The 250,193-nt window shown below is 44.0% G+C and overlaps 2 protein-coding genes across 3 annotated transcripts in view; both read left to right on the plus strand.

Annotated features, from left to right (window-relative positions):
* Nucleotides 1–14,192, plus strand: part of LOC120992379 (E3 ubiquitin-protein ligase RNF180-like) — a 121,020-nt gene extending 106,828 nt beyond the window's left edge. The window contains exon 4 of the mRNA XM_040421329.1: nucleotides 13,959–14,192. Within this exon, the coding sequence (XP_040277263.1) occupies nucleotides 13,959–14,152 (194 nt within the window). The 3' untranslated portion in view covers nucleotides 14,153–14,192. The remainder of the gene's footprint in view (nucleotides 1–13,958) is intronic.
* Nucleotides 14,193–120,395: 106,203 nt separating this feature from the next.
* Nucleotides 120,396–242,953, plus strand: LOC120991349 (regulator of G protein signaling 7 binding protein). Of its 2 annotated transcripts, XM_040420176.1 has the most exons (6): nucleotides 120,546–120,698; nucleotides 123,235–123,401; nucleotides 224,177–224,307; nucleotides 237,858–238,002; nucleotides 239,919–239,989; nucleotides 242,087–242,953. In XM_040420176.1, exons 1-6 carry the CDS (start codon nucleotides 120,546–120,548, stop codon nucleotides 242,176–242,178), a joined length of 759 nt encoding a protein of 252 aa, XP_040276110.1. In that variant the 3' UTR covers nucleotides 242,179–242,953. The 2 variants fall into 2 exon arrangements, with proteins under 2 accessions (XP_040276111.1, XP_040276110.1); XM_040420177.1 differs by lacking the exon at nucleotides 242,087–242,953 and having other exon boundaries at nucleotides 120,396–120,698; nucleotides 239,921–239,993.
* Nucleotides 242,954–250,193: the final 7,240 nt, after the last annotated feature.

A 250,193-nucleotide genomic window follows, 5' to 3' on the forward strand; every position in this document is an offset into this window, starting at 1 on the left:
CCAAAAATTATGGTCTCCACTTTACGGCACATTTCGTCTAAAGATGCTTCGACAGGTCGCCCTGAATGGGGGTCATCTACAATTGATGTAAACTGCATGGACCAAAACTTTACTTGGTAGTTGGAAGGTCCATCATCACCATATACAGCAAACATCATTTCAAGGATTTCTTTAGGCTTCTTTCCTTCCTTTGTAAGGAATTTGATCACAGAATGAAGCTCCAAATCCCTCACTTTCTTCGTAGACATGCGCTGTACTGTACTTGCCATCCTGTCATTTCCAGAGCGTTCATCAGACTGAACTGCTACAGCGTGTGTTACATGTCCAGACATGTCGCAAACTGCACAGACAAGCTCAGCTGACAGAACGTGACAGAACATGCTGGGGTAGATGACTTATTTAGCACCCCTCGTACAGTACAGTAGACACTATAAGGCCCATTAGTGGCATTTTTTTCCATTTATAACAGAGCCATGACAGTTATACCAGATTCATTTGCAAATGGTTTCTTATAAACCCTGATGGACCCCATTGACTTAAAGGGGTTGTCTTTTCCTTATTACAGTACCTGTCAAAAGTTTGGACACACCTTTTCATTCCATAGTTTTTTCTTTTCTTTTTTATTGTTTGAGAATTTGCATTGAAGACACAAAAATGATGAAGGAACACAAGTGTTAAACAAACTAGAATATATTCAATGCAGTAGCCACCTTTTGCACACTCTTGGCATTCTCTCAGTCAGTTTCATGAGGAAGTCACCTGGAATGGTTCTCAATGAACATGTACAGTGGATATAAAAATTCTACACACCCCTGTTAAAATGTCAGGTTTCTGTGATGTAAAAAAGTGAGACAAAGATAAATAATTTCAGAACTTTTTCCACCTTTAATGTGACCTATAAACAGTACAACTCAATTGAAAAACAAACTGAAATCTTTTAGGTAGAGGGAAGAAAAAATATAAAAATACAATTATATGATTGCATAAGTGTGCACACCCTTAAACTAATACTTTGTTGAAGCACCTTTTGATTTTATTACAGCACTTAGTCTTTTTGGGTATGAGTCTATCAGCATTGCACATTTTGATTTGGCAAGATTTGCCCACTCTTGGCAGAAACACTCCATATCTGTCAGATTGCAAGGGCATCTCCTGTGCACAGCCCTCTTCAGATCACCCCACAGATTTTCAATCGGATTCAGGTCCGGGCACTGGCTGGGCCATTCCAAAACTTTAATCTTCTCCTGGTAAAGCCATTCCTTTGTTGATTTGGATGTATGCTTTGGGTCGTTGTCATGCTAAAAGATGAAGTTCCTCCTCATGTTCAGCTTTCTAGCAGAAGCCTGAAGGTTTTGTGCCAATATTGACTGGTATTTGAACTGTTCATAATTCCCTGTAGCTTAACTAAGGCCCCAGTTCCAGCTGAAGAAAAACAGCCCCAAAGCATGATGCTGCCACCACCATGCTTCACTGTGGGTATGGTGTTCTTTTGGTAATGTGCAGTGCTCTTTTTGCGCCAAACATATCTTTTGGAATTATGGACAAAAAGTTCAACCTTGGTTTCATCAAACCATAACACCTTTTCCCACATGCTTTTGGGAGACTTCAGATGTGTTTTTGCAAAATGTAGCCTGGCTTGGATGTTTTTCTTCGTAAGAAAAGACTTTCGGCTTGCCACTCTACCCCATAGCCCAGACATATGAAGAATATGGGAGATTGTTGTCACATGTACCACACTATACACTGGCTGCAGGGCAGGTCAGCACCTCCAAGGCTGACAAAGCTTTTCCACATTTGGGCCATGCTAACCCTGCCTTCTCAGGTGCTGGCTGTGCCCCAGCTGTGTTGGCGACCTCTTCCTCCTCCTCTGCCTTCGCCTTGTGCTTCCACTGTGCCCCCGCTGTCAGGTGGGAATGCCATGAGCAGCGTGCACTTGTAGTCGCGCATCTTCCGATCAGTAACAGATGTTTTCACTAAATTTAGTTCCCTGTCAGCAATGCAGAGCAGGGGTTCATTCACAGCAAAAGGGGGTTCATGTCACCCAGCAATAGAACAGAGGATTTTGAGAGATTTAGGCCCATGTCACCCAGGCACAGCAAGGGTTTATTCACGGCAAAAGGGGGTTCAGGTCACCCAGCAATAGAACAGAGGATTTTGAGAGATTTAGGCCCATGTCGCCCAGGCACAGCAGGGGTTCATTCACGGCAAAAGGGGGTTCATGTCACCCAGCAATAGAACAGAGGATTTTGAGAGATTTAGGCCCCTGTCACCCAGGCACAGCAGGGGTTCATTCACGGCAAAAGGGGGTTCTTGTCACCCAGCAATAGAACAGAGGATTTTGAGAGATTTAGGCCCCTGCCACCCAGGCACAGCAGGGGTTCATTCACGGCAAAAGAGGGTTCATGTCACCCAGCAATAGAACAGAGGATTTTGAGAGATTTAGGCCCATGTTGCCCAGGCACAGCAGGGGTTCATTCACGGCAAAAGCGGGTTCATGTCACCCAGCAATAGAACAGAGGATTTTGAGAGATTTAGGCCCCTGTCACCCAGGCACAGCAGGGGTTCATTCACGGCAAAAGGGGGTTCTTGTCACCCAGCAATAGAACAGAGGATTTTGAGAGATTTAGGCCCATGTCACCCAGGCACAACAGGGGTTTGTATACGCCAAAAATGGTAAAATGTCACCCGACAATTGAAAATAAGAATTTTTTCAATTTAGGGCACTAAAATTGGCACTTTTTTGCATTAAAATGGCTCTGAAATAGTCCTTGAAAAGCCTAGAGGGATGTAAAAGGCAGTAAAATGTGCTTAAGAGCATGGCAACTGCTCTGCAAACAAATGTAGATAGGGAAATAACTTAAAATGAAATAAAATAACTAAAAATTACAAATTATTAACCTGCAACTCAGAGAAGGAGGTGTATATTGAGTCGGAGGTTGAGGAGGCGGTGAATGTGGTGTTATAGGTGGAGGCAGCAATGGAGGAGGAGGAGGTAGCCAACAATGTTTTTTTTTTATTTATTGGGGTAGGTAGCCCCCAAAATATTAGGACAAATAAAAAAAAAAGAAAACAAAGAATCATTGCACTTGACTTGATTACAAGAATGTATGTTTGATGGTGGTATAAATGTCTATTCTGCACAAGGTACAGACAAGTCTTGTGGGATCCAAGCCTGGTTCATTTTAATGAACGTGAGCTTGTCCACGTTGGCTGTGGACAGGCGGCTGCGTCTGTCTGTAATGACACCTCCTGCCGTGCTAAATACACGTTCAGAGAGTACACTGGCTGCAGGGCAGGCCAACACCTCCAAGGCATACAGGGCAAGCTCTGGCCATGTGGACAATTTGGAGACCCAGAAGTTGAATGGGGCAGAACCATCAGTCAGTACATGTAGGCGTGTGCACAGGTACTGTTCCACCATGTTGTTCAAATGCTGCCTCCTGCTAACACGCTCCATATCAGCATTTGGGGCCGGTTGTTGCGGCGAGGTGACAAAGCTTTTGCACATGTCGGCCATGCTAACCCTGCCTTCTGAGGTGCTGGCGCTGACACAGCTGCGTTGGCGACCTCTTCCTCCTCCCCTGCCTTCGCCTTGTGCTTCCACTTGTCCCCCGGCGTCAGTCGGGAATGCTCTCAGGAGCGCGTCTACCAGCATGCACCTGTAGTCGCGCATCTTCCGATCACGCTCCAGTGAGGGAATTAAGGACGGCACATTGTCTTTGTAACGGGGATCCAGCAGGGTGGCCACCCAGTAGTCAGCACACGTTAAAATGTGGGCAACTCTGCAGTCATTGCGCAGGCACTGCAGCATGTAGTCGCTCGTGTGTGCCAGGCTGCCCAGAGGTAAGGACAAGCTGTCCTCTGTGGGAGGCGTATCGTCTGCGTCCTCCGTATCCCCCCAGCCACGCACCAGTGATGGGCCCGAGCTGCGTTGGATGCCACCCCGCTGTGAACATGCTTCATCCCCATCCTCCTCCTCCTCATCCTCCAGTAGTGGGCCCTGGCTGGCCAAATTTGTACCTGGCCTCTGCTGTCGAAAAAAAAACCTTTTTCTGAGCCACTTCTAAAAGACTAGCCTGAAAGTGTTAGAGATGACCGCTCTTCCTCCTCCTCGTCCTGGGCCACATCCTCTTCCATCATCGCCCTAAGTGTTTTCTCAAGGAGACATAGAAGTGTTATTGTAACGCTGATAACGGCGTCATCACCACTGGCCATGTTGGTGGAGTACTCTAAACAGCGCAACAGGGCACACAGGTCTCACATGGAGGCCCAGTCATTGGTGGTGAAGTGGTGCTGTTCCGCAGTGCGACTCACCCGTGTGTGCTGCAGCTGAAACTCCACTATGGCCTTCTGCTGCTCACACAGTCTCTTCAGCATGTGCAAGGTGGAGTTCCACCTGGTGGGCACGTCGCATAGGAGGCGGTGAGCTGGAAGGCCGAAGTTACGCTGTAGAGCAGACAGCCGAGCGGCGGCAGGATGAGAACGGCTGAAGCACGCACAGACGGCCCGCACTTTATGCAGCAGCTCTGACATGTAGGGGTAGTTGTGAATGAATTTCTGCACCACCAAATTCAGCACATGCACCAGGCAAGGGATGTGCGTCAAACCGGCTAGTCCCAGAGCTGCAACGAGATTTCGCCCATTATCACACACACCCAGGCCGGGCTTGAGGCTCACTGGCAGCAACCACTCGTCGGTCTGTTGTTCTATACCCTGCCACAACTCCTGCACGGTGTGGGGCCTGTCCCCCAAACACATCAGTTTTTTAGAACGGCCTGCTGACGTTTACCCCTGGCTGTACTGAAGTTGGTGGTGAAGGTCTGTCGCTGACCGAATGAGGAGGTGGAAGAAGAGGAGGAGGAAGCCGAGTAGGAAGAGGAGGCAACAGGAGGCAAACAATGATGCCCTGCGATCCTTGGCAGCGGAAGGACGTGCGCCAAACAGCTCTCCGCCTGGGGCCCAGCCGCCACTACATTTAACCAGTGTGCAGTTAGGGAGATATAGCGTCCCTGGCCGTGCTTACTGGTCCACGTATCTGTGGTTAGGTGGACCTTGCCACAGATGGCGTTGCGCAGTGCACACTTGATTTTATCCGATACTTGGTTGTGCAGGGAGGGCACGGCTCTCCTGGAGAAGTAGTGGCGGCTGGGAACGACGTACTGTGGGACAGCAAGCGACATAAGCTGTTTGAAGCTGTCCGTCTCTACCAGCCTGAATGACAGCATTTCAAAGGCCAGCAGTTTAGAAATGCTGGCATTCAGGGCCAGGGATCGAGGGTGGCTAGGTGGGAATTTATGCTTTCTCTCAAAGGTTTGTGAGATGGAGAGCTGAGCGCTTCCGTGTGACATGGTGGAGATGCTTGGTGAGGGAGGTGGTGGTGTTGGTGGCACATCCTCTGTTTGCTGGGCGGCAGGTGCCAACGTTCCTCCAGAGGCGGAGGAAGAGGCAGAAGAGGGAGCAGGAGGGGCCTGAGCCCTTTCTTGGTTTTGAAGGTGCTTACTCCACTGCAGCCCGTGTCTCGCATGTAGATGCCTGGTCATGCAGGTTGTGCTAAGGTTCAGAACGTTAATGCCTTGCTTCAGGCTCTGATGGCACAGCGTGCAAACCACTCGGGTCTTGTTGTCAGCACATTGTGTGAAGAAGTGCCATGCCAGGGAACTCCTTGAAGCTGCCTTTGGTGTGCTCGGTCCCTGGTGACGGTGGCCAGTAGAAGGCGAATTGTTTTGGCGACGGCTGCTCTGCTTTTGCACCCTGCTCCCGCTTTTGCTATGCTGTTGGCTCGGTCTCACCACTGCCTCTTCCTCCAAACTCTGAAAGTCAGTGGCACGACCTTCATTCCATGTGGGGTCTAGGACCTCATCGTCCCCTGCATCGTCTTCCACCCAGTCTTCCTCCCTGACCTCCTTTTCGGTCTGCACACTGAAGAAAGACACAGCAATTGGCACCTGTGTTTCGTCATCATCAGAGACGTGCTGAGGTGGTATTCCCATGTCCTCATCAGGAAACATAAGTGGTTGTGCGTCAGTGCATTCTATGTCTTCCACCACTGGGGAAGGGCTAGGTGGATGCCCTTGGGAAACCCTGCCAGCAGAGTCTTCAAACAGCATAAGAGACTGCTGCATGACTTGAGGCTCAGACAGGTTCCCCGATATGCACGGGGGTGATGTGACAGACTGATGGGCATGGGTTTCAGGCGACACCTATGCGCTTTCTGCAGAAGACTGGGTGGGAGATAATGTGAACATGCTGGATCCACTGTCGGCCACCCAATTGACTAGCGCCTGTACTTGCTCAGGCCTTACCATCCTTAGAACGGCATTAGGCCCGACCAAATATTGCTGTAGATTGTGGCGGCTACTGGGACCTGAGGTAGTAAGTTCAGTAGGACGTGTAGCTGTGGCAGAACGGCCACGTCCTCTCCCTGCACCAGAGGCTCCACCAACACCACCACCACGACCATGACCGCTTCCCATATTAGATGTTTGCCTCATAGTTAGCGTTTACAAAGCAAAGTAAAAAGTGGTTAAGTCTGTTAAAAATATTTAACTGCCAATAAAAACCCTGATGTAGGGTATTGCACTAAATATTTTTTTTTTAAACTCTATATGACAGCGGTATTTGTGGCCTAAATGTGACACTTAATTATGCACGTCTTATCCCAGATGTGCAGTATATCAGAGGGTTTTTTCACCCCAGTAACCCAAAAGCCGTATTTCTGGCCTAAATGTGACAGTCACTTATGCACGACTAATCCTAGATGTGCAGTATATTAGAGGTTTTTTTCACCACAGTATGCCAAAGCCGTATTTCTGGCCTTAATGTGACAGTCACTTATGCACGTGTAATCCCAGATGTGCAATATATCAGAGGCTTTTTTCACCACAGTATGCCAAAGCCGTATTTCTGGCCTAAATGTGACAGTCACTTATGCACGACTAATCCTAGATGTGCAGTATATTAGAGGGTTTTTTCCCCCAGTAACCAAAAAGCCGTATTTCTGGCCTAAATGTGGCAGTCACTTATGCACGTGTAATCCCAGATATGCAATATATTAGAGGGTTTTTTCACCACAGTATGCCAAAGCCGTATTTCTGGCCTAAATGTGACAGTCACTTATGCACATCTTATCCCAGATGTGCAGTATATTAGAGGGTTTTTTCACCCCAGTAACCAAAAAGCCGTATTTCTGGCCTAAATGTGACAATCGCTTATGCACGTGTAATCCCAGATGTGCAGTATATCAGAGGCTTTTTTCACGACAGTATGCCAAAGCCGTATTTCTGGCCTAAATGTGACAATCACTTATGCACGTGTAATCCCAGATGTGCATTATATTTAACAGATGTATTTTTTTAACCCCAGTAAGCAAAAAGCTGTATTTCTGGACTTGCAGACATGCAGATAGCCTGTGCTGGTGCCCTATTGTTGCATAAAATGGCTGCCGATTATGTATTGATATTGACTAACTGAAGAAAAAAAAATTGTGCACTGCACCCACAAAACACATTTGCTCTAGATCGCTGAGTACAAAAAACAGTTCTTGATAAGATTTCTCCCTGATCTCTCCCTCACAGCAGCTGCAGCCTCTCCCTACACTATTCCGAGCAAACTGACGGGCGGCGCTACGTGACTCCAGCTTAAATAGAGGGTGGGTCAAATGCTGCAGTTGGCCAATCACAGCCATGCCAATAGTAGGTGATGGCCTTTTGGGGCAAGTAGTATGACGCTTGTTGATTGGCTGCTTTGCTTTCAAAAAGCGCCATAAAAATCGCTAAACACCGAACCCGAACTTTTAAGTAAATGTTCGGGTCCGGGTCCTGGGGCCGAAAACAGGGCCGGGCCGACACAGAGGCTGGGGAGGCTCCAGCCTCAGGGCGCAGGCCAGCTCCCCAGCCTCTGGGCAGCAGGCAGGCCACTGACCACGTCGCTGCTGCTGCCCCGCCTGCTGGGCTGCCGGCCTCGCTGGAGGACGGAGGGAGTAGTGAGCACTTGGCACTGACTTACGTGCTCCCTCCACGCTCCGCCTCCTGGCTCGGCCGCTCCGCTGCTCTGGTCTCTGCTCAGTCGCTTGCCTGACTGGCTGCGTACAGCGCGCACTTTGACCTGACACGCTGTACGGGTTGTTGGGTGGGTTGGGGTGGATGTCTGATTAATAACAAACATACATATCTAAATGGCCGGGGGGGTGGGGGGGCTTGACTTGAGTCATCTACTGATCATCAGAGCATTAGAGCTGCAGGAATAAATAACATCTAAATGTCTGGTCGGGGTAGATGGGGGGGGGGGGTCGAGGGCTGGTGGGGGGAGGGGGGGTTAGATGATCTAACCAAGCCCCCCTTCCCCCATCAGCCCTTGTCCTACCACCCCATCTACCCGTACCCCCGCCCCATCTACCCCACCAGACATTTAGATGTTATTTATTCCTGCAATTCTAATGCTCTGATCAGTTGATGACTCAAATCAAGCCCCCACCCCCCCCCCCCCCCCAGCCATTTAGATATGCATGTTATCAATCATCATCCCCCACCGCTTCCTTCCTTGTAATTTGCTGGCCCCCAATATCCATTGTGAATCACAATCCATAAGAGTGTCATCCACAGATTCCCCCCATAACAGTGTCATCCACAGATCCCACCATAACACTGTCATCCACAGATCCCCCATAACAGTGTCATCCATAGATCCCCCATAACAGTGTCATCCACAGATCCCCCATAAGAGTATCATCCACAGATCCCCCCATAACAGTGTTATCCACAGATCCCCCCATAACAGTGTGTCATCCACAGATCCCCCATAACAGTGTGTGTCATCCACAGGTCCCCCATAAGTGTGTCATCCACAGATCCCCCATAACAGTGTGTGTCATCCACAGATCCCCCATAACAGTGTGTGTCATCCACAGATCCCCCATAACAGTGTGTATCATCCACAGATCCCCCATAACAGTGTCATCCACAAATCCCCCATAACAGTGTCATCCATAGATCCCCCATAACAGTGTCATCCACAGATCCCCCTTAAGAGTGTCATCCACAGATCCCCCCATAACAGTGTTATCCACAGATCACCCCATAACAGTGTGTCATCCACAGATTCCCTCATAAGTGTGTCATCCTCAGGTCCCCCATAAGTGTGTCATCCACAGATCCCCCATAAGTGTGTCATCCACAGATCCCCCATAACAGTGTGTGTCATCCACAGATCCCCCATAACAGTGTGTGTCATCCACAGATCCCCCATAACAGTGTGTGTCATCCACAGATCCCCCATAACAGTGTCATCCACAGATCCCCCATAACAGTGTCATCCACAGATCCCCATAACAGTGTCATCCATAGATCCCCCATAACAGTGTCATCCACAGATCCCCCCATAACAGTGTTGTCCACAGATCCCCCCATAACAGTGTGTCATCCACAGATTCTCTCATAACAGTGTGTCATCCACAGGTCCCCCATAAGTGTGTCATCCACAGATCCCCCATAACAGTGTCTGTCATCCACAGATCCCCCATAACAGTGTGTGTCATCCACAGATCCCCCATAACAGTGTCATCCACAGATCCCCCATAACAGTGTCATCCACAGATCCCCCATAACAGTGTCATCCACAGATCCCCCATAACAGTGTCATCCATAGATCCCCCATAACAGTGTCATCCACAGATCCCCCCATAAGAGTGTCATCCACAGATCCCCCATAACAGTGTGTCATCCACAGATCCCTCCATAACAGTGTGTCATCCACAGATTCCCTCATAAGTGTGTCATCCACAGGTCCCCCATAAGTGTGTCATCCACAGATCCCCCATAACAGTGTGTGTCATCCACAGATCCCCTATAACAGTGTGTGTCATCCACAGATCCCCCATAACAGTGTGTGTCATCCACAGATCCCCCATAACAGTGTCATTCACAGATCCCCCATAACAGTGTCATCCACAGATCCCCCATAACAGTGTCCTCCACAGATCCCCCATAACAGTGTCCTCCACAGATCCCCCCATAAGAGTTTTGATGCAAAACTTGCTAGTTTTTATTCTGTCTTGTTGACAGGATTATGTTTATTTATATTAAGATTATGTGGTTATTGTTTTATATGACTTGTTTTTGCACTTTATTTCTATCTTTATATGGATCTAAAGAGGTTGTGCATTTGTTTACAGCTATAGTTAATTGGTACATTAAACTGTGCATATTTATGTGTGATTACAATAGTAAGTATTTAGTAAAGACTCCACAAGTTGGGGGGGGGGGGGGGCGCACTTGGGCAGCTCAGCCTTTGTTGGTGGTGGACCTTGTCCCAGCCCTGGCCGACAACCCTAAAGTTCGGTACGAACCCGAACTTTACAGTTCAGGTTCGCTCAACTCTAATTGCTAGATATTCCTGCAGCTCCTTTAATGTTGCTGTAGGCCTCTCCCAGACCAGTTTTCTTCTCGTATTTTTATCAATTTTGGAGGGACGTCTAGTTCTTGGTAATGTCACTGTTGTGCCATATTTTCTCCACTTGATAATGACTGTCTTCACTGTGTTCCATGGTATATCTAATGCTTTGGAAATTCTTTTGTACCCTTTTCCTGACTGATACCTTTTAACAATGAGATCCCTCTAATGCTTTGGAAGCTCTCTGTGGACCATGGCTTTTGCTGTGGGATGCGACTAAGAAAATTTCGGGAAAGACCAACGAGCAGCTGAACTTTATTTGGGGTTAATCAGAGGCACTTTAAATGATGACAGGTATATGCTGACTCCTATTTAACATGATTTTGAATGTGATTGCTTAATTCTGAACACAGCTACATCCCCAGTTATAAGAGGGTGTGCACACTTATGCAACCACATTATTTTAGTTTTTAGTTTTTTCTTCCCTCCACCTAAAAGATTTCAGTTTGTTTTTCAATTGAGTGGTACAGTTTATAGGTAATATTACAGGTGGATAAAGTTCTGAAATGATTTATCTTTGTCTCATCATTTTACAGCACAGAAACCTGACATTTTAACAGGGGTGTGTAGACTTTTTATATCCACTGTATGCCTTGTCAAGAGATATTTTGTATTTCAGACCATCAGTTGTGTTGTGCAGAAGTAGGATTGGCAGTGGCGTACCTACCATATAGGCAGACCACGCAGCTGCTATGGGGCCCGTGAGAAAGAGGGGCCCGAAGTGGAGGAGAGGCCCCGCCCCCTAATTGCTCCTGTTTATCTTTCTAAAGCTAAAGGACCTTTGATGATGTCATCACAGGTCCTGTAAGGGAACTGCACAGTGTAAAGTGTAGTTCCCAGGTTAAAACAGTGCATCTGCCAGGACCTGTGATGACATCATCTTCAACATCACAGGTCCTGCAGAATCTAGCAAAGGAACTGCACCAAAAATGGTGTAGTTCCTAGGTTTCAAAGGTATATCTGCCTGGACCTGTGATGACATCATCACAGGTCCTTCAACCCCTAACAGCAAGTATTAGAAGTTCACAAGCAGCTCTGCATTGATCCATACAGACTGGAATGGAGTGGTAAGAGGAGGTCCTCCACTTTTCATCATTTACCCCCCCTCCATGCCCTGTTTTTACTCATTGCTCACTCATGTATAATACTTCAGACAGTTACAGTAACCACTACCTCATGTACCTCACACACACAGTGACCATAATGTATAACTGACCACATATTTCTGTAAACACTGCATCTACAGTATTATACCTTCTATGTCTCACATCAATACACTGCTCTGTGTGTATGTATATATATGTATATATATATATATATATACAGTACAGACCAAAAGTTTGGACACACCTTCTCATTCAAAGAGTTTTCTTTATTTTCATGACTATGAAGGCATCAAAACTATGAAATAACACATGTGGAATTATATACATAACAAACAAGTGTGAAACAACTGAAAATATGTCATATTCTAGGTTCTTCAAAGTAGCCACCTTTTGCTTTGATTACTGCTTTGCACACTCTTGGCATTCTCTTGATGAGCTTCAAGAGGTAGTCCCCTGAAATGGTCTTCCAACAGTCTTGAAGGAGTTCCCAGAGATGCTTAGCACTTGTTGGCCCTTTTGCCTTCACTCTGCGGTCCAGCTCACCCCAAACCATCTCGATTGGGTTCAGGTCCGGTGACTGTGGAGGCCAGGTCATCTGGCGCAGCACCCCATCACTCTCCTTCATGGTCAAATAGCCCTTACTTTCAAAGTTTTCCCAATTTTTCGGCTGACTGACTGACCTTCATTTCTTAAAGTAATGATGGCCACTCGTTTTTCTTTACTTAGCTGCTTTTTTCTTGCCATAATACAAATTCTAACAGTCTATTCAGTAGGACTATCAGCTGTGCATCCACCTGACTTCTCCTCAACGCAACTGATGGTCCCAACCCCATTTATAACGCAAGAAATCCCACTTAATAAACCTGACAGGGCACACCTGTGAAGTGAAAACCATTTCAGGGGTCTACCTCTTGAAGCTCATCAAGAGAATGCCAAGAGTGTGCAAAGCAGTAATCAAAGCAAAAGGTGGCTACTTTGAAGAACCTAGAATATGACATATTTTCAGTTGTTTCACACTTGATTGTTATGTATATAATTCCACATGTGTTATTTCATAATTTTGATGCCTTCAGTGTGAATCTACAATTTTCATAGTCATGAAAATAAAGAAAACTCTTTGAATGAGAAGGTGTGTCCAAACTTTTGGTCTGTACTGTATATACACACACACTGCATATATTACACAGTATTATACATGCAATATGTACAGATATATAGTATATACCGCAGTGCACTGATATGTGAGGTACAAGGTATAATAGATGCAGTGTGTACAGATATATAGTATATACAGCAATGCACTGATATGTGAGGTTCGAGGTATAATAGATGCAGTGTGTACATATATATAGTATATACAGCGGTGTACTGATATGTGAGGTACGAGGTGTCAATACACTGCTGTATTTACTATATACCTGTACACACTGCATCTATTATACCTCGTATCTCACATATTACACTACTGTATATACTGTATACACTGCATATATTATACCCCGTACCTCACATATCAGTACACTGCTGTATATACTATATACCTGTACACACTGCATATATTATACCCTGTACCTCACATATCAGAACACTAGGGAATATACTATATACCTGTACACACTGCATCTATTATACCTCTTTTGTGTGCCAGGGCTGTTTTGTAATCCCAATCCGGCCCTGATGGCATAAATTATAAAACGCAGCAGCAAGAATAGTTCATGGAACAAAAGGAGGGGCTATAAAAGTGGAATGGGGGCCCAATTTAGATTCCTGCTATGGGGCCCAGTGATTTTTATGTACGCCCCTGAGGATTGGTACACAGTTCCATACAGTGTTTAGCCCTATTCTACAACTGTTCAAAGGAAACTGTGAGAATCTGCATTTAGTGGTCAAATTGCTGCAAAGAAGCCAAGAGTAACAACAAGAAGACGAAGAGGATAGCTTGGGCCAAGAAACTCATGGAATAGGCAATCATGTCTTTAACATGAAGCCATAAAGTAGAAAAAAAAAAAAGAAAAATCTTGGAATGAAAAAGTGTGTCTAAACTGATGCTGCATATTGATGGTCTATCCTCGGGATAGGTCATCAATGAGTGATCAGGTGAGGGTGGGGGATCCTGCAGATCAGCTGTTTGGGAGTAGCTACAGTGACAGAAGTAGATGCCAGAACAACACAGCTCCATCCATTGTGTAGTGGATGGAGCTAGTTACTTCAGTCATGCTCCCATTGAGTTCAACTGGAGCAGCTCTGCAGTAATCAGTTGAATACATTGACTATATGGTCAGCATACATGTCAGAAGTTCTCAGTGCATACATGTCGTGAACATAATGTGAACAGGGTTTTACATATGTATTATCCTGATTTTTTTATGTGGTACTTTCTCTCACTACACTTGTTTTCTATGGCAGATTTTAGGAGACACATGGGTCCTATAGGAAGAAGGCAGTTTCCACACGGAGAGCACCGACTTGACTTTGAAGATGATAGCCATGGTTGGAGATTTGACCTGGACATGATCATTATATACATTTACTCTGTGAACTGGGTCATTGGATTCATTTTATTTTGTCTTTTATGCTATTTTTTCTGTCTCTCACTTTAAGACATAATAAAATGATTCTTTGTAAATTGGCAAATGTATGGAAACGTAAATCATCCTAGATATTGTCATTAAATATTCTAGAGAGATTCTATTTTAATAAAAGGATGCTTCACTAGAATTTGTCAGAGTTGGATTTGGTAGTTCTTTCGAAAAATCTATTTTCTAGTAACCCTATTAGGGGATTCTAAGCGAATAAAACTCTTGCATAGGACCCTGATATTTTAGCTGGGGAGCAGAGTAACTGCAAAGAATATCTCTTGTGTTGAAGCCCCAGCACTCTCATGCATTATACAGACAGTCCATCACTGAGGGGTCTTTCTTATCGTAAATGGATTGTTCAAAGTTGGGAGCTCCTTAAACATAACAATCAATATAAGATGGTAGGAAGAAGCATATGAATTGAGGCAGCACATGGATTTCATGTTCAACCCATTACTAAACAATGCCATAAGAGTATGGCACTGGCCAGAGTCGCCAAAGATCCAGCCATGTTATTACAGTGCTATGATCATGCAGGCACTGTTGATGTGCCCACAAGATCAGCAGAAGGTAGTAGCAGCTATAATACACATCCAAGCTTCTGAGATAACTCTGATCACAACTGCTTAAGCCCCTTAGATGCCATGGTCAATAGTGACTGAGGCACATAAGTGGCTAGACAGAGGGTGGGTGCTCCGTGTGTTGCTCCACCTCCAACTTCCCCCAGGAAAAAATAGTGGGGTGTAATGATAGATATGGCAGCCTGGGTCCTAACCGAAGCCCCCAGGTCTACCATGTACACATACTTATTACAAAAACCTTTCCCCATAAAATACTTTGTCGATAAATGCACATAATTGTTAACAATGTGTCCATAATGACCTGATTTACAAACCAATCACATTATTTCATTTGCATGGGGAGCACCCTTTAAAAAAGAAAAATTTGGAAAATTGAATATGACTAGTGTTGATCAAGCACCAAAGTGCTCGGGTGCTCTGGCCGAACACATCGGGATGCTCGGGTGCTCTACCGAGCACCCGAGTATAATGGAAGTCAATGAGAGAACCCGAGCATTAAACCAGGCACCCCCTGCTCTGAAGAGGGAAGGGTGCCTGGTTCATAGGAAAAGGTCAGAAATTGATGGAAACACCAGCGAAATGTTTCGGGAACAACATGGGGAGGATGTCTGGATGCATCATGGACTCCCAGGTCGCTGGTGGAAACAATGTTGTCCGAGTAGTACGCCACTTTTACAGACTGACAATAATATGCACCAAACCGAAGATAAAATCGACTTTAGAGGAAAAATTGTTAAGAAACATTCTTTCCCTGTATATTTACTTTTATATAGTGCAAGTTCTGCCAAAAATTACAAGGAAGAGGCACTCCGATACAACCTGTATATCACATAAAGGAGGGCCTCATTCACATTGTGGTACAATTGTTCATGTAGTGGGACTCCTACACTCATAAAGCCTATGCACTAAGTGAAAGAGCTGCCAAAAATTACAAGGAACCGGCACTCCAATACACCCTTTGTTACACATAAAGGAGGGCATCATACACAGCCTTGAAACATTATGATTGATGGCCTGCTGGTGACCCTCAAAAACATTTGGAGCAAGGGCCTGCTGATCTGACCATCTAAATCATTATGGGCGAGGGCCTGCTGCCGCTTTGGAGACTCTAGATAACCTGGGGACGATCGCACGTCCCTGTGACGGCGATGATCCATTCAAATGTCTGCCCTATCAACTTTCAATGTTATTTTCAGCGCAAACCATGGTGACTACGGGTAACGGGGAATCATGGTTCGATTCCAGAGAGGGAGCCTGAGAAACGGCAACGGCTACCATATCCAAGCAAGGCAGAATGTGCACAAATTACCTATTAGGTATAATTAGGTGAGGGCCTGCAGGTGAGGTGACCCTGTAAAAGATTTTAGGTGAGGGCCTGCAGGTGAGCTGACCCTGTAAAAGATTGTAGGTGAAGGCCTGCTTGTGAGCTGACCCTGTAAAAAATATATGCGAGGGCCTGCTGGTGAGCTGACCCTGTAAAACATTATATGCGAGGGCCTTCAGGTAAGCTGACCCTGTAAAACATTATATGCGAAGGCCTTCAGGTAAGCTGACCCTGTAAAAGATTGTAGGTGAAGGCCTGCTGGTGAGCTGACCATGTACAACATTATATGCGATGGCCTGCTGGTGAGCTGACCCTGTAAAACATTATATGCGAGGGCCTGCTGGTGAACTGACCCTGTAAAACATTGTAGGTAAGGGCCTGCTTGTGAACTGACCCTGTAAAACATTGTAGGTGAGGGCCTGCTGGTGAGCTGACCCTCTAAAAAATATTTGCGAGGGCCTTCAGGGGAGCTGACCTTGTAAAAGATTTTAGGTGCGGGCCTGCAGGCGAGCTGACCCTGTAAAAGATTTTAGGTGCGGGCAAGCTGGTGAGGTGACCCTCTAAAAAATTATATGCGAGGGCCTACTGGTGAGCTGACCCTGTAAAACATTGTATGTGAGGGCCTGCTGGTAAGTTGACCCTGTAAACATTATATGCGAGGGCCTGCTGGTGAGCTGACCCTGTAAAACATTGTAGGTGAGGGCTTGCTGTTGATCTGACCCTCTGAAAAATTATATACGAGGGCCTGCAGCTGAGCTGACCCTGTAAAACATTATATGCGAAGGGCATATATGCGATGAATAAGCATGTTGATATGATGGAAGAGGAGAAGGAGGATGAGAAAAGGAAGATTCAACCATATACTTTTGTTTGTGTTGGAAGGGGTGCTTGGGAATACAGTGTATTCAGTACATTATAAACAACACATTTAAAGTGCCTTTATGTTCATCAGTAGGGATGAGCGAACCCAAACTGTATAGTACATTTTCGTAAAAGTCCGGGTTCGGGTTCGGTGTTCGGCGCTTTCTTGGCGCTTTTTGAAAGGCTGCAAAGCAGCCAATCAACAAGCGTCATACTACTTGCCCCAAGAGGCCATCACAGCCTTGCCTACTATTGGCATGGCTGTGATTGGCCAGTGCAGCATGTGACCCAGCCTCTATATAAGCTTGGGTCACGTAGCGCTGCACGTCACTCTGCTGATTCAAGCATAGGGAGAAGTTGCAGCTGTGACGTTAGGGCGAGATTAGGCAGATTAACTCCTCCAAAAGACTTCATTCTGTGATCGATCTGCAGCTGTGGATCATTGAAGTGCTATTATTGACTTGCTCACTTTTTTGAGGCTGCCCAGAGCGTTTTTAGATCACTTTTTTTCTGGGGTGATCGGCGGCCATTTTGTGACTTGTGGTGCGCCAGCACGAGCTATCACCAAGTGTATTTAACCATCGATAGTGTGGTTATTTTGTGCTATATCCTACATCAGCTGCAGGCTGAGCCTGTGTCACCCAAATGCATTTAACCATCAACAGTCTGATTATTTTTTGGCCATATACTACATCAGCTGCAGGCTGAGCCTGTGTCACCCAAGTGCATTTAACCATCAACAGTGTGGTTATTTTTTGGCTATATATTACATCAGGGGCAAGTTGAGCCTGTCACCCAGCGCCTAAAAAATAGACCTGACATTTCTATTCAACCAAATCTGCACAGTTTTAGCTGGTCAAGTTATTTGTAGTGACCGTAAAAGCAGACTTTTTGTTCTGGGTTGAAAAAGCATTCCCAAATTTGCCATTCTGAAAATAACTAGTTTGTGGTATTTGAGGCCTACTTGAAATCTATCCCAAAAAGAAAATCTTACATTGAAGGTATTGATAGTGTCATTCAGAAAAACCTAAGACACACGCTAGCGTGCTGATAGAAGTGTCATTCTGTGATTAAACCTATAACTGTCACACAGCGCAAAAAAAAACAGGTCTCACATCTCTATTCAACCAAATCTGCACAGTTTTAGCTGGTCAAGTTATTTGTAGTGACCGTAAAAGCAGACTTTTTATTCTGGGTTGAAAAAGCATTCCCAAATTTGCCATTCTGAAAATAACTAGTTTGTGGTATTTGAGGCCTACTTGAAATCTATCCCAAAAAGAAAATCTTACATTGAAGTTATTGATAGTGTCATTCAGAAAAACCTAAGACACACGCTAGCGTGCTGATAGAAGTGTCGTTCTGTGATTAAACCTATAACTGTCACACAGCGCAAAAAAAAACAGGTCTCACATCTCTATTCAACCAAATCTGCACAGTTTTAGCTGGTCAAGTTATTTGTAGTGACCGTAAAAGCAGACTTTTTGGTCTGGGTTGAAAAAGCATTCCCAAATTTGCCATTCTAAAAATAACTAGTTTGTGGTATTTGAGGCCTACTTGAAATCTATCCCAAAAAGAAAATCTTACATTGAAGGTATTGATAGTGTCATTCAGAAAAACCTAAGACACACGCTAGCGTGCTGATAGAAGTGTCATTCTGTGATTAAACCTATAACTGTCACACAGCGCAAAAAAAAACAGGTCTCACATCTTTATTCAACCAAATCTGCACAGTTTTAGCTGGTCAAGTTATTTGTAGTGACCGTAAAAGCAGACTTTTTGTTCTGGGTTGAAAAAGCATTCCCAAATTTGCCATTCTGAAAATAACTAGTTTGTGGTATTTCAGGCCTACTTGAAATCTATCCCAAAAAGAAAATCTTACATTGAAGTTATTGATAGTGTCATTCAGAAAAACCTAAGACACACGCTAGCGTGCTGATAGAAGTGTCATTCTGTGATTAAACCTATAACTGTCACACAGCGCAAAAAAAAAACAGGTCTCACATCTCTATTCAACCAAATCTGCACAGTTTTAGCTGGTCAAGTTATTTGTAGTGACCGTAAAAGCAGACTTTTTGTTCTGGGTTGAAAAAGCATTCCCAAATTTGCCATTCTGAAAATAACTAGTTTGTGGTATTTGAGGCCTACTTGAAATCTATCCCAAAAAGAAAATCTTACATTGAAGGTATTGATAGTGTCATTCAGAAAAACCTAAGACACACGCTAGCGTGCTGATCGAAGTGTCATTCTGTGATTAAACCTATAACTGTCACACAGCGCAAAAAAAAACAGGTCTCACATCTCTATTCAACCAAATCTGCACAGTTTTAGCTGGTCAAGTTTTTTGTAGTGACCGTAAAAGCAGACTTTTTGTTCTGGGTTGAAAAAGCATTCCCAAATTTGCCATTCTGAAAATAACTAGTTTGTGGTATTTGAGGCCTACTTGAAATCTATCCCAAAAAGAAAATCTTACATTGAAGTTATTGATAGTGTCATTCAGAAAAACCTAAGACACACGCTAGCGTGCTAATCGAAGTGTCATTCTGTGATTAAACCTATAACTGTCACACAGCGCAAAAAAAAAACAGGTCTCACATCTCTATTCAACCAAATCTGCACAGTTTTAGCTGGCCAAGTTATTTGTAGTGACCGCAAAAGCAGACTTTTTGTTCTGGGTTGAAAAAGCATTCCCAAATTTGCCATTCTGAAAATAACTAGTTTGTGGTATTTGAGGCCTACTTGAAATCTATCCCAAAAAGAAAATCTTACATTGAAGGTATTGATAGTGTCATTCAGAAAAACCTAAGACACACGCTAGCGTGCTGATAGAAGTGTCATTCTGTGATTAAACCTATACCTGTCACACAGCGCAAAAAAAAACAGGCCTCACATCTCTATTTAACCAAATCTGTACTATTTTAGCTGGTCAAGTTATTTGTAGTGACCGTAAAAGCACACTTTTTGTTCTGGGTTGAAAAACCATTCCCAAATTTGCCATTCTCAAAATAACTAGTTTCTGGTATTTGAGGCCTACTTGAAATCTATCCCAAAAAGGATATCTTACATTGAAGGTACTGATAGTGTCATTCAGAAAAACCTAAGACACACGCTACCGTGCAGATAGAAGTCTGATTCTGAGATTAAACCTTAACCTGTCACACAGTGCAAAAAAAAACAGGTCTCCCATTTCTATTCAAGCAAATCTGTACTGTTTAATCTGGTCAAGTTATTTGTAGCGACCGTAAAAGCCCTATTTTTTTTCTGGGTTGAAAAACTATTCCCAAATTTGCCATTCTCAAAATAACTAGTTTCTGGTATTTGAGGCCTACTTGAAATCTATCCCAAAAAGGATATCTTACATTGAAGGTACTGATAGTGTCATTCAGAAAAACCTAAGACACACGCTACCGTGCAGATAGAAGTCTGATTCTGTGATTAAACCTTAACCTGTCACACAGTGCAAAAAAAAAACAGGTCTCACATTTCTATTCAATGGTCTGCCGGGTGTTCACTCCAAGGTCATGGAAGTCACGCCTGCGGCCACCCCGTTCTCCGAGGGATATGTCCTGAAATCCAGCTGAAAGCTGCAGAACATCAGTCGGAGGTCTCTCCACTACTGGCGGGCCTCTCTGGCGCCCTCTTCCCACAAGCAAAGGCTCGGCTGGTGGCTGCTGGGGTCTTTCAATGCGTCTAGGTTCTTGAGCCTCTTGCTCCTGTCCAGGCTGTCCTTGGCTGGGCTGCCCCCTGGCACGTGCTCTTCCGCGGGCTCTGGCTCGTCCACTCATCTTCTATTCCTGAGAGGATATAAACCGCTAATAAGGTCAATCTGCCGCCTAGCAGCTCCGCCGTGGCACAATCACCTCAGAACTCGCACACTGGTGACTTTAGGTATCTTCACTGGTCACTTTGAGCAGAATGATGACATCCGAGTCACGGCACCAAATGTAACCCTCTTTTCCTTGCACCATCTGCGACACCTCCAGCTTTCACACTCACTCGGTCACCAGCTCCTCCAGGCATAAACTCTAAGTGGACTCTAAGGGACGACACTCAGGTCTTCTGTGGTTTAAAGCTTTATTGAGGTGTAGTGCACTTGGCTGGAGCCTGTAATATAACAGGGAAACACTGCCACTATGTGGTATACAGCCAGGTCACCAGCCCACCTATATCATAACAGGCAGTCATTATATTACATTCCCACATACATGTTACAGGATATAACAAAGCATACAGAAAAATGAACAAGAGAAAATCATTTACAAAGATATTGCAGCAGGGTGACCTGGAATACAGCATGTCTTGCAGCCATTTTAGGAAGAACACATGTCTCTTTAACTGTACATCATCTACTCAGCCTAGCATGTGCTGCAGGGTTTAACCACCTCCGGACCGCCTAACGCAGGATCGCGTTCCGGAGGTGGCAGCCCTGCGCAGAGTCACGCATATATGCGTCATCTCGCGAGACGCGAGATTTCCTGTGAACGCGCGCACACAGGCGCGTGCGCTCACAGGAACGGAATGTAAGAGAGTTGATCTCCAGCCTGCCAGCGGCGATCGTTCGCTGGCAGGCTGGAGATGTGTTTTTTTTTAACCCCTAACAGGTATATTAGACGCTGTTTTGATAACAGCGTCTAATATACCTGCTACCTGGTCCTCTGGTGGTCCCCTTTGTTTGGATCGACCACCAGAGGACACAGGTAGCTCAGTAAAGTAGCACCAAGCACCACTACACTACACTACACCCCCCCCCGTCACTTATTAACCCCTTATTAGCCCCTGATCACCCCTGATCACCCCATATAGACTCCCTGATCACCCCCCTGTCATTGATTACCCCCCTGTCATTGATTACCCCCCTGTAAAGCTCCATTCAGACGTCCGCATGATTTTTACGGATCCACTGATAGATGGATCGGATCCGCAAAACGCATCCGGACGTCTGAATGAAGCCTTACAGGGGCATGATCAATGACTGTGGTGATCACCCCATATAGACTCCCTGATCACCCCCCTGTAAAGCTCCATTCAGATGTCCGCATGATTTTTACGGATGCACTGATAGATGGATCGGATCCGCAAAACGCATCCGGACGTCTGAATGAAGCCTTACAGGGGCATGATCAATGACTGTGGTGATCACCCCATATAGACTCCCTGATCACCCCCCTGTAAAGCTCCATTCAGATGTCCGCATGATTTTTACGGATGCACTGATAGATGGATCGGATCCGCAAAACGCATCCGGACGTCTGAATGAAGCCTTACAGGGGCATGATCAATGACTGTGGTGATCACCCCATATAGACTCCCTGATCACCCCCCTGTAAAGCTCCATTCAGATGTCCGCATGATTTTTACGGATGCACTGATAGATGGATCGGATCCGCAAAACGCATCCGGACGTCTGAATGAAGCCTTACAGGGGCATGATCAATGACTGTGGTGATCACCCCCCTGTCATTGATTACCCCCCTGTAAAGCTCCATTCAGATGTCCGCATGATTTTTACGGATGCACTGATAGATGGATCGGATCCGCAAAACGCATACGGACGTCTGAATGAAGCCTTACAGGGGCGTGATCAATGACTGTGGTGATCACCCCATATAGACTCCCTGATCACCCCCTGTCATTGATTACCCCCCTGTCATTGATTACCCCCCTGTAAAGCTCCATTCAGACGTCCGCATGATTTTTACGGATCCACTGATAGATGGATCGGATCCGCAAAACGCATCCGGACGTCTGAATGAAGCCTTACAGGGGCGTGATCAATGACTGTGGTGATCACCCCATATAGACTCCCTGATCACCCCCCTGTCATTGATTACCCCCCTGTCATTGATTACCCCCCTGTAAAGCTCCATTCAGACGTCCGCATGATTTTTACGGATCCACTGATAGATGGATCGGATCCGCAAAACGCATCCGGACGTCTGAATGAAGCCTTACAGGGGCATGATCAATGACTGTGGTGATCACCCCATATAGACTCCCTGATCACCCCCCTGTCATTGATTATCCCCCTGTAAAGCTCCATTCAGATGTCCGCATGATTTTTACGGATGCACTGATAGATGGATCGGATCCGCAAAACGCATACGGACGTCTGAATGAAGCCTTACACGGGCGTGATCAATGACTGTGGTTATCACCCCATATAGACTCCCTGATCACCCCCCTGTCATTGATCACCCCCCTGTCATTGATCAACCCCCTGTCATTGATCAACCCCCTGTCATTGATCACCCCTCTGTAAGGCTCCATTCAGACATTTTTTTGGCCCAAGTTAGCGGAATTATTATTTTTTTTTTCTTACAAAGTCTCATATTCCACTAACTTGTGTCAAAAAATAAAATCTCACATGAACTCACCATACCCCTCACGGAAACCAAATGCGTAAAATTTTTTAGACATTTATATTCCAGACTTCTTCTCACGCTTTAGGGCCCCTAGAATGCCAGGGCAGTATAAATACCCCACATGTGACCCCATTTCGGAAAGAAGACACCCCCAGGTATTCCGTGAGGGGCATATTGAGTCCATGAAAGATTGAAATTTTTGTCCCAAGTTAGCGGAACGGGAGACTTTGTGAGAAAAAAATTAAAAATATCAATTTCCGCTAACTTGTGCCAAAAAAAAAAAAATTCTATGAACTCGCCATGCCCCTCATTGAATACCTTGGATGTCTTCTTTCCAAAATGGGGTCACATGTGGGGTATTTATACTGCCCTGGCATTCTAGGGGCCCCAAAGCGTCATCATCAGCAGGATCACTCTCAATCTCCTCATCCTCTTTCTCCTCTTCTGTCCACCCACGCTGAACAGATGGAATTCAACTTTCATGGGTACTACCCTCTGTAGCGGAGGCAACAATCTTCTCCTCCTCCTTCTCTTCATCATCCAATTCACTCTGAGAAGACGACCTAAAGGTTTTGAGAAACCGCTGAACCACTAAGTTTAAGATGTGGGCTAGGCATGGGATGTGTCTGAGCTTGCCGAGCTCCAAAACTGCCACCAAATTACAGCCATTATCAGTCACAACCATGCCTGGTTCTAGGTTGAGTGGTGAGAGCTACAGCTCAGTCTGGTCTCTTATCCCCTGCCACAGTTCTGCGACAGTGTGCTGTTTTTCCTCTAAGCATATCCGCTTCAGCATGGCCTGTTGCTGCTTCCCCACTGCAGTGCTACACTGCTTCCAACTACTGACTGATGACTACCTGGTGCTGCACGTGGATAATTCAGAGGTGGTAGTGGAGGAGGTGGAGGAGGAGAAGTGGGGGTTGGAGCCACTAAAGTAGGTGCTGGCGGAAACCCTGATAGACGTAGGGCCCGCAATTCTTGGTGTCGGTAGCACCTGTGCCATCCCAGGTATGACTCGCTCCTTCCCTCCACAACATTCACCTAGTGTGCCATCAGGGAAATGTAGCGTCCCTGGCCGAATGCACTTGTCCATGTGTCCGTGGTTAAGTGGACCTTCCCAGTAACGGCGTTGATCAGCACGTGTGATGTTACGGGACACATGTTGGTGTAAGGCGGCCATGGCACACCTTGAAAAATAGTGGCGGCTGGGAACTGCGTAATGAGGGATGGCCGCCGACATCTAGCTGCGGAAGGCCTCAGTGTCCACAAGCCTAAATGTCAACATTTCGATTGCCTGTAATTTGGAAAGCTGCGCATTTAGTGCTATGGCCTGTGGTTGGTGGATGGGTATTTTCGTTTGCGTTCAAATGCCTGGGGTAAGGACATTTGTACGCTGCGCTGGGACACAGAAGTGGATGTGGTTGCTGATGGTGCTTGCAAAGGTCCAGGTGCAGGGTGGGAGGCATCCGGGCCTGCGCCTTGGACAGGGGATTGGCCAGCACGTAACACAGGGGAAGAGGAGGCAGTGGTGTGATCCGCAGACACAGATTATGGACCCAGGCGTTCGGCCCACCTATTACTGTGCTTTGATGCCATGTGGCGGATCATGCTGGTGGTGTTGAGATTGCTAGTGTTTACGCCCCTGCTCATTTTTGTATGGCACAGGTTGCAAATTACAATTATTTTGTCGTCCGCACTTTCCTCAAAAAAGCGCCAGACTGCGTCACACCTACCCTTTTGCAAGGGAGATTTCCGCAAGGGTGTGCTCCGGGGAACAATTGCGGGCCTGTTTGGTGTGGCCTGCCTTCTCCCTTTTGCCACCCTACTGCCTCTTCCAGCCTGTTGCGGTGCAGCAGATCACTCCCCCTCTGTACTGCTGTCCTCGCTCGGTTTTCCACCTTCCCAGGTTCGGATAGTGACTTCATCATCCACCACCTCTTCTTCCACTTCCTCACTCTGCTCATCCTCCTGACTTGTTGACCTAACCACAACCTTAGTTATTGACAACTTCCTCAACATCTTGAGACAGTAATTGCTGTCTCAAGATGTCACAGTTATTGGCAACTGTGTCTCATCATCATCCACCTCATTAAACAGTAATTGCCTTTCCCCACGGTCATCTTCTTGTGACTGTGGATGCTCAAGAGTTTGGGAATCAGGGCACAAGATCTGTCCCTCTTCAAGTGTGCTTGGCGAGAGGGCCAAATCAAGGAAAAGAGGTCCTCGGAATATCCGAGCAGTGGGATCACTTGTTTGGCCAGACTTTCAATGGTGGGAGGAAGGAGTATCAAGACTGGACTTGGTGGAAGACCGGGTGGTGATTAATTGACTGGAAGCATTATCGGCTGCAATCCAACCGACCACCTGGTCGCACTGGTCTGACTTCAAGAGTGGTGTCCTGCGCCGCCCTGCAAACTGGGACATGAAGCTAGGTATCGTGGATGATAGTTTTTCTTGTGCTCTGGCAGCAGGCACAGTTTCACCGCGCCCAGGGCCATGGCCTCTGCGTGCACCATCAGCATCATGGCCACTTCCCTTCCCTTACTGCTCGCCTTCTTAATATTAAATGTTATTTATGATTGAAAGTCTGGAACGCATAGGATTTGGAAGTGTATGCGCAAACAAATTTTAAAAAGGTATTTGGGATGTGGATACGTCACACAGGAGATATCCCGCAGATAATTTTAATGCTGTCACCAGTGGCTAATGAGAAATTATAGGGAATGTCACAGGTATTTGGGATGAGGTAATGTCACTGTCCGCAGCGTCTACACAAAAATGTACATTATATGTCACAGATAAATTTTTGAAGCGCACACGTTACACTTTAGATGTGGCCCTGGTAATGTCACTGTCAGAAGTGGACACCGTCTATTGAAAAAGTACACTGTATGTCACAGATACATTTTTTCAGCACACACGTTACACTGCAGATGTGGCACTGCTTATGTCATTGTCAGAAGCGGACACAGTCTATTGAAAAAGATACATACAATGTCACAGATATTTTTTGGATGCGCATACTTTACACAGGAGATGTGGCTCAGCTAATGTCACTGCCCGCAGTGGATATCGTCTACGGAAAAAGTACACTGGATGTCACAGATATTTTTGGGATGCGCACACTTTACACCGGAGATTTGGCGCAGCTAATGTCACTGTCTGCAGCGGACACCATCTATTGAAAAAGTACACTGTATGTCACAGATATTTTTTGAATGTGCCCACTTTACACTGGAGATGTGGCGCAGCTAATGTCACTGTCCGCAGCGGACAACGTTTACGGAAAAAGTACACTGGATGTCAGATATTTTTGGGATGCTCACACTTTACACTGGAGATGTGGCGCAGCTAATGTCACTGTCCGCACCGAATACCGTCTACGGAAAAAGTACACTGGATGTCACTGATATTTTTTGGATGCGCACACTTTACACAGGAGATGTGGTGCAGCTAACGTCACTGTCCGCAGCGGACACCGTCTATTTAAAAAGTACACTGTATGTCACAAATATTTTTTGGATGCACACACTTATCACTGGAGATGTGGCGCAGGTACACTGCGCAGCGTTCACCGTCTACGGAAAAAGTACACTGGATGTCAGATATATTTTGGATGTGCACACCTTACACTGGAGAAGTGGTGCAGCTAATGTCGTTGTCTGCAGAGGCCTAACTACTGTACGCTATTTAGCGCAGGATGCGCTAAAATTACATATTGCTGCCACACACAATAGTCCTTAGAAGGACTTTTTGGTCTCTAAAAGTTTTAGCGATTTAGCACAATTTTCGCAAAAAAAAAAAGATATTGCTGCTGCCACACACAATAGTCCTTAAAAGGACTTTTGGGTCTGTTAAGTTTTAGCAATTTAGCGCAGGTTGCTCTAAAAATATATATTGCTGCTGCCACACACAACAATAGTCCTTAACCCCTTAGGGACTTAGGACGTACCGGTACGCCACGTTTGCCCCGTCCTAAGTTTAAAAATAGATTGCGGCGGGGGTTAATAGGAACAGGATGCCCGCTGAAATCATTTAGCGGGCATCCTGTCACAGCGCCGGGGGGGGGGGTCAATTCAGACCTGCAGTTTGCGGCTTTTACCTGCGGTTGCGATGGTGCCATCGGGTCCCCATGCGGCTGTGGGGGGGACCCGATGGCATGGAAGGCAGCGCGATGTCTAAGGAAGGCATTGCGCTGCCTTCCGGTGATGAGCCGGAACACCTAAAGGGTTAAAGACGTTTGTAAAATCAGCTTTGAATACCTTGAGGGGTTTAGTTTCTTAGATGAGGTCACTTTTATGGAGTTTCTACTCTAGGGGTGCATCAGGGGGGCTTCAAATGGGACATGGTGTCAAAAAAAACAGTCCAGCAAAATCTGCCTTCCAAAAACCGTATGGCATTCCTTTCCTTCTGCGCCCTGCCGTGTGCCCGTACAGTAGTTCACGACCACATATGGGGTGTTGATCTCACAGGCCGGAAGCTGTATGAGTAATACTCACTGTATTACTCATACAGCCAATGCATTCCAATACAGAGATATTGGAATGCATTGTAAAGGATTAGACCCCCAAAAGTTCAAGTCCCAAAGTGGGACAAAAAAAAAAGTGAAAAAAAAAGTTGAAAAAATAAAGTTCCCCCCCCCCCCCCAAAAAAAAGTTTCAGGTAAAAATAAACAAAAACGTAATTTTCCCCAAATAAAGTAAAAAAAAATAGAAAAAAAAAAAAGTATACATATTAGGTATCGCCGCGTCCGTATCGACCGGCTCTATAAACATATCACATGATCTAACCCCTCAGATGAACACCGTAAAAAATAAAAAATAACTGTGCTAAATAAACCATTTTTTTGTCACCTTACATCACAAAAAGTATAACAGCAAGCTATCAAAAAGGCGTTTGCCCACCAAAATAGTACCAATCTAACCGTCACCTCATCCCGCAAAAAATTAGCCCCTACCTGAGACAATCGCCCAAAAAATAAAAAAACTATGGTTCAGAATATGGAGACACTAAAACATCATTTTTTTTTGTTTTAAAAAAGCTGTTATTGTTTAAAACTTACATAAATAAAAAAAAAGCATACATATTTGGTATCGCCGCGTTCGTATCGACCGGCTCTATAAAAATATCACATGACCTAACCCCTCAGATGAACACCGTGAAAAATAAAAAATAAAACTGTGCTAAATAAACCATTTTTTGTCACCTTACATCACAAAAAGTGTAATAGCAAGCGATCAAAAAGTCATATGCACCCCAAAATAGTGCCAATCCAACTGGCATCTCACCCCGCAAAAAATGAGACCCTACCTAAGATAATCGGCAAAAAACTGAAAAAACTATGGCTCTCAGAATATGGAGACACTAAAACATGATTTTTTTTTTTGCTTCCAAAAAGAAATCATTGTGTAAAACTTACATAAATAAAAAAAAGTATACATATTAGGTATCGCCGAATCCGTGACAACCTGGTCTATAAAAATTTCCTATGATCTAACCTGTCAGATGAATGTTGCAAATAACAAAAAATAAAGTAAACTACAGAATCAGGGCCATAAATTTAGAGTTTTGTTTGGCTGTTAACCCTTGCTTTGTTACTATGAAAAATGGATTAAAATGGAAAATTTGCCCAAAAATTGAAATTCTGAAATTTCATCTCCATTTGCCAATAACTCTTGTGGAACACCTAAAGGGTTAAAGACGTTTGTAAAATCAGCTTTGAATACCTTGAGGGGTTTAGTTTCTTAGATGAGGTCACTTTTATGGAGTTTCTACTCTAGGGGTGCATCAGGGGGGCTTCAAATGGGACATGGTGTCAAAAAAACCAGTCCAGCAAAATCTGCCTTCCAAAAACCGTATGGCATTCCTTTCCTTCTGCGCCCTGCCGTGTGCCCGTACAGTAGTTCACGACCACATATGGGGTGTTTCTGTAAACTACAGAATCAGGGCCATAAATATTGAGTTTGGTTTGGCTGTTAACCCTTGCTTTGTAACTGGAAAAAAATTATTAAAATGGAAAATCTGAAATTGTATCTCTATTTTCCATAAATTCTTGTGGAACACCTAAAGGGTTAACAAATAGAGATGTCGCGAACATAAAATTTTCTGTTCGCGGACGGCGAACGCGAATTTCCATGATTGTTCGCGAACGGGCGAACCACCATAGACTTCAATAGGCAGGCGAATTTTAAAACCCACAGGGACTCTTTCTGGCCACAATAGTGATGGAAAAGTTGTTTCAAGGGGACTAACACCTGGACTGTGGCATGCCGGAGGGGGATCCATGGCAAAACTCCCATGGAAAATTACGTAGTTGACGCAGAGTCGGGTTTTAATCCATAAAGGGCATAAATCACCTAACATTCCTAAATTGTTTGGAATAACGTGCTATAAAACATCAGGTATGATGTTATATCGATCAGGTAGTGTAAGGGTTATGCCCGCTTCACAGTGACAGACCAAACTCTGACAGACCAAACTCCCCGTTTAACGCACCGCAAACAACAGCAAACAGTCCATTTGCACAACCGCAAACTCCCCATTTGCACAAGGTTGGATACCAAGCTAGCCATTTCCCGTTCCTTGTCCTCACTGATGTCATTGAAGGTCTCTTCCTCCACCCAGCCACGTACAACACCAAGGGTCCCCGAAAGGTGACAACAAGCCCCCTGGGACACCTGCTATGGTTGGTCTTCCACCTCCTCAAAGCCACCTTCCTCCTCTGACTCCTCTTCTTCAGACTCCTCTCTCTGCGTTGCCGCAGGTCCAGCAATCAACGACGACAAGGCTGTTTCTGGTGGTGATGGTGACCACAACTCTTCCTCTTCATGCTCATCTACGGCCTGATCGAGCACTCTTCGCAGGGCACGCTCCAGGAAAAACGCATATGGGATGAGGTCGATGATGTTGCCTTGGGTTTGACTGACCAGGTTTGTCACCTCCGCAAAAGGACGCATGAGCCTACAGCCATTGTGCATGAGCGTTCAGTAACGCGGCCAAAAAATACCCAGCTCCGCAGAGGCTGTCCTCTTTTTTTTTAATTAAAAAAATCTGTTCTTACCAGTTTAATCTCTGTTTTGTCTCCCATCAGGGGCCGGTGTGGTGTATGGAATAGATTTTAGGAACCGGGAGATGGAAAAAGATGCATGGTCAGTCCCCTTACTTCCAATTTGGGGCACTGCGCGTGCGCCGTGCAATGTACTGTGCTACCCGATATGAGTGGTATGTTAAGTAGTACTATTCCTATCAGTTTAATCCCTGTTATGTCCCCTATCAGGGGACGTGTATAGAATAGATTTTAGGAACCGGGAGATGGAAAAAGATGCTTGGTTGGTCCTCTAACTTCAAATTTGGGGCACTGCGCGTGCGCCGTGCAATGTACTGTGCTACCCGATATGAGTGGTATGTTAAGTAGTACTATTCCTATCAGTTTAATCCCTGTTACGTCCCCTATCAGGGGACGTGTATGGAATAGATTTTAGGAACCGGGAGATGGAAAAAGATGCTTGGTTGGTCCTCTTACTTCCAATTTGGGGCGCTGCGCGTGCGCCGTGCAATGTACTGTGCTACCAGATATGAGTGGTATGTTAAGCAGTACTATTCCTATCAGTTTAATCCCTGTTATGTCCCCTATCAGGGGACGTGTATGGAATAGAGTTTAGACAACCGCAAAGAGTTGTCAATAGTTGACACACTCATGACATAAATTTTATTCCTCTATGCGTCAATCTTGGTGTAGTGATGACTGTGCTCGTGCGCACGTTTGGGAGATTTCAGTCGATGGCGGTTTTTCAAAGCCTATGGTCGTGCTGAGGTAGTTCAGTGACAGTTAAGTGACCCAGAAAACAATGATTCTGCAGTGTGGGCCCATTGTTGGCCTAGTAGGCTTTAATGATCACCTTAGATGATCACAAAGAAAATTAATGTTTTTTCTATGCAAAATTATCCAGCCGATCGCTTTTGGTCTGTTCACAATGAAGCAACGACCTTATCTCATATGGGGTGCTCCAACATTACCATTGCCAACACATTCATGGAGGTGATCGCTTCATTGTGATACGCAAGCCCCTTCACCACAACAAGGTAACGATCACGAAAGGGAATTGACACATGTATGTGCCTTTTTTTTTTTTTTTTTTGCAGCCACAGTGCAGCACCAAAGGCCAGAAAAATTAGGCATGTGCACATGCCTGAAAAATTAGGTATTGATGTTTTTCAGGCAGAAAGTGCACTAAAACATTGCGGCTTGAACCCTAGTTGGTGGCGGAGAAGTCACGCAAGTCATCCGGCATGCAGAGATTAAATACAGCAGCGTGTGGACCATTTTATAGCCCAAGGCATCTCATCAGGCCTTTTTTAGTCAAATGCATCCCCCACTGTCAGTCCCTTCGGATCCATGCCTCATTCATCTTAATAAAGGTGAGGTAATCTAGACTTTTTTGACCTAGGCGACTTCTCTTCATAGTGACAATACCTCCTGCTGCACTGAAGGTCCTTTCTGACAGGACACTTGAAGTGGGGCAGGCCAGAAGTTCTATCGCAAATTGGGATGGCTCAGGCCACAGGTCAAGCCTGCACACCCAGTAGTCAAGGGGTTCATCGCTCCTCAGAGTGTCGATATCTGCAGTTAAGGCGAGGTAGTCTGCTACCTGTCGGTCGAGTCGTTCTCTGAGGGTGGACCCCGAAGGGCTGTGGCGATGCGTAGGACTTAAAAAGCTCTGCATGTCCTCCATCAACAACACGTCTGTAAAGCGTCCTGTCCTTGCCTGCGTGGTCGTGGTAGGAGGAAGATTACTATCACCTCTTCCCCTTTTAGATTCCCATTGTGCTGTGACATCACCCTTATAAGCTGTGTAAAGAATACTTTTTAACTTGTTTTGGAACTGCTGCATCCTTTCCGACTTCCGGTAATTCGGTAACATTTCAGGCACTTTCTGCTTATACCGGGGGTCTAGTAGCGTGGCCACCCAGTACAGGTCATTCTCCTTCAGCCTTTTTATACGAGGGTCCCTCAACAGGCATGACAGCATAAAAGACCTCATTTGCACAAGGTTGGATGCCGAGCTAGCTACTCATGTCCCGTTCCTCGTCCTCACTGATCTCATTGAAGGTCTGTTCTTCCCCCCAGCCACGTACAACACCACGGGTACCAGATAGGTGACAATGAGCACCCTGGGATGCCTGCTGTGGTTGGTCTTCCTCCTCCTCAAAGCCACATTCCTCCTCTGACTCCTCTTCCAGCGTTGCAGCAGGTCCAGCAAGCAATGCTGATAAGGCTGTTTCTGGTGGTTATGGTGACCACAACTCTTCCTCTTCACGCTCATCTACGGCCTGATCCAGCACTCTTCGCAGGGTACGCTCCAGGAAGAAATCAAATGGAATGATGTCGCTGATGGTGCCTTCGGTGCGACTGACTAGGTTTGTCACCTGCTCAAAAGGACGCATGAGCCTACAGGCATTGCGCATGAGCGTCCAGTAACGTGGCAAAAAAATACCCAGCTCCGCAGAGGCTGTCCTAGCACCCCGGTCATACAAATACTCGTTGATGGCTTTTTCTTGTTGGAGCAGGCGGTCGAACATTAGGAGTGTTGAATTCCAACGTGTTGGGCTGTCACAAATCAAACGCCTCACTGGCATGTTGTTTCGCCGCTGGATATCTGAAAAGTGCGCCATGGCCGTGTAGGAACGCCTGAAATGGCCACACACCTTCCTGGCCTGCCTGAGGACATCCTGTAAGCCTGGGTACTTATGCACAAAGCATTGTACGATCAGATTCAACACATGTGCCATGCATGGCACATGTGTCAACTTGCCCAAATTCAATGCCGCCAACAAATTGCTTCCGTTGTCACACACCACTTTGCTGTTCTCCAGTTGGTGCGGAGTCAGCCACTGATCCACCTGTGCGTTCAGGGCGGACAGGAGTGCTGGTCCGGTGTGACTCTCTGCTTTCAGGCAAGTCAACCCCAAGACGACGTGACACTGTCGTATCCGGGATGTGGAATAGCCCCTGGGGAGCTGGGGGGGTGCAGTTGATGTGGAGCAAGATGCAGCAGCAGAAGAAGACTCAGCCGAGGAGGTTAGCGAAGAGGATGGAGTAGGAGGAGTAGAGGAGGTGGCCGCAGGCCTGCCTGCAAGTCGTGGCGGTGTCACCAACTCCTTTGTAGAGCCACGCATTCCATGCTTGGCAGCCATCAGCAGGTTTACCTAATGCGCAGTGTACGTGATATACCTGCCCTGACGTGCTTTGCAGACCAGGTATCAGTGGTCAGACGGACTCTTGCCCCAACACTGTGTACCAGACACGCCATGACTTCTATTTCCACAATAGAGTACAGGTTGGGGATTGCATCTTGTGAAAATTTAATTTGGCCGGGTACCTTCCACTGCGGTGTCCCAATAGCTACAAATTTTTTGAAGGCCTCAGACTCCACCAGCTTGTATGGTAAAAGCTGGCGGGCTAAGAGTTCTAACAAGCCAGCTGTCAGACACCGGGCAAGGGGGTGACTCTGTGACATTGGCTTCTTACGCTCAAACATTTCCTTGACAGACACCTGACTGTGGGCAGATGAGCAGGAACTGCTGAAGGTGAGAGGCGGAGTGGCGGATGGTTGAGAGGGGGCAAGGAGGACAGCAGTGGTTGACGTGGCTGAAGATGCTGGACCAGGAGGAGGATGGTGGCTTTGAGTTTGTGTGCTGCTTGTACTCATCATGTGTTGATCCCATAGGCGTTTGTGATGTGAGATCATGTGCCTTCGCAAAGCAGTTGTACCTAGGTGGGTGTTGGACTTCCCACGACTCAGTTTCTTTTGGCACAGGTTGCAAATGGCATCGCTGTTATCAGAGGCAGACACAAAAAAAAAAATCCCACACTGCTGAGCTTTGCAATGACGGCATTCTGGTGGTGGCAACAGCATGCGTTGATTGGCGTGCTGTCTGGCTGACCCCGGGTGCTGATACATGCTGTATGACTGTGCCACTAGTTCCTTGCGATGACCTCCCCCTGCTTCCAACTCGTCTCCTCCTCCCCTCTGTCTCCCCATATGAACTTTCCCCCTGTTCTTCTTCTCTTCGAGCGGGCACCCACGTGACATCCACGGACACATCGTCATCATCAACCGCTTCACTTGTATCTGGCAACTCAGCAAAGGAAGCAGCAGCGGGTACAACATCATCATCATCATCACACCATACGTCCATGTGTGTAATGCTGCCTGACTGAGACATATCCCTGTTATCTACATCCTCTGGCAATAATGGTTGCGCATCACTCATTTCTTCCAACTGATGTGTAAATAACTCCTCTGACAGATCAAGTGAAGCAGCTGTGGTGCTAGTGTTGGTAGTGGCGGCAGGCGGGCGAGTGGTAACTTGAGAGGTGCCCGAAACTGAGCTGGAGGAGGATGGTGCGTCAAGGTTCCGAGCGGAAGCTGTAGAAGATTGGGTGTCCTGTGTTAGCCAGTTAACTATGTCCTCAGAACTTTTCGAGTTCAGGGTACGTGGCCTCTGAACACTGGGCATTATTCTAGGGCCAAAGGAAATCACAGCACCACGACCACGACGGCCCCTGCGGGTGGCTTGCCTCTGCCTGTCATTTTTTTTTCAATTAGTTGTACTATGCGTGCAAGTTACTGTGACACCAGATATGAGTGGTGGCACTGCGCACTGGCAGTAGTGGGCACAGTACACGCTGTGGGCCTGACACACACGCTGGCAGGCAACTGCAATTAGATTACAGTGAATTTTTTTTATTTTTATGTAAGCTACTGTGACACCAGATATGAGTGGTGCAACTGGGCACTGACAGTAGTGGGCACAGTACACGCTGTGGGCCTGACACACACGCTGGCAGGCAACTGCAATTAGATTACAGTGAATTTTTTTTTTTTTTTTTTATGCAAGCTACTGTGACACCAGATATGAGTAGTGGCACTGGGCACTGGCAGTAATGGGCACAGTACACGCTGTGGGCCTGACACACACGCTTGCAGGCAACTGCAATTAGATTACAGTGAAAAAAATGTTGGTTTTTTAAATGCAAGCTACTGTGACACCAGATATGAGTGGTGCAACTGGGCACTGGCAGTAGTGGGCACAGTACACGCTGTGGGCCTGACACACACGCTGGCAGGCAACTGCAATTAGATTACAGTGGAAAATATATATATATTTTTTTTTTAATGCAAGCTACTGTGACACCAGATATGAGTGGTGGCACTGGGCACTGGCAGTAGTGGGCACAGTACACACTGTGGGCCTGACACACACGCTGGCAGGCAACTGCAATTAGATTACAGTGAAAAAATTGTTGTTTTTTTTTTAAATGCAAGCTACTGTGACACCAGATATGAGTGGTGGCACTGGGCACTGGCAGTAGTGGGCACAGTACACGCTGTGGGCCTGACACACACGCTGGCAGGCAACTGCAATTAGATTACAGTGAAAAAATTGTTGTTGTTTTTTAAATGCAAGCTACTGTGACACCAGATATGAGTGGTGCAACTGGGAACTGGCAGTAGTGGGCACAGTACACGCTGTGGGCCTGACACACACGCTGGCAGGCAACTGCAATTAGATTACAGTGAAATAATTGTTGTTGTTTTTTAAATGCAAGCTACTGTGACACCAGATATGAGTTGTAACACTGGCAGTAGTGGGCACAGTACATGCTGTGGGCCTGACATACACGCTTGCAGGCAACTGCGATTAGATTACAGTGAAAAAACTATTGTTTTTTTAAATGCAAGCTACTGTGACACCAGATATGAGTGGTGGCACTGGGCACTGGCAGTAATGGGCACAGTACACGCTGTGGGCCTGACACACACGCTGGCAGGCAACTGCAATTAGATTACAGAGAAAAAAATAAAGCAGACTGATGTACTAGCCCTAAAAAGGGCTTTTTGGGGTGCTGTCAGGATGCTGTCCTTACAGCAGATCAGATGAGTCTTTGAGGACTGGAGTGGACACAGAACACTGGCCTAGCTAACGATTTCCCTATTAAATCAGCAGCAGCAGCACTCTCCCTGCTCTCACTAACACTGCAGCTTCAGAATGAATCTAAGATGGATGCTGTCCTTGCTTTTTGATTGAAGGTGGGAGGGTCTGTGAGGGAGGGTATGCTGCTGATTGGCTGGAATGTGTCTGCTGACTGTGAGGTACAGGGTCAAAGTTTGCTCAATGATGACGTATAGGGGGCGGACCGAACATCGCATATATTCGCCCGCCGCTGCGAACGCGAACAAGCAATGTTCGCCGGGAACTGTTCGCCAGCGAATAGTTCGGGACATCTCTATTAACAAAGTTTGTAAAATCAGTTTTGAATACCTTGAGGGGGGTAGTTTATAGAATGGGGTAATTTTTGGGTGGTTTCTATTATGTAAGCCTCGCAAAGTGACTTCAGACCTGAACTGGTCCCTAAAAATGGGGTTTTTGAAAATTTCTGAAAAATTTTAAGATTTGCTTCTAAGCTTCTAAGCCTTGTAACATCCCCAAAAAATGAAATATCATTCCCAGAATGATTTAAACATGAAGTAGACATATGGGGAATGTAAAGTACACTGCTCAAAAAAATAAAGGGAACACAAAAATAACACATCCTAGATCTGAATTAATTAAATATTCTTCTGAAATACTTTGTTCTTTACATAGTTGAATGTGCTGACAACAAAATCACACAAAAATAAAAAAATGGAAATCAAATTTTTCAACCCATGGAGGTCTGGATTTGGAGTCACACTCAAAATTAAAGTGGAAAAACACACTACAGGCTGATCCAACTTTGATGTAATGTCCTTAAAACAAGTCAAAATGAGGCTCAGTAGTGTGTGTGGCCTCCACATGCCTGTATGACCTCCCTACAACGCCTGTGCATGCTCCTGATGAGGTGGCGGATGGTCTCCTGAGGGATCTCCTCCCAGACCTGGACTAAAGCATCTGCCAACTCCTGGACAGTCTGTGGTGCAACGTGACGTTGGTGGATAGAGCGAGACATGATGTCCGAGATGTGCTCAATTGGATTCAGGTCTGGGGAACGGGCAGGCCAGTCCATAGCATCAATGCCTTTGTCTCGCAGGAACTGCTGACACACTCCAGCCACATGAGGTCTAGCATTGTCTTGCATTAGGAGGAACCCAGGGCCAACCGCACCAGCATATGGTCTCACAAGGGGTCTGAGGATCTCATCTCGGTACCTAATGGCAGTCAGGCTACCTCTGGCGAGCACATGGAGGGCTGTGCGGCCCTCCAAAGAAATGCCACCCCACACCATTACTGACCCAATGCCAAACCGGTCATGCTGGAGGATGTTGCAGGCAGCAGAACGTTCTCCACGGCGTCTCAAGACTCTGTCACGTCTGTCACATGTGCTCAGTGTGAACCTGCTTTCATCTGTGAAGAGCACAGGGCGCCAGTGGCGAATTTTCCAATCTTGGTGTTCTCTGGCAAATGCCAAACGTCCTGCACGGTGTTGGGCTGTAAGCACAACCCCCACCTGTGGACGTCGAGCCCTCATATCACCCTCATGGAGTCTGTTTCTGACCGTTTGAGCAGACACATGCACATTTGTGGCCTGCTGGAGGTCATTTTGCAGGGCTCTGGCAGTGCTCCTCCTGTTCCTCCTTGCACAAAGGCGGAGGTAGCGGTCCTGCTGCTGGGTTGTTGCCCTCCTACGACCTCCTCCACGTCTCCTGATGTACTGGCCTGTCTCCTTGTAGCACCTCCATGCTCTGGACACTACGCTGACAGACACAGCAAACCTTCTTGCCACAGCTCGCATTGATGTGCCATCCTGGATAAGCTGCACTACCTGAGCCACTTGTGTGGGTTGTAGACTCCGTCTCATGCTACCACCAGAGTGAAAGCACCGCCAGCATTCAAAAGTGACCAAAACATCAGCCAGGAAGTATAGGAACTGAGAAGTGATCTGTGGTCACCACCTGCAGAACCACTCCTTTATTGGGGGTGTCTTGCTAATTGCCTATAATTTCCACCTGTTGTCTATCCCATTTGCACAACAGCATGTGAAATAGATTGTCACTCAGTGTTGTTTCCTAAGTGGACAGTTTGATTTCACAGAAGTGTGATTGACTTGGAGTTACATCGTGTTGTTTAAGTGTTCCCTTTATTTTTTTGAGCAGTGTAATAACTATTTTTGGAGGTATCACTATGTATTATAGAAGTAGAGAAATTGAAACTTGGAAATTTGCAATTTTTTACAAATTTTTGGTAAATTTAGTATTTTTTTATAAATAAAAATAAATTTTTTTGACTTCATTTCACCAGTGTAATGAAGTACAATATGTGACGAAAAACTATCTCAGAATGGCCTGTATAAGTCAAAGCGTTTTAAAGTTATCAGCACTTAAAGTGACACTGGTCAGATTTGCAAAAAATGACCAAGTTCATAAGGTGAAATAGGGCCGAGTCCTTAAGGGGTTAAAAGGACTTTTGGGTCTCTGAAAAGTTTTTCTAATAAAATTATTCCTATTCTCTCCCTGACTAAGAATGAGTCAAACATGCGTCACCGGGAGCTATATAGAACCCGATGACGCGTTCCGGCCAGCCAATCACTGTAATGCCAGCAGCCAACATGGCTACGGCATTACAGTGAGGGCAGTACTCACGTGCGGGGCCGAGACTCGAGCATTGCGCTCGAGCACATGCGGTATTGAGCCGAATACCGCCATGTGCCGAGCATCAAGATGCTGGAGCCGAACAGGTGTTGAGCCGAGCATGTTCGATCATCACTAGATATGACCCAACATGTCAAGCTGGGTTCACATCACTGTTTCATTTTCCATTCTTCTGATCCAACAGAAGAGCAGAAAGAAAAAAAAACTGATGTAAAATGTGCGTAACGGAAGCCTAAAATACAGGATCCATTTTTTTTTACTGCTCTTCTGATGGATCAGAAGAGCAAAAAATGAAATGGTGATGTGAACCCAGCCTTTCTAATGAAAAATGTCAACTCATGCCACAAAAAACAAACCATTGTCCATGAAGAAATAAAAAAGTTGGAACGGTATGAACATGGTGACATAAATGATTGAATGATTTTTTTTCTGTGCAAAAAGTAGTAACAATTAAAAAACCTGTACATATTTGGTATAAGTAATGTTATTATTATTTAATTTTTTTATATATGATGAATGCCAATAAAGGAATGGCAGAGAATCCCATCCCCTCCACAAGTTAAAAGGGTTTTCCATTAAACTGATGTTTATGATCTATCCTCATGACAGGTCATCAATATCAGATCGATGGGGCACCAAGTCCCGGCACCACTACCAATCAGCTGTTTGAAAAGCCCCCTGTGCTCACCAGAGCCGCGGTGAGCACTGCAGTCTATTCACAGCTTACCAAGCACAGCACCGTACATTGTATAGTGGTTGTCGTTGATATTGCAGCTCAGCCCCATTTACTTGAATGGGACTGAGCTGTACCTAGGCAATGTGACCTACAGTGGATAAAAAAAAAGTCTACACACCCCTGTTAAAATGTCAGGTTTCTGTGCTGTAAAAAAATGTGACCTATAAACTGTACCACTCAATTGGAAAACAAACTGAAATCTTTTAGGTGGAGGGAAGAAAAAAAAATAACAAATAATAATGTGGTTGCATAAGTGTTCACACCCTATAACTGGGGATGTAGCTGTGTTCAGAATTGAGCAATCACATTCAAAATCATGTTAAATAGGAGTCAGCATACACCTGCCATCATTTAAAGGGTCTCTGATTAACCCCAAATAAAGTTCAGCTGCTCTAGTCTTTCCTGAAATTTTCTTAGTCACATCCCACAGCAACATTAAAAGAGCTGCAGAAATATCTGGCAAGTACGAGCTGTGTGGTACATGTGACAATAATCTCCTGTATTCTTCATATGTCTGGACTATGGTGTAGAGTGGCAGGACGAAAGCCTTTTCTTAGGAAGAAAAACATCTAAGCCAGGCTAAATTTAGCAAAAACACATCTGAAGTCTCCCAAAAGCATGTGGGAAAATGTGTTATGGTCTGATGAAACCAAGGTTGAACTTTTTGTCCATAATTCCAAAAGATATGTTTGGCGCAAAAATAACACTGCACATCACCAAAAGAACACCATACCTACAGTGAAGCATGGTGGGGGCAGCATCATGCCAAGGGGCTTTATTTCTTCAGCTGGAACTGGGGCCTTAGTTAAGCTAGAGGGAATTATGAACAGTTCCAAATACCAGTCAATATTGGCACAAAACCTTCAGGCTTCTGCTAGAAAGCTGAACATGAAGAGGGACTTCATCTTTCAGCATGACAACGACCCAAAGCATACATCCAAATCAACAAAGGAATGGCTTCACCAGAAAAAGATTAAAGTTTTGGAATGGCCCAGCCAGAGCCCAGACCTGAATCCGATAAAAAATCTGTGGGGTGATCTGAAGAGGGCTGTGCACAGGAGATGCCCTTGCAATCTGACAGATTTGGAGTGTTTTTGCAAAGAAGAGTGGGCAAATCTTGCCAAGTCAAAATGTGCCATGCTGATAGACTCATACCTAAAAAGACTGAGTGCTGTAATAAAATCAAAAGGTGCTTCAACAAAGTATTAGTTTAAGGGTGTGCACACTTATGCAACCATATTATTTTATTTTTTTATTTTTTTCTTCCCTCTACCTAAAAGATTTCAGTTTGTTTTTCAATTGAGTTGTACAGTTTATAGGTCACATTAAAGGTGGAAAAAGTTCTGAAATGATTTATCTTTGTCTCTTTTTTTACATCACAGAAACCTGACATTTTAACAGGGATGTGTAGACTTTTTATATCCACTGTATGTATGGTGATGTCACTGGCCTAGGAAGAGGCCTAAGTGCTCATTGTACCCTAAGTTTAGCATAAATCAAATTCAATATCAAATTCCCAGAAAACCCCTTTAAATGCATCCCAAAAATAGAGCTCCAGTACAACAGCAGTGTTTACTCACCAGGACCTGCTCTGAATCTGCCACACTGAAAGAACTGAAGGACCTGTTATGATGTCACCGTCATGTGATCAGTGCAGAAGGTGACGGAGCTCAGCAGTACAGAGGAGAAGTGGTGGTGAAGGACCAGTGATTATGTCATGTGACATGAGGGGGTGATAATTTAGCGGCCTTATCCTAAGCCAGTGACCTCGCATTCGGTAGTCATGTGGCCCAGGAAGACTTCAGTTACATAAAAGTGAATGGGACTAAGCTGCAATTATACAACAGCTGATTGGTAGGGATCCTGCATGTCATACCAATCTCATATTGATGACCTATACATATCCTGAGGATAGATCATCAGAATAAAAAAAAATAAACTTGAATGTGTTTTTCAAGCCTCTTGAGTATGTATGACATGAGGCATTACTGCATAAGGGTACCTGCACACTTTGCGGTTTTTCCAAGCAGAATTTAATGTGGAAGAACCACAGCATATATTATAGTATCAGCAAAGTGAATGAGATTTGAGGTGTTTGCCTCTTAATAAATTAGCTACACTTAACTCCAGTGGGCTTCTGAATTGTTGTTTGCAATTTGCATGACTGAAGCTATTCGGTGTGATTAAACTGCTTCAGGAGAGGTGTTAGAACAGAATTATAAGTGGCAGTGGAACACATTTTCCCTGGCCTCCTGGTCGGTAACTCCTGCATCTTGTCCATCATTCATATGTCACCACCACATAGTGCACCTGCAGTGGCACCATCAGCACATTTGCAGAAGTTACCAATCATAGGTTCAGGGGAAAGTGTTGAATATAATTGAATTGTTTTTACTTTCTATGAAGAGTATGTTTTTATTAAAAATATATTTATTTATCTTGCTGTTTTTATCTAGCAACCACCATATTTCTAGCACTTTACTGAGACTGTCACTCCGTCCCCAATCTAGCTCACAATCTAATTTAGCTACCTCAAACACACACTAGGAACAATTTCATAGGAATTCAACTCAACAGAGGATGACCTTTTGGGGCACTTTCACAATCGTGTATTTTTGGTCATTATTTGCATCAGTAAAGTGTTCCCCCAGCTTGCAATATGCCATAAATGTTTGATATATGCGGGTTTCCTCTATCTCTATCACTAGTATTGAGCGAATCAAACTACATGAAGTGGAATTCAATCCGAATTTCAGGGAAAATTTGATTTGCAACGAAGCCGAATTTCCTTTGTGGTAACTAATCAATTTTACCTGAACTGGGGTAAAAAAGCAAAAAAAAAAATCATACTTCCCACATCCGTTTCAGAGCCGGGTGCCGCCATCTTTATTGAAATCCCGTGCATGGTGATATATGAACTCACTACGCCGGCCGACGTTATGACGTCATCACGGGCCACATAAGATTTCGCGCCAGATCTTCATTCACGATCAAATTGATTTTTATTTTACATTGTATTATTGCTATCAGATGCCTCGATCACATATGGACATATGCCTCGATCACATATGGACGCGGCATCTGAGGGGTACAATGAGGCAATGATGGGGGGCAGGGCAATCGCAACTCCCTGTCATTTCACCCACTACTTACAAAGAAATGTGCTTTGCGATGAAGTAATTTGCCACAAAGCAAATTTTTGGGTAAAATTCGGTGATGCAGCCAAATCAAATTTTTGAATACTTCGCTCATCACTATCCATTTATGCGTCACCATCTGAAGGAAGGTGTGGGTCCCACAGGTGAGACTTGCATCTATCAGGAATTCTGCCATTGCAAGGGGTGAAATCCACAATTAAATCAGCAATAGAAATTGACAATATCACATGTTATGTGTGGATTTCATGGTGGACACTTTCCACAGGGTGTCGATTAGATTCTCTAATATCTACCCCACTTTGCTGCTACTGCAGGTTTTATGCTCGCAATTCTATAAAAAAAAAATAGTCATCCTTGAGTCTATGAATGGTCATACCCTGAAGAGAATTTCTGATGTACTTGTTGTCCACATAATGCATATACCAGAGCCTGAACATCACTGTGTGCTCTACTTACCCAAATACTTTAGAAATAGAACACCTCCTGGGGACAATACACCTAAATCACTATGTTTAGCTGATCATTAACTATCAGACTGTAACTGCATGAGAATTTAGGTCAAGTATCTGTCTGGGTTTCCATTTTGTTTCTTCCTCACAGATCACTAGAAGACGATCGGCATTTGCATAATGCACTCAGATTTATAGGCAGAGAAAGTGCTTACACAGCTACATCTGCTGGCTGCTGATAAATAGCTCTTGTGTCATAAAAGGAACTGGTAGTAGCAGAGAGAAGCGGCTAGAAATAAGTGAGATTGAATAAGGCAAATATTTGCTACATACATAGTGATAAATAAGAACATTTGTACTTTTTTTTTTCAGAATTGTCATTTCTGTCATATTCTGTAGCAGTCTGTACATGTACAGTAGTAAAATCATGCTGGAGATGCAATCTGCAGAGGACGTTGTACATACATATCCCAGCCTGTATATCCTATTAGATGATTCTTATCAAATGCGCCAATCTGGAAAGGATTATTGAGTCATTACTAAGGGTCTGGGACACTGGAACACAATGGGGCAGATTTATTTATAGTGTCACACTCTGCATACGAATCACAGTCTTAATATTAGCCAAAATTACTATTCTGGGCATGTAAATATGGAGTATCATAAATCCTGCGCCAGATTTACACTAGAATATCATTCATGCGCCAAAAAGTTTGGCTCTGCACCAAAAAAACGGTCTAGTCTAAATTTACTGTTAACTGTAATTTGGCCTAGTGTCACTTAAAAAATTTGCCAAAATTTGGGTACATTTTTTGCGAACGAAGGTGCATTTAAGCTACGGACCTTTTCCTGTGAAGTCACACCTTCTTGTTGGACGAGACATAAAATGCATAAAAGCTATGGACACCTTTGGGGACAATTTTTTTTATTACTGCAAAATTATTATTTAAATTAGTCTTTATTAGAAATATGGCATCCTTTTTTTCTGTACAGAGCCTGAGATGCTCTAGAAGCACCTTTCGGATTTTCTGTCTTTTTCGTCAGACCAGGAGCAGACAGACTCTTTGCCTCTGCTCTCTGACCTTATAAACACTCATTATAGCTCAGGTCTTATCTTACTGATAGGAATGTGGCTTAAATAAGTGTTTATCACCTCTCAGTAGTTTAGAGATAAGGGTTATTAGACGACCGACACAAAGTGAAACTGAAAGTACCAGTCACACAGCTAGAAAAACTGTTAACCATTGTTGACAGAACAGCTCAATATTTAAAAAAAAAGGCCATTTGAAAAAATTATTTTTAGGCAAAAATGAGTAACATGCAATCGTTAAAAAAAATTGTCTCCGAAGTATGTATTAATAAGCCATATAGCTGGTGGTGGATCGCCGAAGTTATGTAGAGGCGCAGGCCCCTACATAACTTTGGCGGATCCACTGCCGCTTCTAAATGTTGGACAGCTTCATAACTGTCTTACATTTAGACAATTTTTTACGCCTAAACCAGGTGTAGAAAATGATGAATGAGATGGGCCGCCCACACCAGGCCCCCTTTTTTAGACCTGGTGTGAGTGGGGAACAAGTCGCAGATATACACCACAAAAGTGGCGTATATCTGGTCATAAATGACCCCCTTTGTTTTCTGAACCCTGCCTTCGCTGACCCGAATCTGTGTACCCATGCAAAATTAATTCTGCCTGCCCTGACCTTACATTTATACGACCATGCCTCTGCCATTCTGCACCTCGCATTGGAATTCCATTGGCAAGCCATCAGAAGTAGCTACCGGAGAAAACTCTAGTGACACTTCACCCATGTGAAGGACACTTTAAGGTAAAAACATAAAATGCTCTAGACCAGGCATGCTCAACCTGCGGCTCTCCAGCTGTTGGAAAACTACAACTCCCAGCATGCCCGAACAGCTTACAGCTATCAGCCTACAGCAGGGCATGGTGGGAGTTGTAGTTTTACAACAGCTGGAGGGCTGCAGGTTGAGCATCCCTGCTCTAGACACTTCTTCCCATTTTAGCCCTCAGCCAAAGCCAACAGCAACCTGGTGTTCACTCCCTGTCCTGAAATCAGTCTGTGCAACTGAGAGCCATTATCATCAAACAGAGATGACTTGTTTTCCCTGGAATAGTTGGCTTGGCCTACAAAATGTATTCCTATGAAATTACATGAAGAGTGGAGTAACAACGCAGTGGGTGCATGTCAACACTAACATCCAAGGAGCTAATTCATAACATTCAAGTTCTGAACAGAAACTTCTGTCTATCTCTCTGTAAGCTTTATCTTAAAGGTCCCTATACATTGGCCGATGCACAGGCAATTATCTTATCATGAGCAGGGTTGCTGCTGCTCATCCCTATATAGATTTATTAGGGGGTCATTTACTAAGATTACTATTAGAGATGAGCAAATTTTTCAAAAATTAGATTCGGCCGGTTCGCCAAATAAAAAAAAAAAAAAGTGGTTTGATACAAATTTATTAGCGGGGAATCGTGTTAAAAACGGCTATTTCCTGGCTGCAGAAAGCCTTTATAGTGGTGTAGAAAACTGTGAGTTAGTATGACATGCAGATGACAGGAGTCGCTCTTAGAATCACTGCACACTTCACTTATTTGGGCAGTCACGGGGCCAAAACTGACCAAAAAAATTAAGTACAAACTCAGCCTTACAGGTTGATGTTAGCGCCAAGAAGAAGCGCACTCTTTTTACACCGTCATCAGCTAATTCCACATAGATGTCTACAGAACCTGTTCTATTAGATGCTTATACAAGTAGAGCTACCCCCCCCCTCCCCCCGACAGAGTGGAGATGGTGTCAGCAGTAAGTTTGTGTTGACGTCACTGATTATTTTGCCCTTCCTCTGATCCGTCAGAACAATAACCCACAAAAAACGGATCCTCTCTGTTGAGCATCTGCCTTCACTCGGTCAGCATTTGGTCAGTAATCAATCACTATTGCTAATGCCAAAAAAAACAGGAGTGAATCCAAAACAGAGATGACACGTGAATGGAATATTTGCATGTCTTCTGTGTTTTGTACCCACTACTGCTTTTGGCTACCAAATCACAAGTCAATTCTGATGGGACCATACAGGCCTTACTGCTGCTACACACACAAGATCTGTTGTGCGTCTCATTTTTCCTTCCTTCTGACAGATCAGAAGAAGGTTCAAATAAATGATGAAGTCAGCCAGGCCGAAAGGCAAAATAGTGGCCCAGTTATGAAGTGGAGGGGGTGGGAACAGCATGTGAAGTTCACAGAGTGGCCCTATGACATAGTGGTGAGGTGGAAGAAGCATGAGCTGACTACAGAGTGGCCTAATGACAGAGTGTGGAGGTGGCGGCAGTATCAGGAGGCCACAGAGTGACACAATGACAGTATGGAGGTGGCAGCAGCATCAGAAGACCACCAAGTGGCAAGGTGACATAGTGTGGAGGTGGCAGCAGCATGAGGAGACCAAAGAGTAGCAAGGTGACATAGTGTGGAGGTGGTAGCAGCATCAGGAGGCCACAGAATGGCAGGGTGACATAGTGTGGAGGTGGGTGGCAATACCAGTACCTGCTGAAGATGGTGGGTGAAAGAAGGAGCACGTGGCATCAGGCAGGTGGCAGCATCAGAATAGTAGCTGAGGTAGGTAGCCAGAAAAAAACGGTCTCTTTTGTCAAAGTGTTGGTGTCGTACCATGGATGATCTAGTCTGATTTATAAGGCATTGGTGGGTAGAGATCCTGGCTGATCCATGCCTGATTCATCTTGACAAAGGTCAGTCTCTCCATATTTTGGGTGGACAGACGAGTTTTTCTTGGGGTAACTATGGCCCCCGCTGCACTAAACACCCGCTCTGATGCCACACTGCTGGCCGGGCAGGACAGCTTTTCCAGGGCAAACTCTGCCAGTTGTGGCCACAAATCCAGTTTGGCTGTCCAGTAGTCCAGCGGATCTTCAACTTCGGGTGGCAGGGTGCTGTCCAAGTATGCCACCACCTGCTAGTTCAGGTTCTGCTCTATGTCTAAAATATACAGTTATGGTGGCTCACTTCTAGTAGCAGAATTGAGGCTGTGCTCAGTCCAAAGAAGCTAACCCAAAGCTTCGGGGTAGTAGAATTAAAAATGGAATAAATGGACGGCACTCGCAACAAATGGGATCTATGGATATTATTTATTAGGTTGTAAGGATAAGGGAGTCTAAAAATACCAGATGGTAATTAACATATAGTTGTATATCTATTCTGTATGGTTTTAGTAAAAGTTAGGATGTGCGCACTCCTTAGAGAATAAATAATTAGTAAATAGATAAATAAATATTGGTTCCTATAAAAGATGTTAGTTTATGTCCATAAAAATATGTAAATGAATGTCCATATAAAAAGATAAATATTAATTAATGTCCATATGTGAATTTATGTCCATATAAGAATTCATATAGTCCATGTAAAAAAAGTCCATATAATCGAAAATTCATAAAATCAGGAGTTCATATAATCAAAAAAGGGTCCTCATTCATAAAAAATTCATTTAGTTAAAAAATTATAAAAAGTTCATATAGTTCAAAAATTATAAAAAGAAGTAAAACTGGATTAAATATATAAGAAAATCACGGAAGGCAGTTCATATAAATGGTATGATGGTCCCAATATTCGTCTCTTTGAATATAAAATGATTGGTGATCCCTTATAATAAAAGGGTGAATAGGAGTAGTTGTAAATACAAATAAATAGTTTCTGTATATGCTCCTATATGGGAGCTTGCATTTGTATTGAGGCCGGATCTCCACCTGGAAGATAAAGATTTCACATGGGTACGTTACCACTCCTATGTGCTTCTGCGGCCGTCTGGGTGGTGGGTGGCGTCCTTCTCACTGCGCGCGTGGGTTACACGAGTATCGCCGACGCGCTCTTTCTTTCTTCCGGTGACGTCACTTCCGGGTGATGAAGATTTTAGCGGTCGGCGTGTCACGTGTTTGAAACCCCGCAGTTGGCGTGCCACGTGTTCTGTTGAGTGGGATCTTTGAAAAAATTGTGTTTTTTTTTTGTATAATCCGCAATCCTTCAGTATACTGGCCAGTATGATTAGAAATATGGGACTTATGGCTGCTCTCTCGCCATACGCGTTTCAGAGCCTTCAGCTCCTTCAGTGGATATGAGCAGCCATAGTCCTTTTGCCCATATATATTCTTTTGTCATTATTGATTAATTGATTGATTGATTGATTGATTAGGAGGAGGGGATTGTAGGCTCCTCCTCTGATTTTAGTAAAACATGGACTGGAATTCAGATAGGTTGATTATTAAATAAGAAGAGTATATAAAATATAAACTATAAAATATGAAATATAGATAAATTGAATAGGAATTAGGTTGTATATAAATAGGTATATAGATAGGTAATTAAATGGATAACACGATTTATAGTAATTTAGGGGTAAATTTATATAAAATCAACAGAAAAGTATTGATTAAAAAATGTATTAAAAATATATAAAAATATATATATTAGTCTGTTTTTTCAATTAATTAAACTGCTAAAAATGTGCATATTCTTTACTAAGCGCATTTTAATCTTGATGGATGTATCTATTCTATTTATAGTTGATGGGGGTGAGAGGTCACCCGTGGGTTACACGAGTATCGCCGACGCGCTCTTTCTTTCTTCCGGTGACGTCACTTCCGGGTGATGAAGATTTTCGCGGTCGGCGTGTCACGTGTTTGAAACCCCGCAGTTGGCGTGCCACGTGTTCTGTTGAGCGGGATCTTTTAAAAAATTGTGTTTTTTTTTGTATAATCCGCAATCCTTCAGAATACTGGCCAGTATGATTAGAAATATGGGACTTATGGCTGCTCTCTCGCCATACGCGTTTCAGAGCCTTCAGCTCCTTCTTCAGTGGGTATGAGCAGCCATAGTCCTTTTGCCCATATATATTCTTTTGTCATTATTGATTAATTGATTGATTGATTGATTAGGAGGAGGGGATTGTAGGCTCCTCTTCTGATTTTAGTAAAACATGGACTGGAATTCAGAATGGTTGATTTATTAAATAAGAAGAATATATAAAATATAAACTATAAAATATAAAATATAGATAAATTGAATAGGAATTAGGTTGTATATAAATAGGTATATAGATAGGTAATTAAATGGATAACATGATTTATAGTAATTTAGGGGTAAATTTATATAAAATCAACAGAAAAGTATTGATTAAAAAATGTATTAAAAATATATAACAAAAATATATATTAGTCTGTTTTTTCAATTAATTAAACTGCTGGAAATATGCATATTCTTTACTAAGCGCATTTTAATCTTGATGGATGTATCTATTCTATTTATAGTTGATGGGGGTGAGAGGTCACCTGGGGAGGCGGGGTCAAGGGGCTGGTAAGCAGCCGGACACTTGACTCCGCGTCACCAGGGGACATCTCACCCTAATGTTGAATGTCACCCTACTGTCACAGAAAACCAAATATTTCCATTTTGGTATTAACCCCATAAGGACGCAGGGCATACCTACCGGTACGCCCTATTTCCCGAGTCCTTAAGGACTCAGGGCGTACCGGTACGTCCTAACTTTAAATGCAGATTCCGGCACCGCGGGGATAAATGGGAACGGGATGCCGGCTGAAATCAGTTGTGGGCGGTGGGGGCGGTGCGGGAGGCGGGCGGTGCGGCAGGCGGGATCGAGATCCCACGCCCGCCTCCCCTTGAAAATTCGTTGGTGTACAGTGGGTATACCAGGGTGCCAGCACATTGCTGACACCCTGGTATAAACGGACCGCTGTATGGAAAAAGTTAACAGTAAGAGGGAGCTCCCTCCCTCTCCCATCGGGGGGCTGCAGTGCCTTTGCAGCCCCCCGATGGAGAGGGAGAGAGCCCCCAGACAGCCCCCCGATAGCCCTGTCCTTACCCTTCCCCGTCTGCGAAGTTCTGACCAGTACTGAGCAGACGGGGAAGGTTCCCATGGCAACAGGACGCCGTCTCAGGCAACCTGCTGTCCATGGTGCTGAACAGATCTGTGCTAAAGGAAGAGATCTGTTCAGACAAAGTGTAAGTAAAATACAGTACAGTACACTATATATTGTACTGTACTGTATCATACAGACATCAGACCCACTGGATCTTCAAGAACCATGTGGGTCTGGGTCAAGAAAAAAAGTGAAAAAAAAGTAAAAATCAAAAAACACATTTATCACTGATTAAAAAAAAAAAAAAAAAAATTCCCTACGCATGTTTGGTATCGCCGCGTCCGTAACGACCTGATCTATAAAACGGTCATGTTACTTTTCCCGCATGGTGAACGCCATAAAAAAATAAATAAAAACTATTAGGAAATTGATATTTTGCCCACCTTACTTCCCAAAAAAGGTAATAAAAGTGATCAAAAAAGTTGCATGTACGCCAAAATAGTACCAATCAAACCGTCATCTCATCCCGCAAAAATTATACCCTACCCAAGATAATCGCCCAAAAACTGAAAAAACTATGGCTCTCAGACTATGGAAACACTAAAACATGATTTTTTTGTTTCAAAAATGAAATCATTGTGTAAAACTTAAATAAATTTTAAAAAAAATACATATTAGGTATTGCTGCGTCCGTATCGACCGGCTCTATAAAAATATCACATGACCTAACCCCTCAGGTGACCACCGTAAAAAAAAAAAAAAAAAAATTGTAAAAAAAAGCAATTTTTTGTCATCTTACGTCACAAAAAGTGTAATAGCAAGCGATCAAAAAGTCATATGCACCCCAAAATAGTGCCAATCAAACTGTCATCTCATCCCGCAAAAAATGAGACCCTACTTAAGATAATCGCCCAAAAACTGAAAAAATTATGGCTCTTAGACTATGGAGAAACTGAAATATTTTTTTTGTTTTAAAAATGAAATCATTGTGTAAAACTTACATAAATAGAAAAAATTGTATACATATTAGGTATCGTCGCGTCCGTGACAACCTGCTCTATAAAATTACCACATGATCTAACCTGTCAGATGAATTTTGTAAATAACAAAAAAAAAACGTGCTAAAAAATCTATTTCTTGTTACCTTGCCGCACAAAAAAGTGTAATATAGAGCAACCAAAAATCATATGTACCCTAAACTAGTACCAACAAAACTGCCACCCTATCCCGTAGTTTCTAAAATGGGGTCACTTTTTTGGAGTTTCTACTCTGGGGGTGCATCAGGAGGGCTTCAAATGGGACATGGTGTCAAAAAAAACAGTCCAGCAAAATCTGCCTTCCAAAAGCCATATGGCATTCCTTTCCTTCTGCACCCTGCCGCGTGCCCGTACAGCGGTTTACGACCACATATGGGGTGTTTCTGTAAACTACAGAATCAGGGCCATAAATAATGAGTTTGTTTGGCTGTTAACCCTTGCTTTGTAATTGGAAAAAAAATATTAAAATGGAAAATCTGCCAAAAAAGTGATATTTTGAAATTGTATCTCTATTTTCCATTAAATCTTGTGCAACACCTAAAGGGTTAACAAATTTTGTAAAATCAGTTTTGAATACCTTGAGGGGTGTAGTTTCTTAGATGGGGTCCCTTTTATGGAGTTTCTACTCTAGGGGTGCATCAGGGGGGCTTCAAATGGGACATGTGTCAAAAAAACAGTCCAGCAAAATCTGGCTTCCAAAAACCATACAGCGCACCTTTCCCTCTACGCCCTACTGTGTGCCCGTACAGTCGTTTCCGGCCACATATGGGGTGTTTCTGTAAACGGCAGAGTCAGGGCAATAAAGATACAGTCTTGTTTGGCTGTTAACCCTTGCTTTGTTAGTGGAAAAAATGGGTTAAAATGGAAAATTAGGCAAAAAACTGAAATTCTCAAATTTCATCCCCATTTGCCAATAACTCTTGTGCAACACCTAAAGGGTTAACGAAGTTTGTAAAATGTGTTTTGAATACCTTGAGGGGTGTCGTTTATAGAATGGGGTCATTTTTGGGCGGTTTCTATTATGTAAGCCTCGCAAAGTGACTTCAGACCTGTAGTGATCCCTAAAAATTGGGTTTTTGTAAATTTCTGAAAAATTTCAAGATTTGCTTCTAAACTTCTAAGCCTTGTAACATCCCCAAAAAATAAAATATCATTCCCAAAATGCTACAAACATGAAGTAGACATATGGGGAATGTAAAGTCATCACAATTTTTGTGGGTATTACTATGTATTACAGAAGTAGAGAAACTGAAACTTTGAAATTTGCAAATTTTTCTAAATTTTTGGTAAATATGGTATTTTTTTATGTAAAAAAATTAACTTTTTTGACCCAATTTTAGCAGTGTCATGAAGTACAATATGTGACAAAAAAAAACAATCTCAGAGCGGCCTGGGTAAGTCAAAGCGTTTTAAAGTTATCAGCACTTAAAGTGACACTGGTCAGATTTGCAAAAAATGGCCAAGTCCTTAAGGTGAAATAGGGCTGAGTCCTTAAGGGGTTAAGGCCTGTAGGTATCATTGTATCAAATTCAAAAATTCTTCTTGATTCTACCCTCGACATATTTTCTATATGATTTCCCCCTCTCCAATGTCGTTTTATTCTTTCGAAAGCTATAAAGGTCAATAATGAGGGGTCACTGTTATGGTGTTCTTTAAAATGTTCCGATACTGTATGTAACTCGTTGTCACGACTATGTTTATGGCCGTGACTCTTAGACCCGCATGCAGTTGCCAGCGGTCAGTTTGGTTGTTCACCGCAGGTGAGGGATGTGAGTTGTTTGCCCCACCTGTGGTTGCCACTGGCAACATGATGTTGTTGGCAGTGTAGCAGCCTGAGCTGGTTGCTGGGCTGCTCACTGTCTATGCATGCGGTTGCCTCTGGCAACCTGTGTAGTGTATGTGTGCACTTTCCCTGTTTTGTGTGCACAGGGTTTTGTTGTGTGTGCATTTTCCCTTTAAGTAGCTTCACTACCCTGTCTGGTGTTGGAAGGGTTAACTTCCTTCCTGGTGTGTGTGAGTGGTTGTGGCTGCTTGGGCTATTTAGCTTCCATTGGAAGCCTGAAGCGGAGGGGTACTCCAGCCATGCTGTATGCTGGAGTCATCCTCCTGGTCTTCTTATGCCATTTCTCCAGTGAGGGCCACCCTTGTGGTCATAAGTAAATGTCATGATGTTAAGTTTATGTTCTTGTGCTGTCTCACCTTTTTGCAGCTATGGTGTTCTGGTTTCCTGTATGATTTGTGATGTGTGCTCTGTCCTTTTATGTTGCTGTGGACATCAGCACTTGTGCACGGGTTCCAGTCAGTGTGTCTGTGGCAGGTAGGTGTGGAACTGGTTTCACTTACCTGCCATATCCATATGCTGTATATGTTCCCTTCTCCTTGCAGCTTTGTCAGTTGAGACTCCTGTTCATCCGTAATGTGGAGGAACAGGTCGTCTTACCCTGCTCCTAGTCCAGGGATTTCCTGAGGGCTAGTAGGGACCCGAGGTTCCGGAGTATGAGCCCTCCTACCATCTGGGTTGGCTCATAGAGTTAGGAGTCAGGGTTCAGTATTAGGGACGTTTTAGGAGGTGACCTGCTCCCTGATCCTGTCGTCCTGGCCTAGCAGCTTCCTTATCCTTTAACATCGCTCGGTGGGGGGTTTCCCCCACTCCTCACCGCGACACTCGTATCCCTTGGTAATATTCGCCATATGTTCTGATACTCTTGTTTTGAAAAGTCTTTTGGTCCTGCCTACGTACTGCTTTTGGCAAGGACACTGTAATAGGTTGATTACATCCGTAGAGTTGCAAGAAAGATGTTCACGGATTAGATATGTGAAGTCATTTCGTGTCGAATTGATTATGTTCGTTCTTTTAGGGAAGTTTGTAGTTCTGCAGTTTTTACATCTTCCACATCTAAAGAAACCTTTTAGTGATAGCCAGTTGGAATTGCTACTGCTAATTTTCTTTTTTTATTGTTGGGGCTATTTTAAGGCCTAAATTTGGGACCTTAGTGTACGTGATTAATGGTTTCACTGGAAGCATGTTACCTATTAATTTGTCTTTCAATAAATGGTGCCAGTGTTTGTAGATTATCTTTTCTACTTTCTTATAATGTGTGTTGGGTATTACTAATCTAATATTATCATCTTTGGTTTTTATTGAATCTTGTGAAGAGGAGAAGAAAGTTTTCCTGTCCATTAATTTCACTTTTTCGAAGGAATTTTCTATTAGTTTCATTGGATATTCTTTAGCCAAAAATTCTTTCTTTAGACTATTTTCTTCTACCTCAAATTGACTATTTTCCGTACAATTTCTTTTTAGTCTTCTAAATTGGCTAGTCGGTATGTTTGTAAGCCATCTTGGTAAGTGGCAGCTGGAATGGAGGATATAATTATTCTTTGCAATGGGTTTCTGGTATGTACTGCAGAGGAGTTTTGTCCCTGATATCGCAATTGTGAGATGCAAAAATTCTATCTGTTTGTTACTTATATTGGAAGTGAGGGTAATATTATATTCATTAATATTAATATTTGTTAAAAATTCTTTCAGTTTGTCTTCAGTGTCAGCCCATATAAAAATGATGTCATCTATATAGCATCGCCAGAGTACCAGGCTCGCTCCCAGTTCTGGTGATATGATCTCTTGTTCCCATTGTGCCATAAAAATATTGGCATAACTGGGGACGAACCTGGTACCCATGGCTGTCTTTCATTTTTGTAAATAGAAAACTGAATCATACGTAAAATAGTTATGGGTCAAGATGAACCGTACTCCCTCTATTATGAAATGTATTTGTTCTTGAGGTAGTAGTTGATAGTGATTAAGTTGTTTGTCCAGGGCTATTATTCCCTGTTCATGATCGATGATTGTGTAAAGGGAATTTACATCCAATGTTCCAAGAATCCAGGTTTGTTGATAGTCTAGCTGTTCTAAAATTTTAACTATCTCTGTCATGTCTTTGATGTAGGATGGTAATTTTTTAACTGTCGGTTGTAATAAACGGTCTATGTATTGTGATAAATGAAGTGAGTGAGCCGATACCTGAGACAATTGGTCTGCCTGGTGGATTGGTGTAATTTTTATGGATTTTGGGTAAACAGTAAAAAAACAGTAATCTATTTTGTGATCCTGTTATGAACTCAAATTCCTGTTCGGTTAGTATCCCTGTTTCTTTTCCCTGTAGTCCATAGGAAGGTCTTATTGGTTCATGTGTTGTGTTTTTTTTTTAGAAAATATTTCTTTAAACATAGTTTTCTAATAAATTTTTCCACCCCTATATATGTGCTAAATTTGTCTAGGTTGTGGGTAGGAGAAAACTTTAGTCCTTTGTTTTAAAGTCGTTTTTGTGTGTCTGTCAAAATCATGCTACTAAGATTTACTATATTACTTAACGTGTCTGGTGTGTCTTGTGATACCTCAGTGGTCTTCTTTCTATGTCTCCCTTATCGTATCTTCTTTGTGGTCTGTATTCCTGAGTTCTGTTTGTGTTCTTCATTGGTTATTCTGTTTGTTGGTGATTCCAATATTGTTGTTGTTGTCTGTGAGGGACATTTATTCGTCTCATTTCGTGTTGATCCTGGATGGGTGTCTCTCTTTGTGTGTTGTTTCTGTGTCTTAAGTTGTAGTGATGTACTGGGGTTTGTGCTCTCGTATGCCGTTTCGGTGATCGTGAATGGTAGTGTGACCTTGTCCTGTGGTGTGGCGGAGTCTGGTCTAAAAAATGTGGTGACTCTAAAGCTTCATAGTGATTGTTGGTGGGAACATTGTATCTTGTTTGTATATTATTTCTAATTTGGTCTTGTTTGTTTCTCTTTGGTTTAGTTGCAATGTTTTCTTGAATCGGACTTGGTGTTCTTTCGATCCGTTCTTGTGGGCTACTTGGATGTACAGTTTGGTAGAATGTTTGTTTTGTTTTAGCTTTTTGTTTTTCCTACTCATAATTTTTTGTTCTAGGTTATCTAGGCCTGTACAAATCCTCTTTTGCCACATATTGAAATACTCATCATGTTGTAATCTATCTATTGATTCCCTTAGCTTTGATATTTGTTCAATAGTGTCTTCCAGTATTTCTGTCCGTCTTTTAATTATAAGTTCTATTAGTATTCTTAATTGGGTCTTAAGGAGGGTTTCCCATTCTTGTTTAAAGGTTTCATTAATTAGATCTTCTGCTGGTTCCTTTGTTAGTAGTAGTCCTTTTGGGATACAGTCTATGGCTAAGTATTGATTGAGTGATTTAATTTCCAACTTCTGCCTAAGTTGTCTATATAGTAATTTTTCAAATTCTCTAAACAATTCAGATTCTGATTTGTTGTTAATATGGTAGGTATTTGGGTTTTCCATTTCCTCAAATGAGAATTTATCTATATTCTTGCATTTATTTTCCATATATCCCCAAAAGAATAAAACGACATTGGAGAGGGAGAAAAAAAAAAAACGACATTGGAGAGGGGGAAATCATATAGAAAATATGTTGAGGGTAGAATCAAGAAGTATTTTTGAATTTGATACAATGATACCTACAGGCCTTAATGCCAAAATGGAAATATTTGGCTTTCTGTGACAATAGGATGACATTCAACATTAGGGTGGGATGTCCCCTGGTGACGCGGAGTCAAGTGTCCGGCTGCTTACCAGCACCTTGACCCCGCCTCCCCGGTGACATCTCACCCCCATCGACTATAAATAGAATAGATACATCCATCAAGATTAAAATACGATTAGTAAAGAATATGCACATTTCCAGCAGTTTAATTAATTGAAAAAACAGACTAATATATATATTTTTAATACATTTTTTAATCGATACTTTTCTGTTGATTTTATATCAATTTACCCCTAAATTACTATAAATCGTGTTATCCATTTAATTACCTATCTATATACCTATTTATATACAACCTAATTCCTATTCCATTTATCTATATTTCATATTTTATAGTTTATATTTTATATATTCTTCTTATTTAATAATCAACCTATCTGAATTCCAGTCCGTTTTACTAAAATCAAGAGGAGCCTACAATCCCCTCCTCCTAATCAATCAATCAATCAATTAATCAATAATGACAAAATAATATATATGGGCTCCCATATAGGAGCATATACAGTGGTGGCCAAAAGTTTTGAGAATTACATAAATATTGGAAATTGGAAAAGTTGCTGCTTAAGTTTTTATTATAGCAATTTGCATATACTCCAGAATGTTATGAAGAGTGATCAGATGAATTGCATAGTCCTTCTTTGCCATGAAAATTAACTTATTCCCAACAAAACCTTTCCACTGCATTTCATTGCTGTCATTAAAGGACCTGCTGCGATCATTTCAGTAATCGTCTTGTTAACTCAGAATGTTGACGAGCACAAGGCTGGAGATCATTATGTCAGGCTGATTGGGTTAAAATGGCAGACTTGACATGCTAAAAGGAGGGTGATGCTTGAAATCATTGTTCTTCCATTGTTAACCATGGTGACCTGCTAAGAAACGCGTGCAGCCATCATTGCGTTGCATAAAAATGGCTTCACAGGCAAGGATATTGTGGCTACTAAGATTGCACCTCAATCAACAATTTATAGGATCATCAAGAACTTCAAGGAAAGAGGTTAAATTCTTGTTAAGAAGGCTTCAGGGCGTCCAAGGAAGTCCAGCAAGCGCCAGGATCATCTCCTAAAGAGGATTCAGCTGCGGGATCGGAGTGCCACCAGTGCAGAGCTTGCTCAGGAATGGCAGCAGGCAGGTGTGAGCGCATCTGCACGCACAGTGAGGCGAAGACTTTTGGAAGATGGCCTGGTGTCAAGAAGGCCAGCAAAGAAGCCACTTATCTAAAAAAAAAAACATCAGGGACAGATTGATCCTTTGCAGAAAGTATTGTGAATTGAGTACTGGGGCAAAGTCATATTCTCCGATGAAGCCTCTTTCCGATTGTTTGGGGCATCTGGAAAAAGGCTTGTCCGGAGAAGAAAAGGTGAGCGCTACCATCAGTCCTGTGTCATGCCAACAGTAAAGCATCCTGAGACCATTCATGTGTGGGGTTGCTTCTCATCCAAGGGAGTGGGCTCACTCACAATTTTGCCCAAAAACACAGCCATGAATAAAGAATGGTACCAAAACACCCTCCAACAGCAACTTCTTCCAACAATCCAACAACAGTTTGGTGAAGAACAATGCATTTTCCAGCACGATGGAGCACCGTGCCATAAGGCAAAAGTGATAACCAAGTGGCTCGGGGACCAAAACGTTGACATTTTGGGTCCATGGCCTGGAAACTCCCCAGATCTTAATCCCATTGAGAACTTGTGGTCAATCCTCAAGAGGCGGGTGGACAAACAAAAACCCACTAATTTTGACAAACTCCAAGAAGTGATTATGAAAGAATGGGTTGCTATCAGTCAGGAATTGGCCCAGAAGTTGATTGAGACATGCCCAGTCGAATTGCAAAGGTCCTGAAAAAGAAGGGCCAACACTGCAAATACTGACATAAATGTCATGTAATTGTCGATAAAATCCTTTGAAACGTATGAAGTGCGTGTAATTATATTTCACTACATCACAGAAACAACTGAAACAAAGATCTAAAAGCAGTTTAGCAGCAAACGTTGTGAAAACTAATATTTGTCATTCTCAAAACTTTTGGCCACGACTGTACAGAAACTATTTACTTGTATTTACAACTACTCCTATTCACCCTTTTATTGTAAGGGATCACCAATCATTTTATATTCAAAGAGACCAATATTGGGACCATCCAACCATTTATATGAACTGCCTTTCGTGATTTTCTTATATATTTAATCCAGTTTTGCTTCTCTTTATAATTTTTGAACTATATGAACTTTTTATAATTTTTGAACTATATGAATTTTTTATAAATTTTTTAAAGTACCCTTTTTTGATTATATGAACTCCTGATTTTATGAATTCTCGATTATATGGACTTTTTTACATGGACTATATGAATTCTTATATGGACATAAATTCACATATGGACATTAATTAATATTTATCTTCCTTTTATATGGACATTAATTTATATATTTTTATGGACATAAACTAACATCTTTTATAGGAACCAATATTTATCTATTTACTAATTATTTATTCTCTAAGGAGTGCGCACATCCTAACTTTTACTAAAACCATACAGAACAGATATACAACTATATGTTAATTACCATCTGGTATTTTTAAACTCCCTTATCCTTACAACCTAATAAATAATATCCGTAGATCCCATTTGTTGCGAGTGCCGTCCATTTATTCCATTTTTAATTCTGCTCTATGTCTACCAGCTGCTGCTGGTGAGTAGTTTCTTCAGTAGGCGGGTGAAGAAAACTGCTCATCAGCGACTCTAGACTTAAGTTGCTGCTGATGGAGCTGGTACTGCTCCTGCCCCCCCCCACCCTCCTCCAGCAGCCATGGCAGTGGAACGTGAGCGCAGAGGGCCCCCCGGTCAGACCTGCGTGAGGATGAGTGATGGCACACATAGGCAGCAGCCAACTGACTACATAGGATGTCTCTATAGTAGTTCAGTTTGTCCTCCATCTCAGCGGGTGTAAAACAAAGGCCCCCATTTTGGACCGGTAGCGAGGGTCCAACAAGGTGGAAAGCCAGAAGTCATCCCTCTGCTGAATGCTGACAATTCGGCTGTCACTACCCAAGCAAGAGAGCATGTATCGGGCCATTTGCTCAAGTGACTCGGAGGGACTCCCTGCCTCCATCTCCACTGCATATTGCCACGGTGTGTCTGGGTCTTCTGCCTCGTCATCCTCATCGCCCTGTAGCTCCTCTGCCTGCTCCTGCTCCTCCTCTCCTGTCACCTGTGTAGATAAACCACCCATTTCGCTACACATTGCTTGTGCTCCAATGTCCTCCTCCTACAGTTAAGCCCCCACAGGGCTCATGTGGCTGTGAAATCTAGGCGCCATGTCTCCAGTCCCCTGACCAGCCAGATGTACCAGCATCTGTTTCAGGACATGAAGCATTGGAATGACATCGTTCATCCCATAGTCCTGGCGACTGACAAATAACGTGGCCTCCTCAAAGGACCTGAGCAAACGGCAGGTGTCATGCATGAGATGCCACTGGCTGACATGTAGGATTACTGGACCATAGGAATCCAATAAATGAGCGGACAAAGAGAAGGGCGCAAAATCACAACTAAGGTCAAAGAAACTTCAGTTTAATCCAAGACGACGCGTTTCGGGGTACATGACCCCTTTATCAAGTCTAAAAAAAGGGGATAATATCAAAATCACAATGAAACGTCTATAAAAATAGAAATTTACAAAGTGGAAACTAATTAAATAAAAAAAAAATATATATATATATAATAGGAAAAATTGATGTTCATAATGAATAAATAAGGATTAATAAAATACAATAAATGCTAAATGCTCGGCAATATTTATAAGCCGGTTTAAAAAAAATATATAAATATATATATAAAACGTCAATTCATGCCCGTCAATAGCCTAACTTTAGAATCATTAAGATTGGATGTAAAAGTAATATAAACATAATTAAATAGTCTCAAAATGAAACAATATATTCGAATAAATAAAATACTTCTGACAATCCGCTGATTAAATAAATTAATAATTAAATAAAATATTAAAATAAATAAATAAAGATCCCAACAATGTAGGGTATAGGCCTGTGTCACTTCCCACTTCTAGGTGTCCTATAAATAGATATGGGCTCCAAAGTGATATGTGAAATGGCTTATATATGTGGCCATTATATATAAATGGTTCCTATAGATGCATGAATAGTTATGGATGATTTACTAGCACTGTGGGTGGTGATGCATTGATGGACCGCAAGGGATTTGTCCAGTGTTTTTTGATAAAGAGTGAGCGATCTCTGAGGGGCTATGCTGAAGAGGAATATCATTATCTAAAGAGTTGTGCCAGAGGAAGAAATTACCTGATGGATTCACAGATGCAGCCGCTCGCTCACTAGCACGTGGGGCGTCAGGGTCGCTGTGTGTTCACAGCGCGCGCAGACTGCAGGAGTTTAAATCCACCGGACTCCTATGGTCCAGTAATCCTACACTCACCCGATTGGCGGTCTTGCAGATGGATGGAAGACTTCAGGAACCGCTTGACAACCAGATTGAACACGTGTGCCATGCAGGGCGCATGGCTCAGCCCTCCTTGATGCAGTGCCGACACCATGTTCTTCCCGTTGTCAGTCACCATGGTTACGATTTTGAGTTGTCGTGGAGAAAGCCAGGATTCGATTGTCCTTCTTTATGAAGGACACGGAGCAGTTCCTCCCCTGTGTGACTCCGTTCGCCCAGACAAACTAGGTGCAGAACAGTGTGACACTGCCGTGCCCTGCACATGTGGTATGCTGGAGGGGCACTGTGAATTGTCCCTGCAGTGAAGGCTGAGAACATGGTGGAGGATAAGGAGGCAGTGGCGGACATTGTCGCAGGACCAACGGCATGAGAACGCTGGCCAGGAATCACATTTACCCAGTGGGCCGTAAAGGAGATATATTGTCCTTGACCGTAGTTACAGCTACCGACCAATTTTCTCAAAAGAGTCGGTATCACAAACTAATTTCACCGCTGAATGGCTAATCAACGTAATTCGGTCCATACCGCAAAAGGAGGTCTACAATCACCCATCAATTTTCCCCAAAAAGGCTGTATCACAAACAAATTTCACCACTGAATGGCTAATCGACATAATTCAGTCCATACAGCGAAAGGAAGTCTACAATCACCTATCAATTTTCCCCAAAAAGGCTGTATCACAAACAAATTTCACCACTGAATGGCTAATCGACGTAATTCAGTCCATATAGCAAAAGGAGGTCTACAATCACCCATCAATTTTCCCGTATTCTTTTTCCTATTAATACACCCCAACAAAAATAGATACAGCAGTCACAATTTACCACAGAACGGCTAGTAGGACGTTCATATCTATCCTATTAATACACCCTGTAAATGGCTGTAGTACAATGGAAATTCACCGCAGAATGGCAAATATTTTTTTTTGCCACTAATACACACCAAAAAAGGCTGTAATTTTCTCACTTCACCACACAATGGCTAATAAGCCCTTTTTATTTTTCCCCACTAATACATGCCAAAAAGGGCTTTAGAACATACAACTGCACCACTGAATGGCAAATACTTTTTTTGTGCCACTGATACACGTAAAAAAGGGCTTTACAACATATAACTACACCGCTGAACGTCAAATATATTTTTATTTGGCCACTATTACACGACAAAAAGGGCTTTAGAACATATAACTTCCCTGCTGAACAGCAAATATATTTTTTCTTTTTCCACTAATACATGCCACAGAAGGCTTTAGAACATATAACTGCACCGCTAAACGGCAAATATGTTTTTATTTTGCCACTAATACACACCACAAAAGGCTTTAGAACAGATAACTGCACCACTAAACGGCAAATATATTTTTATTTTGCCACTATTACATGACAAAAAGGGCTTTAGAACATATAACTGCACCGCTGAATGGCAAATATATTTTTTCTTTTTCCACTAATACACGCTACAAAAGGCTTTAGAACAAATAATTGCACCGCTGACCGGCAAATATATTTTACTTTTGCCAGTAATACACAACAAAATGGGCTGTAATTTTAGCACTTCACCACACAACTGCTAATAAGCCCTTTTTTCCCACTAAGACAAGCCAAAAAATACTTTAGAACATATAACTGCACCGCACAAGGGCAAAAAAGACGTAGAAATATTTCCTGTAATAAACCCTGTTAATGCCTGTATCAAATAGCACTTGAACCCTAATAAGAATGGGTTGCTGGAATTACAGAGCTGTATAATGGATATTTGGATCCCCAGTCAGTGCTGCAAGGTGTAATAGGATTGTTCCTATTACCCATGCTGTAACCTCCCCTACTGAACCCTGTTCTACATAAATGCTGTGGAATGATTCCTCCCTATCCTTTCCCTACACTTTGAATAATCTTTCCCTGAACTTGTAAATCGTTTAGCGCAATTAAGTTTTTTCTATCACTGTCCCTAGCGCCTGCTGACGTCTCTCCCTGCACTAAGTACCCTGGAAATGGCAAAATCCAAGATGGCTTAGGCTATTTATAGGGCTGTGACATCACAGGGCTGGCTGGCTGCTGATTGGCTGCATGCATGGCATTATGGGTGATCCCGCCTTCCCAGAGTTTCTTGCTCCATGTCCTCACACGTGCAGCAGCCTTTTTAGGAAAAAATGTCATTCGTTACCACGAATCGCGAGGAAATTCGGCTTCGGTGCAAATCAAATTTTTCCTGAAATTCAGATCGAATTCCACTTCGTCAGCTTGTATTCGCTCATCTCTAATCACTATGCCAGTTTGTGGCCTAAAAAAAAGTTGCAAGACATCATTTTGTGACTTTTTAAATTACCGTGTAACAAATTTTTTTGCACAGGCATTTTTCTCTTCGCCACTGTGAAGTGGCAGGTGCCAGGCCAGAGCCAATTCCCTAACATTTATGGCGCCTGTTTCCAGGAGTGAAAGACATCTGAAATCTACTCCAGCCAAAGTCTGGAGCAGATTTCAATCTAGGCTCACGGAGTGCTGGAGGATGCGCACACCTCATCCTCCGCCGGTCTTTGATAAATGATCCCTGTTGTTTTTTGGCTGCAGATCCCTGTTTACACGGAATGATCTGCTGCTCAGAAATGGTTACTTTGGATGCCACATCATCGATACCTTCACCAGATGAATGAGCATCGAGTGATTGGTGGCATCTTTGCACAGGGCAATTAATGGGAACAAGCTGGAAAACATACCAAACATCTGAATTAAAGCAACTAAATTTCATCAACAGTATTGTGAAAAATGGATATCAAGTTATAGGCATAATTGGTTGTAATCACTGCCACCAGAGGAGGTGCAACTGGTGGAGGACTTGTCATGTCCTCCAACAACTGCAGATATTACCTGGTTCTTGCCATGGCACCACAGATTTGGCCATGGCCAAGACCCTCTGTGGACAATATTCAAACTTTACAGTTAATATTACTCTCCGTAAGTTGAGTAACTTAGTAGATACATTGAATTACTATCAGTTACAGCCTGTATAGTCCAGAGCTGCATTGACACTTATTCAGACTTCAGAGCTGACATCTCCTGGTATTCCTTGCTGGATCAATGCCTACGCAGAGTTTGTTCTATTGATTTGCATTCTGTATCGCATAGTCTGAACAGTTACAATACTGGTATCTGACAATAGGAAAAACTACAGTAAATCTAGGATCAGACACAGCATAAAAAAACACAAACATTTGAGAAGAAATATGCATGTGTTATATGATGCTACAAATGTTTTATGCTGTCGGTAAATGGTGTTTTGTAAACCCCTGTTCACTTCCATTGTAATGTGCTGTGTGTGAGCTTAAAAGGGATTTCCAAGACTTAAAGGGGTTGTCTCCCTTCAGCAAATTACATTTATCATGTAGAGAAAGTTAAAGGGGTTGTCCGGATTCAGAGCTGAATCCGGACATACCTCCATTTTCACCCCGGCAGCCCCCCTGACTTGAGCATCGGAGCAATTCATGATCTGTTGCTCTCCTTTGCCCTGAGCTTAAATTTAATCGCGCAGAGCAAAGGCATTTTTTAGAGATCCGGTGACGTAACGGGGCTCTCCATGGGGCTACCAGGAAGCCCGGTGACGTGACCGGCACTGATGGGCAGTATTTAGCGCTGCCCTAGCCAGTAAAATGGCTAGGGCAGCGCTAAAGCCCACCTATCAGAGCCGGTGACGTCACCGAACATACTGCCAGGTGGAAGTTTCCACTCGGCAGTGTGTTATTGAAAACAAAAGAGCCTGTGCCCTGTGCGATCTAGCAAATAAAAGCACCAGCCTATGTGACCCAGCCACCAGAGAGGCCGACGTTTTATCCTATAGTGTGTAAGCACGGCCACCACTTATAGATTGCAGGGTAGTCGTAACCATGGAAACAAGCACGTATAATGTGACGGAAAAATGAATCCAGCTAGTAAAGAAAGCAATATGGACAATCACAATACATTAGTAAACGCCTTGCATTAACTTTATCTACTTGATAAATGCCACTTGCTGAAGTGACACAACCCCTTTAAATGTTGATAACTTATCCTTAGGATAGGTCATCAATATCAGATCAGTGGGGGTCCAACTCCTGGCACACCTAACGATCAGTCGTTGGAGGAGGTAAATACTATGGACTCTTCTTCAAACTGGTCATGTCACGTCCAATGGTCACATGGCCTTTTTGGAGCTCAGTCCCATTCAAGTGAATGGGACTTAGCTGCTCTACCAAGCACAACCACTATACAATGTATGGCGCTGTGCCTAGTACACAATGAAGAGAACACAGCACTCACCGGAGGGCTGTGGCCCCTTCCAAAAGTTGATTAGTTGTGCTGCCAGGAGTTAGATTCTCACCAACTGGATATTGACAAGCTACAATCCCCATAAAACCATTTTAAGAAGTTGCCTTATGGACAGATGCCCCCTATGATATCCATATGACCTAATAGTAGAGTTCAACTAAGCCATTGTTGACTGTTTTCACTGACAACCAGAAAAGTGCTGAAAACAATACCCAGTATCCGATACTATCGTACAAGATAAGTATTTTAATGTTGTAATATCGTAATTGAGCGCCTAGGCCTAAAAAAGATTGATGGAGCCATACACAGTATACCAGGCAGTATATAGGGGTTTACAGCAGGGAATAACTCAGTCACGTTTGATTTTACTGACCTCACAGTCATTTAACATGATCGCAGCAGGGGATGAGATGTATTATACAGAAGGACTAAATGATCGTTCTTTCTTCACTCTCCAACAGAAGAGGAGATAATTCTTACTCTGCATCGGTGTCACAACAATAAATTGTTTAACCATGTCCCTGCCAAAACCCTTCCCCCATGTAGTTATCTATTCATCATTGCACTTCAATTGGTTAACTGGTTATGTTCTATAGGATTATTTATGATTTTTCTGCAGTTCATAGTAGTTGCGGCAGGGAAATGAAAGATTTTCCACATTTTAAAGAGTTTTTTAAAGTGTTTTTTACCTATAACCTATCATCAGTATTAGGCCTCATGCACACGAACGTACATTCTTTCCATGTCCGTTCCGTTTTTTTTGCGGAAGTTACTCCATGTGCATTCTGTTTCCGTATGTCCGTATTTCCGTTTAGCCAAAAAATAGAACATGTCCTATTTTTGTCCGCATTACAGACAAGCATAGTACTGTTCTAACAGGGGCCAGCTGCTCCGTTCCGCAAAATACGGAATGCACACGGACGTCGGCAAAATACATACGGTCGTGTGCATGAAGCCTTAGATTGGTGCTGGTCCGACTTTGAAATCTCCCGCCGATGAGCTGCTTGAAGAGGACTCTACTCTGCAGTGAGCGCCACGGACTCCTTACAGCTTTTCCTAGGCCAAGTGATGTCACATTCATGGGTCACATTGCCTAGGCGCAGCTCAGACTGAGCTGTGATTCCAAGCACAGCCAGTATACAATGGACGGTGCTGTGCTTAGTAAGTTGTGAGGAGGATCCCCATGGATCAGAAACTGATGACCTATCCAGTATAAATCGTTCAGAAAACCCTTTTAATAAGAAGATAATGGAAAATAAGATTATGGAGTGTCTTCAGAATGATTGATAAGAAACAGTGAACAGCTCTCTCTACATTTCTGAAATGGCGTAAAGCTTTTGGACCCCAATTCACCAAGTACCATTTATAATACTTTGTATGAATATGTAGAGTGAATCTCTAAATCGCACATCCTCATACCTATGCTTCTGATATACAACTGTTATTAATAATCAGCATTTCCTATGATAAAACATGGCTCTACAGCGATGCTATCAATCATTTGCTGTGCACTATAAAGAGACAATTAGTATACAGTTTGATCAAAGCGCATAGGCCCACTTACCGCGACAAGGGTGTCTCTAGTTTAAGTGGGAACCTACTCTAACCATGGCGCAGAGCCGTGCGGCGACCACCACGCCTCCACACCGCTCCAGCAGGCAACGGTATCCGGCAGCCGCACAGCAGCCCCACAGTGCAGTGAGGCCGCATGGGCCCCGGGTCCCATTACTCCACCAGCACGGCACAGAAGCAGAGACGGCCGCCGTCTCAGTGGGGCTGCTATGCGGCTGCCGGGTCCCGTTGCCTGCTGGAGCGATGTGGAGGCGTGGTGGTCGCCGCACGGCTCTGCGCCATGGTTAGAGTAGGTTCCCACTTAAACTAGAGACACCCTTGTCGCGGTAAGTGGGCCTATGCGCTTTGATCAAACTGTATACTAATTGTCTCTTTATAGTGCACAGCAAATGATTGATAGCATCGCTAGATAGCCATGTTTTATCATAAGAAATGCTGATAATTCATAAACAGTTGTATATCAGAAGCATAGGTATGAGGATGTGCGATTTAGAGATTCACTCTACACACTTATACCATTTATAATACTACAAAGAAAAAATGTGGGGGGTTCAGTCAGCACAACCCTGTATGCAGGTGCACATCGCTATGGCGAAATACACATACAAACGCAAAAACAAATGCAATAGCACTCTGCAACCAGCATTCTGTCCTGCCTCTATGCTGGATGAGGCATTGGTGTACATTTTGGCCAAAGCGTAATAAGCCACTCACCACGTCAAGGTCGCCTCTATGAGTGGTCAAAAATTGGTGGCCAAATTGTACACCAATGCCTCATTCAACATCCAGCATGGAGGCAGGGCAGAGTGCTGGTTGCAGAGTGCTATTGCATTTGTTTTTGCGTTTGTATGTGTATTTCGCCATAGCGATGTGCACCTGCATACAGGGTTGTGCTGACTGAACCCCCCACATTTTTTCTTTGTAGTATATATTGGAGGCGTGGCAATCTCCATGCAGTCATGCACACCTGACCAGTTAGTCTGCCCTGGAGGCTGGTTTTAAAGTCAGTATAAAACTGAGTCTACTTTTACAGCGCCTACCAGTAGCCATTTTGCTCCAGGAGAAGTATATAGTGGGCTCAGCATGCATGTTGGTACTTGCATCCCTGGATCCGATGAAAGCTGTCACGGCACCGGACGGGGTTAAAAGCAGAGTGTGCCTGGCGTGCATGCTGTACCTGCGCTCCCTGGATTTTGTGTGGCTATCATGGCCCATAACAGGTAGGTACTAGTGTTAGGGACCACTCATAGAGGCGACCTTGACGTGGTGAGTGGCTTATTACGCTTTGGCCAAAATGTACACCAATGCCTCATTCAACATCCAGCATGGAGGCAGGGCAGAGTGCTGGTTGCAGAGTGCTATTGCATTTGTTTTTGCGTTTTTCCATTTATAATACTGATGTCTTCTTTTGTTGCAATTGGGCTTTTGGGCTTCCTGCCTCAGACACCAGGTACAGCAACTGCTACCTCTGTACCCCTCTAGCTATACCCCTGGGCTCTTTGGAGCTTCTTCATCTTCTACACTGATGGTTTGTAAGGACCCTATGCGTGTGTTAATGTTCAGTTAAATGGTGAATTACCAAAATTGTCGATTGCCAATGATCATCACCATTTGCAGTTCAAACAAACATGATTTTCCCTAAAGAAGAAATTGATCTAATCATTGCAAATATTGTCAATATGCACTGTGGCACAATTGCTACACATTTCATTTCATGTAAGTGAGATAACACTCTCAAGTGAAAGATGTGCAACACAGTGGCTTACATAGAGAAGTAAGGGCCCCATAGCAAGGATCAAACCAGGCCCCCCACACCGGACAGAAGAGTTACCGCCTAAATCCCTTTCAGTGACCCTTGGGCCATTTTTTGTTGTTTCTTTAGAGGGTAGAATTCTTACAAAGTTTCTACCCTCTATCCCAACTGGGCCCCCTCTCGCCTGCTGGGCCGCATAGCAGTCGCATGGTCTGTTGCTAGTTACGCCCCTGGTGCAACACCATGCAATAAACATAGCATAATATGTACATTGCTGGAAGATTATTCTTCAGAAACTTGGTATGTCATAGTCACATAACAGATCAATGGTTCAACCTAGGTGGAGGGCCGCCATGTCAGGGTAAAATGAGAATCCACTGCAGCAGGGCTAACTAAAATGGGTAAAATGGGGGTAAGGCTGTTTCTAGCCCTCTTACAAGCTCTGGGGATGGGTGGAGAAAGTAAATGTTGCTATTTGCCTCAAGCAGTATATGAAGTGAGCTTCCCACCACCCTATACACTTACTACAGTGCTTGAAAGTTTGTGAACATGTAAAATGTTCTATATTTCTGCTTAAATTTGACCTAAAATAAATCAGATTTTCACACGTCCTAAAGATATGAGTAAAAAATATTATAATTGGTCATTTATTTATTGAGGAAAATGATCCAATATCACAAGTATGTGAGTGGCAACTATATGTGAACCTTTAGGATTAGCAGATTTGAAGGTTAAATTAGAGTCAGGTGTTTTCAATCAATGGAATGACAATTAGGTGTGAGTGGATGACCTGTTTTATTTAAAGAACAGGGATCTATCAAAGTCTGACCTTCATAACACGTTCATGGCATCAACAAAGGAGATTTATCAGGACCTGAGAAGAAGAGTGGTTGATGCTCACCATGCTGGAACAGGTTATAAAATATTCTCTAAAGAGTTTGGACTCCACCAATCCACAGTAAGACAGATTGTGTACACGGCCTGCTATGGGTGGGGCTCGAAGCCTCCTCCCTCCTCCCATTGTAATAGTGATCTTACTTTGGAGGTATGTGGGAGTTCGGACCGTGGCACCTATCGGACAGTGTTCACACACTATAGGTAGGTTAGCGGTAGGTCCCGTGCTACACTGAGATACCTTGGCGGGGGTGCGCGGGCTCCGATATGTTCCTGACAGGAATATATTGGCTAAAATCTCATTTTTTAACATCAGTGTGAGGATTTAGCCTTGTATTGTCAGTTGCATACTATTGTGGTGCACCATTTGCAGTGATCTATTTACTCTTATATTTTCATCCACACATTATTTCATCTTGTGTAGGATGTTTTTGTGGTACATGTGGTCCGCTGCCGGCATCCTCAATTGTATGCATTTTTGCTGGGAATTGCCGTTAGCAACGGATCACATTTGGAGGATCTGCTCCCCCGGCTATAAATACGCTACAGTATTTGGGGTTTAAGCATTTCCTCCCAGTTAGGCCACTCTATTCTGTGATAATCCTAAAGGTTCACATACTTTTGCCATTCACAGACATGTGATATTGGATCATTTTCCTCAATAAATAAATGACCAAGTCTAATATTTTGACTCATTTGTTTGATTTAGTTATTTTTATCTAATGTTAGGACTCGTGTGGAAATCTGATGTAGTTTTAGGTCAAATTTATGGGGAAACTTAGAAAATTCTGAAGGGTTCACAGACTTTCAAGCCCTATTGTATATATACTGTGACACAGTAAAGGGAGTTGTATGGAGAGGCAGGTATTTTCCTCCCAGCGTGTGCTGCTTGACTGATTAGCGGCCAGGTGGGGCCAAACACTGGCTGGATCTCATGTGCCAGTTCGGGTTTTGGAAACAACTAGCTGCCTTTAAAAGACAACTGGGTTCAACAGAAAGGATCTCTGTATTGGGATCTGAGGCTTGTGCTGGGCTTGGAGGGCTGAGACCCATGTGAGGGGAAACAGGCCGCCTAAAGCCTGTTCATGGACTCTTTGAGGCAGAACTGCCAGCAGGGTGTGAACTAAGGTGACTTTTTGTGTTGAATGTGACTTTTTATTTATGAACTTGCCAAGAGTGTGAATAAACACTGAACTGTTTGATTTAAGAACTGGTTGGTGCCTCTATACTGTGTCCGCTTATCCTGTCTACCAGAGCGAATCCCCACAGTTCGTGGAAGATGCGGGTATACGCAGTGAGGCTGGCGTAAAAGCCGAAATATTTTATTTTTATTTTCCATCGGGCATGGATGTATATCCTGGGTTAAACCAGTAACATTTCAACCCATGTCACTCGGCAAAATGGAAGCAGTAATAAAGGCCATCTTGGAGGCTAACCAGCAACAGCGGGAGGCTAATAAGCAGCAGCAAGAAACAAACCAGCTGCTACTGCAATACGTTATGGGTCTACAGATGGCAGGAGCATTCCCGAGCGTTCAGGATGCCTGGAAAGCGGTTCATACGGCGATCCCCAAGATGGCACCCACGGATGACGTTGAAATCTACTTGGCGGTATTCAAGAAAGTGGCCGTGAGAGAGAATCTACCCCGAGACCAGTGGGCTGAGGTCGTCGCTCTGTTTCTGGCATCCGAGTCCCAGCAGGTGTTTTTTGACTTACCGGACGAGCAAGCAGCCGATTACCAGAAAGTCAAGGGTGAGATCCTGGCGAGGCTGGGGGTGAATGTGTTGGTCCGGGTCTAACGGGTGCATCAGTGGGAGTTTAACCCGGCTGAGCCCGCGAGACCCCAGTATTATGCTTTATTTCACCTTTTGCAAAAATGGCTACAATCGGACGTACTGAGTCCCACTGCTATGCTGGACCGTATTTTAGCTGATATGTTCTGAGGGTGTTGCCATACCCTTTTTAGCATTGGATTGGCCAGGTGTCTCCTGTTATTGCCCTTGAGATGGTGGACCTGGTTGAACGATATGAGGCTACAAGGAAACCAAAGGGGGGGCTCTTTCGGGAAGGGGGCAGTTAAACCCCGACAATCCCCACCCCAGACCCGGAGACTGGAGCTGAAAAAGTCCACCTGGGAGGTACCCACTGTGGACCTGGCTCCGATGATCTGTTGGTGGTGTCATGAGCCTGGTCACGTAAGGGCCAACTGTCCCCATATGGTTGAGCCCATGAACAATAACTATGACTAACACCAGGAAGCTGTGTGTGTGCAACAGGTAACAGTGAGTCTCTAGATAATAATCACCTGTGCCAGGTGGAAGTGGGAGACACTCCAGCGGTGGCTCTGCTGGCTCAGGGAGTCTGGTGACCCTGGTAAGGGCTACCCTGGTGCGATCCACTGAGTTTACTGGCCGGAAAGTCAAGGTAATGTGCATACATGGTGACTTAAAAGACTACCCCATTGCTCTGGTGTCTTTAACCAAGGTTGCCGGCAGGAGGATTCATGAAGTGGCCGTCGACACAAATCTACACTATGAACTAATAATAGGAAGAGACTTCCTGTGCTTCCCAGAACTGTGGCCAGCTATGAGACTTACTGGTCCCCAAAAGTCAGGGATAACCCCAGTGGATTGGCCTTGCTCAGGTGGGAGTCCAGAACCCTGGGAACCCGAGGCCGAAGGGCCAGCGGTAGGGGTGACCGCCACTTCGGTGGATGATGGGGGAACAACCCCTCTGAATGTGATGGTTGGGGAGGTGGAGGACTTGCCGTCAGGCCCGGAATTGGCAGACTTGAATGTCTCCGGTGATAATTTCGGTACAGTACAACACCGGGACCCGACATTATCCTAAGCCTGGGAGAATGTATTGGGCTACTTTCACACTGGCGTTTTGGCTTTCCGTTTGTGAGATCCGTTGAGGACTCTGACAAGCGGTCCAAAACGAATCAGTTTTGCCCTAATGCATTCTGAATGGAAAAGGATTCACTCAGAATGCATCAGTTTGCCTCTGTTTCGTCTCTATTTCGCTTCGGAGGCGGACACCAAAACGCTGCTTACAGTGTTTTGGTGTCCATCTGACGAAACTGAGCCAAACTGATCCGTTCTGACACACAATGTAAGTCAATGGGGACGGATCCGTTTTCTATGACACAATCTGGCACAATAGAAAACAGATCCGTCGTCTATTGACTTTCAATGGTGTTCAAGACAAATCTGTCTTGGCTATGTTAAAGATAATACAAACGGATCCGTTCTGAACGGATGCATGCGGTAGTATTATCTGAACGGATCCGTCTGTGCAGATCCATGACGGATCCGCACCAAACGCGAGTGTGAAAGTAGTCTTAATGATTGATGGAGAACCACAACAACCGTGGGCCGAGTCGATATTTCCTCGTTTTGTGGTTCTCCAGGTTATGCTGTATCGGGTAAACCAACTACGGGGTGAGAATATTGAACAGTTGGTGGTGCCCAAGGCTTATCGCAAACTGGTACTAGATCTAGCGCACCAATATGTTCTCGGGGGTCATCTGGGATTGCAGAAAACACAGGACTGTATACTACAGCGGTTTTACTGGCCCAGTGTGTTTAGAGAGGTGGAAGAGTTTTGTAAGTCTTGCCCGACCTGCCAAATAACTAGCCCCCAGACCCATTTCCATAGTCCCTTAGTACCTCTCCCGATCATCGAGATCCCGTTTGAAAGAATCGCTATGGATCTCAAAGGACCAGTACCAAAGTCCGCTAGAGGGCACCAACACATTTTAGTCATCCTAGACAACGCTACCCGGTACCCGGAGATGGTGCCACTGCGGCATACATCAGCCAAACTCATAGCTAAAGAGTTAATGGAGATGTTTTCCCATGTAGGACTACCCAAAGAGGTTTTGATGGACCAAGGGACCCTGTTCATGTTCAAGGTCATGAGGGAACTGTGCAAATTGCTGCATATAAAACAGTCATCCGCAAACAGACATGCTGGTAGAAAAGTTTAACCAAACCTTAAGAAATATGTTAAAAAGAGTGGTGTCCAGAGATAGAAGGGACTGGGACCTCCTCCTGCCCTATTTCATGTTCCTAGTGAGAGAGATGCCCCATACTGGGACCTCGCCCTTCGAACTGCTATATGGCAGACATCCTCGCGGGCAGTTGGACGTAGCCAAGGAGGCATGGGAACAAAAGCCCACTCTGTATAAAAGTGTTATTGAATACATCACCCAGATGCAAGATCGGATAGAGACCGTGTTGCCTCTGGTTTGGGAACATATGGAGGCCGCTCATCGAGCCCAGAGTTGAATCTATAACCGGCAGGCTCGAGTCCGGAGCTTTAACCCTGGTGATCGGGTCTTGGTTCTAGTACTGACTGGGTGAGTCACCTGCCCAAGGTGCAGGCCTTAGTGGACTCCCGTCGGAAGGCTGGACTAACCGCTAACCCACATGCGATAGGGTTAGAGGAGTCTAAATACCTAGGGTATGTAATTGGGAGCGAACTCATCAAACCCCAATTGAACAAAATAGAGATGATATGGATGTGGCCCCGACCTGTCACCACTAGGCAAGTAAAGTCATTCCTGGGAATGGTGGGCTATTACATGAGGTTTGTCCCCCACTTTTCTACTTTAGCCGCACCATTGACAGAACTCTTGAAGGACGAAAATCAGTGATGGTTCGCTGGGATGATCGAGCGGAAGAGGCTTTTTCCGCTTTGAAGTCGGCCCAGTGTGAGTCACCGGTTTTGGTGATGCCCGACTTCAAGAGGGAGTTCGTGGTACAGCTGGATGCCTCTGAAGTAGGCCTCGGTGCTGTACTGTCTCAGGAAGTCAATGGGTAGGAGCATCCCGTTGTCTTCCTAAGCCGAAAGCTCACCCCAGCCGAGACTAGGTACAGTATAGTGGAGAGAGAGTGCCTGGCTATCAATTGGGATCTCAGGTCTCTCCGCTAAAGTTCCGCCTGGTGACTGACCACTCCTCTCTCAAGTGGATGAGCCAGGCCAAAGAGAGAAATGCTCAGGTCACCAGATGGTTCTTATCCTTACAAAACTTTAAGTTCTCTGTAGAACACAGAGCAGACCGGTTGCAGGGAAACGCGGATAACCTGCCCCGGGTGCACTGTTTGGCATGTGTTCACCCCCTCAAGTTTGAACAATGGGGGCGGTATGTGACACAGTAGAGGGAGTTGTATGGGGAGACAGGTATTTTCCTCCCAGTGTGTGCTGCTGGACTGATTAGCAGCCAGGTGAGGTCAAACACCGGACTGGATCTCATGTGCCAGTCCGGGTTTTCGCAACACCTAGCTGCCTTTAAAAGACAGCTGGGTTCAGCAAAAAGGATCTATGTATTGGGATCTGAGGCCTGTGCCAGGCTTGGAGGGCTGAGACCCGTGTGAGGGGAAACAGGCCTGCTAAAGCCTGTTCATGGTCTCTTTGAGGCAGAACTGCCAGCCGGGTGTAAATTAACACCAAAACCACAAGGTGACTTTTTGTGTTGAATGTGACATTTTGTTTATGAACTTGCCAAAAATGTGAATAAACACTGAACTGTTTGATTTAAGAACTGGTTGGTGCCTCTAAACTGCCTCCGCTTATCCTGTCTACCAGAGCGAATCCCCACAATACATATATAATGTTCTATACATCATTGTCTCACTGTAGAATATCGGCTGGTTATTGGGTATACCTATGTGAAGGCAGATCTTTTAGCTTAGTTCACTAGTGTCTTTGGAGGACAGCTTTGTGCATATATTTTCAGGGAGCATGGCATGAAGCAGATACATAAATTGAAGCTCCTGGGCCCCTGTGCAAAATTTGGAAAAGGGGTTCTAAGCCATCACATGGCATTTAAAGAATTGGTGTCACATTATATACCCTCTCCCCCTACACACGGTTCCTGGTGCTAAAGGAACCTCAACACCTACAACAGTAATGTCCCTGGCCTGAAGTCTCCCTAGTTTTCTGCTCCTTTTCCCTTAGGGAAGCCAGTATTTCAGAGAGCCCTAAAATAAAAAAAATAAAAAAACACTTCTTGCTCTAAATATCTGTGAATTATCATCTGCACAGTGGGATATGTCAATTTATGTGCCCCATAAATAAGCCTATACAATGTAAGGCCATTCACAAAAATTGGGGGCTTAAAGAATTTGTCCAGGATTAGAAAATAATTCCAAAAACAAGCACTACACCAACTAATAGGTTGTGCCTGGTATTGCAACTTACCGAACACAACTGGTAGACAGGTGTGGCACTATTTCTGGAAGAAAGCAGCCATGTTTTTCTAATTTTAATATGAGCAGCAAATCTACGAACCCCTGTAAAGTAAAACCATAAGGAAAATATTCAATTTCATAAGCGAGCTGCTGCTCATTGCAGCTCCTCTAATCAATACTATTTTATATTTGCTGAGAAACTATTCGGCTTTATCCCAGAATTGAAAATGTCAGCAGAGACCTTCATATGCAGGAAGATTTCTAAGGCTTCATGCACACGACCGTTGTTTTATTCCTTGTCCGTTGCCCCGTTTTTCGTGATTTTCTGCGGACCCATTGATTTTCAATGGGTCCGTTGAAAACTCGGCTAATGCACTGTTTGCCATCCGCGTCCGTGATCCGTGGTTCCAGTCCGTCAAAAAAATATAACCTGTCCTATTATTTTTCGCGGAAACGGTTTGCGGACCCATTCAAGTCAATGGGAGCGCTAAAAAACGCGGAGGCACACAAGATTGTCATCCGCGTCCGGGTCCAATTTTTTCCTATCATTTGCATGGCAAACCTGTCTTAGACTTTTTTTTTACATTCCTTTATGTCTGGTCGTCCTCCAAAAATAACAGAGAACACACGGAAACAAAAACGGACACGGATCACGGAACAACGGAACCCCATTTTGCGGACCGATAAAAACAACTGTCGTGTGCATGAGGCCTTACCCTCATAGAATGAGATGACACAAATGAAAATCTCCTCTATTCCATGTAACATAAAATGTTGTTCCAGAGCCGGAGTCAGTGATGTGTGCATTCATTTAATTACACGGTACAATGCTAGTGTAGATTATAGAATGACTGGAGCTCTCAGAGAAAGCGGGGAACCTCGGGATGTTTTACACGCAAGTCTCATTCCCCTTACCTTAATCTCATCGTCTGAAAGAACACACAAGATATAGAATACACAAGAACTTCCAATTGTATGTGTGAGTGAATGTTACATTCCTGGAGCTATTGCTGTAGTAGAGTACCTCTGAGGACCTGGGCACAATGCTATGCTTTCAACTGAAATCCTGAGATGTTACTTAAAGGGTTTCTGTCACCCTGCAAAACTCATTTTTTTTTTTTGGGATAGTTAGATAGCTCATAGGGCGATATAGCAGAATATAATGGTATTACTTACATTCATGCGGCCGATTCTTTATAAAACGAACTTTTATAATATGTTAATGAGGGCTCTACCAGCAAGTAGGGCGTCTACTTGCTGGTAGCTGCTGCAGAAATCCGCCCCCTCGCCGTGTTGATTGACAGGGCCAGCCGTGATCTCCTCCTCCGACTGGCCCTGTCAGTAATTCAAAAATCGCGCGCCTCGCGTCATTCGGCGCAGGCGCTCTGAGATGAGGAGGCTCGTAACCTCAGCACTCCCTCAGTGCGCCTGCGCCGATGACGTCTTCTCTTTCGGTGATGTCATCGGCGCAGGCGCACTGAGGGAGTGCTGAGGATACGAGCCTCCTCCTCTCAGAGCGCCTGCGCCGAATGACGCGAGGCGCGCGATTTTTGAATTACTGACAGGGCCGGCCGGAGGAGGAGATCACGGCTGGCCCTGTCAATCAACACGGCGAGGGGGCGGTTTTCTGCAGCAGCTACCAGCAAGTAGACGCCCTACTTGCTGGTAGAGCCCTCATTAACATATTATAAAAGTTCGTTTTATAAAGAATCGGCCGCATGAATGTAAGTAATACCATTATATTCTGCTATATCGCCCTATGAGCTATCTAACTATCCCAAAAAAAAAAAAAAGAGTTTTGCAGGGTGACAGAAACCCTTTAAAGGTCCATCCTGAGTTCTAATGCTAAATCTACATATAAGGGTATGGCCACATGGTCAGGTTTCTGCATGTAGTTTTGAAAGCCAAAACCAGGAGTGAATTCAAAATACAGGAAAGTCATATCTGTCCTTTATATTTTATCTGCTTTTTTGAGCCACGCTTGAATTTGGCTCCCAAAACTGCATCAGGAAACCTGTGGCCATACCCTAAGGCTGCGTTCACACGGGCGAGATTTCCGCGCGGGTGCAATGCGGTAGGTGAACTCATTGCACCCGCACTGAATCTGGACCCATTCATTTCAATGGGGCTGTTCAGATGAGCGATGATTTTCACGCATCACTTATGCGTTGCGTGAAAATCGCAGCATGCTCTATATTCTGCGTTTTTCACGCAACGCAGGCCCCATAGAAGTGAATGGGGTTGCGTGAAAATCGCAAGCATCCGCAAGCAAGTGCGGATGCGGTGCGATTTTCACGCACGGTTGCTAGGTGACTGTCTATACACTGTATTATTTTCCCTTATAACATGGTTATAAGGGAAAATAATAGCATTCTGAATACAGAATGCTTAGTAGAAGGTCAATTGAGGGTTAAAAAATAAAAAAAATTAACTCACCTTGTCCTCTTGTTCGCGTAGTTCTCCCGGTCTTTAGTTCTTTAAAAAGATGAACTATGGGCTAAAGGACCTTTGATGACGTAAGATCACATGCTCCAATCACATGGTCCATCACCGCGGTGATGGACCATGTGATTGGAGCATGTGATCTTACGTCATCAAAGGTCCTTTAGCCCATAGTTCATCTTTTGAGAAGTAAAGAAGAGACCGGGACTTACGCGAACAAACGGAGAAGGTGAGTTAATTTTTTTAATTTTTTTTAACCCTCAACTGATCACCTACTATGCATTCTGTTTTCAGAATGCTATTATTTTCCCTTATAACCATGTTATAAGGGAAAATAATAACATCTACACAACACCGAACCCAAACCTGAACTTCTGTGAAGAAGTTCGGGTCTGGGTACCACAGTCGGTTTTTTATCACGCGCGTGCAAAACACATTGCACACGCACGATAAAAACTGAACAACGGAACGCAATCGCAGTCAAAACTGACTGCAATTGCATTCCTACTCGCGCGGGTTTGCCGCAACACACCGGGACGCATCCGGAACTAATCCGGACACGCTCGTGTGAACCCAGCCTAAGAGGGCCCACACCTACCATGAGGCAACAAAAATAAAAAATAAATAACACACCAAGAAGAAGTTGTTGGAATGAAACAAAACTTTCTTTGTGTGAATGTAATGATATACTGTATGTGATTACAAGATTAGAATGAAAGGATAAGACCTCTTTCACCAGGATGCCCTGCGTGTTGCGAACGGATAGCATCCGGACTAAATCCTGATCCATTCATTTCAATGGCTATGTGCACATAAACGCTGTTTATCATTGATCATCTCTGTGTTCAGGAAAAATCCTTATAATCCTTATAATATCCTGCGGCACATTTGCCCACAAGTGTCACAGCTGGGCCTGTAGATAATGCACATTCATGGGCTGTCGAAGATGGCATCCTAGCTGGTCCCATAAATGCTCAATTGTCAGTAAATCTGGCAACCGGGCAGACCACGGAAGTGTGATAATCTGACAGAGACATTCCTGAGAATACTTTGCTGTTTTTGGACAAGCATGACACAAAATTTCCTTCTGCTTAGTACCTGGAAATGGTTCGAGCAGAGACAAGGTGTGTAATGTAGGTGCCCTCACTTAACCATTGGCACCAACACCTCCTAACAGCTAGGTCAGAACAGCCTAGTTAATAAACCTCTCTCACTAAAAGGTAAACTACCCAAAAGTAGCCCCTGAGAGCCTTTCTATAGGGCAGAGGTGGAAGCACTTTTATGCCCTCTTGTGGCAATACCCAGAGTCTAATCAGACCACAACTGTATCTGCCTGAGACATAATTTCATTCCAAGTTTTACAGCAATCTGACATTTGTATCTGGGTGTATAATCTGTGTCAGTCTTAGGGTATATGCACATTGCAGCGTTGTTTATGCTGATTTTGTGCACTAAATTTTGTGCATCTTTCTCTTCGTTTCCGTGCCAAATCCACACCAAAATCCGCATGTGGTACTTATGGATTTTGATGCGGATTTGCTCCAGATCTCACCAGATTTCAAAATCCACATTGCAGGTCAATTTCTTTGCATTAAAGTTTTGCACTGTGAGAATTTGAAAATCTCATCTACTCATCTGCAAAAAAATCTATGGGTAATATGTACCTCGTGCCTTAGGGGTGTGTGACCTGTGCATGTACTGAAGAAGCAGAATTCCTGTTACAGTATTGCATATTATTTGGGCACTGTGCATATGGAGTATAATTTGTTTACAATAAGACATATTTGAGTACACATTGGCATATTATGTTATCACTCTATTATTTAGCGGCAAGATCTCCAGCTTCGATGTGACTGCGCCAGGAGAGATACGCTGCTAAGCCACACCTCCTAGTGACGCAACAGCATACTTAGCAACAGGATGCAATGCTCTTTCTCCCCACAGCAGGTGTGTGCTGGAGCAGATTAGCAGTGGGCTGATTGCTCAGCTGCTTTATTACTGTGTACTAGTGTTCTGCCTAGAGAAGAGCGAATTTCTCAAAAATTCGATTCGGCTGGTTCGCCAAATTTTCTGAAAAGATTCAATTCGAATTTATTTGTGGCGAATCGCGTTAAAAAACAACTATTTCCTGGCTGCAGAGAGCCTGCATAGTGGTGTAGAACACTGTGCCTTGCTGTAACACGCATATGGAGTCCGCTGTGCTAGTGAAACTATACTGTGAGTCAGTATGACATGAAGATGACAGGAGTCGCTCTTAGAATCAATGCACACTTCACTTATTTGCGCAGTTATGGGGCCAAAACTGACCAAATAACTCAAGTGTGAACTCACTCTGAAGCGCACTCTGTCAGCTGATTCCACGTAGATGTCTACAGAACCTGTTCTATGAAACGCTTATACAAGTAGATCCCCCCCAACAGAGTGGAGAGGGTGTCAGCAGTAAGTTTGTGTTGACGTCACCGATTATTTTGCCCTTCCTCTGATAAGTCAGAACAATAACCCCCCAAAAAACGGATCCTGTCTGTTAGGCCTCATGCACACGACCGTTTTTTTTTAAGGTCCGCAAAAACGGGGTCCGTAGGTCCGTGATCCGTGTCTGTTTTTTCTTCCGTGGGTCTTCCTTGATTTTTGGAGGATCCACGGACATGAATAAAAAGTCGTTTTGGTGTCCGCCTGGCCGTGCGGAGCCAAACGGATCCGTCCTGACTTACAATGCAAGTCAATGGGGACGGATCCATTTGACGTTGACACAATATGGTGCAATTGCAAACGGATCCGTCCCCCATTGACTTTCAATGTAAAGTCAGGAGTTAATATACCATCGGATCGGAGTTTTCTCCAATCCGATGGTATATTTTAACTTAAAGCGTCACCATCACCATGGGAACGCCTCTATGTTAGAATATACCATCGGATTTGAGTTAGATCGTCAAAACTCAGATCCGACAGTATATTCTAACACAGAGGCGTTCCCATAGTGATGGGGACGCTTCAAGTTAGAATATACTGAGAACTGTGTACATGACTGCCCCCTGCTGCCTGGCAGCACAAGGGGCTGTGATCAGCACAATTAACCCCTCAGGTGCCGCACCTGAGGGGTTAATTGCGCGTATCATAGCCCCCTGTAAGAGATCAGGTGCTGCCAGGCAGGAGGGGGCAGACCCCCCTCCCCTGTATTTAACTCATTGGTGGCCAGTGCGGCCCCCCTCCCTCCCCTGTATTTAACTCATTGGTGGCAGGTGCGGCCCCCCTCCATCCCTCCCCTGTATTTAACTCATTGGTGGCCAGTGTGGCCCCCCTCCCTCCCCTGTATTTAACTCATTGGTGGCCAGTGTGGCCCCCCTCCCTCCCCTGTATTTAACTCATTGGTGGCCAGTGCGGCCCCCCTCCCTCCCTCCCCAGTATTATATTCATTGGTGGCCAGTGCGGCCTCCCATCTCCCCCCCCTAATTAAAATCACCCCCCCATCATTGGTGGCCAGTGCGGCCTCCCCTCTCCCTACGCTCCTTCTACTAGTAAGTGAAAGGTCTGTGCGGCGCATTGCCTATAGCACAGACCTGTCACTTACCAGTAGGAGGAGCGCCCGGCCGGTCACAGACATCGCAGGTAAGTATAATGCTTCTAAAAATTGCTAAGTAACCATGGCAACCAGGACTGCAGTAACGTCCTGGTTGCCATGGTTACCGATCGGAGCCCCAGCGATTAAACTGGGACTCCGATCGGAACTCTCCGCTGCCACCAATGATGGGGGAAGGTGATTTTAATTAGGGGGGGGGAAGAGGGGAGGCCGCACTGGCCACCAATGAATATAATAATGGGGAGGGAGGGGGGCCGCACTGGCCACCAATGAGTTAAATACAGAGGAGGGGGGTCTGCCCCCTCCTGCCTGGCAGCACCTGATCTCTTACAGGGGGCTATGATACGCACAATTAACCTCTCAGGTGCGGCAACTGAGGGGTTAATTGTGCGGATCACAGCCCCCTGTAAGAGATCGGGTGCTGCCAGGCAGCAGGGGGCAGTCATGTACAAAGTTCTTAGTATATTCTAACTTGAAGCGTCCCCATCACCATGGGAACGCCTCTGTGTTAGAATATAGTGCCGGATTTGAGTTTTCACTAAGTGAAAACTCAGCATTGAAAAAGCTTTTATGCCGACGGATCTGCGATCCGTCTGTGTGAAAGTAGCCTACGGCCACGGATCGCGGATGCCAATCTTGTGTGCATTCGTGTTTTTTCACGGACCCATTGACATGAATGGGTCCCTGAACCGTTGTCCGTCCAAAAAATAGGACAGGTCCTATTTTTTTGACTGACAGGAAACACGGATCACGGGCACGGATGAACAACATCTTCCGAGTTTTCAACGGACCCATTGAAAGTCAATGGGTCCGCAGAAAATCACGGAAAACGGAACAACGGCCACGGATGCACACAACGGTCGTGTGCATGAGACCTTAAGCATCCGCCTTCCCTCGGTCAGCATTTGATCAGTAATGCATAAGTATTGCTAAAGCCCAAAAAAACAGGAGTGGATCCAAATCAGAGATGACACGTGAATGGAATATTTGCATGTGTTCTGTGTTTTGTACCCACTCCTGCTTTTGGCTATCAGATCATAAACCAATTCTAGTGCATACAGGCCTTACAGCTGCTACATAGACCCGTTGTGTGTCTCATTTTTACTTCCTTCTGACAGATCAGAAGAAGGGTCAAATAAATTATGATGTCAACCAGGCCAAAAAGGCAAGATAGTGGCCCAGTCATGGAGTGGGGAGGGTGGGAACAGCATGAGTAGTCAACAGAGTGGCCCTATGACATAGTGGTGAGGTGGATACAGCATGAGGAGACCACAGAGTGGCCCAGTAACATAGTGGTGAGGTAGCAGCATCATGAGGAGACCAGAGTGGCCCAGTGACATGTTGTTGAGGTGGCAACAGCATGAGGAGATGACAGAGTGGCCCAGTGACATAGTGTTGAGGTAGCAGCAGCATGAGGAGACCACAGAGTGGTGAAGTGGCAGCAGCATCAGGAGACCACAGAATAGTGATGTGGCAGCAGCATCAGGAGACCACAGAGTGACCAATTGAATAGTGTTGAGGTAGCAGCAGCATGAGGAGACAACAGAGTGGCCCAGTTACATACTGTAGTGTGGAGGTAGCAGCGGCATGAGGAGACCACAGAGTGGCCTAGTTACATACTGTAGTGTGGCGGTGGCAGCAGCATGAGGAGACCCCAGAGTAGTGATGTGGCAGCAGCATGAGGAGACCACAGATTAATGAAGTGGCAGCAGCATGAGTAGACCACAGAGTAGTGATATTGCAGCAGCATGAGGGAACCAAAGAGTAGTGATGTGGCAGCAGCATGAGGGGACTACAGAGTGGCCCATTGACATAGTGTTGAGGTAGCAGCAGCAGCAGCATGAGGAGACCACAGAGTGGCCCAGTAACATAGTATTGAGGTGGCAGCAGTATGAGGAGACCACAGAGTAGTGGTGTGGCAGCAGCGTGAAGAGAACACAGAGTGGTGAGGTGGCAGAAGCATGAGGAGACCATAGAGTGGCCCAGTGACATAGTTTGGAGGTGGCAGCAGCATGAGGAGACCACAGAGTGGCCCAGTGACATGGTGTTGAGGTGGCAGCAGCATGAGGAGACCACAGAGTGGTCAAGTGGCAGCAGCATGAGAAAACAACAGAGTGGTCAAGTGGCAGCAGCATGAGGAGACCACAGAGTGTCCCATTGACATAGCGTTGAGGTAGCATCAGCAGCATAAGGAGACCACAAAGTGGCCTAGTGACAAAGTGGGGAGATAGGGGGCAATATCAGTACCAGCTGAAGATGGTGGCTGGCAGTATGAGCACCTGGCAGCAGGTGTGGCATCAGGCGGGTGGCAGCATCAGAATAGTAGCTGTAGCAGGTAGCCAGAAAAAACAGCTCTCCTTTGTCAAAGTGTTGGTGTGGCACCATGGATGATCTAGTCTTATGCATCAGGCACTGGTGTTTGAAAAATCCTGGCTGATCCACTCCTGATTCATCTTCACAGTCAGTTTCTCCAAATTTTGGGTGGACAGGCGAGTTCTCCTTGGGGGAACTATAGCCCGGGCCGCACTAAACACCCGCTCTGATGCCACACTGCTGGCCGAGCAAGAAAGCTTGTCCAGGGCAAACTCGGCCAGTTGCAGCCACAAATCGAGTTTGGCTGCCCCTTAGTCCAGGGGATCTTCGATATGGGGTGGCAGGGTGCACTCCAAGTATGCCACAACCCGCTTCTTCAGGTTCTGCTTAATTACTAGCTGCTGCTGCTGGTGAGTAATTTCTTCTTTAGTAGGCGGGTGAAGAAAACTTCTCATCAGCGACTCCAGACTTAAGTTGCTGCTGATGGAGCTGGTACTGCTCCTGCCCCCCCCCCCCCACCCACCCAGCAGCAATGGCAGTGGAACATGAGTGCAGAGGGCCCCCCGGGCAGACCTGCATGGGGATGGGTGATGGCGCACATAGGCAGTGGCCAACAAACTACATAGGATGTGTCGATAGTAGTTCTGCTAGTCCTCTTTCTCAGCGGGTGTTAAAAAGGCCCCCATTTTGGACCGGTAGCGAGGGTCTAATGTGGTGGAGAGCCAGTAGTCGTCCCTCTGCCGAATGGTGACAATTCGGCTGTCACTACACAAGCAAGTGAGAATGCATTGGGCCATTTGCGCAAGTGACTCGGAGGGACTCCCTGCCTCCATCTCCACTGCATACTGCCACGGTGTGTCTGGGTCCTCTGCCTCATCTTCCTCATCGTCCTGTAGCTTCTCTGGCTGCTCCTACTCCTCCTCTTCTGTCACCTGTGTAGAAAAAACACATTGCTCGAATGTCCTCCTCCTCCTCCTCTAGTTCAGCCCCCACAGGGCTCATGTGGCCGTGAGATCTAGTCACCACGTCTTCTGTCCCCTGGTCAGCCAGATTTAGCAGCATCTGTTCCAGGATATGAATCAGTGGAATGACGTTGTTCATCCCGTAGTCCTGGCGACTGACAAATAAAGTGGCCTCGTCAAAGGTCCCGAGCAAATGGCAGGTGTCGCGCATGAGCTGCCACTGGCTAACATCGAAGTTACACAGGGGAGTACCTCTGTCCGCCTGTATCATCAAAAAATCGTTTATGACCTTTCTCTGTTCATATAATGGGTCCAACATATGGAGTTTGGAATTCCAATGGAATTCCAATGGGTGGAAACGTTGCATATCAGCCTATGTTGGGGGATGTCGTTCTGCCGCTGCAGCTCACGGAGGGTGTGCTGCGGTGTACGAGTGGCTGAAGTGCATGCAAAGTTTCCTGGCCATTTTCAGGATGCCTTGCAGAAAGGCAGAAGACTTGAGGAACCACTTTACAACCAGATTGAACACATACTCCATGCAATTCGCATGGCTCAGCCCTCCTTGATGCAGGTTTTGGCCGTACATTGCCTCCACTCTTTATTGCCACAGCAGCCACCACCTTTCTCCTCCTCCTATTCAGTACCCCAATCCAGCTCCCATGATGTCTCCTCCTCCTCAGCACCCCTATCCGGCTCCCATGTCCTGTCCAACATGCATTCATCGCTAGAGATGGCCTTGCGGTTCGCCTGGCGGTAGCTTCGCAGCGAACTTTGCGCGTTTGCGATTCGCCGAACATGCAATCATATTGCGATGTTGGCCGGTGCCATATTCTTTTGCATTGCGCCGAACTTTGACCCATGACACATCCATCAGGTGGGACAAGACAACCAATTGAGACTTTTCAGCACAAGGACACACCCCCACCCTATAACAGAACCCGATCTGGCAGCCATTTTACCTTCTGTGTTTTGCCAATGTAGGGAGAGGTTCCTTTGTGGAGCAGGGACAGGCTGTTAGGGACACCAAACGCTAGCTAATAGGGCCACAAAAGTCCTTTTAAGGACTGGTATAGGCGTGCTATCGATAGGTGTGATATACTGAGGGGTGTCATATACTTTTAATATACTTTCTAACATAGAAAGTTTATTATAGTGCATTTGCATTGTGCAGCAGTTGTGTGCTGCGATACCGCAGCTATATAGAGGGACAAGCGCTATTGGAACAACTATTTGCAATGGGTGTGGGTATATCTGTTGCCCCATAAAAAACAGATTGAGGGGTGTGATATACCTGCTTCCACAAAATATTGATTGATGGCTTGGTGTGATATAACTGTTGTGGCAAAAAAAATAATTGAGGGGTGCGATACACCTGCTTCCAAAAAATACTGATTAAGGGGTTTGATATACCTGCTTCCACCAAATACTGATTGAGGCCTGAGAAATACCTGCTTCCACAAAATACTGATTAAGGGGTTTGATATACCTGTTTCCACCAAATATTGAGTGAGGCCTGCTATATACCTGCTTCCACAAAATACTGATTAAGGGGTTTGATATACCAGCTTCCACCAAATATTGATTAAGGCCTGCGATATACCTGATTCCACAAAATACAGATTAAGGGGTTTGATATACCTGCTTCTACAAAATACTGATTGAGGCCTGCAATATACCTGCTTCCACAAAATACTGATTAAGGGGATTGATATACCTGCTTCCAGAAAATACTGATTAAGGGGTTCGATATACCTGTTTCCACCAAATATTGATTGTAAAAAGTTGATGATGCCGGATAACCCTCTTGCCTAACGGATGACCGCTGGCTTGTCGGAAGTGCTAGCCTGCCAACTACTGCCATATAAACTGGTAAACTCAGAGGCCTTTAGAAAATTTGTGGCCATTGGCACACCGCAATGGAAGGTCTCCGAAAGGAAATATTTCTCCCAGAAGGGCATCTCAGAGCTATATGGCGACGTTCAGTGGCAAGTGAATATATCTCTGGCACACAGTGTCGGTGCCAAGACACATCTGACCATAGACACGTGGTCTAGCAAACCTTATAGTGCCCAGTGGGTGAATCTTCTGACGACCATCGAGCATGTGACCCATGGCTCCCAGGTGGATTTGGTGTTAGTGCCATGGATTGCATTTGGGCCTGCCTCTTCTTCTCCTCCTCCTACTCCATCCTCTATCTACTCCTCGGCTGACTCCTCTTTTTCCGCTGCACACCCCAAGCTCCTCAGAACCTATTCGACGTACCAGGTGAGAGATTGCCATGCTGTGCTGCGGCTGTTGTGCCTGAAAGCCAAGAGCCACACCGGTCCTGTACTGCTTTCAGCATTGTGGTCACAGGCTAATCAGTGGCTAACCCTGCTCAATTTGACAGTTGGTAAAGTGGTGTGCGACAACGGTGCCAATCTGCTGAGCGTGCTGAAACAGGGCAGAATTACACACGTGCCGTGCATGGCACACGTTCTGAACTTAGTCGTGCAGCGATTCGTTGCCAAATACCCCGGGGTCCAGGACGTCCTGCGGCAGGCCAGGAAAATCTCTGGCCATTTTAGATCTTACACGACCATGGCTCGCCTTGCTGACGTTCAGCGGCGACTAGTAACTAGCAGAAGGGGCAATATTCGAATTTGCGATATTTTGCAAATATTCCGTAGAATATTCATCATATATTCGAGAATTGAAGATGATTTTCTTGATTGCGAAATCATCAATGCAGTATGCGCTTTATACACATGCGCGATACAGGCGTGGCCTAGTTTTGCTAGTTGTCATACTGCCAGAAGTTTCCTGAGACTGGAAAAGATGGTTGGCAGCAACTTTCGCGAATGTGAGGAAGAACTCCTGATCACTGTAAGTAATTTTACATTACAGCACTGTTGAACAATAACTTTATATGCAGATAGAGTGTTCCAATATATTCGCGATTGCACAAATCGGCATTAATGATGCGCAATCGCAATATATGCAACTTCAAATTTTATTAGGTGTAAGTAGATATTACTGATTGGTGCACTAAGTATTGTTGAGACATCAAACCACTATGTCTGTAGCGTGTATGTATAGACAGTAAGATTGAGCGAACCCGAACTGTAAAGTTCGGGTTCGTACCGAACTTTAGGATTTTGGGACCCTGGACCCGAACATTTCCGTAAAAGTTTGGGTTCGGAGTTCAGCGCTTTCTTGGCGCTTTTTGAAAGGCTGCACAGCAGCCAATCAACAAGCGTCATACTACTTGCCCCAAGAGGCCATCACAGCCATGCCTACTAATGGCATGGCTGTGATTGGCCAGAGCAGCATGTGACCCAAGCTCTATATAAGCTTGAGTCACGTAGCGCTGCACGTCACTCTGCTGTTACAAGTGTAGGGAGAGGATTTTAAACAAACACTCATTTGGGCACAAAAAAATTTGTTGGCAGCCTGGAACCCTGATTCCCCGCCACCCGTGATCACCATGGTAGGCACATAAAAGAACATCGAAAGTTGATAGAGCAGATATCCAATTGGATCGTGAACATCATGGGGACGTGCGACATGGTGGGGCAGTAAGTGTGCACACGCCTACACGAACTGACTGACAGGGGTCAGCCCCTGCAACTTCTGGGTCTCCTAATTGGGCACATGGCCTGAGCTTGCCCTTTACCTCTTGGAGGTGCTGGCCTTCCCTGCAGCCAGTGTATTGTCTGAACGTGTGTTTAGCACGACTGGAGGGTTATATTTCCCAATGTTCTGGGGTGTACCCTAATTTTTAAAATAAAATTTAAAACCAAAAACCAGTGTAGGCTACCTCCTCCACCGCCGCTTCCACCGACACCGCCACATCCACCGCCTCCTCAACCTCCTACTCCATATGGACCTGGTCCTCCTAGATCAAGATTATTATTTTTTATTTTTACGTATTTTATGTTATTTAAAGTCATTTCCCTATCCACATTTGTTTGCAGAGCACTTGCCATGCTCTTAACCACATTTTGACGCCATTTGCAGCCCTCTAGCCCTTTCCATGACATTTTTACAGCCATTTTAGTGCTCAAAAGTTCGGGTCCTCATTGACTTTAATGGGGTTCGGGTTCGGGGTCACCGAACCCGTCGAACCGAATCTGAACATCCAGGTGTCCGCTCAACTCTAATAGACAGCAGAGAAATATCTCTCACATGCACATTGCACATCCATTTTCCTGCCACACAGTATATACCCCCCCCCCCCCCCCCCCCACACACACACACACACACACACACACACACACTAGGGTGGCGGGACAGTCTGGTTTTCAGGCTCCTGGTCCTTTGTCCAGAGAAAGGCCAGGACGGATGGCCGGAAGTTCTCCTTTTTTTGTGGTTACATGGGTGTTGACAGTTGGCACGGGTCAGGATGGCTTTACGTATCCCCATCACTGGGAGCAGGGCCTGGCAGCATGTCCGGACCGCGCAGTGCGCTGTATGCGTGCGTGGCATGTCCGACGTGTACCTTTAGTTCAGGCGGGAGCGGCTGCGAAGTGCGGGTGTCACTCTGATCAATGCTCACTGGCACTGCCTGCAATCTATGATTCCACGCTGCTGGTCCAGGCCGTCCAGTGCTTGAAGAGCCAGCAGAATCAGCACTCAGCCCACTAGGCACAAGCTTAGCTCAGACCCCACTGCCCCAGGTACTTACAGGACTATATATCTGAGTATAAATTATATATGGACTAAGCTGGAATAACTTTGTATATCATAATAAATGTACAGCTGGGATAAATTATAATTATTTAATTAGATCATGCTGTTATAACCTGGGTATCTTCTGTGTATAATTATATATGTACAGCTGGTATACGTTATACATCTTCTTATATATAGCAATATGGACCATGCTGGTATAACCTGGGGATCTACTATGTAGTATTTAACCACTTCCCATCCGGACCATTTGCCCCCTTCCTGACAAGGCCTAATTTTGCAAAACTGACATATCTCACTTTATGTGGTAATAGCTTTGGAACACTTTTACTTATCCAAGTCATTCAGAGATTGTTTTCTCGTGACACATTGTACTTCATGATAGTCATAAATTTGAGTCAATATATTTCACCTTTATTTATGAAAAAATCCCAAATTTACCAAAAATTTCAATTTCTCTGCTTTTAAAACAGAAAGTGATACCTCATAAAATACTTATTCCCTTGCGTCCTACCAGCAGCACAGATGGGGTTAACTGCCCCCCGTGGACTGGTAGGACTGGCTAGTTCTCTCCCCTTTTCTTGGGGGAACAGGAGGCTGTATTATTAATAGGGCTTTCTTAATCCCCCATTTGTCTTCTGTCACTCTAGATTAGCTACTGTCGGCTGCGCTTATGGTTGTTTTTTTTTATTTTTCCCCCCATCGGACTATTCGGCCTGCGTATCTGGGGGTAGTGCGTTACCTTGCCTGGTGCTGCGCACCCCTCTTGTGGCTGGCGGTGCAGCACTCTTTCCAGGCGCTCCGATGCCGGAGTGGCATAGGCGCCGCCATGACTGGAAGTGACGCGCGGCCGGCAGCGATGTCACTTCCGGTTTCTCTGTTCTGGCCGGCGGCGCTTTCTAATTCTAAAGAGGCTACCGGCCGGATCATTTTTCACAGGGGGGGGAGGTATACCTTTTATCACTACACTTATAAGGTTCATATTAAGTTAAGTCTGCATTCTCATAAACTGTGGGAGTGATGTTCCAGGGGGAGGGATTGCAATAGGAAATCCCTCCCCTGGGCGGAGCTTTTCCTTTTTAAGCTTCCTGGTCCCATCATTCTGTCTCTGGTTGCTCTGCTTTAACAAGCTAGCTCCAGAGTCCCTTTGTGCTTGACTGAGAGTTCTATGTCTTTCCTGACTGATTTCTTCAGCCACTCATTTTTCCAAGTGTTGGTGGGCATACCGTTAGGTTAATTTTGTTAAACTCCTTGTCGTTGGCTTAGGGATGTTTTAATCTCTTCTTTTCATTACAGTGATGGCTTCTCCTAGAGAGTCAGATCAGCAGCGGAAGTCTGCGGCCAAGAGGAAACACCTGGCCTGTTATGACTGCAACACGCCCTTAGACGACAGTTGTGCCTACTCCAGGTGTGACAGTTGCCGTTCCGGTACCACCACGGAACCCACTATGCAAGACATGTACCAGTGGGCGAAGACGTATGTAGACGACTCCATCAAGCGGGTAGTGCGGTTACTGAATGAGAGGCTACCGGTTCCCTCCCAGACGCCGATGGAAGTAGCCGCCCCTACTGACAGACCCACGCTCCTCTCAGTGGGATCATCTTCCTCTGAGGAGGAAGAATGAACTTCGTGTTTTTTCCCACCCGAAAAGACGCAGAAGTTATGTAAGTCCATCAGGTCGGGGGACCATGATGTTGACATAGGGGAGTCCTCCGATCCCGCCTGTCGGACGCAGCGTGTCTTTAAGGCGGATGAGACCCTTCTTTCTGTGATGCGCACAGAATGGAGAAAACCGGAAAAAGGTCCAGTCCTCACCAGAAGGTTTAAACTGATGTTCCCGATGGCCAAACCCTTGGTGGAATCATGGGGTTCCATTCCCAAGGTGGACATGGCTATAGCCAAATTGTCCAGGCGCACTCTGGTCCCTGCGGACGATGGGTCTAGTCTGCAGGACCCTCTCGATAGGAGGGCAGAGTGCACCCTGAGAAGGAGCTACTCAGCGGCCGCAGCCTCGGCCTCAACATCTATTGCTGCCACGGAGGTCACTTCCTTTTTGCGTGCCAGGTTGAACCAGATCCAAACAGATGTTGACCAGAGTGTCTCCTGGGACGATATCCTGGCCGCATTTAAATCAGTTAACTTGGCCATGGACTTCTTTTGTGACACGTCCCAGTTACAGCTGAAGTTGGCAGCCAAGACAATGGCACTAGTGTCGGCTGCCAGAAGACCTCTATGGCTGAAACCCTGGAATGCGGATAACGCCTCTAAGTACAATTTGTGTGGGCTCCCCTTCGAACCAGACCGCTTGTTCGGTTCGGAATTAGATAACATCATGGAGGGACTCTCTGATAAAAAGGGGAAGAGTTTCCCTCAACAGCCCTTTCGGGCTCGTGGCAGGCAAGATCGCGGAGGCAGATCCGGACAGCAGGCCAGGCGTAGAGATTGGGGGGGGGCAGTCTAGAAGATTAGATTTTTGAGATGCTCCCGCAAACCCACCAAGGAGGCAAAACCCTCCTGACTATGGGCCTCTCAGAGGCTCTTGGTTAAACCCTGCTGCCCCTGTCGTTACGCCTCTGGATTTTCCCATACCCCTCCCCCAACTTCCCGTGGGGGGGTCGTCTTTCCCATTACAAACATGTATGGGCCCAGGAAATTTCAGACTCCTGGGTTAAAAGCATAGTTTCTGCCGGTTATCTAATAGATCTCGTTTCTCTCCCCCCAGAAAGATTCATCGCCACTCGAAGTTTTCTGCCGGCCAAACAGAGGATCTTAGAGTCCTATATTCAGGACTACATTTCCAAGGGAGCCCTGGAGGAGGTACTGGCAGGGGAGAGGGGTCTAGGGATCTATTCTCCAGTATTCCTGGTGCCCAAGAAAACAGGAGATCTCCGGATGATCATAGATCTGAGATTTCTCAATCGATTCGTAAGGAGAACCAGGTTCCGGATGGAAACCATAAGGTCAGTCAGCCACATCCTCAGCCCTGGAGACGTGATGGCTACTCTGGACCTCAAGGATGCTTACCTCCACATCCTGATCCACCCCTCCTCTCGGAAATTTCTCAGGATCGCGGTCCAGATTTCAGGAGTGCGCAGGCATTTTCAATTTGCCGCCCTCCCTTTCGGAATCTCATCTGCCCCTCTTATCTTCACCAAGGTGGTAGTGTCGGTGGTGGCAGCTCTGAGACTTCAGGGACTGACCATTGTTCCCTACTTGGACGATTGGCTTCTTCTAGCCTCTTCAGTCCCAATACTTACTCATCATCTTCATGTCGCAATTTTCTTTCTGCTCCGCCTAGGCTGGATCGTCAACTGGCAGAAGTCGAATGTGAGCCCATCGACTTCAATCCATTATTTAGGATTCGTGGTCGACTCTCTGGAGATGTCCCTTCAGTTGACACCAGAAAGAGGAGCGCGGATTCAGGACCTGGCGAGGTTCCTTTCCGTCCCACGGCGAGTCTCCATCCAGACTCTCATGAAGATGCTGGGGCTCATGTCAGCGGCTGCGGATGCAGTCCCTTGGGATTTATGGCACCTCCGTCCCCTTCAATCGGAGGTCCTAAACAAATGGAACGACAGCCCTGCGGGGCTAGATTTTCTGTGCTCCCTATCCAACCAAACTCGGAATTCCCTCAGATGGTGGTTCCATCTGCCAGCGGGAAAGTCTATGTCCCAACCAGATTGGCTCATATTGACAACAGACGCGTCCCTTGTAGGCTGGGGCGCCCATTTAGACGGATCCCCAGTTTGGGGATCTTTGTCTGCTCAGGAGTGGCATCTTTATTCGAATCTCAGCGACAGGGCCGGCGCCACCACCCGGCAAACCCGGGCAAGTGCCGGGGCCCCCTGCTCCTGGGGGGGCCCACTGTACCCACTCACTCCTGCAGCTGTGTCCTGCCTGTTCTGAATTCTAGGGCAGCTTACCCCAGCAATGCAGACAATTTTCGCCATGTGCACTGCTGGGGTAAGCGGCCCCAGAACTCAGAACAGGGGAGATGGAGTTTCGTTAGATGATCGATCCTATGCTAGAATGTAGTTGTTAGAAGGAGGTCTGTGACATCACTGGTCACATGCTCCTTCATGGTCACATGACAAACCCTGACGGCAGCAGCAGCTTGTGGAAGGAGGAGGGGCTGAGATATGAGGGGGGCAGGTGGAGCTGAGATATGAGGGGGCAGGTGGAGCTGAGATATGAGGGGGCAGGTGGAGCTGAGATATGAGGGGGCAGGTGGAGCTGAGATATGAGGGGGCAGGTGGAGCTGAGATATGAGGGGCCAGGTGGGGCTCAGATATGAGGGGGCAGGTGGAGCTGAGATATGAGGGGGCAGGTGGAGCTGAGATATGAGGGGGCAGGTGGAGCTGAGATATGAGGGGGCAGGTGGAGCTGAGATATGAGGGGGCAGGTGGAGCTGAGATATGAGGGGGCAGGGGGAGCACTCAGGGGCAGTGGGGTTCAAGTGGAATCTGGTGCTATTAAGGGGGTTTATCATACAGATCTGGGTGTATTCTGAGGTCCATGATGTCTGTCTGTCTGTCCCTGTCTGTCCCTTCCCAGTGTGGGAGGGCTCTCTGAGTCGGGCCTGAGAACTTTGTCGCATTCCAGAGCAGAGTCTACGAAAAAGGCCTACTCCCGGATTATGAGGATCTTCACGTCATGGTGTAGTTCCAACCAGGTGGCGTCTGCAGATCCGCCCCTTCCTGCGATATTACAGTTCCTTCAGGATGGACTAGATAAAGGTCTCTCCCCATCTACCCTGAAGGTTCAAGTCTTTGCCATCTCGGCCTGTCTCAACAGACCATACTCTCGGGACCCGCTCATCAAACACTTCCTTAAGGGAGCTGAAAGATTGCAGCCTACAATACTGAAACCCGTTCCCCAATGGGACCTATCAGTGGTTCTCAAGGGGTTAGCATCTCCCCCCTTTGAACCTTTGGAGGAGGCAAATTTTAAACTCTTAACTCTTAAAGTAGTTTTTCTTCAGGCTATAACCTCAGCCAAGAGAATCTCCGAGCTGCAAGCTTTCTCTGCAATGCATTCATATATCATTTTTTTACAGGACAGAGTCGATCTGAAACTTCTACCTTATTTTAGACCTATGGTTCCAACCTTTCAAAATATTAGCCAGGTAATCTCTATACCTGTATTATTCTCCGCCTCCTCCTCTGATGCTCCAGTTAGACATCCACTGGACATCTCGAGATGCCTCCAGGTCTATGTGGATAGATCCAGAGAGTTCAGGATAGATGAGAACCTCTTCATCCTGTTTGCCGGTAAGTCTAAAGGCTGTAAAGCGTCTAAAGCTACTATTAGTCGCTGGGTCAGGGAAGCCATCAGGGAAGCTTTTATGTCCCAATCTTTAGATCCTCCGGAGTTTGTGAGGGCCCATTCTAATAGGGCCGTGGCAACCTCTGTTGCGGAGATAAGCCTTCTCCCCTTAGAGTTGATCCCCTTAGAATAGATGCTAAGGTAGCAGAGTTTTCGGCCTTTGGGCAGACAGTTCTTACTTCTGCCAGGCATGAGGACCCTCCCTAGGGGATTCTTCTTGCTATCTCCCCATCTGTGCTGCTGGTAGGACGTAAGGGAATCGTTAATTTCTAACAATAATTTGTTTTCCCTTAGTCCTAACAGCAGCACACAAATTTTCTCGCCCTAAGTACATTCTTGTTATAGACACGGTGGGCTGGGGGGTGAACCCCTCCCTTTAGGGGAGCTGGAGTTTGTTCATTGGTTCTTCTTTGGGCTCATTAAAAATTCCGCCGGTCCTACCAGTCCACGGGGGGCAGTTAACTCCATCTGTGCTGCTGTTAGGACTAAGGGAAAACAAATTATCGTTAGAAATTACTTAACATTCCCCAAATGTCTACTTTATGTTGGCATCATTTTGGAAATATCATTTTATTTTTTTAGGACGTTAGAAGGCTCAGAAGTTTAGAAGCAATTCTTCAAATCTTTAAGAAAATTGCCAAAACCCACTTTTTAAGGACCAGTTCAGGTCTGAAGTCACTTTGTGGGGCCTACATAGTGGATACCCCCATAAATGACCCCATTATAGAAACTACACCCCTCAAGTTACTTAAAACCGATTTTACAAACTTTGTTAACACTTTAGGCGTTCCACAAGAATTAAAGGAAAATGGAGATCAAATTTTTAAATTTCACTTTTTTGGCAGATTTTCCATTTTAATCAAATTTTTTCTTTAACACATCAATGGTTAACAGCCAAACAAAACTCAATATCTATTACCCAGATTCTGCGGTTTACAGAAACACCCCACATGTGGTCATAAACTGCTGTATGGGCAGACGGCAGGGCGCAGAAGAATAGGAACTCCACATGGTTTTTAGATGCCATGTCCCATTTGAAGCCCCCCTGATGCACCCTTACAGTAGAAACTCCCAAGAAGTGATCCCATTTTGGAAACTAGGGGATAAGGTGCCAGTTTTATTGGTACTATGTTTGGGTACATATGATTTTTGGATCATTCATTATAACACTTTATGGGGCAAGGTGACCAAAAAATTGGTTGTTTTAGCACAGTTTTTATTTATTTATTTTTACAGCGTTCACCTGAGGGATTCGGTCAAGTGACATTTTTATAGAGCAGATTGTTACGGAGTGGCGATACCTAATATGTACAGTATACTTTTTCTTATTTATTTCAGTTTAACACAATAATAGCATTTTTGAAACCAAAAAAATGATGTTTTAGTGTCTCCATGTTCTAAGATCTATAGTTTTTTTAATTTTTTTAGAGATTTTCTTATGTAGGGGCTTATTTTTTGCGGGACGAGGTGATGGTTTTATTGGTACCATTTTGTGGGACATACGCCTTTTTGATCACTTGGTATTGCACTTTTTGTGATGTAAGGTGACAAAAATGGCTTTTTTTGACAGTTATTTTATTTATATTTTTATGGTGTTTATTGGACTGGGTTGATTATGTGATATATTTATAGAGCCGACCGTCACGGACGCGGCAATACAAAATATGTCTATTTTATTTTATTTTTTCTATTTAAAAAATAATAATAATTATTCCTTACTTGGGGAATTTTTTTTTTTACATGTGAAACCTTTTTATTTTATTTTTTTAACACTTTTTTTTTATTATTTTTTTATTTTACACTTTTCATCCATCATAAGGTCATACAAGACCTCTGGGGGACATTTACTTCACTTTTTCATTTTTTTTTCACTGTTGATTTCTCCTGTAACTGGGGCTGACATAGTAGCCCCAGTTACAGGAGAAATGCACCCCCCAGAGAGGCTGTACAGCGCAATACAGCACTGTACAGCCTCAGAGCAGGGCTGATCGAGGTCCCTGAAAGACCTCACACAGCTCCTGCACTCTCCGGTCCCGGCGATCACATGACCGCCGGGCCGGAACAGGAAGCGCATAGCGCATCCTGCTCTGCATACACATCACTCGGTGAGCGCTGTGTATGCAGCAATCCAGAAGGCAGGGAAACCTGGGCACTGTCCCTGCCTTCTCTCTGGGTTGCCCTGCTGTCACTGACAGTGGGCAACCCGATCAGCAGCTGCACGATTAGCGTGCAGCTGCAGTTTCTGAACGGACGTTCTGGAACGTCCATTCAGAAATAGAGAACCACCACCCGGACGTTTATAGTCTATGGGCGGACGGGAGGTGGTTAACTATTGTGCGCCACTGTCCCCGGTACGCTGTCCTCCTTTTTGGGGCTCTGCAAGTGGCCACCCTAACACACACACACACACACACACAGTTTATAGATTTGAGTTGGTATCCTGTTAGTCAGGACTCAGCAGAAGCTTTCTTTGTCTGACCGCCAGTATTTGCTGGTTCATTTAGCGTTACCCAGGGTGCACCATGGGGAGGCGAACCAGCTGTACACCCTATACCGTACCGTCACTTCACTAGACAGGTACATTTCTGCTTTGCTGGCCAATATCCGATTGCTCAGACCCCACACACATACAATTGCAATACAATCAGATCTTATAACGTTAACATTAAATCTAATATTTCCCCCTCAAAGACTTAAAAACTTTTGGCTGTGTTATTGAGGACATTATTTTAAATACTTTTAGTTAAAAAATTTGGGATTATATACTTGCCTCTTTATCCTGTAGCGCATGTTGGAGCGGGGCTATGACCGGACCTGGATTCAAGAAGAGAAAAAGCGAATTGTGAGGGTAAGTTTAAGGGGAAGCACACTTTGATGGCGATCATCAAACATTGGTCGGATCTAAAGAGGAGGGACATCGGGTGGATCAGTGAGATCCGTGACAGGAAATGCCCAGGTACAATGCTTACATTACTTTTGTATCTCTCGCCCACACTCTGTAATATATATATATACAGTTATGCAAATAAGTATTTCATCCCTTTACAAATGATTACTTACTGTGTTTCCCCGAAAATAAGACATAAAATAAGCAGGATTGCGCAATATAAGCCATACCCCCGAAAATAAGACATAGTGATGGGCGTGGTTAAGCGTACCCTTCTCATCTGCCCCATCGTGACAGCTGCTATCTCAGAGGTGACCGGAGAGGTGCGGGCAGCCCCATCAACAAGGTCGGCTCCACCTGTCAGGTCCCGGTCTTCTGTGCATGCTGTGAGGCATAGAGGGAGACAAAGTGAACGTAAAAGTCTCCTCAGCGAAGTGAGGAGCAGGAAGTTCTGCTTTAGGTACGGTAGTGTGTGTCCTCAGGGGAATAAAGCTGAGGCTGCCATTTTACGCAGAACTGTGGGTCTCCATGTAATGGATGTAATGGATGCTAGGGAGGCTCGTCCTCGTCCCCACCTGCCATTGACACCGGATGTTTTCATCCATGAACGGGGAGAAACAGTGGTGCGGGGACCCAGGTAAGTATATTCAGTGTGGGGGCCCGCCATATTGTGGGGCTTTTTATAGGATTGGATAACCCCTTTAACGCCAATGTAATGATACAAGAAAGGCCTGTAAGATTTCAGTCTACGGTGTTACAATTATTTACTGTTAAGACACATGTTGCAAACTTGTATTGCGATTATTCCCCCACCACTACCACCACCAATATACTGTAACAATGCAAGAAAGGCCAGTAACTGATTTCTGTCTACTGTTATTTGCATTTAAAAATGCAGATTTAAAAAAAGACCCTTCTTTACTGTTAAGACATTAAAAATGTGTAATGAAATTATTCAACTCTCCCCCCCAAAACCAATATAACTGTGCAGAAAAGGCCAGTAAGATTTATGTCTTCTGTGTTACGGTATTTGCAGTTAAAAATGCAGGTTCAAAAAATGTTTTTTTCTTACTGTTAAGACACATGTTGCAAACTTGTAATGTGATTATTCCTCCACCACCATAAAAACAATGCAGGAAAGGCATTGATATTTCTGTCTATGATGTAATGTACGTTTAATTTCACTTGTATAAAAATTGTGTTATTGCCATAACATGTTTTAGCTATAATGCAACACATTTAAAGAACATGTTTGAAAAAAAATTGGGGTGCTATTGGGTTACTGCGCTGGCAATAAGCTTATGTAGAGACTTGAGGTTTAAAAAAAAACAAAAACAGCTACTCTCTGTTAAAAAAAATATATATATATTGAAATGTTGCAGCAAGAATGAGGTTCTGCAGCAGCTTTTTTTTATTATGCACTGTGCCCCAGCTCCCAGCCCCTCACTCCCTCAAAGCTTTCCCTGATCAAAGTCCCACAATTATTTCTTTATATTCTTCACTCTATTTCCTTACACTGTCCCTGTTACATTAGAAGCGATGACTGCTTGTGCCTCTGTGTACTGTGTAAAATTGTTTACTGACAGACACTGCATAGACCCATCCACCCTCAACAACAGCTCAACACAGAATGATATCTGCTCGTTCTGCACAAGCCTCTCCCTGCCTGCTGCCACTCCTGATTGGCTGATTATTCTGTTTTGCAGACTCTGAGCCAATCAGGGCAAGCCCCACCCACTTCCTTCCAGGGGAATGTGAGCCTCCTTTTTCTTCCTCCCTCGTGGTTTTGTCCACCAACATGTGTGGTAAAATGGTGAAGAGCGCTGTTTTACTGGATTTGTCTGAAGCGAACGTGAAAATCTTCGGGTTCGTTTGACGTTCATAACGAAACAAGTTCATTGCGATTTGATCATCCTTAAAGGGGTAATCCCACTTTGCATTTTCATACTTACTTGCTGCCAGCGCGCCGTTCACTTCCTGGATTCTGGCTGGGGGCGGGCTGTATCTTGATTGAAGTCTTCTCCCGGCCGGGACGCGCGCTGGACTGAATGCGCACGCCGCCGCGCATGCGCCATTGGTGACTTATTCCTGGCCAGGAAGAAGTCCCCATCGCGCATGCGCGGCAGCATCCGCGTTTAGGACAGCGAGCGGCCCGGCCGGGAGAAAAGAAGGAGTCTTCTGCGCAAGCGCAGCCACCGGGATTCTGGAGAAGAGCGTTGGTCGTAACCAGGGGAGACCGAATGACAACAATGAGATAAGTGGGGATGAATTTTCTCCTAAACGGTGGGAATTGGTTAATCAAATATATTTACAAAAATGATCACTGTCAAATCATTAACAGATTTAACAGTGATCATTATGATGGGAATACCCCTTTATTGTGCATTCATTGTTTTGTATATTTAGCCTTTTTTATGGTAATCTTAAAAAAATTCTAATTATATTGGGGTAACCACCAGATTTTGTGCTCAGGGTCCTCCACCAACCCTATTCCAACCCTGATTATTCGCACAAGTTTCATTTGATTCTGACAACTCCTTGGTACATATAGACTACAACTATATGGCTCCCTTACCAAGCACACAGAATGCAGCAGAACTAAACACTTTTTACCACTATGTCAGTTTTCTCTGGCCAAAGTCCTGAACATATTTGTTTGTAACATAATCATGATTGCCAATTCTGACTCAGATCATTATGTGACAGTCGCATGGGATCCACCAGCGTGCACAGCTCATGATGTGATGATAACATAGACTTTTTTTTGCAGTTCATTTTTACATATGAATAAATAGTTAAATTATAGGGATCACTATTTAGTGTTCGCGGCTCCAAGTTTTACAGTGGCATGCATGTGCTTATCGGTATGCAGCAGTGTTTGGCCAAAGAGGCAGTGACTATGGTTCACAATCAGAATCATAACCATGACTGATATTCAATACTGTATATGACATCATTACTGTCCAGTGAGAATATGTTCCATTGGTCCTAATGGAACATGATTAAAATTTTTGAACCTACAGAAACACTGAGAGCTCATTGTTTTCGTAAAGTTACTGCTGACTCCAAAGGGTGATTGTGTTAGCGTAGATACTGTACTTGTGCCATCACTGTGATACAGTCCTGATCAAAAGTTTAAGACCACTTGAAAAATGGCAAAAAAATCATATTTTACATTGTTGGATCTTAACAAGGTTCCAAGTAGAGCTTCAACATGCAACAAGAAGAAATGAGAGTGAGACAAAACATTTTTTGAGCATTCAATTAATTGAAAATAACGATTAAACTGAAACAGGCTGTTTTTCAGCTGATCTAAATTTTAGGACCACATGCCTTTAAAAGGCCAAATCTGTGCAAAGATGTGGATTCATTGTCATTTTCTGTCAGGTAGTCACACGTTGTGATGGCAAAGGCAAAAAAACTCTCCCTTTTTGAACGTGGTTGGGTTGTTGAACTGCATAAGCAGGGTCTCTCACAGCGCGCCATCGCTGCTGAGGTGGGACGCAGTAAGGCAGTCATTTGGAATTTCTTAAATGATCCTGAGGGTTATGGAATAAAAAAGTCAAGTGGAAGACCCAAAAAAAATTCATCAGCACTGAGCCGGAGGATCCAATTGGCTGTCCGTCAAGACACTGGACGATCCTCGACCCAAATTAAGTCCCTTACTGGTGCTGACTGCAGCCCCATAACCATCAGATGGCATCTGAGACTGAAGGGTTTCAAAAACAAAAAACGTCTTCAAAGACCTCATCTCCTAGAACGCCACAGAACTGCTCGTTTGGACTTTGCAAGAGAGCACCAAACATGGGACATTCAAAGGTGGAAGAAAGTTTTATTCTCTGGTGAGAAAAAATTTAACCTTGATGGTCCTGATGGTTTTCAACATTACTGGCATGACAAGCAGATCCCACCTGAGATGTTTTCTACGCGCCACAGTGGAGGGGGCGCCATAATGGTCTGGGGTGCTTTTTCCTTCAGTGGAACAATGGAGCTTTAGGAAGTGCAGGGGCGTCAAACGGCCGCTGGCTATGTCCAGATGTTGCAGAGAGCATTCCTCATGACTGAGGCCCTCGTCTGTGTGGTAACGACTGGGTTTTTCAACAGGACAACGCTACAGTACACAATGCCCGCAGGACAAGGGACTTCTTCCAGGAGAATAACATCACTCTTTTGGCCCATCCTGCGTGTTCCCCTGATCTAAATCCAATTGAGAACCTTTGGGGATGGATGGCAAGGGAAGTTTACAAAAATGGACAACAGTTCCAGACAGTAGATGGCCTTTGTGCTGCCGTCTTCACCACTCGGAGAAATGTTCCCACTCACCTCATGGAAACGCTTGCATCAAGCATGCCGAAACAAATTTTTGAAGTGATAAACATTACTGAGTTCATGTTTGGAAGTTGGATTTCTGTTTTGGGGGGGTTTAGTTTTTTTTGGAGGTGTGGTCCTAAACTTTTGATCAGCTGAAAAACAGCCTGTTTCAGTTTATTTATTGTTTTCTCTAAATTGAATGCTCAAAAAATATTTTGTCTCACTCCCATTTCTTCTTGTTGCATGTTGAAGCTCTACTTCCAGCCATGCTAAATATCATTTTTTTTGCCATTTTTCATTTTTTTTGATCAGCACTGTACCTCCCACCTATACCGTATATGTATGGAGCAGTGTGATAAGGGGTTAATTTTTTTAAATGTGATGTCCTTACTTTTTCTCTTAATAGTATAAGGTGGAAGTACAAAAATACTAAGGGGCACACTTGCTGAAAGATATTCAGTCCCCTTTTTACGAGACAAACAAAATTACTTGTGTTAGGCTACTTTCACACTGCCATTTCTGGGTCCGCCTGTAAGATCCATTTCAGGGCTCTCACAAGCGGCCCAAAACGGATCAGTCAAGCCGCAATGCATTCTGAATGGATAAGGATCCGTTCAGAATGCATCAATTTGCCTCTGTTCAGCCTCCATTCCGCTCTGGAGGCGGACACCAAAATGCTGCTTCCAGCGTTTTGATGTCCACCTGACGATGCGGAGCCAAACGGATCTATCCTGACTTACAGTGTAAGTCAATGGGGACGGATCCGTTTTCACTGACACAATATAGTGCAATTGAAAACGGATCCGCCTCCCATTGACTTTCAGTGTAAGGCTACTTTCACACTTATGTTCACAGCGGATCCGTCTGGTGTCTGTACAGACGGATCCGCTCCTATAATGCAAATGCTTGCATCCGTTCAGAACGGATCCGTCTGCATAACTGGTTCATTCAGATCTGATTTTTCACTTTGTGAAAACTCAGATCTGACAGTATATTCTAACACAGAGGCGTTCCCATGGTGATGGGGACGCTTCAAGTTAGAATATACTAAAAGAACTGTGTACATGACTGCCAGGCAGCAGGGGGCAGAACCCCCCCGTCCCTCCCTCCCCTGTATTTAACTCATTGGTGGCCAGTGCAGCCCCCCCTCCCTCCCCTGTATTTAACTATTGGTGGCCAGTGCGGCCGACCCCCTCTCCCTTCCTCCCCTGTATTTAACTCATTGGTGACCAGTGCGGCCGCCCCCCCCCCCCCCCCCCCCTGCTATAAGCAATGCGCCGCACAGACCTTTCACTTACCAGTAGGAGGAGCGCCCGGCCGGTCACAGACATCGCAGGTAAGTATAATGCTTCTAAAATTGCTAAGTAACCATGGCAGCCAGGACTGCAGTAGCGTCTTGGCTGCCATGGTAACCGATCGGAGCCCCAGCGATTAAACTGGGACTTCGATCGGAACTCTCCGCTGCCACCAATGATGGGGGGTCGGTCATTTTAATTAGGGGGGAGGGGGGCCGGCCGCACTGGCCACCAATGAGTTAAAAACAGGGGGGGGGGAGGGGGGTCGACCGCACTGGCCACCAATGAGTTAAAAACAGGGGGGCGGGGGGAAGGGCAGCCGCACTGGCCACCAATGAGTTAAATACAGGGGAGGGAGGGGGCCGCCGCATTGGCCACCAATGAGTTAAATACAGGGGAGGGAGGGGGGCTGGCCGCACTGGCCACCAATGAGTTAAATACAGGGGAGGGAGGGGGGGCCGCACTGGCCACCAATGAGTTAAATACAGGGGAGGGAGGGAGGGAGGGGGGTCTGCCCCCTGCTGCCTGGCAGCATCTGCCAGGCAGCAGAGGGCAGTCATGTACACAGTTCTTTTAGTATATTCTAACTTGAAGCGTCCCCATCACCATGGGAACGCCTCTGTGTTAGAATATACTGTCGGATCTGAGTTTCACGATCTAACTCAAATCCGATGGTATATTCTAACATAGAGGCGTTCCCATGGTGATGGGGACGCTTCAAGTTAAAATATACCATCGGATTGGAGAAAACTCCGATCTGATGGTATATTAATAGGGACTCCTGACTTTACATAGAAAGTCAATGGGGGACGGATCCGTTTGCAATTGCACCATATTGTGTCAACGTCAAACGGATCCGTCCCCATTGACTTGCATTGTAATTCAGGACGGCCAGGCGGACACCAAAACGCTGTAAGCTGCGTTCGGGTGTCCGCCTGCTGAGCGGAACGGAGGCCAAACGGTGCCAAACTGATGCATTCTGAGCGGATCCGCATCCACTCAGAATGCATTGGGGCTGTACGGATCTGTTCGGGGCCGCTTGTGAGAGCCTTCAAACGGAACTCACAAGCGTAACCCCGAACGCAAGTGTGAAAGTAGCCTAAGTCAAAACGGATCCGTTTGCATTATCATGAACAAATCATGGTAATGCAAACGGATCCGTTCTGAACGGATACAAGCGTTTGCATTATAGGTGCGGATCCGTCTGTGCAGATACCAGACGGATCCGCACCTAACGCAGGTGTGAAAGTAGCCTTAAAGGGGTAGTGTCACAAAACATATCCTACATTTTTCAAACCAACACCTGGATCTAAATACTTCTGTAATTGCATGTGTTGCGGAGCTTCAAGGTATACCATCAATATCTCCACTTAAATCCCCTTGTAGCTGAAGAAGCAGGTCAATATCCAAGAGACAATTTCCCCAGTAACTGGACGACACACAGTTTGGGAGTCAACTGACTTTACTAGGCATGCGCACCTGGTTTCAAACCCCCAACAGCCTCATTTACATACAATACATAGATTACTATGGTACAAGGAAAGGTGGGGTCAGACAATAGCAAGGCTGATGGGAGGTTGAGGGGGGACACTGCAGCTAGTTTAAACAGGTTTATCAGTGTCCCTGGGACACCGCCCTGATCTTGGGAAACAATGGAACAGGAAAGTGGGGAAGGGGAAAGGGGGTATACAGACAGTGGAACATAAAATAATATAGAAGGGTCCATCTGTTACACTGCTCCCCCTTAACCACAAGCCAGCATACACAGTCTGATCCCCCAACGGATCGGCTTGGGGATGTCTGAGAAGTACTCACAAATCACTTTTCCAGTTCAGTTTGTCGTGATAACCCGTAAGCATTGCCATTCTGTTTTCCGGGGCGGTAGTGAATTGTAAAATAGTATGGTTGTAACGCCAAGCTCCAGCGCAACAACCGGGCATTGTCCCCAGCCACACGATTTAGCCATACTAACGGGATGTGATCCATGAGTAATGTGAACTGCTGTCCATACAAGTAGGGTTGAAGCTTCTTTAGGGCCCACACCACAGCCAGGCATTCCTTCTCTATGGCGGCGTAGCTCACTTCCCTGGGTAGAAGCTTCCGACTCAAGTACACCACGGGATGTTCACCGCCATCTTCTGCAACTTGGCTCAGTACCGCTCCCAATGCAAACATTGAAGCATCTGTGTGAACGAGGAATCTTTTATATGGATTGGGAGCAGCGAGTACAGTACTATTAACAAGGGCCTGCTTGAGCTGTTGGAATGCCTGCTCACACTCTGGGGTCCAGACTACTTGGCGGGGACGTTTATTTTTGGTGAGGTCAGTGAGGGGTTTGGCCAGGGTACTATAGTTTGGGACAAATTTCCGATAATAGCCCGCGACCCCTAGGAAGGCTAACACCTGCGTTTTGGTACGGGGGGTTGGCCACTGGGCTACTGCCTCTACTTTAGCGGGCTCAGGCTTTTGCTTCCCACAACCCACGCGGTGTCCTAGGTATGGTACCTCTGCCATCCCAATATGGCACTTGCTGGGCTTTAGGGTTAGGCCAGCCTCTCTGATGCGGTCTATAACGGCACTTATGTGTCTCAGATGCTCTTCCCAAGTTTCACTATAAATAGCAATGTCATCCAAGTATGCACATGCATAATCTTGGAAGCCATCAAGCAGCCGGTCCACCATACGTTGGAACGTGGCGGGGGCATTTTTCATCCCAAATGGCATGACCTTAAATTGGTAGAGATCAAACGGGGTGACAAAGGCCGACTTGGGAATGGCATCTGGCGCTAAGGGAATTTGCCAATAGCCCTTACATAAGTCGATGGTCGTGAGGTATTGACCTCTAGCCATCCTATCTAAGAGCTCGTCTATCCTGGGCATAGGGTAGGCATCAGAGACTGTTTTATCATTGAGTCTACGGTAATCTACACAAAAGCGGGTCGTGCCATCCCTCTTTGGTACTAGAACTACCGGAGAGGCCCAAGGGCTATCCGATGCTTCTATGATCCCTAAGTGGAGCATTTCCTGAATTTCCTGTCTCATGTGCTCCCTGACAGCCTCAGGAATTCTGTAGGGCGTCTGTCTAAGGGGTTGTTGTCTACCGTGTCGGCCGTGTCTACCCTATGGGTAGCTAGTGTAGTGTAGCCAGGTGCGTTAGAGAATGTGGTGCCCTTTGTGGCTAACAGTTATCACACCTGGATAGGCTCATGGGGACTTAGTCTCTCCCCTAGCTGAACGCCATCTAGGGTCCCTAGTTTATCATGCTCCCCTAGAAGATTCGGTAGGGGAAGATTCTCAAAGTCGTCAGAGGCGGGCGCACATATGGCGGCCACATCCTCTGTTCTCTCATAGTAGGGTTTGAGCATATTCACGTGAAGCATGCGTCTCCCCCCAATACCAGAGCACGGGCCTATCACGTAAGTGGTGTCGCACCTCTGCTCCACCACTTGGCATGGGCCCTGGCAGGCGGCCTGGAGCTTGTCATGGCACACAGGTTTCAAAATCAACACCTTTTGGCCAATCCGAAAGCTCCGGTCCCTGGCACCTTTGTCATACCATCAGCACTGACAAGTCTGCGCCGCCTGGAGGTTAGTATGCACTTTCTGAGTCAATTCCTCCAAGCGGTCACGGAACTCCAGCACATAGGGTATGACAGGGGTACCATCCTCACCTACTGCTCCCTCCCAGTGTTCCCGGATTAAATCTAGGGGACCTCTAACTCTCCGTCCGAACAGTAGTTCGAACGGCGAAAACCCTGTCGATTCCTGCGGCACTTCCCTGTAAGCAAAAAGGAGGTGGGGCAGGAATTTTTCCCAGTCCCGACGGGTGTCAGTAAAGGTGCTAAGCATCTGTTTTAAGGTGCCATTAAATCTTTCACACAAGCCATTCGTCTGGGGGTGGTAAGGTGAACTAACGATGGATTTGATGCCGCACAGTTTCCACAGCTGTTGGGTAACTTCTGCAGTGAACTGAGTGCCCTGATCCGAGACTATCTCTCTGGGAAAACCCATCCGAGAGAAGACTCGCATCAATGCCTCCGCCACCGTCTCTGCCTGAATATTAGTCAGAGCCACAGCTTCTGGATACCGTGTTGCATAATCCACTATAGTTAAAATATACCTTTTGCCTGACGGGCTGGGTTTGGCCAACGGTCCTATAATATCTATCGCTACCCGTCCGAACGGTTATTCGATGATGGGTAGAGGTTGCAACTTAGCTTTGTGGCGATCCCCTCTTTTACCTACTCGTTGGCACGTTTTGGGGAAGGGTTCTTACCTGGACCTCAGGTTGTTCAGGGAGTGGGCCTGTGACCTGGTGGTAACAGGATAGGTCTCGTTGGTACCATGGGAAGGTACAAAAGCGGAAGTCATCGGGCCAAGATCATTTCCCAGCAAAACATCAGCGGGTAGGTCTTTTATCAACCCAACATTAACCATTCCCCCCCCACCCCAATGTAGATGTACCCTAGCTGTGGGTAATTTGTGGATGGTCCCTCCCGCCACCCGTACAGCTACAGAACCCCCAGTGCGGTCGTTCTCTGGAACCAGATGTCGTCGCACCAGGGTGAGGGTGGCACCAGAATCGCGCAGCCCCTGGGTCTCCTTGCCGTTGAGGATAACCATCTGCCTGTGATGCTGTCGATTATCAGTCTCCGCCTGTATTGGGTCTGCCTCATGTAGAACACCCCAGTGTTCCTCTGGATCCTCTGCTCTGATGTTAAGCGGGGCAGCCTCATTATGGTAGTAGTGGGCGGCTGCCCACGCTGGAGAAGGTGGACCTGGACGGATCCATGCAACCTGGTTTCGGTTATGGGTACAGTCCCTCTGATAATGCCCAAACTTTTTACAGGTATGGCACTGTATGGTGCTGCGATTAGGGTATCTGTTCGCTGGGATACTAGGCAGGAGCCCTGTTCGTTGTGGTGCTGGTGGCCCAGGGGGTATTGGTCTGGTATTGGGTCTGAAGCTTACCCTGGATTGTCTGCGGGCATCCTGGTAGTCATCTGCCTGTTCCGCTGCATCGGATAGAGTGGTAGGTTTCCGGTCCCTTACCCACTCCTGCACTTCTGGATTTAGTCCATTGAAAAATTGTTCCAGTAGAACCAGCTGGGTAATTTCCGCTGCTGAAAAAGCTTGGCTTGCCTGTAGCCAGGCTAGGGCTGCCCTCTGCATGCGGCAGGCCCACTCTTTGTATGAGTCTTTTTCCTGTTTTTTTGTGTCCCTGAATCGTCACCTGTATGCTTCTGGGGTGATGGCATATCTTGCCAAAATTACCTCTTTCACCCGGTTATAGTCTGCAATCTCCTCGTCAGGTACAGCTCTATATGCCTCTGCTGCACGGCCAGAGAGCTTACCAGCGAGGATCCGTACCCAGTCTGCTGGGGGTACCTGGTGTAGCCTGCACTGCCATTCAAAGTCTTGCAGGAAGCCATCGATCTCATCCTCGGCTTCCACAAATTTTTTAAACGCATCATGCGGTACCTTGACTTTGGGTTCAGGAACCGGAGTACTAGTTAGCGATCTTTCCAATGCCCACTGCTCTGCTATGCGGAGTTGGTTCTCTCTCTCTTCCCTTGCAGTGATCAAGCTATCCACCTGGTTCATGGTGGCCTGCACCAGCTCTATGGAGGGATTCGCTCCATAAAATGCTAGCCTGCGTTTCACCTCTCTGTCGAACTCTGACTCTCTGGTTTCTGTAGCCATAGTGTGTGCCCGGTCTCCCTCGGTCAGTTCAGCAATTAGTACGGCCTTCGTTTTATTGCTGGCTATCTGCCCTCTCGCTTCCAGCAATTCCTTTAATGTTGTCCGTTTTAATCCAGCATAGTTAATTTCCATTCACAGTTCCATTAAACGACCTGTTATCTGCACGAACCGCTGCTGCTTTCTTCTGCTGCAAGGCTTGTATCCCACCGCTGCCACCAATTGTTGCGGAGCTTCAAGGTATACCATCAATATCTCCACTTAAATCCCCTTGTAGCTGAAGAAGCAGGTCAATATCCAAGAGACAATTTCCCCAGTAACTGGACGACACACAGTTTGGGAGTCAACTGACTTTACTAGGCATGCGCACCATAGATTACTATGGTACAAGGAAAGGTGGGGTCAGACAATAGCAAGGCTGATGGGAGGTTGAGGGGGGACACTGCAGCTAGTTTAAACAGGTTCGTCAGTGTCCCTGGAGTTCTCTGGATCCATGTGAGGTACAGGGCTGGTTCTAGCTTTGTTAGAAATAGATTGTCATGGACTATATGATTTTGATGTCATTTTTTACATAAATCATGGCATAACCCCTTTAAGTGTAGTGATTGTCCTGTTAGACCATATAGACATCCTAATGGGAAGACCCTCATTTAGGATCCCCCTTTGTTAGGTAGAGTGTATTCTAACTTGAAGCGTCCCCATCACCATGGGAACGCCTCTGTGTTAGAATATACTGTCGGATCTGAGTTTCACGATCTAACTCAAATCCGATGGTATATTCTAACATAGAGGTGTTCCCATGGTGATGGGGACGCTTCAAGTTAAAATATACCATCGGATTGGAGAAAACTCTGATCTGATGGTATATTAATAGGGACTCCTGACTTTACATAGAAAGTCAATGGGGGACGGATCCGTTTGCAATTGCACCATATTGTGTCAACGTCAAACGGATCCGTCCCCATTGACTTGCATTGTAATTCAGGACGGATCCGTTTATATGGAGAGCGTATGGAGAGCTTGACTCGGCCATGCATTACATTGTCTATCTTTCTGGGCGGCGGATGGAAATTTTGGGCTGCACAAAACATTAAGGTGCAAGTGATGAGACTGTGTTTTTTTCTTTTTCTTTAAAGAAGGGGGTTCTCCTTTTCAGACGCCTCTTTAAATGTATCATGAACAGAAGTGAATGCGTGTTAACTCCTTTAGGACCAAACAAATTTTGGTAATGTAGTTTTTGATATTCCTGCAGCGATATGAGGGTTTGTTTTTGACACTATTTGATGTTCTATACAAAAAGGAGCATTCACTATGTAGTAAAAATGTCTTGATACGTATTCTATGGGTCTGTATGATTAGAATGGGAGGCAGGGTGGGAGTCCTAACATGGCAAGCTAAGGGACCTTAAAGGCACCTTTGGGGGCAATTTTTTTTTATTATTATTATTATTGTATTATACTCATTTTTAGCTAAATAATTCTTTAAATTAGTCTTTATTAAAAATATGGCATCCTTTTTTCTGTACAGAGCTGAAATGCTCTAGTAGCACCCTTTGGATTTTCTGTCTTTTCCGTCAGACCAGGAGCAGACTGACTCCTTATCTCTGCTCTCTGATCTCTACTCATTATAGCTCAGGTCTTATCTTACTGATAAGAATGTGGCTTAAATGAGTGTTTATGACCTCTAAGGGTCCATTCACACGTCCGTTGTTTCTTTCCTGATCTGTTCCGTTTTTTGCGGAACAGATCTGGACCAGATCTGGACCCATTCATTTTCAATGGGTCCTGGAAAAAAACTGAGAGCTCAATGTCTGATTTTTTCCAGGACCCATTGAAAATGAATGGGTCCAGATCTGGTCCAGATCTGTTCAGCAAAAAACGGAACAGATCAGGAAAGAAACAATGGATGTGTGAATAAGGCCTTAGTATTTTAGAAATAAGGTTTATTAGATGACTGCACAAACTAAAAGTACCAGTCACACAGCTAGAAAAACAGTTAACCCTTTGTGACAGTAGAGCTCAATATTTTTAATAAAGGCCAATTGAAAAAACGATTTTTAGCCAAAAATGAGTAACATGGAATCGTGCACAAATTGCTTCCAAAGGTGTACACAGCCTTTAATAAGGACCCCAGCAGCAATGACAACCACTCAGCACCCTGCAGCAGCGAAATGGAACTAAAAGTGGCCCAGGATTTTCTTTTTTTAAATGGCCTCATGTTGTAGGTAGGTCCAAACTGACAGAAGCAGGGGCAAGATAATAAGGCAGGGCAAACATATGCAGGCAGGGCCAGCAATACTATGGTGCAGAGCAATATAATGCCCCAGCTGAAACAAATACCACAGTGGAGCACAAAATACTGCCACCTGCTCCACAGTATTCAACTGTATCACTGTCCTGCGGACATAGATACAGTTGAATTAAGGAGGACACCTGCGGCTGCTTGCCAGGTGCATAGGAGAGAATCAGATCATTATGAACCTGGCTGGTGACTGTGAGGATGGCTTGGGTGGCCCTCCTAGGCATCAGCCCACCGGAATATTTCCCTGTAGGGTCTATGGCCAATCCGCCCCTGGCACCCCGCATTATTTTTGGGTGGGGCGATCAGGGGATAGAGAAAGCTCCCTCCCTATGTCTAAGCAGTCAGATGCAGCAGTCACTATTAACCATGCTGTCTGAGGGGTTAAATAGCCGTGATCAGAGTTTTCTGATCCTATCCACTGGAGTGGGCAGTGTCAGCTGTGTAACACAGCCAGCACCCACCTTGAATGGAGCGCCCTCAGCCCCTGTCCCTGCTCCATACATTTCTCAAGCACCTATGACATACAGGTATGCCAAGGGCCCAAAGAGATTAATGTGAGTTTGTAATCTTTCACAGATGTTTATGACGTAGGTCTAGCATTTAGACAATTTTCACGCTATATTGATTAGATATATTATTACAATGTTTTACTTTTGCGTGACACATATACACGATTATACTCTTGATAAAATGCATACAAGCATCTATATGTGATTACTAATGCAGACAGTCTGATGAAGGTCCGAAGACCAAAAACGTTCAGCCTTTTCATGGATTATTTCTAAACATCGAAAAATAATAAGAACATTAGCTTTGATTGATATTTCCTACATATGGATCTGGATTGGGAGCCTGCTCTAGCTCCTCAGATTTTAATAAAGACTGAGGGCGGTGTTTTTCTGTCCACTTATGGAAGGCAAGGCACTACGCCAAAATCATAACTCCTCCACAGCGAGATCAGTCAAACTGATTGCTTCAAGAAAGGCTTACATAAATTCTTCAGGCAAAATAATATGAAGTCATGTAAACACAGAAAAAACCTTAGTTAACCATAAATCTAATCTGATCACCGACTGAGTCAAGAGGACTTTTTTCCATTTTAGGACAAACTTGGCATTCTGCTCGATCAGTAAGGGTGAATTACAGATGTGTCCAACCTTAGTATTCCAAAAATTCTGTTACGGTCTCCAATTTCTCATGATACAAATCAATACATCGTTGTGGCATGCTAGCAAAACCCTCAACAGGTTGCAGTTCACATCACAACTAATGTGAACCACTGTTCTGCTCATCTACCCCAGTCTTCTGAGTTCCAAAGGTATGGACCTGCTCCCCCATCTCTCCCTTTTTTTCTTGAAGGGCACAGTAACTGGGGTTGCTTTGTACCTCCACGCAGGCTGTGGTCTGCTTGCTGCAAGACCTCTCATTCTCTGCCCATAGAGCGCATGCACAATTACCTCCAGTTCTTGAAGGGCCAGCATACACCCTAGTTCACACCATCCAATAGTTGGCCCCATTGGGGTGCTTTAGGTATCTTCCCCTATGGGAGGGTGCCTGGGCAATAGGTTCTTAGTTCTCTACTGTTCTACTAAGGTGTGCTGACATACGTTTGTCTGCCCGTGTATCGACTTCTGCCTGTTTTCCAGATTTGACCCTTCGCAGGTTATGGTAGATTAATTCAGATATTCTGCCTTTTTTTAATGGTAAAAAAAAACAACAGACAAAATATTTGTGTAGAGACCCTTAAAATAGGTTTCTCACCTGAGGATAGGCCGTCAATTTCTGATTGGGGAGTTCAACACCCCCCCCCCCCCCCCTCCCGCTGAACAGCTATTCTGCAGTTGCTCTGAGCCAGAACTATACTATGTACAGTGGTTACTGCAATGCTGCATTTAGTTATGTCCACCTGTAGAGAAAAATATATATGGTTCGCACATCCACATGCCATGCATTGATCTATTACTGCTTAATGCACAATTCAAAAACATCTGCTTTGAGGCTATTAGTATATGTTTTGATCAAAATGCATAGGCCCACTTACTACGTCAAGGTGGTCTCTTATGAGTGGGTCCCTACTCTAATATTGCGCAGTGCCACATGGCGATCACTGCTGCTGAAACACAGCACCCACAGGCCATGACACTCGGCAGTCCAACAGCACCCCTGCTATCAGGCTAAGCCCCCTTGGCACTGGGGCCCCAGCAGCCCACAGACACATAAACTGTGCTGAGAGGCAATAGATTAATGCATGGCATGTGGCGATCCATGTCTTTTTCTTCTCTATAGATTGGCATGTCTGCATTTAGTTATGATACTGACTTCTGGCGCCAGAGCTACTGCAGAACAGATGATTAGCTGGGAGTTGGATCGCCAGATATTGATGGTCTATTCTGAGAAAAGACCATCACTATAGAAGGAACGAAAAACACTTTTAGAGGAATTGTATCACCATAGATAACCCGTTTAATATGAGAACCACTGCAGCGATCTACTGATCATTGTGGGCTTGGTTTTCTTTAAAAATCACTTAAAGGGGTTATCGTATGATTAATCAAAAAAATGAAAATCAGACATCACATAATATATGACAATCTCTTTCTAACAAAGCTAGAACCAGCCCTGCACCTCACATGGATCCAGAGATCTCCCCATTCATTGCTCTGCTAGATTTATATCAAGCCGACAGCTCAAGGGGAGTGTCCTTTCTACTGCAGCAAAGGGGGCGTGTCCATCACACTGCATCTCTCTCCCTATGACAGCTCAGGAGGCAGTGGAAAGATGAAACTGAGCATGTGCGGCCATCTTAATGAGCTGGTCAAGGAAATAAAAAAGTAAGTAGCGCTATACAGATACATTTTATTCAATAACTTAGTAGCTATACAAAATTTTTAATTACATGCAATTACAAAAGTATTCAGATCCAGGAGCTGGTTTAAAAACTGTAGAATATTCTTCGTGGGACAACCCCTTTAATATTGGAGATGAGCAAATTGATTCGAAATGGATTGAAATTGTTAGGAATTTCCCTAAACTACAAAAAAATCCAAAGTTTTTGGGATTCATCCCACACAATCATTCAAAATGTTGTTCACAATTTTACATATTAGAATAAAGGGAGGATGAGAACATAAAGAAGGAAATTCATATAACCCCTCCTGGTGGGCTTGAATAAAATGCCTTGCCAATCATGAGGGACTTATAGCTGTGATGTCATTAGACATGTCATAGAGCAGCAGGAAATGCTAGCAGAATGCTTGGGTGTATAGGGAGAGGCATTACTAGTAGAAAGAGGGAGGTGCTCATGCCGCTCTACAGAGCACTAGTGAGACCTCATCTGGAGTATTGTGCTCAGTACTGGAGACCATATCTCCAGAAGGATATTGATACTTTGGAGAGAGTTCAGAGAAGAGCTACTAAACTAGTACATGGATTGCAGGATAAAACTTACCAGGAAAGATTAAAGGACCTTAACATGTATAGCTTGGAAGAAAGACGAGACAGAGGGGATATGATAGAAACTTTTAAATACATAAAGGGAATCAACAAGGTAAAAGAGGAGAGAATATTTAAAAGAAGAAAAACTACCACAAGAGGACATAGTTTTAAATTAGAGGGGCAAAGGTTTAAAAGTAATATCAGGAAGTATTACTTTACTGAGAGAGTAGTGGATGCATGGAATAGCCTTCCTGCAGAAGTGGTAGCTGCAAATACAGTGGAGGAGTTTAAGCATGCATGGGATAGGCATAAGGCTATCCTTCATATAAGATAGGGCCAGGGGCTATCCATAGTATTCAGTATATTGGGCAGACTAGATGGGCCAAATGGTTCTTATCTGCCGACACATTCTATGTTTCTATGTCATAGGTATTATATAAGCTCCTAGCCAGGATCTGCCATATTTTGTCTACATTGGAGGCATTGAATGTCTGTTAGGTAGAGCAAAAATATCTCAAAACAGAGACTAGTTCAGGGTCAGACAGGTTGTTTCATTGAGTAGAGAAGACAATAGCTAGATAGATTTTATAATTCATTGACACAGGTTTCAGAGACAGAACAGGGATCAGTGTGTATCACTTAGATTGAAGATTTTATTGAGCACTGCAGCATTTAAAAATACGTTATTCAATTTATTATTAAAGGGGTTATCCCATGATTAATGTAAAAAATCAAAATCACTCATCATATAGTACATGATAATCTCTAACCAACCATTTACCTCACATTAACCCTTTAAGGACCCATGATGTAGCTGTACGTCATGGGTCTGATCCCTAAACATTTTAAATAGCAGAGACCCGCGGCACATGTATGCGATCAGCCATAAGGCTGATCGCATACATCTTACCTTTCAGATGCCATGGTCAAATGTGACCACGACATCTGCACAGACCGGAACCGGAAGTCGCGCGCTTCCGGTCTGGTAACAGCGTTCCCCGGCTGAGATCGGGGGACCTGTTACCTTGAGCTAATTGACCGAAGCCTCAAGCAGGCTTCAGAGTCAATTAGATGTATATATCCATACAGGACACTAGTTGGCAGCCTTGTATTGATATAGTGCAAATGAAGTCTTCAATGATGGCTATTTAGACATCACTGAATACTATGGGCAATCGAATGATTAACAGTTATTGTCACTGTTTTTACAAATATAAAAAAAATATAAGAAAATAAAAGTTCAAATCACCCACCTTTCCTTAAAGAGGACCTTTCACTTGTAAAAACAATGTGAACTAAGTATGCTGCCATGGAGATCGGCGCCCGGGGATCTCACTGCACTTACTATTATCCCCGGGCGCCGCTCCGTTCTCCCGTTATGCCCTCCGGTACCTTTGCTCCTTAAGTTATAGTAGGCGGTGTCTTCCCTTGTCCTGTGGGCGTCTCCTTCTCCTAGGCTGCAGCGCTGGCCAATCGCAGCGCACAGCTCACAGCCTGGGAGGTTTTTTTCCCCCAGGCTGTGAGCTGTGCGCTGCGATTGACCAGCGCTGCAGCCTAGGAGAAGGAGACGCCCACAGGACAAGGGAAGACCCGCCTACTATAACTTACAGAGCAAAGGTACCGGAGCCTATAACGGGAGAACGGAGCGGCGCCCGGGGATAATAGTAAGTGCAGTGAGATCCCCGGGCGCCGCTCTACATGTCTGTATACTTAGTTCACATTGTTTTTACAAGTGAAAGGTCCTCTTTAAAATAAAAATAAAAATACTTAACCAATAAAAAAATAAACATCATGGGCATCGCCGCGTGCGAAAATGCCAATACTATTAAAATATAACAATATTAATGGCATAAGGCAAATGGCGTAGTGGAAAAAAAATAAAAACAGACAATTTGCCGTTTTTGGTGACTTCAACTACCCAATATTTTTTTAAATAAAAAGTGATCAAAAAGTCGCACACACTTAAAACTATTATCACTTAAAAGATCGTCCCGCAAAAAATGAGCCCTCACACAGCCCCGTACACATAGCTACAAAAAAGCTATAGGGGTCAGAATATGGTTATGAAAAAATAAAATAAAAAATTCAGTATTAAAACGCAAGATAAATTATACAAGTGTGGTATCGTTGGAACCGTACTGACCTGGAGAATGGAGCTAACAGGTCAATTTTACCGCATTGTGTACAGTGTAAAAAAAATAAATAAAAAATCTTTGTCAGAATCGCGTTTTTTCCCCAATGCTACCCCATTTGGAATTTTTTTCCCGCTCCCCACTACATGGTATGCAACCGTAAATGGTGCCATTAGAAAATACAACTTGTCCCGCAAAAAATAAGCCCTCATAAGGCTATATGAATGGAAAAATAAAAAAGTTAGGACTATGGGAAGGCGGGGAGTGAAAAACGAAAACGCAAAAATGAAAAATCCCAGGGCCCTTAAGGGGTTAATTCAGAAATCTCCCTATTTATTGTTCCAATTGTTGTGCTAGCAGCTGAGGGGACATGTCCTTTCTCAGGGAGTGTATCCTTTTTGCTGCCATTTGTGGTATAGAATGGAACTGAGCAAATGCATCCACTTCAGTTAGGTTGACAGAGAAATATGCAAAAGAACAAACAGCAGGTGGCGCTATACAGATAGATTTCATTGAATAACTCAGTACCTATGCTAGATTATTAATTGCATGCAGTTACAAAGGGATTCAAATACAGACGCTTTGTGAGGCAACCCCATCATGTTTCATACTGTACTGCTACACAGGGCACCTCTCTTGCCTTGTTGATCATGTTCCATATGGTGCTGCTACTACTGCTCCTACTCAGTGCCCATCACTAGGGATGAGCGAATTGACTTCGGATGAAACATCCAAAGTCGATTCGCATAAAACTTTGTTCTAATACTGTACAGAGCAGGAGTCCCATACAGTAGGACAGGGGCGTAGCTAAAGGCTCATGGGCCCTGGTGCAAAAGTTCAGCTTGGCCCCCCTTCCCTTGTTGGCAAGGGGCAGGGGAGTACTAAGGCCCCTTTCACACGGGCGAGTATTCTGCGCAGATGCAATGCGTGAGGTGAACGCATTGCACCCGCACTGAATCCGGACCCATTCATTTCTATGGGGCTGTTCACATGAGCGGTGATTTTCACGCATCACTTGTGCGTTGCGTGAAAATCGCAGCATGCTCTATATTCTGCGTTTTTCATAGAAGTGAATGGGGTTGCTTGAAAATCGCAAGCATCCGCAAGCAAGTGCGGATGCGGTGCGATTTTCACGCACGGTTGCTAGGAGACGATCGGGATGGAGACCCGATCATTATTATTTCCCCTTATAACATGGTTAGAAGGGAAAATAATAGCATTCTGAATACAGAATGCATAGTAAAACATCGCTGGAGGGGTTAAAAAAAATAAAAAATAATTTAACTCACCTTAGTCCACTTGATCGCGTAGCCGGCATCTCCTTCTGACTTCATCCAATCTCTGTGCAGCAATAGGACCTGTGGTGACGTCACTCCGGTCATCACATGATCCGTCACATGATCTTTTACCATGGTGATGGATCATGTGATGACCGGAGTGACGTCACCACAGGTCCTGTTGCTGCACAGAGATCAGATGAACACAGAAGGAGATGCGTGAGGTGAGTTAAATTATTATTTTTTAAAAATTTAACCCCTCCAGCGATGTTTTACTATGCATTCTGTATTCAGAATGCTATTATTTTCCCTTATAACCATGTTATAAGGGAAAATAATACAATCTACAGAACACCGATCCCAAGCCTGAACTTCTGTGAAGAAGTTCGGGTTTGGGTACCAAACATGCGCGATTTTTCTCACGCGAGTGCAAAACGCATTACAATGTTTTGCACTCGCGCAGAAAAATTGCGGGTGTTCCCGTAACGCACCCGCACATTTTCCCGCAACGCCCGTGTGAAAGAGGCCATAGCCTTCCTGCTGTCTGAGGCAAACATTGAAAGGGCACCCCCTCAATCTAAATTCTTGACCTAACCCCTTCCCTCCAGCCAGAGGTGTAACCTGACCTGCATGCGCTTTCTATAATACTGCTGTCATCTTATGTGGCACAAGGCTCTTTGGGCCCCTCAGGGTCCTGGGCCCGGTAGCGACTGCTACCTCTGCACCCCCTATAGCTACACGCCTGCAGTAGGCCTATTGCACACGAACGTGTTTTCATTCCGATTCCGTTTTTGTTTGCGGACCGTATACGGAACCATTCATTTCAATGGGTCAGCAAAAAAAAACGGAAGGTCCTCTGTGTGCATTCCGTTTTTCCGTTCCGCCAAAAAATAGAACATGTCCTATTATTGTCCGCATTACGAACAAGGATGCAAGACATTGTGCAACTTTTTTAAGGCCCCTGTGACAAAATATTGCCTCCCGGGGTCTTTGCCAATTGGGAGCGGCAGGCGTAAAAAAAAAAAAGTAATGAAAACTACTCCAGTCAGGGGCTTACGTGTTCGCTCCAGGCAGCAAGGACTGCCGGAGGTGCGCCTAATTTAGGAACAGCCGAATGAATTGATAAATTAGCCGAATGTTCCGGAAGTGCGAAGGGGGGAACAAATCCCGGAGTTTTTCTGTGTACGTTTAACATAAAAGTTCATTTAAACAGCGGATCCTTCTAGGATGACACATTCCCTGCCACTGACGACTCGCTGCCCGCGTCTCCTGGGCGCCATCCTGCACCCTGCGGGCACGTGTTGCCTCTCACCCCACGGGTCTGAGTCCACAGTCTGTCTAATAATAGAACGGTATGAAGTAATATTGCCATTGATGTTCTGGGGGGCCTGGATTGGATGACTGTGTACACAGCAGGGGGTGGATTGATGGATCACATTCCTATCCCTGTCCTATCAATGGGCTGTGATGCTAACCACGTCAGGCTGCCAGATTCCCAACCTCTTCCAGTCCCACCAAGCTTCTCAGAGGATCTTGAGGAGGAAGAAGAAGAAGAAGAGCAGTGAGCCTGAGCTTTTTTTTTTTTTTTTTTTTTTCCAGGGGGGGGAAGAACTTGATCTTCCTAATCCTCCAGGGATCCGGCCACTATGAGGATGCTCCGGCTAATCTGAGGAGAGCCGGGAGCCGCAGCCTCTTCTGAATGGCACCTCTCCTCCACTGCTCGCCCTGCCTTGTGATCGATCTGAGGAGGAAGCCTGCGTGCGGTCACATCGGGGGAGCCGGGGAGCAGCATGCATTGCGGGGCTGACCAGCAGCAGCAGCAGCGAGACCCGGCGGCTGATGAAGGTTACCTGCTCCTCCTATAGGAACGGCTAGGAGTTCCACTGCCACTTTCAGCTGGGTGCAGAGGCTGGCACCCTTCCCCCCCTCCCCCCACCCCGCCTTGGCATTGCTTAGTGGATGTGTATGCATGACTTCTGCACCGAATGGGCGCAACAATCGCCCCAGGTCACAGGGATCGATCTTCCAAGTCGGCAGCAAACCTCTCCCCAGAGATCCTGATCGCAGGGGGAGCTCGGAGAGCGCCCTCAAGTCCCAGAGAACCCTGGACCACTGCAAGATGGTGGGTACAGAAGACCAAGTCCTCGGCATATCTGTCATGGTTTTGCTTTAGTGCCACTCCCACCCCCATCTTCTCTATTCCCATCACGTGCACATCATGCACTATTTTTAAAACTGCAGCACCTATCGGGGATGACACCCAGGTCCGCTCCTAGCTCCCTGCAGAGCATCGCACCCTGGTCCCCACACAGCAGAGCATTGCATTGCCTATAGGTCTGCACTGTTCTGGTCATGGCTGAAATAGATGCAGCAGAGCTGAGGTTGTACGGCTTCACTGACCCCGAGCCACATGTAGCTCAGTGCATGACTGGGGTGCCTGCTGCAGATCGTCTCACTGAGCTGTCCTCAGTCCATGTATCACCTAGGAGCATTGCACTGGACTACTGGTCCCAGTTCACACATAGGTCGGGGGAATCATTGAAATATAGTCTGCAGAGTGTTACACTAAGCTACAGAGCATTGCACCCAGCTGTCTCCAGTCTATATATATCTGACAATTGGACTATATTCAGCAGAGCATTGCACTGAGCTGACCCCAGTCCACATATATCTGGTGATTGGACTGTATTCAGCAGAGCATTGCACTGAGCTGTCTCCAGTCCACATATATCTGGTGATTGGACTGTATTCAGCAGAGCATTGCACCCAGCTGTCTCCAGTCCACATATATCTGATGATTGGACTGTATTCAGCAGAGCATTGCACCCAGCTGTCCCCATTCCACATATATCTGGTGATTGGACTGTATTCAGCAGAGCATTGCACTGAGCTGTCTCCAGTCCACATATATCTGATGATTGGACTATATTCAGCAGAGCATTGCACTGAGCTGTCCCCAGTCCACATATATCTGATGATTGGACTATATTCAGCAGAGCATTGCACTGAGCTGTCCCCAGTCCACATATATCTGATGATTGGACTATATTCAGCAGAGCATTGCACTGAGCTGTCTCCAGTCCACATATATCTGATGATTGGACTATATTCAGCAGAGCATTGCACTGAGCTGTCTCCAGTCCACATATATCTGATGATTGGACTATATTCAGCAGAGCATTGCACCCAGCTGTCCCCATTCCACATATATCTGGTGATTGGACTATATGCAGCAGAGCATTGCACCCAGCTGTCTCCAGTCCACTTATATCTGATGATTGGACTATATTCAGCAGAGCATTGCACCCAGCTGTCCCCATTCCACATATATCTGGTGATTGGACTATATGCAGCAGAGCATTGCACCCAGCTGTCTCCAGTCCACATATATCTGATGATTGGACTATATTCAGCAGAGCATTGCACCCAGCTGTCCCCAGTCCACATATATCTGATGATTGGACTATATGCAGCAGAGCATTGCACCCAGCTGTCTCCAGTCCACTTATATCTGATGATTGGACTATATTCAGCAGAGCATTGCACCCAGCTGTCTCCAGTCCACATATATCTGATGATTGGACTATATTCAGCAGAGCATTGCACCCAGCTGTCCCCAGTCCACATATATCTGATGATTGGACTGTATTCAGCAGAGCATTGCACTGAGCTGTCTCCAGTCCACATCTATCTCATGACGGGGTTGCACTGAGCAGAGCATTGCACTGAGCTGTCTCCAGTCCACATCTATCTCATGACGGGGTTGCACTGAGCTGTGTGTCTAGTCTCTGGGTGTCTGCAGTGTAACCACATCACCCATCATCTTCCCCGCACTCTTCCTCCCATCCTCCTGCTCTGGGCTCTCGCTGTTATCCAAGTGTAAAGCAGATCTTATTCTGGTGAGCGCACAATCCCATTACACATTCCCCAGTCTCCGCCACTTATTACAGGATGTCACATTAGTGATCTCTGTTATTGCAGATCAGTGTGAGTTGGGATGGGGGGGGGGGGGGGGGGGGGGGGAATAAAAAAAAGTTAACCCTTTCATTGATGATTGGCTAATCGTTTACCTCTTTGGGCTGTTGTAAATCCTCTGTATCTAATTATTGTATTTAGATACATTTAATTTTATTTTTTTACATTTCCAAAATAAATGGTCTAAACATTTTCAGACACTCCCTATGTATACCTGCTGAAATATGTATAACCATGCAGGATGCAGACGACTTGTTCTGTGGGTTTAAAGGGTTAAAAATCGGAACCAGAAGTGATGTTGCTTAGATTAGGCCGCCTCGAAGGGGTCAGAGCAAAGTTCTTTCCATAAGGGACCTCTTGGTTATAATGTATGTGCACTCATTTCCTGGCCGTGTAGAAGACACCTGGCTGCCTTCACCTCTCTGTCTAGTCTTCAGATTAGGTGGGGGGGGGGGGGGGTCGTTGTCCTCATATGCACCTAGTGCTGCCATCCTTTCATATTCTAGCAATAACTGTGAGCTCTCTAGATGTTAATAGATTCCTTATGTATGAAAATAAAATGATGATAAAATAGATATGCTTTATTAAACATAGTATGAAAGGTGATGGTGATTTAGAACTGGTAGAAGGTGTAATAGAAAAAAAAAATCCTGTTTCTGATGATGATAATGTATTTTTTCCAGCTTGTCCAGGATTTTAACACCCAGGTGGCTTTGTATCGTGAACTAGTCATATCCATTGGGGACGTGTCAGTAAGCTGTCCCTCCCTACGGGCTGAAATGCAGAAAACTCGAACCAAAGGCTGTGAGATGGCGCTTCAGGCACACCAAAAACTCTCAGCAATCTCTGGGTAGGATATGTGGTTTCCATAATTCATAACCAAGCAGCTAAGTCATTCTGTTGGGTATGTCTTTGGATGGGGGTTTGCTCAGAGGTCTTTGCAAGGACACTAAGCTGTTATCGTGTGTCTTGGAGCTTCCTTCCATTTATGGCTTCAGAAAACACCCAAAACTTGGTGAACGTTGGTGTTCTTCTGAAGACGTGAAATCGAAACCAATGTCTTCTAATGACCTTCTGTCACCGACGTTAAGGGTAGGTTCACACTGAGGATTTTTGTGACTAAATCCGCTGACTATCCCACGGCAGAAACCGCTGCAGTTTCTCCATGGTCTAGGTTTCCCTTTAATGTAGCTAAACCATGAGCCGGCTTTCTTTTGACTTTACGAAGGGTCTGAGCAGTAACTACACCAAGAATAGACCTGTATCTTCTTGTTGCCGTCTTGAAAACCGCGCAATAAAAACCCTCGACTGCTTGGACTGTGATGCTGCCTCCCAATTAAAACAATGGGAGGCATATTCAGCACAGGTTCGGCCCCATTTTCGGCACTGAATCCGCACTGAAACCCGTGCCCAAAATCCTCTGTCTGAACCTATCCTCAGATTGCAACCATATTATAATCAGCGCTGTTGTCTATCTGTAATATGTGTATCTCTGGTGGTAAAGCCTTGTCTGTAGTCCTCCTAAGCGCGTGTGATGATAATTTGGGGAACTTTATCTGACTCAAGGTGACTTGGTTAAGACAAGTTGAGAAACGCTGGTCTAGGAAAGACTGCCTTAATCCTAATGACTGCCCTTTTTGCCCTAAATTGCTAATACCGTATGCAAGGTGGGATCTCGTACACCACATATGAATATGATGGACCCAGTTTTGTTATTTAGGGTCAATGATAGCTAAAAAAAACAAAACTGACCTGAAAATGGAGGTTATTTGTCATTACTGTGCTGATGATGGTAAAATATGGAGGTAAACTGTTACTGTCTACTCTTAGAATCTTTTTGTTGACTGGTCTTGTTTTATGTTTAGAATGCAACTGATATATCAAGAAATACAGCCCAACCAAGCCATCTGTTCTCAGTGATTTCCACAATGATATCAAGAAAGCAAGTAAAAAAGCATCATTTGGCTTTAATAAGCTGGGAATTATGCATAACATATTATATCATATTCAGCTAAATGAGTTGCCCATGGTCTGATAGACCTGGTTTGCAGCTGGCTAAGAGACAGTTGCTTGGCAGGAATGCTCTGGATGACTCAACCCTGGAGTAGGCAAACATTTCCTGCCAGGAACCATGCATGTGGCATGCAGAAGATGCTACTGCAAATTTTCTGCATGCCCATTTTTTAGTGATGTAACCATAAGTTATCATACAGTAAGTTACTTATTGCACTTGCTCCACACCTCTTCTTCATACATGACATTCTTGTTCTTCCCTCTAGGAAGCTTATATTAGTCATCAGAGAGCGTGTGAGGTCCACAGTGGCTAATAGCCCTGCTGGAGGCTTCCTAAACCCCTACATGATTAATCACCACTGAGCATTTCACTAGAAAAGATTGATGGCAGGCATCCTAAAATGTGAAGTTTTCCTAGTTAAGTGAAGAAGCCAGCAAGAGAACGGTCTGGTTATGCAACATCAAGATCTACTGGTCCCCTACAGTCTATTAGTAGATCATCATCTTCTGGGCTCTAAGGGTGTCTCTACCCTCACAGAGAGCGGCGCTTTTCACCCCCCATAGGATTATATGCCGGAAATCTTCATTTCTGGCAGATTTTCTCCACCATGTTTAAAGGCAACCTAACAGGAGAGACAGGGCAATTAATATTATTGTAAAGCCGCCCATATTCCTTATGCACATGCATGCTCGGGGAGAGGGAAGTAAACCCCACTGCCAGGCACCCCATGCATGCTTTTAGAACCAAAGGAATGGGTATGTTGAAAATTTTAAATGCTCGACCCTTCTGTACCCTGACATCTGACATTTAGAGGAGAGTGAGGATACCACCATGCACATTAAATGATCTGCCAATCTTTCCAAAATCTCTGAGATGGGTTTAACCCTTTACATTAGGAGGTGACAGTGTTGCCCTTCAATTGATACATTATATTATTCTTAGAGCAAGGATTATCTCTTGTTGCTTGAGCCCTGCCCTATGTATAATGTATCAGGCAAATATATCATTTTTATCCAGTGTTCCTTTAAAGTTTTTTTTTGTCACTTTTATATTGGATCAGTGGGGCCCATCACCCTGCACCCTGCTGATCAACTGTAGCATCAGAATTACCGAGTTCCTTTCATTGTGTTGTGGACAATGCCGGTTCCTGCAATGGTGCTCCCATTCACATCATCCCTAAAGATAGACCATAGATACACAAAGGACCATAAACCTCCTTAATTTACCATGTGCACATTATTTTCAGTATTCGCTACATGGGTGATTACGAACATCCCTTTTCTCTGAATGTCTATGCAAAACCTAAGACTTAGGGTGGGTTCGCACTAGTGCTATGGCATTCCATTATAGGTTCCACTGCAAAATGGAAGCCTTTAAAGGGGTTCTCCAGGAATTAAGAAAATGAAAATACTTAAATATTACTTTATTATAAATATGTTCCCAACTATCTTTCATTAGTTATAATGGCTCATTTTGTCTGGGGAGCAATCATTAGGAGAAATAAAATGGCCGCCATCCTATTAGTACACACAAAACCTGTCCTAATCACACAGGAGGACAAGTTACTTCACAGCACTGAGCTAAAGAGCTGCCTCATCCTTCTCTCTGCTCTGCTTGTCGGGGATTATCATCCTGAATACAGTTTAATAAGATCTTTAACTGAATATCTGTAGGAATGGAGTTCATGAGGAGACATGAAGTACAGCGAGGAGGTGGAGATGTGGTAATGAGCAGTTGCACTTGTATGTAGTCTCCATTACCACATTACATGTCCTGTCCGTCCTCTTCTCATGAACTCTAATCCCACAGAGATTAAGCTCAAGATCATATTAAACTTTATTCAGGATCATAATCCCTAACAGGTAGTGCAGAGAGGAGGATTAGGCATATCTTTAGCTCAGTGTTGTGAAGTAACTTGTCCTGCTGTGTGATTAGGACAGGTTTTGTGTGCACTAATAGGAAGGGGGCCATTTTATTTCTCCTAATGATTGCTCTCTAGACTAAACAAGTCATTATAAGTAATGAAAGGTATTTGGGAATATATTTATAATAAAGTAATATTTAAGTATTTTCATTTTCTTAATTCCCAGAGAACTCCTTTAAGAGGCATTCTGTTTTGCTCCGTCCTAATAGAAGTCTATGGGCAAGCATAACGGATCCGTTATGCTTGCCCATAGACTTCTATTAGGATGGAGCAAAACGGAATGCCTCTTAAAGGCTTCCATTTTGCATTCTGCCTGGGCATTCCGTTATATTCCGTTATAAATGGAACCTATAACGGAATGCAATAACGCTAGTGCGAACCCACCCTTACCTGTTTGGTAGTGTCCCCATCATGAAACACTGCATGCTGCATTTTTTTAGCTGCACATGACAAAGCCAGAATAACGTTGGGCTTTACCTATGCTAATCTTCGAAATTATGTTCCTTGTGATGTTTTCCGTTATTAGAGAGATCCTCAGCCTCAGGGTGCATTCACACGACTTTATGTATTTTGCAGGCCACAAGACGCGGATCCTCAAAAAATACAGATGACGTCTTTGTGACATCCATGTTGCCTCCGTTTTTTTTTCCCCCGGACCCATTGTAACAATGCCTATTCTTGACTGCAAAACGGACATATGGATACGGACAGCACACGGTGCGCTGTCTGCATTTTTTGCGACCCCATTGAAATGAATGGGTCCCCATCCAATCCGCAAAAAATGTGGATCAGATGTTGACCAAAAAAATGCAATCCTGTGACTGCACCCCAAGGCTGGGTTCACTAGTGAATGATTAGCTGCATTTCTGTTTCTAATCTACATCAGAAAAAAAACGCACCAAAGGGTGCATGTACGTGCTGCGGATTTTCTTGCAGAAGTTTTATTCTTAGCATTGGAAAGGGTGAAATCCGCAGTATAAATTGACATGCTGCAGATTTTAAATCCCCACCAAAGGTCAGTTTCTGCTGTGGATTCTTTCGCTCATTTTCTCCCTAACTTCTCCGCTTCACTTCCAGGATGTAAACTTCCATTTTGATACTGCTGCGGCCATTCGCTGGCTGCAGTGGTGACCTGCTTCCCTTGCATCCCTTGACCATTTGACATAATGTAAGGGGAGCAGTTCACAAGCTATATCATGTCCATGTGACGTATCACCCTGGAGGGTCACCTGACTAACCCATCCATAAGGCCTCTTTTACACGGGCGTTGCGGGAAAATGTGCGGGTGCGTTGCGGGAACACCCGCGATTTTTCAGCACGAGTGCAAAACATTGTAATGCGTTTTGCACTCGCGTGAGAAAAATCGCGCGTGTTTGGTACCCAAACCCGAACTTCTTCACAGAAGTTCGGGCTTGGGATCAGTGTTCTGTAGATTGTATTATTTTCCCTTATAACATGGTTATAAGGGAAAATAATAGCATTCTGAATACAGAATGCATAGTAAACTAGCGCTGGAGGGGTTAAAAAAAAATTAAACTCACCTTAATCCACTTGCTGGCGCTGCCGGCATCTCGTCTGTCTCCTTCTGTGCTGAACAGGACCTGTGGTGAACATTCATTCCAGGACCTTTGATGACGTCACTCCGGTCATCACATGATCCATCACCATGGTAAAAGATCATGTGACGTACCATGTGATGACCGGAGTGACGTCATCAAAGGTCCTGTAACTGTACTTAATGCTCACCACAGGTCCTATTCAACAAAGGAGACAGAAGCAGATGCCGGGCTACGCGATCAAGTGGACTAAGGTGAGTTAAATTTTTTTAAATTTTTTTAACCCCTCCAGCGCTGTTTTACTAAGCATTCTGTATTCAGAATGCTATTATTTTCCCTTATAACCATGTTATAAGGGAAAATAATAATGATCGGGTCTCCATCCCGATCGTCTCCTAGCAACCGTGCGTGAAAATCGCACCGCATCCGCACTTGCTTGCGGATGCTTGCGATTTTCACGCAACCCCATTCACTTCTATGGGGCCTGCGTTGCATGAAAAACGCAGAATATAGAGCATGCTGCGATTTTCACGCAACGCACAAGTGATGCGTGAAAATCACCGCTCATCTGAACTCTGAACAGCCCCATAGAAATGAATGGGTCAGTATTCAGTGTGGGTGCAATGCGTTCACCCCCCGCATCGCATCCGCGCGGGAATACTCGCCCGTGTGAAAGGGGCCTAACTGTTTTCACGCTCCCTTCCCTAATGTGTATGGCCAGTTTTAGGATGTATAGCAATATTCAAAGCGGGCGATATGTTTTCAATTGAATGCATCCTGAACGCCATTAAGTGCCAACAAATTAAAACATTGGCATAGGAAAATAACTAAGGCAAGTTAATGGCCCCTTACATACCATTGTGAAGATAAAGATGTGTTGACTGCTGCTGTCTGAATCTGATTATCTGTTATGGTGGTATGGCACCCCTTCTTCTTGCGGTCGCACACCCCAAAGGCCATCCCTACTCAGAAGCATTAACTGGTCACCTCAGAGCCCAGTACATGGCTGGTGAGAGTAATACATCAAACATCTAAGATTCAGCCTGGTGATTACAAGAAGGGAGTCCCCAAAAATCAGGAAAGCTGTAATGACAAAGAACGGAGACACAATTATTGAAAAATGGATGTATTTGCTTGTAGAGGTTTCAGTGCAATACTGTATTTACCCACTTGTTCTTTCATGATGATGAATAATGAATAACTTTACCATAAAGGGAGTAGAATATTGATGATCTAGCCTCGGGATGGGTCATCAATATCAGATCAGTGGGGGGTCTGACTCCCAGCACCATCATCACCGCCAGTGATGTCATGTTCATCGGTCACATGACGTATGTGCAGCTCAGTCCCATTCAACTGAATGGGCCTTGGTTGCAATACCAAGCACAGCCGCAATACAATATACAGCGCTGTACTTTGTATGCTGTGAAAAGACCGCAGCGAACATCTGAGCGCTACTGCCCTTTCAAAGAGCTGATTATTGGGGGTGCCAGGAGTGGGACCCTCACTAATCTGATATTGATGACCTATCCTGAGGATAGGTGAACAATATTGTACTTCCAGAAAACCTCTTTAAAGCGGGAAAAAAATTCTAAGTTATTTTATACTCAAATAAAAATGAATAAAGCTTAGTAGTTTACTTTCATTCTGAATGCTGCCTCAAGGTCACCATTCCAGGTCACGGCTCCTCCACTTTCAATTTTTTTCAGACATTAATTATTTTGTTTCGGGCAACAACCAAATACCTTTTAAACTGCTTGTCGAGTCTGTAAACTCTATTTAAAGGGGTTGTCTCGCCTTTACTAAGAAATGTCCTATCTCCCTACAATCAGATGTTCAGATGTAGTTCTGGAAGTCCCACTAGAACTACAGAGCACCATCAACCTTGTAGAGGAGGGAGCAGAGCAACAGTGATGATTTTTGAGTTAATAAATGGGGGTTAGAGAACAGTAGTAAAGAGTGTATCTTGCTCTGGAGGACCTGTCCTGTCCTCCATTATACAGACAAGTTTGATTAGAATTTGCACTGTGTAATGCTTCAGTTTCCCTGCAGTGGCGCTGCCTGGAAATGGAGCGCTTACTGTCAGGTTTCCCTACAGATTACAGCTGATCTCCTTATTGTCAAGGGAGCTGTCTAAGGGCTCATGCACATGACCGTATTTTCTTTCCATGTCCGTTCCATTTTTTTTGCAGCCCGTATGCGTCCCGCATTCACTTCAATGGGTCCTCAAAAAAACGGAAATGACTCTGTATGCATTCTGTTTCCATATATCCGCAAGTCCGTTCTGTAAAAAATTAGAACATGTCCTATTATTGTCTGTTTTGCAGACAAGGACAGGCATCGTTACAATGGATCCCCCAAATAAACTGATGGAACACAGACGTCACCCCTTTTTTTTGCGGACTGCAAAATACATACGGTCGTGTGCATGAGCCCTAACCAGTAGGAATTGGCTGAAGCAGAGAACCCTTTAAGTGACATGAAATTAAAAGGGTTGTGTAGTGCTAGTATATTGATGACCTGTCCTCAGGGGCTCACAATCTAAGTTCCCTATCAGTATGTCTTTGGAGTGTGGGAGGAAATCAGAGTACCCGGAGAAAACCCACGCAGACCATACAAACTCCATGCAGATGTTGTCCATGGTCAGATGTGAACCTAGGACCCCAGCGCTGCAAGGCACCAGTGCTAACCACTGAGCCACCGTGCTGCCCGTTTGTTTTTCTCACTTATATAGTGCTGATATATTCAACAGCACTTTACAGACGTCATCATCACTCGCTGTCTCCAATGCGGCTTACAATCTAAACTCCTTATCAGAATGTCCTTGGAGTGTGGGAGGAAACCCAAGCAAACATAGGGAGAACATACAGATTCCATGCAGATATTGTCCTTGATCACATTCAAACCTAGGACCCGAGCGCTGCAAAGCTAACCGCTGGCCGCAGTGACCTCTTCAAACAGGTGATCGGCAGAGGTGCCAGTAGTCAGACCCCCACCGATCTGATATTGATGATAGGTCATCAGACCGGTCCTGCACAACCCCTTGAAAGAAATGGAGTCCAACGACTTGCCACCATGCTGTGATCGAGACATCTCCTCCTGCTGAACACTGTCAAGCAAGCAAGAATGGTGTTTTCTGTGACGGCAGAGTTAATGTTTCAATACCAGATTGGCCTAAATGTAGGAGCCTCCACTCATGCATTAGTTGGCAGCAAGTCGCCTGTCCCTTGCGGCACACTAGATGAAAGCTGGAAGCACTACCAAGCAAAGATCCAGCCTGACAGGTTAATCCTCCGACTACTGACATACTGGAGTTTACCAGATTAAAATATTTCTCAATAAGCATTTTACAGTTTATTTCCAACTTTCCCAAGAGGACGGGAAAGCACAACAAAGTGGAGATTCATGCCTAGAGTGTGTTTGTATTGAGGAAGCTGCTGAAATATTTATGAGCTGCCGTGTAATTGTAGTGCACAGGCTTAACCATACCAAAGCTGATGTCAAAGAAAAATCATTTTTTCGTGATTTAAGGTTGAATTATGATGAAGAAATACTTGTGCTCGATTGGCTTTGTAGAACACGTTGACATTAATACTGCATCACCCAACTTTAATATAAAAGGGCGTTCTGTACAAACAGGTCATAAATACACCAAAGCCTCTTTTATACTTGAAGGGGTTGTAGAAGATTTTTAAAAAATAGTCTGCTTTTTATCCATAAACAGCGCCACACTTACCCATCAACTCAGTTTGTAGGACATCTGTCAGATCTGTACCTACGACACTGGCTGACCTGTTGTTACATGGGCGTTTGGCAGCTGAAGACATCTGTGTTGGTCCCATGTACACATGTGCCCGCATTTCTGAGAAAAATGATGTTTTAATATATGCAAATGAGCCTCTAGGAGCAATGGGGGCGTCACCGTTACACCTAGAGGTGATTTTATTTTTCGGCGTAGCATATGTAGTAGTTGCAGTTATTTTTACATGGTATGTCCGTTTTCTATGGAAATGCTAAATCTTCCTGATTTGTTATTCTGCATACATTCCTCTGCAGTTCTATAAATAAGGGGTGTATGAATTCATGTAGAATTATGGTGCTGGGAAGTAAAATCTAGCAGACACAAGGATACTTGAAGTGGCCAGGAAGGATACATTGACCTCAGTAGAGATGATACGGTGCCAGTGCTAACTCTTTGGACTCATTAGCTCCCTGACTGCTGGAATTTCTCCAGGCCAGGTATACGTGATATAAAGGCAAATATATTTCTTTCCTTGCATATATATATATATAAATATACTAGCTGAAGGACCCGGCTTCGCATGAGTATATTTCATCTATTTCATTTAATGTTTCTGTGTGTTGTTAAAAGATATCGACAGTATCCCCCATAACAGTGACCTCTACACTACCCCGCCCCCTTAACAGTGAACTCCACAGCCCCTCACCCCTTAACACTGAACCCCCCCCACAGTGCCCCGCCTCCTTAAAATGGGACCTCCACAGCAGCCCATCCCCTACAGCAGCCTGCCCCTTTAACAGTGAGTTTCACAGCACCCCACCCCTTGACATTGACCTCCTCAGGGGCCCGCCCCCTTAACAATGACCTCCACAGTACCCCACTGCCTTAACAGTGACCTCCACAGCAGTTGCCCCACCGCTCCTTTAACAGTGAACTCCACAGTGCCCACCCCTTTAACAGTGACCTCCACAGTGCCCGCCTCTTTAACAGTGACCTCCACAGTGCCCGCCCCTTTAACACAGTGACCTCCACAGTGCCCTACACAGTGCCCACCTCTTTAACAGTGACCTTCACAGTGCCCGCCCCTTTAACAGTGACCTCCACAGTGTCCGCCCCTTTAAAGTGACCTCCACAGCGCCCTGCTCCTTTAACAGTAACATCCACAGTGCCCGCCTCTTTAACAGTCACCTCCAAAGTGCCGGCCCCTTTAACAGTGACATCCACAGTGCCCGCCCCATTAACAGTGACCTCCACAGCGCCTGCCCGTTTAACAGTGACTTCCACAGTGGCCGCCCCTTTAACATTGACCTCCACAGTGGCCGCCCCTTTAACATTGACCTCCACAGTGGCCGCCCCTTTAACATTGACCTCCACAGTGGCCACCCCTTTAACAATGATCTTCAGAGTGCCCCTCCCTTTAACAGTGCCTGCCACTTTAACAGTGACCTCCACAGTGCCCGCCCATTTAACAGTGACTGCCCCTTTTAGCATTGACCACCCCTTTAACAGTGACTTTCACAGAGCCCGCCCCTTTAAAAGTGACTTGTACAGTGACCGCCCCTTTAACAGTGACTTTCACAGTGACCGCCTCTTTAACAGTGACTTTCACAGTGACCGCCCCTTTAACAGTGACTTTCACAGTGGCCGCCCCTTTAACAGTGACTGCCCCTTTAACAGTAACCGCCTCTTTAAAAGTGACTTTCACAGTGACCGCCCCTTTAACAGTGACTTTTACAATGACTGCCCCTTTAACAGTGACTTTCACAGTGACTGCCCCTTTAACAGTAACTTTCACAGTGCCGGCCCCTTTAACAGGGACCTTCATAGCACCTGCCCCTTTAATAACAGTGACCTCCACAGTGCCCGCCCATTTAATAGCAGTCTAAAACCTTCCCGTACACCTGATGTACCTGTGTGCCAAATTTGGGGAAGATCGGTCCAGTAGTTTGGTCGCACATAAAAAACGTCTAGACATCTAGACAGACAGAAACCTTTTTTTTTATATATATATATATATATATATATAAGAGATATAAATACTGTATATATATATATTTTGTAGGAAGGCAAAAGAGTCCATCGTTGACGGAAGGTACAGTATGTGTTACCGAAGTTCCTGGCCTCGGTGAAGTAAGAGCAGGTATTTTCAGGTGTTAGCGGCAGCTAATGCTAATTGACACTTTGCTATTTTAGTATGGCTGTATAGCTGATCCAGGACGGCTCTTATTGGGTGTACTCAAAGTGATGGGTGGGTGACTACTCCCCACGTTCCAGGCTGGGTCTTGACTGGCCTATAAAAAACCCAGCCAGCAGTGTCAGCTGGGAGTGATTACCTCTCTCTGACAGAGGAGCTCTGGCAATGGCTGCTGTGGGAACTGAGCCCTGTGCTGGGCTGAAAAGCTGAAACCTGTGTGTTGGGAGAGCAGGCCACCTAAAGCCTGCATTTGGACTGCTGGAGGCAGAACCGCTGACAATGTGACGCTGTTTTGTTATGCATGAACTTTCTACTTGGTGTGAACAAACACCAACTTTTCAAAAAGTGTTTTTGTTTGACCTTATGTGTGAATAAAAACGGACATTTTAATTACGAACTTTGCCTCTGTACTGCACCAGCTTATCTCAACTACCAGAGAGAATCCCCACAATTGGTGGAGGATGCGGGCAATTGCAGTGAGGTTGGCATGAAGGCCGAAATATTTTAGTTTTTCTGGGCACGGTTGTATGTCTTACATCAAACCAGCAAGATTACAACTTGTATCCCTCAACAAAATGGAAGCTGTCGTGAAACCCCCCGTGGAAGCTAACCTGCAACAGCGGGAGGCCAATAAGCAACAGCAGGAAACAAACCAGCTGTTGTTACAACATGTGATAGCTTTACAAGCAGCAGGAGCATCTCAGAGCGTCCACGATGCCCAGAAAGCGGTCCGTGCGGCGATCCCCATGATGACCCCCGCAGACGACGTCGAGACCTATTTGGCAATCTTCGAGAAGGTAGCCGTGAGAGAGAAGCTACCCCGGGAGAAATGGGCTGAGGTTGTCGCTCTGTTCCTGGCGACTGGACCCCAGTAGGTGTATTTTGACTTACCGGATGATCAAGCGGTGATTACCTGACAGTAAAGGGTGAGATCCTGGTGAGACTGGGGGTTAATGTATTAGTCCGGGACCAGTGGGTGCATCAGTTGGAGTGCTTCGGCTGAGCCCGCTAGGCCCCAGTATTATACCCTATTTCACCTCTTGCAAAAATGGCTGCAACCTGACGTGCTGAGTTCCACTGCTATGTTGGAACGTCTGTTGGCTTATGTGTTCTGGAGGGCTTTGCCATACCACCTCGAGCACTGAATCGGCCAGGTGTCTCCTGGTAATGCCCTTGAGATGGTGGACCTGGTGGAACGCTATGAGGCTACCAGGAATTTGAAAGGGTGTTCGTTTGGGAGGGGGGCAGCCAAATCTCAGCAATCTCCATCTCAGACCCAGAGACTTATGCCAACCAAGCCCGTCCGGGGTATACCCCCCGTAGACCTGGCTCCAATAGTATGCTAGCTGTGTCAGGAGCCTGGCCATGTAAGGGCCGACTGTTCCCATCGGGGTGAACCCATGGAGACTAACTATAGATACCGCAACTCATACGCCAGGAAACTGTGTGCATCAGGTATCCCAGAGACTATAGACAATAACCACCTGTGCCAGGTAGAAGTGGGAGACACTGTCAGTGGCTTTGTTGGACTCAGGGAGTCTGGTGTCCCTGGTAAGAGCTTCCCTGGTGCGGCCTGACGAGTATACTGGGCGAAAAATCGGGGTCATGTGCATACATGCAGATTTAAAGGACTATCCCACCGCCCTGGTGTCTCTATCCACGGGAGGCGGCAAGTGGACCCACGAGGTGGCCGTTGCCACCACTTTACCTTATGATTCTGAACTAATGATAGAGACTTCCCGGCCCTGTGGCCAGCTGTGAGAGTTGTTGATGCCACTGAGTCAGGAGTAACTTCAGCAGAGTGGCCTGGCTCGGGCCAGAGGCCAGAACCCTGGAAACCCGAGGCCGAAGGGCCAGCAGTAGGGGTGACCGCCACTTCGGTTTCGGTGGAAGAGGTGGAGATAACCCCGCTGAGAGTGTTGGTAGGAGGCGTTGAGGACTTGCCGCCGTGTCCTGAAATGGCAGACCTCAATGTCCCCAGCGAAAATTTTGGAACCACACAACAGCGGGACCCAACCTTATCCCGGGCCTGGGAGAATGTGGTAATAATTGATGGTGAACCACAAAAACCTGGGGCTGAGTCAATGTTTCCCTGTTTTGTCATTCACCAGGAAATGCTGTAGCGGGTAAACCAACTACGGGGTGAGCATATTGCACAGCTGGTGGTGCCCAAGGTGTATTGCAAGCTCGTATTCTTGGGGGTCACTTCGGGTGGCAGAAAACACAGGACCGGATACTACAGCGGTTTTATTGGCCCAGTGTGTTCAGAGAGGTAGAAGAGTTTTGTAAGTCTTGCCCAGCCTGCCAGATAAAAATCCCCCAGCCACATTTTCGGAGCCCCCTGGTGCCTGTGACGATTATCGAGGTCCCGTTCGAGCGAATCGCTATGGATCTCATAGGCCCAGTACTGAAGTCCGCTAGAGGGCACCAACACATCTTGGTCGTCCTCGACTACACCACTAGGTACCCGGAGGCGGTGCCACTGCGACATACATCAGCCAAACTCATAGCTGAGGAGTTAATGGAGATGTTTTCCCGAGTAGGACTACCTAAAGAGGTTCTGATTGACCAAGGGACCCCTTTTATGTCCAAGGTCATGAGGGAACTCTGTAAGTTGCTCCACATGAAACAGCTTCAGACTTCCATGTATCATCCGCAAACGGACGGCCTGGTAGAGAGATTTAATCAAACATTAAAAAAATGTTAAAAAGAGTGGTGTCTAAGGATGGGAGGGACTGGGACCTTCTTCTGCCCTATCTCATGTTCGCAGTGCGAGAGGTACCCCAGGCGTCTACTGGGTTCTCGCCCTTCGAACTGCTATATGGCAGACACCCTCTCGGTCTACCGTCATTGTTTTCGCTTATATTTTTCCCAATATTTGGGCCTGACATGCACACGCTATTGCAGCACAGATGTGACAATTCACTGCAGGGACCGTTTATAGGAAAATTAGGGATAAATTATGGAAACAATATATTTGTTTTCGCTAATATTTTTCCCAATATCTGACCCTGACACACAGACGCTATTGCAGCACAGATGTGACAATTCGCTGCAGGGACCGTTTATAGGAAAATTATGGATAAATTATGGAAAAAATATATTTGTTTTCGCTAATATTTTTCTCAATATCTGACCCTGACACACAGACGCTATTGCAGCACAGATGTGACAATTCGCTGCAGGGACCGTTTATAGGAAAATTATGGATAAATTATGGAAAAAATATAATAGTTTTCACTAATATTTTTCCCAATATTTGGGCCTGACACACACACGCTATTGCAGCACAGATGTGGCAATTCACTGCAGGGACCGTTTATAGGAAAATTACGCTAATTTTCGTTTCAGCCAGCCAACATGGCTACTGGCATTACAGTGATGGCAGTACTTACCTGCACGTTTTTTGGCTGCTTAGCAGCCGCGAAACGTGCGGGGAGGGGACTCGAGCATGGTGCTCGAGCACATGCGGTACTCGGTCGAATACCGCCATGTGCCGAGCATAGCGATGCTCGAACCGAACAGGTATTCGGCCGAGCATGCTCGCTCAACACAACAGACTACCTAAAGCCTGCATTTGGACTGCTGGAGGCAGAATCGGCGACAAGGTGATGTTGTTTTGCTATGCACAAACTTTCTACTTGGTGTGAACAAACACCAACCTTGCAAAAAGTGTTTTTTGTTTGACCTTATGTGTGAATAAACACAGACATTTGAATTACGAACTTGGACTTTGCCTCTGTACTGCACCCGCTTATCTCAACTACCAGAGCGAATATATATATATATATATATATATATCAGTGGATATAAAAAGTCTACACACCCCTGTTAAAATGTCAGGTTTCTGGGATGAAAAAAACGAGACAAAGATAAATCATTTTAGAACTTTTTCCACCTTTAATGTGACTTACAAACTGTACAACTCAATTGAAAAACAAACTGAAATCTTTTAGGTGGAGGGAAGAAAAAATATAAAAATAAAATGATATGGTTGCATAAGTGTGCACACCGTTAAACTAATACTTTGTCGAAGCACCTTTTGATTTTATTACAGCACTCAGTCTTTTGGGGTATGAGTCTATCACCATGGCACATTTTGACTTGGCAAGATTTGCCCACTCTTCTTTGCAAAAGCACAAAAAATCTGTCAGATTGCGAGGGCATCTCCTGTGCACAGCGCTCTTCAGATCACCCCACAGATTTATTTATTTTTTAAATTTAATATCTTTATTAATATATAAAAGAAATACACATAGAAAGAATTTGAGTAAACACTCAATATAGTTAATACCTTTTTTCCTTATCCCTCTTCCCCCAACCCAACCACCCTCCCCCCCACCCCAGCCCTGTGATGCGTGCACCCTTCCCTCCCCCCCCCCCCCCCCCCCTTCAGCAAAAAATAAAGGGGCAGGAGACAGGAAGAGAGAAAGAGAAAAAAAAAATATTTATAAAATATTACAGTCAATCAGATTTTCAATTGGATTCAGGTCTGGCTGGGCCATTCCAAAACATTAATCTTCTTCTGGTGAAGCCATTCCTTTGTTGATTTGGATGTATGCTTTGGGTCGTTGTCATGCTGAAAGATGACGTTCCTCTTCATGTTCAGCTTTCTAGCAGAAGCCTGAAGGTTTTGTGCCAATATTGACTGGTATTTGGAAGTGTTCAGTATTCCCTCTAGCTTAACTAAGGCCCCAGTTCCAGCTGAAGAAAAACAGCCCCTTGGCATGATGCTGCCACCACCATGCTTCACTGTGGGTATGGTGTTCTTTTGGTGATGTGCAGTGTTGTTTTTGTACCAAACATATCTTTTAGAATTATGGCCAAAAAGTTCAACCTTGGTTTCATCAGACCATAACACCTTTTCCCACATGCTTTTGGGAAACACGTTTTTCTTCGTAAGAGAAGGCTTTCATCTTGCCACTCTACCCTATAGCCCAGACATATGAAGAATACGGAAGATTGTTGTCACATGTACCACACAGCCAGTACTTGCCAGATATTCCTGCAGCTCCTTTAATGTTGCTGTAGGCCTCTAGTTTTTTTCTTTCTTCCCTCCACCTGAAGATTTCAGTTTGTTTTTCAATTGAGTGGTACAGTTTATACGTCACATTAAAGGTGGAAAAAGTTTTGAAATGATTTATCTTTGTCTCATTTCTTTTTACATGACAGAAACCTGACATTTTAACAGGGGTGTGTAGAATTTTTATATCCACAGTGTATATATATATATATATATATATATATATATAGTGGCATACATAGAGATGTAAGGGCCCCATAGCAAGGATCACACCAGGTCCCCAACACAGGGCATAAGGGTTTCTGCCTAGACCCTTTTCAATGACTCTTGGCCCATTTTTCCACTGCCTCATTTGCTAAAAGTTCCTTTAGAGGGCAGAGTCCTGACCAAGTTTTCACCTACAGTAGAAGATGAGATAATCCCAACTTAGACTAGGCCCCCTCTTGCCCTGGGCCCCATATATATATATATATACAGTTGCAAGAAAAAGTATGTGAACCCTTTGGAATTATATGAATTTCTGCACAAATTGGTCATAAAATGTGATCTGATCTTTATCTAAGTCACAACAATAGACAATCACAGTCTGCTTAAACTAATAACACACAAAGAATTTAATGTTACCTTGTTTTTATTGAACACACCATATAAACATTCACAGTGCAAGTGGAAAAAGTATGTGAACCCCTAGACTAATGACATCTCCAAGAGCTAATTGGAGTGAGGTGTCAGCCAACTGGAGTCCAATCAATGAGATGAGATTGGAGGTGTTGGTTACAGCTGCCCTGCCCTATAAAAAACACACACCAGTTCTGGGTTTGCTTTTCACAAGAAGCATTGCCTGATGTGAATGATGCCTCGCACAAAAGAGCTCTCAGAAGACCTACGATTAAGAATTGTTGACTTGCATAAAGTTGGAAAGGGTTATAAAAGTATCTCCAAAAGCCTTGCTGTTCATCAGTCAACGGTTAGACAAATTGTCTATAAATGGAGAAAGTTCAGCACTGCTGCTACTCTCCCTAGGAGTGGCCGTCCTGTAAAGATGACTGCAAGAGCACAGCGCAGACTGCTCAATGAGGTGAAGAAGAATCCTAGAGTGTGAGCTAAAGACTTACAAAAGTCTCTGGCATATGCTAACATCCCTGTTAGCGAATCTACGATACGTAAACCACTAAACAAGAATGGATTTCATGGGAGGATACCACAGAGGAAGACACTGCTGCCCAAAAAAAAATTTCTGCACATTTACAGTTTGCACAAGAGCACCTGAATGTTCCACAGCAGTACTGGCAAAATATTCTGTGGACAGATGAAACCAAAGTTTAGTTGTTTGGAAGAAACACACAACATTATGTGTAGAGAAAAAGAGGCACAGCACACCAACATCAAAACCTCATCCCAACTGTGAAGTATGGTGGTGGGGGCATCATGGTTTGGGGCTGCTTTGCTGCGTCAGGGCCTGGGCGGATTGCTATCATCGAAGGAAAAATGAATTCCCAAGTTTATCAAGACATTTTGCAGGAGAACTTAAGGCCATCTGTCCACCAGCTGAAGCTCAACAGAAGACCTGTTTTGCAACAGGACCACAACCCAAAGCATAGAAGTAAATCAACAACAGGATGGCTTAAACAGAAGAAAATACTCCTTCTGGAGTGGCCCAGTCAGACTCCTGACCTCAACCCGATTGAGATGCTGTGGCATGACCTCAAGAAAGCGATTCACACCAGACATCCCAAGAATATTGCTGAACTGAAACAGTTCTGTAAAGAGGAATAGTCAAGAATTACTTCTGACCATTGTGCACGTCTGATCTGCAATTACAGGAAACGTTTGGTTGAAGTTATTGCTGCCAAAGGAGGTTCAACCAGTTATTAAATCCAAGGGTTCACATACTTTTTCCACCTGCACTGTGAATGTTTACATGGTGTGTTCAATAAAAAACATGGTAACATTTATTTATTTGTGTGTTATTAGTTTAAGAAGACTGTGATTGTCTTTTGTTGCGACTTAGATGAAGATCAGATCACATTTTATGACCAATTTGTGCAGAAATACATATCATTCCAAAGGGTTCACATACTTTTTCTTGCAACTGTGTGTGTATATATATATATATATATATATATATATATACAGTATATAAAACAAAAATCAGACTGCACTCCAAAGGACTCTTCATAAAGTCAAAGTGTTTTATTCACCCATAAAGTGGCAAAGAGCGACGTTTCGGCTCATACATGAGCCTTTCTCAAGCGAGAAAGGCTCATGTATGAGCCGAAATGTCGCTCTTTGCCACTTTATGGGTGAATAAAACACTTTGACTTTTTGAAGAGTCCTTTGGAGTGCAGTCCGATTTTTGTTTTATACAAGTGGGTAAGCACCTATTGCCATACTTGGACCTTGCACCCTCCTTCTTTCCTTTTTTCTTTTTGGATGGTGGTGCCGGTGGATTTTCTTTATATACAGTATATAAATATATAATATATATATATATATATATATATTTTGTGTGTGTATATATATATATATATATATATACACACACAAAATATATATATATATATATATATATATGTACTGTGTATATACAGTACAGACCAAAAGTTTTCATTAAGAGTTTTCTTTATTTTCATGACTATGAAAATTGTAGATTCACACTGAAGGCATCAAAACTATGAATTAACACATGTGGAATTATATACATAACAAACAAGTGTGAAACAACTGAAAATATGTCATATTCTAGGTTCTTCAAAGTAGCCACCTTTTGCTTTGATTACTGCTTTGCACACTCTTGGCATTCTCTTGATGAGCTTCAAGAGGTAGTCCCCTGAAATGGTTTTCACTTCACAGGTGTGCCCTGTCAGGTTTAATAAGTGGGATTTCTTGCCTTATAAATGGGGTTGGGACCATCAGTTGCGTTGAGGAGAAGTCAGGTGAATACACAGCTGATAGTCCTACTGAATAGACTGTTAGAATTTGTTTTATGGCAAGAAAAAAGCAGCTAAGTAAAGAAAAACGAGTGGCCATCATTACTTTAAAGGGAACCTGTCACCAGTTTTATGGTGTCCTAACTAAGGGCAACATAAATAAGTGACTGATTCTCTTAGCACAATGCTGGGTCACTTTCTTTAATTGACCCAGTCAATCTGCCAACATCTTGTATTGAAAAGCTCCAGCTGATAATGATGAGTCATGAATATTCATGAGCTCCTGACTCTCCCCGCCCACCTGCTGCTGAATGACAGTTTGTTTCCATATGAACCAGCAGCAGGTGGGCAGGGGAGTGGCTATAGCTCTGAATTAAATATACGCTGGACTCAATGACATCACACCGGACTCGAATCAGCTCATTAGCATGCGGCATGCGGCATCTTTGTGTGTATATTATGAGATAACCCTCTGTCACACCAGTAAGTGAATACATCTAAGGTACTTTTTAGTAGTTAATGATTGTATATAATTAGTTGGATTATAATCAAATATCCACATGACAGGTTGCCTTTAAGAAATGAAGGTCAGTCAGTCAGCCAAAAAATTGGGAAAACTTTGAAAGTAAGGGCTATTTGACCATGATGGAGAGTGATGGGGTGCTGCGCCAGATGACCTGGCCTCCACAGTCACCGGACCTGAACCCAATCGAGATGGTTTGGGGTGAGCTGGACCGCAGAGTGAAGGCAAAAGGGCCAACAAGTGCTAAGCATCTCTGGGAACTCCTTCAAGACTGTTGGAAGACCATTTCAGGGGACTACCTCTTGAAGCTCATCAAGAGAATGCCAAGAGTGTGCAAAGCAGTAATCAAAGCAAAAGGTGGCTATTTTGAAGAACCTAGAATATGACATATTTTCAGTTGTTTCAAACTTGTTTGTTATGTATATAATTCCACATGTGTTAATTCATAGTTTTGATGCCTTCATAGTCATGAAAATAAAGAAAACTCTTTGAATGAGAAGGTGTGTACAAACTTATGGTCTGTACTGTATATATATATATATATATATATATACACAGTGTCGGACTGGGGTACCTAGGGACCACCAGTAAAATTTATTTTGGGGGCCCACCGTACGGATACATTCAAATATAATAAATAATCTAGCAAGTTTTTTATATGAACATAAGCTGGTTGATGTGCTGTAAATTGAATATATGTATATAGTGTACTAAATCTAATGTGTTATGTGCCACTTGTGCAGGGGGTGGGAGACTAGGGGCCAACCTTGCTCAGGGGCCCACCGGGGGATTCCCCTGTACCCCTGTGGGCCAGTCCGAGCCTGTAATATATATATATATATATATATATATATATATATATATATAACTCATCTGTATGTCACCTGCCTATTTTACAGTAGGTATGTTACTTATCAAGGACTACGTGTCCTCATGAAAAAACCCAACAAACTGTTAAAAACTGATACACTGGCAGTTTTTTCATGGCCATTTTGCATCCATGCGTGCATCCAATTTCTTCGGTCTATCCGTTTTTAATGGCAATTAAAAACAAATTTATTTTATTGTTTTTTTAAAAAACCCTAACCGCTGGGGTGCTCTAACTATTTATTATGCCCTTCTGTAGGGGCACCAGGACATATATTGGCCCCTATAGTGCTGTCAGTATATATTATGGCCCCTTTTGTGCCCCCAGTACCTATAATGCCCCCACTATCTATATTGCCACCCTTAGTACCCCCAGTATCTGTAATGTCACACTTTGTGCCCTCATATATACAATGGCCCCCAAAATAATCCTGACAAAAATAATAAATTACCTTACCACAGACAGGGCTGAGAACACTCGTTTCGCACTGGAGGCAGCAGGACCCAATGATCCCAGCATGATCACGTGATGTTACAACGCTGGAAGGGCCAGGTTCTGCTTCCTGCAGTGCGGAATTTGTGTTCTCAGCCCTGTCTGTGGTGAGGTGAATATATATTTTTTTTTAACTAACTGCCGACACACTCATGTACACGTTTTAACAGCCGTTAGACAGGTGCACTTCTGTCTAATTGGCCGTTAAAAATGGGCCCTTTTGATTTCAATGTGGTCCATCTGACCATCAAAACAGGCAAAAATAGAACATGTCCTATTTTTTGAGGGCTGCTATTCACTAGCCGGTAAAAATTTGCATAGATTGCAACGGTTCTGAAAATCGCCGTGTGACTGCCGTTTAAAAAATTTCACTGTTGTTTGAATGTAGCCTATTTATTTCAGACTTCACTGTCATGAAACATCTCTTTAAATAGTAAGGCATTGTCTGATACTGGATTTACACTTTCCAACAAGCAGCCAATTATCGAGAAGGAAGCATTCCTGACAATTAGCTGCTCCTTCAGTGGAGGTAAAGAGTTGCATTTACATGAGGACAAGGGATGGCTACTGTGATCTCTCATCCTCATACAGCAGCATTGTTTCCAGGCAGCAGATCGCTGTTTACCTGCAGAGTATAGATTACAGCTGGCGATACATACGAGATGTACAGTATATTGGCGAAAACAGCTGTCCCATCATCAACCGCCCGTCTAATGTGTGCGGGGGCCTCCTGACTCTCAATATATCCTAAGGAGGAACAGAAATTTACATGTTAGCGCCTGATTACTTACATACTTGCCTGAGGAAGTCACTATCGTTGCACTCATTTGAGTACTGTGGATGCCTCTGTTATGGGGGAAATATACAGTATCTCACAAAAGGGAGTACACCCCTCACATTTTTGTAAATATTTTATTATATATTTTCATGGGACAACACTGAAGATCTGAAACTTTGATACAATGTACAGTAGTCAGTGTACGGCTTGTATAACAGTGTAGATTTGGTGTGCCTTCAAAATGACTCAACACACAATCATTAATGTCTAAACCTCTGGCAACAAAAGTGTGTACACCCCTAAGTGAAAATGGTAAAATTTTGTCCAAATAGCCATTTCCTCTCCCCGGTGTCATGTAGTCTCGTAGTGTTACAAAGTCTCAGGTGTGAAGGTGTGTTATATTTGGTGTTATCACTCTCACATTCTCTCATACTGGTCATTGGAAGTTCAACATGGCACCTCATAGCAAAGAACGCTCTGAGGATCTGAAAAAAAGAATTGTTGTTCTACATAAAGACGGCCTATCCTATAAGAAGATTGCCAACAACCTGAACTGAGCTGCAGCATGTTGGCCAAGACCATACAGTGCTGTAACAAGACAGGATCCACTCAGAACAGTTGAGTGCACATGCTCAGCGTATTATCCAAAGGTTGCATTTTCAAAATAGACATATGAGTGCTTCCAGCATTGCTGCAGAGGTTAAAGGGTGCAGGGTCAGCCTGTCAGTGCTCAGACCATATGCTGCACACTGCATTGGATTGGTCTCCATGGCTGTCATCCCAGAAAGAAGCCTCTTCTAAAGACGATGCACAAGAAAGCCCGCAAACAGTTTGCTGAAAACGAGCAGACTAAGGACATGGATTACTGGAACCATGTCTTGTGATCGGATGAGACCAAGATAAAATTATTTGGTTCAGATGATGTCAAGTGTGTTTGGCACCAACCAGATGAGGAGTAGAAAGACAAGTGTGTCTTGTCTACAGTCAAGCATGGTGGTGGGTGTGTCATGGTTTGGGACAGCATGAGTGCTGCCGGCTGTGGGGAGCTACAGTTCATTGAGGGAACCATGAATGCCAACATGTACTGTGACATACGGAAGCAAAGCATGATCCCCTCCCTTCGGAAACTGGGCCGCAGGGTAGTATTCTAACATGATAAAGACCCCACAAACCTCTAGGACAACCACTGCCTTGCTAAAGAAACTGAGGGTAAAGGTGCTGGACTGGCCCAGCATGTCTCCAGACCTAATCCTATTGAGCATCTGTGGGGCATCCTCAAACGGGAGGTGGAGGAGCGCAGGTTTTCTAACATCCACCAGCTCCATGATGTCATCATGGAGGAGTAGAAGAGGATTCCAGTGGCAACCTGTGAAGCTCTAGCGAACTCCATGCCCAAGAGAGTTAAGGCAGTGCTGGGAAATAATGGTGGCCACACAAATATTGACAATTTGGGCACAATTTGAAAATTTTTTACTTAGTGGTGTACTCACTTTTGTTGCCAGTGGTTTAGACATTAATGGCTGTGTGTTGAGTTATTTTAAGGGCACACCAAATTTACACTGTTATACAAGCCAGACACTGACTGCTTTACATTGTATCAAAGTGTCAGATATTCAGTGTTGTCCCATGACAAGTTATAATAAAATATTTACAAAAATGTCAAGAGTGTACTCACTTTTGTGAGATACTGTAGCTGTCATTGCTATATGGAGCCATATGGCTGTCACTGCTATTCGGTCAGTGTCGCTGTCACTGGTATATGGAGCCATACAGCTGTCTCTGTTATTCTTGCAATGTGGCTGTCACTGCCATATGAAGCCATACAGCTGTCTCTATTATGAGACAATATGGCTGTCGCTGCTATGGGGGTATATGTCTGTCATATTTAGGGAAATGTGGCTGTTGTCATTATGTGGGCACTGCGGATGTAACTAATCACCACAGGTCCTGGCCAGGGTTGTCAACCCGAATTTTTCTTTTTTCTAGACAACTTATCCCAAAATCACAGACAGCCAACATTTTTTACGGAGAAATTGGAAAACCATAAAGAATACTAAAAATTCTAAGTCATACATTTCTATAGCTCAATATACTGGTAACAACTCATTACTAGCATTTACTGTGAGCTGTAAAATGATAATTACCACCAAAATAATCTAATCAAGTACCATCAGCCTCAAAAAAACCTCATGGACACTTCAATTTTTTTTTACGGACACAGGAAAAAAGTGGCATGTTTTTATGGACTGATCAAAAATGTTGACCTGTTGGCCCCACTAGCATGTATGGGGCTTGTGCTCAGAGCGGTGTGGTGCGTCTCCCCCCTGATTGTCCTGGCAATTAAAACTGATGTAATGATTCTGTGTAAAGACTGAATCTGGAGGCATCCAAATGGCAGATGAATCTATTTATTTCAATTATTCGCCCAGCCCTAGTGAACATCTTATGGTTGCTATCTGCAGACTTAAGAACTCTATGTTGGCCCACTCCTCAGCGAAGGCGTCATTTTCTTGCTGGTATGTTTTATTGTCCTCACACCTCGTGGCTATGACAGTTCAGAGTCATTTGACAATCCTAGACACCGGTAACAAGTATAGGGCGCGCTGCTTCAGATGTGTGACACCAGCTTTCAGGCTCGTACTGTCTCTTACAAATTAATGTTAAGAGTGGATAGAGCAGAGCGGGATTTTGTGACAGCCTGACAGCATTTGCATTTCTTTACCAAATGTGTTATTGTGGATAGACTGAATTAAGGGAACACTAAATGTAGAAAGTAGAAAAAAATGTAACAGGAAAAAATTCCAGTAATTGCAGCAAATCTGAAACTAGGAAAATATATTCTATATGTATATAGATTTTTATCCATGTGCAGTGGCCCACTGCCCGCATCTGGGGTATCCCTTGCCCCTTAGGAGGTTTCTACTAAATATGTCCCTCTTATGGAGCAAGTAATGGTGATGCCAGTTGCAGTTACGCAAAGAGGACATGGAGTCCCCTTTGTAGATGGTAGTGTTGGTACCCGGGGTAGGATTGCCAAAGTGGTGTAGAGTGGCCTACAATGTCTCTGTAGATGTTGTATGCACGTGTCACGGTATCCTTGGATCCCAGATGTGGTGTAGTCCGAAGCAAGTGCAAAATGGATAAATAACTTGGATGATGAAGGAATAATTGAGTCCAGATTTGTAGTAACATGGAACACAGCTTTTCTTGGCATAAACAGTTTCCAAACAGTATCTTGGTCATCAGCAGGTATTGGCTTAACTTTGACAGGCAAACACTTCTGCAACTATCTCAGCTTCTGCTATGCGGTAGCTCTCTCTGAGCCCTGCTATATCTGTAGCTGGGTTAAAACAGGAACTTTCCTGTTCTGCTGGAACTTTAGCTTAGCTGTAGTCTCTTTATCTTTAGCCATAGGAACATTTTGTCCTGGCTTTGAGTACCTAAAGCTCTAGCTTCAGCTTGAATGAAGGCAGTAGTGCAAACTGGTTACCTTCAGGTCATATTTGCAGCCACCAAATACTTACAAGAAGTGCACAAATAGTCCCACAACATGGACAGTGACATACCAGATGTATTATTTGAATTTGCGATCTCCATTCATTATTTCTTTTAATGTGAAATATCGGCAATGTAATTTTCGCCTATGCGCATGCGCAAAATAGGTGCGGCCTACTACAGCAACCCGGGTTTACACCAGACCGAAGTTGGATGCGATATTATGTATCGCCGCATCTGTGACAATCTGGTCTATAAAAATATCACATGATCTAACCTGTCAGATGAATGTTGTAAATAGCAAAAAATAAAAACGGTGCCAAAACAGCTATTTCGTGTCAAAAAAACCAGTCCAGCAAAATCTGCCTTCCAAAAACCGTATGGCATTCCTTTCCTTCTGCGCCCTGCCGTGTGCCCGTACAGTAGTTTACGACCAATAACCAATAACTCTTGTAGAACACCTAAAGGGTTAACGACGTTTGTAAAATCTGTTTTGAATACCTTGAGGGGTGTAGTTTCTTAGATGGGGGTCACTTTTTTGGAGCTTCTACTCTAGGGGTGCATCAGGGGGGCTTCAAATGGGACATGGTGTCAAAAAAAACAGTCCAGCAAAATCTGCCTTCCAAAAACCGTATGGCATTCCTTTCCTTCTGCGCCCTGCCGTGTGCCCGTACAGTAGTTTACGACCACATATGTGGTGTTTCTGTAAACTACAGAATCAGGGCCATAAATATTGAGTTTTGTTTGGCTCTTAACCCTTGCTTTGTTACTGGGAAAAATGGATTAAAATGGAAAATTTGCCAAAAAATTGAAATTCTGAAATTTCATCTGCATTTGCCAATAACTCTTGTAGAACACCTAAAGGGTTAACGACGTTTGTAAAATCTGTTTTGAATACCTTGAGGGGTGTAGTTTCTTAGATGGGGGTCACTTTTATGGAGTTTTTACTCTAGGGTTGCATCAGGGGGGCTTCAAATGGGACATGGTGTAAAAAAAAACCAGTCCAGCAAAATCGGCCTTCCAAAAACCGTATGGCATTCCTTTCCTTCTGCTCCCTGCCGTGTGCCCGTACAGTAGTTTACGATCACATATGGGGTGTTTCTGTAAACTACAAAATCAGGGCCATAAATATTGAGCTTGGTTTGGCTGTTAACCCTTGCTTTGTAACTGGAAAAAAATTATTAAAATGGAAAATCTGCCAAAAAAGTGAAAATTTGAAATTGTATCTCTATTTTACATTAATTCTTGTGGAACACCTAAAGGGTTAACTACGTTTGTAAAATCAGTTTTAAATACCTTGAGGGGTGTAGTTTCTTAGATGGGGTCACTTTTATGGAGTTTCTACTCTAGGGGGGCTTCAAATGGGACATGGTGTCAAAAAAAAAAGTCCAGCAAATTCTGCTTCCAAAAACCGTATGGCATTACTTTCCTTCTACGCCCTGCCGTGTGCCCGTACAGTAGTTTACGACCACATATGGGGTGTTTCTGTAAACTACAGAATCAGGGCCATAAATATTGAGCTTGGTTTGGCTGTTAACCCTTGCTTTGTAACTGGAAAAAAATTATTAAATCTGCCCAAAAAGTGAAATTTTGAAATTGTATCTCTATTTTCCATAAATTCTTGTGGCACACCTAAAGGGTTAACAAAGTTTGTAAAATCAGTTTTGAATACCTTGAGGGGTGTAGTTTATAGAATGGGGTCATTTTTGGGTGGTTTCTATTATGTAAGCCTCGCAAAGTGACTTCAGACCTGAACTGGTCCCTAAAAATTGTTTTTTTGAAAATTTCTGAAAAATTTCAAGATTTGCTTCTAAACTTCTCAACCTTGTAACATCCCCAAAAAATAAAATATCATTCCTAAAATGATCCAAACATGAAGTAGACATATGGGAAATGTAAAGTAATAACTATTTTTGGAGGTATTACTATGTATTATAGAAGTAGAGAAATTGAAACTTGGAAATTTGCACATTTTTTGTAAATTTGGTATTTTTTTTATGCAAAAAAAAAAACATTTTTTACCCAATTTTAGCAGTGTCATGAAGTACAATATGTGACGAAAAAACAATCTCAGAACGGCCTGGGTAAGTAAAAGCGTTTTAAAGTTATCAGCACTTAAATTAACACTGGTCAGATTTGCAAAAAATGGTCAAGTCCTTAATGTGAAATAGGGCTGAGTCCTTAAGGGGTTAAATGGGTGGTCAGTGATAAAGGTTTGGGCACTGTGGAGGCCACTGTTAAAGGGGCAGGCACTATAAAGGTCACAATGAAGTTCTCTGTTAAAGGGTGGTCAATGTTAAAGCGGTGGGCACTGTGGAGGTCAATGTTAAAGGGCGGGCACTATGGAGGTCACTGTTAAAGGGGCGTGTACTGTGGAGGTCACTGTTAAAGGGGCGGTCACTGTTAAAGTGGCGGGCACTGTGGAGTTCAATGTTAAAGGGGCGGCCACTGTGGAAGTCAATGTTAAAGGGGCGGGCACTGTGGAGATCACTGTTAAAGGGGCGGGCACTGTGGAGGTCATTGTTAAATGGGCAGGTACTGTAGAGGTCACTGTTAAGGGGGAAACTGTTGATATCTTTTTACAACACATGGAAACATAAAATTAAATAGATGAAATACACCCGTGCGAAGCAGGGTCCTTCTGCTAGTATTTTATATATTTAAAAATGAGTTACTATCTGTCTGAACGTCTGTCTGTTCTTTATGGACTACCAAATGACTGGACCGATCTTCACCAAATTTGGCACACAGGTACATCAGGTGTCCATGAAGGTTTTAGACCGGGTCTCAGCACTCTAGGACGTACCGTTCCTGAGATATTGCCAAAAAATTACCTGCATTAGCCAATAAAAGCTTGCAAGTCTTCCTCTTCATATCCCAACTGCCATACACACGGTCACATGTCCCTTATCAGCCAATAGAAGCTTTCAGGCCCTTAGTCTCCACATACATACAGTTTTACTTCAGGTTTCCATAACAACCTATCCATTTTTCTTCACTGCTGTAGGTCAGCTTTAGGCTAGGGCTACACGACGACAATAAGTCGCATGACACATAGGTCACAACTACACAACGACATGTCGTCATGTAGCCCTAGCCTTAAAGGGGCAGGGCACTGTGGAGGTCACTGTTAAGGGGCAGGGGCCACTATTAAAGGGGCAGCTGCTGTGGAGGTCACTGTTAAGGGGGCAGGGGTCACTATTAAAGGGGCAGCTGCTGTGGAGGTCACTGTTAAAGGAGCTTTCACTGTGGAGGTCCCTGTTAAGGGGGCAGGGGCCATTATTAGAGGGGAAGCTGCTGTGGAGGTCACTGATAATTTAGAAGGGTACTGTGAGGTCACTGTTAAGGGAGCGGGGTACTGTGGAGGTCGCTGTTAAAGGAACGGGGTACTGTGGCAGTCACTGTTAAAGGGACGGGTGCTCTGGAGGTATCTGTTAAGGGGGGAGGGAACAGTGGAGGTCACAGATAAGGGGACGATCCCCTATGGAGGTCAGTGTTAAGGTACGGGGTACTGTATAGGTCACTGTTAAGGGGGCGGGCCCTGAGGAGGTCAATTTCAAGGGAGTGTGATGCTGTGAAACTCACTGTTAAAGGGGTGGGCTGCTGTGAAGGTCAAAGTTAAGGGGATGGGTTGCTGTGGAGGTCCAATTTTAAGGAGGCGGGGCACTGTGGGGGGGTCATTGTTATGGGGTGAGGGGCTGTGGAGTTTACTGTTAAGGGGCGGGGTACTGTAGAGGTTACTGTTATGGGGGATACTGTCGATAGCATTTAACGACACACAGAAACATTAAATGAAATAGATGAAATATACCAGTGCGAAGCTGGGTCCTTCTGCTAATATATATATATAAGCAAAAAACGGAATAGCACCTCCTGAGACAAATATATATATATATATGAAATGAATTCTCTATTTTTAAAAGGAGTTCTTATTAAAATAAGTTCCCTATTTTTGATATATGATATGTAGAGTTTCATATGCACAGGCGATAATGGTGACTGTTTTGGTTGACGTGGTTATTTTTATATTTTTCTTTGTATTTTAGTATGTACTGGATTTTCACTCTATATGATGCACCAAGGTTTTAGACGCGGAAAATACTAATTTTTTTTTTCATCAGATCCCCAAATCAGACCATCAAACCTCCAATCTTTATGACACCTCAGATCAGACCCCCAATCTTCAGCAGACCTCAGATCATAAAATTTGGGACGCGGGCAGCTGCGGTCGAGACCCGCACATCCAATTAGGCTGCAGCTGCCTTTTATTTAGCCAATGAAGACTGCACTGTAATGGTCGCATGGTATTGAATGACTCACGACCACGCCATGAGGTCGTACCCTAATACCAGCACTAGCAATAACCTCAATAACCCTTTAATTCAATGTATTTGGTTTATTGAAGCCCATAGAGTTGTGCGCTGTATGGATTATTTATATTTTAAATTCCAGACATATCCAGTACTTTAATAGAGTTAAACCCTAGACAACTGCTATGTATAGTAACCAGATGGGCACGGCTATCTTATATGTATCGCTTCCCTGTGTTTCTGGATTTATGGCGTGACACTGGATTCCACACAATTTAGGAAGATAGCAGTTGCTAATCTTAGAACTGAGAAACAAGCTACCCTCCGTGTCATGAAAATATAGAGATGGAAACTAGAAATGGTTGTGTAGTTCTGTACTGATAAACGTATGATGAAAAAAGCGTACATGTTCTTATTGCTATACTATGGCACCCACAGCACTGATTGGACAGTGTCAGACTATGTAGAGACACATCCCATTGACAGCACTAACAATCATTTGTCAATTATTTGTACATTGTTATATAATCTACTGGGTTTTTGGGGTGCCAGTTAGGGGGCGTTCACATCACCGTATTTTTGTTCTGCATCTGATCCTCATTTTTTGCGGATTTATTTCAATGGGGGAGCAAAAGATGCGGACAGCACTCTGTTCTGTCTGCCTCCGTATGCCCATTCCGCCAACCCCGAAAAAAAAAAAAAAAAAGAACATTTCCTACTCCTGTCCCTTCTTTAAAGGAAAAATCTCTGGACCTAATGCAGTGCAAACCAGAAAGTATACAGCTTTAGTACAGTAGGCAGGATAGGAAATTACAGCTTGTCTTGCCTACAGGACAGCCATAAATGTACACTTAAAGGGATAGTCACTTCAGCAAATGGTATTTATCATGTAGACAAAGTGAATACACGGCACTTACTAATGTATTGTGATTGTCCATATTGCTTCATTTGCTGGCTGGATTCATTTTACCATCACATTATACACTGCTCGTTTCCAGGCTTATGACCACCCTGTAATCCAGCAGTGGTGGCCGTGCTTGCACGCTTTATCAAAAACCCTACTAGTACAGATAATGTAGATGTCACCTGCAGTTATACAGTGGATATAAAAAGTCTACACACCCCTGTTAAAATGTCAGGTTTCTGTGATGTAAAAAAAATGAGACAAAGATAAATCATTTCAGAACTTTTTCCACCTTTAATGTGACCTATAAACTGTACAACTCAATTGAAAAACAAACTGAAATCTTTTAGGTACAGTATTTTTGGGTATGAGTCTATCAGCATGGCACATTTTGACTTGGCAAGATTTGCCCACTCTTCTTTGCAAAAACACTCCAAATCTGTCAAATTGTGAGGGCATCTCCTGTGCACAGCCCTCTTCAGATCACCCCACAGATTTTCAATTGGATTCAGGTCCGGGCTCTGGCTGGGCCATTCCAAAACTTTAATCTTTTTCTGGTGAAGCCATTCCTTTGTTGATTTGGATGTATGCTTTGGGTCATTGTCATGCTGATAGATGAAGTTCCTCTTCATGCTCAGCTTTCTAGCAGAAGCCTGAAGGTTTTGTGCCAATATTGACTGGTATTTGGAACTGTTCATAATTCCCTCTAGCTTAACTAAGGCCCCAGTTCCACCTGAAGAAAAACAGCCCCTTGGCATGATGCTGCCACCACCATGCTTCACTGTGGGTATGGTGTTCTTTTGGTGATGTGCAGTGTTGTTTTTGCGCCAAACATAACTTTTGGAATTATGGCCAAAAAGTTTAACCTTGGTTTCATCAGACCATAACACCTTTTCCCACATGCTTTTGGGAGACTTCAGATGTGTTTTTGCAAAATGTAGCCTGGCTTGGGTGTTTTTCTTAGTAAGACCAGTTTTCTTCTTGTCTTTTCATCAATTTTGGAGGGACGTCCAGTTCTTGGTAATGTCACTGTTGTGCCATATTTTCTCCACTTGATAATGACTTCACTGTGTTCCATGGTATATCTAATGCCTTGGAAATTCTTTTGTACCCTTCTCCTGACTGATACCTTTTAACAATGAGATCCCTCTGATGCTTTGGAAGCTCTCTGTGGACCATGGCTTTTGCTGTGGGATGCGACTAAGAAAATTTCAGGAAAGACCAACTAGAGCAGCTGAACTTTATTTGGGGTTAATCAGAGACACTTTAAATGATGGCAGGTGTATGCTGACTCCTATTTAACATGATTTTGAATGTGATTGCTTAATTCTAAACACAGCTACATCCCCAGTTATAGGGTGTGCACACTTATGCAACCACATTATTTTACTTTTTTTTTCTTCTTCCCTCCACCTAAAAGATTTCAGTTTGTTTTTCAATTGAGTTGTACAGATTATAGGTCACATTAAAGGTGGAAAAAGTTCTGAAGTTATTTATCTTTGTTTCATTTTTTTACATCACAGAAACCTGACCTTTTAACAGGGGTGTGTAGACTTTTTATATCCACTGTATGTAACACCACTCATAACACAGTGATAACTCACTGAGTACAGATAATGTAGTAGATGCCCACACTCCAAAGAGATACTGATAGGGACCATAGATTGTGAGCCCCATTGGGGACAGTTGGATGCTAATGTCTGTAAAGCGCTGCGGAATATAGTGGTGTTATATAAGTGCATGAAATAAATAAATAAATAGATGTCACCTGCAGTCTTATGTAACACCACAGATAACACAGTGATAGCTCCCTGGGTACAGATAATGTAGTAGATGGGTGAGGGGCCCTAGAATTCAGCACATTGTGAGCTAAAGGGCTCATGCACACAAACGTATTTTCTTTCCGTTTCCGTTCAGTTTTTTTCTGTTTCCGTATGTCCGTATTTCCGTTCCACAAAAAAATAGAACATGTCCTATTAGTATGGCCACCACTGCTGGATTGAAGATGGTTGTACCCCAGGAAACAAGCAGTGTATAATGAGATGGAAAAATGAATCAAACCAGCAAAGGAGGCAATATGGACAATCACAATACATTAGTAAGTGTCTTGTATTAACTTTCTCTACAGGATAAATGCTATTTGCTGAAGTGAGACAACCCCTTTAAGGGTACTTGTTCATGAGTGCAGATTTAAAATTCTTTTTGCATCTGTGTCGCCTGCTTTCCTGCGCAGGAGGTGCTCAATGACATCATACATCTCTTGTGTCCCTCATTGCAGGCATTCACGAGGATGTCATCGTTCCTTCTGCACCATTCTACGTTCTCATAGGGTGAATGGCAGGGATAGGAGCCATTGGCTCTCGTACCCGCCACAGTCTCCAACGGTATCGCCGTCCTGAGGAAATACAGTTGTCTGTGACTGGCGTGCGTGCTGTCACTGACAGAAGTACAGAACAACAGAACTCAGATGGTAAACGATTCTCCGATCCAGTTGTGATTTTATCTGTTGAATCGGGAGAACGGCTGAATCCCACAAAGCTGCCCCCAGCTAGCTATGCCTCTAATGATCACCTTTATTTTTTATAATTGAATTTTACTCAGTTAGGGCTATAAAATAATTTTTAGAATTGTTCTTTATAAAAGATCCTCAGCATCAAATCTGTTTATATGCCTCCAGAAGAACCAAATGGGTGGGTCTGTTTTATTTCAGGAGATTAAAGGTAGTAGATTAATTTGAATATGTTGACATTATCACTACCAAGCTGCATTAAGCTCCAACTTAAATTTCTACCCCCTTATTGCAACCTGGAAATCCCTCCCACTTTTGGTTGTTGGTCAAATTAACCAAATGCTTAGATCTGTTCCAACATGTCACAGTGCTTACAGCAAAAAGTTTTTCAAGAACTAGATTTTCTCAGTGGTTCTTTTATTTAGGGGCATTCACGTTGGAAGCTACACTTGAAAGTCTTATTGTACCCTAAAAACAGGGTTGTGTGGCTCTTCCAGACTTGTGCTACCTGGCTGCCCAACTACGCCACTTATTTTCTTAGGTTATTCAGGCTCCTGTACCCACTTTTGGGGCATTATCTAAATCCACATAATATCTGGCCACCATACTCCAAACATCCCTATTCCCACTACATCATGTTGCATAACTAGTGTGGAAGGAAGCCGGAACGTTAGCCAACTTCAGTGATGTTGTGGCAAACATGCCACTAAGGAACAATCATTGCCTACTGCACCTTCTCAATATTCAAGGGGTGATTTAGAGCGCTGCAGGAATTTAGTTTGTGGGGGATCCTTTTACCCTAAATATATTATTATCCTTTATTGAGTTGATGAAGAATTTTGAGATCCATCCAACAGCACTTTTTATTTGCAGATCCAGTACACTCAGTTTCCAACACCGTGTCGTCCTCAAGACCTCCAAACGACTGGTGTTAGCTCGTTCTACCCATTTACTTCAAAACAAGCTCAACCATTCCCCTCTCACCATCTATTAATAGCAGGCATTCAATTATACATCATTTACCAGACTTATCTTACTTCAGTGAGGTTCTACAAGATGGACAGAGTGCCCTCTACAGATTGCCCCAGGTGTCAAATGCCAACTTCTGGCTCATGATCTGGTCCTGTGCTCCTATTGTGAGGTACTAGGTGTCAGTTTCAGACTTTCTTGCCAATTTATAATCCCTCCCGGTTCCATATACTCCCAAAGTATGCTTGTTAGGTTTGCTGGATGAGGAGACATAGGATCACTGTGTGTTAGCTTTTCTTCGTGAATTTCTGTTCTTGGCCCACAAGTGTATTGCAAAACAGATGGTACAGCCCTGATACTCCCAATCTGAGTGTGAAAAGTGCAGATTAACCAGGTTCTGCCATTTGTTGCTCTGGTGATTAAACAATTCAAGTAACCTATTAAATTTTATAAGATCTGGGGCATCTGGCGTGATTACTCATAGAATCAGTACTCACCTCCGAGATCAGACCTTCATCAGGCATTACTTAGAATCTACTATGTTGCAACACGGAGTACTCCCCCCACACTTCCCTAATATTCTGTCTCTATAGCCCAATTCACATGACCGTATTTTCAGTCTGCGTCGATCCACATTTTTTGCTGGATCGGATGCGGACCCATTCATTTCAGTGGGGCCGCAAAAGAAGGGGACAGTACACTGTGTGCTGTTCGCATCCGTATGTCCATTTCATTGCCCTGCAAAAAAGATAGAACGTGTCCTCTTCTTTTCTGTTTTGCGGACAAGAATAGGCATTTCTAACAATGGGTGGAATCTGCAGAACCGCAAAATACAGTATACATGTTTTGCAGATCTACAATTGGTGGACTGCAAAACGGATATGGTCGTGTGAATGGGGCCTATACCTGAGTCAATATGTGTCATCTATACATATATCTACTTAATGATGTATAACCCTCTGATCTTTTAGTCTCTTTATATTTCTATCTGACGCAGTTTTCGCCCATTTCACGTGGATTCCATGTCAAGAGGTGACATGTCACTTATTTTTTCCGATACATGGATTTAAGGAAAAAGATGGGACAGATATTTGAAAACAATGGGACAAGGAATAAACATGGATTGTTGCACAGAATATGCACTGGAATCCACATGAAAATTATGCAGTGTGAACATACAGTATTCTGAGGCCAAATGTGGTAGTCAAAAAGTTTTTTTTTTGGGATTTTTGGACATGTGACTCAGAGCCTATTAAATTAGAAAGATGGCCACAAATGTTTTGCTATCTTTCCATGGGCTTCAATGGGAGTTGAAAAAACCTTCCAGTTAACAATATGTGTGTGTTGGGGTACAGTAGTTCAGGGGTTACTGCTGCTAAGCGTCTGTCTACAGGTCAGTGTGTAATGCGTGAAGTGTCATATATATATTAACATGGTTTATGTAATAATTACGCTCTGTGCTCTCATCCTCTTCTTCCACTAAACTTCATGTCTTTAATGAGTGACTGTTGCTTCCCGTTTGATTAATCAACCATCCATGTTATTGTTCAATAAATTATACACCACTTTTAGTTAATAGGTCGGTGTAATTAAATAAACATATTGCGTTACCTTAGGGCACATGGGTAGATGAGTTACAGATTATCATTGGGTCCAGGAGTCAGACGAAAATACATTTTCATACTTCTGTACAGTGGAGCGAGAAACCTGCAGTAGCTTTTCTAATAGCAATTTTATAAGAGCCTCTGCACTTGCAGATTGCATTTGATTTTATATTAAAAGGAAAACAAAAATCGGACTGAAACATAAGATGACTATGTACCAGTATAATTATTAAATTAACATAGCTGGCAGCTATACTAGTTGGGTAGAATCATTAAATGGACATCAATATTAATGGCTTATGATAGGCCATCAGTGTTTGATCAGTGAAGATCCAACCTCCAGGACCCTCAGTCGCTTAAATAAGCTTTCATATCAGGGCTCATGCTCACGGCCATATATTTGAGTCCTGGAAAACCCTACTCCTTCACTAACCTTGACATAACTGTATTTTCCGAGGTTCGTGAGTGGTGTATGGCCCAGGCCAGGTCCACCAAAGAAAGAGTTTCTTTCCTTCTATGATCTTCTTATGGTCTAATAGGAAATGTATTATCCTGAGTGTGTTGATTAATAAGGTCACTTAAAGTGCACATTGTGAATAAGGATATAGGCAAGATATCTAAAACTGCTTCAACTTGTGGTTGCTGAAAGTGCCGAAGTTACAGGCCCCCAGTACCAGAGTTGAGGAGCTATATGTAGCTTCTCCCTGTCTGATAACTGGAGAGGACAGCATCTGTCAGCAAATAAGGATCAATTAAAATGTACTGAGGACTGCTGTTATCACAGGACTATTCGTTGGAGGTTTGAATGTGATATGTTTCCACAATTTTATTAGTAAGGGAAAACAAATAAAAGAGAATTTAATGAGGTCCATAGCAATAGCTGAGCCAATGTATTTCTGTTGACTAGGTGGTGGACCCTATAGAGCAGTGATGGTGAACCTCTTAGAGACCGAGTGCCCAAACTGCAACCCAAAACCCACTTATTTATCGGAAAGTGCCAACACGGCATTTTAACCTGAACACCAATATCATATATCTTCCATGTACTTTATCATTTAGCTATAATAACCTGCCTACATTCCATGTGCTGCCTGTGCAGTTCATAGCACGTCCTGCACTGATGAATGGCAGGAAAAGTCTAAGGCATATTGGTGCACCATAGACTTTCTCCAGGTTGCGGGTGCCCACAGAGAGGGCTCTGAGTGCCGCCTCTGGCACCCATGTCATAGGTTCGCCATCACTGCTATAGAGCATGGAGTGGGTAATTAGATGGTAAGCTTTACTGAGCAAGGGTCCAGTTTGAGGGATACACGTTCTCTTTACAGGGAGTATGTAGCCATTTTATGACTGTGGAGGATACAAAATAATTGAAAACATTGTCAATATGGACCATTTTATTGCTGAATACTTACGAATGTAGAAGAGTTAACACTCAAACTCTTAACTCAAATTTCTTAACTCATCGTGATATCCCGAAACAAAAGCCATTGAAAATCAATTGAAGGTTTCAGCTTAACACAACTAGTTTAGTTAACACGTCTAGTTAAGTGTGTGTTAACTAATATATGTAACCACACCATGATGTTAATGAGGTTAGATCAAGAGAGACTTTCAACACCTAAAGACCATATTACTTTTTACAAGGACGCTTGGTGGCAGTCACCATCCCGCTATATGGGTGGGCACAGCTGCTGCACCACCCACCTGGCTTCTCTTTCTGTTTTACTGATGGCTTGGACTCACTTGTCTTCCTCTGCTTGCCTGCAGCGGGTCCGACCACTGGAATCCTCAGACTCACTTTCCAGTGCAGGCCACAGCTAGTCTGTCAGGCCTCTTCTGTCAGGGCCAACACGCACACTCCCTACTCATCAGCAGCCAATGGTTGGCTAACCTAAGGTATTTAAGGCAACTTCCTCTATGGGAGGGTGCTGAAACAATAGGTGATCTAGCTTGCTAGTCCCTGCATAAGGTGTGCTGTTCCGTTTGTATTCTCTTGTACCGACCTCTGCCTGTTTCTTGAACCTGGTCATCCACTGCCTGACCTGATCTGTACCTGATTACTGTATTGACAATATACTGACTGCCCTGACATTGGACCTGTTTCACGGATTTACATGAACTCTGCCTGCCCTGACTTCGGCCTGTTACTGATTACGAGTGATGACGTCATCACGCACTGCGCAAGATTTTGCGTGGGATCTTTAATCTAGATGGCCACAGCGAGTTCTTCATGCTCAAATGGATAAGGTGAGTATTATTATTATTATTATTTTTTACTGATTAACCCCTGAAAGCCCTCACCTTTAATCTCAGATGCCACGGTCATCGATGAACGCAGCATCTGAGGGGTTCAATGACGGGTGGCAGCGCAATCGCCGTTCCCATTGTGCCCGCTACTTGCAAAGAAACTCACTTTGTGATTAAGTAATTTATCATAAAGCAAATTTCTTTGTAAAATTCGGAGAAGCAGTCGAATCAAATTTTTGTAAACTTTGCTCAACACTCGTTGACATAGTGGTTCCACAGCCACTGATCGTGACATTACTACATAAACAGCAAGAAGTATACAAATAGTTTTCTCCAAGCTATTATGAGACCCAAATTCCCAGAGTGCAATGAAGACCAGGTGTATTGTTATCATGAAAATGTTGGCTTATTTAACTGGTGCCAATTGCTTAGAATTCCTTCTGGACCAATTCACATGTAAGCATGGCAAATGACAACAAATGAAGCCTGTGGGATATTGAACTGTATAATAATTGCATGAATGTCTAATGGTAAAAGATTGAAACCCTGAAAAAAAGTATAATTAAAATCAGTTAAAATGTTGTGGTGCTTTATAATATACCCCCAGTCATAAGTGTGCTCCTCAATAATCAATTAAGAAAGACTCCCAGCAGCTGTGTCTTGATGCAGATAAACTGTTTATTCCATAAATAGAAATGGTCCTACAACTAGGACGCGTTTCGGCAATGTGCCTTCATCAACAGTGTGATAAGAGCAAGATATATATACAAAAGGTACCGCCCACAGGGAGGGACGGAAGGCCCATCCCACAAGGGGAGTGGCCACAAAGGGATACAAAACATCAATATGAATCAGCATACTGCAATAACAAACAAACAAAAAGCACTATGATAGAAAACCTATCTTACATGTTGTAGTCTAATCCCATGGTAGAAAATTGAATAGTTGACGCCTGAAAAAAAATATAAACAATAAATCAATTATAATCAATACAAAATAATACATGTTACAAGTGCATAACCTCATATTCCCTATTCAGGCCTCTCGGGTGCAATGTATCCAACGTATGGATCCAGAAGGCTTCTCTCCGTAGGACGATTTTCTTGAAATAACCCCCCCTACGTGGTCTCATCACCTGTTCCAAAATCTGGAACTTCAGCTGGGCTATGGAATGTCTACATTTATCAAAGTGACTTGGTATAGGTAACAACAAGTTTTTTGTCCTGATGGTTGACTTATGTTTATTAATTCTATCTCTCACTGCCTGCATTGTCTCTCCAATGTATAGCAGACCACATGGACGTTCATTTGAAGTAAAGGGTTTCTTTACATGCAAATCTTCTAATGTTATCTATCTCATTAAATGCCCTTGTGGTCTGCTATACATTGGAGAGACAATGCAGGCAGTGAGAGACTGAATTAATAAACATAAGTCAACCATCAGGACAAAAAACTTGTTGTTACCTATACCAAGTCACTTTGATAAATGTAGACATTCCATAGCCCAGCTGAAGTTCCAGGTTTTGGAACAGGTGATCACGTAGGAGGGGGGGGGGGGGTGATATCAAGAAAATCCTCCTACGGAGAGAAGCCTTCTGGATCCATACGTTGGATACATTGCACCCGAGAGGCCTAAATAGGGAATATGAGGTTATGCACTTGTAACATGTATTATTTTTTATTGATTATAATTGATTTATTGTTTATATTTTTTTTCAGGAGTCAACTATAAAATTTTCTACCATGGGATTAGACTACATCATGTAAGATAGTTTTTCTATCATAGTGCTTTTTGTTTGTTTGTTATTGCAGTATGCTGATTCATATTGATGTCTTGTATCCCTTTGTGGCCACTCCCCTTGTGGGATGGGCCTTCCGTCCCTGTGGGCGGTACCTTTTGTATATATATCTTGCTCTTATCACAGTTGGATATACCTGTTGATGAAGGCACATTGCCGAAACGAGTCCTAGTTGTAGGACCATTTCTATTTATGGAATAAACAATTTATCTGCATCAAGACACAGCTGCTGGGAGTCTTTCTTAATTGATTATTGTGGAGTGGGCTCTTCTCCCGGGCAGCGTGCATCTGAGCGAGTGCTGACTTCTTCATACTCATCATAAGTGGCTCCTAACTCCTTTTGTGTAGTAACTGTGTGCTGAATTCCTTTTAAACCCTCAGGCTCCGGTGCTTTATATTTCTTCTGGCTTAAATTTTTAGGACAGGAATTAGCTGCCTTACAGCTACCAATGTCAGCCACACTAGATTTTATGGGCTTTGCTAATAGGTCAACCAGAGAATCCTTCCCTTCCTCGTTTACCTCTACGTGAAATCTAATAACAGTGAGGGAGCACTCTCACTATGCAGAGACATTCTTGATTGAATCTGAAATGTCGTTGTTATTGGCCAAACCTTAATTTGGTAATTCTATTTATCATCTATCTGTCTATCTATCTAAACACAGTGGTGCTTGAAAGCTTGTGAGCCCTTGAACATTTTTTATAGTTCTGCATACATTTTACCTAAAACTACATCAGATTTTCACACAAGTCCTAAGAGTAGATAAAGATGACCAAAGTGAAAAATTGTAGACTTGGTAATTTATTTATTGAGTAAAATAGCAAAAGTATGTGAATCTTTAGGATTAGCAAATAAATTGAAGGTACAATTAGAGTCAGGTGTTTTCAATCAATAGGACAGGTTTAAGTTGGCAACCTGTTTTATTTAAAGAACAGGGATCTATCACAGTCTGATCTTCACAACATATGTTTGTGGAAATGTATCATGCAAACAAATAGCAGATTTCTGAGGACCTCAGAAGAAGAGTTGTTTATGCTCATCAGGCTGGAAAAGGTTCTAAAACCATCTCTAAAGAGTTTGGACTCCACCAACCGACAGTCAGACAGATTGTGTACAAATAGAGGAAATTTATTACCATTATTACCCTCCCCAGGTTGCCTAACAAAAATCACGCCAAGAACAAGGTGTGTAATAGTTCACGAGGTCACAGATGAACCCAAGATAACCTATAAGCAGCTAAAGGTGTTTCTCACATTAATTCATGTTAATGTTCTTAAATTTCCCCCCAGAAGGACACTGAACATCAATGGTGTGCATGGCAGGATTCCAAGGAGAAAGCCAAAAAGAACATTTATGTCCATCTGTAGTTTGCTAAAGATCATCTGGACAAGCCAGAAAGCTTTTGGAAAAAAAAAAACACAATGTTTTGTGGACATACCAAAATCCAACTTTGGTTTGGAGAAGGGAAAAAATTGCATTCCAGCATAAAAATATCATGCCATCTGTGAAACTCGGTGGTGGTGGTATCATGGTATCAAGCCTGTTTTGCTGCACCTGAGCCAAGGACAGCTTGCTGTCATTGATGGAGCAAAAAATTCTGAATCATATCAGAAAATTGTCAAGACATCTGTCCGTGAGCTGTATCTCAGGTTATGCAGCAAGACAACATTTTACCAAAGAATGATTAAAGAAGAATAAAGTTGAAGTTTTGGAATGGCCAAGTCAAAATCCTGAACTTTTCGAAATAGAAATGGCATGAAAGGACCTGAAGCAAGCAGGTCATGGAAGGAAAGCCACCAACATAGCAGAGCAGAAGATGTTTTGTACAGAAGAATGGGCTAAAAAATTTCAAGACGAAGTGCAGGACTAATCAACAGTGACATGGAAATTTTTAATTGCAGTTATTACTTCACAAGGGGTCACACCAGATACTGAAAGCAAAGGTTCGCATACTTTTACCACTCTCAGATGTGTGATATTGTCTAGGATAAAGATGTCAGAAGATACAGCCAATTAGGCAATGACTGGTCAAGGTTTCCATGCTGATCCCTGTCCACCACTGAAAATGCCTACAAAGATGTGAGCATCAGGACTGTAGCATGGAGCAATAGAAGAAGGTGATCTGGTCTGACAAATCATATTTTCTTTTGCCATGTGGACAACTGGGTGTGTATGTCGCTTACCTGGGGAAAAAATGTCACCTTGGTTTTGCTGCTGCCATCTTGGTGACAGAAACCAGAGGACACCGTCAAGGGTCTTGTAGAGTCCATGGCTTGATGGGTCAGATCTCAATTGGCAACAAATGAGGGGCTTTTATTAGGAAGCTGGCTTTAATGTTATAGCTGATTGGTGTATAATAGTTTTTAAGAAGAAAAGCAGTAGTATTATTTTAACGCCTGAGAGGCTTATCTCTTAAACACTTTTCAAAGGGTTTGTTCACATTGGACAACTCCATATATGTGAGCAAATTTCCAAGACTACAGCTGATTGTGGTGGACATTTGTTATCAGTTTTTATTTCCAGAGGAACTGTGGCTCATTACTTATCCTGTTCAAGGGCAACAGTTGCTAAAAGTTTCTGTTGACTCAAAACGTGTAAGCAGTGTAAATATGTCTGTAACACCTGATTGGTGGAATATTCCTAAACATTGATGGAGGGTCCAATGGACTTTTTCATCTATACATTACCTGTGGCCAGCGCAGTATACCATTATTTGCACTTAAGAGTAGGTACTGCCTAATATTTTGGCTCTCAGAATTAAGTTATATCTACTTCATATCATATAGACACTCGGCTGGACCTGTAAAGGACAGATGACTTACCTGCTTTCTGGCGCTGGCTCCCTTCTACTTCTTTACCAGGACAACGATGCTGCACTGGGCTCCCTCGATGTAAACATCCGGTTTGACATCGCCATAGCCAATCACTGTCCGCTATGGTGACCGGCTCTCCTTACGTCATGTGACCTTATGACGTAAAGGGAGCCGGTCACCACCGCAGCCAGTGATTGGCTGTAGCGATATCGAACAGGATGTTGACACCAAGGGAACCAAGAGGAGCATCATAGGCCTGGAGAAGAAGGAGCCAACACCGGGAGGCAGGTAAGTCATCTTTCTTTTACAGGTCTGGCCAAGTGAAGAGGTTTGCCAAACCCCCCTCCCCCTTGCACAACCTATTTAATAAAAAGAGGGGAAAAACTTAAAGAGGTTGTTCAAAGAGGCAGCCCATTCTGATTTGCCTTGTACAGCATATTGTTATCATTGAGGTATGTCCCCTATAGGAGCAAAAATGGGGAACCACCCTGTAAAAGCCCCTCCAGCCTTGGTATACCTGGCCTGTCCTTGATTACATACCCGTAGACTGCCATTCATTTTAATGGCCAGCATGTGATGCAACATACAGCTATATGATTACTAGATGTACTATTTAAGGATTAGCTGAGCTGAGCTGTCAGCGGTGTAGGGAGAACAGAGTTTTAAGTGCACACTGAATGGTGCGCGTTAGGGATGTAAAAGTACAGTAAAAATACAAAATGAATAAAGTATATTAGAAAAATTTTATTTAGGGGATTAAGGACAACATATTAAAAATTATTATAAAAGTTTAGTTACTCTTTAAAGGGCTTCTGTCACCCCACTAAACTCATATTTTTTTTTTTGTGTACTTATAATCCCTATCCTGCCATATTGCCATACATTATGTTATTAATAATTTTCATTCAGTAGATTTAGCAAAAAACGTACTTTTATGATATGCTAATTACCTTTCTACCAGCAAGTAGGGCGTCTACTTGCTGGTAGCAGCCGCAGAAAACCGCCCCCTCCTCCTGTTGATTGACAGGGCCAGCCGCGATCTCCTCCTTCCGACTGGCCCTGTCAGCATTTCAAAAATCGCGCGCCTGTGTTGATTCGGCGCAGGCGCTCTGAGATAAGGAGGCTCGCCTCCTCAGCACTCCCTCAGTGCGCCTGCACCGATGACGTCTTCTCTTTCGGTGACGTCATCGGCGCAGGCGCACTGAGGGAGTGCTGAGGAGGCGAGCCCCCTTATCTCAGAGCGCCTGCGCCGAATCATCACAGGCGCGTGAGACAACTCATTTGACACCCAATCACATTGGTCAGTAATCAACAGGATTTTCTACTTTCCAAGCAAATGTAGTGATTTTTGGTCAGTATAAATGGTAAAGATTAGCAATAAATGATTTGTAAATACTTAGCATTGTAAAAAGGTACTATGGGGTTCCTTTAGTTATAAACATGTATATATCCCCCCCCCCAAAAGTGAGGAATTATTCTACTGTAAGTAGATTATTAGTAGTTATTTTGCATGGTATGGGTCATTGTAGCATACTTCAACCCGAGCTATTCTCTTGGGGACCCCACCATGCACCCCTTTCTTATGGGGCCCTCCACGTAACCAAAATTTGCCAGAGTCAGAGTTTTCAGACTGATGTGTGGTCTGGAATTTATTTGTCTTGCCATAGATACTAGGCATGGGCTGAAGAAGAGAGGGTTTCTGGTTCTGAGTCAGATGAAGAAGAAAAGGAAAGAGAATGACTACAAATGAAGATGCATCATGTGAGAATTACTGGATTTACAGCGGATCTGTAACCTTTCCTTATATGCATGTTATAGTAAAATGTTGTATTACCCATAACAATTCTAGAACATTTCTTCATAAAACTTTTATTTTATTCCTCCTGGAATGTAGGAATAAGGCCTTGCCTACATGGAAACTTTTATGATGCGATTGTAGCTTTTTTTTTACATCATTAAAAGTCTTTAGGTAGTCCTAGCCTCATTCATACATTTCCAGGAGGAATAAGAGACGTACAGCACAAAGCAGATAAGTGTTATTTCATGGAAAATACAAGTACTATATTTACTAAAACATGTTGAGAGGACAGATCCTTGTTATGTATTCTGCCCATGACTCCTGTCCGATCATAGATGATACTCTGTGGACCGCCTGTGTAGAACTGATAACTGATCAATAATACGGTCACTATATGCCGGTATAATTAGTTAAATTGATGTTTGTATAGTGGTATTGTATACTTGTCCCTGACCAAATCTGTCTCTGACCATTTCATTTGGTTATCTTTGTTAATCTTTCATTTTGCTTCTTGTGTTCATGGTATGGCTCACAAATTATCCCATGAGTAGGTTATTGGCTATTCTCTCGGGGCCTCACTCACTTGCTCTATCCCACCTTATTCCTCTAGACTCAGTAAATAAAAACAAATTCGGATTTAAATGGCCACAGCAGCCGTTTATTAATAAAATACATACAATAACCATAAATAACATAACTACAATGTTTTAGCCTTGACGAGGGAGGTCCTTGAAGCCCCAAATTTGTTTAACACAACTCCCCAAACTGGCACATCCATCTTGCCTCCAGCCGTAAAGCACCATCTCGGAGACCAACTGGCGGACGCCTTTCACACGAGCCAATTGTCCAACCATGGGAGTCCAGCCCCACCATTGAGGCCCTCCCATTCTCCCGAAGCATCCGTACCACCAACTTCGAGGACCTCCCACTACCCCAACTACCGCAACGTAAGACACACAAACAATACAAAGACAACCCACATGTAAGTCAGCACTTACCCAACCCACACTTCCCCAATCCTACTGAACCCCATTTCATAAGGGAGGGAGGGTGGGAGTTCTTTTCTTTCAATTACCAAACTAAAATGGCGCTAATAACCTCCTCCTCATATAAACCCCTTAACCCGCCCCCTCTACACTCCACTCCCATACTTCTCAAAACGTTAACCCCTACACTGCTGGCCCCCTTACACCAAAACCTATCATGCCGGCCTCCCCTAAACTGACGTCACAGTACGGCCTCACTTGAGTAGGTTATTGGCTATTCTCTCGGGGCCTCACTCACTTGCTCTATCCCACCTTATTCCTCTAGACTCAGTAAATAAAAACACAGAGACCAAATTCGGATTTTAATGGCCACAGCAGCCGCTTATTAATAAAATACATACAATAACCATAAATAACATAACTACAATGTTTTAGCCCTGACGAGGGAGGTCCTTGAAGCCCCAAACTGGCACATTCATCTTGCCTCCAGCTGTAAAGCACCAGCTCGGAGACCAACTGACGGACGCCTTTCACACGAGCCAACTGTCCAACCATGGGAGTCCAGCCCCACCATTGAGGCCCTCCCATTCTCCCGAAGCATCCATACCACGAACTTCGAGGACTTCCCACCACCAACAAAGCGCAACCTGACAAACCTCCCTCAGGATTGAGTGTTCCTCCACAACACAAGTGCTCTCTCAATTCTTCCTTGAAGCCCCAAAGACCACAAGTCAATACCCACAGCATTTTGATGTACACCATCCGCCCTCCAAAATGCCCCCACATCCGGCTCCGGCAATTCAGAATGCCGCACCACCACTGCACCATTCCTGGCCATAAATTTTCCCAACACCCTGTTAACCTTAATCCTTGCCTTATTAAGGCGCTCCACCGATCGTGCCCCACGCCACACTCGGTGAGGCACAATGTCGGACCATACTGTTACCATGCCAGGGAATAATGACCACAAACGCAACAAATCAAACTTCATGTTCCGTAGTAGCTCCCTACCGAACCCCAACTGCCGACCCTCATGACGAACATCCTCCCTCAAAGCGCCCCAAAACACGAAGGAGTGCCCAAGTATCCAAACCAACGCTGGGCTGGAACCTGAAAAATAGGACAAAGCAAACACAGAAACACATCCCACCCGAATATAGGACCTGAACCTAACTGATTCCCATCTACCAATTCTTTTGATCACTTCATCACTCATTCCTGACCTAGCCGCCTCCGTAGCAGCTCCTATCCTGAACGAGTGCCCTGTAAAATCCTCCGCTGCAATACCCAGTTTGTGCAAACAACGCTTAAACACAGCTAAAGAACTGGTAACGCGATAAACACGACCCATCCTCATGTCTCAATAACGGACCCACCGCCGCCACACCACTCAAGCCATACTCCCGCAAACACCGAACCGGACAAAGGGAACAACCAGGCACCTCAAACAACCGAACATAACTAGCCTTACCTTCTTTATCCATTTTTGACCTGCAAATCTTAATTACCACCCTGTCCCCTGAAAGAACAACGTCCTCCCTCAATAACCCCCCACCAATAGCCCGAACACTGTTACATACCAACTCCCGTAACCGAAACGCCGCAGAAAATGCTACCTGAAACAGCCTCATCTCCCAACACGAATGACAAACCAAATCCAATTGCGAACCCAACTTTAGTAACAACTCAAAAGAGACTGGCCTCCTCCAGTCCTCAGCCTTCTTCCCGCGCCGCCAACCCCTCAACACCTGTCTAACTAAAAACGTTTTTGTCACATCAATTTGAAACCGAAAGCAACCCCCGCAATCCACTTATTCAGTTTCACCACAGACCAGCCAAGCTCCTTCACATGGCCTAGGAACAATAATAACGGGATATTCCCCTCATTCCCATGAGCGCCCAACTCCTCACACCACTGCTGCCACTCACTCCACACTTTACCGTAAGCCACCCACATCCCAATACTCATTAAATCCTGCAGCAACCTGACTATGGTACCTCCAACAGCTCCCACATGGACTCCGGGCACTCCAATCCCTCGATATCCGCTCTCGATGCCAACTGCTGAAACCGCTCCCATTGCGAACGAGAAAGGGCATCCGCAATACTGTTAAACACTCCCGGCACATGTACCGCCACCACCCAAGCATTCAGCGACAAACAGACCAAAACTAAATGCTGTAACAGACGAACCACGGGCGGCGATGACGCAGTCATACTATTAATGGCCTGCACTACCCCCAGATTATCACAATGAAAAACTGTTTTGTTTTTTTATCTTTAAACCGATCCCCCCACAACACCATTGCCAGCACAATTGGAAAAAGCTCTAACAGTGCCAAGTTCCGAACCCATCCCCTCTCTACCCAGGCCTCCGGCCACCTAGCCGCACACCATTGTCCACGACAGTAAACACCGAAGTTAGAGCCCCCAGCCGCGTCCGAAAACAACTCAAAATCTAAATTATCCACAGCTGCACCCAAAACCAAAGTCCTACCATTAAAGTGCTGTAGAAATTCTGCCCACACTGCTAGATCCCCTTGAAATTTTTTCCCAAACCTAATAAAATGATGCGGGGCCGTCACACCCGCCGTAGCCCCCGCTAAACGTCGACCAAAAATCCTCCCCATTGGCATAATCCGACACACGAAGTTGAGTTTTCCCAGCAAAGACTGCAAATCCTTCAATCTGATCTTTGGCGCCTTCCTTGCCCGGTCCACCACTATCCGCAGATCTTGTACCTTTTCCTCAGGCAATCGACATTCCATCCTTTCCGTGTTAATGACTATACCTAGAAAACTCAACTCTGTAGTGGGACCCACCTTTTTTTCAACCGCTAATAGCACCGCGAACAAACCAAAAACTGATTCCAACGAACAAACCCGGGACCCCGCCAGGCCCAAACAAAGAAAATCATCCACGTAATGAATAATGGATGAACAACCCGAAACGTCCACTACGACCCATTCCAAAAACAAACTAAATGCTTCAAAGTATGCGCACAACACCGAACACCCGCATCCATAACCCGATATCCTTATGATCTCATCTTTTGTTTCTTCGCACCGCCATCCTCTGTCGGAACTGCTCATCGTATCGCAGCCAGCCCGTCCCCCCGTACACCCGGAACGCCTCCCCAATCGCATCCATATAACAAAAAAGAGCCGAACAGCACTCCGGCTTCTTTTCCCCTATCACACTGGCCAAAATAGCGAATGCCATGAGCCAATTAGAAAAAGTATGCGGAATTAGACGAAACCTAAGTTTTTCCTCTTCCTCCTTTTTCCCGTCCTCATTTTTTCTACCTTTTTTAAACCTCTCCAGGGGGAACAAGGAAAAAATTTCCACATGCTCCCCCCTCCAAATTCATTCTTGCGCCTCTTGTTTCAAATGTGCCCCCAACGGTCCCTCAAAGCAAACGTACTCCTCTCAACCTGCTGCGTCGTCCACCTTCGGTCTATCCTCTTCCACCCCGATCTGCGTCTGCACTGACACCGAGTCGCATGCCCTGCTCGCAACACTGCCAGCTCCCCTGCTAACCCCAGCCCCCATCCCCCACGCCCCAAAACCTAACACCCACCCCGCCAAACTATGAAAAATCTGACCCAAATCCCCTACCCAGGTCCCCTTGTGGCCCCCCAACTCCCCCTGGGGCTGTGAACCCCGCAGCTGATGATCCTGCCTCCTGATGATCTTCTTGCGCTGCACCATCTTCACCTCTCAGCCCCAGAGGCACTTCTCCATGCGACTCTGATATCCCAGCATCAGCCCTGCTGGATGCGTTCTGCATAGGCAATTGCTCGTCGTCCCTTCCACGGTGGGCGGAGCCTCCACCATGCTGTCTGCTCGACTCCTGTGGCCTGTGCGCCTCCGCCATCTCCCCACGCACAGCCACGACCGACACCACCTCGTTCCTCCGCTGAGCGGCATCTGGAGGCACCCGTCGCTCCTGGTCAGGAATCCACACCTCGCGCTGCTGAAGACGGGGGAGGGATCCGCCCGCCTGATCATGGGCTCCGCCATGCACAATAATTCCTCCCACGCCGGGAGGAATTGGCCACAGACACTCTGCCAACCTCTCTCAGCGGAGGGTCCCCGGAGAGGCTCCGCACCCGGCGCCGAGCCCTGGGGGTCACGTCAGGACTAAGGCGCGCCGGTTGGCACACCCGCCGCAGCCTTCTAGTAAGTGGCGGTGAGCTGACTGTACTCACCGCCGCCCCCTGCAGCAAGCCGGACACCTGCTCCTGCAGCCATTCGGGTCCCCGAGCCTCCGCCGCTGCCCACAACTGCTGGATCAGAGCCTCCACAGCCTGCATCGTGTAAGTTCTTTTCTTTCAATTACCAAACTAAAATGGCGCTAATAACCTCCTCCTCATATAAACCCCTTAACCCACCCCCTCTACACTCCACCCACATACTTCTTAAAACGTTAACCCCTACACTGCCGGCCCCCTCACGCCAAAACCTATCATGCTGGCCTCCCCTAAACTGACGTCACATTATGGCCTCACTTGATTGATGTAAAAAAATGAAAATCAGACATCATACATACATAAAAATCTCTTTCTAACAAAACTAGGACCAGCCCTGCACCTCACATGGATCCAGAAATCTCTCGATTCATTGCTCTGCTAGATTTATATCAAGCTGAAAGATCAAGGGGAGTGTCTTTTATTTTTTACATTAGGCATGGGATAACCACTTTAAGACCCCTTTCACACGAGCGAGTTTTACGCGCGGGTGCAATGCGTGACGTGAACGCATTGCACCCGCACTGAATCCGGACCCATTAATTTCTATGGGGCTGTGCCCGCGAGGGTGATTTTCACGCATCACTTGTGCGTAGCGTGAAAATCGCAGCATGTTCTATATTCTGCGTTTATCACGCAACGCAGGCCTTATAGAAATGAATGGGGCTGCGTGATGCAAGCAAGTGCGGATGCAGTGCGATTTTCACGCATGGTTGCTATGAGACGATCAGGATGGGGACCCGATCATTATTATTTTCCCTTATAACATGGTTATAAGGGAAAATAATAGCATTCTTAATACAGAATGCATAGTACAATAGGGCTGGAGGGGTTAAAAAAATTAAATTATAATATAACTCACCTTAATCCACTTGATCGCGCAGCCCGGCTTCTCTTCTGTCTTCTTCTTTGCTGTGCACAGGAAAAGGACCTTTGATGACGTCACTGCGCTCATCACATGGTCCGTCACATGATCCATCACCATGGTAAAAGATCGAGTGCAGTGACGTCATCAAAGGTCCTATTCCTCAAAGAAGAAGACAGAAGAGAAGCCGGGCTGCTCGATCAAGTGGATTAAGGTGAGTTAAATGATTTTTTATTAATTTACTATTGTACTATGCATTCTGTATTAAGAATGCTATTAGAAAATAATAAAAATCTACACAACACCTAACCCAAACCCGAACTTCTGTGAAGAAGTCCGGGTTCGGGTCTGGGTACCAAACATGCCGATTTTTCTCACGCGCGTGCAAAACGCATTACAATGTTTTGCACCCGCGCGGAAAAATCGCAAACATGGAATGCAATCGCAGTGAAAACTGACTTGTTTTAGTGTCAAAATCGCACCATTTTCCCTGAACGCATCCGGCCCCAATCCGCAACGCCCGTGTGAAAGGAGCCTAAAGGGATGGTTCACCCTAATGTGGCTGGACCTGCAGAAGGAATCATATTTACCTGATCCCCACCTCTGGGTTTTGGCTCCTTCACACCCTGGCAGCCGTTGCAGCCCTCTGATCCGTCACTGGGTCACATGATGCAGGGGGACATGTCACCCTTGCGGCCAGTTATTGGCTGCTTTGGCCATGTGACCTGCGTCATGACTTCAGGAGACAGGGGAGCTACAGCGGCCAATCGGGAACAAAGGAGCCTGAACTCATCCGGTAAGTTTGATTCCCTGAGCAGGTCCAGTCATGTTGAGGAATATATAAAGAGTATGGTGGCTCTCTATCGCCTTTCACTGTGGATGGGTGCTACTAAGCCTGATGACTCACCCAGTCAAATAAATTGAAAATGTATATAGAAAGGCTGAGCACTCTCCCAATGGACCACACACAGACTATTCAAAATTATTATATTTATTACACCGATATATAGATCAAGAACAAAGTGAACATATAACAAATTACACAATAAAAATACACCTTAAAAAATACAATATAAAAGTTATTTGAATAAAAAGCGTGCAGATAAAAAGCATTAATAATTCATCTGCGGTGGTATACAAAAGGTTAATATATGCAACCTGAATGAAGATATGCTGATTGGAAGAAAAAAAGGAGTCGATATCAATTCAATATGTTCGATGTTGCGAAAATAATTTTCGACCATAAGAAAATAAATGTTCGAATAAATATAAGAACAAGTTTTTTCCTTTCGAATAAATGTCCAAACTGGAATACGATATTCGATTAGAACTTGCAGTGATAATGTTGATTAAATATTATTCAATCAATATTCCCTGTGTGGCAATGCGAAAAGAATAAACATTCACTCTTGTGAAATGCCGTCTGGTTATAGCTCACGGTGGCGTCCCACGTGGCTAATGGAGTCAGATTCGGCTGGTACCTGTTAATGATGATTCAACAGGAGCAATGTGAACGATGTAGCCCTCTGTGTAGAGATTCTTTAGTAGGAGAGTCTTTCAATGCAGCTCTGTCACTTCAAGGGTTTAAATGTTCGCTATATGCCATATGGATCCATCAGGGTAAAAAGAAGTCGATTCCAGTTATTGAAGTCAAAAACGTCCATCAGCTGATGTGCGGGTCTTTTGAAACCAGACGCGTTTCGGGGTCTTTTCCTAGCCCCCCAACCACTGAGGAAGGGGCTAGGAAAAGACCCCGAAACGCGTCTGGTTTCAAAAGACCCGCACATCAGCTGATGGACGTTTTTGACTTCAATAACTGGAATCGACTTCTTTTTACCCTGATGGATCCATATGGCATATAGCGAACATTTAAACCTTGAAGTGACAGAGCTGCATTGAAAGACTCTCCTACTAAAGAATCTCTACACAGAGGGCTACATCGTTCACATTGCTCCTGTTGAATCATCATTAACAGGTACCAGCCGAATCTGACTCCATTAGCCACGTGGGACGCCACCGTGAGCTATAACCAGACGGCATTTCACAAGAGTGAATGTTTATTCTTTTCGCATTGCCACACAGGGAATATTGATTGAATAATATTTAATCAACATTATCACTGCAAGTTCTAATCGAATATCGTATTCCAGTTTGGACATTTATTCGAAAGGAAAAAACTTGTTCTTATATTTATTCGAACATTTATTTTCTTATGGTCGAAAATTATTTTCGCAACATCGAACATATTGAATTGATATCGACTCCTTTTTTTCTTCCAATCAGCATATCTTCATTCAGGTTGCATATATTAACCTTTTGTATACCACCGCAGATGAATTATTAATGCTTTTTATCTGCACGCTTTTTATTCAAATAACTTTTATATTGTATTTTTTAAGGTGTATTTTTATTGTGTAATTTGTTATATGTTCACTTTGTTCTTGATCTATATATCGGTGTAATAAATATAATAATTTTGAATAGTCTGTGTGTGGTCCATTGGGAGAGTGCTCAGCCTTTCTATATACATGTTGAGGAATATGCCAGAAGGGCGTCCGGATGTGAACAACCACCTTAAACATTGACAGGTCCTCTTAATATCTTATACACTTTATATTACATTATATTATACCATATGTCCAGTATAACTGTAGATATGATGTCAGGACTAAACAGCTAAATCTGCCCTGATATCTTATTCCTTTAGGATCATACTATTAGCTGTTACTGTATATCTGTTGATAGCCATGGCATCCACTTCTTTCTGTGTGCCAATATTGGGGGAGGGAATCAGTAGTCCGCCATTATACTGATGCCGGTAATCGGTGACTGCACAGTCTATGTGGATGAAGCGGGCAAGCACAGCTGGTGAGGTCACTCGTCATCCCCTGCCCACCCATCTCATTCAGAAGCCGTGAGCTGGAACGGAAGCCACTGGAGAAACGAACAGAGGTAAGTATTGATTTTACTGCTTTTTGTCTCCCGTTGGGGGCCCTTAATGACTACCCAGACATGAATCCTGGCCCAAATTGTCCTATTTTCCTGATGTAAATCTCCATCGCTCCATTTTCTTTTTACAGCAGCCTGATGATTATTGGCGGTAGTCCGGTACGGCTCCTCTGCATCGGGATGCTTTATCAAACTGTAAATCTTCCAGTTTTTCAGTAAACACCCAAAACAAATTTGGACGGTTCTGAAACAGCAGATGTCTAATCATCGTTAGTGTTTATGTGATTATTTCCTGTCTTCTGTAAAAGCGCGGGGGAGATTTGCATATTCCAACAATGATAAATACTTGATTTGGAACAGTACATATTTCTTTCATATTGCTTGGCAACGGATGAGTTTGGCTAGTTTTTGTATTTTATTATTTATAATAATTAAAATCGTTAATATGAAGCCATAATTACCATGCCTCTTTACTACCCAGGATGCAGCTGGTGGGGTGAAGGTTACATGATGTCAAGATGACCTCTTCAAGTATCATCCATATATTACTGCTACATCTATGCCCACCATAGGTAGTGCAGGATGACTATTCTCCTGCACTACCATTGGTGGGCATAGATGCAGCAGTGATATAGTCATTATAATCAGTGGTGGAGGAGATACTTGACCTGATCACGTCCAACCTTTCATACCCTCTGAATAATTTTTTATGTAATATCAGGTCATCGTTGTAACAAGCCTAAACTCAGCATAAGTTCGCATTCACATAACCGTGTGACAGCTGTGCCTGTTTTGCGGACCGCAAACCACAGATCCGTAAAACATGGGCACCAGCCATTTGCATCCAATGTCTCGGAGGGGGTCCACAATCCGCAAGATGTGTCCAAAGATAGAACATATTCTATCTTTTGCCGTGCAGACCCGGGAGCCCATGGACAGGTCCTATCTTTGGCCAGATTGTGAAACCATTGAAGTCAAAATGAGCATGGCTGTCATACAGTCACATAAATGAGACCTTATCATAATGTGACCCTACCAATCACTAGCAGACAACAAGCTGGCCATCTGGAGGGGATGGCCTTGGCTTCTCACCACTAACGAGGACAGTCATGCCAAAAAAATGTAAAGGGTTTTCCAGGATTTTTATATTGATGACCTATCCATAGGCACCAAGAAAAGATTGGCAGGAGTTGTATCATAGTCTCACCAATCAGCTGTGAGGGGACTCCATTAATGAGTAATCAGTGGAGGTATCAGCTCACAGACATCACACATGTGAGATGTCAGATCTACATACTGTGTAAGTGCATTGTATAAATGGGGCCCATCCTACATGAACATCATCGGGACCCTCCATCAGCCTGAACGGAGAGGCACACAGCATGAGTGGCAATAGCTGAAACTTAGTAATACATTTCCCCTGTAGCAGACACAGACTTAGGGCTCATGCACACGACAGTATTTTGCGTTCAGTATACTGGCCGTTTTTGGAGTTAAGTATGCGGAACATATACTGAACCATTCATTTCAATGGTTCAGCAAAAAATACTGAAGTGTCTCCGTGTGCATTCCGTTTCAGTATTTCCGTACCGTGAAAAGATAAAACATGTCCTATTCTTGTCCTCAAATCACGGTGCTTGGCTCCATTCAAGTCAATGGGTCCGCAAAAAAAACGGAACACATACGGAAATGCATCCGTATGTCTTCCGTATCCGTTCCGTTTTTGCTGAACCATCTATTAAAAATGTTATGCCCAGTCCAATTTTTTCTATGTAATTACTGTATACTGTATATGGAATACAGAAAAAACGGAACAGAAAAACGGAAAGGAAACGGAAACAAAAAACGGAACAACGGATCCGTAAAAAACAGACCACAAAACACTGAAAAAGACATACTGTCGTGTGCATGAGCCCTAACTGGCCCCTGCAAAATCAGCTATAGTCTGGGGGGCCATCTGAGGTGACAGCTCTTTGGAAAAAGTAGTTTGAATAGGTGTAGCAGGTAGAAATACATTTTGTTGCCGGACTGTTAAAGGGGTTGTTTCCCATCCTGGGGATAGGGGGTAAGTGTCTGATCGGAGGGGATCAGACCGCTGGGGCCCCTGTTTGACACACATGATCCCAGCCGCTACATTCAACTCCATGGGACTTCCAGAGGTAGCCAAGTACATGCGCTTAGCTATCTCCGGTAATCCCATACAACTGAATGGAGCAGCGGACACACATGCGTGCCTGCCACTCCATTCAGACAGGGAACCCTGGCCCTGTTGTAGTGATTGGCGAGGGTTCCAGCAGTCGGGCCCCCTCCGATCAGAATCTTGATGTGATGCTGTTTCTGGAAATAAAAGCAGACCCTTGCTTCTAAGGTTACTTTCACACTGGCGTTTTGAATTCCGTTTGTGAGATCCGTTTCAGGGCTCTCAAAACGGTTCAAAACGGATCAGTTCAGCCCCAATGCATTCTGAATGGATAAGGATCCGTTCAGAATGCATCAGTTTGCCTCCGTTCAGCCTCCACATTCTGCTCTGGATGCGGACACCAAAACGCTGCTTGCAGCGTTTTGGTGTCCGCCTGGCGATGCGGAGCCAAACGGATCCGTCCTGACTTACAATGTAAGTCAATGGGAGCGGATCCGTTTTCACTGACACAATATGGTACAACTGAAAACTGATCCGTCCCCCATTGACTTTCAATGTAAGTCAGGACAGATCCGTTTTGACTTTGTTCTTCATAATGCAAACGGATCCGTTCTGAACGGATACAATCGTTTGCATTATAGGTGCGGATCCGTCTGTGCAGATACCAGACGGATCCGCACCTAACGCAAGTGTGAAAGTAGCCTAATTCCAGACAAGCCACTTACTGATAAGGAAACACTCTCTTCAGGGGTTACATTCGCACAGTAGAACCCTATATATATGTAATAACTAATGATATATCGTCTGCCTTGTGAATAACTGATCCTGTTTAGCAGAGCTGCACAAATAGATATCTATAACCTATAGTGTAGAGTAAAGTGAGCCTGTCACCAGGACATTTTAATTTAGCTCTTTTTTTAAATGCTAAACTTAAAATCAACACTCAGAGGGAGTCTGTAGATTTGACCATGCTAAATTGCCCACAGCACTAGGTTTGTTTTATTATCAGGAGCAGTGTGAATATGATATTTTATTCTGACAGGTTCTGCCCCAATTTGGCCATACTGATTACCTTTGAACTGATTACTTTGGATTTTTAATGCATTGAAAGAACACTTTGGGATTATTTGACTATTGCACTTAAGATGGAGCTACGCTGTCCTATACTCGGGGCCAGGGGTGCACATAGAAAGTAGAGGGCCCCTCTATGTGAGGGTCATAGTGCTCCTTAGTCAGTTCTCACCTAATAGATCAGAATCTATCAGTAATTTTGGGCCTGGGGAGCCTTTTTTTTTATTTATAGTTTTTTGGGCCCCCTATAGGGCCCCTATGCAGTTGCACAGGCTACACCAATGGTATGTCCACCCCTGCCTGGGACAAAAAGAAGTTTACTTAGCAGAGTTCACCTGGAATAGTTTAATCAAAGTCATTAGCCCAGACCTTGTACGAGGTAGTCCATGTGCACACGGTTGATTTACAGCTCCGCAAGAGCTCCAAGATGTACAGAGCAGGAATATATAATAGAGGGCAATGCAAATGAGATTTATTGCATACAAAATATTTCTACAGATGTAGCAGAGTTCATATTGTGATTCGAGGCTACCCTGTTTCTATGCACTGTACTAATTCTGTTACGATAATGCAGAATGGGAACTGGCAGCCATACGTGAAACCAGAGGTGAGGTAACGAATGCGGTGATATTACCATGAGTAAATTATTCAGAATTGATTTGCTGACCAATAATCCTGAGCGGCAGGAATCAGACGTGACTGCGTGCGGCATGCCGAGGCTCGGTCTTTTGAATAGAATCAGAAAATGTTGTCTTTTAACGTGCGGTGTAGGTTCTGTCAGTCCCCAGGGATTGGCTTCTCTTCCTGCTGTATTCTAGTCATGCAGGAATCCACTGGCATGATGAACTTATTTCCTAGTGGACCTATTTATATAATCACTCTCCGGGGAGAACGGCCTGTGCCGAGAACGCTTTGCCTTATCAGACATTATGCATATACCGTTTATACCATGATAATATCACGCTGGCGTGTTATTCTAGTTCTCGTGCTACCCTAGTTGCTGGGATTGACTTCATCTGCTGCAGCACATTTTTGGTGTAAGAAAACAGGACATGTAGAGTCATTTATCAAACTAGTGTAAAGTAGAAGTGTCCTAGTTGCCCCGTAGCAACCAATCAGATTCCACCTTTCATTTTCCAAAGGAGCTGGCAAAAATAAAAGGTGGATTCTGATTGGTTGCTATGGGCAACTATGCCAGTTCTACTTTACACCAGATTGATAAATGACCCCAACAGCAGGGATCTCAAGTCTCCCTGAAGTTCAGGGAGTCTCCCGCTATTAGATAGCGGCTCCCTGACACCCGCATGTGAGACAATATCTCTCGGAAAGGTTCACTGATAGCAGAGCAGAGAGATAAGAGAAGTGACAGGACAGGACACAGAGTTTAGATTACAGGTTGAATTAACCCTAAAAATTGGCTTCTCAAGGAGATATATATGTTAAAGGCATCTTCTTCTGTTTCATTCAGTAGCTGTAGAACTATTGAGAGAGATGTCTTTTTTTAAAATACATTTACACATTTAACCCTCATTTTAATTCTATTATTTACCTCAGTTTTTAATTCCCACCCCCCCCCCCCCCCCCCCCCCCGGATGCTTGTTTTCTTTCCTACAGTGGGTAGATAATTACACACAGGGTTCACTTGCTTCTTGTCAGCTCAGCGAATGAACCGAAGATTCGATCTTGAATCGGTTCATTTGAATGAACTGATTCAAATGAACCGATTCATGTGAAAGATCCGAACTTCCATCTCTAGTTTACTCGCAGTAAACCTTCCGGCAACCTGTAGCAGTGTCCCCCTTCTCGCATGTGCGCACAGTGCAAGAAGAAGCCGCTGCCAGCAGTCCGCAACGGCGCATCAGGCTGAGCCTGTGCGGACACGCGCGGGATCTCAAAGCGGGAGGTGGGAGAGGGAGGGAGAGGCGGCACTGAGGAGTAGAAGGCGGCGCTGGGCACGAACGGCGATGCGTGCGGGCCGGGCACCATGCATCCACAGACCTCCCCTGCTTGGGCACCTTAATTCAAATGATTGACAGGTTAGTAAAAACCTGTTTTTCCGCAGAATAAAGCCACAAATAGCTTTTATAAGGCCACCTTGAAATCAGAATGCTGCCCTGGACATGAGCATATGTTTAGCTCACAAGGCTTATAGGTGGTGACAGAATCCCTTTAATCATATACAGAAATATGATAATTTGGGGCAGGGTAATGAGCCCAGTCCTCCACACCATAGAGCAAAGTGTGCAGATACTGCATAGTTTGGAAAATGTAATAGAAAGTTCGTGGAAAGAAAAGAAAAAGAAAACCTCCCTGAAATGAGAAGTGCACCTCCCTGAAATGAGTTTTTGCAGGTTGGGATGTCTGCAACAGTCTTCACACATTTTATTTTTGGTAAAGTTTTGCTGTTCATAGTAGAAAAGTGTAGGTAAACTACACAAGGTTACTGGTCATGTTTTTCAGTAGTGTTGGTGAATGTTGGGCAATAACAGAACATTTCTGATGACGACCGATATTGATATAGATGTCACAAATAACATGTCAGAAAAAACTGTACATGCCAAAAAATACAGAAACACATGCTCACTACATACCTGCATATACATGCGTAACAGGAATGCTCACACTAATGCATGCCCACTACATACATACATGTACTCATAGGTGCATTCACTTATGCAAGTATACACACACATTACATGCTAGCACACATACGATCGCACTCACTACAGTACATACAGTCATACATGTATACACTCAGATACATACATACTATATATTCATGCAGGCATACATACAGTCACTAACACACACATACATACCAGGCACACAGGTGGTGGCATACATAATATAATGCTGCCCCCTAAATTCTGTTGGCCTAGGCACTTGACCTCAGGTGCCTAGTGGCTAGTGATGAGCAAATTTCATGAAATTCAATTTACTGTACATTCGATTTGCCTGATCATTCGGGTCTAAATAAGCTCGACCCCAATTGGAAGTGCTCCATTTGCCCCGAAAAGTTGTACATTATATGACACTCTGAGGTCTCCTAGGATTGTAGGCAACCCATTTCAATCTCTTTAATGCCAAAACAGCATTAGTAACCTTCTAGTGACAGCGAGATATATGGCCATATAGGACTGAAGACATAAAGGGGTGTATAAGGGCCCCATAGAAGTCTACAAGATTACGGCTCTGTGCGAATCCTCGAGGTTACTGTCCGGTATCACAACATGAGCCCTAATACAAGCAAATTACGAATTGAATATTTCCAGCCACTGACAGGGTTACAGTAAGTATGTAGTGAGCCAACTGTTGGGTAGCTGCGTTCTGCGGCGCACAGCTGCAGTCTCTCAGGTATTGGCGCTGCCTGGCAGTCTTTTAGCATGGTTCCCGGAACTAAGCTTGCCCTGCATCCGCAGAGCTCTTCTGAGAGTTCCTTCTGAATACATTAATGAAGGCAGGTTTTTAATGTGATCAGATATGTGACCTAATTTAGCGAAAGAAGAGATACTGCACCAAAGGGAACTAAACACATGCAGAGCCAACCCTATTCTGCACTTATTTATGTGTTTTTTTTCATTATCCATTATTAGAATATTGTGCCTTTTTAAGTTTTGCCTCATTAAATATTTACATGTTATCATGAGTTTTACAGCAGGAATAATCCTACCGCATTATCTTTTCACAGTGAGTTATCATGATGCAAAAAAGAGGCAGATGACAAATCTGGTTCTGCTACGTTAGGAAGTATTTATGTTCTATATGTCCTGGTCACCTGCACTGATGCTAGCCCTATATTGCTTTGATAACGTCTATATTGCTTTGATCATAGCGGTTTCAGGGAAGCGAAAAACGCAGATGTAAAAGTAGCCTAACTTTCGAATCCTTTCCTTCATTTATCTTGTATGGATCTGAGCTATAGGTCATTTTCTTTGCCATTCACATCCAAAGCAAATAAAAAGATTCTGCTGATGTGGTTTTACGTATCAGGACATAAGAAAAAAAGCTAACATCTAGTCCCTAGAAGATCTTAAAATGAGGGATAGACAACCCCAGGGCTCTTTCACACTTGCGTTGTTCTGTTCCGGCATAGAGTTCCATGCAATCTGAATGGAGAGAAATCCGTTCAGGATGCATCAGGATGTCTTCAGTTCCGGAACGGAACGTTTTTTGGCCGGAGAAAATACCGCAGCATGCAGCGCTTTTTGCTCCGGTCAAAAATCCTGAACACTTGCCGCAAGGCCTGATCCGGAATTAATGCCCATTGAAAGGCATTAATCCGGATCCGGCCTTAAGCTAAACGTCGTTTTGGTGCATTACCGGATCCGGCGTTTAGCTTTTTCTGAATGGTTACCATGGCTGCCAGGACGCTAAAGTCCTGTTTGCCATGGTAAAGTGTAGTGGGGAGCAGTATACTTACCGTCCGTGCGGCTCCCAGGGCGCTTCAGAGTGACGTCAGGGCGCCCCACGCGCATTCAGTTCACTTGCGGTGTTACGGATCCGGCGGGCACTTCCGGCAAATGGAGTACACGACGGATCCGGACAACACAAGTGTGAAAGAGGCCTTAGATGAACAGCAGCACACAACAGATACCACCGTGTCATTATTTATTTTTAAAAATGAAGTTGTTTGTGATAAACTAAGTGCACCCCATGAATCAATAGCTTGTAGAAACACCTTTACTACTAATAACTAGCAGTAATCGTTTTCTTGTATCATTTCCTCACATAATTCTTCGGAGCACCCTTCTTTACAGCGTGCTTCCGTTCATTGAGGTTTGTGGGCATTTGCTTATGCACAGCATTTAACCGGTTTGCACTGCAAATCCTTGATTCTTTTTTTTTCAGCCGTTCTGTTGTCGGTTTGCTTGAGATCATTGTCCTGTTTCTTGACCCATATTCAGCCAAGCTTTAGCTCTTGGATGTATAGCCTCACATTGACTCTAGAATACTTTGGTACACAGAGGAGTCCACGGTCGACACAATGTGGCTACAATAAAAGGCCAAATCATCCTCCCTCTGCCACTGTGCTTCACAATTAGGGCTCATGCCCACGACTATTGGATGTTTTGCAGTCCACATTTTGCGAAACGGAACGGCCAATCCCTAATAAAACAGTCCTATCTTTGTCCGTAATAACTTCGGTGGATCCACCACCAGGGCAAGGGGTTATTAAGACTGGTGTCCAGAAATGATGAGGTTCGTTCAGATGCAACTTTGCAAACTTATGCATTGCTGTCGTGGTTTTTTTAGAAAAAAAAGAGGCTTTCCCTTGTCAACCCTTCTAAATAAGCCGTACTTGTTTAGTGTTTTTCTAATTGTACTGAACATTTAACCTGCTAACTGAGGCATGTAGAGTCGTAAAGGTCCAACAATTGAAACAATTGTCGCTAACCAGCGTTACTAGTAACTAGATACTATTAATGCTTGTTAGCGATGATCTGGCGGTGTAAATGCACCGCCGAATAATTGTCTTTTGTGCAGCACAAAAAAATCATCGTTTCCCGGTGGCAGATGGTGCTGTGTAAACACGATCTGCTCTCTGAAAACAACGAGTCTGTATGGGGAAGAGCGATGGCATTAGCGATTGCTCCTCCCCATATTCTGGAGGAAATCGCTGCATGTAAATGCATCGGTCTCTTCCGCTAGCGATCAGCAGATTGTCGGGAAGGAACGCTTCCTTTCCAACAATCTGCTAGATCGTCATCCCGTGTAAGAACCATTAGATGTAGCTCTTGAGTTTTTTGCAATTTGTCTGAGCATGGCATTGTCTGACCTTGGAGTAAATTGTTGGGATATCCACTCCTGGGAAGATTACCAACTGTCTTGAAAGTTTTCCACTTGTGAATAATTTTCACGGTTTGGAAATGACCTTATAACCCTTCCAAGATTGATGGGCAGCACCAATTGCTTTTCTAAGGTCACTGCAGATGCCTTTGCTCCTTGGCATTGTCTTAACACATACCTGAATTCTCTTGACCAGCAAATTGCCAAAACGTCTGCTTTTAGAGAGGTGGTTACCTTGATTGATTTATTAATCAGGGATATTTGACTAGCAGCACCCGGCTGCTACTCACCATCTTAATTCCCGTGTAAGCAGTAAGGTACTTCACACACATGCTCTGTATTTTGTCCTGGTTTTTGCTAAATAAATATCAATGTATTATTGACATACATTTGTCATGTATTTTTATTCATCTGAAATTGTATTTACCTAATTTTAAGAACTTTTATGGACAAGATGTTGTTTTAAGGCTTATTCACATCTGCTTTTGGCTTTCCGTTTTTCTGATCCATCAGAATAACAGAAAAATAACTGATTGGTCTTAGGCTAGTTTCAGACTAGCTTTCGCGAGATCCGACAGGCTGCTCCGGCAGGTAACAGCCTGGTGGGTCTCTCTGGATCCAGCATTGCTGGAAACTGCATGACTAGTTAGTTAATGGCAATCTTTCACTTTCCGGCAATGCCGTATGTTACGAATGCTAGTGCAAAACTAGCCTTATTTTGAGCATCAGTTGTGATCAGTTTGTGTCAGTTCCATGAGACATCAAGTATTGCAGAATGAGCAGTCAATGATTGCCATTTTCTCCTTATCCAGAATCTTCTACCTATTAATATTTTCCTTATAATGAAAAAATCCAGAAAATTTGCTTTCCTAAAAGATTTTACTTTGTTCTTCGCTGTTTTGCCAATATAAAGGCTTGACCCACAGATATTCATCCATGGCCAAATGAATAAGTACAACCTTTTGAATGACAGTAAAACTATACAATGAAATCATGTCTTGTAATATATCTATTCTATATACAATAGGAACATTGATTATTTTACATCAGTGTGTAACCACTTCCGATTATGTTAGAACTGTGGTCATCTCCAAGACATACTGCAATAGGATACGGTTCTTATCAATTGCCATAAATAATACATAAAAAAAAAACAACGTACGAAGCATTTGTCTGATACATAGAAAAGCATAGATTGAATTGACAACTGCCAAAAAGAAGGACAAGACTTGTTTGCTACCATGCATCCATGATGTATGAATGAAACACTGAAAACGGAGAAAAAAAGGAAGTTAATCCAATCCTAAGGGATCGTAAGATCCCAAAGGGAATGAAGAAGATTAGGGTGCCAACAGTGGTGGATTTGATAGTGGATGAAAAGAAAAAAAAAAGGGGAGAAAAAAAAGGACTAATAGCGGTGAGGGGAAGGCAGTTTATAAGACAGTGTTTGATAACAATCAAACACTTAAACATAAGTAATCAGGAAAATATGACAAAAGAACAGTCGTGTGATGATGTGGTTAGACCATACCGAAGGTGTATGTCAGTAACAGGGGAAAATAAGCACCACTCCCTTAGTATTAGATATAGTAAACTCGGTGAGAGAGTTAAGGATGCAGTGACATATATCTCAATGAAAGTGAAAACTCCAGGTCCCAATAGAGAGATACACAGGTGAAATATTTGACGCTAGCAGTTAAAATAAGCATACACATCAAATAAATAGTAAAATAGGTTAAAATACAGCAAAATATAATAAAATAAAGTAAAAATACAAATAAAATCAGTATGCACTCACTTCGCTGGGGGGTGGTCAGCAGGATAACCTCAAGACACCTGCGACTTTGAACCCCTCTGGCCAGGATCGCATGTAGAGATGTGTGAGATTGATGGCAGCACACGTCTGGAGGCTTCTAATCAATCCTTTTATTTCAGTAAAACAATATGTGGCTCGACGCATTTTGGGGACAATATTCCTCATCCTCAGTAGCAGGTACAATACATCCAAGATAGTTAAAAACAATTATAGCACGCAGCAACTGCTCAACAACTATTTAAACCCATATGGCTTCATATTCACGTCAAAAGGCATGCTACAGTGCCGGAACCGGAAGTGACATACTGGAAACTATCGGTGGAACGCATCCAGAGTGCGAAGCGTTCCACAGTGAAGCGCAATGTAACCAGAAGCGCACAGAGCGCAGCCGGAAGTAGCCGCTGGTGGGGAGGTGTGGATATCTGGCATGCTCCACGATGGAGCGCAAATGGAAATGGGAGGGGAGGAGGACATAATGAAACAAATGTGAATGGTGCAGGGATATTTAAAGGGCACTCAGCGCATGAGTGCTTATACAAATTGGACACAATAATACTACTAGACAGAATAATTTAGGTCATACATAAATTAGCATAAAATGGTGTTTGGTTTCTATAGATTCATGAAACATCCAGGGTAGACTAAGGTTTGTAACGTAGAATATGAGTGTTCTATGCTCTGTATTAGCCTCAGATTGCAGGCTGCGCACTTCATTCACAATGGAGCAATGTAGGAGAAGGCGTGAATCACTGCAGCCCTTTACTCACTCCCTGAGAAATACATAGTGAAAGAGTAAGAGATAAAAAGGGTAAAAGAACTTAAACAGTAACTAAACTTTTCTAAAAACCTTCCTTTAAAATGTTCTAAATAGCCTAAAAATGATTTTTGTAATATACTTTATTAATCATTTATGTAATTCTCCTACTCAAATAGGCACCCAAAGTCCTGGATGCTATGGCGTATTAAAATCATCATTCTAGTACAGCACTGACATGTCAGCGCTGTACTGGTGTATGGATTTCACTAGGGGCTGCAACAAAAACTGCACAGGCCGGAGGACAGATCGCTGCTCCTGCCCGTGTGCGCTTCAAGCTTGGCTAAATTCACAGCACATATTTGCTGGATCCGGCAAGGTTCAGCAAAAACGCTTCCGTTACTGATAATACAACCATCTGCATCGATTATGAACGGATCCTGTTGTATTATCTTTAACTTAGCCAAGACGGATCCGTCATGAACTCTATTGAAAGTCAACAGGGGACGGATCAGTTTTCTATTGTGTAAGATTGTGTCAGAGAAAACGGATTCATCCCCATTGACTTGCATTGTGGGTCATGACGGATTTGCCTTGCTCCACATCCCATGACGGAAAGAAAACCGCAGCATGCTCCAGTTTGCTCTCCGGTATGAGAACACAACCAAACGGAACGGAATGCATTTTGGAGCATTCCGTTCTGTTCAGTTATGTTTTGTCCCCATTGACAATGACAGAAGCGTTTTTTCCCGGTGTTGAGACCCTATGACGGACCTCAATACCGGAAAATAGTAACACTAGTGTGAAAGTAGCCTAAGAGAGAAGTAAAAAGAGTAGAGAATGTAAACTGAGAAAACAAACTTGTAGAGATAATGGCCATGACTGGGCTGCAACTCTACTGTATCAGAATATAATAACATATTAGATAATTAGCTGGAAAGAGAGGTCTACACAGACAGCTGAGCTCTGAAGGGAATGGATTCACAAAGGTGATGCAGATGAAAATGTAAGAGTACTGCACCTTTTTCATTAAAGGTGCACTTTAACCCCTTCCCGCTCAGTGCTGTACTATTATGTTGCTGTAAGTAGCCAGTTAAATGGGTTTTCCGTGAGAATATTGAGGACTTATCCTCAATATCTGATCGGTGAGGGTCCAATACCCAGCACTGCAACCAATCAGCTCCAGTGAACATGGAGGCCTCCTCACAGCATACCAAGCACATGGTATATTGTATAGCAGCTGTGGTTGTTATTGCAGCCCATTTTAATGGGACTGAGCTGCACATAGGTCATGAACATGACATCACTGGCCTATGAAGAGGCTTTTCAAACAGAGGTTTCGAGAGTTGGACCCCCCCCCCCACCAATTACTTGCAGGTGCCCACTGTATTATACAGTGGGCACCTGGCTCTCACTGCCAGAATTGGCCTTATCTAAGTGATTAAAAAGGGTTATGCCATGAAACATAGTCTACATTTTCCAAACCAGCATCTGAATCCTTTTGTAATTGCATTTAATAAAAAATTTTAGCCACTGAACTCTTTAATAAAATGTATCTGTATAGCAGCACCTGCTCTCTGCTTTTTTCCTTATTTCTTGTCCACCTCACTGAGATGGCCGCACATGCTCAGTTTCAATCTTCAACTATCACCAGCCATATCTTCTGTTAGAAGTTGGGGCAGCTACAGGGAAAGAGTGTCACAGTGGGGAGTGGGGAAAACCCCCCACCATATAATGTAAATCATAAGAGATACAGTAGCTGCTAGGCCAAAAAGCCAGGAAAAGGGAAGCAGGTCACCTCCTATAAGGTTCCCTAATCCTCTCCCTAACTCAGATAGGAGCAGGGGGGAGACGTCCTGTTCATCCAAGACATGGAATAACAAGAGTCTCTAAAGACCTAATAGCAGGGAAAAGGAGAGACCATACACAGCAAGAGGATCGGCAGGTAAGTACACAAGACAACACACTTACCTGCCGAAGTTTCCACGACTGGAACCTGTGCATACGTACAGGAGCCCTAACCAGGACGCCGTACCAGCAACTCACACAGGTATCCAGCACACCAGACTCCGCCAGGACACCTATGCTGCAAGGTGCATGGCAGCCCCAGGCAGTGCTGCATACAGGCTAGTGGTTCACCCCTCCGGGAAACCAACCCCCTTCCGGAGGACACAACACACAGGAAAAACATCTTACATACATGCAGGGACAAACACCAACCTTTTAGAGTGTATTTTTTTGTGTATAGAGCTAAGGACATGGGTTGCTAGATGGCCGCTAGCCCATCCGCAATACCCTGTCCCCATAGCTCTGTGTGCTTTTATTGTATGAAATGAGACAGGACTCATCTCAGGTTAATTTGCATATGTATCAAATCGGTTTTTTAACACAATAAAAGCACACAGAGCTATGGGGACTGGGTATTGCAGATGTGCTAGCGGCCTCCTAGCAACCCATTGTCACGGCCTATGGTGTGCGCTGTGACACTGTTGCTACACTTGCAGTTGCCCGCGGCAACGTGTTGCTGTGTGTGCATGCGGTGGCAGTGTCTCGGCCTTCTGGGTAATTGCTGTGACATGGTTGCCACGCATGTTGTTGACTGCGGCAACGTGTAGCTTTCCATGCTTGTGTGTGCACTTCCCCTTTAAGTGTCTTCCTCCCCTTGTCTGGTGTTGGAAAGGTTAACTCCCTTCCTAGTGTTTTAACACTGGGTTTATGTGTGTGTGGGTGTGGCTGCTTGGGCTATTTAGCCTTTGCTGGATGCCTGAAGCTGAGGGGGTACTCCAGCCATGGTGTATGCTGGAGTTATCCTCCTGGTCTTCATATGCCATCTGTCCAGTGAGGGCCACCCTTGTGGTCATAGAAGATGTTAAGATTATGTTCTTGTGGTGTCTCACGTTATTGCAGCTATGGTGTTCTGGGTTCCTGTGTGGTTTGTGGTGTGTGCTGTGTCCTTTTATGTTGGTGTGGACATCAGCACTTGTGCACATGTTCCAGTCAGTGTGTCTGTGGCAGGTAGGTGTGTTGCTGATTTCACTTGCCTGCCATCTCCATATGCTGTATGTTTTCCCCTCTCCTTGCAGCTTGGTCAGTGGAGACTCCTGTTCGTCCGTGTTGTGGAGGAACAGGTCGTCTTACCCTGCTCCTAGTCCAGGGATTTCCTGAGGGTTAGTAGGGCCCGGAGGTTCCGGAGTATGAGCCCTCCTACCATCTAGGTTGGCTCATACTGTTAGGAGTCAGGGTCAGAATTAGGGACGCATTAGGAGGTGACCTGCTCCCTGATCCCGGCGTCCTGGCCTGGCCCTTTGATCCCCCACTCCCCGTCGTGACACCCATGTCCTCAGCTCTATACACAAAATCTCGGTGACATGTTCCCTTTAAATCCACATCAGATTAAAAATCCTGAATTTACTATAGCAAATGTTTAAAAAAATAAGGAAAAAACAGCAAACATTGTGTAATATAGTTTCAGACAGTTCCTCTGCTCCAGTGGTCGGCAAAGCGCGGCTCGCGAGCCACAAGCGGCTCTTTAGACCCTTCAATGCGGCTCTTTTGTGCGGGCTCCCACGGCAAAACCAACCCATCCTGCACTACAGAGTTCTTGCCTGTGGGACGCATTTGCGTTCCGCAAAGCAAGAGAGGGCGTGTTCGCTAACTAGTATTAGCGCACGCGCATCATGACAGTAAGCGCCTTCACTTGTAGTAGTACGCAGTACGCACCTCCTTCCAGACGGCGGAACGTGCTGCGTCACAGGAGGAAGTGACGAGGGGTAGTAAAAGTTCCCGGGCAGTGAAATCTGCCAGAGCCAGAACAGAGCTGCAGTGCAGGTGCTTTCTTTGAACGTGACTACAGGCATAGAGTCAGAGTCAGTGTACCTTCTTCTACCTCCTTCTACAGTTGACTCAATTATTTGGCATGTGTTTAAACAGCAAAAGTAATGTCTGCAGACAAGTTTAATAAAAGTAAAAAATGATGAAGATAAAATGAAATAATAATAAAGATCCAAATAAAAGAAAGTACATATAAAAGTATGTAAAACACACTCTGGGCTCATCCCTACGAACGTAAGGGCGCCGTGCCTGTGCTGCGGACTGCAGCTTGAATGGGGTTCACGATCCGCATCCGACTGTCCGCACCTCAAAAAAGTAGCGCATGCACTACTTTTTTGCGATGCGGAGGCACAGCCAGAAGCACTCTGTAGCACTCATATCCCATATCCTGGACCCATTGAAGTGAATGGGTCCATGATGCAGGCTGCCCGTGTATTGCAGACCCGGTCGTGTGCATGAGCCCTAATAGTCCTCACTGGTACTGTTGACGCAATAATTATCGCAGAATATTCTCAATAAAAACTTATTGAAACTAAAAACAATGTAGCTTCCTAGATATTTTAAGTTTTAAAAATGTGTCTCTCAAAAGAAATTTCAATCGTGGTTTTGGCGATATTTGGCTCAGTTGACAAAAAAGTTTGCCCACCACTGCTCTGGTCAATAAGGTGACACTTTTATTATGCTCACAGACAGGCAGTAAAATCTCAGCATATAATATTATAAAAAGGCCTGAAGTCAATACACACCCATCTCAGAGTTTAGCCATTTTCTCGGCTTCTTTATGTGCTGAGTAGAATAAAAGCTGCACTTTATTGACTAGAGAAACATTCTGAAACTGCGCTGTTTTATTAAATTTTTTCAAAAGAGGATTTGCCACATCCTGGATTTCTAATCTGATGTCGATTTAAAGTATACCTGAGTTAAAAAAATTTAAAAAAATCAGCTACCTCTGACACTCCCCCATTTCCTGCGAGCGGCCTTCAGTGTCTCTGTTACTAAGGACTGATCTTCCCTGAGAACAGGGAGTAGACTGCAGATCAGGTGGATGTGAGACCCCTAGTAGCGATGATTTTACAACAGTTTTTCAGGTGGCTAAAGGGGTATTTTTTTAAATGAAGTGATTTAGAAATTTGTTATTTACACAATTCTCTATTAAATCACATGAAATTACAGTGACCCAGCACGTGTCATATTGTTGTGCTATGAGTGGTCAGTGACTGCTTTGGAATTGGAGTGGAAAGTGTTTCCTGACAGTTTTGTATTTGAATTATTGAAAAATTAAAACAAATTAGATTTTTTTTAAATGGAATTAGTATAAAAAATGAAAGTTGACCCATTCCCTTTAAAGGGGTTTCCCTACGTTAGTTACAGAAGCAGCATAGCTTGTTCTGCTACTCCGCCTTTTGTAGCTCCCATTCACTACAATGGGAGTTACAGAAACAGCAGAGCGCTGGCCGGCTCGGCTGCTACCGTAATCCCAGCTGTTTAGGGTCGGTGCTTAGTCCCATCTCGACATGCAAATGGTGAGATGGGACAACCCCTTTAAGACTCATTCGAAAAATACTGTCAGCAGAGTAACAGGAAAATGATGCAACTTGTGCATGTTTATGTTTTTTGTGTTTTACTTTTTTGCTAAATATTGGTGTCATTCTTTCCACTAGTAAAGATTGTCAGGAGATTCTTAAACAGATTAGTGAAGACAATGATAAAATCAATTATTATTATTATTTCAAAATGTCATCCTCATACCCAGACATGTCAGTAGTGTTCCACCATGCTTTGCGCATTGCATATCTAGGTGGTTTTGTCTCTTTTCTTTCCCATTTGTCTCTTTGTTCGGTCCTGTATGCAGTGTCAGCTGTGTGCGTAATTCGGTCTTTATTTTCTTCATGTCTAATATTACGGGTATTTGCTTTAATTTGGGGACCTTTCAGTACTGGAGGATCCCATTTCTCTTAAAAGCTTGCATCCTTTCAAGGTTTTGCAAACAGAACCTTTCAAACTGCATTGCCTGTCCAAAGGCATAGATAGCATTACTGCTGAGGAGCTGTGCCTTTGTTGTAACCTGTTTCTTATTCCCCTGACAAATCCACTTTCTCTGGGCCATAGAATTTATTTCCATCGAGCAACACTTTCCTGCCAGCATCTGACGACTTTCTATTGTAAAAGTTCTGTCAGCTTAGACGAGATGACATGTTAAAAGTCTATGATTGTAGTGCATCCCGTGCAAGGCTATATTCTGCAAAGTGAGGTGAAATGATTTTAAAAATGTACAAGCTATGGCTAATGTATTCTTTATGCCATCTGCGAGCTTTATAGATGGCTTTTAGATCCTACGCTTTTTTTTTAATGCCTCTTTGTTACCCTATGCAAACACTTTTTCCTCATTTCTAGGGCTGCTATAGCCTGAGGATATTTCCTGTCTTTTTCACTCTACATCGTCCATACCATATCCCCATTCATGTTTCTTTTCCCTCTCAAAGTCTTAGGCCCCTTTCACACGGGCGACTATTCCGCGCGGATGCGATGCGTGAGTTGAACGCATTGCACCTGCACTGAATCCCGACCCATTCATTTCTATGGGGCTGTTCACATGAGCGGTGATTTTCACGCATCACTTGTGCGTTGCGTGAAATTCGCAGCATGCTCTATATTCTGCGTTTTTCACGCAACGCAGGCCCCATAGAAGTGAATAGGGTTGCGTGAAAATCGCAAGCATCCGCAAGCAAGTGCGGATGCGGTGCGATTTTCACGCACGGTTGCTAGGAGACGATCGGGATGGAGACCCGATCATTATTTTCCCTTATAACATGGTTATAAGGGAAAATAATAGCATTCTGAACACAGAATGCATAGTAAAATAGCGCTGGAGGGGTTAATTTTTTTTATTTATTATTTAACTCACCTTTGTCCACTTGATCACGCTGCCGGCTTCTCGTCTGTCTCCTTCTTTGCTGAATAGGACCTGTGGTGAGCATTCATTGCAGGAACAGGACCTGTGGTGACGTCACTCCGGTCATCACATGGTCCATCACATGATCTTTTACCATGGTGATGGATCATGTGATGGATCATGTGATGACCGGAGTGACATCACCACAGGTCCTGTTCCTGCAATGAATGCTCACCACAGGTCCTATTCAGCAAAGAAGGAGACAGACGAGAAGCCGGCAGCGCGATCAAGTGGACTAAGGTGAGTTAAATTATTTTTTTATTTTTTTTTAACCCCTCCAGCGCTATTTTACTATGCATTCTGTATTCAGAATGCTATTATTTTCCCTTTTAACCATGTTATATCTACAGAACACCGATCCCAAACATGGGTACCAAACATGCACGATTTTTCTCACGCGAGTGCAAAACGCATTACAATGTTTTGCACTCGCGCGGAAAAATCACGCGGGTTCCCGCAACGCACCCGCACATTTTCCCACAACGCCCGTGTGAAAGAGGCCTTAGTGTTTAACTTTTCTTAAGGTGCTTTTTCATTGTACTTCAAGAAATCTTGAAGGATAGTAGATAAAGCCCAAATGTACACTTTCTGAACACCTTTCACTCACCACTGTTTCCAATTAAGAGGTCACGTAGTAAATATGATTCATCAATGGCAATCTTGTGTTCCAAAATGGTTATTAAAAGCCAAAGATAAGCCAAAAATATGACCAAGCTACATGAATTTTTCCTAATAATACACCAAACAATAGATCCTATATGACACAACAAATGTGTTGTCCTAATCAAATACAACACCACGACACCACACCAATATTACATATCAAATTACATCTTTATTCAAAAAATACATCTGCAAAAATACATAATATTAATCATATTCAATAAAATGGATCCCAAATGTGGCAGTGGGCAGCGGACTAAGAGCACAGCAGGTCACATAATCAACACAGAATGTAAGTGAAGAAAATTCATATCAGTACGAATACAAAAAGAGTATTAGTACCTCCCTGCAGTATCACATCTCCATTATACTTGCCATCAAATAAGTGGGCACAAAGAGTAATGGGAGATCCTAAAGTGGAACCGCACATATACACACCTGGCCCCCTGGAAGAAGTGGTAGGGCGAAACGCGCGTCAGGGTAACAGCAGTGGTCCAGAGGCACTGCGGTCTGTATCCATTTCAATTATTATCTTTGCTGTGGTTTACACTCTTGACTTATGTAAGACTTTTATGTAAGACATTGATATACCTGCCATCTAGTTATTGTAAGGGTGTTTATACACAGGATGGACTTTTGTCTACCTGTGCATTTAGTAGTGTGTATATGTGGGGTTCCACTTTAGAATCTCCCATTACTCTTTGTGCCCACTTATTTGATAGCAAGTATAATGGAGATGTGATACTGCAGGGAGGTACTAATACTCTTTTTGTATTCGTACTGATATGAATTTTCTTTACTTACATTCTGTGTTGATTATGTGACCTGCTGTGCTCGTGGTCCGCCGCCCACTGCCACATTTGGGATCCATTTTATTGAATATGATTAATATTATGTATTTTTACAGATGTATGAATTTTACCTAGTAGGGGTTGTCCGATCAGTCATCGGGAGTGGAGAGATGCAAGTGCATGCTGGGCACTGCGAGTATGGTGCAAACCCTAATTTTCTTTCCAAAGAGTTTTCATGAATCCTTTTAATAACTTTTTTTTTAATAAGAATCAAAATAAAGGGAAAAAATAGAGGGTAGCGGAAAAAAGACAAGGCTATGTTGTCCTGAATTTAGCAGCTAGATCAGAATGTTCATGAGATGCTCTACCATCTCTCAAGTTAATATGATAGCAGTGGGTGTGTCCAACTTTATACGCTCTATTAAATAATAAACCTGGTGGCTGGTCCAAAATTGGATCTGCTATGAAAAGAGGTAGCTTTAGGATTGAGTTCGTATTTCATGGTCCTCTCTCCTGAGTCATTTTTGTGGAACTTAATTGTTTGAGGATAAGGCCATCTCAGGCAGTTCACATAAGCTGTAAACTGTGAGTGGGAAGGAGAGTGGTGGGAGAGGGAAGAAAGGACTTGCACCTTTAATTTAGCCTCGGTGTCCAAACCAAAGGTTTCATTTCCTGACCTGGAGCAGGTCAGGAAATGAAAAACGATGGGTATCTCTCAGACATGTTCAACATTCGGACTCCTTACAGCATACTAAGCACATCGGCGTACGTTGTAAAGCGGCTTTGCTTGATATTGTAGCCCAGGTCCATTCACTTGAATAGAACTGCAACTAACCCACGTCACGTTCACTGGCATCACTGGTCCAGGAAGAGGCCACAGCACCACAGTCTCTTCAAACAGCTGACCAGCAGGAGTGCAGGGAGTTGGACGCCCACTGATCAGATATTGAAAAAGTGAAGATTATAAAATGAAAGACAAGACTAAATTAAGCATGACGCTTCCAGGAACCCATTAGCCTCCAGTGCCACAATTTAATAGACCTTCCTGGAATCTCATAAATCAAAAGATTTCAAGTGCTCTGAGGCAAAGCTAATGTCAAGAAGGATAATGTACTATACAAGGGCTCATGGTTGGATCTACAGGTGGGCTTAGAATTATTGGTACCCTGTGCAGTACCTCGTGTCCAAATAAAATAAACTTAAGGTACTTAAGGTTACCCAAATAACACTATCCAGTCAGTAGTCTTGGGCACTAAGTGTCGAATCAGATATTCAAGATTCTTAGCCCCAGACCATCAAGTCCAGTGGCACCCTCCTCTCTAGTGACAGATGATGTTCCCCAGGTTGCAAAACCCTAAGGATGACCCTGGCTAGATCATTAATCAACTCATGCCAACACCTAAAGGGGTTGTCCATGGGTGAAAAGAGGCTTTATAGTAAGGTAACAAAATAAAACAAGCCATACTTAACATCATCAATCCCTGATGCTCCTGTTCTGACTTTTACCCCCACTGGTCTTTGCTGTCTTGTCCCATCTCTACATACAAGGAATGCCTGGAGATGTTTCCTCAGCTAATCAATGGCTGAGGAATTGGAAACAAGCAATCTTGGGGAGAGGTAATGGCGTGGGTACCATTGAGCTTGTTCGAAAGATATCTCCAGGTTCTAGAAGACTCTTTCTTTATAGGTAATAAGAAAACATCTTCATTGCATTCTCCCAAATACTGCACTGACAAATGAAACCCAATTGATAACTTGTGATCCTGTCCCAATGTGAGCTCTACATGAAGAACATGCAAAACTTTGGTCAATGTCTTGGAGGCTCAAACTAAAATTTATCATGAGCAAATAAAGAATCCTGTCCTGCAGATGACAAGATAGTTGAATTTACTGAAAAGAAGAGATTTATTTCTAATCTTCAGTAGTTTCTTCTAATTGTGTACCATTGCATACCATAGTGCACAACATTTTAAATTATGCTAGGAGTTGTAGTTCCATAGAATGCCTTATCCTACTGTAGCCTTTTGTGCATCTACAGAATGTGCATGTGTAAAAAAAACTCAAGGGTTGTGTTCAGACACAGAAAACATCACACAGAGGTGCTATAACATGCTGCAAATATTTAACATGACAACCGTGCAATATCTAATTAACCCCCACCTCCTGTAGATATTCTAGGATTTCTTAAAATGGTGCTGACCTTCCAGTAGAAAAACTGTCTACAACAGTCAATTTGTGTGACAATTTTAGGCCTATGTATCTTACTAGATGTAGAGATTTAGATTTTCTGGGGGGGAATTTTTCGAGAGGATAATATTTAAAGTCAGTTTTACTTGAGTCTACGTTGCCATACTTTATGCCAAATGTATGAAATGGTGCATGTTGTTTGTTACATTTGGTTTGTGCAGTGAGTTAATATTGATAACCTATTCTCAGGATAGGTCACCAGTATAAGATTGGCGGGGTCGGCCTTCTGGCAACCCCGCGGATCAGAGGTTTGAAGAAGTAGGGGCACTCGCGCTACCTGCGCATCGTCTCGCTTCACTTGAATGGGACGAGCAGTTGACACTGTGCCGCTTCTACAGGCGAGAGGGCGTGCAGGTAATTTTAACAAGCTGCACAACCCCCTTAAACATAACAATTTCTTTACCCCCCCCCCCCCCCCAAAACTGGAGTGAGTTTGCGATTTTTTTTGTCATTTTTTAAGTCATAGTGATAAATCTGGAGTGAAATTAATTAGCATAGCTAACCATGCCCCCATTCCCACACAATTTCCAGGACTGGATTGATGTAAAAATGAAAAAAAAGTACCATATTTTAAGCCAATAAGCCCAGAAAGTCACCAAAAACGGAATCCATAACGGTGATGTGAATCCGCCGTTAGTTTTTGGGGTTCCTTTTTACAGCATTCACTTTGTGGTAGAAATGAAATGTAAACTTTATCCTGTGGGCCGGTATAATTACAGTGATACCAAATTTATATATTGTTGTATGTTTTACTACATTTAATACCCGATGATGCGTGTTCGGCTCAGTCTTAGTCAGGGAGAGCCAGTGTAGGGAGTGTTATTGGAAGATTTTTATTAGAAAAACTTTTCAGAGACCCAAAAATCCTTTTTATTGTGTGTGACAGCAGCAATATATATTTTTAGCGCATCCTGCGCTAAATAGCCACTAATAGGCCAATGCGGACAGTTAAATTATCTGCGCCACATCTCCTGTGTAAAGTGTGCGCATCCCTAAAATATCAGTGTCATCCAGTGTACTTTTTCCGTAGACGGTGTCCGCTGCGGATAGTTAAATTATCCGCGCCACATCTCCTGTGTAAAGTGTGCGCATCCCTAAAATATCATTGACATCCAGTGTACTTTTTCTGTAGATGGTGTCCGCTGCAGACAGTTAAATTATCCACGCCACATTTCCTGTATTAAAGTGTGCGCATCCCTAAAATATCAGTGACATCCAGTGTACTTTTTCTGTAGACGGTGTCCACTGCAGACAGTTAAATCATCCGTGCCACATCTCCAGTTTAAAGTGTGCGCATCCAACAAATATCTGTGACATCCAGTGTACTTTTTCAATAGACGGTGTCCGCTGCGGACAGTGAGATTAGCTGCGCCACATCTCCAGTGTAAAGTATCCCTAAAATATCGGTGACATCCAGTGTACTTTTTCCGTAGACTGTGTCCACTGCGGACAGTTAAATTATCCAAGCCACATCTCCAGTGTAAAGTGTGCGCATCCAAAAAATATCTCTGACATCCAGTGTACTTTTTCAATAGATGGTGACCGCTGCGGACAGTGACATTACCAGTGCCACATCTCCAGTGTAAAATGTGCACCTAAAATTTTTATCTGTGACATACAGTGTGCTTTTTACGTAGACGCTTTGGACAGTGACATTACCGTTGGTACCTCTCCTGTATAACGTTTCCTCATCCCAAATACCTGTGACATTCCCTGTAATTTTTTATTAGCCGCTGGTGACAGCATTGACATTATCTGTGGGATGTCTCCTGTGTGATGTTTCCACATCCCAAATACATTTTTAAATTTTTTGGCACATACACTTACAAATCCTACGCTACTGTACGTGTGACATACTTTCAAGCATATATCACATTTAAAATGAAGAAGGCGAGCAGTAAGGGACGGGGAAGTGACCGTGATGCTGATGGTGCACGCAGAGGCCGCGGCAAGTCGGACCGAGGAAGCGCAAGTCACGCGCGAAACGGCCGTCACCGCCAACTCACACTGAAGGGCCATCCCGCTCCCCAGCCTGCAAACTCACTGCAAGAAATAAAGCATTGAAGTTCTTCAAAGACAGTGGTGAGTGCCGCGATTTCTTTCATCTACTTCCAAGTTATATCAAGTATCTACTTGAACCAACCTCGCTGAGCACCACGCTAATCTGCTCATACATGCTGGGCCGCTGGTTGTGACATTCGGCAGTACAGGGGTGTATGTGGGGCGAGAGCAGCAGTGCCGCTGATTCCCTATCCTTTTACCTTGTATAATATATATGATGATGAGACACAGTTGCCAATAACTGAACAGCAATTACTGTCTCAAAAAGGTTGAGGAAGAGGATGAGACACAGTTGTCAATCACTGAGGTTGTGGTTAGGTCAACAAGTCAGGAGGATGAACAGAGTGAGGAAGTGGAAGAGGAGGTGCTGGACGATAAAGTCACTGACCCAACCTGGGAAGGTGGAAAGCCGAGCGAGGACAGCAGTACAGACAGGGAGGGATCTGCAGCACCGCAACAGGCTGAAAGAGGCAGTGGGGTGGCAAAAGGGAGAAGGCGGGCCACACCAAACAGGCCTGCAACTGTTCCACTTTTTTGAGGAAAGTGCAGACGACAAAAGAATTGTAATTTGCAACCTGTGCCATTCAAAAATGATCAGGGGCGTGAACACTAGCAACCTCACCACCACCAGCATGATCCGCCACATGGCATCAAAGCACCGTAATAGGTGGGCTGAATGCTTGGGTCCACAATCTGTGTCTGCGGATCACACCACTGCCTCCTCTTCCCCGGTGTTACGTGCTGGCCAATTCCCTGTCCAAGACGCAGGCCCGGATGGCTCCTGCCCTGCACCTGGACCTTCGCAAGCACCATCAGTGACCAGATCCATTTCCGTGTCCCAGCGCAGCATCCAAATGTCCTCACCCCAGGCATTTGAATTCAAGCACAAATACAAAGCCACCCACCCACAGTCCATAGCACTAAATGCGCAGCTTTCCAAATTACTGGCCCTAGAAATGTTGCCATTTAGGCTTGTGGACACTGAGGCCTTCCGTAGCCTGATGTTGGCTGCCGTCTGTTAAAGGAAATATTAATTATTGAAATGTATGCAAATCTAAATAATTATTATTCATAAATAGGCGTGAGTCATCTAGTGATGCCTCCGCCTATTTATACCAATTAAACAAATAAGACTGATTACTTTACTCTATACTGCGGCTATTGCGGGGGCGGCTACTACAACAAAAGACTACACACTGTGCTTAAAAAAAAGGTATTTATTAACACACTACACGTTACAGTCTAATTATTGCTTATAATTATATATATCTATATCAATGGGAATAGATATATATATTTATAACAGCACACAGCGATATATGTAAACATACTATAACAACACAGCAATACGGTCCTTACTACACTAACACAGTCCCAAGTCCTCCCCAGAATCTAACTACAATTACACTTACTAACACACTTATAACTGCAGCCCACCCTTCCTAGATCTATTCTATCCCTACGGACACTGCTACAGGGGTACAGGAGGGGGTCAATACAGTTGTACAGCAGTGAGGGGGTTAATGACTTTGCCAGCAGAGGTACCGAGCAGCAGGAGTTACACTGCTGGGGCTGGTAAAAGGAGCAATGCAGGGAAGGAAATTGTTAATGGTTTATGGCAGGGGTATCGTTTGGTGGTACAGGGGTGTATAAGGGGTTAATGCAGGGGAGGTATTGATATATGCAGGGGGGGGCTTATAAGGGGTTAATGCAGGGGAGGTACCAGTTGAGCAGGGGTCGTTGGTGGTATAGGGAATAATATGGGGACAAAAGGGTTAATGCAGGGGGATACAGATAATGAGGGAATATGGGGACCAAAGGGTTAATGCAGGGGTCTACATATAATGCGTTGGTGGTATAGGGAATATGGGGACCAAAGGGTTAATGCAGGGGAATCATTGGTGGTATAGGGTTATAGGGAAGGGTTAATGAGGGAAAATCAAAATCTTATTGATCCTCTGTCCTTTGAAGAGGCCGAAACTGGACATAATTGTCCAGTTGTTGGTCTCTTCCGCCCCTCTTCCCCAAGCAGGCACATTCCAGAGGGGGAGGGGGGCAACCAGGGGAGACTGGCCACAGCTCGATTGCACATACATGTATAACTGGGGGATAAATAAATAAGCCCACCTACATATATACATAGAGATGTATGTTGACAAGGGGGCATACATACATCTCTATGTATACACCTACACCACCTGGACCGGCCCATGCAAAAGGGCCAATATATATACAGTACAGACCAAAGGTTTGGACACACCTTCTCATTCAAAGAGTTTTCTTTATTTTCATGACTATGAAAATTGTAGATTGACACTGAAGGCATCAAAACTATGAATTAACACATGTGGAATTATATACTGGGAAAACTTTGAAAGTAAGGGCTATTTGACCATGAAGGAGAGTGATGGGGTGCTGCGCCAGATGACCTGGCCTCCACAGTCACCGGACCTGAACCCAATCGAGATGGTTTGGGGTGAGCTGGACCGCAGAGTGAAGGCAAAAGGGCCAACAAGTGCTAAGCATCTCTGGGAACTCCTTCAAGACTTTTGGAAGACCATTTCAGGGGACTACCTCTTGAAGCTCATCAAGAGAATGCCAAGAGTGTGCAAAGCAGTAATCAAAGCAAAAGGTGGCTACTTTGAAGAACCTAGAATATGACATATTTTCAGTTGTTTCACACTTGTTTGTTATGTATATAATTCCACATGTGTTAATTCATAGTTTTGATGCCTTCATAGTCATGAAAATAAAGAAAACTCTTTGAATGAGAAGGTGTGTCCAAACTTTTGGTCTGTACTGTATATATATATATTAGGGCTGCACGATATATCGAAAAAATAATCGAATCGCGATAATCGCCAAATGCGATATGGTGATTTGGCCGACCGGAAAATACTGTGATTATATATGAAGGGGCCCCGCGCACATAACTGGCTTTGTGTGTAAAGTATTTTACTACTGTCTGAAACAATCTCTCTCCTATTGATAAAATGGCCAGCCTCTGTACTCACTTTCACTATGAATGCACTGCAGCGAGCGGGCCGGCCGGCGCGTGACTGACGTCACTTAGCCACGCTCCTGCTTCCTGAATTAAGTGGGAGGAGCGTGACTAAGTGACGTCAGTCACGCGCCGGCCAGCCCACTCACTGCCGCTCGCTGCAGTGCATTCAGAGTGAAAGTGAGTACAGAGGCTGGCCATTTTATCAATAGGAGAGAGATTGTTTCAGACAGTAGTAAAATACTTTACACACAAAGCCAGTTATGTGCGCAGTTTAGGACACATGAGGGGACACATAAGGCCATGAGGGGGACCAGCATAAGATGCTATATGTGTGTCTTATGCTGGCCCCCCTCATGGCCCTATGTGTCATAGCACACATCCCCTATAACAGTGCCATCCACAGATCCCCCATAAGTGTCCTCCACAAATCCCCCATAACAGTGTCCTCCACAGATCCCCCATAACAGTGTCCTCCACAGATCCCCCATAACAGTGTCCTCCACAGATCCCCCATAACAGTGTCCTCCACAGATCCCCCACATAACAGCGTCCTCCACAGATCCCCCACATAACAGCGTCATCCACAGATCCCCCACATAACAGCGTCATCCACAGATCCCCCACATAACAGCGTCATCCACAGATCCCCCACATAACAGCGTCATCCACAGATCCCCCACATAACAGCGTCATCCACACAGATCCCCCACATAACAGCGTCATCCACAGATCCCCCACATAACAGCGTTATCCACAGATCCCCCACATAACAGCGTCATCCACAGATCCCCCACATAGCAGCGTCATCCACAGATCCCCCACATAACAGCGTCATCCACAGATCCCCCATAACAGTGCATCATCCATAGATGCCCCATAACAGTGCCATCCACAGATCCCCCATAACTATGTCATACCCAGCCGCGTCAGCGGCTCATATGGGAAAATCCAAGCAAATAGACCTCTAGCACAATTCCCTTAAAATATCGCATTGCATATCGTTATCGCAATTTTAGGGCCCTTGCAATCGCACAAAATTCCCATATCGTGCAGCCCTAATATATATGCATATTGTCAGGGCATATATACATATATATCTAAATCTAACACTTCCCTCAACACCGTCCCGCGTTATGCAGTCCCCAGCCGCCATTATTTTTCAAGGTGTGCCGTGCCTACCTTACACCAACATGTGTCACGTAACGTCACACGTGCCCTGACCAACGCAGTTACTGAGAAGGTCCACTTAACCACGGACGAATGGACAAGTGCATTCGGCCAGGAGGGACGCTACATTTCCCTGATGGCACACTGGGTGAATGTTGTGGAGGCCGGGAGCGAGTCGTACCCTGGGATGGCACAGGTGCTACCGACGCTAAGGATTGCTGGGCCCTACGTCGATCAGGGTTTCCGCCAGCACCTACGTTAGTTGCTCCAACCCCCACTTCTCCTCTCCGCCTCCTCTTCCACTTCCAGTGCGTGCAGCACCAGTCAGTCATCAGTCGGTAGCTGGAAGCAGTGGGGAAGCGGCAACAGGCCGTGCTGAAGATGATATGTTTAGGGGACAAACAGCACACCGCCGCAGAGCTGTGGCAGGGGATAAGAGACCAGACTGAGCTGTGGCTCTCGCCACTCAACCTAGAACCAGGCATGGTTGTGTCTGATAATGGGATCATTCACGGAGCGGTTGTCTGCGTGGGTTGACAGTTTGCTGCAGCCACTTGTCCAGACTATTCCGGGTTTCCTTTTAGACACTAGAACTGTACTCCAGTCCTTTTATGAATTTCCTTGGAGGCCGGAGTAGGTCTGGATAACTGCGGATGTTTCATCTTTGTATACTGTCATTCCTCACGCTTCAGCCATTGCCTCCTTACGATGGTTCTTGAATACATACGCTGACTACAGCGTGGAATTTCAGGACTACATATGTGATGTTGTCCATTTTCTGCTCAAACATAATGTATTCCTGTTTAACCATAGTTTTTTCCTACAACGCACTGGCGTTTCCATGGGGGCAAAATTCTCGCTCTCCATGGCTAACATCTATATGGCGTGGTGGGAACAGTGTTACTTTTTTTCAGATCACATTTGGGCCCCCTCATTACAGTGGTATGGCCGTTATATTGATGATTTGTTGTTCATCTGGTCAGACGACCATACTGCCATACCACTGTTTGAGGAGTTCCTAAATAACAATACATTTAATTTGAAATTCACTATTAACTTCAACTGTACATCCATTGCATTTTTGGACTTGACTCTGGTGGGTAATGTTACTGAATCCAATATAGTCACCCGCACTTATCGCAAGGAGACTGCAGGATGACAGCACTCTCTTTGCGTCTTCATGTCATCCTGCCCATGTTGTTTGTAATATTCCTAGAGGCGAATTCATACGCCTCAGACGGAATTGCTCCAGTGATGCGAGCTTCAAGGAAGAGCTCAATTCAGTTGCTGAGCGTCTTGTTGCCCGTGGATACAGCAACAGCAGTCTGTCACAGGCCGCGGCACAAGTCAAACTCAAATCACGGGCAGATCTAGGTTTTTTCAAAAAATAAGTACAGCAGCCGTTTTTATTCCAATAGTGAGGTCTCCAAGAACAGAGCCCCAGTCTTTTCTACAAGCTATAGTGTTGGATACAGCAAGATCTGTCATATAATCAGAAAAAACCTGTCCTTGCTGCGCATGGATGGACAGTGGTCTGATGTTCTCAGTTCTAATATTAAATGTATTGCCCGTCGAGCCCCTACTTTGGGCCAACGTGTCAGCCCTAGTTTGTTTTTGGATGATTCCCAGACACAGCAGAGTTGGTTATGTTTCAAGGGAAACTACAAATGCGGACATCACATTTGCACTTGTTGCAAGCATCTTTCAACTGGCCAAACTGTTGTCTCTGTGTCCAATCCAAAAACTTGGTGTACTGCATCACCTGCACGATATGCCGTCTACAGTATATAGGCTGTACCTCTAATGGCCTTAAAACCAGGATTCGCCGGCATATTTCTGACATTCCGCATGCGCTGACTAGGAATGTCTCTGCGGTCAGTTCACATTATGCGGCTTGTCATGCAGGTGATATCAGTGGCCTTGTTGTGCAGGGGGTGGAACGAGTTAAATTTCCTAAACGTGGAGGTGATCATAGGAGAGTACTTTTAAATAGAGAATCTTATTGGATCTTCACCATGGGTACCTGTGTACCAATGGGTCTTAATCGCAGGCATGATCTCATACTGGATTATTGACCCTGGTACTTTATTGTTTCCTTTGAAGTTTTCTTCTTTTCTTTTCTTTTTTTAGCATATGCTTTTATGTCTCAGGGGTGGAGCTATCTGCTGATTGTGTCCGCCTGATATGTTTGACCTGCCCCTTATTTAAGGCCAGTGTCTCACACTATCATGTTGTCATGAGTAAGGATCGGAATTTATTGATCTGAAACGCGTAGACCTGATGTACATGTCTGGATTTTAGCACCTTTTCATTAAAGCATCTACATGTTGTTTGGAAGCTAGATCTCCTTCTTCACTTATATTCCTACCATCGCTTAGTTCCTGGCGAATATCCGTGCTTCCATTTCAACCTGGGACCAGGTGAGCCTCGACAATTGCCTTTCTGGGATGGCACAGGTGCTACCGACGCCAAGGATTGCGGGCCCTACGTCGATCAGGGTTTCCGCCAGCACCTACGTTAGTTGCTCCAACCCCCACTTCTCCTCCTCCACCTCCTCTTCCACTGCGTGCAGCACCAGTCAGTCATCAGTCGGTAGCTGGAAGCAGTGTATTACTGCACTGGGGAAGCGGCAACAGGCTGTGCTGAAGCTGATATGCTTAGGGGACAAACAGCACACCGCCGCAGAGCTGTGGCAGGGGATAAGAGACCAGACTGAGCTGTGGCTCTCGCCACTCAACCTAGAACCAGGCATGGTTGTGTCTGGTAATGGCCTTAACTTGGTGGCGGCTTTGGAGCTAGGCAAGCTCAGACACATCCCATGCCTAGCCCACGTCTTAAACTTAGTAGTTCAGCGGTTTCTCAAAACTAGAGCTGAAACGATAATTCGACACAAATATTTTTTTTTGCATCGAGGATTAGTTTGTGTCATGTGACCACGGAGCGGGAGTGAGGCGCTTGCTATTACTTACTGCTCCGTGGTCACCCGCCGGCCCGTACCGTGCTGCACTGGATCCTGACACATTTGTGATGTCAGGATCCAGTGCAGCGCGCGGAGAAGAAGAGGAAGGAGCTGTGGAGTAGCGCTCCTACAGGAAAGATACAAAATTTTTTGTTTGAGACAGCACACCAACTGGTCTTCAAAAAATTGGTTTTTATTGATTTTTCAACATCAGTGGTACATGTAAGGCTACTTTCACACTTGCGGCAGAGAGATCCGGCAAGCAGTTCCGTCGCCGGAACTGCCTGCCGGATCAGGCAAAATGTATGCTAACTGATGGCATTAGTAAGACTGATCAGGATCCCGATCAGTCTTAAAAATGCCTGATCAGTCGAAAAAATGCATTGAAATGCCGGATCCGTCTTTCCGGTGTCATCCGGAAAAAACGGATCCGGCATTTATTTTTTCACCTTTTTTTCAAGTCTGCGCATGCGCATACCGGAAGGACGGATCCGGCATTCCGGTATTCTGAATGCCGGATCCGGCACTAATACATTCCTATGGGAAAAAATGCCGGATCCGGCATTCAGGCAAGTCTTCAGTTTTTTTAGCCGGAGATAAAACCGTAGCATGCTACGGTTTTCTCTTTTGCCTGATCAGTCAAAACGACTGAACTGAAGACATCCTGATGCAAACTGAACGGATTACTCTCCATTCAGAATGCATGGGGACATACCTGATCAGTTCTTTTCCGGTATAGAGCCCCTGTGACGGAACTCTATGCCGGAAAAGAATAACGCAAGTGTGAAAGTAGCCTTATAGCAATGTTTCGGGCCCAAACTTGGTGCCCTTCATCAAGCTATAAAAATAGACAAAGATACACAGTGTAAATACAATCTACATAGAAGTTATACATGATTATAAAGAAAAGAAAACACCTACAGGAAATGTAAGTATTTTATTTCACATGGTCCTGGGGGACATGGAGGGGCTGATCTTATGGTACTGAAGGCTGAAGCTATCGATGACTTGCAGAAATGTGCACAGACACGGCGCACCTTCACCAGTAGCTCAGGCAAATTGGGGTAGGTTTGAGTAGGGCTGCAGTAAACGATTATTTCAGTAATCGAGTATTCTAACGATAATTTTAAGAAAAAATAAAGGTGCCAGTAGGGAACATGGCAATGGATGGCATGGAGGGGCTGAAGGCACTGGGGGAGTGGAGCTGAAGGCACTGGGGTGGGGGAGAGCTGAAGGCACTGGGGGAACAGAGCTGATGGCACTGGGGTGGGGGGGAACTGATGGAACTGGGGGATAGTGGAGCTGATGGCACTGGGGGAACTGATGCACTTGGGCTGATCGCACAGGGGGGACAAAGGGTGTTGGGGACTGATGGCAGGGGGTCTGAGTTTTTATAAAGGAAAACAGTCTATTAATTTATTTTTTCTTATTAGATTACTCGATTAATCGTAAAAAAATTATCGTTAGAATACTCGATTACTGAAATAATCGTTTACTGCAGCCCTACTCAAACCTGCAAGTTGGAGCACTTTTGGTTTTAGGTTGAATCAGTTGACCGATTCCAATTTGGAGTCATTCTCTCATCTCTTTTCCTGAGCGTGCTCCATACACTCACCTGCAACATGTGAGAACCTGCATAGGTGCTGCAGTGTTAGCAAACAAGGAAGAGGAAAATGTCTCATGAATATAAGACATGGGCACGAAAACTTCCTATCACAGGTGGTTAATGAAGCCCATGCAAGTTTTATCTTTCATGGGTCATCATTTCTCTGTGTATGCCACTAAGCAATCACACCAATAATTCTGTCTAGGATCTGTGAGATTTTCCTAAAAATAGCCGTAATCACTCACAATTATTACAGATTTCACTCCAGACGCCTTTATAAATCTTAAAACAATGGCTAAGTTAGGACCTTTTTTTAGGTGCTACTTTACACCGCTACATTTCTACCCTGGTGTTCTTGTACCCTCATCCCATGTTTGTCACTTGAGTACGTTTTACACTTTGTTTGTTGTGGAGGCCACATCCCTCTTCTGTCCTCTTCTGTCATTCACTGCTTCTCAGACTGCCTGGTGCAAACTGTGCATTTGGTAGCCCAAAACACTTGCTGCTTCCTTTGGATTGGTCATCTCTGCGCACATGAACAGTGCTAGCCAATCCAAGTACAGGGTTGGACAAGTGCAGTGACCCGCTGGTTCACTGCTAAAGGGTTAATGTTAGGATTCACTCTTATGGCTGTTAAAGTGTTTACTGTGATGCTATGATCTAACCAACCTCTGAGGGAAAGAAGCACTGAATTATTTCAGAAGGTAGAGGATCATAAAGGGACAGTGCTTGGACAGAATCGTTAAAGCACGCATACAGCTTTATACTGCACATGTTTTGGGTTATATTGCTTCTGGTGCCTTTGACACTACTGTTGAATAGCCATCTGAGCTCGGACTTCACATCGCAGTTGTACATCGCAAAGAGTTATTGAGAGTGATTGCGCGCCTATAGTCAATTGGGAAGATTGCACGTATCTGTAGGAAGAGACTCAGGAAGGACCATCCTGGTAGCCACCCCCTATACACAGCATTTCAGAAAAGCCTACTTTGTGAAATACTCTTGCCTACTGTTAGTATTTGCACTGTGAACCCCAGTATAGACTTTATTTTACTATAATCAAACAGGCCTGGTCATTGGTCTCCACACCTGTTTTTCTGACTTGCATCCCACTACCCATTCACCCAACATCAAGCGAACTCCATCCACCACCAAGAAGGAGACCCCAATGTCCAGGGTGAGCCCCAAGGGGAAGAAAGGTTGCGTCACTCCAACCACCAACCAAGTGTGGCTTGGGGAAGTGCTGGAGCAGGGATTAACCACTGTTTGTCCACCCCCTGGAGCAGACCAGCATCCCGCAAATGTAGAAAGTGTTTTGGGCTATAGTTGTACAGTGTGCACCAGATAGTCTGAGAAGCAGCGCAGAATAGGAGCCTGAGAATGAAAAGATCTGCAACGACAAAGACAAAAAGGTCACCATGTGAGTGTTCTGTTCCTCAGTTAATCTGAATTTTCTTTTCTTGATCCAAGGGGTCACTTTAAGTTTTATTAGGGTCATTTGATAAAATTAGAATTTTGTATCTTAGGACAGTTGTAATGTTTTTGTGATAATGAACCCTGCTATGATCATGAGCAAGATTGTGTGAGTGAAAAAACACCTTGCAGTTGGACTTTGTTCTCTGGATCAGCCAGGGACATCGAATACTATGCACTCTGTTTTTCTGATTTTCTTTTCTCTTATTATTAGACTAGTAAATATAGATATGCAGAATGGAGCATCTTCCTTGTGATGAGCAGAATTCAGTCTATTTTTTTTTTCTTTTCGTCTTTCTTTGATTTTCCACAATGGACGGTATTCATATGAGAATGAAGTTTGCTTTTTCTTGCCTTGGAATATGACACATCTCTGCATGGGATACAACTGTATGTAGACCGTAGCTGTGTGTTATATCCTAGGACAAGATAAATAAGCCACTCCGACTTCCGATAAGAAAATTTGTTGTAGGATGGCTCTTTTTTAGAAGGTTTGTTTGGTATGTTAATTCACAGGATAATTTCTCCCAGCTGATAAGAGTTGTATAACCTTAGAAAACATGACTGCTTCTTTCCGGAAACAGTTGTGTCTGCTATTACAATTCAGCCCCATACCAAGCTTCACAGCCTACGTACAAAACATGAACATCATAACAGTCTGGTTAAAGGGGTTTTCAAAACTCAAGAACACTCCAACATACAGTACTCTAAATGAGTAAAAAATACCAAATAATATGTTAACTGTTTAAATACAGCACCATGACTGTGGTGCCAGTTTGATGGTCCCTACTTGCAGCTCGCCTACTTTATAACACTTGCAGCTGCCGGGAGAACGATGGCAAGGATAAGTATGACTCTTTTTCACCAACTTTTTCACTTTATTTCTCCGTAATAGTATATTGATGTCATTGATTTTCCGTAAGCCATGGAGAAGTAGAGTGGAGGATGAGAGTACTAATGGTTCTGGATGCAAATTATTCACACTGGCAATTCTCACATTGATGCTCAATATGGCCAGGGCAGTGATAAGAGGGTGCACCCTTTCTTCCCTTGGGGCCCACCCGGATGTTTGGGCTCCTGCCTCATAGTAGTTGGGGGGTGCCCTTGAGTATTGCAAGGGTGCAAGGCAGAAGATGTAGATGCTGTGGCCAATGTGTGGTGCTGGAGCCAGTAACCAGGCTAGTTATAGAAAATAAATGTCTTTCTTTACTAAAGTGCAGAATGGTTGTAGTACATTGAACTGTATAAAAACACAGTTCCAAATAATTCACCATGCAAATCTTCAGTTATCAATGTATGGATTTGATCAAGGACGGGGATTGTAGTACTCCTTCTTTTCTATCTTCCCGAAGTCTCTCTCTCTCTCTGCAGAATTTAAGGCTGGCAATAATACTGCTGCTCCTCATATAATGGGCAACATGGGATTAATGTGGTGTACATGATGGGGTTATTTACTGTTAATGTGAGGAAAATAGAGGTACAAAATTATTAACACTATTTGCCTAATAGTAAGTGACCCCCATAATGTACCTCCTCACATATTGGGCAACACGAGGTTAATGTGAGACACATGATGGGGTTATTTACTGTTAAAGTGAGGCACATGGAGGTCCGAATTGTTGACTGTTATGCCTTTTATGTGAGGAGATACTTGATGGAGTTACCATTAATGACAGACACATGATTTTAACAATTTAGACTTCCATTTGCCTCACATTATTAGTAAATGATCCCATCAAGCAAGTACCTCCTCAAATAATGGGCAATCAATACTTAGCCCACACAAAAATACACATTCTGGGCAATATGGGATTAATGTGCGGGTATAAGTTTTTTTTTTTTTTCGTGGTATCGATTCTCGCAATAGTTTTCTTGGTATCAAAACCGAACAAAAAATTCTGGTATCAGAATCTCTTGTATGCTTAATTAATCAAGGACATCCATTCCTAGTTTCGATGGATTTAACATGTCATTTTGTTTACCTGGCCACACATAATGATGTATCTTAATGACCTTTGTGTCAGATATCTTCACATTCCCAGGTCACTTGCTACCACAAATAGATTTTCAAACATGTATCAGATCATCAAAAGCCCAAAATATTCCCGCATACAGCTTTCTTTCTCTTGTATATCTTTTTTCTCAGTGAGCATTGCCTAGCCTAAAAAAATCTTTATCCCAGCCCTGATGCTCTTCGCACAGAGAAACAGTAATCCCTGAGAGATACATCAAAGGCCTCCTACCTAGCATTCTGAGCACCTCGCTTTCTACATCTGAGGGGCAAAATCTCCGCATCAGCTATCTGCAGGCAGGTTCCTTTAGGAGAAGTCTCTTGATTTTGTTGATGTTCAGCACGCTGGCTCAGTGGTTAGCACTGGTGCTTCACAGTGCTGGGGTCCTGGGTTTGAATCTGACCAAGGACAACATCTGCATAGAGTTTTCAAGTTCTACCCGTGTTTGTGTGGGTTTCCTCCCACACTCCAAACCGGTTTCCGGTTTCCTCCCACACTTCAAAGACATAACGATAGGGAACTTAGATTGTGAGCCTCATTGGGGATAGCCTGATGCTAATGTCTGTAATGTGCTGTGGAATATAGCAATGCTATATAAGTGCATTAAACAAATAAAAATAATATCATACATTGACTACAGGATAGTTACTTCAACTAGGTTGCACTACAGAAGCAGCTTTCTTTCTCTTGGAAGAGAGCGGATCTGCAGATCTTTTCCAAGGAACAATTGTCAGCCCTATAAGAGTACCTACACCAGTTGTGATGCTCTCCACAAGGAGAATTAGTACTCCCTGAGCACTCATACATGGCATGATCCTCAGTCCAACCATCACATCAGCCTGAAAAATGAAACTACCGGTAATTATGGCCTTATTAAAGGGTTGTCTCACTTCCGCCCTGTATGAACACCCTGTAATCCAGCATCGGTGGTCGTGCTTGCACACTAAAAGTTAATTTGTCTTTAGTGTGCAAGCACGGCCACCACTGCTGGATTGCAGGGTGGTCATAAGTCCTGGAAATGAACAGTGTATAATGCAATGGAAAAATAAATCAAGCCAGCAATGGAGGCAATATGGACAATCAAAATACATTAGTAAGTACCTTGTATTAACTTTATCTACATGATAAATGCAATTTAATGAAGTGAGACAACCCCTTTAACTAAGATAAAGGTTGCTTTAGGGGCAGCCTACTGATATTGGGGATGGGATAGGGAATCCATAGCCAAAGAAGAGCAGAAGAAGGAGATTCCCAGACCAAAGGTTGTACAAAATACCACGCATCAGGTAGCCAAAAGAACTATATGTTGGCCACCGAAGCCTAACCTTTTGATTGCTTTTTACTTGTATACACAGTAAGGAACAGAAATATTTGAACACCCAGCGATTTTGCAAGTTCTCCCACTTAGAAATCATGGAGGGGTCTGAAATTCACATTGTAGGTGCATTCCCACTCTGAGAGACAGATAAAAAATAATAATTCAGGAAATCACATTGTATGATGTTTTAAAAATTTATTTGTCTTGCATTGCTGAACATAAGTATTTGAACACCTGAGAAAACCAGTGTTAATATTTGGTACAGAAGCCTTTGTTTGCAATTACAGAGGTCAAACGTTTCCTGTAGTTCTTGACCAGGTTTGCACACACTGCAACAGGGATTTTGGACCACTCCTCCACTCAGATCTCCTCTAGATCTGTCAGGTTTCGGGTCTGTCGCTGAGCAACACGGAGTTTCAGCTCCCTCCAAAGATGTTCTATTGGATTTAGGTCTGGAGACTGGCGAGGCCACTCCAGGACCTTGATATGCTTCTTACGGAGCCACTCCTTGGTTATTCTTGTCTGTGTGCTTCGGGTCGATGTCATGTTTGAAGACCCAGCCACGACCCCTCTTCAATGCTCTCACTGAGGAAAGGAGGTTGTTGCTCAAAATCTCACAATAAATGGCCCCATTCATACTCTCCTTAATACAGTGCAGTCATCCTGTCCCCTTCGAAGAAAAGCACCCCCAAAGCATGATGTTACCACCCCCATGCTTCACAGTAGGGATGGTGTTCTTGGGATGCAACTCATCCTTCTTTTTCCTCCAAACGCGACGAGTGAAGTTTAGACCAAAAAGTTCTACTTTGGTCTCATTTAAGCAAATGACTATATCCCATGCCTCCTCTGGATCATCCAGATGGTCATTGGCAAACTTCTGACGAGCCTGGACATGTGATGACTTGAGCAGGGGAACCTTCCTTGCAATGCATGATTTGAAACCATGACAGCATAGTGTTTTACCAACAGTGACCTTTGAAACTGTGGTCCCAGCTTGCTTCATGTCATTGACCAGCTCCTCCCTTGTAGTTCTGGGCTGATTCCTCACCTTTCTTATCATCAGTGATACCCCACGAGATGAGATCTTGCATGGAGCCCCAGTCCGAGGGAGACTGACAGTCGTCTTTAGCCTCTTCCATTTTCTAACAATTGCTCCAACAGGTGATCTATTTTCACCAAGCTGCTTAGCAATTGCCCCGTAGCCCTTTCCAGCCTTGTGGAGGTCCACAATTTTGTCTCTGGTGTCTTTTGACAGCTCTTTGGTCTTGCCCATGGTAGTAGTTGGCGGCTGACTGACTGTGGGGTGGACAGGTGCCTTTAAAGAGCTCAGACAGGTGCTACTAAGTTAGATTAATGAGTGGAATAGAGGTGGACTTTTTAAAGGCACAGTAGCAGGTCTTTGAGAGCCAGAATTCTTGCTGTTTCTCAGGTGTTCAAATACTTATGTTCAGCAGTGCAAGACATATAAATTATTTAAAAATCATACAATGTGATTTTCTTATTTTTTTTATTTTTTATTCTGTCTCTTAGAGTGGGAATGCACCTACAATGTGAATTTCAGACCCCTCCATGATTTCTAAGTGGGAGAACTTGCAAAATCGCAGGGTGTTCAAATACTTCTGTTTCTCACTGTAGCTGGACCACTAAATGAGTTTTACTGGCATCTGCAGTGGACACATTGTTTCCTAATGTCTATAGTATGTTGCCCATCCGTGATCAATCCACAAGGAAATGATGGGCAGCTTTTAAGTAAGTGATTCAAGAAAATTATGGAGTGAAATTCAAGACTATTTTACTTCTTTTGGACCATATTTTGCTAATTTAGAATTCCAACCTGGTGACGGATCCCCTTATCAAGGCTCTACACATCATTGTGCCTATGCTGTGCCCATTTCATGATACTTGCCAATGTTTAGGTACTGCAATAATTTTATTTCTCCCCTAGCTGTGCAGTTATTGCCCGCAGATATTGCTGATATCGTTTTATTCAATACTTTCATCTCTACCTTCTTTTTCACTCCATCTTAATGTGTAGCCAAATGAATGGCAGAATATTCATTAGCTCTTTGATCTCTTTTTAGTGCAGAAAATATACTTTACGATGACTCATGAGACTAGTTGAAGCCCCCAGTTAACAATAAAACATTCAAATTTATGCAAAGCTACAATGAAAAAAATAAATTAAAAATAATATCGCTGACTCGATAATTGAGATGACTTGTTCGTTTTCTGAAAAGCTTTCATAGAGGAAAGAAAATGATAAGACATGCGGTGTGAGCTCTGCAGTACAATAGAGTACAACATCTCAATTAACACTAAGCAGGGCATAGGAAGAATATGGCACGCATCTACACTAACTACTGCAATATAATGAAGTAGGATAGTTCAGGTTTTTAGTTAAAGAGAATGTCCCATGTCCCAATATTCTACAGTTTTCAAACCAGCACTTGCATCTGAATACTTTAGTAATAGGATGTAATAAAAAATTTTTTTTATACAAACTGACTTCTTCTATAAAATGCATCTGTATAGAGCCACCTGCTGTTTGTTATTTTCCGTATCTCTGTGTCCACCTCACTGAGTTGGTCGCACATGCTCAGTTCCATCCCCAACTGCCACCAGCTAGAACTACTGTTAGAAGCTGTGGCAGTTACAGGAAGTGAGCTGCAGCAGAAGGACACTCCCCTGGAGCTGTGATAGGGAGAGAGCTGCAGCAGAACCCACCCCCTGAGCTGTAATAGAGAGAGAGCTGCAGCAGAAGGACATACACCCTGAGCGGTAATAGGGAGAGAGATGCTGCAGTAAGAACAAACCCCCTGAGTTGTCAGCTTAAAATAAGTCTAGCAAAGCAGCTGGAGCAATGAATGGGGAGATCAGTGGATCCATGCGAGCTACAGGGCTGGTTCTAGCTTTGTTAAAAAGAGATTGTCATGTACTAAATGATGTTTGATTTAAATTTTTTTACATTAATCATGGGGTAACTCTTAATTTTCTTTAGTTCTTAATGAATACCTCCAATAGCATGAAAGTATGATCTGGGTATTTGCACTCTGTCTCTCTTTATTGAAAGGACTGTCACATCTATTCCTGTCTGTGAGATGGAGCCAATTAATAAGAACAGTTGCTAATTAAAAGGGAACCTGACACGTTGAACTTGGTGATGACACATTGAAGATGGTGATAAGATGTCAGAATCATGTTATAGAGCAGGAGGAGCTAAACAGATGGATATAGAATTTTAAGGGGAAAATATTCAGTATAAATTGTATTTTCTTCATTTAATTTCCTGCTCAGTCTGATAAGACCTCCCACTGGAATGCGGTGTGTGACCCCATTGAACTTAATGGGTCCATATCCAAGCCACATTTTTCCAAACATACGGTCATGTGCAGGAGCCCACCTATACTGATTCTTTTCCCCAAAAACTATATATAAATCTGCTCGGCTCCTCCTGTTCTGTAACATATTGCAGGCAGAACAGACACCATGTTTCTAACCAGTTAATATTTATCAAAGAACCACGGCACTCTATAGCTGCTTTAAGTTGCTCGTTTTATTTAATTTCATTAAATCTTTATCCATCCAAACATTAGCCACTGGCCAACGTTTTGGTCTAGTCTTAGACCTTGTTCACGGCCTGGTGTATAGACAAGTGAATATTTGATCATGGATTCGCTTCGCGCATGTGCCCGCACATGACGTCACCTACCCGGCGCGGGATACGCATCTCCCCGCCGTCTATATAATCTAGTCAGGACAATGGCGTCCCCACACCATCCTCTATACTCCCTACTATGCAGACTAAGGTATGTGGTCTCTAATTCCAAATGGCTGATGATCTCTCTGTGATCTGGGACTATGTCCAATATAACGATCTCTAGGTGTCCCCCTAGGCTTACTTTGGCGAATATGTTGGTACTGGTTTTACACTCAAGTGGTTTTACACTCAAGGGGTCTACCTGTATATTATGCCTCAATTATACTACTACTAACTTTGCTTTCTCAGGAAGTTATAAACTCTGTTACTCATATGACTGGACTACTCTCTTATCTTTTATCTAATATCTAATATCGTATTGTTTGGATTCCACAGATATCCTACATACATCCTGCCATCTTTATCTGGGGATTACTATCTCATCGTCCCAGTCTAGACTACTGTTATTCTCTATTGCCAGATTATGCTGATAATATATTATCCGAATGTATAAATCATGTATGATTTTTTGGTTCGTTGTGTGTTCCCTTTAAAAGAGACATGTATTCTCCTCAATCATGTTATAAAATAGAGCACATTGTCTACTATATAATACGTCACTTGCGAAGTAACCTTTTTTCATTATTGTATATATATATAACGTTGGCCAGTGGCTAATTTTTTGATGGATAAAGATTATTAAATGAAATAAAACAAGCAACTTAAGGCTACTTTCACACTAACGTTCGGGTGTCCGCTCGTGAGCTCCGTTTGAAGGGGCTCACGAGCGGCCCCGAACGCATCCGTCTGGCCCTAATGCATTCTCAGTGGAGGCGGATCCACTGAGAATGCATCAGTCTGGCAGCGTTCAGCCTCCGCTCCGCTCAGTGAGCGGACACCTGAACGCTGCTTGCAGCGTTCGGGTGTCCGCCTGGCCGTGCGGAGGCGAGCGGATCAGTCCAGACTTATAATGGAAGTCAATGGGGACGGATCCGCTTGAAGATGACACTATATGGCTCGATCTTCAAGCGGATCCGTTCCCCATTGACTTTCAATGTAAAGTCTGAACGGATCTGCTCAGGCTACTTTCAGACTTAGAAAATTTTCTAAGTAATAATGCAGACGGATCCATTCTGAACGGATGCAAACGTCTGCATTATAGGAGCGGATCCGTCTGATGAAACATCAGACGGATCCGCTCCGAACGCTAGTGTGAAAGTAGTCTAAAGCAGCTATAGAGTGCCGTGGTTCTTTGATAAATATCAGATGTACCTCTACCACTGAGCACGGCCCACCCTCTAACAAGGAGTGCCGCTCAAACCCCTTCCTCTAACCAGTTAATGCATGCCTGGCATATTGTATATATCCAGCAGGCAGACCAGGTCTTTAGCTCGTTTGCTACTAGCGCCATTCATGTATAGAGCTGAAGCGAAGTGCAAACATGGCGCTCGCTCGCGCGTGCAGCTGGTGTCATTGCCGATAGGTCTCCACGGTTATTAAAGCCTTCAGATGTCGTAATCAAGTGAGATCATGGCACCTGAAGGTTGAAAAACCTGAAAGCCCGTGCTTCCGGGATTCCTACTGGCTTCCTCTGCGGCCAATGAGGATGCCGGTAATTGAATTCAATATTCTGGATCTCTCTGAAGGCTTCAATTTCTTTTTTTGCCAGCAAGCTCTCCACAAAGATAGACCCTCGCTACCGGTCCAAAATGGTGGCCTTTTTTAACACCCAAGAGGGATGAAAAACTCAAGTACTAACGAGACATCCTTTGTAGTCGGCTGGTCGCTGCCTATGCACTATGCACGTCATTGCCCATACTCACAAAGGTCTAATCGAGGGGACCCTCTGAGCTCACGTTCCACTGCCATGACTGCTGGAAGGGGTTGGGGGGCAGGAGCAGCACCAGCTCCATCAGCAGCAACCTTAAATCTTTAATCTCATATGAGCAGTTTTCTTCACCTGCCTACTGAAGAAATCAGACACCGGTGCCTGATGCAACAGACTAGATCATTCTGGCAGTAATGACCTAACTGTAGTGTGCTGCCACACCGGAACATTGTAACAAATGGCCCATTACTTCTGCCCACGTCCTGCTGTCACTATTGTGATGCTGTCATCTGCCTGATGCCACACGCTTGCTGCCTCTACTGCCATCCGCCCCCACTGTGATCCATCACATGGTTCATAAAAAAATGGCTGTACAACATTTCACATACAAACAATAGAGCTGAGAAATGGGGATCATTCTAAATTAAAGTGGTACTATACCTACTATAAATGGAAAAATAGAATCTCTTTGCGCACATTTTTGATCAAACGTGTGTCGGGCCCATCTACCAGGCGTCAAGGTGGCTTCCGCAGACGGGTACCTAACACTAATATACCACCTCTTTTGAACTTACCTAAGCCTACAATTTTAGGGCAGTGTAGGAACCAGCTACATTTATACTCTGCTCAGAAGCCCCAGACAGATGGGCATTGCCCAGTCCAAAAGAGGCGCTACCCTCAATATATACTACAAGAGAATTTAGACTAGCACATTCATATTCATAGTCACAGGTGCATATCCATCAAGCAAACATGGTTGATAAAAAAAATGGCTGCACAACATTTCACATACAAACAATAGAGCTGAGAAATGGGGATCATTCTAAATTAAAGTGGTATTATACCTTCTATAAATGGAAAAATAGAAGCTCTTTGTGATCCATCACATTTTATCCCTGTTTTGGACCCATTCCTGTTTTTGCCTTACCATTACCAATCCTGATCAAATACGGATGCAAAGAACTGACCAAATTCTGACCGTGTGATAGAGTCCATTGAAGTCCTGCCTGCAGGACCTCTTTTCAATCTGATTAAAGCCAGTTTTAGAGGCAAATGGCCAAAACTCATGCAAATTCAGCATGAGGCCTCTATCACACGGTCAGTATGTTGCATCAGGATTTTATCATGATTTGGAATCCAACAGTAGAAATGGGTCCAAAACACAAAAGATATACAAATATATTCAATATAGTGCTATATATTAATTTTTTAGAATATTCGTCATTTTTTTCCATCTGAAGTCATGATTCCTCCCTGCTTAAAGAGGACCTTTCACCGGGAATAAAACATCTAAACTAACTATACAGACATGTAGAGCAGCGTCCAGGGATCCCTCTGCACTTACTGTTATACCTGGCCAATCGCAGCGCTCAGCTCATAGCCTGAGAGAAAAAAAAAACTCTCAGGCTATGAGCTGAGCGCTGCGATTGGCCAGCGCTACAGCATAGGAGAAAGAGACGCCGGCAAGTTCCCCTGGGTGGAGCCTAACTATGAAGATACCGGAGGCTATACCGGGAGAACGGAGCGGCGCCCAGGTATAACAGTAAGTGCAGGAAGATCCCTGGGCGCCGCTCTACATGTCTGTATAGATAGTTTAGATGTTTTATTCTGGTGAAAGGTCCTCTTTAAGTTGCTTGTGGGCCAATGACATCGACACAATTCTAAAAATTTTGCCTCTATACACCACCACAATGAATTTGAAATGAAACGAACAATATGTGCTTTAACTGCAGACTGTCAGCTTTAATTTGAGGGTATTTACATCCAAATCGGGTGAACGGTGTAGGAATTACAACAGTTTGCATATGTGACTCCCACTTGTTAAGGAACCAAAAGTAATGGGACAGAATAATAATCATAAATCAAACTTTCACTTTTTAATACTTGGTTGCAAATCTTTTGCAGTCAATTACAGCCTGGAGTCTGGAACGCATAGACATTGTATAGATCCAAAAATGTTAGAATTGTGTTGATGTCCCAATATTTATGGACCTGGCTGTAGATCTGCACCTTTTCTGTGGGTTTGTCCTGCACCTGCTTTAGGCTGATAATAACCAACCAAATGAGTGAAGTGTGAACTAAGCCTAATAGTGACGAACAGTCATTCTACAGCTAACAGAAGGAATTCAAATGTATGTGTATGCACTACCGTTACATGGATTAAAAGAACCTTTTTTCTCCACCTTTTTACTTCATTGGTGCTGCTTCCATGTGCTTATTTTTTGCTGTACCGATGGATACTGTATGCTTTTTTTGTTTAGCTAGGAGTTAGCTAAGAATGGTGGTGGCCTGCATGAAGATGCACTAATCCATATGTCTGTCATTCTGATGCACAGTAGCTGTTTCACTACCAAAAAGGACTAGCAATGCATGTTGCTGCACTGCACAGTGATGTACACCAGGATACATGTTCCCTAAAGTTTAACTACAGACGGGATAGACCTGATTTAACATTCTTTGTGACAAAGTATTTAGAATCAAATCAAATGTTTTGGGAAAATTCGCAAAGTGACTGAATCAAATTTTTTAAAACTTCGCTCATCTCTATTTACAATGCTAGATATTTTCTGTCTACATAGCTAGTGTTAGTCAAAGGCGAATAATAAAACATGCATAATACTGTATAATAATATTACATTAGACAGTGTATTAGTGATAGCATACAATGTCTATGTATAAGACAAAAAACAGACAGCCTAAGGCTACTTTCACACCTGCCTTCAGGTGTCCGCTCGTGAGCTCCGTTTGAAGGGGCTCACAAGTGGCCCTGAACGCAGCCGTCCAGCCCTGATGCATTCTCAGTGGAGGCGGATCCACTGAGAATGCATCCGCCTGCCAGCGCTCAGCCTCCGCTCCGCTCAGTGAGCGGACACTTAAACGCTGCTTGCAGCGTTCAGGTGCCCGCCTGGCCGTGCGGAGGCGAGCGGATCCGTCCAGACTTATAATGAAAGTCAATGGGGACGGATCCGTTTGAAGATGACACAGTATGGCTCAATTGTCAAACGGATCCGTCCCCCATTGACTTTCAATGTAAAGTCAAAACGGATCTGTTTGCATTATCATGAACAAAAAAAATGGTTTTTCATGGTTATGCAAACGGATCCGTTCTGAACGGATGCAAGCGTTTGCATTATAGGAGCGGATCCGTCTGTGCAGACACCAGACGGATCCGCTCCTAACGCAAGTGTGAAAGTAGCATAAAAAGTTGCATATAGTAAAAAGAGAAATTAAGGACTGCCACCTAGTGGCTGTAGTCATATATTCAGTTCTGCTTAACGCAAAGCAGAATGTTACAGTTTTTTTTTTTTTTTTTAGGACTATCCTGTTTCACTTGAGAATATATTACATTTTCTATAAAGACCCTCTATGCATGGCAATTCAATCAACATCGTTTTAAATAACTGTTTGAGTAAAATTCAGTACCATTCACCTGTATGGGGTTTTTTCAGCAGCAAGCACATGGACTTCTTTAAGCTCCTTTCAGGTGAATGGGGCAGTTGCAGAAATACCTGCAACAAACCTGCGTTGTGTGACTTCACCCAGAGCTTCAATCACAGTTCTGCTGTGTTGCAATTATAAGCAATTGCCCTCCATGTTGTCAGCCAGACCCCTCAACACTGAAGGGTACAGCCCAGGGGCGTAGCTATAGTGGAAGCAGGGTAATCTGCTCGAGATAGGGGGGATAAATAGCTGCTCTTCGGTCCAGTCAGTTCTAGTTACACCACTGGTACAGCCACACATGCAGTTTTTCAAGCCAAAACCAGGAGTGAATTAAAAAAAAGGAGATGCAGCATATGTCCTTGAGAATTTCTCTCGTTTTTTTGTACTCCCATCATTTAAAGGCTGGGGACTCCTTTGCAACAATATTTTTTAATTATTGAATTGCATTTATTTTGTGTTAAACATGTTTTTTTTAATAGAGTTGAATTCAAATCTTTGCCTTCTTTGGCTTCTACGGCTGGCATGTACTGTATACACACTATATTGCCAGCTGCAGACAGCCCTTCTGTGATAAATATTTCTGTCTGATAACTCGGGTCTCCAGTCCCTCCCTGACCTCTTCTGAACAATCTGATGATCGTGAACATGGTTAAGCAGAAATCCAACAGGATTCAGTTTCTTCTGTTGTGTCGTGGTAACTTGCGGGTCGTACCGTTCACTATCATCAGATGTGATGTAGTAACACCACACTACAATCTTATAGTCACAGCGTAGCCCTAGCCTACTGTAATTCAGCTCTGCTACACTATTACATTGGTATTTATTGCATTTCTATATGATTTTATTTTTTTGTGGAGTTTATAATTATTTGCACATTCACATTACCTAAAGCAGAGACCCAGATTTACTAACGTGTCTGCACCAAGATTATGTCTAAAAACTGGTGCAAATCCGGGCAGCTAAGGTTTCTACACTTTTTATGATTTGCTCAAAAGCGGTGAGGCTAAGTGGTAAAAGGGTGGAGCATTACATGAAAAGGTGTGGCCTAAGATGCAACATTTTGTGCCAAACTTGCACCACAATTCTGGAGTAAAATTCTGTCTCAAAGTAAGCCAACCAGTATAGAGTTCGAAAAAAGTGTCTATCCCAAAACCACATTTATCACCCAGCCTGAGCCCCTGTGATAAATCTTATGCAGGTGTAGCCATCCCATCTAAGCTTAAACCATCTATAAGATCAGTAAATCTGGGCTAGAGTATCTGGTCTCATCTGGAGAAATGCTCCTGTGAAATCCTGGCCGTCATTCATAAGCCCCCAGCTGAGTCTCATTATCAGCATAAAGTGGTGACCAGCTGCGTTTGCACAGCTCCACTATCTGCACTGACCGAGTTTTTCCCGGCACAGATTTATGAATGGTTGCGTGCATTGCTCTACTTCAACTTTTTTATGTTTTTTTTATTTTAGGGCAGAAGATGGGGAGATCCACCCTGAAATCTGCAGACTTTACATACAGCTGCAGTGCTGCCTAGAAATGTATACAACCGAAATGCTGAAATCCATGTGTCTTCTAGGCTCCCTTCAGCACCAGCGGAAAGGTAAGTCCCATTATTTTTGATTTTCTCGATTATCCCATTTTTCATCTTTCCACAGATTAGAGGATACATGTTGGATTTCTAGGTGGGATGGTATCACTGCTGAGAACCCCAACAATTCTGAGAACAGAGATCCCTGAGTGCCCTGGCTGAATGGAGGAGTAGTACGCATGTCGTTCCACTATGTCATTGACTTCTATCGGACTGATGGACATGTTGCCCAACTCAGACAGGGACTCTTGTTTTCATGATTGCTGGGTTTATGGGATAACCCTTGTAAAAAGATTACCTAAATCTGACATTTTGCTAATTTTCGTTGTTGAGTCCTCTACAGTATTTGAAAAGTAAAGAAGTGGAAAAACTACAAACATCCCCCGTATACTCCCACCAACACTATTGCCTTCCAAAAGAAATGCCACAGGTGTCCTCTGAGTATGTGCCACAGAGCTGCAGGAGATGAAGTTATGGTGCCCAGCCTGGAAAGAACTGTCTTCCATACACCCCACCAAGTTTAATATGAGGCCTTACAGCACAGTAGTACTTGGAGGATGTGGAGTTTCAGCGATCCATGTGTGACCACATAATTTATATTCATTAGGTTAGAAATGTAAATGACAGTCTAAGTTTTGTTCTTATATTAATATGTCTGTAAAGGTTCTCATTCATCCAGGTCATTGTATATATACATACATCCAGCAATTGGACTTCTTGTATTATCTCTTGAAGATGTTTCGTCAAAACAGAAGAAGAGCAATATTGTGTATGCAGTCCAATGATGTCCAATTGTACATTGGGGAAACAAAACAGCAGCTACACCAGCGTATGGCCCAGCACAGAAGAGCCAATCCTGTGGTCGGGACTCACCAGTGTACCTTAGAGTGTATCTAAGAGGGCAGTGTACCTTAGAGTGTATCTTAGAGGGCATTTGTCAGCAGATTTGTACCTTTGAAACTGGAGGACCTGTTACATGGTGCCTTGGCAAATCACCTATATAAAATATCTAAAGCACACTGCAGACACAATATACAAAAGTATCAAATATATCTTTATTAGATCATTAAAAGAACATCTCAAAAGACAAATAAGCAAAGGCATTGACACTCCAAAACCATAAGGTGGTGCCAAAATGGGTCTATTATAGTATTACATCAGATAGCTGAAAAGGGAAAATATGAACAAAGAGTGACAATACCATATGGTGTTCCATTAAAAGGTAAAAAAAAAATCAACACAAGTAAACCTTGTAAAATACAGACCCGAATCAGCACCTCCAAAAGAAAACACACCCCAACACGTGTTTCGCGCCAGCTTCTTCAGGGGAGACAGAGTTGAGTAGAAATGAGCACCTATCAATACCCCATATGGATCATTTGAACATCTGAAATCGATTGATAAATCATACCTGTCATCTATGTTATGATGCCATCTCCCACCTTCGAGCGCGCCATCGCTACATGAACGGACCGCGTCATCATGCATCAATTATATGATACGCATACTGGAAGGCTGGGCGGCGCCATAAATAAAAAAATAGCATAAACAGAACCCACCACAAGCATGATACTTCATACAATATAAATCCCATACACAGATATACCCATTATGGATAATACAGAGAGAAATCTTAAGTAAAGTGTGTCCCGTACGCACCGATCACATGATCGGGTGAGGACAGGGTACACAGCGCAAGTCCTGAAAACCAGACATGCGCACTGGACCACAAACACCAAGGCGCTGTATCAGATATGGGCAGATGTCCAGAAAACCACCAGTGTACAATGACAGTGCATGGGTGAGTTGGAAGGAGTGCATGAGAAAGAAGAAAGATTTGTTTGTTCTTTGTATGTTTCTAACTAATCAAATGTGAAGGCTTTACAATTCACTTACTTCATTTGCAGTGGCTGCTTTCTCAGATCTCACTGAGGGTCATATGACCTGTGATGTCAGCTTCTCTTCCTGCTCTGATGATGTTTGGTGCACAAGCTTGAGAGAGCAGGTCTGTGTCTGTGCACTAGATGTCACTGTGCAGGCCACTAACCCCTGCACTGGTTCAGATGCTGCTGTCTGCCCTGTGTCTCCCTCCCACTGGATTCTTCAGGAAAAACTTTAACCCCTTCAGCAGCACAGACTCAGGGCTGAAGGCTTTACTGAGTAGCTGCAAGCAGTGAGGATACAAATGCTGGGCACAGGAGCTGACAGACTATAGGTGTTCTGCAAAGCATTGCACAAGAACAGGTAGGAGGAAGATCCTGTGTGTATCAACAGTGTCATTGTAAAGCTGGGACTTGTAGTCCTACACATACAACATGCTGCTGAGTATCCCAGCAGTCAGACATTGCACTCAGGGCAGACTTATTCACTACCTTTGCAGAGCAGGGGGGAGGGGCACAAATATTCATGAGGAAAACCTCAGAGATTGTTGTTATTGCAGATAAACAAAAGGCCAGAAGAGAACGAGGGAAATGAGGAAATAGAATTTTCTTTTTGCCTAAAACTTGCTTAGCTTATGTATATATTGCTGACCATCAGATTAAGGCCTCATGCACACGGCCGTTGTTTGGCTCCGCATCCAAACTGCCGTTTTGGCGGCTCGGATGCGGACCCATTCACTTCAATGAGGCCGCAAAAGATGCGGACAGCACTCCGTGTGCTGTCCGCATCCGTGGCTCCGTTCCGCGGCCCCGTTAAAAAAATATAACATGTCCTATTCTTGTCTTTGCGGACAAGAATAGGCATTTACATTGCCGGCACCCGTTCTGTTCCGCAAAGGCAACACGGGCGGCTTCCGTCTTTTGCGGATCCGCGGTTTGCGGACTGCAAAAAAACGGCACGGCCGTGTGCATGAGGCCTTACAGTGCTATTTTTTTTCATAACTCGGACAACCCCTTAAAGCATCTAAAATCACGATCACATAATTTAAAATCAATGACAAGATAAAATATAATAAGATACGCCATATAAAAAAGAGCACAAATGTATATCAAGTGTTGAATAATAAATGAAATCTATCACAATATCAATGTGTATACAATGAGGAAAGGTGTTGTGAATAAATAAATACATTTAAAAAATCACAATTCATAAAAAATATTAATGCAAATTATAGCATCAAATTATAATTATTCAAACATAAGCATGAGTACACCCTTCAAATTTGAAACCTAAATGAAAACTGCTGATGAAAAAAACCCCAAAAAAACTTATATTGGTATTAATAATACAGAAGCTGCTGTATTATCCTAACCGGCTCTGTGAAATGGGACAAACATTATGAACAAATAAAATCAAAACGGGGAGAAAAAAATATATACAAAATAGGTATATATATATATATATATATATATATATATATATATATATATATATATATACAGTATATACAGTTGAAACCAGAAGTTTACATACACTACAGGGAGTGCAGAATTATTAGGCAAGTTGTATTTTTGAGGATTAATTTTATTATTGAACAACAACCATGTTCACAATGAACCCAAAAAACTCATTAATATCAAAGCTGAATATTTTTGGAAGTAGTTTTTAGATAGGGATATCTGTGTGTGCAGGTGACTATTACTGTGCATAATTATTAGGCAACTTAACAAAAAACAAATATATACCCATTTCAATTATTTATTTTTACCAGTGAAACCAATATAACATCTCAACATTCACAAATATACATTTCTGACATTCAAAAACAAAACAAAAACAAATCAGTGACCAATATAGCCACCTTTCTTTGCAAGGACACTCAAAAGCCTGCCATCCATGGATTCTGTCAGTGTTTTGATCTGTTCACCATCAACATTGCGTGCAGCAGCAACCACAGCCTCCCAGACACTGTTCAGAGAGGTGTACTGTTTTCCCTCCTTGTAAATCTCACATTTGATGATGGACCACAGGTTCTCAATGGGGTTCAGATCAGGTGAACAAGGAGGCCATGTCATTAGATTTTCTTCTTTTATACCCTTTCTTGCCAGCCACGCTGTGGAGTACTTGGACGCGTGTGATGGAGCATTGTCCTGCATGAAAATCATGTTTTTCTTGAAGGATGCAGACTTCTTCCTGTACCACTGCTTGAAGAAGGTGTCTTCCAGAAACTGGCAGTAGGACTGGGAGTTGAGCTTGACTCCATCCTCAACCCGAAAAGGCCCCACAAGCTCATCTTTGATGATACCAGCCCAAACCAGTACTCCACCTCCACCTTGCTGGCGTCTGAGTCGGACTGGAGCTCTCTGCCCTTTACCAATCCAGCCACGGGCCCATCCATCTGGCCCATCAAGACTCACTCTCATTTCATCAGTCCATAAAACCTTAGAAAAATCAGTCTTGGCGTTTCAGCTTGTGTGTCTTGTTCAGTGGTGGTCTTCTTTCAGCCTTTCTTACCTTGGCCATGTCTCTGATTATTGCACACCTTGTGCTTTTGGGCACTCCAGTGATGTTGCAGCTCTGAAATATGGCCAAACTGGTGGCAAGTGGCAGTTGCACGCTTGACTTTTCTCAGTTCATGGGCAGTTATTTTGCGCCTTGGTTTTTCCACACGCTTCTTGCGACCCTGTTGACTATTTTGAATGAAACGCTTGATTGTTCGATGATCACGCTTCAGAAGCTTTGCAATTTTAAGAGTGCTGCATCCCTCTGCAAGATATCTCACTATTTGTTACTTTTCTGAGCCTGTCAAGTCCTTCTTTTGACCCATTTTGCCAAAGGAAAGGAAGTTGCCTAATAATTATGCACACCTAATATAGGGTGTTGATGTCATTAGACCACACCCCTTCTCATTACAGAGATGCACATCACCTAATATGCTTAATTGGTAGTAGGCTTTCGAGCCTATACAGCTTGGAGTAAGACAACATGCATAAAGAGGATGATGTGGTCAAAATACTAATTTGCCTAATAATTCTGCACGCAGTGTATATAAAAAGACACATATGCATGTTTTTCTCAATTTCTGACATGAAATCAGAATAAAACTTTCCTGTTTTTGGTCAATTAGGATTACCATAATTATTATTTGCCAAATGCCAGAATAATGAGAGAGATAAATTTTAAAGCATTTTTATTACTTTCTGCAAAGTTAAAAGTTTACATACATTTCATTAATATTTGGTACCATTGTCCTTAAACTGTATGACTTGGGTCAAACGTTTTGAATATCCTTCCACAAGCTTCACACAATAGTTGTCACGGGTGAAGTTTGCAGATGGCTGGAACTTATGAATAAACGAGCGACTGGCTTGATCCCAAACTAGGGAGCTTATAGGTGAGCCCTATAAAACCCTTAGAGCTCTCCCTGACTGCTATGCCCATACAAGGGTCTCGATGGTAGATGATTGCATGCCCACGTACCTAAGTCTGTGTGACACCTGAAAACCCTATAATAGTGAGGGGACACGACTACCGGCTCCCTGCACTTAATACGGACGGAGTCAGGGTCACTTAGAATCAAGCCAGCAAGGAAACACAATAAAGTAAAGGACTTATCTGAGCAAACAGCAGAAGCAGCCTCCAGCAGTGAACACTTCATCCAGGAAGTAGTATAAATCGCAAAGTGAGGCAGTATGGGAGGGAATATAAAGGAAGACGATTAGTCTAAATAAGTGACACCTGGCGGAAGGAAAGGAGATGAGAAAGTGAAACCAAAACAAAGAACATCATACAAGAGGTAGAGAAGAACATCTGCCAGACCTTCTCACAGAACTGGCGGTGACAATAGTTGGTCGGAATTTGGGCCCATTCCTCCTGACAAAACTGGTGTAACTGAGCCATGTTTGTTGGTCGCCTTGCTCGCACCTGCCTTTTCAGCTTTGCCCATATATTTTTAATAGGATTGAGATCAGGGCTTTGTGATGTCCACTCCAAAACATTGTGCTTTGTGCTTTGTTATCGTTAAGCTACTTTGTAACCAGTTTGGCAGTATTGCTTCGGGTCATTGTCCATTTGGAAGACCCAATTCCGCCCAAGCTTTAACTTCCTGGCTGATGTCTTGAGATGTTGCTTCAGTATTTCCACATAATCCTCTTTCCTCATGATGCCATCTATTTTGTAAAGTGCACCAATCCCTCCTGCAGCAAAACAACCACACAACATGATGCTGCCACCCCCGTGTTTCACAGTTGGGATGGTGTTCTTAGGCTTCTGAACTTCTCCCTTTTTCCTCCAAACGTCCTGATGGTCATTATGGCCAAGAAGTTCAATTTTAGTTTTGTCAGACCATAGGACATGTCTCCAAAAATGTAGGTCTCTGTTCCTGTGTGCATTTGCAAACATTAATCTGGCTTTTTTATGTTTCTTTTGGAGTAATGGCTTCTTCCTGGCAGAGTGGCCTTTCAGCAAATGTTGATACAGTACTTGTTTCACTGTGGATATTGACACAATCTTACCAGCTTTCGCCATCATCTTCACAAGGTCTTTTGCTTTTATTCTTTGGTTGATATGCACATGTCGGACCAAAGCACATTCATCTCTGGGACACAGAACCAGTCTCCAGCGCGGTAATTTCCCATCTTATGTTTCCCATCAGATGAATGAGGCACTTTCAGGTATCTTGAAATTGCACCCAAGGTTGAGCCAGACTTGTGCAAGTCCACAATTCTCTTCCTGATATCTTGGCTGATTTCTTTAGACTTTCCCATGATGCTACACAAAGAAGCAGTGTGTTTCAGGTGTGCATTTAAATACATCCACAGGTGTGTTTTTAATTAATTCAGATGTTGCCAACAAACCTAACAGAAGCTTCCAAACACATGACATCATCATATGGGCAGTCTAGAATGGTTTAAAGGCATAGTAATCTTAGTGTATGTAAACTTTTGACATTGCAGAAAATAATAAAAATGCCTTAAAACATTCTCTCTCTCAATATTCTTACATTTGGCAAATAATAATAATTATGGTAATGCTAATTGACCAAAAACAGCAAATGTTTATTCTGATTTCATGTCAGATATTGAGAAAAACATGCATATGTGTCTTTTTATATAGTGTATGTAAACTTCTGGTTTCAACTGTATATATATACAGTTGCAAGAAAAAGGATGTGAACCCGTTGGAATGATATGTATTTCTGCACAAATTGGTCATAAAATGTGATCTCATCTTCATCTAAGTCACAACAATAGACAATCACAGTCTGCTTAAACTAATAACACACAAAGAATTAAATGTTACCATGTTTTTATTGAACACACCATGTAAACATTCACAGTGCAGGTGGAAAAAGTATGTGAACCCTTGAATTTAATAACTGGTTGAACCTCCTTTGGCAGCAATAACTTCAACCAAACGTTTCCTGTAGTTGCAGATCAGACATGCACAACGGTCAGGAGTAAATCTTGACCATTCCTCTTTACAGAACTGTTTCAGTCGGGTTGAGGTCAGGAGTCTGACTGGGCCTCTCCAGAAAGCGTATTTTCTTCTGTTTAAGCCATTCTGTTGTTGATTTACTTCTATGCTTTGGGTCGTTGCCCTCTTGCAACACCCATCTTCTGTTGAGCTTCAGCTGGTGGACAGATGGCCTTAAAGGATAACTGTCGTATTTTTTATTTTTTTTGGAGTATTGGATTGTGGTGATTAATATCACCTTGGTGGCCCTATTTCAACTTTTCACTGTGTATTCAATTACCCCTTAATTCCACATTTTTGTTCCCTGTACTGCCTATTTTTACCTGTGCTTAAAATAGGGTTGCTATGCATGGTCCGTCTATCTGTTGATAGACGGAGCATGCAGCGTGCAGGCTCACATTACTGACAGCCAGAGACTGTAAGTAAATGATTAAAGCCAGGTCCTCCCCAGCAGCTGATAACAGTGCCTGGGCTGTGTGCACTTCTACCTGTCCCTGCGCTTTGCAGACGCTCCCTCACTCAGCAGAGCTGGAGAATACAGAGTTGGAGCAGCGCACAACAGGGAAGGGAGATCTGCCATCTGCTCAGTGTATAAATGAAAGCAACATGTGGTAAGAGGACCCCTTTGTGCTGCAGGAGATTAACCCTTTAGGGGGGAGAGCTCTGGTTACTGACACTTTTGGGGGGCTATTGTTACTGGCTAGCGCATGTGAGGAGCTCAATGCATTGTGGGTAGTGAGGGCAGGCGGGATTAGCCTCAGGGTGAGGGCAGTGGCGGCCATCTTAACTGAATACTGAAATTGCAGTTTTATGCAGACTGGTTGCGAAGGGCTGAATCTTATTAAATATGGGGTAAGTCAGTCTAATAGTAACTGTTTCTGGAATATCATGTTATTAGTAGCTACATATATGAAAATTGAAATTAGGGTCTAAATGTGACAGTTATCCTTTAAGTTCTCCTGCAAAATGTCTTGATATACTTGGGAATTCATTTTTCCTTCGATGATAGCAATCCGTTCAGGCCCTGACGCAGCAAAGCAGTCCAAAACCAGGATGCCCCCACCACCATACTTCACAGTTGGGATGAGGTTTTCATGTTGGTGTGCTTTGCCTCTTTTTCTCCACACATAGTGTTGTGTGTTTCTTCCAAACAACTCAACTTTGGTTTCATCTGTCCACAGAATATTTTGCCAGTACTGCTGTGGAACATTCAGGTGCTCTTGTTCAAACTGTAATCGTGCAGCAATCTTTTTTTTGGACAGCAGTGGCTTCCTCTGTGGTATCCTCCCATGAAATCCATTCTTGTTTTGTGTTTTACGTATTATAGATTCGCTAACAGGGATGTTAGCATATGCCAGAGACTTTTGTAAGTCTTTAGCTGACATTCTAGGATTCCTCTTTACCTCATTTAGCAGTCTGCGCTGTGCTCTTGCAGTCATCTTTACAGGATGGCCACTCCTAGGGAGAGTAGCAGCAGTGTTGAACTTTCTCCATTTATAGACAATTTATCTTACCGTGGACAAGGCTTTTGGAGATACTTTTATAACCCTTTCCAGCTTTATGCAAGTCAACAATTCTTAATCGTAGGTCTTCTGAGAGCTTTTTTGTGCGAGGCATCATTCACATCAGGCAATGCTTCTTGTGAAAAGCAAACCCAGAACTGGTGTGTGTTTTTTATAGGGCAGGGCATCTGTAACCAACACCTCCAATCTCATCTCATTGATTGGACTCCAGTTGGCTGACACCTCACTTCAATTAGCTCTTAGAGATGTCATTAGTCTAGGGGTTCACATACTATTTCCACCTGCACTGTGAATGTTTACATGGTGTGTTCAATAAAAACATAGTAACATTTAATTCTTTGTGTGTTATTAGTTTAAGCAGACTGTGATTGTCTATTGTTGTGACTTAGATGATCACATTTTATGACCAATTTGATCAGAAATCCATATAATTCCAAAGGGTTCACATACTTTTTCTTGCAACTGTATATATATTTAGTGTAAATATGTTCCTCCCCCATACTCACGCTGGATACCAATCACAGTAATTGCAATAAAAGAAAAAAACATAAATGGAATCAATGAAAGGGGGGTCCACATGCATAATAAGGAGATGGAAGAACACTGTAGAACCATCCAATGTAAAAACCAGATGGTAGGTAGACTAAACCACAGACAATTTGCTTGTTGGATCCAAACTGGTAAGAAAAAATATATATATACTGTATATCACATACAACATAGAAAACAATCAGTTAAAAAATATATCTACAAAAGAACAAGGTACAAATCCCAAAGGATCACAAGAGTATTAGGATATAACGACATAGAGTAGCGTTGGGTCACACCTTTGAAACTGGCTGACCTGCTGTATGTGCACTTGGCAGCTGAACACATCTGTGTTGGTCCATTGTTCATATGTGCCCGCATTGCTGAGAAAAATGATGTTTTAATATATGCTAATTAACCTCTAGTACAGGGGTCAGCAACCTTCGACACTCCAGATGTGGTGAAACTACAACTCCCAGCATGCTTTATTCACGTCTATGGGAGCTCTGAAAACAGGTAAGCAAGTGTGCATGCTGAGAGTCTTAGTTTCACCATAGCTGGAGTGCCGAAGGTTGCTGATCCCTGTTCTAGGAGCAATAGGGGTGTTGTCATTACTCCTAGAGGCTCAGCTCGCTCTGCAACTGCCATACCCTCTGTACTTTGATTGACAGAACCACGCAGTGTAAACGTGACCACGCCTGCCTGGCCCTGTCAATCAAAGTACAGAGGATGCGGCAGTTGCAGAGAGAGCTGAGCCTCTACATGTAATAGCTACACCCCCATTGTACCTAGAGGCTCATTCACATATATTAAAAGATAATTTTTCTCAGGAGTGTGGGCACATATGAACATAGGACCAACACAGATGCCTTCAGCTGCCACGTGCAGATACAACAGGTCAGCCAGTTTTATAGGTACAAATCTGCTGACAAATCCCTTTTAAGGACAAAGGAGGCTTGTCTGATGACAGCAGGGTTCACATCTTAGACACAAAGGAGGACTGGTTCAGATGAGGTGTGAAACAACTAGTTATGTTAAACTAGAGAAATCAAGCTTGAATAGAGGTGGAGGGGAGCGACATCCATTGTCTGCCACTTACAATGCTGTTTTAACACCTTTCCCAATGCAGTTTAATCACACCTTGTAGCGTCAGTCATGCACATGCAATCAACACCTTACCATCATTAGGTACTTGACTTTGTGTTGATTATGATAAACAGATAATGATGATTAAAGCATGAGTCACCAGTATTTAATGCTGGGGATTTCTTATACAAGTCATTCTAATTGAGAAAGCCAGTTGGATGACTAGCGAAGTGTCTTCAAGAGAAAATTCAACAAGTCCAGTTGCTGTGACCTATTACCACTGATATATTTATAATTCTACATATGAATTATTCTTAACAATTCTACAGTGTTCAATCCCATAACACGGCATCCACATTTAGCAGTCAGTTGACCACATTGTCCATGGCTTCCGATGGCACGCATGTCTGCACCGTAGCAGAAGATGTTCACACATGATCCAGGCCAGGGACTATGTGATCAAGATTATGTCATACACTGCCTGTCCAAAAAAAAAGTCGCCACCCCAAAAATTTAGTTGGATCGCCTTTAGCTTTTATTACGGCACGCATTCGCTATTGCATTGTTTCGATATTTGTCACAAGATTTATTTCCATCCAGTGTTGCATTAATTTTTCACCAAGATCTTGCATTGATGATGGTAGAGTCTGACTGCTGCGCAAAGCCTTCTCCAGCACATGCCAAAGATTCTCAATGGGGTTAAGGTCTGGACTCTGTGGTGGCCAATCCATGTGTGAAAATGATGTCTCATGCTCCCTGAACCACTCTTTCACAATTTGAGCCCAATGAATCCTGGCATTGTCATCTTGGAATATGCCCGTGCCATCAGGGAAGAAAAAAATCCATTGATGGAATAACCTGGTCATTGAGTATGTTCAGGTTGTCAGCTGACCTCATTCTTGGAGCACATACTGTTGCTGAACCTAGATCTGACCAACTGCAGCAACCCCAGATCATAGCCCTGCCCCCACAGGCTTGTACAGTAGGCACTAGACATGATGGGTGCTTCACTTCATCTGCCTCTCTTCTTACCCTGATGTGCCCATCACCCTGGAACAGGGTAAATCTTGACTCATCAGACCACATAACCTTCTTCCATTGCTCCAGAGTCCAATCTTTATGCTCCCTAGCAAATTGAAGCCTTGTTTTCTGGTTTGCCTCACTGATTAGTGGTTTTCTTATGGCTACACAGCTGTTCAGTCCCAATCCCTTGAGTTCCCTTCAACTTGTGGTGTGGAAATGCTCTTACCTTCACTATTAAACATAGCTCTGAGTTCTACTGGTTTTTTTCTTCGATTTGATTTCACCAAATGTTTAAGTGATCGCCGATCACGATCATTCAGGATTTTCTCCCCGCCATATTTCTTCCTCGAATACGATGGGTCCCCACTATCCTTCCAGTTTTTAATAATGCGTTGGACAGTTCTTAACCCAATTTTAGTAGTTTCTGCAATCTCCTTAGATGTTTTCTCTGCTTGATGCATGCCAATGATTTGACCCTTCTTAAACAGACTAACATCTTTTCCACGACCACGAGATGTGTCTTTCGACATGGTTGTTTAAGAAATTAGAAGCAACTCATTGCACCAGTTGGGATTAAATAACGTATTGCCAGCTGAAAGATAATCACCCATGCAGTAATTATCCAATAGGAGGCTCATAACTATTTGCTTAGTTAAATCCAGTTGGCGACTTTTTTTTTGGACAGGCAGTGTTAAATTATAAAAAAAATCCAAAGCTGCGCTCACCTGGTTCCACTTGAAATTGATGCACGGACTGAGCTGGGATTAAAGCGCACTTGAGAATATAGAGGAAAAAAACATAGGAAGTCCAGCTTCCAAAAAGTGACGTACTTTAGTCCAAAAATATATTAAAATCCAACATGGCAACCCGGTCTACGCGTTTCAGATCTGCTAATGCCGATCCTTACTCATGACCAATAGTATTATATCCACACAAGCTTACATGCTAGGCTGAGAGAAAACTCTTAGTGTTAGGCCTTATGCACATGACTGTGTCTGTTTTGCGTTCCACAAACCCGAATCCGTAAAATATGGATGTGGTCCGTGTGTCTTCTGCATTTGTTTTTCCTGCATTAACTTCAATGGGTCCGTGTCCAGCTTTTTGGGGGCGTATTCTCTGTTTTTACGGAATGGACATACAGATGTGGAAAGCATATAGATGATCCGTGTGATTTCCGCTTCCATATGTCCGTTCTTCAAAAAGATAGAACATGTCCTATACTTGGCCGCAAAATTCAGATCATGGACCCATTGAAGTCAACGGGTTCCCTAAAAATGTGGATGGCACATGGACCGCATCCGGATTTTGCGTGTCCACAATTTGCGGACCGCAAAATACATATTGTGGTGTGCATGAGGCCTAAGAAGGCCTGTCAGAAGCGTTTAATGTCGGAGGCAAATGGAGGCACAGTAAGAGCCCTTGGACTTGTATGGGCACTATATTACGACTCTGCAGAACTTGAAGGCTATACAGAGCCATTTGCATGTGTCCTAAAACTGGTCATTTCGAAAGTTTTAAAACTCCTTTAACTATAATTAATCAGATATCAACTTTCTAGCAATCTCTGGGTGGCTCCTGAAAAACAGAAGAGTTGGCAAATCTCCTGCGAAGTGCATGGAGACCTGCATTCTCCCAGAAAGCAGCCCTCCATGACCTCTAACTGTATGAGGTGCCAGGATGCCATATTCTTAGATAGATCCCTGGTGCCCATACCTGCTTTGAGGGAGACATACTATAACTCACCACAGAAAGGGACATGATGTGTCAAAAAAAAAGGGGCATTGTTTACATGTGAAAGCGTGGGCTGAGCATTTGAAAAGGGGCTTGTCCACATCCAAAAAAAATCTTTAGCCCCACCTTTCACACACCACACACACCTGTCTCCCACAGCCCTGCTTCACAACGTTGGCATGGATGGTTTAAATATTAAATATTTTTCTATTATTTTTTTTTACTTTATAAAACAGTTGGATATACAGTTATAAAAATATAACATAGTATATATATTCATTAAGCCCGACCTTTCTTTGTATTCCTATCTTAAAGGAAAAGAGCATTGTGCTGGTCCAAAGATCATAGACTATAAAACAGATGACAGCTCAGAAGTTCCCATCCTAGAAGATACGTCGTCATCACCGGTGGATGTCCAGTACTGCTGGCAGGTTTCCACAGACATTGAGAACACAGAAAGGTAAATACAGTACGAATCCCAAAGAAAATAATCTTTGATATGCTGTAATATAGAGGTATACTACCCTAGAAGGAATTCCTCCTGGGGCTTATACAGTACCTCTGACATACAAATTCATGGTAGGAATTTAGAAGGTAAGTCAAGTTCCACAAGCAGAGGAACAGCCTGCTGGAGTTCATTGTGTCCGGCCTAGCTGGATACTGCCATGCACCATTAGCCCCCAACGACTATAATGGGATCTAGCTGGTTTCCGGCATAAGCGTGCACCATAACCTGTGCGTGCACCAACTTTTGTCCATTCAAAACTGCACTCATAACGGAAACCAAATGGATCCCATTATAGTCAATGGGGCGCATGGCAGTATCCAGATACGGTGAACTCCGGCAGGCTGTTTCTCTGCTGGAAAAGCCTGTAGGATAGCTTTAGCGGAGGTGTAGAACTAGCCTAAGCACCTTACTGTTTGAATTTTTAGAGGTTCTGAGTCAAATATCAGGTTGTGAAATTGTAGGTATTTGCCTTTTTCCTTTTTCACTTGTGCAGTGAGCCCTTGTGGGAGCTGGTGTAGAGGATGGGAGGTGTAGTGGCCCTGATATAGTGTTGTTGTGAGACTGTGTCCATCGCTCCCTGGGGTCCAGTGCAATGAAAATGTAGCACTGAAGAAGGTGTCCACATTTAAACGTAACAAACTATTTACAAAGTGCAACGTAGAACTTGAAATACATTCCGTAGCAGCAGGCTTTTAGTTCAGTTCTTATCTAGCACAAGAAAGGATATGGAGGCAGTTTGGTCAGTGGCTATTCAGCACTAAGATGATACTGGCCTAAAGGTTACTTGGAGAAGAGTGGCTTGGTTGCAGTGCCTCACCTTACAGCAGTATCTGTAGATGCAGATGTAGCAGTTCACTCTACTGTCTGGAATATCAAGGCTTTAGCTGAGGCTGTCTTAAGCTGTTATTCTGGCAGGAGAAGGGTATCTGGTTCCTGAAATTCTCTCACAGGGGAGAAGATATGGTTCCTCTGAGTGGGTGCTCTACAAGCTGCTTCCTCACTCCTCCACTATCAGAACAGGACCTCTCTTGTCCCCTTTCCTCCTGGCACTCACTACTATTGACTACAGATTTGCAAAATGTGGCTTGGTCCTTTTGGTGAAATGTGGCTTAGTTTTGAAAGTCTTGAAGAGATGTGTGCATGTCAGCTGAATGTAATGCTCTTAGTCCCATTTCTTCACCCGGCTCTGACACTCTTCCACCTGTGCTGCTTCCAGTACCCACACAAGCACGGAGGCTCTGCTTCCACTACCCAAGCAGCAACTGTCCATGAACTGCCACATTTCCAGATGGTAGTGCATGAAGAGTCACTGCTCCAGAAGTGGAAGCAGAGCCTCTGCGCTTGCACTGCTACTCGGAGCAATGGTGCAAGTGCAAGATTGTTGGGGTCGGGCAAGATGTCTGGCCCCTGTCAATCAAGCGGCAGGAGGATATTCTTCACCGGCGGGGACAACCCCTCACAGTTGAAGAATTCTGGCTGATGAGATAAACCAATTCGTAAGAACCGTTTTGACCATTCCTAATTGGGAGTGATGGCTGTCTGTCAAATGAGTGGTCAGCCGACACCTGACTTATGTGTATGGCCGTCCTAAGAGTCTGCCACCATGTATTCAGACTAATCAAGTTCTGGCTGCATATACAGTATAGATCACAGAAGATTTGTAGACTGCGTACCTTGTAGCTGAGCCTCAGCTCAGATGAGATGTATTAGGTCAGGATTGATTCTCAGTAAGCAGGTGGAGATGATATGAAAAGGTACAGTATATAGAAATCCACACTGTTCCATGGGGTTAGGAAGATGAGAGTTGTCAACTTTCAGTATCTTTGAGTACAATCCTGCGATGAACAAGTTTCTTTTTTTCTTTTCAGAGACATGAGGGAAATGAAAAACCTCTTAAGCAAACTCAGGGAGACCATGCCTTTGCCATTAAAAAACCAAGGTAAGTGCATCACTATTGGTTTTTTATTTGCAGAACTATTTCCTGACAAATGTAAGTGCACAATGAAAACCCCTATATACAAGGAGATCTTCATAGCTGAGGAATGCATTTTAGAGATTAATAAATTATAGGTTCCCAGACCATTAGGCTTGTCCAGTGGTTTTCCAGTTTTTTTTTTCTATTAATCTTCCCCCCAAAGACTAGACTGTTGAAATAAATACTCACCCTGTCATCACCACTCTGTTCTGGCTCCCAGGTTCTCTTCACTGGTCTTCATTTGTCAGTTTCCCCATGGACAGGGTCAATGACCCAATGACAGGTCTCAGCAGTGACGTGTCCCCAAGAGGCATGTGACCCAGCAGTGATATTCAGCTTGGAGACATGTCACTACTGAGGCCAGTCATTGGCTGCATCGGCACACATGAACCTATCCATCCAGAAGTGGGGTCTGACTGCTGAGACTGTCCTGAGTTCACCAACTGAATGGAGCATTAATACGAGAATGAGTCTAGCATGCAGACATCCACTCCATTAATTTTCATGTCTGTATGCTGTCCAAGTATAGAATGTACAGAACCTGGACTAAACTCTGACACTTTCTAGTCAATGGGCGAATTCACATGTCCAATTTTCTTAATGTGCAGAGAAAATTATAGCATGCTCTATTTTGGTCTGATTGTTCTTACTAGACTTGACTACAGAAGTGCCATGACTCTTCTCCCTCTGCCTTGACTCTTCTCCCTCTGCCTTGACTCTTCTCCCTCTGCCCTAATTGTTCTCCTTGTGCCCTGACTCTTCTCTCTGTTCCTGAACTGGTCTCTCCGGTGCACAACTCTTTTTAAAGTAATGTTTTTATCTGAAACACCACAGCATTTCAGAGTAGGACATAGCTCTGTGTCATGAGGGATTTTATGATTTCAGACTAGCAGAGCTGCAAGAGTATAGTGTACGATGAACACAACCTTCTGTTTAGATATAATGTGCTTTTTACATAGTGAGAACAGCGTGACATGGAGAGTCAATTATATATGCATAACTAATTGCAGTAATTGTAGGCTAAGTGAAATGTTAAATTGGAATTCATCATAGTTTGTTCTATCCTCTTGTAGAACAAGTAGTAGTGGGTCTGTGGTTCCAGAGATTTCAACAAGAACAAATTCTGTAAGAAATTGTCTGACCAGGTGTCATTTGCTTTCACCTCCTATTAAAAAATATGTAATATGGTCCCAGATTTATTGTTCTTAAAGGGGTTCTGCAGTATTTTTATAAAAACTGCCCTTTTTTCTAACCTGTGGAAGACTGTTTGGTTAGGGTTAAGGTTACCTGATACCCGATACTCACTCTACTAATGCCGCTATCTGGGTCCTGGACGAACATGTTCCCTAGTCTTCATTGGATGTGTTTCCTAGTCTTCGTGTTCAGTTGCATTTACTATTGTGCAGTTGAACAGGAAAAGAAGAGCACACATCCAGTCGGGACCCAGGTGGAAGTGAAATTCTTGGGAGTAGGTCATGATATTCTCAACTTGCAGCTTGAATTTAAAGGTCTCCAAAAATTTTGCTATCATAACAAACGTTTAAGGGAATTACTAAAGAAAAACATTTTAAAGGGGCTCACCAGCCTTTAACAAATTTGGGCTTCCCACCTGCTCCCTGCAGCTTGCTTCAGGGTCCTTTAGTCCACCACTGCATCTGCCATTCTCTGGTCCCCGCTTGTAAACTTCTGGCATGGATGGGATCGCCTGTGCCACTGCAGCCAATAAGTGGATGCAGCAGTGATGTGTCCCACAAGTCACAGGTACTGTAACCCAATGATAGTCTGCTTGGGGACGCATAACCGTTGTAGTCAGTCATTAGCTGCAGGAGCACATGTGACCCCTGTCCGTGCCAGAAGATTGCAAGCAGGGACCGGAGCATGGCAAACACAGCAGTGAACCGATATACCCAGACTGAAAGCAGGCAATTATGCTTTCCTCTTCAAATCTGTCAGTCGAGGGGGGTTTGCCAGAATTTATGAAGTTGGAGAACCGTTTTAAAACTACGGAAACATTTGTGGAAACAGATGATAAATACAAATATTCTATTCTTTTACGCACAGACGACAGTAGCCTCCTCAACTTGACACCTTATCCACTCGTCAGAAGAAGAAAGAGAAGATTCTTTGGATTGTGTTGCCTCATCTCCAGTTAAAAATCAAGAAAAGCCATTTTTTCCGCAGATACGCTATAATTTGACCTTTGCCGTCATATATCGTATTGAGGTTGGTTAATTCATTATGTATTCAGTGTTGCCTAAACTGCCTTGTTTCAAAACTTGTATAGTTTGAAGATGAACGCCATGATTACGAATCGGTGGAGGAAGAAGCAAGTGAGATGAAGCCATCAATGATGGCTGGATACACGACAAGGGACCTTCTGAACAATTCGATGTTCATGGCATACAATAAATATGCAAAACGCTTTGATGTCCTAGTATTGTGCTATAGGAAAACCATTCCATCGGCATCACAATGGAGGTTAACTATGGATAATAGTGGCAGCAATTATTATGCGAATATTGATGTATCAAGGCCAATAACTGTACTTTGTATTTTCAGTTCGTTCTCTCTTGTCTCGATCATACTTAGTCTTCCACAATGCATCAGGATTTTGTCCAAGAGCTCAGCCAAGTTTCTACCCTACTAGCTAGAGGATGAAAATAAAGTATTTATGGCTTGTACATATATTGTAATCTTGATGACGATCATCAGTATTTTCCTTTCAATCGAATGGTGTGATTTTCACAATTTTGAAGATGTTATATATATATATATAAATATATTACAATAGTGTATTCAAATCCCCGATATATCCTCATGACCTAGAGAGACAGTTTATCATATATTGTTACTATAGGAAGTTGAAGCATGGTGTCTGCATATTGACATAGTGTTAAATCTGATAGGGCATGCCAGACTTAGCTCAGACTGAAATATATCCTACATTTTACATTGTTAATAAATTTTTTTAGTTAAATGTGTAACATGCTTTGTATCCTTTTTCCATATCTAAACATGGTCATACACAAATGGATGAGGTATTATTTGGATGTTTGGTTGGTTGGTGTGTCGTTATGATAATCAATGAATCCATGTAAATGCTGAAAGCAGACTGAATGAGCAGATGCAGATTAATAAGAGGAAGATGAATGATACAGTGCGTTCGGAAAGTCATCAGACCCTTTCACTTTTTTCACTTTATGTTGCAGCCTTGTGCTAAAAAAATATCAAATTTTTCCCCCACATTCTGCACTCAATACCCATTTATGAGGAAGTGAAAACCGAATGTGAGAAATCTTTGCTAACTTATTGAGAAGGAAAAACTAAAATCTTGCATTGACATAATTATTCAGACCCTATACTCAGGACTTAGTTGAAGCACCGTTGGCAGTGATTACAGCCTCAAGTCTTCTTGGATATGATGTCACAAGGTTTGCACACCTGGGTTTGGGGATTTTCTACCATTCTTCTCTGCAGGTCTTCTCAGGCTCTGTCAGGTTGGTTGGGGACCGTTGGTGGACAGCCATTTTCAGGTGTCTCCAGAGTTGTTCTTCAAGTCAGAGCTCTGGCTGGGCCAATCAAGGACATTGGCCGTGTGCTTAGGGTTATTAACAATGAAAAATAAAAAAAGTGTAGTCAGCACGTCCAAATTTGTGGAGTTTAATCCAGATGCAACGTTTCGGCTTAGAAACCCTTTGTCAAGCATGCATATACCACAAAGTGTGGGGTTTAAATACCCCAGAGTTAACAACAATTGGGGGAGTGACCCGTGAGCCCAATTAACCTCATTGGGTCAGGGTGTGTGCACATAAAACATAATTAGGAAATAGTGACATCACATAAGTATTTATATTACTTACACAGCTTGGGTAATGTACAAAAAGATGCCTGTGCTGCCGGGAATGTGTGGCCATGTGGGACGCCAAGCAGACATGTAGTTTCCTGTGAGTGCCGGTGGGACGCAGATTGCGTTCCATTGATACTTCTAGATTAAAACTTACGGTAGCGAAGTGATGACCGCTCGGCTGGCCTAAAAAGAATTGCTTCTATTGGCGTAGATGCAGTGGCGGATAAAGAGAATACTATAAAGACTATTGTTCCCCTAAATTAAAGGCGCAAAGAAAGAAAGAAACTAATGTCGCTAATAGAGGTGAAGCAATTTATAAAGTAGCCTGTACTAACCTTGCTAAGTGGAGTGCAATTGCGTTCCACAGGTTCACTTCCGGACAATTACTTCAGGTTATAAAATCTGGCAGGGCATGCGCAGTGCCGTGGACTCAAGTCTGTGTCCCTATCTAACTATGGGCAAAACAGGCTAATGCGCATTTTTTGCCAATTTGCCTATAGTTAGATAGGGACACAGACTTGTGTTCCACGGCACTGCACATGCCCTGCCAGATTTTATAACCTGAAGTAATTGTCCGGAAATGAACCTGTGGAACGCAATTGCGCTCCACTTAGCGAGGTTAGCACAGGCTACTTTATAAATTGCTTTACCTCTATTAGGGATTGCGCATGCGCATTAGCCCGTTTTGCCCATAATTAGATAGGGACACAGACTTGCGTTCCACAGCACTGCGCATGCTCTGCCAGATTCTGTAACCGGAAGTAATTGTCCAGATGTGAACTTGTGGAATGCAATTGCGCTCCACCTAGTGACATTCGTTTCTTTCTTTCTTTGCGTCTTTAATTTAGGGGAACAATAGTCTTTATAGTATGCTCTTTTTCCGCCACTGCAGAAGCGATTCTTTTTAGGCCAGCCGATTGGTCATCACTTCGTTACCAGAAGTTTTAATCCGGAAGTATCAATGGAACGCAATCTACACAAAATACTGATACAGGGTATTGATATACCGGCTTCCACCAAATATTGATTGAGGCCTGCGATACACCAGCTTCCATCAAATATTGATTAAGGGGTTTGATTTACCGGCTTCCAGCAAATACTCATTATTGGGTTCTATATACCTGTTTCCACAAAATACTGATACAGGGTATTGATATACTGGCTTCCACCAAATATTGATTGAGGCCTCCGATACACCAGCTTCCACCAAATATTGATTAAGCGGTTTGATTCACCGACTTCCAGCAAATACTCATTATTAGGTTCTATATACCTGTTTCCACAAAATACTGATAGAGGGTAATGATATACCAGTTTCCACCAAATATTGATTGAGGCCTGCAATACACTAGCTTCCACCAAATATTGATTAAGGGGTTTGATTTACCAGCTTCCAGCAAATACTCATTATTAGGTTCTATATACCTGTTTCCACAAAATACTGATACAGGGTATTGATATACCGGCTTCCACCAAATATTGATTGAGGCCTGCGATACACCAGCTTCCACTAAATATTGATTAAGGGGCTTGATTCACCAGCTTCCAGCAAATACTCATTATTGGGTTCTATATACCTGTTTCCACAAAATACTGATAGAGGGTAATGATATACCGGCTTCCACCAAATATTGATTGAGGCCTGCAATACACCAGCTTCCACCAAATATTGATTAAGGGGTTTGATTTACCAGCTTCAAGCAAATACTCATTTTTGGGTTCTATATACCTGTTTCCACAAAATACTGATAGAGGGTATTGATATAACGTCTTCCACAAAATATTGATTGAGACCTGCGATATACCTGCTTCCACAAATACTGCTTTTCTATAAGGACTTTGTCACACAGTCATTTTTAAAATGACAGGCAGAGGAAGAGTGAGGCCATACCGGAGGGGTGGTAGGGGTCGGGCAGTACCCAGATCAGCCCAAGGAGGGAAGTCCCCGCCGTTGCTACCTACTCCAAGATCTCAAATGTCAGTGGTGGTGAAGGTGACAATGATGACATGTCGATGGATGTCACGTGGGTGCCCACAAGAGAGGAAGAGGAGGGGAGTTCAGAGGGAGAGACGGAGCAGCAGATAGGGAGGAGAAACAGGCAGAACTCGCAGTGCACAGGAGGCAAAAAGCAGACTGCAAATGTTTCTGGAGTGAGCCATCCACCATGCACGGTCACATCTGGCGCTTCCAGGACGCCGGCACATGACTCCACAGTGTGGGCTTTTTTTAACGTGTCAGCTGCTGACACTAGTGTTGCCATCTGCAGCCTGTGCTGTCAACACATAAGTCATGGTAAGCCCAACACTCACCTAGGGACGACCGCCTTAAGAAGGCACCTGGCCTCCCATCACCGAGCCCAGTGGGAGCAACACCGTCAGAACCCACAAAGCCACACACCCGGCACTCCACATACTGCCTGTTCTCCTTCTCCTCTCTCCTCCCATTTGTCCTCCACTCCACCTTCCACCGTGCCGTTGTCACGTTCATCTGGCAAAAGGCAGGCTTCCCTGGCCCAAATGTTCGAACGTAAAAGGTTGATGATGCCGGATAACCCTCTTTCCCAACGGCTGACCACCGGCTTGTCGGAACTGCTAGCCCGCCAACTACTGCCATATAAACTGGTGGACTCGGAGGCCTTTAGAAAATTTGTGGCCATTGGCACACCGCAATGGAAGGTCCCCATAAGGAAATATTTTTCCCAGAAGGGCATCCCAGAGCTATATGGCCATGTTCAGCAGCAAGTGAATGTATCTCTGGCACACAGTGTCGGTGCCACGATACATTTGACCACATACACGTGGTCTAGCAAACAAGGGCAGGGAAGGTACATAACTTTTACTGCCCACTGGGTGAACCTTCTGACAGCTGTCAAGCGTGCAACCCATTGCACCCGTGTGGATTTGGTGTTACCTCCACGGATTGCATGCAGGCCTGCCTCTTCTTCTCCTCCTCCTACTCCATCCTCCCTCTCCTCCTCGGTTGACTCCTTCTTTTCCACTGCTACCGCCTCTTTCGCTGCACCCCCCCAGCTCCCCAGAACCTATTCAATGTGCCAGGTGAGACGTTGCCATGCTGTGCTTCGGCTGGAAGCCAGGAGCCACACCGGTCCTGCACTGCTTTCAGCTCTGCGGTCACAGGCCAATCAGTGGCTAACCACGCTTAATTTGACAGTTGGTAAAGTGGTGTGCGACAACTGTGCCAATCTGCTAAGCTTGCTGAAACAGGGCAAAATGACCTTAGTCATTGTCGTCGTGCAGCGATTCGTCCAGGATGTCTTGTGGCAGGTCAGGAAAATCTCTGGCAATTTTAGAAGATCTTACACGGCCATGGCTCGCGTTGCTGACGTTCAGCGACGACACCACTTGCCCGTCAAACATATGATTTGTGACTACCCGGGCGCTGGCAGAGGAATTTCCACCCACAGAGAAGCAGTTGCGGGTACTAATCCTACCACGCATGCAAGAAGAGGGCGGTTTGAAGTAGTGTTGGTCACTTCGGATATGATATCATTCTTGCAGCCAATCCATCAACAGCCACCCTCCGGATCCAGCCTCAGGGAACGCCTAGACCAACAGGTGTCCGACTACATCGGGTTAACGGCCGATGTGGACGCTCTGAGAAATGAGGATCCCCTTTACTACTGGGTGTGCAGGCTTGACCTATGGCCAGACCTGTCACAATTTGCCATGGAACTCTTGGCTTGCCCCTCATCCAGGATGTTCAGCGCAGCAGGGGAAATCATGACCGATAAGCGCACTCGCCTAGCTCACAACAGTGTGGACTACCTTACATTTCTAAAAATGAATGAGGCATGGATCTCGGAGGAATTCAACACCTGTGACAATCACGTTTAATTGAATTCCACCTATTACCATTGGGGGTTTTATCAAGAGGGGGGATTTCGTTAGCCATGTTTTTAATCCAATTTTATATTTTTTGTTCTTTTAAACATATGTATTTGACATGTATTTGTACTGGCCTGCAGTAAAATTGATTTACAATGACCGTCTAATATACCTCCAGCCACATAATCACTTGATGTTTTCTGTACGGTGAATGCCTAATGCTTAGGGCCTGTACTCCACTGGCCGGCAGTAAAATTGATATACAATGAACGTCTAATATACCTTGAGCCACATAATGACTTGATCTTTTCTTTCTCAAAGGAGCCTTACTCACATTGTTCATGGTATTCATTTAATGGTGGGTGAGTCACATGCTGAGATTATTTCTTGTTTTGTTATGAAGGATTTGCCAGCTCCAATAGTTTTGGGGTTGCCATGGTTGTCTAGACATAACCAATTATTGACTGGCAAGCGAGACAAATCATTGGTTGGAGCAAGTTTTGTTCGGATAATTGTCTTGTCACATCTATTTCTGAAGTGTCCATTTCGGCCTTGCCTCAGTATCTCTCGGGATTTTTCGGATGTCTTTTCGGAGGGTGGGGCTCAGGAATTGCCCCCTCATCGTGACTATGATGCCCAGTGAATCTCATTCCGGGGGCTAGGTTGCCTAAGTCTCGGTTTACAACTTCTCTCAACCAGAGAGAGAGGTCATGCGAAAGTATGTCGCCGAGAGTTTGGCAAAGGGTCATATTAGACCATCTAAGTCTCCAGTGGCTGTAGGTTTGTTCTTCGTGAAGAAGAAAGATGGATCACTGAGACCGTGTTTGGATTTCCGGGAGTTGAACCGTATTACAGTCCGGGATCCATATCCCCTGCCTTTGATCTCTGATCTTTTTGATCAGATTGTTGGAGCCAAGGTGTTCTCCAAGTTGGATTTGAGAGGAGCATACAATCTGATCAGGATCAAGGAGGGGGATGAGTGGAAAACGGCCTTCAATACGCACGAGGGTCATTTTGAGAACCTGGTAATGCCTTTTGGGTTGACGAATGCGCCAGCGGTATTTCAGCGGTTCGTCAATGATATTTTTCATCACTTGGTGGGGAGGTTCGTAGTGGTTTACCTAGATGACATTTTAATTTATTCTCCTGATCTGAAGACCCATCAGGATCATGTGCGACAGGCCAGATGGTCATTGTTTTTTACCAGGTTCAATTTCGTCGTTACCTTTCGCCCAGGGGTCAAGAACGTCAAGGCAGATGCCTTGTCTCGCAGCTTCCCTGGGGGAGGTGATTCTGAAGATCCAGCGCCGATTTTGGCGGATGGGGTGGTGGTCTCCGCTCTGTACCCTGAATTGGAGATGGAGGTGTTGGGAGCTCAGGAGGAGGCTCCTGGTTCGTGTCCCCCAGGGAGGTTGTTTGTTCCTGAGGGCCTACGATACAAGGTGTTCAAGGAACATCACGATACTGTTCTCGCTGAACATCCTGGTGGTAAGTTCACCTGTGATCTGGTGTCCCGGAGGTTCTGGTGGCCAGGGTTACGTAAGAGTATTGAGAATTACGTGACAGCTTGTGAAACCTGCGCTCGGTCAAAGGTTGCTCATACTCGACCGCCTGGTTCACTTCTTCCATTGTCTATTCCATCTCATCCTTGGACGCATTTGTCCATGGACTTTATTACAGACCTGCCGAGTTCCTCCGGGAGAACAGTGATTTTGGTGGTAGTCGACCGTTTCAGTAAGATGGCTCACTTTATACCACTAACGAGTATGCCTAACACTAAGACTCTTGCGCAGATTTTTGTGGATAATATTGTGAAATTGCACGGTATTCCTTCGGATGTGTTCTCTGATAGGGGCACGCAGTTTGTCTCCAGGTTTTGGAGGGCGTTCTGCTCTCGGCTTGGTATTCAACTTTCTTTCTCGTCGGCTTTTCATCCACAGTCGAATGGTCAGACAGAGCGTACCAATCAAAACCTGGAGACCTACTTGAGGTGCTTTTTGGCTGAGAATCAGGAGGACTGGTCCTCATTCTTGTCCTTAGCAGAATTTGCATTGAATAACCGTAGGCAGGAGTCCACGGGTAAGTCGCCATTTTTTGGCGCATACGGTTTCCATCCTCAGTTTGGTACCTTTTCTGGGTCTGGTTCCTCCGGGATGCCAGAGGAGGAAAGATTCTCTTCTGCCTTGTCCTCTATCTGGCGGAGGATTCAAGGGAATTTGGAGAGGATGGGTGAGAGGTATAAACGAATGGCTGACAGGAGACGTGTGACTGGTCCGGACCTGTGTGTGGGTGATCTGGTGTGGTTGTCCACTAAGAATATCAAGTTGAGAGTGCCATCTTGGAAACTGGGTCCAAGATTTGTTGGTCCGTATAAAATTTCTGCGGTGATCAATCCTGTGGCGTTTCGGCTGGATCTTCCGCAGACTTGGAGGATCCATGATGTCTTCACAGGTCTTTACTAAAAAAATATGTTAA

This window comes from Bufo bufo, chromosome 2 (genome assembly GCF_905171765.1).
Source record: "Bufo bufo chromosome 2, aBufBuf1.1, whole genome shotgun sequence".
NCBI lineage: Eukaryota > Metazoa > Chordata > Amphibia > Anura > Bufonidae > Bufo > Bufo bufo.

Bases quoted from the DNA above. Each gene is read 5' to 3' on its own strand.
- LOC120991349 (XM_040420176.1), top strand. From the start codon at position 120,546: ATGACTTCTGCACCGAATGGGCGCAACAATCGCCCCAGGTCACAGGGA. The intron at 123,402-224,176 runs GTAGGATATGTG...TTTTTATTTTAG, and splicing joins AAACTCTCAGCAATCTCTGG to GGCAGAAGATGGGGAGATCC. The intron at 224,308-237,857 runs GTAAGTCCCATT...CCTATCTTAAAG, and splicing joins CCTTCAGCACCAGCGGAAAG to GAAAAGAGCATTGTGCTGGT.